We start from the raw sequence: 288358 nt of genomic DNA, 5'->3' as shown, positions 1-288358 counted from the left end.
ATGGAACAGCAGAAAATGCATCCACCAGCCTGGCTCAGTGGCACGTGCCTGTCCTCCCCGCGCAGCTGGAGGCCCAGGCAGGAGGATCAAGAGTTCAAAGCCAGCCTCAGCAACTCAGCGAGGCCCTAAGAAACTCAGTGAGACCTTGTCTTTAAGTAAAATATAAACAAACAAACAAACAAAAAAGGTGGCGGGTGGGGCGGGGGTTGCTGGATATATGGCTCAGTGGTTAAGTGCCCCTGGGTTCAATCCCTGGTACCCAAAAAAAAATGTTTTTTAAGGTATCAGCTTTAGTCAGACAGAACCAGATAAGGATTCTTTCCTCTTATTGGAATATTTAATTGAAAGTAGATTGCATATGTCAAAGTATACAATGTGTCACTTGGTATGCATATGAATTATGTACTAACTATGGCTGAAATTAACACATCCATCACCACCCATGCTGTCTATTAGCTCCCCAGACCTTGTTCTTTTTTAACTGAAAGTTTGTAGCTTTTGATCAATATCTCCCCATTCTCCCCGCCCCACCCCTGGCACCCACTCTTTGCTCTCTGCTTCCGTGTGTTTGACTACTTGAGACGCTGTACCTAAGTGCAGTAAGCCCATCTGTCCTGCGATTGGCTGGTGTCACCAGCAGGCTGGCCCCCAGGTGCATCCACATTGTCACCAAGGGCAACTTTTCCTTCCTTTTTGATATTTCATTGTTCGTATGCACCAATTCCATTGCCACTTGCGTGGCTTGGCTCTGGGTTAGGTGTGTCCCCAGGCCTCACGGGCTGAGGTCTAATCTCCTTTGTGAGGTGGAAAGAGGATGAAAACTGACTCCACGCACAGCATGCGGAGGTGGGCCTTTGGGAAGTGATTAGGATTCCGTGAGATCATCAGGGTGAAGCCCCTCGAGCTTGCGTATCCAGAACCGAGAGTCAACGGGAGCCTCTTTTTGTACAGCAGCCACCCTCCAGGGCTTTATAGTAATAAAAAATGGACGGACGCATCATTCATTCAAGGACAGGCACTTAGTTTGTTTCCATATCTGGATTATTGTGAATGATGTCACAATGAACACCTGGCTACATGGACCTGTTAGAGCTACTGATTGGGCTAGAGACACAGAAGGGGGTTGAGTACATACTAGTTCTACTTTTAAGCTTTTGAGGAACTTCCGTGACTTCTTTTAATCCCACCAACAGTGCTCCTGGTTCCCTTCTCCACGTCCCCTCGGCACCCTTCACTGTCTTTTTGTTTTGTTTTGTTTTAATTTTAATTTGTTACACATGACAGCAGAATGCACTGCAATTCACAGTACACATATAGAGCACTGTGTCTCATGTCTCTGGTTGTACACAAAGTAGAGTCCCACCACTCGTGTCTTCACACATGTACTTAGGTAATGATGGCCATGGCATTCCACCATCTTTCCTACCCACCCCACCCTCATGGCAGCATACTATGAGTCAGCCTCCTCATATCAGAGAAAACATTCAGCATTTGGTTTTTTGGGATTGGCTAACTTCACGTAGCATGATATTCTCCAGCTATTTCCATTTACCTCTTTTATTGCTGAGTAATATTCCATTGTGTATATACACCACAGTTTCCTATCCATTCATCCACTGAAGGGCATCTAGCTTGGTTCCACAGTTTAGCTATTGTGAATTGTGCTGCTATAAACAATAATGTGGCTGTGTCCCTGTAGTGTGCTGTTTTTAAGTCCTTTGGGTAAAGACCAAGGAGAGGGATAGTTGGGACAAATGGTGGATCCATTCCCAGCTTTCCAAGGAATCTCCATACTGCTTTCCATATTGGCGGCACCAATTTGCCGTCCCACCAGCAGTGTATGAGTGTGCCTTTTCCCCCACATCCTTTGATAACAGTCACCCTAACAGGTGTAAAGTGGCACCTCCCTGTGGTTTTGATATGCATTTCCATGATGATCAGTGATGATCAGTGATGGGCCCCTGTCATGTTCCGGTCAGCCGTTTGTACAGGTTTTTCTTTGGAGAAAAGTGCATTCAGGGCTCTTGCCCATTTTATCATTAAATTGATATTAGGATCACTATTGTTACTATTGAGTTGTATGATTCTTTTATGTATTTTGGATATTAGCCCCTTAGCATACACCGATGCTTTCACATTTCGGTTGTAAAATGGTCACAAAGTGGAACCCAAATGCTCTCTCCCATTCTGTAGATGGCCTTTCCTTTGAATTTGCTGCTGTTGTTTGTTTGTTGTGAGTCCTACTTGTTGCTAGTGTTTTTGTGTTATAAGCAAATGGTTATTGGCAAGACAATATGAAAGAGATTTTTCCTTCTGCTTTTTTTTTTCCTGCACAGGAATTTTATAACTTTGGGTCTTCTGTGTAAGTCTTTATCTTGAGTTCATTTTCACATTTGGTGTAAAATAAATGTCCAGTTTCATTCTTTTGCATATTGTGTAATAGTTGATCATACATGTATTGGTTTGTTTCTGGGTTTTACTTTATGAACCACTCATCTGTGTCTCTGTTTTTGTGCCAGTCTTACTGTTTTGATTGCTGTGTCTATGTAATATGCTTTGAAATCAAGAAATGTGGAACTTTTAACTTATCCTTCTTTCTCAAGATTGCTTTGGCTTTTTAGGGTCTTTTGTGGTATCATATGCATCTTTTAATATTTTTCTATTCTATGAAGAATGCCATTGAAATTTTGAAGAGATTTTACTGAATCTATAGAGCTTTTGGGGTCATATGGATTTTCTTTTTATCCACGAACATAGGATACCTCTCCATTTATTTGTATCTTCATCAATTTCTTTAATCAATGTTTCTTAGTTTTTAGCCCATGAATCTGTCACCTTCTTCATTAAATTTATTCCTTAAGTATCTTATTGTCTTTGATGCTATTATAAATGGAAGAACTTTCTTTCTTTTTTCAGGTAGTTCATGGTATGCAGAAATGTAATTGATATTTATATGTTGATTTTGAATTCCATAAATGTACTGAGTTCACTTATTAGTTTTAATTTTTTATGCAGTTTAGGTTTTTTATATATATGATTATGTCATGTGCAAGCAAAATAATTTTATTTCTTCCTTTACAATTTGGATACTTTTTATTTATTTATTTTTTTCTTACTTAATTTCTCTGACTAGAACTTCAGCACTATGTTGGATAGAAGTATCAGAATGGAATATCCTTGCCTTGTATCTGTTAACAGTGGGCTTGTCACAAATGATCTTTACTGTGTTGAGGTTTATTACTTCTGCATATGATTCATTCAGAGATTTTACTCACAAAGACATGTTGAATTTAGTCAGCTGTCTTTTCTGTTGACATGATCATATGATTTTATCCTTGGTTCTGTTAATACGGTGTATTATTAGATTTACAGATTTGTGTATGTTTAACCATCCTTCCATCGCAGGGATAAGTCCTAGTTGGTCAGGTCATGTGATTATGTTAATGTGCTATTGATTTCAGTTTGCTAGTATTTTACTGAGTATCTATCTTTGCATCTATGTTTATCAGGAATTTTGGTGTATAATTTTTTCCCTGTAATGTTCTTACCTGACTTTGGTATCAGGATAATGCTGGCCTCATAAAATGAGTTTGAATATGTTTACTCCTCCTCAACTTTTTAGAATAATTAAAAATTTTGAGTGATTAATGAGTTTTCGAGTTCTCTCCCCTGGACTCCTTTCAAATGAGACATGTCTGTATAAGTATTTCATGTTGTTTGTAGGTAGAAAGTAATCAATTATTTTACTGGTTTCACAGATACAGCCATCATTGGTTTTCATTTTCTATGCTGCACACAAATTGCCACAAAATTAATAGATAGAAACCACACACCTTGGTTATCTGGCTGCCTCTGCAGGTAGGAGCCTGGGCACCACTTAGCTGGTCTCAGCAGGTGCAGCCAAGGTGTGGTCTGGGAGGCCTTTCCCCCAGGGGTTGGAGAAGGGAAGATGGCCCCAGCTCCCTGGGGTTGCTGGGAGAGTCATCTCCCTGAGTGGCAGGATGAAAGTCCCATTTCCTGTTGATGTTGGCTGAGGCTGCTCGGCTTTGTGACCTCTCACACTTCCACGCGGACTTTGTCACAGGTACTCGCACTGCAAGGCCACTTCCTCCTTCAGACTTGCAAGGAAGGAAAGTCTCTTACGTGTCCCAGAAAGATGGACCTGGAGTGTGCATGTGTGTGCTCCTGCAGGGCCACATCCCTTTCCCTTGGCCATATAACATGACCAGACCCAGGGGGACATTAGGTGGCTAGAGAATGGGGCCACCCTGGGTGGTCTGTTGGCCATGACATGACATTTCAGCTATTCCTCTGAAACCCTTTTGATTAAAAACAAACAAAACAAAGCAGACAAACAAAAAACCAAAGTATTAGGAGCCACTTGAGATCATTTACATCATGTCAGATGTAAGTGAGCAAGGACGTGGGTGCTGGCCTGCTGCCACCTGGCCTCCTGTGGCTCTTGGGGGAAGATTCTCTTAACAGAAAGCCAGTTCCCTAGGGAAAGTTTGGGCTTCTTGGTAGAAAAATTTCAACCCCCAAACAAGCCCAAATAAGAATCTCACCCCAGAAATTTGTCATTTTGGTCCCCAGGACGATGGTCGTTCCCTCCTGCCGATTCCATGAATGGGTTCTGCAGGGGCCACTTGTGGTGGTGGCTGACCATCTCGCTGGTCCTCACGCAGTGTGCCCAATACACTGCAGCCTTTGGCCAGGCACCTCCTCTCCAGAGAGGAAGGGCTCGCTCCCCCTGTGCCTGGCTGCACCATTGCTGCCTCTTTCAGAGTGATTATCTCTTCTACTTGGTCTTTCATTCTTTGTTTATCTGCCCTGTCAATCTACTGGACCAAAATTTATAAGCCGTGAAAGAAGAGTGTCTTATTATTTCCTGGCCTGCTAGAGCACCTAGCACAGAGCCTGGCACATAGTGGTTCCTCACTTAATGTAGGAGATTAAAGAAATAAATAAATGAATGATTAGCTTTTACTAGGAAAATGAAAAGCACTCTTTAGGGTATATATTGATTTTTGTACCATTTTATATTTCTAACACATCTAGTATATTTTGACCAAAGGAATACACAAATATCAACATAAACTCAACATCTGAAACACAGCACATGCTCAGTAAGTTATCTGGTCCCTAAACTAGTGAATGAGAATTAAAAATCTATTGTCTCAGAATCCGAGGTGAGCAGTTGATAAATAGGTGTTGGCCACCGCAGATGCTCTGAGAATGAAATCCTCTCCTCAAAAATGTTCAACATTAAAAATGAAGACAGGCTGCACCTGAGTCAACACCAGGGCCTCCTCCTGCTGCACACGTCCCTCCCTCAGCCCACCGCATGGGCCCCTGGGTCAGAGTACCGTCCTGGTCCCTGGACACAGATGCCTCTGTCGCCAGGGAACAAGGACAGCCACAGGTTCAGGCACAGAGACAACCAAAGGTGCCGGAGCGACAGCCAAAGGTGAATGAAATCTCGTTTACAGACCTAGGTTTAAAAACATTGATCTTTACCAGATTCTTTAATAGCACATTTTTACTGATTAAAAATAATATTTAAATATGAGTACATGACCTTGGTTGGCCTGGAAGAGTACGTGAAAAACACAGGGCATCCGAAGCCTGCCTTCCTCCTCCTCCTCCCCCCGGCCTCCTCCCCCTCCCCCTCCCCCTCCTTCTTTGCCTAGCCTCTACTCCAGGTCCAAGGAGCCCGTGAGTACCATACCTGAAGCCTACTGGCACCGGCAGCTGGAACAGAGGAACCAGCCCTGGGCAGAGACCTGGAGAGCCCGGCTCTGATCCCAGCTCCATTCCAGACCCCAAGAGCAAATCCCTCCCAGCCTCAGCCTCAGTCTCCTCATCCATCAACGGAGCCATGGGAGAAGCTGGCTCCACAGGTCCCCAGAAGGCGGAGTACAGTGGGAGTGACTCTAAAGAGTCTTTGAGGCAAAGATTCGGGAGTTAAAATGGTTTCATAATCAACAAAGATTTATGTCTACTTCTGCCGTAGAAAACCTCCTGTTTTCCAGGTGCTTTCTCCATTACACACCCTGGTTACTGTTTTTTACGGGTCCTGACACCGTTTTTCTGGTTTCACTTCCTATATATTCACATCCTCTAAAGTGCCCTCTAAGTCGGGAGTTCACCTGGAAGAAGCTGAAATGAGAGTGGCCCCACGGACCCCAAGCTGTCCACACTGGGACTACAAACCCACTGAGACGGATTTTCTCCCTGTGACCCGTTGTTCCTAAGATCTAAACCGAGGAAGCAGTGAGACACTAGGGCTGATGTAACTGCTGGAAAGCTCCTTTCCCTCCTCTTATCTCAAACTCCTTGCTTCCTGGATGTAGGGTAGAAGCTATTGAAAATAGTAGTCAAGTATGCACTTAGATTTATTGACACATTAGCACTGGAAAAAACTGAGTCTGGCCCAAGCCTGCTGTATTGTGTTTTATAATTGGCCTCAGATCACTAGGATGTTTCACAGAAGACTTGACTCACCTGCGAGTTCTCTGGCAACATGTGTAATGGGAAATAATGGGGGTGGGAAGGCTTCGTCACACCTAGGTCCTGCAGTTGTTTCCACCGCGCTGAGTGCCCATTTCTTTCACATATATGACATTATTTAGCCCTCACCCCTGGCACGCAAAGTTGCCATTGTAACTTCCGCTTTAAAGGTGAAATAGAAGCTCAGGAAAGTTGAATGATTTTCTGAGATCAGCAAATAGCAAACTAAAGAATGACAGTGTCTAGATTTGAATCCAGGTCTATCCAGCCTGTGGACTAGTTCTTGGGCCTCTTTCCAGCCACCCCAGGGGAGATCCAGAGTGTTTAATAAAGAATCTCTGGTTTTCTGTGTCCACTGCCAGGATCTTCTTGTGATGTTACCCAGCACTGACACACAGGGGCTTCATCCAGCTGGTGTAAAACACAATGGACAACCCCTACAAGAGAAGAAAATCCAGGATCATCTCATCATGGGTGACAAGTAGTGGGAAATGGGACAACTTACAGATTTAGATAAAGTTCATTTTTTTCCAAAGTTTCAAACTCTTTTGCAAATGTGGGAAGCTGGACAGGCCTCTCTGTCCTCCCAGTTAGTCCAGCCACAGGCTCTTCCACTGGCCCAGCTGGCCAGAAGGTGTCACCTATGCACAGCGGTGGGCTGAGTGCCTGACAGCCAACTCTTTGGAGAAAAACAGGCCCTAACGTGTGGCATTTTCCAGTCTCCATGACACGAATACACCTAGCATAGCCATTCAAAGCCACAGAGAGGCTGTCACTCAGGATGGTCTGAGCAGAAATGAACAGCAAGCCACAGCATATAGCACTTTACCACGCAGGTGTGACAGATCTGGACAACCTCAAGAGTACAGAGTGACAGGGAATAAAATACATAGGATGAAAAGAATTTGGAAAATAGTACCTTTTCAACACAACTTTACTTGTTACTTAGTGTATTACCTCTTGATTATTTTTTAATGATGCTTGTGTTTGACACAAGCCAGTTCCTGCCCTCCACAGTGACTATGGGGTTGTCCTGAGTTAGCGTTTGTGGGCAAACGTAGAGGACCTGGTATCACCAGTCAAGTCCACTCCAGGGAGCACACGCCAAACAGGACAGTTTAAATGGAGATAAATAAAAGGTGGTTTTAGATCCCGTGTTCCTCTGAAACAGTTTCTGTCAGGGAAATAACAGAGCAGAGGGCTTAGGACCCCGCAGGCTGTAGAGAGGGAAGGCTGGTGTCTGCCGCGAGGGCCTTACGCAGCCACTGGGGTCTGAGGCCAAGCGCCCAGGCGGCTGTCAACTGTGCACACTGCCGCCTGCTTGTGGATAAGCCTTTTATTTCTGACCCTTCCCACAGTGAAGTTCCAGAAACACGTTCAACAAAGTGTGCGTCTGCAAAGTAAATGCTTTAATCTGCTGGTCTTCATTTTGTCATCAGTTGTGTGTGCTCCGAGATGCCCAAGCCTCCACGGGAAAGGTGAAGGGCATTAGGTAGTGGCCTCCCTGCAGTGCGCGAGGGCTGGTGGCTTCACCCTGTAGCACTACGGCACTGGGGAGGACTGAAGCAGACTCAGTCTCCAGCTCTCAGCTTCCCCTCCTGCCAGGAAGCCCCACCAGCCTCTTTCCTGGAAGGTGGAAGTCTCTTCCTGAGCGGAGAGGTCCTTTGTCAATAGTACCTGACATTAGTTCTTGCTTTGGTTTTAAATTCACTGCTTTTGTTTTTTTTGTCAAATATGTATCTGATGTATTTCAAAAAGTCAGAGCATTCCGTAATGCTTCTACCGAGTGACAAGCCTGCCCGCTTCCGCTGCTCAGAGGCACCTTCAAGTCTTAACTGTTTCTGTCGGTGCTGATGCTCGTCCTCTCTGTAGGCAACTTACCATGCAGCTTCAGACCTTCCTGCTTCAGGGGCTCTCTGTTATGACCTAGAGCAGAAGATGAAGATGGAGACAATCGCCTCCTGGGTCCCCATGACTTCACCTGCACCCACGGTCAACATCACTTACTGATGATCATGGAAACTCTGTGCATTTCCTTTCATGAGAAATTTGTTAAGCTCTGAAATTAAGACTTGTATTTTTTCTTTCCTATTTTAAAAGCACTTCTCATTTAATCACTCCCAAATTAGCTCCCAGTTATTTAAATCTCCATATAATACACAGACGTGTAACAGGGTCCATGGTCATTACTGTGGAGCCTCTCCCAGAGCTCCGCACAGACCCCAAACGTCCTCCAACTCCATATTTCTCATTTGCTTTGGGGGAATAGCTCCCTGAGTGGCTTCCTGAGGATGAAGGCACAAGAAAGACACTTTTCAGACCTTGCAAGCCTGACACTGGCTTCTGCCTACCTCCATATTTAATTAATAAATTAGGATATAATATAATAGTTTGCCTCTATCTAAAATTCTAAGGTCTAAATTCACAATCTATTCATATAATTTCTCCCTTGAATTTTATCTTACAAGGTGTTATACTGAAGTTTAAAGCCGTTCATCTTTAGTAATCCACCTACTTTTTAACTCTAGGAATATTCAGGTAACATACTTAACCCCACAGTTCTGAGACCTCATGATTCTCTGCCAAGTACAGGTCAATTTTTACCTCTTACACTTGAAAATTTAGATCCTTCAATCTTGGGAAGGTCCCTTAAATTATTTCTTTTATTATTTTCTTGCTTTTATTTTCTTGTTTCATATGTGGAACTCAAGGTGTTTTTAAACATCTGATTTTCTGCTTGCCTATATCATGTTTTCCTTCTGATTTTCACTTCTTTTTTGTCCCTCTGTATTATAGATTCCTTCACCCTCTACTTTAAGCCCTGTAAAAACTTTGCCATTTCTGTTATTATATACATAATTTCCAAGTATTCTTTATTTTTGTCTGATGTTTCCTCTTTTTATAGAATCCTGTTCCTAGTTCATGAAGTAAACCTCTTTAGTAAGCTCTTTGATGATATTAATGATCTACTTTTAACTGTTGATTTTTGTTTGTTTTAGTGTGTTGTTCCGTTTTTGTTTTATAATCAAGCCTTTCCTGAATTAACTGGTGGTATTGAGCTTCGACACAGATTTGTGTGGGGGGCATTGGGGAATTTACAAATGGAAGCCTTGACCGTGGGTTTCTTTGTGGGGTGAGTGAGTGGACCATTTAGGAGGAAATAGCCTGTCGGTGTTGACAGTTCTCTCCCTTTGATATCCCCAGATTTCATGTATAACTTTGAACAGGTAACGGGCAAGGTGCGGAGCTCTGGGCCTAGCCCTCTCCAGGTGCAAAGGAGCCAAGGAGGTGGTCACGAGGGGGTCCCACACAGCATGTGTGTTTGCTTGGAACCCCTATTTTCTGAATGGTATCCTCACACCAAAGGGAAAGAGGGTTGTTCAATGTAACTAGTATTTAAGAAAACTAAATTCAACTCGAGTGAAGTTAGAACTTCTTCTTATACCTCACACCAGCTGTAAGCTCTTTATGTAGTAAAGAGCTAAATATTTTTAAAAGAAAACATAGAAAGGAAAACACCCGTGGATCTTTACAGAAAAGGGCATTCTAAGCATTTAAACAATGAAAAACAAAACAAAATAAAAAATTGTTGGTAATTTTGAATGATTCAACAAATAATGAGCAAATACATGATAAGGCAAAAGTGAAAGCAAAAAAAAAATGGAAACATTCACAATATGATGTGAAGTCAATGTTCTCAATATATAAAGAGCACTTATTCATCCACAATTAAACCCCCAAACACACAATCCTTAAAATATGAAAATGACTAAGCAGAAAACTCACAAGATTAACCCAAGTGGCTAATACATTTTAAAAGAGGTTCAGCCTCACCTATTGGCAAAATTAGACTATGTTTTATCTGTCAGTGTATGAAGAATATTAGGTGGCACTTTTTAATCTGGAAAGCATATGGTAGAAAGGGCACACATATTTTTTCCTTTGGGAGAAAAAATTGGAAATATGTATGAATATCCAAAGAAATAATCCTAATCAAAAGAGAAATACTAAGTTTATCATATATGGAAGCTCCTTCTTTGGCACTATTTACTGTTGCAAACCTAGACAATGCTTAATATCTCTGAGCCTCAATCCTCCACTGAAAACTAGAAATAGTAACCTATGTGGTGTACAAATTATATATGAAAAGCGCTTGCAACAGGGCGTGGCTCATCCCCTCACTCTTAAAACACAATTGTTTTTACCATCTTTGTTGTTCCTGGAAAATTCTGACAGTAACTTCTTGCTGCCGATTCATGTTGAGCTTCCTGCCGAGGGCCACCTGCTCTCCATGGGACATTTGCTGCAGCCCAGCACACCACGTTGGAGCAATTTCCTCACAAATACCGTTGATCATGAAAGTTCAGGCATTCCAAAGTCCACGCACAAAAAGTTTACTTATTAAGACCATTCCCATGGGGTGGTGAGTAATTGAGGGCTGCTTTTTATCATGGATATGCATGATCATAGTTGCTGATTTCCAGTTCCCAGTACATGTGGTAAAATTATTTAGGTGGGTGTTGTATATTCAAATGTGAGAAAGTACAGGGTATGATATCCATATGTATATATACATATCTTCACACACATACATATTATAGATACATACTTACAATATATAATATCTATTGCATACTAATCATAGTTATTATAAATGAATTATATATAAACAGATATGAGGAAAATTATTGCTCACTTTATAAAAGAATTCATGATGCATCCTGAGTCTCAACCTTATCTGGTAGATAGAATGTAATTAATTGGTCATCTGAAAGCACAGTTTGTATTCCGTGTCTCGGGGAACATGTATTTCATGCCACGAGGCACACAGAGAAAACAGCTCATGCTTGTTTACATTTGCAAATCCTAGCTATTAATTCCTCCTAACCTCCCAACCTGAACTCTGAAATGCCAACACATAACTATAAATGACTTGAAAGTGTGACCATACAGAACATGACCTGGAGGCAGATTACCTCGGGGAGAGTAACCAGCCTTTAAATTCATTCACTTATTAGAATCTTAAAAATTAAGCACTAATGTTTCCAAAGGACTTTAAAAACTCCAAAGCAATCATGATTCCAAAAAATGGACAAATAAATACAGAGACTCGAAGACCATGTCTGCCTGCAGAATTCAGAGAGAAGCAGTTTGAATCAAAGATATTCAAGTGAAGACCCTGGCTATCCCCCTAGGAGTCCTGCTGTATCAGATCATTCTTCTTTTATTAATTTTACACACTCACAGGGACGGCTGGCCCTCCCCAGCCAACACCACCGTGTACAGCGCCCTGCTTTCCAGAGTGGACCGAGCTTTACATCAGCATGCCTTTCTCCTTATCCAGGCCACTCTAGAAGCCTTTCTTGTGTGAGTAACTTCTAGAAAACGTGCATTAACTAGTCTCTGAAAGAATGTCATCTCAAGACCAAACTATTTCACCCCCAAGCCCACTACAGCACACCCCAAGCTGTGGGAGCCAGGGCAGAGCTTGGCTTCTGCGCCTCAGCCCCACTTAGTGATGTGTTCTGTGTGACTTTGTCTGGGTCTCTTCTCTCTCAGTCTTCTTGCTGCTCCGCTATGAGGCGAGGTTAGCCACTCCTCCCAGTCCCAGAGATCCAGAGGGGAAAGGTTGAGAGGAAATAAGAGGACTCTAAAATAAGTACGGAGGCAAACACTTGCTCCCAGCCTTGGCCCACCAGTAAACACACACACGCACGACACTGCTCCTTTGTAGATTCTGAACAAGTTTCATGAGCCAGTATCTCACAAACATCTGCCTTCATTATAATTATATTTCTATTTCAGCTGCACCAAGCTATTTACAGAGAAGCCTGTTCATAAAGAGCTTTATAATTAAGCAAACAGAAATATCTTTTTATAGGATGCAGATCTAGGGGTGATAATCACACACAAAATACACAGCAACAGTTGCAAATAGAGTGTTTAACGCTAGTTATATAGTTAGTGATGTGCTCAATAAAGCCTGACATGTCTTTGTTCCTAAATACGAGAAAATATGGTCTTTGCTACACAGCAGTGTAAACTGTCTTCTCTCTCTCTCTCTCTCTCTCTCTCTCTCTCTCTCTAAAAGCAAAGTAGCAAAGGCTGTATTTTTCAGGGTGGGTTCTTAAATGTGTGTTTGCGTTTTACGCAACAACAGGGTTACAACATGTACTCTCTGGCTTAGTAGGGTTTGAAATCTGTCTGGTATCTGGAGGGAGAGAGCTGAGTTTAAATATAAGCAGTAATGTATGGCAGCCCAGGGTGTGACGGGTTAAATTAGTAGATAGTAGAAACTACTGAATGGTGTGGTGGAAGGAGCTACCAGACCAAAGGAGACATAAAAGACTAATCACAGAATTAAAAAAATTTCTCATGTTCCATTTAAGATCCACCCAAGCACTGGGGCATTTTCCAGGAAAGCCCACATTTGTCCATGTGCCTTTTGGGAACCCTTACCCACTCCTGCCCTTTTGAAATTGTTATTTGTAGAAAATATTTGCTTTATCATTTTGTGGACCTTCTTGACCATCCAGAAGTTATTCAATCCCAGAGACTTCCGAGAGAAAACAGCCATCATTTGCAAAGATTCAGCCTTGGCATACATAGAAGGGTTCACATACATCAAACAACACATGGTTCTAAAAATGTGAATCCAGCTCAGAGACTGCTCTTGAGTATATGCATGGTGCAATTCTCCCAGAAAATGCTCTGGCAAACAGAGACAGAGACAGAGAGAGAATGTGCAAGTCTAAAAATACTAATGCCCTCTGACCTGCTAATGCCAATTGTGTGAATATATAGGAACCAAATGAAATCCCAAACGTGTTAATAAAATAGCAATTAGCCAGAAGAATGTTTATAACATTATTTACTACATCATAAAATAAAAATAGAATGCCATCAAATGTCCAACTGCCGGGGAAGAGTGAAATAATTTATGGAATTTATTTGCAACCATAGTATATGAGTTGTCAAAAAATTAGTAATGACTTGGAGGAATGTTTACTATATAATATTAAAGGACAAAATCATATAATTGCAACTATGTGTAAGTGAAAATACAAAAGATGGGAGCAAATATATGAAGATGTTAACAGTGATTAAATTAGGGATGGGTACGGGTGAATTTTATTTCATTCTTTTTAACTAAGTGTATTTTCTGAATTTCCTATAATAAATGTTGACTAATTTCAGGTTTAATTAAAATCCATTTTAACAACAATGACTAACCTCAATATCCATAATAATAATGCTGCCGGGATTTGTCTAGCTTCACTTTGGAAGGCTTACCTCACCTTTTCAGGCTATTGATGGAAGTAACCAGACGTGTTCTACTAACTACGGGTAGCAGTCTCCCGGGTCCAGTTTCAACCCAGTCTGCCAGAATAGTCATGGCAAGAATTCCAAGGGTTTAGAGCATGTGTCCCAAACATAGTGATGTTGCTTCTTTAAGAAAACTGAGAGCACTGCTAGACCCAGGCTTGGCGTACAAGCAGAGCCAGGTCCCCGTGCTGGTCTGCTCACTGTCTAGGTCTCTCCTGATCTGGGCCTGTGTGCGGGTCTTATTTTTCCTAGTTTCCTCTAAGCGTGGGCATTTCCTTAACGATCCTGCATATCCTTTCTGGGCTTTTCTATGTATATAGATCGTATTGAAGGAGGAAGAACAGACATCTACTGAACTTGAGCAGAATACCAGCTAATTTCCGATTTTGTGAAGCCCGTTCAGTGTTCACCCACCAGGAGATTTTAAAGATCAGTTGCAGAAGCAAAAGGACCCTGCTTCAGTCACCCTGCTCCCGGGGCTGATGTGGCAAGTCAGAGCTCTGGTCTGACTGAAATTTGAGCCAGTCCTTCCTCCATGTGTGCTTGATCCCTGCCTGAGACCCACTGTGGAGGGCTTTGATGGGAGCTTCAAAACTTGGAGGATGCTGCCCTCGTAACCCAAAGGATATTGTCACCCATAAATTTTCCCACTTTGCCTACTTCCACAAACAGTCGCGAGAAGTTAAAAACATTAAGATAAAATAAAATGACACCAAAGCTGTCTAAAAGACACATTCATCAACGTTACTTGACCCCTGACTGCCCAGCCGTTGGGGGAATTTGAATTCTTCTTCGGGCTTTCTAGACACTGTGTGGAGAGCTACTTCCTTTTAGTTTGGTTCAACTGGCTCAGGCTGTGTTTGCTAATGTGCTCTGCCTGCTGCTGTCCAGGACTGGGTAGCTTGTTGGCCTTCTGCTTCCCTATCTCTCATGGGATGGTGGCCCGGAGCACGTTTCTTCAGGTCCCAGATCAGAGTGCAACCAGGCCTGGTGGCAGAGGGTCTCTGCAGACACAGGAGGCCCTGCACCTGGCACCTGGGCTTGGTTTCCAGCTCGGCTGTCACCCTCTTGAAATGCTTACTGATTTAAAGCAAGAGCCCCACATTTTCACTTTGTGCTGGACTCTGAAAATTGTGTGGCCGGACTTGCCCCTTGGTCTGTGAAATGCCCCCTTCACAGCTGGTCACGGGTTCTCCGGCCACCCCTCCCAGGGTCCTCCTGAGGGTCCCTGGAACACCCCCTGAGGCTTTCTTGCTGCACAGCTGTTCTCTGTGGTGTGCTGTTCTTCTGGAACAGTCCAGCCTCACAGTCTCTTAGCCCCCAGACTGCCACCCTTCACATCCTCCCCAAAGGGCAGAGCCTCGTGTTCCTGTACTGGCCTGGCCTTCTAGACCGAAGGCTCTCTTCTAGAATTTGCACCACTCTGAACCCCCGCCTATCACCTCTGGGTGACCACACTTAAAACCCACTGTGTTTCCCATGAGCCTCCTGCCCACCTCTCCAGCCCCGAGTCCCAGGCACTGACTGCTCTACTCTTAACCCTCCCTAGAACTCAGACTCACAAGTGAGAAATTCCACCCACTTCCTTCTTTCTATACACCTCTTTCCTTGGTCCATGCAATGTCATTCCATGTGAGACCTTTATTTCAATATAATTTCTGAAACCTTTCCAATGGTCCCTTTCCTCACCCCATCAATCATTTAGTTGCACACATTAACTTTCATAATAAACCATAAATCCTTCCAGAATCAGCTAAACGCAGTCAGGCTTGGAACAGTAAGCCCAAGAGTCTATTCCAAAGGGTTTTGGCAGTTCAGCTCACCGGATTTTTATCTCTTTGCTCACACAAGGGCAGTTCTGGCTGCATATCATTTCTGGCCAATCCACGTTTCCCCACCAGTTTTATTTAATTAGCATTTTAATTATGTATTAAGCACTGATATGTTCACTGACTAAGAAGTAAGCAAACGAAGACACTGGAAAGAAAGGTCCTTACGGGGTTTCTATCCAGACCCATCTTCATCCTGAGCAATGGGACTCTGGCTTCACCGTGCCCCCTGTCCACTGCTCACGCACATCTCACATCTGTTGCATCTGCATGTGCTCCTCAAAGAGCACAGACACTTATTTTTTAACTATTTTAATTTAAAATAAGGACAATTGTTGGACATCATCTTAGGACTTAGCTTTTGACTATCAGACATGACCACTCCTCTCCCTGCTCTTGAGCGTGGCTAGAGCTTGTCTTGGCTGTTGCTGTCTCCTTGTCCTCTTCCTAGGTGGTGGACAGCTAGATTACTCTCAGTTGTCTTGCCTCTGTGAATGACGCCACTAGGAACATTCTCGAACCTCTCTGTTGTTATCTATGTATTGACTCCAGGTCAAGGTGTGCAATTGACAGGTCAGCAGGTGAGTGTGGAAGAGAAAATGCCAAATTGCACTCCATTGTGTCCCCTCTAACTCACAAAGTAAAGAGCTCTGCTGTAAACACACCGCTGTCAAGTGGCATTGCCAGTTTTTAATTATTGCCCACTGAATGGCTAGAATGGCATCTCAGTGTGCCCTTGATGTACATTATAGGGAACACAGAGAGATCAAATACTCATCGGCTACTAAAGGTGTTCATCATTGGACCGTTTTTCCACTGGGCGTGATTCTTGTGGATTTAGAAGAGTTTGCATGCATTCTTGACGTGGGTCTGCCTCAAGGACCATTAATTTTATCAAGGGAAAACCACTCACATTTTTATCACTATCCATTATTTTGTTTAACAAACCGTCTGATGGGAGTTAGGGATAGTGGAGGCTGTGGAAGCCTCTACAACACAGGCCTCTGCTCAGTGCACATCCCAGTCAGTGAGCACTAATGGTAGAATTTGCACATTGTATGTTTACACATATGTGCACGTGTGCATGCACACATGCACAAAACCACACCTCAGCACACCTCACCTTCTCTGACCCCATCGCCACCCTGTGGCCCTCACCTGCACCTCTGTGATGTTTCCAGATGGCCCTGCTCCCGGCCTCTCCTCCTGGCTGACTCCAGAGTTCAGGTCAGGAACTCGACAATTCTGCACCTGGATCTCAGTCCTGCCTGGCCCCAACCTTCTTGCCAGGCATGTCAGTGCCCTCTCCCATGGTGGCAGAGCCTCAGGGCATGAGCCACAGGGTCCAGGCCTCCTCCCCAAGTGCTGGGCAGCATCGGGACACACTTAAGGAAGTCCCTTGCCCCAGCTGAAGCTCAGTTTCTTCTTCTATAAAATAAGGATAATCAGAGCCATTAAGTGAAAGGCCCCGAGGCCAACCTGAGGCCAGGGGGCCATGCTTTCAACACACAGCAACGTGGGCAGAGGGGCCATCGGTAGGAACTGACCGGCTTTCACTGTTTGATCAACCCCCTCGGCAGACTGTGAGTCCTGTTATTCTCTGCAGGGACGGGAGGGCTCACATGGCTGCCCCCCTCACCTCCCCCTGTCCCTGCACAGACGACCTCTCAGCCACAGCCACGTCATGGTGTTGCGAAGCTGCGATGCTCAGAACTCCTCAGCACTTGGTTAACGCTCCTCATGCGGCTCCACCTAACAGTTTCTGCTAGGAACACATTTATCTGTGCTGCTCGTGGCTGCCTGAGAGCAGGGGCTGTATGCCAGTCCCCGTTCTCCCAGGACCCAAGGCCAGGCCTAGAATAGCAGGTGTTCAGGAAACGTGTTGTTTAAATGCCTTCCCCCTCTTTCCTTTTATTCCTTTTCCTCCTTCTTTTCTAATAAGAAAAAAAGCCACAATAAAAACTATTATAAGAAAGTTATTTTTATCTGTGACCCTTATAAAACTGTCATTCATGATGCCCCGTCTAAAATATTACATTTTTTAAATGACCTGAATAATAATTCACGTCCATCTCATGTGCACAATTGACCACAATTCTTATTTTCTTTCCCTTACTATTCTCTAAACGCTTAAGTATCAGGGACTCTGTCACCCTCCTGACCATCGCCCGCCCCAGACACGGCCCTGACCTCACCTGCACAGCAGGCGCTGCCTTCTGGGCTGCCAGCGCTCTTCACCTCCTCCTCCACAACACACTGAACTTCTCTTTCTCCCACGAGCCTCTGTTTATCTGGGTCACTCAAGGTACAGGCACCTTGAGAGGTCAGTTCTTACTCTGCATGGCTGCTTTTCTGGAGAGAATTATCCCAGCCATGGTTGTGTTTTCTCACTCTTTTTCAGAGAGAAGAAAGAAAGGCAGAAGACTGGAATGTCCTGGGGTAGTGAGTCGGGCGGAGAGGGGAGCAGTAAGCTGTGGAACACAGGGCAGCAAGGGACTCGGCTTATTATTGTTTTGTAACGTGGTGTGCGTTCAGATTGTGTCCAAAGACAGGTCGTGCTCATAAACACAAGTTGCTCATGAATCTAACTTCCCTTCTTTAAATAGTCCTCTTTCCATCTCTCTTCCCTGGCCTGAGACAAATCAAGGACCATGAGCTGTTACATTCTATCTATGTCATTCACAATCATGACCAATAGATTACTGGAATAATTTCACAAATCAGAAGAGTCAGTTCAATGAGCTGCGGTCACACCCAGGTCCCAGAGCTCAGGTCCACCTGCAGGCAGAACTCACACACTATGCAGCAGAGATCCTTCATCCCCAGGGAGAGTTTGAGCCCCAACATCTTAGAGCAATGCTTCATATCCTCACCTCAAATGGCACATTTCACAGGGGGAAAAAGCATGATCTATCACCTATTCTTTAAACAGTCTATTAGGTTAAGGGTGAAAGAGGAGGTAGATGATGGAAAGTGCAAATAATGCTGTGGTCCTGTGCACGATCACACCTGGATCCCACTCAAGGTTCCAATCTACCTCTGCTCTGCGACTGTGCAGTCGGGATCCAGAGCAAGAGAGAAGAATGGCCCCAGGTATCTGGAACACAGAGAGATTTAATACAAGGAATGAGGTGCTTTCAATCATAGGAAAGACTAGAGGGACAGAAATGACTGCTAAGCCCCTGGTGGAGCTGTTGCAGCTATGCAGAAGCAAGGCCACCATCCACCACAGGCGCCCCAGCACTCATGACACCTCCCTGTCCCAAGGCAGGCTCCTCAGACCATCTTGCTTAGCAGCTGCAAGTGGACAGTGACTGATACCCAGATTTGCCTTCCAACTCCCCTACAGGGACTTTGGACTACCACAAAACAACTCTCATTCAAAGTCCTAGCTGCTCAGACGCGCTAGGTCCTAGCTTCCTGACGTCTCCAGTAGAGCAGGTGAACGAGGTGGGGAAAGCCAGCACAGAGCAGTGCCGTACCAGTGGAGTGTCTTAACATTGTGCAAAGCTGGTTTTACACTCAGACTTTTCTACCACGAAGAGTGTTTTCTCTTGAGCAAGTCTGTCAACTTCTCTGAGTCTTGGGTTTTGAACCTGCAAAATAAAGACAAAATTGTTGTCCTTGATTTGTTGGAATATTGAATGTGATGCCCACAGAGACTAGCCCAGTCCCCAGAATATGGCCCAGGCACTTGATAAACTGAAGCTATTCCTATTACTGGCACTGCTCAAGGATGAGGGACAAAAGTCCGTTAAGAGATTATTTTCCCAGTTTAAACTGCAGTGACTGCAGTGAGAACATACATTGATCAAGCACCAACTATGTGCTAGGACGTTTTCATGACTCATGCCAATTAATAATCACCACCCCGTTGGGGCCCATCTTGGGACCTCCATTTGGCTGGTATGGCACCCAGAGTCAGAGAAGATGTGGCTGATAGAAAAAGGCAGGATCTGCTTCTCCCACCCCTCCTGGAATGCACACACCCCGAGGCTGACTCCAGCCATTTGCTTCTCTCCAGCCTCCCAGCCACAGGAACTCATTCCACCACCAAGGCCTCCTCTTATATTAGAGGCCACCGAGGAAGACACGCCGATAGAGATCCAGAGGAGCAGAGCTGAGACCCTCCCATGAAAAGTGCAGGGACATTTGCAGAGGCATTATGAGAGCGTCGACCCAAGCCCACAAGAACTCTGGAGGGCAGGAGTGGGGAGAGGAGGCAAGACAGGGGAGACCACACAGAAATTCACTTCTTCCACAACAGCAATAATGTGGAGGATTTGCTGAGCTTGTGTCTATTCCAAAGCCTGTGGCACCAGCTCCATAATCAAGTTAACAGACATATCCAGCACCTCCCATCTTCCCCTGTGTGCTCTTGTGTAAGTGCTGAAATAACATGCAGCATGAGATTAACCTACTTATAAATTTGACGAGCCAAATACTGTGTCACCAACTACAGGTACTATGCTGAACAGCAGATCTCTAGTACTTATTCTTCCAGCATATATGTCACCCATTAAGAATTACCATTTCCCACACTATCCATCCCCAGGCAACCTCTGTACTAGAAGAATAAGCATTTTGAGAGGGTTTAGGGGTCTGGGACATTTTTAAGGGCCCTGGTCTGTTGAGCTCTGGAAGTGCTAACCCATTGCTACTGAAAAAATGGAAAGGCCACCAGCCCCAGATAGGACAGATAGTGCATAGCACGAGAAGAGTTGAAAGCAGAAGCCAAACCCCAGGCAGAAGCCTCCAGTTCATGGAGTGGGGATACTCGGGGTATCTGGAGGGTCCAGTGCGTGGCCTTGGGTAGGTGTGGAAAGGTGGCCAGAAACGGTGGTTGTGGGAAGGGGCCCCATGGAAGGCGCACGGGGATCTCCTCTCAAACACACACGTGCACACACACACACATGCATTATTCCCTTATTTTGTGATGAATCTGTAATGTATCAATACAAGGATCCTATATCTGGGTTAAGAAATTATATCTGATTTAGCTAATTATTGTTTTTCTTGTCACTCAAATAGCATAAGCAAAATTTTAAAGGCCAAGAAGATAGCTCTAAAATTATTGTCTAGAAATATTATTTACTATTTATTGGTGGACAACTCATGGTGAGTCAGGGTGTCATCCTAAAGAGGGAGAGGACCCTAAATATCCATCAAGTTATTATGAGACCACAAGCTCATCATTTCCTGCTGCCTGCCAACATTTTCTGCCCACTGGATAGTGGAAGGGCCTGGGAATGAGGTGGTGGGTCAGTGAGAAAGAATCCTGCACCTGAAGGACTGTCCAGAACAGAGACTTGAGCATCAAGAAAATGGAATATTTGTGTAATTCCCTACAGTCTGGGTTTTTGTGGCAGAGGAGGTGGACTACCTGGTGAGATTCTGTGACTCTGGGGCAAGAGGGAGTTCCACACTAAGGGTTATGAAGGCACAAAAAATCAGAACGAGTGGGGAGAGAGTGGGAGATTTGAGGAGTGAGTCCCAAAGGAAGTGCTAAGTTGAATTCACAATAAAACAGGTCTTTGTGTTGATAAAATAAAAGAACTGAAGGCAGATATCAAGAAGGAATGCTAAGCTAGGAATATTTTGAACAATAATAAAATCTACCAAGTTCCCTGGCCAATAATCTCCATGCTGCACTACAACATACAGTGTCTCAAGCATTGCTGGAACTTTACAGTGAGCATCTAGGGCTTCCTATCCAACATTTTTAGAAATAAAAATCAGATATAAAATGTAGAGGGATCATTTCCTAATAGATGCCACATGGAGCTGTTGGGCCTCAGCCTGGACACCTCTTGATGTGCAATATGGGCAGTTGTTCTGTAATGGACTGCACCAACTATAAGTGTAACCCAAATGGAGATTTTGCTGGGTCATCTGTTCCCCAGCAAGGAGAGGTTATCAGCATAGCCAGGCTTGTCCTGGTTGAAAGCCAAGCCCACTGGCCCAGGCCCCGTCTATGAGTCTCACTAGCTGTTCAGGTCTAGCATTCCACGGAGACAGGCTTCCTGCATCTAATCTCCTGGGGGCAGAAACTTCTCAAAGGATACTGTCAAAATATGTAGCGAGTAAAAGATGAGGCCAGAAAACATTTTGATGACAGTTATGATGTATGAAATGGACTGATTTCAAGAATCTAGTCTAAAATCCAATTTTTAAATCAACACGATGGTTTCAGAAGACGTACAGAGTCTCAGAGCCCGTGGCCCAGTCTGACAGTTGCTTCACCAGCAGACACTCACAATATCACTGGTTTATAACTCATACTCTTAAACCCATCTCAAGCCTTGCCTTTTCTGCAAGTTTCCCCTGGTTACCCTACTTGCTGTTCTCATCTCCACGTCTTCAAAGTTCTGATGTGCTGAAGGGGCATCCGAAGCTCGGTACTTGATGGACACTGTCTTATGCTATTCTGGTTTTCTACAGGAGACAGCCTGTTACATGATGATGGCCAGCCAGGAGGGGGAGTAGCATTTTCTACTCCTCAGCAATGAGAAGGGTTCAAAGCACATTGAGAGTCTCAGTAAGACCTTAGCGACTGGTTGGCCCACGTGGACGAGGCCGAGTTTACACTGCGGCACGTGTCATTGAAATTTGGTCAACATCTTTCATTCCACCTTCTTCCTTCCGCAGTCCCTAGAGCCAGTTGGTCTCCAAGTCTTGTCATTTCTAGCTCCTCAACGTCCCCGGGATTGTTTCACTCCTAGCCACACTGCGTGACTGCCTGAATTCAGGCCCTCATCATTCCAACCAGGCTTATTGTCCCACCTCGTCTCCTCTTGGTGCATAGCCTCATGCCCCTCAGTTAATTCCAGTGAGCGGCCATTTTAGCCTTTAGATCTATAGTGTCTCCCAGATTAAAATTTCATAATTCCTTCCAATATTTGTTTATTTATTCTGGCACATGAGATCCTTTTCCCGGGCTCCTAGAGACACTTCTTATCTCATTTCCTGCCACCTCCCAACAAGTACCCTTTGGCGGAGTTACACTGGCCCACTTGGAATTCCTCTGAGGCCCACACCATCCACTCCACAGCCCCTGTCCTGCCCTTCCCCACCCCTTCCTCACCAACACCTCGGCACTCTAGCACCTGTCGTAAGTCGCAATTGCTCAAGGGTTACCTCCTTCTGAAAGCATCCTCGGGAAGACTAGGGGCCTGTGTTCAGGTCATTCCTGACTAACATAAGCACTTAGGCCTCTGTGTTATCCTGGTGGATCTTCCTGACCGCCTTTGCCATTAGAGGCTACTCATTCACCTTTACAGTAGAAAACGAGTCTCATTAATCTGTGAATCCTTATAGCCTAACCCTGTGCCTGACTCAATAAATGATGATTGAACACATGAACAAATAGAGAAAGGAAAGGATGAATGGATAAATACATTAGTGATTGGCCCAAGGACTGGTGAAAAATGAGCTACGATGTAGCACAACCCTGTGATGAGTCTGTGATTGATCATGAATCACGTGCATCTCTTCACTTTCCATGTACATCTCCCTTGGATGTCCCACGAACACCTAAAATTCAGAATGTTCCAAGTTCATGATCTTCCTTCTGAAATTCAATTTTTTGTGCTCCCTTTTTTGGGAAAAAGAATCATTTGTGTAAGAGCAATCTTATTTTCTCCAACTTTTGCTTGTGAATGTCCCCATCCACCCAAGTCTCAGAGTTTCTACCTCATATCTCCCACCAAATGAAATTGACCAAATTATGCTGTGTTCATATGTGACTATGTGATGACAGATCCCACTCTTATGTGTAATTTTAATGTATCAATAAAATGTTTTTAATTTTTAAACAAAATAAGGTTGAACTAAATAACCCCCTCCTGTCTTGGCCGGTTCCTGCCAGCCACACTGGCACTACTGTCATCCGGGAAACTTACTCCAGCAGTCTCCGGTCCCCCTGCCTGCATTGTGTCCTACTCAAATCTATTCCCTGCACATCAGCAAGGCTGCTGTGTCACAACCGCGTCCCTCCAGAGATTAAAGCCTTCCAGGGTTCTCTGGTGCCTCACACTGAAGCTGAGCTCTGACAGGCTCACAGTTCCCTTCCTGAGCTCCCCGGGGCCTTCAGCTTGCCGACCACTCTATCCTACCTGCTGTGACCTCTAACCACTCACAGCACCTCAAAGACACTGTGCCCTCTGGGGCTCCAGGCTTCCTTGCTTCAGGCTCTTCCTGGTGAAATGCCCACTCTCAATCTTTCTCCACAGCCTGTAAGCCTCCCAGTTCAGCCGATGTGTCCCCTCCTGCCAGAAGCTCCCGCGCCCTCTCTCTCCCAATGCTTCACTGATATCCTGGACCTCCTGCATTGGAGCGCTTAGCACAGTTTGGAGTTTTCTAGTAACAGGACAATGGCTGAGCCACTGGATGGGGGACTGGGAGGGTAAGGAGGAGGGCTGGTCATGGAGCAGGGTGTCCACCTGAGTTGTATTTGTCTGGCCTCTCCCCTCTGCACAGGAGGCTCACCACACTGTGCCCACAGGTAAGGGATTTGCTGAGCATTCTAAGCCAGGTGGTCTTGGAACCGTCCTGGGGTCTGCTTCAGCTCTGAAGTGCTTCCCATTCCCCTAATATAGAACGCTGTTCCCCTTTAGAATGTGTAACTACGGTTTTGATAAGATAGACCAAGCCAATAAATACTTCCACATATTGTTGGTAGGAGTATAAAGGGATTCAACCCTTTTAGAAAGCAATTTGAAAATATGTATCAAGAACCTTAACACAACAAAAACACTTCTTTGACTTTATCCTGAGGAAATTTCCTAGGAGAGATACAAATAAAAACCTTTTACCAAAGGCTCTCATCTTGGTATTATTTATAAGAAATGTTGTAAATGATCAATGAAAGGGCTTATCTACGTAGTAATTTTTATTGTTGTATTCGTGCAATGACATGAAGCAGGTAACTTATAATGACAACTCAAAAAGGAGGACATAAAATTGTAGCTGTGACAGACGTGACGATGACTGAAGAGAAGCACATGTCCAGGAGGACTCCATGAAACCCTTCAACATGCCGTCGTGCCGAGCAGCACGATCAATGCAGGGCTTTCCCATCCTTCAGTTTAATAAATTCCCAAGAAGGAACCTTGTTTGCTTTTGGAGTCAGAAAAAAAAAATCATTTCTTTTTAAAGAGTTTTTCCCTGTTGATATCATAGATAAGAGAATAGTAGAAATTGGAAGGTGTTCATTTTATAAATAAGAAGCATAAAAAAGACCTCAAGACATATTTTAAAAGAAACATCAGCATAAGAACATTAAGTGGCAAACAGTTGTTGAATAGCTATGGTCAGACTTTTGGAAAGATCTAGAGTGACCTTCAGATACTTGTAGTTGCCAAAAGAGGAAAGCATCTAGACAAAAATCCCAAATGAAGATTTTCACTGACTCCTAAAATATAGGGAGAGCATACAGGGTTGAAGAGAGTTCCAGAACAGAGGGATGTCTAGCAACCAGCTAGTTAGAATCTTCCACAGACAGGATAGGTGTGACATTCACTACCAGCATTAAAAATAGTGATCTTTAAGCCCCGAGTTCTGTCAGTCACATGGGATAGGTGGAACCTGGCTGCCGTGGTAGACGGGTAAATATAGAGTGAGAGTCTACAGAGCTGAGACTCAGTAAATATGTGTTTCAGGAGATTTGTCACCAAGCCCACACCATCTACCTGGTGTGAATTCAGAGCTGCAGGGTGTGTGGAAGAAACTGGGAGTCAGTTCCCTGGGGCTGGAGGCTCCTGGGAATGACTGGCAGGAGGAGATGCCCTCAAGGGTCAGATCAGCACCTGGATGCAGCCAATGCAGAGCAGATAGTCTCCAGATACAGCAATGACCAACAGGGCCTCAGGGCCAAAACCAGGCAGTCACCTCTCATGGGAGGCAAAGATACTCCTAGGCCTGGCCTGAAGCTGGGTCATAGGAGAGCACGTCACAGAGTAAGGATTGTTCACAAATGCACCAAAACCCCCAGCATCATTTCACCAATACATCACTTCAAACATATTTGTCTGTTGGGAATGCCAAAGCTAGTTACTCCAGACCAGATGCACCTGCCTGTACTAGACAGCATCCACCATTGCGCTAAGAAAAGCAGAACTACGTTATTCATTCAAACTCTAGGGCTCATGAAAAATGAGCCTAAATCCCTGTTCTTTTACGTCTCAGACTTTGGGTCTCAGTGAGGACTAGAAATCTGTATGTTAATAAGCAGCTCAATTCAGTATTGAACCTGGGATGTGAGGTGAAACTGCTGGCAGGTGAATCTGCACCACCTGCAGCCTCTATAGCTGAGAAAGCCCATTTTTGTGTTAGCAGCTCATCGCAGCAGGGGATGCCTGGTCCCCGAGGGTCATAGCCAGCAAAGCTGGATTCCTCACTACTGTCAAGCGCCGTGCTGCAGTTCTGTATCGCAGCTCTCAATGGCAGACCATGCCCTCCACTCCTGCAGCAGACCCCAGCAGCTCACTGCTGACTTCCTTCCAGGTTCTTGTCTTGCAAATCTGAAGAATGAACTCCATGGGACAATGGGAGGCAAGAATGAAAGGAGTAGGAGTATCTAAGTAATGAATAGAAACAGAACTCTCACTGGGCAAGAGGGGTGCTAGCCTGAGGTTTATACAGCACTTGGATCAATGCCATTGGTTCATATTTGCACTAATCAGGGTTGAGAAAAGTACCAACAGCCTGTGGGGAAGTGGGAGGTTAGGGTCTTCCCATCCTAGATGCCTGGATGTTCAAGGCTGCAGTGCATCTGCACCAGGCCCAGGCAGGACTGCCTGGGCATGACCAGTCAGTAAGCCACTTTTGAATGACTGTCAGTTCCACAAGCACCATTCAGTGAAGTCCTGGGAAGCCTGATGGCAGCTCTTAATAAACCTGAGGCTGCTGGTCCTGCACTGAGCCCAGCTATGATCAACATTTTTATCAGAGTGGGATACAGACAAACAAGAAGATTTCATGGCTTTGGAATCTTCAGATGACACCAGGCAGAACATTAGATAGTGGAATCCGGATTTTAAAAGGTCCCAGCACATTGAGAGAACAGCAGGTCAAAGCTCACCGGATGCAAATAAGCATTATAAATAGTCAGTCCTGCATTTCGAGTCAACAAGTAACATGCCCAAGGATGAAAGCACCTGGTTAGAGTGTGAATGAGGCTCAGAAGTCAGAAATGAGCTCACCTGGATTGACAGAATGGGATGCTGATGCTCAGTGCTCATGACAGGACCGAGCGGCCCCAGAGCAGCACCCTGGGCACAGCACATCTGGCGTGCTGGATTCTGCTTTGGGAGCCGCGCTGCAGGAAGAAAAATTGCAAATTGAAATATACCCAATAGGGAAAACTGGTAGAAAGGACTTGGAAACCATTGCATGTGAAGAAAAGGAGAAGGAACAAGGAGGGACGCTAGAGAGAGTCGTGCTGATGTCACATCTGTGAAAAGCACTCATTAAAAAATAATTCAGCCCACTCACCGTTGTCCCAGGGAGCAAAGCCGAGGTCAATGGGAAGAATAAAAAAGTCTATAATGCAACTGAGGATAGTGTTTGCCCATTCTCTTCAGCTCCCTGCCCCACCTCACACAAATCTGGTAACCGCCACCTTGTCTCAGCCTCACAGTCCAATCACCGCCACTCCTCCCAGCCTGCTCCAGCCTGCTCCATACTGGAATGAAAATTGCCTGGATCACATGTACTTATCACAGTGGACTCCATTTCCTCTTCCTCTGTGAAAGCGAGGGCCCAATACCTGCAATGTGTGCGCTCTGCCATCTGTGCACTGTCCTCCATGTCCCCTCGGGTCCCAGGACTTTCTCCATCGCAGCAACCTCACCTGGGGGCTCACAGGTGTGCACATCCCTGCTTCTTTCACTGAGCTGTGACCAGGCATGTTTATTTTCTTATACCCCAAACAGGTCCTTAGGAAGTTCAGAGAGAGAGAGAGAGAGAGAGAGAGAGAGAGAGAGAGAGAGAGAGGGAGGGAGGGAGAAGCAGACAATAATTAGTCTAGGATCCATAGTGACGTCACCCACAGCTCACAGGTGTGAGCCACATCAGGAGTGTGAACCAAACCAGAGGCTTTACTCAAGAAAAAGCGTGAGGCATCACTAGAACTATGGCTTTAAGAGGTCCATCTGCAGAGATGAGAACCCAGCCTGACGCGCAGCCCTGAGCCCTCCCACGTGAGAACACAGGGCACATTGGCAGTGAACCTTGGTAAGAGAAAGAAAGCGTAAAAGTGCTGTCCCAAAGTCTAGCAACGACCCTCGAAACTCAAAGGAACAGAATCCTGATTGTTTACTTTCCTTCAATTCCCTCATTGGAGCTCGATATTTCCAAGGTATTCGTATACTTAAGGCTGATCTGTCCTGAAATAGCAATATTTTCATTATATAAAGACAATTTCGTGGAAACTGAAATTATCCTAATCAAGTATGTAAAATGAAGCTTTAAAGTAGAAAGCTGAATTACATCGTATTTCACTGGGTATACGTAATGACAAATTATGTTTTCTCATAAAAAATTGTTATGTATTAGTTATTTTTTAAAACAGAGTGGAGAGTGATAGAATTGCACTCTAAAGTGTCGTTAGCCGTTCTCCAAACCTCTAGACTTTGAATGACTTGCCAATCACCGTGTCCTGGAAGGCCACCAGACACAGAAGACAAATGGCACTGTGGTAAGCATCCCAATCACACAGCTCGGAAAGATGGATTTCTCCAAAGAGGATAAACCCAGGGCCAACAGCAGATGAAAAGATATTCAAAATCATCAGCCAACGGTGAAATGCAAATCAAACCCCCAATTAGATGCCACTGGACACCCGGCTGGGATGGCTGCATGGTGAGGATGTGGAGCAATCAGGGCCATCACACACTGCTGGTGGGGCTGTACCACGGTGTGGCCATCCAGGGAACAGCCTGGCCACTCCTCCAGTGATCAAACACGAGCTCCTATTTGACCTATAAGTCCCACCCGTTTCTCAAAACTTGTGTTTGGGGACATTAAGAGAAATGCTTCTTAGTTGACAGAATAATGACTAGATGTCAACAAGTTTTTTGACAGCATTGCCTACAGTAGAGAGAGCATGTTCGTCCTTGGGGACAAAGCCCTACACAGATGCTAACTCTCCCAGACTGCATCCTTGAACCTTTCCCATTTTTCCTATTCTTTGAGGTAGCCATGCCACCACGATGGGAAGACTTTGCTCTGACCCGGGGTTGTTAAGGCAGGCAAATCGTTCATCTAGCCCACCAGTCCCTGTCACCTCTGCTTTTCCTGTGAGCGGGGAATTGCAGCACAGATGGTGTGTGCTCCGCCAGCCCCTCAGGTGGCCTTCTCCAAGAGGTTGACCTGTGGTGGTAGCTTCTGGGATGGCTCTAGATGCTGTTCATGCGCTCCTTCATCTTCCTAGTGACCCATTCGGTCTTGCGAAAACAGAAGCAGAATGACCTTAGGTAGCTTGCCTAGCAGCCTGAGCACAGTCCTGATCTGTCCACCCTAATAAGAGCCACCTCAAATCCCTCCGCTTCTTTAGAAAAACAAACAAGTGAAGCCAAACATCTGAAGAGGAATCCTTAAATAAGGTTCATAGGAGAAACACCCACCCACTTCAGGGCTTCACGGTATCCGCCTGGGGACTTTCTCAGGGTGCTTGTGGCCTGGCCGATAAAACAACTCATCATTGTCTTTCGCCCTAAGAAACACAGGTCTGTCTCACAGTGAACTGTGGAATGGAAGGACACATTTCACATCTAACCCACTCCTTTTGCCAGTGAGAAATCTCACTTCAAATCCTAATAAATGAGGACTGAGAGGTTCAGTAGCCGATGGAGTTCACAGAAAGCGAGTCCAGGAGAGATGCTGATGCCACCCCCTCATCTCCCTCCATTGGCCAAGTGTGACATCTTAGGGAGGGAGAGGCCAGCAGCTCACCTGCACAGTCAGTGCTTCAGGAAAAGCCTTGACTTAGGGGAACGAGGAGATCCTCAACTGGTAGATCAAGGTCGTGCTCAATCTTTGGATACAAAGGTGGCTATACATAAGTTTAAGTATATTGTGTTGCAATCACGATAGCAGTATAATAAAATACTAGTCCTTCTGGGCTCCCTTGGCCTAATAAAGAGGATATTTAAATCTCCAACATCTTCACTAAAATCAAAACTTCTTCATTCCTATATGTTCACTAGGAGGTCAAGTTGAATCAAACCCCACTCCCACGGTTCATTGACCTTGACCCCTGCCCAGGAGCATGGACCACGGATGCCTTCTTTATTCCTCCCTGTTGAAAACATCAGCCAACATCCAGTGTTAGCTCTGGTGTGGGAACATGGAGCCAGCAGTCCACCGTCTACATAGCACAGACGATGTCAGTTTCACCTCTAAATTAGAAATGCGTTAGTCATTATTTATGACTCACGTGTCCCAGGGAACACATATGGATTCAAGGAGATGTCATTTCTGAGACTAAAGCAACAACCAGGCTAGGTAGCTGGAAGTCACTAGGGATGGACACTACGTGGCTCATTATGCAAAATTCCTAAGGTTTTTTCCCCTCCCCCCATTTCTATATCGGATGTCAGCTTTCCTGGTTACAAGTCTCTGTGTGTTGGTTTTCCTTTTATTAATGACTATTAAACAGAATTCTGATGTTTCAAACTCTGTACACAAACCCAACAAGCAAAAGCTTCTATGCACATATTCTAAGCTCCTGGCAAACCTTCCTCAGGAGTCAATGTTGACTCCAGATAGTGTTTAGTAGCTTTTATAAAATCCTCACTGTATTAGTGGTAAGCGATCGCTAGAGGTAAATGCTTATCCAGGCCAAGAATTAGTCAAGTTTGAGCTCCTTAATAGAATTCAGTCAGAAGTCATTTATTCCTTGCGCAGTTTACATCTTTATATAACAACGTGATTTTACTCTGAGTTTACTTTGCACGAAGAGAGCAAGTTCAGGAAAAACCTTTGGCCCCATTGTATTGTCACCCCAGGAACAGGGAGAAGTGAATTCTATCGCACGTGACACAGATGAACTGCTATTGCAGGGCAGGGGCCCCTCGGTCACTCGACTTCTCACCCCACACCAGGACTGGCCTAAAATTTACGAATCGATGCTTTCTGGTCTTAGGTCGCTCTGCTGGCCTGTTTAGGAAGCGCTCCTGCTACCTTCTGAGATCAGAAGAAGCGCGTCCTGATAGAAAACACAAGACCATCCGATGAACTGACTTGAGAGGAGCAGAGGTGCTGTCAAATTATCCCCAGGCACATTTTCAAGTGGTGCTGGCTTCCAAAGAACACCAAAATGAAAAACTAAAAAATTATTGATGGGAAGGATGGACTGTTTTAAAGCAAAACAGGCCACTGCAAAAGAAAGGGGTAAGATTCTAAATACACAGACAGTAACCAGAACGTCCATCAAAGCAGAAGTCTGACCCCAACCTGCTGTAACCAGGGCAGGAAGCCTGCCCTTTGTCTATAGTAGACAGTCCCAGGAGCTCAGCCTGCCCCTGGAGTCAGACTGGTGGAAGCCAGATTGTGGTCCCCAGGGCCAGTCCCAGCATCTAAGCAATGACTTCAGAACAGTGGACTGGACAGCCGAGGCCGGCTGGAGGACTGAAGCCTTGCTGTAATTGTCCTTTCTTCCAGCTTAGGATCAACCAAAGCAACAGTGTTCTCTAGTGACCAGGCAGGACACCTGCATCCAGCCGGCTGCCCCGCCTCTCCAGGCCCATGGCCTGCACTCAGGACGCCTTACCTTTAACTCTCTAGACCTCTGCCACTCCTCTGCCCGTCATCAGCTCTGCCCTAAACCCGTGACAGTGGCTGAGGCTTGCTCTAGCCATCTCGCAGTGGCTGGGCAGGGCCTCCCTGCTGGGCTCCTCCGCCTGGTCCCACAGGTGTGATGCTGTTAGGCCCTTTCACTTCTCCCGGGACAGCAGCTGTGCCTCCCCACCCCGCCGGTCTTCCTTTCAGCCCTGCATTGTCCCACCACAATCCGCACCACCTTTGCCACAGCAACCAGATTCTCACTTTCAATTGTCCCAGATAGAAAAGAGTCACTGAGACTGATCACCAGCGGCAAGTGTTTCCCGTGGGCACCTTTGGGGTGGGCGTAAACCCCCGCTTCAGCCACCCGTAACCACGATGCCGAGATGCGTCTTTCCTAAGGCCCATGACTGGCTGCTATGGTTTGGGTCTTCAATGCCCGACACGGGCCCATGTATTAAGGACTTCGTCCCCGCCGTGGACCTGCTAGGAACCCAGAGGGAGGAAGTTAGGCCATGGGAGCATGTCCTGTGAGGGGCAATGGGGACTGTGCCCTCGTCCTCTCTTTACCTCCCAGCTGCCACGAGGCTGGCAGCTCGCTCGATTCTGCACCCATCATAAGGCACTGACTGGCCCAAAGGCATCAAGGTGGAGTGAGCAAGGACCAGAACCTCCAAAATAAACCTTTCCTCCTTGTAAGTTGATGACTTCAGGTATTTGTTGCAGTAACAGAAAGTAACTCAGCTTTTCCCCAAGAATTACCTAAAATTCCTAAAAGAAATTGAACAGGAATCGGCACTTCCCAGGATGAAAACCATCATTTCTCAGCATCATCTGCCACAAGTCATCTGCCGCCCCCCATCACCTACATCTCAGTGCTGTTCTGCCGCAGTCTGGCTGGGCACAAATCAGGAGCCTCTCAAGCAGGAACAAACTTTATTTCCGAACTCCCACAGCACTCCACGCACACTCCCTGGGAACTCTCGCGAACGCCACCCACGCGGCTCCTCCAGGAACACCACACACCAACCAGAACTCCCACCACCGGCACCTCCCCAACCAACGCGAACTCTTTAGGAATCCCCGCGAGAGCTCAACCGGAGCTCACCGGGAACTCCGCGAGAACTCAAAAGTCATCATCTTCATGGCTCGCTGGCGTCACCTCTCAACCACTACTTCTGGCAAAAATGCCATGCGTCATCCCGACTCGGCTGTGGCCCTCAACACTGTTCTGCCTTCAGGGAACAGAGGCTAGACATCCCAGCCCCAACCTGGACTGTGTCTCCGTTCTTCCTCCCACCCTGCAAGCCCCAGGGACACTGCACAGTGGCTCCCGATGCCTCACCTGTAACACAAGTGGGTGGAGGAGGTGGTCTCCAAGTTTCAAGCTTCAACTCAGACTTTGGAGGGCACAGTGCTAGCAGGACAGTACTTTGAGGGGCCATAGGATTCACTGTCCAGGTTAGACAGGCTTGAGAGAGATGAAGTAAGAGAAGGGAAACTGGACACCCTGCAAAACCAGCCTCCAAGGCCACGTGGTCCACAGTGTGCAGACAGTGTGGTGTCCAAAGACCAGGGCTGAGCCCGTCACACCAGGAAGGTCCTCAGTCACCGAGTGTCACCACTGCAAAACACCTTCTTCAGTGAATGAGGAATGTCTGCGTCTGTTTTGATGCTGTGTTGGCCTCTATTTTTAAAGTTGCCTTGTATCTACATGGATTTATAATTTGCAAGATCTTTCTAGGTATCTTTCCTTTGACCTTGATTCCATAATATTAAACTATCACTACTTTGAAGAAAGTAGGTAGTTGTTCTTTATACTTCTGAACACAGGACAGATTCTCCCTCCAGAACATGGTGGCCGTGCTGTGGGCAGGGGGTGGTGGCACAGGTGGCCACCTGGCAAGTAGCCAGGATGTGCTGGGTGTTGGTGCTCAACACTTCTAGGTTCCCCTCTCCATCCTTTCAAAACACTTCCCAAGTGATGTGTCCACACTGCCACCGTGCAATTCCTGTCAAAAGGAAACAGCTTTAAAAACCTCATGAATGTGTCACTTCCTTCCCAACCATGATACTTTATATAAATTGGGTTTTCTCCATTTGTTGAGGCGAAATTAGTGTCTGCTCCTGGGTCACGATAGGTGCTGACACGCTGCGGTTTCACAGATGGAAGCTTTCAATGTCACTACGGCCACAGGGGATATTGTCAAAGCTTGAAATGCCTCAGGAAGAGGCCAGAAAAGACCACATCCCCAGATAATGGGGTTGTCCCCAGCGCTCCTGAAGGAGGAGAGAAAGAGGAATCAGGAGCAGGCAGGCTGCCGGCTGGGAGGACCCCAGACTCTCAGGAACAGCCCAGCTGGCTCCAGGACGCACATCAGCTCCCACAGAGGAAGCATGGAACTGTGGCCTTGAGGCTGGAGTCCTGGCCGGTCCTCTGCCCCTGTCCCAGTGGCCTTGGTCCCTTGTCCTCCCTGCAGTCAGCAGGGCTGCATGCTCTGGGGTGCAGGTGAAGGGTCACCAGCCACCCGCCATACTCCCTACACCCAACCACAATCCACTGCCAACTCCCCAGAACCTGGTTTTTACTGTTGTTGCTTTTCCCCTCAGGAGCAGCCAGCTCTGCTAGTGACAGTGACTCCTGGGGACGGGGCCAAAGGCAGCTGTGCCCTGAGCAGCACCTCCCTCTGCCGCCTGGTGCCCAGCCTCCATCCATCCTGTCAGCAGGGCAGGCTCCTCCCTGAAGATAGATACTCACTGGGTCAAAATCCAGCTTTAGAAACACCTGGGCCTCGGCCTCCTCCTGTGGACTGTCCTTTCTAAGGACATCTTGAATGCCAGCATTCCGTTGCTGTTTGAATAAACTTTGCTTTTATTATTTGCCCTCACCTTCATTTTTAGGTAAATGCAGAAATCTATGGGTGTCTTGCTTCAAAAGCCAGCTGAGTTGGAGCAGTATCCCCCTTACTGTTATTTAGAGGGACTCTGAGTTCTCGCATTTGGCTTTGCCCGGCCTGTTTCTATATTCTGCTGCGATATTAACTTTGCCTTAGGGAGAACTTCTACTGTGCAAACATAGCCCTGACCCAACTTTTCTGTACCTAGTTTTAAAAGCTTCCATCAGAGGCAGATGTTCCAGGAAGCTAAAGTTTCAAGACTCTGCTCTCCATAGGCTTCTTCCGACCCCCTGGGGAAGGCACCTCATGACACACTGATATGGTTGAAAATTCATTTATTTTTAAAATGTTCTAAAACAAAGTATTTTGACCATAACCAGTTAGACTGTCTTACTCTGTGTCTCCACCCCAACTCCTCCCCTTCTGCAGGATTCTGTTGAATGGCTTTTAAGTCTTTGATAGCAAGAAGTAGACACACTTAATTTGGGTTTATTGGGGGACATTTTCTGATTCCCTGTCCCTCCCTGTCTCTTCCACATATCAAAATTGTCTTTCCCAGGCAGGGACCATTTCCAGATGGTTCTTGCAGCCCACAACGCCGGCATCTATACACTGTGACATGGAAGTCCAAGATCAGAAAGCACAGGCAACATACATGTGTCTGGGACATCTGGCACGAGAAGAATGAGGGTCATGAACAGAAATACGATTTGAAGTGTGCAGAATAAATGGTGTGTGGAAAATTCTCCTGATTACCACTTTGAAAGCAGGGACTGCAGCCTGCAGAACCTGGAGGCTCTTTCCTATAAGGACACAATTGGTGACGTGGCACAGGCAGTGGGACAGGCACCCTGCATTTGTTTATGGAAATCCAACAAAACACAGTTTACCTGAAAGCCTGTGTTTGTGAGGTGCAAACCCGTAGCCATTGTATAAACAACTAGTGTATCGTGTTTTAAAAACCATTAAAATAAATTTTAATCAACTCTGCTGAGGAAGATTGAGTTATCCCTGTCTCTGTGCATAAAAATTATTACAAATTGTTGTATCAGTAAGAAGTATTTCATTGACTATATCATAACCAAAGATTTAGGAATAGAAGTTATCATAGAGATGTTTCAAGCCGTTAATTAATAAAAATGTTACACTGATTTTTTTTTTCTTCTTCTTTGGTTTTGTGGTATTGGTTTCTTTGCAACTTCTTAAAATTTGGTTTCTAGCCAGGAGCAGTGGGACATGCCAGTAACTGCAGTGTATCAGGAGGCTAAGGCAGGAGGATCACAAGTTTCAAAGCCAGACTGAGCAACTTAGCAAGGCCCTAAGCAAATTAGCGAGACTCTCTCAAAATAAAATAAAAAAGTTTTTAAAAGGGGTTGGGATGTCACTCAGTGGTTAAGCACTCGTGGGTCCAATCCCCAGTACCAAAAAATAAAAATGAAAATAAAATTTGTTTTTTTTTCTTAATATAAATAGATATTCATCTAGGCACTTGCACATTTTATGTCTGTGAATTTTTTTTTTTCTGAGAAAGCCCCCAAAATGGTATACCTTTCTGCTCACAAAGCCCAGCCCTATCCTGGCCCCTTGGTCTCCATTAACAACAAGATTCTGCAGAACTCACATCAAAAAGAAACTGGTAAAGGTGAAGGTAGGATGCTCACAGGGTGGCCCAGTCTGGCCATTGTTCTGGGCAAGGGGCCTCTGGTGGCGCTGTCAGCCCCGCAGCTCCTCAGGACCTGAGAGGAGTGGTGAAGGTCAAGTCCACAGCCTTGGCTCCCCCCATTTCCTGTGGAGCCTGGGGCCCAGCCTCTGAGGAGCTAGAGAGGAGGGCAGGGCAGGCAGGGTAGGCTCAGGGTCCACCTGGTGACGTGGGGCTGTTCTCAATCTCTGAGCACAGTTACCCCCTTGCCCAGATCCACCATGTCCCTGGGGGAGGCATCATTTGCCCCCTGTCCTGGGATTCCACGGGTGGCCAGGTCGCCCTCCCCAGGGCACTCTCTTAGCAGAGCCAGGTAGGAGGAGGACAGATGGGCCATCCCGTCCCCACATGGCTGTCTATGAGCCAGGACACAGGTCCTCACAGACACCACATGGGTTGGCACCTTGACCTGGGACTTTCGGCCTCTGGGACTGTGAGGAATACCTGTCATTGCACCATCAGGCGCGGTGTGTCCCTGTTACAGCAGCTCACCAGTGGTGGAAGCTGTGGTCTGAAAACCAGCAGGCAGGAGACCCAAGGTGTCAGCACTTCAGTTCAAGTTCAAAGGTCAGAAAAAGAGGGCCTCTGCTGGAGTCTGCTGCTCCATTCAGGACTTGAGCCAACAAGACGAGACCTGCACACTAGGGAGGTCCCTCTGCTTTATTCAAGCTACCAGTTCAGATGCAGAGTCACCTAGAAATGCCACAGCACACCCGGAATGAGCTCCACCCCATGCCTGGGCAACCATGCCCGTCAAGGTGACCCACGGATTTACCAGCCAACACTGGAGCCTTGTGAACCCGAGTGTCTCTTTTGGGTCCCAGAAAAACCCTCCCTCCTCTTCCTCTTCCATCCTTTGGTAAATTCCTAGACAAATAGCGTGTTCATCTCAATCGCACAACCCCGAAGCCTCCTCTGAGCAATCACCAGTGCCCAAGGACTGTCACATTGCTTGGGAGTTGGCACTTCCCCTGAGTCGGCTTGTGCAGCCATAAAAAACACCATAGAGGTGGGGGGCAGGGGCTTCAATGGCAGACATGCACTTCCCACGGTTCTGGAGGCTGGGAGATTCTAGCGTGGAGTGCCATCATGATCAGCCCTGGTGCCACCACCTGAGCAGCCACCATGATCAGCCCTGGTGAGGCTCTCCCTCTCTTCTTGCAAGTGTGCCACTCCTCATGATTCTCATGAACCTCATCATGCCCCAAGGGTCCCCCCATAAATACTGTCACACTGGGGTCGGGACGCCACAGGTCAATTTAGAGAGGACGCAGCCAGACCATAGCAAACCCATGCAGGATTTTAGTGCAGAAAGGGCAAGGAGCTGGGTTAGTAAGAGCCCCCTGTTGTCTGGGAGGAGCCTGGAGGGAGCGCTGCTGGGTGGAGGCAGAGTCCCCACAAGGCAGAGAGGCTTAGGGGAAACACCCAAAGTCTTTAGTAGTCAATTAAAAGACCAGTGCGACCAGAGTGTGCATGTATGTGGCGGGGAAGGGTTGGTCACCTCTGTGGGGGATAAAGAAAAGTCTTCAAGGTCAACATTTTATGAATCTAAGTAGGATGCAAATTAGTCTGTTCCAATGTTTCTTGCTCATCTGTGTGTGCAGGTGTGTGTTTCCTGGTTTCATGAATATGGATGCTGCCTAAAACGCAGATGCCAATCCCACAGGATTAAGCCAGAGCCTGAGTCCTACGCTCCTGCCAAACTATCAGATAAGACCAAGGCGCTGACTCTGAGACCGTGGCCTGAGCAGCAAAGGCACAGATGGGAGAGAGGAGCCCCAGCCACATGTCTTCATGGAGCACAGTGCTCTCCATGTGATTTAACCTTCCCTGGGGGTACTGTGTGTCCTGGAATAAAATACTCACCGTCTCTGGGCCTCGGTGTTTAAAGATGAGAAGGGTCTCCTAGGCTACTCATAGGTCTGCGATTTTTTTGACCTCAAGTCTGATGCCTTTGTCCAGGTATAAGGAGAAAAAAGGCCAATCGCAGTAGCCCGAGCACCGGCTCCCAGCAGCGCACTATATGCCTCCAGACTTGTAAGATGTTTTTCTCAAAAAAGGAACACTTGGCATTAAAACTGTCTTTAAAGAATGAGGGACATGGCTCAAGGGTAGAGCCTTTGCATAGCACGAACTAGGTCCTGGGTTGATCCCCAGCCCTGCAAACAAACAAGTGTGCCAGCAAGACCTCAGTTTAGCTGACTAAGTCAATTTGAAATTCAGCTTGGCTTTCCAACTCTTCCTCCTTGGCACTTCCCCAGTGTAGGTCCTGGCCAGCAGGTCACAGGGCAAGGGGCTGTTCCCCTCTCGGGATGTCCAGGTGAGCTGGGTTGGGGTTTCCGTGTTTCCACTGGGGAAGCTGACCTCTGTGTCGCACATGTTAAATGAGGTTTTAAAGCGGGAAGGGCCCTAGGAATTATAAAAGCTAGGTTGACTCTCCACTTCCTTAAAATAACTTGCCTGCAGGGTCCAAATTATAGGGTTCCCACCACCCACTAAATTCGTCATTCTGATCAATTCCCTTTATGATAACCTGGCCTCCACAGAGGGGTGGTATAAAAGCAGGCCAAGTTCACTGTGTGTAATTTATCTGGTGTCAAGAAAGTAAATCATCACATAGCAGAATCTATACAAAGTGCATGATTCATACCATAAACTTGTGCTTTTAATTGGAAATGTGCTGTTAACAATGCAAAATATGGGTGACTGGATTTTTAGGGCTACTTCCAAACTCACGCTGGAAAGCAGGGACAACACCAAATGGTGCAGAACATGTGGAGATGAGTTCCCAGGCCGCAGGGCTGCAGATCTCAGGTGGTGCTCAGATCCCCAAGTCCCAGTGGAGTGAACACACAGTCTTCATGAATTCACCACTGCAGGCGATCTCATGCTACCGCAGTCCACTGAGATGCCTCTCATTGGAGTTTCAAAGGGGACTTGTGAGCACTTTGGCAACAGTGCGCAGGTAAGCATCCTCAGAGCTGCTAAACTAGACAGCCTCGCCTTTCAGGAGGCTCCAGAGCCCCCAAGAACGGAATCTTGAACTCAGAACTGCAGATGGAACTAACACATCCATGGGAAACACCCTTCTCAGGACGTGGGGGAAGAGAAGGGAGAGGATTCCTGAAGAAACAACGTCCCTTCCTGGCAGACTCTGGCCTCTCTCTCCAGTTCACCTCTTTCCAAACAAAAAGCAATGGCACTCTAGACTTGCCTGGGCATCCACTGCCTGTTGCAATGAAGGACATCTGGTGCATCCTGTCCATCCAGCTCCTTCCTCACAGTGCTCCTGAGGTGGTTAGCACTCTCCCATGGATACAGGAAGCACTCAAGATGCAAAAGCATGAAGTGTCCCATGCAAGGCTTTGGCAGGGGTGGAAACCCGGGCGGCTGGGCTTCCAACTCTGTTCCCTGCACAGGCTGTGCCCACACCAGGGTCCTATCGCTCGCTGCATGGACCCTTCCCTCACAGCCAGCTCTAGCACTTTCTTCAAAGGATCTGTGCTGGACCAGGCAGCACAAGTGCCCTCCTCATGGCCACCCCCTGAGGGACACCTGTCCATGTCTTCACCAGCTCCCATGAGCACAGCCCCAGGTCCTAACAGGACAAGGCTAGGATCCCTTAGATCAAAGTGCATTTCTTCAGTTCTGCTTCATCTTACTTCATCTCTCTTGAGAGGGTCAGGAACCATGATGGAAAAGGAGTTAATGACGACATTTCTCAAGGAAAGCAATAGTGGTCCAGTGGGGGGTGTTTCATGGCAATCACATGATGCATCCTCCCTCATCCCCCTAAACGATCTCTACTTGAGAAAAATGATTCTGTTAACCCTACTTTGCACCCCCAAATATCAGATGCACAAACAACAGACCGGAGCTGAAGGAAACAATTCACCTGTTTTAAACACATCCTGAAAAGCAGAATCTCCGCAGCAACACTGTCGTCAAGGGGTAAATCACTTGGCAGCAGCTGTGGCTTGCTGGTGAGTCCAGGGCACAGGGCCAGAGGCGTGTTAAGGGAAAGAAGAACTGGAGTGTAAATCCACAGCTCTAGATTCCAAAGCTCCCGCGGCTTCAGGCCGTCCTTGCTACCCGGCTAGGGGAAGTCCACGGCCCCTGTTCCCCACTCCATCTCTCGTTTTTTGTTTCAAAGTATTTCAAGGAGAGATGGCACAGAACCAAGTCACCCAGCTCCCCGTCTCCCTGGGGAAATGGCAGACTTCTTCCAGCCTTTCCTCTGCAACCCGCAACTGGTGGGAGACCTGGAGCCGCGAGTCCTGCCACAGGCAGCCTTTGCCCCAGACGTATTTTTAAGATCTGAGAAAGCAGATTTTCTTGCCTTGCTGGGTTTATCTAGTTCTCCACAGCAGAGAGGAGAACTGCAGGAATCCCTGTGGCTGTCACCAGGCGGCTTGCCTGCCCTGTGGTTTCAGGGCCAGGTCTCAAGGGCCCATGGAGCCTGGAGAAATCTCTGAGCCCAAAGCCAACCCCCTGCTTCCCCCGAGAAGACCTGCTCCTCCTCTGCAGGCCAGCTGGGGAGGAGGAAAGGGAAATGTCGTGAAGCCCCTCAGAATGTGTCCGTGTCTCCAAATTTGTCTGACAAGGGATCAGACATCCTGAGACCTGGGCCACGTCGGAAGGTGAAAAATCAAGAACAAGGACAAATGGACCTTGGAAAACGAACCCTGCTCCTGCAGCCGCGGGCTGCAGCTTCCTCCAGGGGTCATCTCCAGGGGACGCTGGGTGAGCTTGAATCAGAGAAGCTGAGGGACCAGGCCACAGGGGAGGGGAGAAGCCGGCAGAAGCGAAGGGAACAAACCACGCTCAAACAGAAGCCCTGCTGCCCAGTGTCCAAGACCACGGGGAGGGAAGGCGGGACCCTCCATGAGAAGGGAGCCACGGCTTGTCCAGCACTGTCACCTTCCAAACCAAACCACTGCCATACTCACAGGACACAAGTGCTACTTCTTAATCTTGTCTAACTAAAGCTGCAAGGCGGCTCTGAGCCCCAAATGACATATAAGGAAACTGAAATTCCAGAGGAAAATAGATGCCCCAGGGTTGGGAGTTGCTCTGTGTGTGGAGTCACAGGGCTTCCTGAATCACTTGGGCCCAGGCTGGGTCACATCTCTGTGACTTTGTCCACACCAGTGTCTGTGCAAGGGAGGTCCTTTCCTGCCCATCTTTCAACGCTCCTGTCCATTGCACCTGCTCGGTCCTCCACAGCCCCACCCACAACCCAGAAAATGGGGCACACACCCCTAACCCAGAGCAAACTGTCAGAGCACCCTGGACCCTCTGGAGCCCTGCCAGCTACGAGGGCTCTCCCCATGAGCCCAGCCCAGCTGCAGGCAGGGCTGTGAGCTGTGGTCAGTCCTCCACATAAACAGAGCTCTCTGGTACAATAGGGCAATGATACAAAGCAGAACAGGGCCTACATCCAGAGCCTGAGAGCCAGGCTAACCAGGTTTTCAGTTCTTCTAAGTGCTGTTTTCCTCTTTTCATTTTCCCAACACTTCTGCCAGAAGTAGAGAGGTTAGCTCCTTGTTCCTGAGTTCCAGTCTATGTGAGTCCACTTGGACACACTGAATATAATGAAAGAAAACGCAGTCTCCCTTTAATCCAGGGGAATTCAGAATTTTCTTTTATTGATAATAAGAATTGCATTGTTTGGCTGTGTTTGTGCTGGTTAAAAACATTTTGCTCAGACTTGCTTTGAAGATTTCAACACCTACTATAGCATTATCGTGGATAGGAATTGTAGGCAGCTCTGCAAATCAGCTGGCATTTGAAAGTTGGAAAGAACTTTATTTATTTGCCATTTTTAAGTTTATTAATATATTTATTTATTTATTTTTGGTGCCAAGGGATTGAACCCAGTGGGCACTTAAGCACTGAGCTCCCCATCCCTTTTTATAATTTTTATTTACAGACAGGGTCTTGCAAAGTTGCTTAGGGCCTTGCTATGTGGGTGAAGCTGCTTTGAACTTAGAATCCTCCTGCCTCAGTCTCCCAAGCTGCTGGGATTACAGTCGTGCACCATCACACCTGGTAATAATTTTGATTGAACAAAGGGAATGTCGTAATGTGTCCTGAGCCCCAGGTTGCAATGTCATTGTCTGGGTGAAAACTGTGTTCAGCACAACCCTGCCTTTGCCTTCAGACCTGGCTTTCCCTGTGAAGCTATTTTGACCATGAAATTGAAGAAATCCACAGCTGTGACTAACTGTTTTCAGTTCTCATTGATTGTCAAGACTTCTGACAAAATTCTCAGAAATGGAAACTGAACTTGCTACATAGGCGAGACTTTCTCGGAGAGGGTGAGAGCACTCCCAGCACAACCCACTCCCATCTGGCTCCAGAACCCTGGAGAGAAGGCACAGGGCTCCCAGAGCCAGAAGAGCAGCAATAACAATTTCCTCCAGGAGTAGAGCTGTCTTAGTTGAGGCCAGGGTGATTGTATGCCCTTGTGAGTGCACATGGAGGAAAACCGGAGCCAACCAGGTAAATCTGGTTTTTTGAATGAATATAACTCACTAATCCAGCTGCAAAACGATCTAACAATGTTACTGCCCCACTCCCAACAGCTGAGACCATCAAAGCCGACTTGGCAGACTTCTCCTTCTTAGGAGGGAAGGAAAGTGAGCCAAGCTTTAAACAATTACAGTTTATCACTTTAAAAGGCACACAGGTTGCAGTGAAAGTCTGAGCCTGTGTTCAGGTAGAAATGCCTCCCTCGGGGCCTCACAAAGCCTCTACTCTTTGTAAAAGCTCATCCTGTGAAGGCAAGATTGGGGACCACGTGGAAATCGGTTTCCACTTACGCAGCCCAATTCTCCTCTGTGGATCAAGGCAAAACCTGCTCCATCCCAGAGCTGCAGTTCATACACCTTCTAAGAGCAGCTCAGATTTTAGGACTCCCGAACTTGGTGTGAAGTTTTGAATTTACAGAAAAGCTTTGGTTTCAGGGAAACCGGTTGCAACTCCAGTGTCGTTTACTAATGACCAGTATACAAAAAGAAAACGATATCAACGTGTGTGTGTGTGTGTGTGTGTGTGTGTGTGTGTGTGTGTGTACAGTCATACCTAAACTCACAAATGATGATTTAACTGTAGCTCTGCCCTTTTTACGTGAATACGTTCAGAGAGGAGGGAAATACCCAGAGACTGAGTCCTGGCCCTGGCCCTCCCTCATAGGCCGGAAGAGGAGGGCAAGTAAAGTTATAGGTGTCTTCAATCCCTGCAGACTGCACTCAACTAGAGCATTTCATCATTATTTGAGAATTTTAATTTTGGGGCCAGGGACTGAGTTTGTAGAAACTGCACTGAATATGCGTTCTTGGAATTCTGTGATAATACTTGTTGATCTCAAGTTTCTCTCGTCCTGCAAATCATGGCTAAGGACATTCCTTCTCATTAGACCAGTCAGGGTGGAGGGTCCACCTGGAATTTGGGATGCCCAGGCATACATTGCCCAGATGAACCCACCCCTCTGGACTCAGCTTCAAGTTGGCCCATGGGTGATACTGGGCCAGGGGCTATGAGAGGGGAGGTGGGGCTGCAAGAGATCTGGAGAGGAGAGTGAGTGGAATCCACTGTCCCTGCACCTCTGGAGCAGCTACACTGGTATTTATTTCACATGACAGACTTTCTAAGGGCAGGTCTTTGGGGGAAAAAGATATTTACAGTGTCACTAGCAGGATGGATTTTGGAATCTCATGCTGTGTGGTTCTATGAGCCTCCAGGCCTCGATCCTTGGTTCCGATTCCATCCTAGTGTTTCCCCAGGGATTCTGGCTCCCACACCCTGTGTTTGGGATTGAACCTGGGAGACACTCTACCACCAAGCTACCTCCTCAGTCCTTTTTAATTTTTTCTTTGAAACAGGGTCTGAATAAATTGGCAGCCCTGGATTTGAACTTGCCATGCTCTTGCCTCAGTCTCCCAAATAGCTGGGACCATGGGTGGTATTTTGGCTTTTGATTTTCTTAAAGTGTCTTAATTTTTTTAAAGGCCCTTTTAATTAGCAGTCATAAAGGATGAGATTTTTTTTAAAAGCATCTTTGGCAGTCAAAGTCCTAGCTGGTGTTGAGAGCTGTCATCAAAAAGAACTACTATGTGGCAATAATGTCTTACTGTCTGTTGACCTTTGTCAACACTCAGGTGGAGGGTACATTTGTCACCTTTTAGGGTCTTTTTTTTCCATCTGCACGTGACAAAAATTTCTAGAATGCATCATTTTTAATTACCAAGTTTTATCATTTTCTCTCCAGATTTCCATATCTTCATGGTCATTTTGACAAACTTCATATGCATAAAATTACTCCACAGCTTACAAAATCTATTCAAAGGTATTATCTCATTTAATCTTTAATTTTATAAAAGGAAGTATCAATCATGTCTTCCAGTGTTCCTACAAAATTTTCACCTTAAGTGTGAAAAAAATTACATAATGAAAAAGAAGAATTGCTGAAAAAGATTTTAGACTTTTTTCCATTGCAAATTATCTTCACTAACAGTCTGGGCACCGCTCCAGCCGGACTGGAGGCTGTCTTTGACAACATGGTGTTTCTAAGTGACATGGCTGGGCAAGCATTGCCACAGTGGTCAGCTACCACTCTGAGACCTCAACCAATGCATGTCGTTTGTTGCATCCAATTTGGTGTTTCTTTTGTTTAGGATCAAGTTTTACAGCCGGCTGCTTAAAAGGTCCAACTGAAAACCATAGGAATTCAGAATCGCTCCTTCATACATTGTCATCAAAAACCCACCAACATGGTGAGGAACCCCGTGATCCCTTTATGCTGAGGAGCAGCTAGGTCTGCAAGCACTCACAGCATTCCTAGGAAAGCTCTTGCCCAGAATGCTATTGGAACATGGCTCCCCTCGTCTCTTGTCTCTGAGGCCCCTTCCAAAGAGCACAAAGCTTCTCACCCCCCCAGGCATCTGTCATTTCTGCTCAGCAACCATGTTTCTGGGCAAATCTCATGGGTACCCCATGTGACATGCAGCTCCTGCAGCATACACTTCCCCAAGAGGCAGCCTGGGGGTGAAGAACACCTAGGATCTGCTATAATATCAGTGCTACCCATTGACGAGGAAAGTCATTTTTCCAATCTTGCTGGAAACCTACTACCTGCCATACACTGTGCAGCTTGTTCCTTTTAATACTCAATTTGCCAGCCTGGAGAGATCTTTGAGACAGATTATCATTCCCAATTCAAAGAAGGGAAAAATGAACCTAGAGGTACGAAGAGCTCTAATAAAACTGCAGTCTACCCTCCCTGTGAGGAGCGGGAGACCGCCTGCCCTGCTTGAAGCTTTTTCTCGTTATATTTACTTGCTTTACCTTTCCATAAAATAGCTCGGCATTTAAGGTTAGTATTTGCAAATAAATCCATTTTCCGTTTCTGGATCCTGAAGGCACCTGTGTTCCAACCCCTTGGAGAGGAGGGCTTTGGACAGTCTTCCTAGCTGGGTCTCCCCTCCCCACGGGTCAGAGTAAGAATCCATTGTGAATCATTTACTGGGCCTCCCAATCAGTCCAGCATCTTCATATGAGAAAAGACTACATCCCCCCAAAGAATCTTCCAAGTTCTGCACTTTTTATTTTCAAATTTCTTTAAGTGATCTGCTCATTTACTATAAAGTTCCTGCTACTTTTCCACCTCTGGAAATCCTAGCTTCCATTTTCCCTTCTTTAAAAAACACAACGTTGTAATGAAAAATTTTAAATGAATTCCTAGTATTTGCAGAACTATGGAAAATCTCCAGGATGCTATTTTAAAACATGCACAGACACATTGCTTTCTAGAAGAAAGGCCTGAGCCGGGGGGGGGGGGGGGGGGGGCAGCTCTGCATGCTGTCCAGCTACAACCCAGGTATGGCTTGCAGGTCACCCACCTCCCTGGGGTGTGCTTCTTCTTCTCAAATCATTGCCTAATGGTACCTCCTGGCCCAGCCATGGAAGAGTAAGTGAGGTAGAACCTGAATGTGTCCAGTGCTTCACGCAGCAGCACTTCCTGTCTGGTAAGGACTCCGTAAACACTGGTATCTGATACAGTAAATGCTGCTGTATCTTCAAAGGAAACCGCTCACACACGGGAGTCAGCGTGACATAAGTAACCTAGATTTGACCCCACTGCTGACCGCTCTCCTTATTGGTTTATGTGTTAATAAATTAGCAACAAGAGTGCCTAACCTTGGGGTGTTTTAGAAAAGATTCTATGAAATGTCAGGTAACACAGTAACTCATTCACTCAATAAATCTCAACCCCCACCTCTCTGAGCAGTAGGTACCTCATACAGTGGTCGTCACATAGTAGACACTAAGCAGTTACAGTAGAAGAGAGTAGTTCAAGAAAGAAATAGCCTATCTGAAACACTAAAATTGTTACTTACATTTTTACCATAACCTGTGGATTATTATAAGTGGAGAATGAAAGGCAGAGAAATATAGAAAAGGATGTGAAGAGAAGGCCCCCCACTCTGTGTACCCATAGGCAGCAAATGCCCCATGCAGAGGGGCAGCAGACCCCAGACCCTAATGTGCTGTTTCACATTCCACTTGCCTGATCTTCACCAAAAACCAGAGCCGAAGAGAGGGCAGGAAACGCCGTCCTCCCTGCACAGGAGAGGAGAGGGGAGCGCCCTACAGCCGGACCGCCCCAGCTCTCCACTTGGCGCCCCCTCACCAGCTCAGATCTTGCCCTGGCCTCTTCCTCACTCCTAAATAAAGGGGCAGGACTAAGTGATTTCTGAATCCCCTTTGATTTTTGAAATCATTAAAACCAAAGATGGGAAGAGACCTTCCCCAGCACCACAGCAGGTGGGTGGCAGAGCCAGGCACAGAACTCACTCAGCGGGCAAAGATGTCTGGGCGCCTGGAGCCAGCTCCGCCTGTCCACCCCACTGCAAGCAGCTTTATTAGACTCTGTGTAGAGGCTCAGGGTCTGCACTCCCTGAGCAGGCTCCTTCCATTCCTTTGTGGCTTAGGTGCCAATGTAAACCAAGTCACCATGAGTATCTGGTCCTGCTGGGAGCCTTGCGGGGACCTTGACTTGGAGTCAGAGTTTAGGTTCCACTGTGAAGAGAACTTGGTCAAGTTGCTTCGTTCCTCTATGGTCATTTTTCTCTTCTTTGACATGGAATGACAATCTGTCTCAAAGGTCTCTCCAGGCTGGCAAATTGAGGATTAAAAGAAACAAGCTGCATAGTGTATGGCATGCAGTAGGTCTTCAGCAAGATCGGAAAAATGAAACACAGAAGAAACACCCATTCAAATGTCCACCCTTGAAACAGACCAACCTGTGTAGGACGGGACTGGGAAAGGGAAGAGTGACAGAGACAGAGAGCCATCGAGCACTTTTTCCTTCAAAGGCTAAGGCAGTGACCCGAGGACATACATGACCCAGCTCACGTTGCAATAACCGAATTAGTTTGATCGGCAAGTTCTTACCCATGTCATCCTGTGAAGTCAGTCTTGATTTTAAAGGAACGGCTGACTTGGTCACTGTGATTCTGATAAGATTGAAAATGAGAATTTTAAAATTCTGTCCTTTTGTCATGCAGGTTGCTGTGGAACCCGTGGACATCTTTGTCTTCCCCTCAAAGGGCCCATCATCAAAGTGCCCAGGGCCTGACTCTCTCAGGAAGCCACTTCCCAAGCCTGTTCTTGGGAAACTAGCCCACCAAGAAGTAGACCTCACCCTCTGTGGGAAACTGACAGGAAGCCATATAATCAGCTTGACTTCAGAGCGCCAGGCTTTGCGCGTGCGTTTTAAATCTGTGCGATGCTCCCAAAGCAAACAGCATAAAGAACACACCCCTTGGTGCGGCCTCAAGATGCCCTTCCCAGCCCCAGTCAGTACTGGGCCCCTTCTCTGATCTACAGGGCCACCTGCCTTCATATCTTCACTTTCAAACTCAGTACTCCCTCTGCCAGGAATGCTCTTCTGTCTTGTAAGCCCTAGTCCTCCTTTATCAGTTTCTTCTCTGGCTACACAATTCCTCACCCTTCCCTGAAAAATCATTATTCCTGGCTCCTAGGAGCCCATAGCAGTCCTTTTGGTATGAGTGCCACACTATCCAGACACGGGTGACTTTTGCTCCATGTGCCTGTCCTCTACATCCAGCTATGACCTCCATGGGAGTGAAGACCGAGTCTGTTGTGCTCAGAGCCTCTGCCCCAGGATCTGGCCACTGCACTCCAGCTGCTTGGTGCCCGTGTTTCCTGACTTGAGCTCCACAAAGGCCAGGCCTGATGGCCTTGTTTCCAGTATAGCACACACCCAGGGACTGACAGTATTTATCAGGACTCTCAGTCGCCTATGAGCTTCGAGAGGGCTGAGGAATATCTCCACTGGTATGTGTGCCCCAACACTGAGCACAATGCCTAGCCCATGATGGGTACCAGGAATGTCTGATTGAACCAAGGAGAGGAGAGTGGGGACCTGCTACAGTCCTGGCTCAGTCCTGGCTGGACTTGGTCTACCTTGGCCAGATCTGGCCTTTCAAGAGCTCCTCACTAAATAATTAATTGAGGCCTTTTGGAGGTTTCAGAGCTCAGCAAACACTGGAGCTTGGCTTGATGTATGCTCTAGTCTGCTAAGAATTTCTTCTGCACAAACAGCCCATGTCCCAGGATGAACCTGAGGGGCTGCCGGGAGGGCAGGGCTGATGGCAGCCTTCTCGCAGTCAGGCTGCTTTCTCAACAATGCTTGGGAGGCGCTTGCCTCGGATGACACGACTTTCCCATTTTAATAATGCCACTCTTGTGCAAAATTAAAAAGGTATTCCACAAGAAACGGTGGTCACTCGCAATGTCCTCTACCAGATCAACCCTACCAGAACCAGCATCTGGGTCAGAGCTAATGCTGTCTTTCTCATAAGGCCTGAACTGGTGGAAATGCATTTCATAAAAATGATGTTTTATTTTTAATTGACAGATAATATTTGTGTCTATTTATGTGAATCAATATGATTATTCACTACCTGAATACATATAATGATCAAATAAGGGTAATTAGCATTTGCATCTTTTCAGACACTTATCATTTCTATATGTTGGGAGCCCTCAGATTTTTCTAGTTATTTTGAAATACATTGTGAACTGTCATAGGCCATGGTTACCCTCCTGGGCTGTAGATCTCCAGGACTGAGGCTTCCCACTCACTGTTTTGGCTCCCAGAGCCTGACCTCTCTGTTCCCCAACCAGCTCTAGTGACCACCGTTCCACTCTCTTCCATGAGATTCCTTCCTTAGCAGTTCTCAAGGTGCAGGATTGGAACACTAGTCCTCAGGTGATCCTTTGGGTTGCTAGGTCAGACAACCTTAGGGATTTAAGGCCCCCCAGGCCTGTGTAGAGTTCTGTTTGATGCGACCTGCCCCAGCATGTCCCCAACTCACTGGCCCTGGAATCCTGTCTGCCACAACACCTGCATCTGTGGAATATGCTTTAGAAAACAAGAAAACAAACTCCGGAACAGGATCTGGCCACTGTTCCCCAAAGTGTTAGAGAATACTGGGCTTCCCAGGCCACAGAGGGCCTCTGAGACCCACACGTTCTTCACTTAACTTTACTTTGTGGGTTTTTTTGTTTTGTTTTGTTTTGTTTATAACACTTTAAAAATGTAAAAGCCACTCTTAGCTCATGCATTGTACCAAAGCAGGCCAAGGGCTGGCTTTGGCTGCAGGCAATGGCAATCTGCCCATCCCTGTTCTAGAATATTCTTCCCTGGCAACCAGTTTCCAGGCTGAACAGAGTCCAGTGAGCTTCTACTAACACCACCTTTGTATTTGCCTTGATAATCTTTCACTCTTCCCTTTGGGAATCTCTAGCAATTGTTCACTCTCATAAAGCATTTCCTTGGTAACCCGAGAGCAAACGCTAAATTGTAATAGGCATTATTATAAGGACTTGGTCACTTCCTGTGTGCCTGGCATTGTTAAGTGACCAAAAGTAACCACTGTTAAAGTGGTCCCACAGTAGAGTTTCCACTGGGAGTGACCACTGTGGAGGGATACTGCAGGACAGGCCTGGGTGGACCCTGGGGAAGGAGCACTCAATCCGGCTGCTCTGCTTGGACCCATTAGATGACAAGAGGCTGCCTGGCCATGTTCCGTGGCTGGCTGTAGCCAACTTGGCAACTGCCGCGGGTGCAGGACAGGGCCAGCCTCTCAGTGCCACCCTAGCTGCTGGTTGGCTGCACACTTCCTGGCTCCCCACATCCCCCCAGAGGCCATGTGCAGTCAAGCCCTTCAGCATCCAAAACACCTGGGTTCATCTTGTTTCCACCGTGACACTTCCCATGCGATCTTGGAGACAGTAACAAATCTCTTTAAACCTGTTTCTTGACCCAAAATGTAGTACCCTTCATCCCCTCTGCAAGGGAGGGGCAGTGGAAGCCATGGGAAAGCACCAGAGTACCCCTTCCTGCCTGCGGGGCTCCAGTCCCCACACCCGCACTCCTCACTGAAATCATCAGAATAGAGGGCAGCCTGGCCCACCCCTCTGAGAGCTGCATTTAAAAGGAACACCAGCCCTCAGGTGATCCTTTAGGGTTGCTAGGTTGATGTGAGACATATAAACCCGCAGGTGAGTGCGGGCTGGGGTGTGAGGGCCTGGGCAGCGACTCTGGCCAACTGGCTGGAGAGACTTCCCAGGCAACATTGAGCCAGAGTCCTGGCAAAACAACATCTGACCCATTGGAGAATGGACGAAACAGAATTGGGCAGACAGAACAGCAGGATCAAAGATGCAGAGGCCGAGAGAGAGACCCGGGCCTTCTGGGAAGGGCAGGTGCTCTCAGGAGCTTGGAAGGGTAGAGCGACGAAAGAGGCAGTGAGGGGGGGGGGCAGGCATTCCTTTCCAGACTCCAGGGGTGCTGGTTTCCCCGGAACACGACAGTCCAGGCCTCGGCCTGCCCTGCTTCCTCCCCATGAAGTGTGGCTGATGCCCACCAAGAACCCCCAAGGCCCACCAGGCTTCCCCGACCCACCCCTCCCACACCGTGAGCCTCCCCCTTATCCCAGCACTGGAGCCACAGACAACCAGCCTGTCCAGAGCCTCCCCCCGTCAGCACATGACCCTCTGGGACGAGCCTGACCTTCTCACGGCTCTGTCCCCCAGGTGCAAAACTAGCCAGCCCACGACCCCACAGGCTCAGCCTTCAGACTTGCTGTTGGAAATCAATAAATCTCTTTAGAAGAGAAACTGGTTTATAACAGAGTACCTGGATTCCCACCAAAGGCATCCTAGAGCCTCCTTTTGCTAAATTCTGCATTTCTGAAGTACAGTAAGAACACTTTGGGTTCTAGCATCCTGCTAGACTCCCCCTACACATACCCCTGTGTGTGTGTGTGTGTGTGTGTGTGTGTGTGTGTAAACTTCAAGAATTTTCTCATTTACAATTTTTAAAAGATCAACTCTCAGTTAGTTAAATGGTATGCCCAAGGACACACGCTGGTTGGGGGAAGAACCAATGAATTCTTGCAGCATCTCCATGGGCCAGCATTCAGCATTTATTTGCTTTAATATAATGAACATATCAAACTGAGAATTTGGACTCCCAAGCATCGAGGCAAACAGGAATCCAGACTTTTCCCAGTACTACCCCATCCATAACCTGGCATATTTCTCTGCCCACATCAGAGGCAAGCGCATACACAGAATTCAAAGTGTCAAAGCTGTGTCCAAAGACGTGTGCTTTTTGTGACAAGGAAGCAGAAGGCAAAGCCCTGGTACTGTGCTCTGTCCCTGCCACAGAGGAGCAGACCCGTCCGTGTTATGGTGCGAAGCGCAGTTCATTTCCTGCTCTCAGGGTACCAGGGATAAACCAACCTCAAGGAGTCTACTATTACTAGAATTTCTGGAATTTCTGTCCTTAAAATTTTTTCCAGTTGCAAAGCATCCTATAGACCTGTGGCATCCGGAGAGACTCTGGGCCCCTGCCACTCCTGGGTGCCCTGAATTACCCTCAGGGACAATGTTGGTTCTGCCCAATCTCTCACACAAGTTTCTTTGTTCAAGCTCTGGAAACCACCCAGAGGAGAGCTCTTCTGGACTGAAGGACAAGCCCAGCCTCTCTGAGGCACGACCATCTCTCAGATGGGGGATGCAGGGCCAGGGTATTAACAGCCTTCCTCTGGGGTCCTCTAGGTTGTAATAAATGCCTCTGTCCTTTGTTTACCGGCACTAGACAGTGACGAACACTCAGATAAATGAACTTGGCGTCTGCAGGATTTATGATACACCTCTGTACTGAGTAACGTTTAATCAGGAAGCTAACACGCTGCGCTGTGAAACCCTTTACGAGCATGTACAAACACAGGGCCACCCTGAGCTCCAGCAGGCTCAGGTCACACGGCGGGACACAGAGGCACGCACTCTGGCCAGCAAAGAGTGCTCACAAACACAGGGTTCTTTTCTTCTCTCCCCCTTTCTGCTTCTTTCCTTTTATTTACCCCCAGCACCCTCTCCCCCCGCACTTTTATGTTTCCCATTTCGCACAGGCAGAGTGATAAGCAAGAACAGGGATGTGGTCCTGTCTCAGGACCCCCCGGACAGGGAAGGATTAGGGGAAGGTATATCAGGGTCAGCGAAGGTGCTGGAGTTTAGTGTGTTTGGACAAGGCCGGCGAGCATGTGGGGGATCAGCGTGAGGCATCCCACCTGGAGGAGTAGCAGCCCAGCCCCAGTGCCATAAGCCTGGCTCCATGAAGTCTAGCCGACATCTGGAATGGATATCAAGAGACACAGGCGGCCTCGCTGGCGCGCCGGGCTACCTTTGTACTTTTCGTTGCAAATTGAAAAGCAAAACAGACATCAAGGATATATTTATATAACTGTCTTCGAGTTGCATTTTCTACTCCCATCTGCTACACATGATAAGTTTCAAGTGTTTTCTAATAAAAAGGAAAGAAACGGGAGGGCGGTGGAGTGGAAGGAGGACCGGGCCCGCGGGAGAGTGTTCCTGAGCACAGGCTCCTTATTTGGTGTGGAGACCAATTTTGCTCAGGCTTCATTAAAAAGGAAAAGCTAAAGCGTGCCGTCTGGAAGGTGCTGTTGGTTGAAGATGTTCTGGTACTCTGCATGCCATGCCGATTCAAAAATTTGCCTTGGATCCCATTAGAGGAAAGGAGGATGTCTGTCCTAAGTCCTCAAACCTCTGGCTTTGCTGGAGAAAGTTAGGGGGAGAAAGAAGCACATATTTTTGTTGTTAAGTCTTTGGAGAGAAGAGAAATGTGGAGGCGTGAGATGGCAGAGTGAGGTATTTAGGGAAAAAATACAGCACAAGATAGAAATACATCAGCCAGATCCAAGATGATTTAGGGTTGTCTACATTGAGGTAAGTACGCGGATCCAGATGTGACCTTGTTGACCATTCACGCACAAGGCTGGAACCACCGTGAGCCAAGTCTAGCACGGAGTTGGACGGCAGTTGCCAGCCAGGGCGGAAGCCAGCCTTTTTCCTTTTATTTTCAGTTAATAGGAAACGGGAAGAAAGGACTCAGATGGAGGGATCCTGTCATCTTTCGTTTACCATCAGGCTAGGCTTCAACATGAACAGCAGAGTAATGGACACAAGATAACTGTCCACAGCATTCAGGATTTACTAAAACAGTCAGGTCAAACATCTCCGTGGAAATAAGGGGCTCCCCGTCACAGTGAGCCAGACACGGTCCTGTTTGTCACTTGGGGAGGACAGTCCCTGTCACATGTTGTCAGAGGAGTCGCAGACTGTCCAGCTCATGTATTGGTTGTCCCCCTCTCCATTTTTTTTTCCTGGGGCCATGTTCTCTATGTCCACATGAAGATGAGCCGTGAGCACTAGAGATCCAGAAACGCCCAACTGACATTAACATGCTGGACAAGAAGCCAGCCAGCACCACGCACCGGATCCTCAGAAGACACACTGACGACAGCCCCAGAAAGTGGTGGAAAGAGCAGGACCTTGAAATGAGACAGACATGAGGTCAAAGCTGGGCCCCGCCACCGACTGCCCTGGTAACCTGGCACGAGTGACTTGAGCTCTTTAATTCGCAATGACCTCATCTGGAAAATGAGCCTAAGAATGAGTGTCCCACAGGGCCGTTAGAAGAGTTAATGGGTTAACATTTGTAAAACGTGGAGTGTGTACTTCTAGCAGGGCTTAATAAATGATGTATCATTTCACTCTCCCACGTCACCTGTCAAGTCAGCGTTGTGCATATGCCTGTGAGGCCCTGCTCACTGGCACAGGATCAGTCGTCCTGAGCCAACCCTGTACACGTTCCCACTGCACCAGGTCTCAGACTCCCAGACCTCATAGTCAAAGCTCTCCATGAACACCCACCAAGTGGTGAGACGCGGAACCAGGTCTGTGTGTGACATTGGCCCCTCCTGCACCAGCACCCCCTATTGGCAGGAGCAGGCAGTAACAATGGCCCTTGAGCCCCTGAAATGAACCTGATGCTCTGGGGAGGGACTCTCAGTGGATGAGGACACATTTCTCTTCTACTGGAGTTGGGTGCCCTCTGGACTCCTGCGCTTTTCCATCAGATGTCCTTCCTCCTCTGAAATTCTTCAAGTTTATTTCCTTAGGTAAGAGCCCTGACTTGGATGTAAGATCAGCTAGAAGGATGGAAGATGGCCCGGAGTGATGGCTAGGACTTGCAGGGGGGTCCCTGTGACTCTTGACAACTTCAGGGACATAGCCAAATATTTGCACAAAGTATTTAAACGTGGGAACTGCTATCTTCAGGTCACATAGAGCTACTATATTAAAACAAGGCTGGCTGTAACTAAAAACATGTAACTTCATTCCTTTGAGATAGAGTATAGAATTCTACTTCCACTCTTGTCACTACAATGGAAAAGAAATGCCCCAAATTATAAAGTATGGCTGCCCTTTCACATTCCTGTCCTCTGTGGTATCAAACCAACAGCTTAAATAGGATGATTCTGCAGCACTGATTGGACCCTGAGTCCCTCTGAGACCCAGCCCCTGCATCTGCCCTCCCCAGGCATGGAAGCCAGCACTGGCTGGAGAGAGCTGGGCAGGTGGATGTCCAAGGGACCTCGCCCTGAAGACGGCAGAGACCACCAGGGCTCGTTTATCTGCATGGAAAAAAGCTGACCTGCAAGGACAAGGCACAGACTCCTCGTCCAGCGCTGGGCAGAGCAGGATTCCAGGGAGGATCTGACTGCACGAGCTGCCTCTGCTTCCTCCTCCACATGACCAGGGCAATGGCAGCACAGACATCATAGGTCTGTCACACAGGTTAAAGTGATAAATCACGTGAAGCGCTCAGGGCAGCATATGCCACTTAGGGATAACTCCAAAACCGTGAACTCATTGAGATTGTTGCCTGCACTATGCCGGGTCTTTGGCAGGAAGGTGAGTACACAAGCTAGTCTGTGATTCAAAGGCCGACTCCCGGGGCAAAGGGGCTGCCCAAGCACCCATGCTCATTTCAGAAGCACACATGGAAAGACATCCCAGCCCCAACCCCAACAACCATGATGATTTTTAATAATTCTGAACATCAATTAAAAAGCTAACTTTGGGGCTGGGGATGTGGCTCAAGCGGTAGCGCACTTGCCTGGCATGCGTGCGGCCCAGGTTCGATCCTCAGCACCACATACAACAAAGATGTTGTGTCCGCCGAAAACTAAAAAAAAAAAATAAATAAACATTTAAAAAATTCTCTCTCTCTCTCTCTTTCTCTCTCTCTCTCTTTAAAAAATAATTAAAAAGCTAACTTTGTTTTATGAAAACAAAAATGGTTAGTTTGGCTAAATGAGTAAAAGCAACAAGTCTTAGGATTATGAAATTCAGAAAGAACTATTATGTTCGTTTTTATAACAAATGGCATATATATTGACAGCAAAATTAAACTAGTTAGATGTATTTATGTGTGTGCACTGTTAGATAAGATTTGCACGAGGTCGTTGATTGCAACTGAGCTCCTCCACTAGGCCCACAGAGGGCACCAACACGTGGGGACTGCTGCTGAGGTTCTAGACGCCAAGTCCCTCATCTGACCTTTCATAAAATCCGGAGGGAGATTAGCCAAGTCCCCAAGCAGGCCTGTTTTAGCTGCATGATAACAACGTTCCCTCTGCTTGAACCTTTACGAGAGAGGTTCTTGGGACATGACTGTCGGCCGTGTTCTCTGTATCTCTTCCCCACTCCCCTGACCACAACCCACCCTCTCTGCTCCGCTCATCAGAACGTTGTTCTGTCCTTTAGAATGAGGTGTTACCCCATTCTAGAATCATAAATAAAAGCCAATTAAGACCTGTAACCTAAACATGTTGCAATTTTGTCTTTTGACCACACACACACACACACACACACACACACGCGTGCACACACACACACACACACACACACACACGCAATGTTTACACATTCTCCATCCTAGGTCCAAGTATGTCCTCTGTTGTCTTTTTAGTTAAGGGGAAGGCTGCAATTAACTCACACTTTATAACTTAAAAATATCCTTGTCCCCAAGGTTCAGCAAACACATTGCTATTGGCCACGAGCGCTGGCTGTTTCTCACTGACAGAATTTCCACATTTGCTCAAAGTCCAAAAAAGTGCTGGGAAGAGCTTGGGCTCTCACCTAAAGCGTGTTTGTCAGGAGGTCCGAACGGAGCTCAAGAGAGTTTCTGATCCAGAAAACAGTCCTCGTGGCTTGGCTATTGTGAGATGGTCGTGGAAAATTACCACACAGATGTTCCACTGAATCTCTCTTCTATTGCCCAGTGCCCTGCAAAGCCAGAGAGCAAAACCTGAAGACAGTGGAAAATGGAAAGGCTCCTGTGGTTGATAAGGAAAGAAGGAGACGCTGGGGGGTCTTCAGGCAGAGGGCGGCAGGAAAGGAAGGGAAGCCACACCTAGCAGCTGAGATCCAGGGGAAGGGACACAGGACAAGATCACTGTCCAGGGCAGAGCCCAGATGACTCTATCCAGGGCTGGAGCCTGAGCTCCGCCTCCCCCTGCTGCAGGACTGTGAGCAAGTGACTTCACCCCCTCTGCCTCAGTCTCGTCATCTATAAAGTAGGAATAAAAATAGCTGCTCCTTCATGGTGTTGCTGTGAGGATTAAGCAAATTAATGCATATCAAAGTGCCTGGAAATCTTGTTTAATACATCATGCAAATAAAATCAAAGTGAAAGGGATTGTTTGCCACACCTACAATGCAGAAGTGCAAAAGCTGAGATCGGCACAGGTGGTTGTCAGGGTGGAGAGAAGAGTGGTGCAGGGTTTCCTTTCAGGATGATGGAGATGTCCAGGAACCAGATAGAAATGCTCAATCCATAACTGTGTGAATGTACTAAACACAGTGGACTCTACACTTTAAAAATTATCAATGGCTTAATTGAAGTTATGTGAATCTTTCTCAGGTTTTTTTTTTACCAAAAAGAAGGGAGGGAGAAAGGGAAGGAAGGAAGGAAGGAAGGAAGGAAGGAAGGAAGGAAGGAAGGAAGGAAGGAAGGAAGGAAGGAAGGAAGGAAGGAGGGAGGGAGGAAGGAGGGAAAGGAGGGAGGAAAGAAAGAAGGGAGGAGACTAGCTATTGACAGCTATAATCCTAAATGGAAGCAGGGGACCTCTAAGGGAGGTCTTCTCCTTACTCAAGTTCAGGAGGGAATAGACATCCACCCCTATTGTCCAGAAGACAGACAAGAGAGCCATCCCCGCTGAGCCTCCAGGAAGCAGCAGAGCAGCCCCTGCCCCAACACCCTGACCCTTTCCTCAAAGATCAGGGGCAACAGCAGAAGCTGCTGCATCTGGAGGCAAGAGGGAGCCACAGGCTAGGGAGCAGGGCTCAGATCCAGCAGGCCAGCCAGGGAGAGCTCACAAATGCACTTTACAGCTTCAAGCGACAGCTGAGCCCCTCGAAATGCTTTCAAACAGCATGTGCCTTTCAGCTGACTTCCCAGAATCGCATACCTCGAGGCACAGAGCAGAGCCCGCTGGAGCCCTGGCAGCCACACAGAGGGGCCAAGCAAGGCTCCCGGCCACCCCAGGCCCAGCAGGAACAGTAAGCAGGTGCCCCCGGCAGTCTCCACGGCAGCTTGCTTCCTTTATGAATCATGTTCAAGTCTCTCCCCTCGTTTTGGTACAAGTTTCCAAAAATCATTTCTGTTGTGATCACATTCTTGTTCAATAAATCTTTACTGAGGATTTTCTATGCATCTGCCACAAGCATGCTGAGACTTAGAATGTAAAAGTGAATTAAAAGTGGCCATTAACCAGTTTGAGAGGGACAGAAGCTCTGTGGAAAACAGCATTTATCATACAAGTGACAGCCTCTCTGTACTCCCACAGGCACAGAGGAGGCTGCTCCCAGGTCCCTCAGGGCTCAGGAAAGACAGGGTCCTACAGCGTCTCGGGATTTGAAGAAAGACAGGAGACAGGAAAGGAATTTCCAAAGAGATTTCCAAGGCTGGGGATGTGGCTCAAGCGGTAGCGCGCTCGCCTGGCATGCGTGCGGCCCGGGTTCGATCCTCAGCACCACATACCAACAAAGATGTTGTGTCCTCCGAGAACTAAAAAATAAATATTAAAAATTCTCTCTCTCTCTCCCCTCTCTAAAAAAATAAAAAAAAAAGAGAGAGAGACTTCCAAAAGGGGCAACCACCAATTGACATGAGTCAGAGACGCGTCTCAGCGTAGTTAGGTCGTTTTCTCATTCCTGAACTACAGTCACTTTTAAAATGGGCTTAAATACTCATGAAAAAGAATAAGAGTGTGAAAGAGTGCAGAAGGCAGAAAGGATGAGAAAGAGAATAAATTAGGACTTTGTTCTAACATCACAGGAGGGTCGCCAAGCAGAGACAGGTGGAAGTGGCCTTGTTGGGAAGCACTTGGTGATAGGGAAACTAACTTCCAGAATCTAACCAACCAGGTCCATGTTAGTTAACAGCCAAGACACAAAGAGCACGTGTGTGTGTGTGTGTGTGTGTGTGTGTCTCATAATGATCTCCTTCCAAAATAAGTTTTCCTATTGTCCTAATTTGCACGCATATAAGCTTCTAGAGAGCACTTGTACCGAGTAACAAAGCCACAGGGCAATGAGGAGCCTACAACCGAAGCCACAATAAGCAGGGTGAGAGGTCAGGGTGTTAGGACGAAGACTCTTGATGGCTGTTCTCCAGCGTCCCCCGAAAGGGCTAGTCGGAGTTCCTCCTCAGCAATGAGAATAGATGATAGGACCAGCTGCCTCTCGAAAGCTAAGCCTTATGTTCATCCAAAGGTGATCAAAGGAAGTGGGGGTGGGGGCATCAACCTGGAAGAGAGGGGAAGGCTGAGGAAGCCTGAACCCCAAGTCTTAAGAACATGTTTCAATTCCATCATTTGAAGATGTATTTCATCAGGAAATTTTACAGCCTAAAATTCCACCAGAAATAGAAGGCTGGAGCCAAACACTCTTTCCAGGTGACATGGCTGCTGGTTTCTGCAGGTCGGCATGCTGTTGTGATGAACAGGAAACACTTCAGGGAAATTCCTTTGAGGGTTGGAAAACCTTAAAACACATCAGTTGGACTGAGAGTTTGTCTTCCCTCCATCTCCTCATCTCAACTGGCCCATAATTGGAACAGAAATCTCACTGCTGACGTCCACAGACCTCTCTGATAAAAATCCCAGCCTGGTTCAATGCATACAGACTGTACCATGGAAAAAAAGTTCTCTCTTCAGAAGAACAATTGTCTGCTGTAGAAATAAAGTAATGCCATTCCTATGAAATCTATAAACTCGAAACAGGGACACAGAACTAGTGGTTGCCAATAACTTTAACTTCATTTATCTATATTTGGCAAAAATTGTGCTGCAGCTGGAGATGAAACGCTGAGCTAGATAACTGCAGAGACGTGAGCTCCCAAACAGCAATTACTGAGCTCGGCTGCCTCGCGTACAATTTCACTTTTATCTATTATATTTAAAGCGACTCTCCGACTCCGTACAGTACAGACGGCATTGTCTACTTGGCAAGAGCTGCTCTAAGAGCGTCTCCACCTCGAGTGTGTCCACTGAGGTGCTTTAAAGGAGGCAAAACTGTCCATGGTGGCCACATTAACACAGCTCAGATGGCAGCCACGCCACCAAATGCACCTCTGTTTTGTCCATAATTGAAAGAAACTATTTTCATTTTCAACTCAAATTTGGCTTATCGCATACTGTGCACAACTCTGACGATGCCTTCTTTTTTTTTTATCAGTGGAGATATTGATAATTATAATTGGCAGGCTGAAGAAGTGGGCTATAAATATCCCATCAGCTGCCACAAAGTGGGGGGAGAAAAAGAGGTGGCAACTCTGCTCTGAGGGGGCTGTGGGGGAAGACGAAGCCTCCGCCATTGTGTATCCAGCCAACATCTGTTTCTTATAGTGGGTGATGATTTTCATAGAATTGTAGAAATTAGAAAGACCTATTAGGTCATCCGGCACAGCTCTCTGCCAGTGGAGGATGAACTTCCACAAGGAAGACCCTTTGTTCTCCTTCAAAACTGTGCTGTTCAGGAGCGGCTTCCCAACAGGGAGGGCTATACGTGGACTCCAGACACACAGGGGTTGAAGCATCGCTGAAAACCCACCTCTGTTAGACGGTAGCCTTTTCTATGCTTTAGCACGCATTAAGACAGAACATCAGCAACTTACATATTCCACTAGGAATGCTCAAGCTAGATTCGGAAGCTCAGATTTTCTTCCCCCAAAAAAGGAGGAATAAAGGGCTGGCCAGGCAGTTATTGAAGTTATTTTTTCATCCAGTTCTGAAATTATTTCCAAACCCTAGGATCTCACAGGCTTTTGTGTGTGTGGTTATCATCCAGTTCTCCTACATAGTGACAAGCCAGCTCATCTTTTAACTAACCAGATGAATACTTGTTTCTGAAGCAAAATTGAGTCTCCTGTGTTTCATGCTGTTCTTGCTCTCCAAAACCCTAGTTACCAAGCCCAAACCTCTGCCTGATCTCCACATCCTCCCCGTTGTCTATCTTGGTCTATCAACACCAAAGGAGATGCATCTGTCTTGGTGTTGAGCTGGCTTCTAGCTCTGATTCATGCTCTTTTCTCTGGAGGAATCTCACTTGAGAAAATCTCCCACATATAGCCTCCAGTTCGTGCTTTCTAATCAGCAGGAAGCAGACACTCCCCTTCCTCCTTGTCCCTTTTCCCTCGTGTTAGGCAGTAACTCATGAGCCAACTTCACACGAGCTCATGACACCCTACTCATCACACATGCCCAGAAATCACCAACTCAAAGTCAGGACGGAGCTCTTAGAGGCACGTGGTCCCCAACAGTGAACAGAAGAGAGTTCTCTCTGGAGCAAGTTCCAAACACCAGTCTGTCAGGACGTGAATTATTATCTCACTTCTCCATCTGTAGGTAGATCATCATCAGTTTATACTGAGAATTGATCTTACCAGGGCCAGAAATGGCTTATGACACAGGTAAAGCACTTTTTTTTGTAGTTTCCACAGGAAAAGCATCTTTCAGACAATTTGTGATCTCTTATTGGAAGGCATGACAATATTTTAAGAATAGTTGGTAATATTATTTGTGGCATTCACCTGTCTAAGGATATTTAATTGGAATCTATGTATAGATGACAGAGGCAATTTAAATGAGTTATTCTGTTTAATGTCTTTCTATACGATGGTTGGAGCTATTCTACAATAAAATTTTTGAGTGCCCAAAGCTCTGAGCTGAGAGGATGCAAAGGAGCAGCGTAAGCCTCCATCTTACTTTGAGGTCATAACATGGTCAGAGAGACAGAAACGTGCGCTCACGTCAGGGAGTTGAGAGGCAAGTGCACAGTGAGACAGAGGCACAGAGGAAAGAGGATGTCGTAAGCCTTCCCTCCACAAATCCACACACCAGCATGGGCATCAGTGACGTGCACTTGGGGAGAAACGGAGATAAAAAATACACATAAACTTTACAGTGTCTTTCATGGAGCGATTCTATTGAACAAAAACCCAGAGAGGTGGGTTATAGTGAAGTAATGAGAAATACATTTCTATTTAGTCTTAAAACAGAATGCCAGGTAAGAGTCCGGAAATCCTGTGGCATGTGGACCAAGTCACCTGGGGCAAGCCTTTCCTCCACCTGCCACAGTCTGCATTATTGGAACCACAGGGGCAGACGCTTATGGTCTCTGAGTACCAACGGCTGAAAATGAGCATGACCGTGTGAGACAATGTGCCCCACCTAAAGGCCTTATGCTGAGTGATCATCTTCTAAATCTGTAAATTTAAATCTGTTTCTTAATTACTTATGCATGTACGTACAAAGCTAAAGACATCACAGGGTGCATTTCTCAGTTTCTTTTCTACCACCCTTGGGCAATTTTTCTTTCATTTTGCAGGTATTTGGCATGGAACTAACTCTGCACCCAGCCTGCACGGAGCATTGCAGCTGATAACGTGCTGCCAGGCTGAGCACTAGCTTAAGAGGGCTTAATTTGGGAAGAGGTGCTTATAATTACAATCTTGATACTTCAGATTAGTTCTGTGTCTGATTCTACCATTCCCCACGGGAACTCAGTCGTAACAAATCACGTGGCCACCAGAGTCGCTGGACCCAGGCATGGACACAAGCTTCTTCTTCACCTGTCAGAAATCTGCTGCCACCAGCCCTGCGGCAAGTGGGCGGGGCTCTCTGGGGCAGTCTCCAGAGGACACTCCCAAGCCACCTTAAAGGACCTGTGTGTTTGCTGCTTCTTAGAGATTTGTTCCCAAGGGATTTCCCATCTAAAGTCAACCCAGCCTTGATGTTCTCTCTCCACCTTGGAGATCATCCCTGACCACAAGTAGACTCTGGGCCTAAGAAATCCGATTTCAAACTGGTGTTTTCTTTTGCTGGTCTTCTCTCTGCAGAAAATGCCCTGAAGAGCTCTGGAGCGTGTCCTTGTGACACTCATTCTCTGCTTAGTTTCTGTGCTGGCTCTCTCCTGCCGTTTCCTCCTCCTTGATCTCCAGAGTGGAAAACTCCTCTCATCCCTTTTTTGGGGAGATGGGGGGGGGGGTATTGGAAGAGTACCAAATGGTTCTGCCCTAAGTGACAAGCAGAGCTGAACTCAGCTGAGGTCATAGAGACACTGACCCACCTCCCTGGGGGCAAGAGGCTGGACACTGGCCACTTCGCCACTGCCTTCTTTCCTTCACTCTATTTTGTGCTTTTTCTTGCATTTGTGCTGTTTCACCAACCAACGTGGAGTTCATGATGTAAAACCCTGTCTGAGTCACCGTCCAGCATTCTCTAAACCCTGTGGCCAGCACAGTCAGACCACTAAAACTCTAGAGGTGGTTTCCACTGGTCCAGCTGCCCTCCTGCCATACAGACTCCCAGGTCAGGAGCTGTGAGCAGTGGCATCCTCACTTCCTTGTGTCAATTCCTCCATGACAAAACTGCACCACAATCCTGACCTGCCAGCACCACTCTGGGAACAAGAAGGACAAATGGGCGGAGCTGGAGGCAGATGCTATTCCTGAAGACATGCCCTTTCCTCTGCCTGGAGCTATCAGGGTTTGGTGGCCTCTACCTGATGAGCCATGCTACCTGGTAATTCTGGGCAACGTGCTTAGCATTTCAAAGCCTCAGTACCTCCATCTCCGCAATGAGATGGGCAAGTAGACAATATCCCAGGGTCCTTTCAGATCTCAAGTTTCTTAATTATCCTTCTTCCAGTGATTATCATAAACATCAACTGATTCGACAGGATGACCTGAAAAGCAAGACTTTAAGCTAAACTTATTTCTGTGAAAAATATTTAAAATTTATTTTCAGCAAGGAGTCATCGAAAGTGCTCTAAGAGGGACCAGCTCAGTGTTTTTGTCACCAAGGAATGAGGTTTCTTTCTCTGGATGGTGTTCACAAATTATCTTACAATTCAGCAAAGAGTACGAGCCAGAGCAGAGACCCCTTTAGCAATTGTGCCATTGCCATCCCAAGAGCGAGCAAACCTAATTGCATAACTGTGTAAGGAGTTGTTTGGCAGGAGAGCTGCTGGGGTTGGATGGGTCTCACTCCCCCATCCGGTGCTGCTTCCGCTGCCTGCTCCCCGCAGAGACTCCTCCACCACCCCACATATCATACTGCTCCCCCGCATGGGCCATGGCCATTATCAGAATTTCTGTGCTGTCTACTTCTCCTGGGAGCTACCACTTATCCCTCCACTCCCAGGGTGTCCTCCACAGAATCTCCACCCCCTCCTGGCTCTCCACAGCCCGGTCAGTCCCTCCTGTGTGCTCCCACTGCCCAGCCAAAGCATCCTTTCCAGCGAGCACGGCCTGGAGTCACCGTGTTCTTCCAGAGACTTCCCTGGCAGTACGGTTCCCAAGGTCAGGAACCGCCTTCCTGATCAGCCTGCTCCCAAGCCAGCCTTAGTGTAGGTGGCACACATACCTGCCAGGAAAACATCTGCTCCTGCTGTCCCGAGGACGGTGCTACCAAACCATCAGTTTTTCTGCCTTTTGTAAGCACATTACTGATAAGAAACAAACTCCCTGTGCAAGAGCCTGGCTCCCACTAGAGTGCAGACGTCACCCTAAGCAAGCCCCTTCTCACTATACTAGGAGCTAACAGGAAAGGTGCTGACCTTGAACAGCATGTCAAGGTATCTGAAAGAGCAGGAAGCCAGGCCAATCCTGGCCACTGTCAGGACTGTGGTCTCTTCCCCCTTCCTCTCCTGCAGGCCTCCTCCAGGGGACTGTCCTCACTCTGAGGCTAAGGGTGGTTCCTTCCTCTGTTGCGCCCCCCAAAGGCTTTACACGCTGAAGATTGCAAGTACCAAAGTTAATGCAATGACTGATGTGTTGATGTCACAGTGTCTTAGGAGCCCTGCAAGCTCCACATGGAATACTCAGATAAGCCTCCAGTGACCCACAAGGGCAGCAGGCAGAGTTCTCAGCAGACGTGTGTCGATACTGAAAGTCCAAAGCCAGCGGGCAGGCCTGCGGGCTGGAGGGCAGGCGCTCAAGCGGCAGCTCAAGTCCAAAGGCTGTCTGCAGGCAGAATCCCGGCTTCCTCGGGGACTCAGTCCCCTTCTGTTAAGGTCATCACGACTGGATCAGGCCCACCCACACCGTGGAGGTTCCCCTTCCTCAGTCAAAAGCTACTGAAATAAATGCTTGTCCCATCTAAAGAGCACCTTCCTAGTGAACCTGGAACTTGAGATGAAACTGTTCCCCACTCTGTGGGTGGGTGTGGCCTGTACAAGCTGCAGGCTCTGAAGCTCAGAGAGTGGGCTTCAGTGCTAGCAGCTGATCACAGCGGGGAAGAGAGCGGTGGAGGCTCAGGGGGTCAAAGGTGACAAAGCCAGGTTCTCCTCCACTGCCACTGAGTGGCCTGCTGCAGCTCTTAGTGCAGGCCACACCCTGCCACGTGGCAACGGATGCCAGCAGCTCACACCAACTTCTTTCTGGGTTCTTGTCTCGCAAACCTGAAGAATGAAATTCACAAGAAAACCGAAGGCAAGAGTGAACAGAGTAGGATGTACTGAAGTGTGAAAAATAGAAACAGAACTCTCCTGGGGAGCCGAGAGTAGGTGACCCCCTGAGCGTGCTAGTCTAGGGGTTTCTATGGCACTTGGGTCAATGCTATTGGTCCAGATTTATGCTACTCAGGGTTTAGCAGAGTGCTAATGCTGTTGGTCAGTGAGTGTGATCTCCACCCAGGTCGGCCCTACTTCCCTCTTCACACTCGCTGCTCTCCTAGCTTCCCAGGGGCTGGAGGTCGGTGGATCGCGGATACTCAAGGGTTTGGTGCTGTGGCGCTGTGTGGAATGACAGGTTCATGTCCTCTGGCTTGCCTCGGGCCTGGCTCACTGTGCCTTTGGCCCACACTGGCTTGGAGCTCCAGGCTGCTGGGCCGTGCTCCTCAGTCCTGGGACAGGGGCCAGGCTTCACTAGCAACATCTGTGCCAGCTGTTTTACCAATAGTGTGGCTATGGTGGCCAAGCCAGCCGATGCATGAAATTAACCCATCCTCACCTGCACTTGACAGAAGAGGGACAGAAAGTACAGATGGCTTAAGTAACTGTCCCAAGCTACACAGTGATATGTAGCACAGCTGGGACTAGTAAAAAGCAGTTGTCCCAACAGAGTTCGTGTGCTGTGCCACCTCCTGGGAGTTATGCCTGGCAGTGGGCGTTTTGCCAGTAGGTGGTGAGGGGGCTCAGGTGAGGATGAACCACCTCTTCCTGATACGGCCTAACGGGTAACCTTACAAGACAGGTGCAGAGGGAGCCAGAGATGCCACTCCAGGGAAGAGACCAAGAGGACCACTGAACAGATCATCTGGTCACATGACACCAACCTGAACTTCAACTCCAACCCAATCCCTGGCCCCTGCTGGAGACCCCCAGTGCATCTGTTTGTGTTTGCTTTGGTGTGTGTGTGAACATGTGAGTGTGTTTGTGTGTGTGCACACTAATGCATATTTCTATTGACACAGTCCTTGAGGAATCTGCTTCCGAGTTTTGGGGGATACAGTGACAGGGACCTCAGCAACTGCTTCCTACCGCAAAGGACTGAGTCCCAAGTGCTCCCTGCCTGGCCTGCAACTCCAAAAGAGTGTCAGCTTCACCGGTCACTTAAGATCAGACCCGGCCTGCATCACTTCTTAGCTGAATACCCTTGGACAAGTGAGATCATCTCTCTCCACGTTTGGTTCCATCTGTGCTCGGGGGCTCACAGGAAGGCTCCCTGTGGTGGTCACCATGGGGACTGTAGAGGTGGGATGCATCCAGGGAGTGCAGCCCCACCCTGCCTCGGGGCATGCTCAGTGGACCTTAGCCATTGTCCTGAAGGGTGGTTTTTAGTTTATCATCAATGTTTCTTCACCAAAACTCCTTTTAACAGGAAAAATAAATACCTAAGCAAAGCCATCTCCTCGTGAGACTTCGCACGCACCCTGTGATGCGAGAGTCGGGGTTCTGCAAAGGTCTGCCCAGCCCAGAGCTTCTGGAGCTGCACCTTCCTCGCCTGTCCCACTGCCAGGTTGGTGACCCATCTCGTCCCAGGCCACTGACCCAAGGTGACGCTTTCCAGCCTTCCCACCTGGGGCGGTCCACTCTTACAGTAGGAAAGTGTGGCCCAGCTGGGGTCCCAGCCACAGCACAGATGGAAGCCCACTGACAGTGGTTACCATCGCCTTGTCCTATAGAGACAAGTGGACCCCACTTACCCCACATCGGTTCCATGGGGCACTAACTTTCACTCCGTCCTCTGTGGGAGAGTAAGTGGGCAGGGCTCTGACATCATTTCCAATGTGTATAGACTGGCCCCAGGTTAATACATTTCAGCCACCCTATGTTCTCGACTCTTCTCCAGGCCGCAGTTCCTCTGCTTAACACAAACAGTCATCAGCAGCACAGCACTTTCCCCAGCACCTTCACTTTGTTTTCCAGTCTGAGTAGAAGACTGCACCTCTCACTTTGCAGCTATCTGGGACATGGCCATCTGCAAGGCCCTTGCAAGAAATGATGCACCTTCCTCAAATTCCTCCCAGGACCACGGGCCTCCCTGGGGCTGCCCACACAATGCAAACATGGGAAGTGTGAAAGAGCAGCCAACGGGTGGGGGGACATTCATTCTAGCTGGGGATGGACTCCCTGGACATTCAACAAATTGACACCAGCTAAGCGTAAGGAAATCCAGCTAAGTGCCGACACTCGCTGTGCAAAAGATAGGCCTGTGTCAGTCCTGGGGGTCATGCCCTTGGGCACTGAGAGGAAAAGGGCAGGGGAGTCAATAAAAGACATGGGGCTGGACCTGGCCCAGGAGGTCCTCCGAGGCTGCCCCAGAAAGAGAGATTGCAGTTGAAATCTGGTAGCCCTGGTGAAGATTTTCAATTTCACTAGAATTCCTCCTGGAAGTGCATCCAAGCCTAAGGGTGAGGAGATCTGATTTATAGTCTAAAGGGTGATCTTGACCCTATGGAGCGTGGAACAGAGGGAGGTAAGAGATTCCAGAAAACACCTGCCACCACGCTCGGGGCTTCGCCACCCACAACAGCCAGGTGTGGGAGAAGCTGAGAACCCAGCAGAGGAGTGGACGGACAGAAGGGGGCACATCCATGCAGAGGAGCAGTGGGCAGAGAGAAGCACACGGCGTGGACGGGCCTGGGAGCCTTCCTGTGCAGGGAGGGAAGCAGGCTCAGGAGGTTCTGTTTCTAAGAAGCGTCCAAAGCAGGCAAACGCACAGACAGAAGGAGATCAGGGGTGGCCAGGGGCTGAGGAGAGGGAGGCACAGGAAGCCCCACTTGTCCACCATGGGGCAGCTCCACTCTCCCGCTCCTTGGCCTCTGTGACTGCCCCATTCAGTTCAGGTCTGGCCTGTGTCACAGGGACCACCTGGGGACACAGTGTACAGTTCTCTCTCTCCCTTTGCTCCCTCCCACCCCGCACACGAGGACCTTGAGGCTGGCTCTGTCGATGGCATCGCTGTCACAGGACCCTTTGGTGAGCACAACCCTGTGGTGTTGGAGAGTCTGTTCACACCTATTACCGCGCTTCTCCTTCTCAGCAGTACTTCAGGTAGAGACCACGAACTGCATCTCACAGATGAGAAAATTGGGTTCAGAGAGGTTAATTAACTTCCTTAAGATCCAACTGTGAACAAATATCACACCAAATCTTGGACTGCATGTCTTTGGGCTGCATGTCCAATGCTGCTTCCCCAATGCTGGCACCTCTATCCTAGAGAAACGCCACCCCATCTCTGCCCAGCCTCACCCCAATAACATGAAAACTCCGTCTGCCTTCAGAGGGACTCTGTGCTCTAAAACATTCATGGAAATCAGTCCTCCATCTGAAAAACAGAATCTTCCAGTATTTGCCCACTTATCCATTTGGGTTCTTGATCAGAAAAGGTCACTGTCATTGAAAAGTCTATTCCCAATTATTTCCTCTGTAAGCTCTCCAAGGGAGAAGCAGATCTCCCTGTGTTCAGGGGTCTTTCAAGGGTGTGTGTGTGTGTGTGTGTGTGTGTGTGTGTGAGAGAGAGAGAGAGAGAGAGAGAGACACACACACACACTGGCCCCTTTGATCCCAACAATATGCCCTGTGAACAAACACATCACAGGCCTATAATAAAGGCTTGTGGAAGTGAGAACAGAACTAGCATGAAATCCCATAGATTTCACCCATAACACCCATAGGCCATTTAATGTTGTGGGGAGAGCCAGATACCCCAATTCCCCAATGAATGGGTGTCTGTGAGCTAGTCACCATCCTCAGGAAGGTTCTTGTCTGGAAACCTAATGAAAGCCCACCCTGTCCTAGACCAGGACCCAGTTCATCTCTGAGCTCAAGGGGTTCATCCACGGCCACGCCTACCCCCTTTCAGGGAAGACTCAGGGCAGTCGGCTCTATGCAGAGAGAGGGCTGCGTGTGGAGCCATGTCCACGTCCTACCCTCACGTCCTGCCTCTGGGGACTTGGCTTACAGGGACAAGCTAAAAGGTGAGTCCCCAAGGTGAGGACTGGTGACCATGGCTGGACATGCCCCACTGGACCTATGCCACCAAGGTCAAAAATTGTCATGAAGGGGGACAATTGGAGAGCCAGGAGGATGGGGAAGCCAGCCATGAAGGCGTGAAGGTGGCGTTGGAAGGAAGGATCTAGGAAACCCAAGACCTCAGACAGGAGGGAGGGAACGAGCCACCAGCGCCTCAGTGGCCCACACGGTGTGCTCTCCTCCTCCTGCACCTGGTGGGCCCTACACACCAAGGGCCACAGTGCTGCCCTGTCATGTCGAGAGGACAGTGCACACAACAGGGCTTTGACTCCACCCCACCAAGCAAGCGGCAAGCCGTGCTGGCTTGGGGACTCACTCTCCCACCTGGACGGTGGAACAACAGCGACCTCACAGATTCCCAGGAGGAAGCATGATGTGAACACACTCAGAATATTACCCGGATCAGACTGTGTAGGTGTGGCTCATCAGAGGGAAATCATCATAAAGAACATCTTCTAGCACCTTCCTGCACACTCCCTAGTCCACCCTCCATGACACAACTGCTCAGGGAACAGATTTTTGTCCTCCTGTTTTAAAGGTGAGGAAACTGACTTACAGAGAAGTTCAGAAAACTGGCCCAGGTCACACGGCTAAGGAACACGAGAGGCAGCTCAAGCACACACCGTGGGCTCCGAAGTGCACATTATTAACCACATAGTAAAGGAAATGAGGGGGAGGAGGAAGAGAAGTCAGTTTCATGGATGGTCTTGCCCGATTCTCACAACAAAAGTAGAGATTGCCACAGCCCCACTGCCCAGGTGAGGACGTGGAGGGAACTGGGGGGACAAGAGGCATGGGAGAGAGGACCCACTGTCATCAAGCCTGCTCGAGAAGCAGCACAGGGTGGTGGGCAGGGAACAGGCCTCATGGCCAGGCTTGCTGTGTGACTTTAGGAAGGTCACTTCACCTTCCTGCCCTCGGTATCCCCATCTGTGTAACAGGGATGACAATCGCTTGTCCTAAGGGTTAACATGCTGATAGACACGAAGAACCTGCGACTCGATATGGAATCTGCACCCTCGAGCCTACAAGAAATGCAGACTCCTGGCCCCTTCTGTCACTGATCTGGATCTGACCCAGGGGGTTGGAAGCACATGGACCTTGGGAAGAGCTGACAATGACCACAGTCAGAGTTCTGTTGGCCAACGCTGGGGTTTGCTGATGGCTGAGGCATGTTTTGGAGGAGAGACTGAGACAGGTGGGAAGTGAGGGACATCAGGTAGGCTGGGGCTAAAAGGCGAGGAGCCCAGCCCAGGAAATGGAGGCATCCTGAAGGCAAAGGAGGGACAGAGAGGCCCTGGAGGGTTGGGCCCCCAGGGGTGGAGGACATGATCAAGATTACACTTCAGAATTATCTTCCACATAAAACCGAAGGAATGACAAGGCATTAGAGGAGGAAGCTCTGCCATATTCTGCTGCAAACCAAACAGTTCCCTGGAAATCTCCACATCCTTGGCACTCATTTGGGGGACAGGGACAGTGACCTGCATATCCCCTGCCTGACACCCCCACCACCAGGAGCTGATGGACCAATAAGTTTCTCCTCTCTACTCTTCCACTGGGTGGGTCTGGACCTAAACTAATGCAATGAGACAATTTCCATGAAAGCATGTTCTAAGTGGGAAATCACACCAAAGCAAGTACCCACCTGGGAACACAGGACCTTCTCCGTAGGAGGCTCCAGACTCCCAGGAAGGAAGCCTCAGCTAGAGGCCAGAAGGTTAGTCCAAGGGAAATTCTGAATTGTGAACCGGGGCATGTCAGGGAAGAGACCAAGGATGGCTGGGAAGACCTGAGTCTGTGCTAGAGAGTATCCCTGGAGGATACTGAGGGGACCAAGAGATGGGGAGCTGTGGTTCTCAAACCAGTTACTCCAGCTAAGATCACCAGACTGTTCCCAGAATTGCTGCTTTAGTAGTTCTAGTGTGTATTAGTCTGCTCAGGCTGCTGTGACAAAGGGCCCACTCTGGTCACTTAGACAGAATGTTGCCGTCCTCACTTCTGAAGACCAGAAGCAAAAGATGAATGTGTCAGCAGGGACAGAGCCTTCTAAGGCCTGTGAGGGAGAATCTATCCCAGGCCTTCACCCTCCTGTCCCACTCTGGAGGTGTGCTGGCCATCTGCAGAACTCCTTGGCTTTTAAACCCATCACCCTGTCCTCTAACTTCAGATTCACATAGTGTCCTGTGTGTAGTGCTGGGAGGGGGGATGTGCATACATGCTCGTCCAAATTTCCCTCTTGTTATGACACCAGCCATGTTGGACGTGGACCTACCCACTCCAGTACATGCCTTAACTATTATAGCTGCTACCTTTCTATCTCCAAATACAGTCCCTTTCTGAGGGGCTGGGGTGAGGACCTCAACATCTGAGTCCTAAGGGACACAATTGCATCAGGAGCACCTGACCTTGTGCACCACTCAGCCCCAGACGGCTAGCCAAGTCCAGGCACTGTGCGAACCCGCTCCCCCGCCGGGGCTTGCTTTCTTCTCGCCCTATGCAGCGTCCTCTTAATTCACATTTCTTTGCCAGTGCACCTTTGTTCCTGGACTCCTGCGTATCCTCGGGAACAGAGCCCTAGGCCTCCGCAGCAGGACGTGGAGCAGTAGCCATCAGTGCCCATCTGTGGAGGCAGCATTCACACGCTCACCGTGCTCTGTCACTCCACGTCCTTCTCCCTCCCAGGACCCCAACGATTCCCAAAGAGGACTGCCTTCCGCAGAGCATCTAGAGAGCCAAAACTCTGCAGTTACCATGGTTAATATTTCTGACTTGATTGGCACCACCAGCCATTCCACGGCGGTCTCCCGAGTACAACGCACTCTATTCATCAGCTTCTATTGTGTCGGCCATCGCATCCAGCCACAGTGTTTCTCTGCTTACCAAAAAAAAAAAAAAGGGAAAGAAGAAGAGGAAAGGCAGGGCAGGGAGAAGAGGCAGCTATGTTACCATGTGAGATGTTGCAGTTTTGCTTCGAGGGTGAAATCGTTCTAGACGGATTGCAATGTTGTACCAGCTCCGGCCCCATCAAGAATGGTGAGATGTAAAGTGAGAAATCTTAATTTTGGTGGCACAGTCACACAGAATCAGAGCTAGGAATCACAACGAGCCGAGGCCCAGTGTTTGTATCAGGAAGGCAACCGCTCACTTGTTTACGTTGCTGTGTGCAGAGCGCCTCTGAGAGTCCCCCGTCCCCTCTGCCTCCGTTTACTCCCCGCCCCCGCCCCCCACCCGATCATTTTGGAAACCTTTGGGGAGCCTGCGGGAGTTTTCGTTTGAGGGATTAATAAAAAGTGAGTGCACTCGTGAAATCCTGGGATTTTTATCTCAGTTTCTATTTTTAATAATCATGACAAATGTTTTGTTTGTTTTTCAGCTGAACAGGCTTCAGTTTTCTTCATTAGAATTCCACTTTTTCTGCATTTACCCTTCTCTTTCTCACTTCCTTCTCCCACAGTTCCTGGAGATACCAGACTGTATCTGCGCAAACAATAATGTTTTCAATAATAAAGAAAATGCAAAAAGTAAGAAAAGGTAGTTTGGGGATTTTTTTTTTTTTTACTGCATTCCAAAATTTGTTGGTAAACCATTCTGGCCTGACCATTCCTGGCTCTGCTGATGGGAATATTAGGACTTCAAAACTTCAGAGTGACCATCCCTAGCCCCCACCAGTGCTCTGGGACCCTGTCACTGACCACAAGAAAACAGCTGCCCTTGATGGTGGGTGCCCCCCCCAAGGTCCTTTCCCTCAACATGGCCCCCGCTCTGCTCACGTGGACAGGGTCCTGTGCTCACAGCTTCTCTCCTGTCCGTCTGCTGCCTCCGCCTCCCCGTCCTCTCTTCATAGTGATTCTGGAGGCCGTTCCACCGACTCCCCCACAACACGCACCCCATCCAGACCTGGAGGTCAGAGGTCATTCCTCTCTGACCACGTCCTCTGCTCGCCCTCTAGACTCTGTCTCAGGCCAGCTTCCTAAATCTACTTACATGTTGTTTCCTGAAAAATTTCAATATTTAAGATTATTTCCCCCCCTCACAAAAATAGAGTCAAAAAAATAATAAGTCCAGAGCCGGCAACCACCATCCAAGTGTGGCTTTTCTAGCAGTGTGTCAACAAATGTGGTGCTGGTCTCTCTGCCCCCGCCATGGCCCCACATACTCGGGCTCCCAGAGGCAACCCACCCTCTGTGGCCATACCACTGTGGTGGCTGCCTGGCCCCGACCCGTTGGGACAGCTGTGGTTGTTACGGCTGCCAATACGACACTTTACATCCCTGTGTCTAGCTCCCAGGCACCCAACCCACCCACCCCCACCCCACGCTGCCCTTTGACACCCTTCCATTCCAATAATGCTGATCTCCAACTTCACAACTTCACACCCAAATGCATCTTTTGGGGACTGACACCTGCACAGGATGCCTTGACTGCTCCGCTGCACCAGCTAAGCCGGTCCCCCTCCTGTCCCAGTTCTAGTCCCTGCTCCGGGTCGAAGCCCTCTCCGTCTTCCACCAGGGGCACGTGTCCCAAGCCAGGCCCTGGAACAGGCTGGGGTGGGCCCAGTCCATTTAACTCCCCTGGAGGCCCCTCCTGGCAGCCCACCTGGTTCCTGCCTCCCATACAGCATGAAAGCATGGCTGGCGTGAGCTCAAGAGTGCGTCAGCCCCTTCAAGATCCGTGAACGCAACACAACGCATGTCAAGTATTCTGCTCTGAAAGCTCTGTCCCAACTTCAAATGAAGCCACTCTGCGCTTTAACTTCCCAGGACTTGAGTGACACTGGCCAAGTACACTTGCAAAGCCCCGGGAAGCGTGGCCAGTGTTCTCGGGCACTTTCAGAGCAAGTGTGGGGAATAGGGCCACCAACTCCCGGGGCCCAGCCAGCTGCGCCTGTTGCCTCACATTAGGTTGAGTTCCGGGAGGACACAGGACCCTTCCGAGCTTGACCCAGCCCCAGCCCCAGGCTCTAGGCCCCTGGGGCCCCATCTCTCTCACCATCCCCTAGTGCCCTAGCCTGACCTTAACCTTGACCTCTGGCAAAATGCCCTTCTGCCATGTTACCAGGCCTGTCTCAACTGTCCCCTCAACTGGGCCTCCCTAAACCTCCTCCACCCTGTAGAGAAGGACTGGCCCACGGCTGCTGTGCCCTCCTGCGGCGGGGGACTGGTTTCTCTCTGCCTTGGCGCGCTCTCTGCTCTCAGGTAAGATGTACTACTTGGCTTTCTCCCAGGAAGTCCTCTTAGCCACGCCTCTCACCCTTTTAATATCTATTTGTTAGTTTCCAGTGGACACAACATCTTTATTTTTTATTTTTTTATGTGGTGCTGAAGATCGAACCCAGCTCCCCACACAGGCCAGGCGAGCGTGTTACCGCTTGAGCCACATCCCTAGCCCCACCTCTCACCCTTTTGCTTTTCTGTCTCTCAAATCCACATCTCAGCTCTTCAGTGGGAATCTGGGAATCAACAATGAAAGCCATCTGGGACCACAAGATCTCCTCCCACCTCCCCCCAGGCACAAAGAGACAGGCGTAAAACCACTGGGCATAGATGGGAAAACAGGGCTTTAAAAGGAGGCCAGTGGCTTACACTCTCCCTCTATCATGATGAACCACCAAGGGTCTCAAAGATAACAAAATAATTTGCACCCAGGTAGATACCTGGGCGTGTTAGATTCTGACATCAATGTCCTTAAAGCAGTGGAAAGGCCCGGAACACTGTTGCCATGAAAGCTCTCGGGGCTTTGGACTCTGCCATCAGCTCACTGGCAGCAGGAGCCCTGAGTGAGGCTGAAGCCATGGGTCTAGGTGCAGGCTGGCCAAGTGCCTGCTCAAGTCTCCACTCCAGAGAGGACCTGCCCTGGGTGCAGGAGCCCAGCCCACACCACATATCCAGGGATATGCAACTGCGCAGTTGCCCTGCTCAGCACAGGACGACCCCCCGCAGGGGATGAGCAGGAGAGAGTAAGTGACTCAGCCAGGCTTCCTCCTCCACCTTGACAGGGGAGAACCTGGCCACTGAGTATTGGTCCCTTCTTCCTGCTCTGCTTAGCCAACAGACATGCAGGCGCCTAACGTGAGCTGGGTTGCTCTTCCTTTCTGCACACTCACGGAGTATGTTCCCTAGAAACGCAAGTCCTGTGCTCCAGACCTTCCCTCTTTCCCCGTCACGCCCAATCACCACGCTCAAGTGCGCACACTTGTGCGCTCCACGCCCCATCGCCAAGCTCACGTGGGTGTGTGCTCCACATCCCTTTGCTGCGCTCATGTGCGCCCACCTGGGCAAGCCAAGCCCCCTCGCCGCGCTCACGTGCTCACACCTGTGCGCCCCACGCCCCATCGCCGCGCTCACGTGCACACCGTGCCCCATCACCGCGCTCATGTGCACACAGACCTGTGCGCCCCACGCCCCCTCGCCCCACGGCCGTGCTCACGTTGCACTCCATGCTCACCCTGGGCACACAGTCTACACTTCCCGTCACAGCACAAATCCTCTTCTAAGTGCAGTTTCCGGGGTTGACAGCAGGCTGTCCTAGTCAGCCCTCAGAATATTTGTCATTTCAAGGAAGACAGATACAGATGACTTAAGGAACTTCAACTAATGATTTTAACTTGTAGATTTGAATTTTAAAAATTACTTATACCTGTGCTACCTCTAAAAACACGCCTCATGGCAATTCCCTGTGGGTCTCACTCTAGCATCTCCTTTCCCAGGGGCCACCATTAGGACCTGCCCGGCATCAACGATGGCCGCCCCGCCAGGCAGGCCATGCACTAAAGCCTTTAGCCTTCAGCTCCTACTTGGCATTTCAGTCCCTCCTCAGGGGAAGCAAAAAATTTGTTTTTATTTTATTCAAAGTCAACATTAAGATCATGTATAGGTGATCATTGATTGTGCATTCTGGAGTGAAGGACTGCCTGGGATTAGTTACTTAAACTATTATTTAGCAGTCAACTCCTTACCTGTGGTTTGCCCTCTGAGTTCCCGTTACTGAGGTCAACTGTGATCCTACACAGTAGGACAATATGACAGTTGAGAGAGAGACAACATTTATTTTTATTTTAGTATAATTTTATAGTATATTCTCATTATGCTATATTTTAATTTTAGTATACTGTTAATACTCTATTGTTTTAATTGTTCTATTTTACTTTGTTGTTCTTAATTTCTCACTGTGCTTAATCTACAGACCAAACGTTCTCAAAGACTCGTGTGTAGGAACACAGTGCAGAAGAGGCTCAGGGCTATTGAGCCCTCAGGCATCCATTGGTGTCTGGAATCCAGCCCCTGTGGGTGGGGCGGGGTCTGCGGGCTACCACATGTGCCAGTGGCCATTTCACAGTGTAAGGAAAGACAGGAGCGTTGACTGAGGAGCACTGGGTGCCAGCTACTAAGCAAAGGCCACGTACACCTTGTTCTCGGTGGAGTCTCCCCGTCACTGTGAGGGGGGCCTACTTACAGAGCAGAGGGGGATGTCTGAGGCTCCTCTCTGTCTGCACCCAGGTCTCCCAGCTGGTTTCTGTAGGTCTGCAAGGAGGAGAAGCAGGCGTGGAGAAAAGCTGAGCAGCTGGTCTTTTCTATTTAAGGGAATCCTGAAGCACAGGCCATAAATTGGCCTCCCCCCGAGTTCTTTGGCTCCAGGTCCTAAGCCAGCCCCCAGCACTGAGCTGCAGCCTGCTCCTCTCAAGGCCTGCTGCAGGCTATGTGTTTGTCTTGCTGAGGCCACAGCCAGACAGGGACACAGCACCCCATGCACGAGGCCTGCCTCACCCCCACCCTCCTCTCCCCTGGGCCACTAAAACTACCAGGAAGCCAGGGCCTTTCTTTTTCTTCTTAATAAAAACATGTTCAGAGTTTCCAGGACACCGAATCGCACCTCATACTCGGATCTCAGCGACTATTACATACTCTCCACACCTTTTCCTTTCACCAAGTTCTCCCTCCCAAAAATCCTTATGAAGGACTTTATTATTTTTCCAGAAAGAATAATTATACACAATTTTTAAATAAATAAAGGGCTCTTCCTGCTTGGTCATTTCTCACTTGGAGAACCACCCTGGTGATTAGGGGGGTGGGGGGCTTTATACCTCGCTAAGTTGCAAAACAGGCCTGAGGATCCGTCTAGCCTGCTGTGAGTCTGCCCTTCCAAAGGCCCCAGGGCATGGCCACTCAGCCTCCAGGGCAGCAGCCTGGCTGTCTCCAGAGCCTCTGTTCTCCTCCTCCTTGGCTAATAGTCCCAATACAGAAATAGTTGCATTTTAAGAATAGAGCAAAGCTCTGCTCCTCCGTTTGACATACTAAACTGCTGGCATAGACTATCCTCCGGACAGCTTTTTAAAGTCTGTCAGCAAACAGTACCAAGATTAAATGTCTGTCCCCAGTCTCATGCGGATGGCACTTCTCGCAAATAGCCTGCAGGCCAAGAGGGTGGTAGAGCACCAGCAGGAGCTAGATGCCCACTGCTCCGGCCTCGGCTTGCTGCTGCCTCGTCACTTGTGCACAAGAGCGTGAGATACACTCATGAATTCAAGACCACTTAGTCATTCTTTAAATCAGGTAAAAATCAAACCAGAAATACCCGTAGAGTTTCTCTGGTTAAGTTTCAAGGATTCCTACAATGATGTGAATGAAACATGGGTTAATAAGTGAGAATGCCTCCCTGCATCTAATTAGGGAGCAACAAGATCTTGCTGCTGTTGGTTGATCTTCACCTGTGGATGGCCCTCCCCTGGGTGTTGTTTTCCTCTGTCCCCAGTGTCCTCCTTACAAGCCCGTGGCTGCCTTCGTTAGAGTCTGGAAAGGCTTCTTTCTGTGCCTGACATTCACTCTGAGCTGTGTTATGGATGTGGTGCTCGCTGGGAGAGCGGCGCTCCTTCCCACACTGTGCTTGTGGGGCTGGGACATCTGTTAACTCTTTCCAGTTTTGGGTGAGAGTGGGTGAATATGATACGTATTGCTGGCCAGATTCTCTGGATTTTTTTTAGCACAGCAAATTGATCTAACAAATATCTTCTTATAGTCAGTTACATGATGCTTCTGGAGGTAGAAAGAGTAATGCCTATCATTTTATACCAAAAGGAATTTTTTGCATGGAAAAAAATCAACATAGAAAATATGGACTGGAATACTAGATAGTCATTAAAATGAGGTTCGTGGAAGGGGGTATATAGATTTATATTCAAAATAATGGAAATAATTCTTGTAACATAAAACATACAAAATATTTTATAAATATACACAGTTGAGATTACATCATATAGTTAGATAATATTTACATGAGACTATACCTGTGTGTATATTTATCTATTTATCTACCTCTCTAGAGACATAAACAGTGATTATGATTAGTGGGAAGATCAAGGTGACCTTTACTTTAAAAATATGTTCTTATACTTTCTGAGTCTTTACAAGCAGATTTAATTTTTTTAAGCAAAAAGAAATCTTGTTAAAAATCACATTTCAAATAAAATATATTTATTTCAGCAGTCCCCTTGGTAATAAAGGAAAAAAGCAATATTGCCTAGTTCTCTAACTCTGAGGCTATTTTAGCCTTTCAATTACTCCAGATAACAATTCACATGTAATAAAGGGCAGGATATTTCCCAAGAGGGAGGGAAAGGCTTTCTTCTCCATGATTTGTGATTTTAAAATCATGCTGTGGAATGCAGAGCAGGGCAGGCAGGGCCCCGTCGCTGTGGCCGCCGTGCGGTGCTGTATCAGGAGCAGCCCTAAACTGAACCCAGGCTCTGCTTTCCTGTGGCCTCCGTGATGAGCGAAAGTTAAAGGCCCAGTCAGTTCAACAAAACCACTGTGATACTGAGGAGCCCAGCACCAGGTAAGAGGAAGGCACAGACACGCCAGAGCAGGGACCAGACACTCCCGGGGGCACCTCACTTACTCACCAAGGCATTTTTACCTTTGTGCTTTGAAGCCATGATGATTTCCTTTAGAAGGTAGATATTGTTTCCTAAGAATCTGAGCAAATCAACAGTTTCAACAATATGCATGCATTGGCCGAACAAGCAATGCTGCAGACTGCTCCCTCTGCGTGCCAGATAGCCACCCAAACAAAGCCCTTGCTCGGGTCCTTGACCTGTGCCTGCTGCTCTGTGGTGGTTCCATTCTTGGGAAAGCATGCTGTATTCAAAGTGCACCGGGCAAAACATGCTAAATGCATCCCCGTAGACTCTGACCCAACTCGTCCCATGTCCCAGACACTGGCAAGGGTTACAACCCTGCCCTCTTCTCTCTGTGCCTGCTTTAAGGCATCCTCTAAAGCAGGAAATTAGTACAGGGAGAGGAAGTAACGAACACACTGTAACTGTTACAATGCACCAGCAGTACTACTGTGCCAGACAGACAGGTCAGTGGTATAATTCAGTGCCTCCAAACACTCCGGAGTGGGTGCAGAACAGGGGCGGTTTCAAGCGCTAAAATGATACAAGCCCTCAGGGCCGTGAGCCTCCTTGGCACTCCAGAATCCCTGCTCAAAGGCCAGGGATTAAAAAATGACTGACCGAGTGAATGCATAAAAGCAGCTATCTGAAATAATCCAGGGCATCTTTTCCAATACACTTTTCAACACAGCTCTGTATTTATGTGACATCCAGTGTTTATTGATGCTTTATTCAAATGTATTTATTTCAAGTCGCAAAACCACACGAAAATAGAAATTTCAAGTGAATCATAGGAAACAACACAACAATAGGGTCTTGTGTTCGGAGAATTCTTTTAAAAATCAAAGTAACTTTACCCAAATACATTTTATTAAATAATGTAGCTAAAACACTGATAAGGTTGCTAGGTGCTTGCTTGTAGATTTCAAACACAAGCAAGTGTCTGAGAAACAAAAGCACACTGACGCTCACCGGGGTCCTGTCCAGGCCAGCACAGTGCAGGGAACACAGCAGTTAGAATGAAGTTGCAATGGTCTATGAAAAAAAAATTGTGGGATTCATTGCACTTTGAATTCTTCCTTTTTAAAGTAGGAAAAATTAAATTGCAAGAGCTAAAACAGGAGATGTAGCATGTAAGCTATAAAGTAGAAGATTTTCAAACAAATGCTGAACTATATTTTTTTTATTTAAAGTATCATTTCAGGTATTTAAATATTCACTCTCCCTATCAAATTATGTAAATATAGGAAAAGATAAGGTAGATGTCACACTAGAATCAACTAAATTACAACACTACCCAAAATACCTGTTGAATGCACTTTTATACACATTGCAAAATCATTTTTAAACATGTTTGAAATCCAGGTACTTGTTAATTACATCCATAAACGCCTAAGTGCAGTTTCTTAAAATGCATGCGCAGTCAAGGGTACCACGGAGCAGAAAACACTGGGTTTATTTTGACTGAAGACACAGTTGAAGTCTAAGCCTTCCTCAACTACTGCCGTGAGGGTTCAGCCTGGTACTTAACGTTTCATGACATGGTTTTCTGCAAAATCCTTAAAGCTGGCTGAAACGTGAAGAAATAAACCAGAGCTGGAGGAACACCAGCAACATCTCTGGCAACTTCCAAATATCCTACCCTCCTGCTTCATGGTGACGGCCAGGGTTGAGGTGGTCCAGTCGAGGGGGAGCCCAGTGGAACACGGGAAGAGGACGTTCTCCTTAAAATCATTGCATGAAGTTTCCTCTCCTTTAAAAAATACAACATGCCAGCCGGGTGCGGTGCTGCCCACCTGTGGTCCCAGCTACTCTGGAGGCTAGGGAGGGAGGATTATTTGAGTCCAGGAGTTTAGGGACAACCTGGGCAAAACAGCCAGACCATGCCTCTAAAAAAATAAATGAATAAATAAGTATATTATCCTAATTATTAAAATAATCCCTGCTTGTGTAAAAAAAATTATTTAAAATGTCAAAAGAGAAATCAATAAGAAAATAATTGCCTTTAGTCCTTTGGGTCTTTTGTATTAAAGACACATCAGGATCATACTGCCAACAATTTTGCACTTAGTTTATCTTTTAATTTAACATTGTATTATTAGCATTATATCTTTAGCTTATATGCCCTCATGGCATTCAATATTCTTTGAAGAAATAAATCAGTGTGTTTAATTGTTCCCCAACGCTTGGACACTTGGTTTGTTACCAATCTCTTGCAATAATAAACGATAGTGTAATGAATGGTAAATGTTATGTTTCACTATTAAATTTAAAGTACAACATGCAACAGGATAACTTCAATCTGAATTCAATCTAACTGATTTTAAACATCTAACAAGATTATTCTAGAAAATCTTGGTTCTATCTCTTCCATCTTTGATGATCCAAAAACTTAGTAGGCATGGCTTCTCATGTCTTCCTGATGTCACTAATCAAGGGCCTGGATGGTACAGAGCAAAGGACGGACCCCTGGATACCTCGCTGGGGATTCTGCTCAGACTCACTCGAATACACTAGCCAATGTGTTAAAAACTCACCTCGCTTTCAGCACCCAATCTGAACTTTTTCTTCTCACCTGTGACAACTTAATAATCTCAGAAAGTTGATTGTCAGTCCCCCAGTCTGTGGGTCTAACACCGCCATCCAAAGGGTGACCTGTGTGTTCCACGCACAAGAGAGAGGTGTGCATTTCTAATGATTGCCTTTTATTTCCATATCCGTTCATTTGCAAATCATATGATATCCATCATAGAGGTCACTTTATCCTTCAGTTTAAAAATGGAAAAATGAGTGGCTGAAGAAGGAGATGATGGTTTCCCTGCAGGCCACCGGTCCTCCTTGGGTTAGCTGGGGATTCCAGAAAGCCTGACACTTGTGGCATCTGCCTGCGTCCATGTGCTTCTGTGGGCTCCAAGCTGCCCAGCTCCGCCCTCAGTCATTCATCAAGCAAACCACAAGCCCACGTGAACCTCAAGCAGGCAGAGGGCAATGAACGCTTCCACACATCCCATTGTTGGGGAACCAGACATTGGTGAAAAGTGTTGGTGCCCACCACACAGATCTCGAGCCCTGCCAAGGGTTAGCCTCTCCTCTTCCTGCAGATGCCTGCAGGTGCAGGATTCCCTTCTCCCCACCCCTCGCCCGCAAAGGAAAAGTGGCCTCCTCTGCCCTGCTATCTGGTTTCTCAAACACCCTCAACAGGGGGCCAAGGGCAGGAGTCTCAGTATTGTGTGGACGATGACAGTGATAAATGGACGAGAAAACATATTTATATACGTAAAAACCTATATTCGAAGTTGAATATATAATTTTTCTATTGTGTGTACTCTCCATTATTTGGGCATATTTAAAAAGAAGAGGAAAATCTAGACGTTCCAGGTAAAGCAAAAGCGAATGACGTGTTCATCAGGAAATCTATCTGAAAATCATAGTTGAATAAAATTCTCCAACAGAAAGGAATTGATAAAAGAATTAATCTTGAAACATCAGGAAGAAAGGAAGAACAATAATAAGAATAGAAACTTGGATAAATAAAATATATTTCCTCCTCCTTTTGCATTTCTTCATTTATGTTGACAACCAAAGCAAAAAAGTTGAAATTTTTTAATGTCATTCTAAGTTTATGTGGAGGAAATATTTAAGGCAATTATATTACTAATGGGGAAAGGCAAAGGAGGGTACAGAGTGTTGGGTTTCCTCACTCAAAATGGTAAAATGAAAAAGTGCATGTGTGTGCACACACGCGTCACACACACACACACACACACACACACACACACACACACCAGGAAGAATATCAGCAAGGATACAGGTAAGCTCAACTGCAACATAAGCCAGCAGAATGCAGCTGGCATTCCTAGAGCACTCACCCCTGCTGGCTTAAAAGAAAGCATTTAGGTCCTTTTGAAATACCTCCAGAACAGAGACCAAGGTGGACCATATCCTGGTCCATGAAAACAACTAATGTGTTTTATAAAGTGAAACCATACGTTGTGTGTTCTCTGCCCACAATAGGATCAAACCAGAAACCTATAAAAGTAAATGAGGAAAGTCTTCGACACAGTTAGAAACTAAGCAACACACTTATACATAACTTGTGGGTCAAAGAGGAAGTCTCAAAGGAAATAATAAAAATATTTTGAGCTGAATGAAAAATGATACGACATATCACAATTTATAGTACACAGCTAAGGCAGTGCCCAGAGGGGAAATTATAGCAGTAAAGGTTTGCAGTAGAAAAGAGCAAGGTCTTCAATCAATAGATCCAAACTCCTACCTCAACCCAGAAAGAGAAGAAAGAAAAAATATGCTAAAGCAAGCGTAAGTAGGGAAATATTAAATATAAGAGCAGAAGACAGTGAAATTTAAAATGGAAACCACGAAAACTAATGAAACAAAAGAGCAGGTTCTTTGAAAAAAATCAATGAAATCAATAATCTCTAGTAAGTCTGACAAAGGAAGAGAGAGAGAGCGCGCGCGCACAGGAGGCTGTAAAGGTTGTAAATTACTGCATTGGGAACAGGAGGGGTCCTGCCACCATAGCGCCTACAGGCGTCAGAAGGCTACTCAGTGAACACCACACACGACCCCTGACATTGGCGACTTAGCTGAGGCCCAAGGATTTCTTACAAGGCACCCACGACTACAACCCACCCCAAATGAACCACAGGGTTTGCGCAGCGCCCTAAAGAAGACACTGAAAGGTTCAGAGATGCAGGAAAAGACAGCACGCGGCAGGGCACACCCGGGGACCCAGGCTGGTGCTCTGCCTGTGGCATTGGACTGGGGTTGTTGCCACAAGTTCCCTCTGAGAAATGCTGAGTGAGTGAGGAACACGGGAAACCCCTTTGCATTTCTTACAACCACATGTGAAGCTACTATTATTTCAGAATTAAAACGTTTAAGAAATACGTGGATGAAAATTTAAGGACGATTTTGAGATAAATATCCAAAAATTTTTAAAGTAAAACATAAAAACTGATGTGGCTTTATATAAAACTCTATGCTACACTTACATTAAAGTACACCAAGAAATCTGCAGGAGTTTACCTTTGTAAATCACCATACAAAATCTGACATATAGTGTGAGACAACAAAGTGTATCAAAGTCATACCAACTCACTTAATGACACAGAAAAACAGAAATAATAACAATAATAATAATAACAACAACAACATAGCATTCACTATATCCAGGCTCCAGCGAATATTTAAAAGTCGTGCACAAATGCATACTTTTTCCATAAACAGAAAAAATAGAAATACAGATATGACAGACAGGAGGCAACCATCAAAGAAACTAAAAAGCTTCTATACTTTTATTCCATATGTTCACAAAAGTAGAAGAAAACAGAACAATGATGAGCAGGATCGTGAAAAATATTTTTTCTTAAAAGACCAAAATGAATCTCACAGAAATAAATATAATTAAATGAAAAATAAATGCACTTGATTAAGAGCTGATGACACGTTGTATAAGGAAAGATAGGTGAATTTAAAGAAATAACCGAAGAAGCCATTCAAAATAAATGACAGAGAAAAAGGAGTGAAAAAATAAAACATATTTTCAGTGACCTGTGGGACAATGTCAGGTGTTCTAGCACTGATATAGCTGGAGCATCAGAAGGCACAAAAAATGATATAAAATATATTTACAGGAATAAAGACAAAGATTTTTTAACCAAAGTTGATAGATATTATAAATCTGAAAATTCCCAAAGCTTAACTTACCCAAGCAGGAGTAACGTGAAGGAAAGCATGCAAAGTCACACATTTTGGAAAGAAATAAAAAGAGGAAAATGTTAAAAACAACCAGAAAAAAAAGATACAATAAAAAAGAGAGAGAGAGGGAAAAAAAACAAATTTATCAATTATAACAAACATGTCACAGAAACTATGCAAGCCAGAAGACAATGGAAAATCACATTCAAAATACTGAAAATTTGTCAATCTAGAAATCTTTATCCAACAAAAATGAGTTAGAAAAGTGGACATAAAATAAAGATAATTTTACTGGGCAGAGTAGCAGATAATCCTGAGTACTCAGGAGGCTGAGTCAAGAGGATCACAAGGTAGAGGCCAGTCTTGGGAACTCTGAGAGACCCTATTTCAAAATAAAAATAAAAGAGAACTGGAAATATATATAGTGGTAAAATGGGCTCAATACTCAGTACTGGAAAACTAAAATTAAAGTAATTGGAAGTAAGTGGAATGGTTAAGTGAATACCAAAGTAGTAACAAAATGTGATCAAAGTTGGATGGGAACATAAAATAATAAAGTGCCTAGAAAAATTCAAAATGTTTAGGCATGTAATAAAAGTGCTTGCATGTGCATAAAGCCAAATTATACAGAACTGCAATAAGAAATAGGCATATCCATAATTATAGTTGGAGATGCCAACACTCCCTTTTAGTAATTCATAAAATAATTAAAAGAAAATCAATGAACATATAGAAGACTGAACAAAACTATCACACTTGAACAAATCTATATCCATATCCAACGATAGTGTAGTCCAAGTTCTGAGGTGCACATGGGACAAAAGGTAGATTATATGATGAGCTATAAAATAAGTCTCAAAAAAAATTGAAGTCATATAGAGTAACTTCTCTCACCACACTGAAATTCAACTAGAAATTAATAACAGAGAGATACCTGGAAAATCCCAAAATATTTGGAAACTATATTACATACTTTCAAATAAGCAAGGATCAAAGAAGAAATTAATGGAGAAGTTAAGGAGTATTTTAAATTGAATGAAAATTAAAGCAAACATTTTCAAATTTCTGGATTGTAGTTTGTATCTAAAGTAGTCATAAATAAGACTTTATAAAAGAAAGACAGAATGTCTTAAAAAACCTTAACTTCTACTTCCAGAAACCTGAAAAAGAAGGAGTCAACTTAGCAAAATAACAAAAAAAAAATAAAGCAAAAATCAATAAAATTAAAGGACAAAAGAAGAAAATCAGTGAAATTAAAAGCTAGTTTTATGAAGTTACTAATAAAAATGATAAATCCCTACCCAGACTGACCAGGATTTAAAGAGAGAATGCAGAGGATCTCAATACCAGGAGTGACAGAGGAGCCATACTACAGATTCTCCAGATGTGGAAAGATACTAAGGAAATAGTGTGAACCACACCAGGACAATAAATTCAGCAACTTAGAGGAAGCAGACAAGCTTCCTGAAAGATAAAAATCAGCAATACTGAAAAGAGAAGAAGCAGAATTTTTGAAATATTCATAAATCCTTCATTCTTCCATTTAATATTATTATTCAAAAATATTGTCAGTTCTTCACAAATTCAATTTGAAAAACCAAGGTTTGCATCTCAACTCATTTTAAGAGTCCAGAATTACTGCAATAACAAAACTAGACAAAGGTACTAATAATAATTTTAAAAAGACCTAGAAACATGCAACTTTCCAGAGTTTTCCTGAGATTAATCACTTCCCCCGAGTTGCATTTACAAATTCCTGTTGTTTGTTACAAACTCCTGTTCACACATCTGTCCTGAGTGGAGGATTACAGGATAGTTGCCATAGTCCTTGGGCGGAGGGGCCACAGCCAAGAGGCCAGCATTCTTTTTTTTTTTTTTTAATTTTTTATTGATTATTTAAAGCATTACATAGCTCATGATATATCATCTTTCATACATTAGACTCAAATTGTGTTTTGAACTCCCATTTTCACCCCAAATATAGATTGCAGAATCACATCTGTTACATATTCACATTTTTACATAATGCCATATTAGTGTCTGTTGTATTCTGCTACCTTTCCTATCCCCTACTATCCCCCCTCCCCTCCCCTCCCCTCCCATCTTCCCTCAAGAGGCCAGCATTCTTTTGATGTGCAGTCAAAGTCAAAGCACACCTAGGAATTATCTCCTTTGCAAGCTCTGTCTCCCTCTTCCTCACTCCCCGGCCCCCACCCTCCCTCTCTTAGTCATGACTACAGGGAAACTCATCTTGAGTGTAGTGGAAGGAATGCACTGCTTCATTACCTCATCGTCTTATCCCCATCACTAAAAGTCCATCAGTATTTTCCTCTGTTTATTGTTTTGTGTTATAACCCTCTGCCTTCAATGTTGATTCCAGCTCCCTTCCATTCTGCGTGAGCTTTCACATTTCAAGATGCATTCTTTTATGTCTTTTCATGAAATCTCCAATTTCAGGGCAGTCCTTCCAAGGGTGATGCTCTGAAGGAGGTCCCTGAAATCTGAGTGTGGCCGGATGGAGAGGTCCAGCTGTTGGGAAGATGACCCTCAGAGCCTGGGGCTAGCATTGCCCTGGATCCAGGCAGAGGTCTCCAAGACTCAGGTCTACTCCTAGGGCCTACAAAAGAAAAAGAAAATAGAGTTATTATTTCCCTTAAAAGGTTGTAGAGAGATCAAATGAGACCAAACAACAGGTGCAGAGGCGGTTTAGTGAATGGTAAGATGATGGACGCACGCCAGGGGCTGTGACAGTGTTTTAACACATGCACACAGAAGCGGCATGAATTACAGGAATGAGGATTTGGGATGACATTTCTATAGTTCATGTCCTGGTTTGACAAGGAGCCAGTGAACATTCTTGGTCTCCGTTTCCTCATCTGTAAAGTGGAAATAATAATAATAGTATTCCTAGTATGGGAATCCTGAGAGGATTAAGTGGGCTGATCTATGAAGCTTTTGCAGAGTGTTTGACACACATTTTCCCCTGTGTCCCATCCTATAGGTGCCCATGGGTAGGACGTGAGCTATAACTTATTTTAAGTTTGTGGACACTGGTGGCTCCCTAGGTTAAGACTTGAGGCCACACTACCTCCCAAGTGTCCATGGTGTAGTAGACGTTACTGAGAAACCTCAGACATCGCACAGTGCTAAAAATGGGTGGAAATTAAAGGACTGCCTAGTCCAAACCCCTGATTTTATAAATGGGAAAATTGTACCCATAAAATAACCAATACAAGAGGAAAGTGCTTAAAGTACCATTCCCCTATTATTTCAACCATGAGCAAGACAGACACTTTTAAGTACTGGAATTTTCTTCTATACATAATCATCAAACAGGATGTTTATATCCAAGATAAACAAGGTATTTTTGTTTTTGAAGAAGGAAAGAAAAATATTCAGTGAGCACTGTACACCTAAGAGTGGACATACTTCCCCAAGGCAGCTGGTCTTTCCACGTGGTGATGCACCCACCTTCTTCCTCCTCGTAAGTAGTGGGCTCCGTAGTGGTGGAGGACCTGGCTTAGTCTTGCAGGTTCTTAAGCATGACCAACTTGTGTTTAGACCTTGCTAAAACCTCTATCTTCCTGAGTGAGTCCCTATCAACACAGAAAATAAGCAACAGAAATCCTGAGCCTGTAATTCTTCTCCGTTGCCTGCTGCAATTTCCTACTTCTTCATTTGGACATTTTCATTGTGATCTGGGATTCTGTATTTGGGAATCCTTTGAGGACTGGGAAGAAGTTGGATTCCTCCATAAGGAATTTTCACTACCTTCTACAAGGTGCCCTTGGACACTGTGAGTCAAAGATGCCTCTACTTAAATTACTGTCTTCAGTTCTTCTGGGGCACCCAGGAGGGATGGATTAGGGCTGGTGTGTGGTTCCTGGTTTACCGCAGTGAATCCCTCTCCTGCCTCTTGTGCGGTGCTACATTCAGGACAGGAGGTTCTTCTTGGACTCTGGGATGTAGGAGGAGGGGGTCTATTTTGGTTCTTCTATATAATTGTGAATGCATGCTCTTTGAAGGGCTGCAGATCTATGAGAGAAGAAATTCCTTGTATATCTCATCTTGATGGGTCCAGGCCTGGCCTCCCATCCTCACTGTCCCAGGTCATGAAAATGTTAGTTCCAACAACTGGATCACCAGATACCCTCAGGGAAGGATCCAGCCACAGAACTTACCCACCTCCATGTTCCCCTTGCTTACTTTTGTAGCCAAAAACCAGCTTAATTCCCTACCAGCTCATCTGTGCACTTAAGAAGCTGTGTTTTAAAATTTATTTTTAGTGATGATATTTAGATGTTTTTAAGAAGAAGATCCGTCTAGGTATAGCCCATCGTTTTATCAGTATTCTGAAATACAGCTTTCCCATGATAATTAATTCCTGAATATTCTGTCGCTTCAGTTCCTCTTTGTTTTGCAGTGTTGGGTTTTCAGGTGGAGAGAGGTTCGTCTTGCCCTCGATTATTTACTGTTCCTGCCTTGTTCTCCTGCATCTCCTTTTCCCTGTTCTTCATCTCAAGATCCCCGGTCATCTCCTGTCTGCCTGCAGTCTGTTCGCTCATGGTTCTGGTTTTGTCTTCTTTCTGTGTTTTTCTGGAAGGACTGTTTCAGAGCACAGCCCCTGAGTTCCTGAGGGCCTGGGGAGACCCGTCTGCAGCCCTTCCACTTGGAGAACAGTGAGGCTGCTTTGTACTTCCACCCTGAGCACCTTGTGAATGCCATTCCACTGACTCTCACACTTGAGGGCTGGGTAAAGGCCTGAGGCTACCCTGCCTTCCTCCCCATTGGGGTAACTCGGCTTTCCCCGAGTGCCACAGAATTGTCTCCTTTAACTTACAGATCAGAGTTGTTTACTTCTGAATTTGTTTCTTCTGAGACATGGAATCCTGTTTCAATCCATGGATTCCAATCTTTTCTTTGAATAAAAATTCAGAAATTCAAAAATATGTTAAATTTTCCTTCCTCTTCTCTGGGCCCTTTTATGAGGACAGGCTCGGTCCTTATCCATCCTCACCCTCCACGACTGCTTCCCCAGCCCCTAGTAATATGGCTTCTGTTCCTTTTGCTCTTCCCTGTCTCGCTGTGCCTTCCTCCAGACCTGCTTTGCACATCCCACTGTGTGTCTCACCCACGTCGCCTCTTGACCTTCTTGTAGAAAAGTTCAGTAAGGATTTGTATTTTCATTTTATATAATATATGATTTCTTTATTCTCTTATTATCTCTGTTTTGAGGTCCCTTAGTCCTCCTTTGATTTCTTATCTCAGGAAGGTCGTGTTTTTGTTAATATCTTTGAATCCATAGAGGGCCATCGGCTCAGCTGTTGGTTCCTTAAGCCCTGTGCCCATAGCTCTGGTCTACACTTGCTGTGATCCCTTTCGTACCCTAATTCTCCACTGTGCTTGGGGCAGATGCACTTGTTAGGTCCCTCCCTTTGGATGACTAGTGTTTTTTAATGAATCACCTATTCTCAGAAAATGTTAGAGGGGGCAAGTGATTGATGGATTCTGGCAGAAGCCTGAACTTCAGTCCATTACCCCTAAGCACCTGCTCAGCACGCTGCCCACCAGAGGCATGGCCTTGGCTGGCCCACACGCCTTTGCTCTCTGCCCAGCTCCCTTCACAGAGGCTCGGGCTGTGCAGCTCCTTGGCCACTCACTTCCCTCTTCCTCCCACTTCACAGCCAAAGGGAGGGCAGCACCCTAAAGGCCACCAAGGCACCCAGATCTTGTCCGTCAGCATTTTCCACCTGCTCTGGGGAATTCGTCCCTTCGTCCACCCTGCCCAGAGTTAGAGACACTTGTGCGCCTCCCTCGCACCCTTCTTGCCCTGAATATCACTGCATCACAGACACTTATTTCCTTCAGGAGCTTTTAATGCTCTAGAGAAGTGTTTTTCCCAAAATAACAGAAGATACAGACACAGGAACCACACAACTCACAATGGGTGGAAATCATCAAAATAGTAATGATGACTCTTTCTGAATAGCATAATTATGGATGATTGTCATTTTTTATATTTTTAAATTCCCTACAACTGCTGCACAAGGATTTGTATAACAAGAAAATTGTGATGCGAGTTCTAGGGGACGAGAGGTGTTTTCACCAGCTCCACAACTGGTCTCCCCGCCTGCTCCTGGCTGGGCCTGCTCTGCTGCCTCAGCCCCTGATCCAGCAAGAAGGGTCCAGGTCTCCTTGGAGCATGGAAGATGAATGAGAACCCCTGGAGCTCTCTGGGGGGCAGAGGACCATCACACTACCCTTATAAGAAACCTTCTGCCTCTCAGATCCGCCCATCTGCCGCCAGCTCACCTCTGCCTCCCTGGGTGTGCCTCTGAAGGACTCCTCCTTACACCCAGACCAAGAATCTATTTCCAGAGAAGAGGACTCACAGTCTCTGGTGCCAGCGCTGCCTCCTTCCAGGGCTCCCAGTTGTTTCTCCTGGCCTCACTACCTCCCCCCGGGGAGGCCAGAACACTATGCCAGAGGGCCAGAGGGTCTACAGAAAGGAGCAGAACAAAGCCAGGAAGGAAAACCAGGACTGGGGAAGAGTGTCCCTTCAAAAATAAGTTCCCAAGCTGTTTCAGCCTTGTGAGGAAAGGGGTGTGGGAGCTGGAAGAATTTGGGGCGTTTGAGAACTGGAGGGATGTTCAAGTACTTAAACACGGAGTTACGATTCCCCAAAACCACTGTCCTAAGGCACACCCAGAGACAGACTTGCTCAGAACTGCCAGGAGCAGAGGCTGTGCCCGGTGTGGGGAGCACCAGCCATGCCACAGGCAGCCAGGTAAGACCACCAGAAGTCCCCTTGCTTTCCAGACTTCAGTCCACAGCATGAAATTCCTCAGGACAATCTGCCTGGACTCCCCTGTGTGATCAGATGTCCATAAATATTATATTCAGTCTTTTAACTCTAACAAATTCCACCCACATATTGACTTTCAACACAAAATACCCCATCACAGAACATGGCCCAAGACAAAGATTGCCTCTAAATTTTCTCCAAAGCCTAATTGTAAACAAAAGAGACTGAATTTTTTAAGATGAATGTAGATAGCCAAAATTCCAACTGTTGGATCCCTTCCTGAATTTTCTGTGCGAAAACATCAAGTTTTAAAATAAGAACTACTGTGTATGGATGAAAAAAAAAAAAACTTTCACAATGCACCTCATGTCATTAGATTAATTTGCTATGCACCTCAGGCAATTATGTGAGTGGCAAAGCTATTCTTCCCGACCTTGTCCCCTCATAGGCACTGTAATTAGAGGAGGCCTACGTCCCAGCAGACAAAACCTCTGCAGACCGCAGGGCTGAGCCCATTACGCTTAGCCCTGCACCTCCGACTCTCCGTGCATGCCGAGGACCAGGCAAATGTGCACTCTGAAAATTAACACAGCCAGAAAGGAAACGTCCCACAGGGTGAATCAATACGAGCAGAGGATAATGGGATTCCTGTTCAGGCAGCTGTGCCCTGCCCCTCCCATCAGCACCTGTCAGCAGTGCAGTCAGGCCTGGTCAATGGGCAACTGCCTGGCAGCTCAATCCTCAGGCTGATCATTAGCGCCAGGCGGCGCCCAGGCACCCCACGCTGCCAAATAGTGTCCTTTTCTTCTTAAATGCAGATAAACAATGACTTCTCCTAGAATAGCTGGCACAGACCTTGTTAATCTTTCTTGTTTCTCTTCTGTTGTGCCTTTGCACAGTGTGTAAGAAGAGATCGACTTGAAGGTAGAAATTAGGTTTTTCAAGTTAATTTCAGGACATGCTCGGCTCAGAGGCTGAGAAGGCATTGAAGCTGGCCCCAGTCACTCAGAGGTGATCATAGGGTGGAGGTAACACTGCACTGACCGCGCCAGGTGCTGGGTGATCAATACAACCCCCCTCCGGAGCTTTTAAGAAACCATTTGCTGAAAAGAGGACTGACCAGGTTCATTCGGCTGAAATCTCCTGCTCTGTCCCTTTCCCTCTTCTCTCCTTCCCTTCCTCCCTGGTGCCCACCCGCCCTCCCACTCTCCCTTCCTTGGTTGAAGTGAAGAGCTATCAAGAGAAAAACTGAACATTTGAAATTTCATGAGCAATCCAGAAAAGTGACCCGACATCTTTTAACAGTGCTTCAGTTCAGGGTGGAGTTATGAGAGTGTGTGGTCAAATGTGTGGAGGACCCACGGGAGTCTGGGGCCAGCAGGTCAGCCACGACTACTAGCCACTGGATCAAGAGGCTTCACAGATGCCTGTCTGGGAAAGGGCCAAGAATTCCTTCAGAGATGCATATTGTTAAATTGAGAAATTTGGCCTTAGTCTGTTTCCATACATGGAGGGTAAAATTTGACCTAAAACTGCCTGCATATGTATCGAACTGCAACCTAACTGTGTATGCAAACAAATTACAACCTAACTAACAGTATATTCTTGTAGCAAAGAGCTGCATCTCAGCCAATCACAGCAAACTGAGACTTACCCAATCACAAGCTGCCAACAGATCACACCATGCTCAAATAAATACACTGATTGCAGCCAATCAGGTTGATTCAGGGTGGCACTTCCTTCTCTCTGCATATAAATACAGGCTTACATGTGGTGGGTTGCAACATTCCTGACCATCTTTGGTCTTTAATCACAGCCCTGTTTCAGAACCTTTTCTCTTGCTCTAGTAAACTTTGTTAAATTTAACTCATCTTAGATTTTTCTTTAGCAATAATAAACAATAATTTTAACCAATTGTGTAAGTGGGGAAAAAAACAGGAAAAAAAATCAAAATGCATTGCACAGTGATTATTTAATCACTTCCTGCCTCAGACATTCACTCCTTCTACTAATCACAAATACTTATTGAGTGTCTACTCAGTGGCAGATACCTGCAGGCAAAAGGAAGTCAGACAACTTAGTTGGTGTAATCAGCCTGAGCAAGGGAAAGAAAGGGAAGGTATCTTCACTAAGTCTGGTGATTTCTAAAGCATCCTAGAGACCAGAGACCAACAGTCCTCAAATTTACTCACAGACAACATGAATAAGTTCCAGATACAACCCCTGTTTGCACTGAAAAGTTTTGCTTCTGGGGCATCTAGAATGAAAAAGTAATCCATGTGCACTCTAGAAAGTGTACATAAGAAAAATTTTAAAATGGCATTGTGGGTAATCACCATCCAGAATTTGGGGTATATGTCTTCCTGTGTGAATGATTATGTGTGTGTTTTCTTGCCCACTTATCTTGAACCATGTAGCATTTTGAACCACATGATTTGTGGGTATCAAATTCATTTCAACATATCAAATAGCAATTTCATATGACTGAGCTCCATATTTTAGATAGATTTATGAAAATGGGATGATAGTACATACATTTGTATCCTGATTTTTATCATTTAACCATAGAGCATAAAGCCCCCTGGTATTAAATAGTTTAAAAATTAAACAAACTAAACAAAAATAATTTCCAATTGTTCACCATTTCCATACACATATGCTGGATAAATTCTCAATTATAGCAGATTACTTAAAGAAATTTTTTTCACATTTTCATATTGTTGTGAAAAAAATCCACATCCCAAGCTTCTTCCAGCCATGTCTTTGATGCTTTGAAGTAGAACATGAAAGATGTGTTCTTCAAGGCAAGGGTGAACATTTCCACTTAGTGTTTGGTAAATTAAGCTAGATTTTTGAATAACGCCTATAAATCAAAGACCATAGTGTGTACTCTCGACCCTGGCCTCCCACAAAATTACCTTTTGTAATCAACAGCTTGCACTGCCTAAATATTTACCTTTTTCCATCACTAAGACACATGCTGCAATCTATTTGTTGACATCTTCTTCCTGATTTAATAATGTCCTTTCACTTGGGGACACCTACATTGCAACAGCCTCAGCACTTTAACCCCTGACAGAACCATTGAACATGTAAGCTAAATATCTGTCCCCAGCTACCTGAGTCGGGGGCTGTCTTCATGAATAAGGTCAGGAAAAGATGATGTTCGCACAGAGAAAAAAAAATGAGAAAAAAATCTAGACAATATTTCTGGGATCAATCCTTTGAAAATCTGAAATAAAGCAAATGCTTACATTTCATGAAGGCAAAAGTTTTAGCAGGTTAGAACGGGGAGAAATTCTACAAAGGGAACGCATCTCAGCATTCCCCAGGAAATCTCGCATGGAGACGAATCGCCAGCTGCCCATATGCTCTGCCATATTTCACCAAGCACGTGACGGAAAGCCACTGAGAAAACACCCGCAGCGCCACGCCATGCCCCACCCAGCTCTGTCCACTTTGAAAATGGTGGAAATGGGCAGATTTCATGGACTTGCAATGAAATGATTAATGATCAAATGATTAAAAATAAAACATGAAATTCTTTCAAGAAATTTTAATTTCAAGGAACCATAGAGAATAAAGATTCTCCAAAAAAATTTGTTTTGTCTTAATTTTTTTTGGTTCAAATTTGAATTTAAAGGATTTATTTGCTGAATTAAATTCAACTTACACGTTCCTCTAAGAGGAGAAATTTTAACCCATAGCCTGGAATATCTGCAGCAAGTATAATATGCAATTTCTCACCCTCTGAATGTCATTCTCCCAATTTTCCACACAGGTTTCCTTCATAAACTTTCAAGTTTGCTTTTGTGCTCTTCCTATGTCTCATCCAGAAGTGGGAGTAAGAATCAGCTGTTTGTAAACAGAAGGCAGCAGCTGAGAGAGAATTATAATATTTTTCACTTTGTTAATATACTGCAATTGAAATTTCAGAGAGCTTTGCAAATATGCCAGTGTTATTTGCCTCGTTTTTAGGAGGAAGAACACCAGGACACAGCTCATCCAAGGTGGTAAAGCAGTTGTAAAATCAATAGTAGAATCAGAAAGTCCTGAGCCGTCTTTGCAGCCCACTAGATCATTGCATCCTGTACATCATGCCAAGACAAGAGATGACATTGTCAGGGCGACTTGCTGTCAAAACAACACATGCATAAAGCACTTGAGAGAGCATAGAAGTCATTGCTGGTCCTGGGGAGAGCCATTTGTGGTCCATGAGATGATGGATCACATATTCACAGCTGGTGATTAAACAGATCCAAAGATGTAGCTGTAGCCACCTTTCACCATCATTCCAAAAAGAGTAATAACCGGGGGTTACCAGGAACAAGCCTCCTCCACACGTCCAGCTGCTTCTCCTTCCCACCCTCTCCTAAATGCTTGATTCTAATTATATTTTAAATGTCAAATGCTATTTATTTTGACATTAAAAAATGTCTTCTGAGAGACAAAACAGTGTCTTTCAAAAGCAGCAAACCCAATAGTAAATTCACAGCTTTGCCAGTCAACACCTATCTCCCCTTTGCATGACGCTGGGGTCAAAGTCCTGTGCAGGAGCAAGAAGTAACACGGGTCTTCAGGGGTAACACCTCAGTATAAGGGCTGAGATCGGCACACCCAGCATGTACAATGATCGTACAAATCAGCATGCAGTCTCCCAAGCACACCCTGGGAAACCAGGACAGGAGGAACCCATTCTCTATTTTTCAACTGATATGTCAATCGAATGAAGCACAAAGTCAGTTGGCTCTGTAGGACAGTTTCATCTCTTGAACCAAAGGCGGCCCACCTTCTGTCTTTGTCAATGAAGTTTTATTGACAGCCAGTTCCCCCCTTTGTTTACAGACTGTCCCTAGGCTGCTTTCCAGCCCCTGAATGGTCCAGTAGTGGAGAGAGTGGTCTTCCATCCCACCAGAGCGGAACATTCACAATCTGTCCATTGCAGAGCATTTCCGAACCCTGGTTTCATCTATAAAATGTTTTAGCCAATAGGATATCCTAGAGGAGTACCAGGAGAGGGTAAACCGGCAGCTCTTCAGGGCAGCTGCCCGACAGCAGACCCCAGGGCTCCTACTGAGGAGGGAGCCGGCCTGGGCGGTACACAGGGCCACCTGTGGCCGGGCGAGAGGACAGGTACAGGCAGAAGACAAAAACAGAGAGGAGAGCCACCAGTAAAGGGGGAAGAGAGGAGGCTAGACCCCTCAAGGAGACTTACCAGTGGGGCACAGCCCGTCAGTGACCTTCCACCTCCGTGTCCCTCTCTCTCTGCCTGCTGAGTCCCCAGGACTTGGCTCAGGGCTGCTCAGGTGACCCTGTCAGGTGTTCCAAAGTGAGGTGAGGACGGAAAACTGTCCAAATGTGACAATTAGGGAACCAGGAGCGGGTACCGGGAGGGGCAGTGCACGCCCACATGGGCGGACGGTGAGAAGAGAAAATGATCTGTTTAGAAAGACTGCTCAGGTTTTTGCAAGAAAGAAAATGAGAGAAGAAGATTCTACTCTGAGGAGGAGGCTTTTGAAAAGGAAGGTTTGTCTTGTTTTGTTTAAGGATTTAAATGTGTTTTCAGGCAGAGCGGGGTGAGGAATTCAGACAAGACCAGGAGGGGGAATTCAGAAGACCCGAACCCGAACCAGGTGGTGGAGCAGGAAGTGAGAGCGAGGACCGGTCAGGAGCTGGCAGAGGCTGTACCCACGGCAGGAGGGGACCCGTGGTAGATACCATGCCCTGGGACTCATTGTGACGCTCGACCTGCTAATGGAATGGAAAGGCAGTAGCCGGTGGCTGCAGGGCCAGCCACGAGACCAGGTATTAGTAGCAGTGGAGTGCCCAGGTCCACTGACACACCCCAGGAGCCACCACTGCCCGCGCTCTACATTTTACTTCCTGGGGTTCCATCTGAAGCCACCTAAGATACCCCACGCTGTCACTAAAGCAGCCGTATACATGTGAGCAAACATGGCACTTGCCTTTTAAAGACACTTTAGCTCTTACACCAGCCCAACACCTTCACACCTGTATTCAGGAGAGATGAGGAGCACACATGGCATTGAATGAAAGGTGGAAGGCTGGAAATGAAGAGAACAATTTGACTGTTGGGAGGAAGCATGTTCGGCTGCTGACACTGACTCACTGTTTACAATAGAGCTCGTTCAGGAAGCCTTCAATGATTCCAACAGAAAACAAAATCAAGAAATTACTTTGTCAAAATGTGCAAATTTAACCTCCAGGGATTTGGGGAGGGGGCGGCGGGAGCAGTTCTGTAATTACAAGTCGCACGGAGGTACTTCATTCTTGGCAGTGACGGGGCTGTGCAAATTGAAAAGTATGTAGTGACAGTTGGTGGCAGAAATCCTAGAGAAAATGGAGCCTGCCAGGTACCGATCCATGCATGACAAGATCATCACAGATGCACGGATGACTCCTACTTCCCCCTTCGACTGAGTGCTGGTTCCACAATAGGCAGCTGAAGCTGCCATTGCACATGGTCCCAGGTGACAACAGCAACGTCTTTTTTTTTCCTTTATTCTCTCACTTCTCTCCTATCACAGATCCAGAAGGAGGATGAAACCCTTTGGAGGTTCAAACATCATTTTGGGCTTTTGAGCGCTGCATAGAATTGAACTCTCCTAGGTTTGAAATTAATAATGAGAAATAAAACAAAAATTCATGTGTCAGGTTAAGTATTAGATTAGCAACAAATATCCCCTGTGAGTGCTTGTTCCAAGTACAGGACAGGCTGAGCCGTTCCATGTTCAGCCGTTATCAGGCACGGTGCTAGTTCTGGGGGGCTGCCATGGCTAAGTTCCACAACCTGGTGGCTCACCCAGCAGAAACCTATCACCTCAGGGTTCTGGAGGCCCAGAGTCTGAGACCCAGTGAGGGCAGGGCCGGTTCCTTCTGAGCCTGAGGGAGAACCTATCCAGGCCTCTCCCAGCTCCAGCGGTTTGCTGTGACGCTCGGCCAGAACCGGCATCACGCTGACCTCTGCCTTCCTGCTCTCAGGGCACCCTCCTGTGAGTGCGGCTGTCTGTGCCCAAGCTCCCCCTTTACAGTCCCACTCATACGGGAGTGGCCCCCACAACCTCATCCCTGTTGACCTCTGCCAGGACCCAACTCCATGGCCTCCTGAGGGGCAGGTTGAGGACCTCGCTGGCTGTTTGCTCTCCCATTTGTTTTATTGTCTGTCTATTTGGGGGTTGAGGACGTATCTAACCATAATGGCCTCTAACCCAGAACATGGTGTCGTGCCAGGTGCCAGGTGGACCGTGGTGAGCGAGGGAGCCTGTCCTCACCCTTCAGAATCGGGGGGAAAGCCAGGGCTTAGCAGACGCCGAGGCACCATCCCCTCCCTGGAGCGTGGTCTGCGGTGTCTGAGGGGAACAGCAGCCCTGCTGGGGCGTGTAGTGCAGGGCCCAGACCCTCCAGGGTCAGCGCGTGGCCCCAGGAAGGCTTGCGGAGCCAGCAGGGCCTCCAGCCTGGGGGTGCGCGGCAGGCGAGCGGCCAGGCGGAGGGGGTGGGCCTTGGCAGCGGAAGGAGTGGAAAACTGCTGGAGCATATGTCTCGGGGATGCAGTCGTGAAAAACGAGAAAGGAACTTCGCATCTCCGCTGACTGCTCTCTTATCTCCCGCAGGCGGCTGTTCCCTGGTTACTCACACCCACTCCCTTCCTCCCCTCTGGGTAACATTCAGAAGTGCTGGAGTTTTATGTTTGCTGGTTTTTCGGGAACACGTTCATGAATCACCTAAGGCCAGTGGTCTGTTCTGCAGCAGCGGGTGCCCCAGACCTGGTTTCCGGATCCCTCATAACCAGCACCCGGTACACATGTGAAGTATTGCCCTGTGCTGACCCAGGCACGTCTTCAGTTTGCTCCAGCAACTTCCACAGCACAGCCCTTAAAAGCCCTGGTTCAGAGTTCAGACTGTCCCGTGGGAAGCCTAACTCTGTTGCAAGTTACTTTCTGAGTCTCGCCTTCCTCCTCTTTGGAACAGGAATGGTTAGACCTTCTGCAGTGCCTCACATGCTCTAGGGCTCAGTAGTTAATGCATGTAGAGTGCTTAGGACAGTTTCTGGCATGTTATAAACTCCAAAACATATTTGCTATGACAGCACTCAAGACAGGCACTGCCTACATTACAACCCTTCCACTTGATTTAAAATTTCTTAAAGACCATTTGCCCAGAGCCTAACAAAGCACTTGGAATATAGAACATACAACAAATACTCACGGGGTGGATGGGTGAATGGATGGATGGATGGTGGGTTGGTGGGTAGATGGGTGGATGGATATATGGATGGATGGTGGGTTAATGGGTTGGTGGGTAAATGTATGGATGGATAGGTGGTGTGTTGGTGGTGGACAGACGGATGGATGGATGGTGGGTTGGTGGTGGATGGGTGGATGGATGGATGGTGGATTGGTGGTGGATGGATGAATGGATGGATGGATGGATGGATGGATGGATGGATGGTGGGTTGGTGGTTGATGATGGATGGATGGGCAGATAGGTGGGTGGATGGGTAGGTAAATGGATAAATGGGTGGATGGTAAATTCAAGCCTTGCCTACAATACCATGGATTTAATTTCCACTTCAAGAAGGAGAGGACTTATGAGACAGATTAAGGCCCTTTTTACTTTAAAAATTTGTTCTTTGAAGAATTACTTTATTCACATTCCATCTTAATAACTTGAAAACAATATGACCCACAAATTGATAGGCCACAGTTACTGAAAAGCCTTCATGTTTATTTCATTTAAAGCATTTTAACATAATAACCATGGGTTCCTACCGCAGATGGTGTAAATAACAGGACCATGAAATGCCAACGTACATTCTGAGTGCCCAGTCTCATGCAGACGGGCTCTTCGACATTCCGCCAGGTTAAGTCCTACAGTGTTCAACACAGTGTTGAGGACAGTAAGGGTCTTCAGGAGGAGACAGTGACACAGCATCACACACCGAGTGTCAATCTTCTCATCATCTCATCTATTCCCTCTGAACCAAGGTGGTCAACTTTACCATGATACTAGAAGGGAAACACTGGTTCAAAGCCAGGTTCTCCTCCAGAGCCTTTCTTTCAAATTGCCGTTCTGATTTTATCCTGGAATCATGCTTTTTAATCTGTTTTTCAAACTTGGTTCACAAAGACCTGTGGCAGGTTAATGTTGATACCATGCAATAAAACCACCTCTGCTTTTCCCCAAAGCTAAGGTAGATATTAAGAAGGAAGAAAATGTGGACCAAACACAGTATTTGCTGCTTTGTAGTGGCTCCGGGACATTGGCTTCAGACACTGAGAAGAGAGAGTGGGGACTCGGCTTCTGGAAGGTGGGAAAGAGATGCCCATGTGGGCAGCAGGGCGGTTGGGCTATGGTGGTCCTGTGCACGGTCCTGCCCTGCTCCCAGGGTGATGGTGTTCTGGGGCTACCAGTCATCCTCCAGACACCTTTCTTCACACTGCCCCCTAGGACTCAGCAGCGTCCCTGACTGTGCCAGGAAGCTTGAGGGTCCTTATGGATTCAGGAGGAAATACTGAAAACAACCACCCCTGTCTCTGTTCCAACACAGGCAATGAGGAGAGCAGAAATGAGGCCCGGATGGTGTTTTTAGACTCTCCCAGCTGAGAATCATTATTGTAAAAATCATAGAATCCTCTATGAACACACCAGGAAAGAGACATGGTGCAAGAATCATGCCCCAAAAACCTAATGCACCAGGATCCCACCCTGATCCCAGGTCGCATCTTGGGCATCACTCGCAGTTGATAAATGTACATTAACAGAAAAGTCATCGCCATCAGACGGAGTAACACATTTCTCCAGGAGCAACAGATGATTTCATTGGAAATTGCATCAAACACATCCCAATTTCAGAGAGAGACTTAAATATTTCAGGCGATGTCTCCAAAAAGAACCATCGGGAGACAGCAGAGGTCATTGCTATGTCTGTGCTGACCAGGGAAGATTGGCCAGAAGAGGCTGGGAAACAGATAAAGCTGGGCAGGCATCAGGGTCATTGCTAGAAGAAACCTGTCGCAGACTTGGAGTCACACTTTTTCTGAATACGCCAAACCAGACTTAAAGGAATTCACTTGAGAGGCAGATAATCCAGTCACCAGCCCTGCTTCACGGTGGACGCCGCCTCTGTAAGAGCACAAGGTCTTCCTGCTGGCCTTGAGGGTGGGATCTGAAACGCTCCCTAGGTGACGGGAGGTGCTTTCAGGTTGGTTCCCCCATCCATCAGTCATTGTGGTCCTTCCAAAACCCAAATGAGCTCAAGATGGAGTCAGTCCTCAGCTGCCATCTCCTTCCAAGTAAGAGCTGAGAACTTTAAAATGGCCTGAGAGGTCTTGCCTGGCCCAGGCGCCTTTCACTGACCATGGCTCTCCTCGGCTCTGCCCTGGCCCTGCAGCCTGCACCTCACCTGCTGCTCCCAACTCTGCACAGGCAGCGGCAGAGCCGCTGCCACACTGTCCTGCCCAGCTGAGCTTTCATTCTCTTTTGTGGTTTGACAAAATGGTACCATAATCTGCTTCTGTGAAGAAAGGATTGATCATTCCTGCTAAGAACAAATACATACCCTGCACATTGATGCATAAAACAAACAACTAAACAGCAGGCACAAGAAGGCACAGAGTCTGGGGACCTCCAAGCCCGAGGAGCAGCGTCGTGCGAGTTTTCTGGGTTCTTTCTGTCTCTTAAGTCCAAGACTTAGAGCAAAAGGAGTAGGAAGCAAAGGATGCAGACAAAAAGTGCCAACAGAAGCCTGCTCTGTAGTCAAAGGGCCAGAAAGTTCTGCCGGGCAAGAAGAAAGCGTGTAGACACAAGCACTCCACTCACACAGCCAGCAAAGGCAGACGGACTGCCTGAAATGAGACACCCCGAGCCAACACCCCCAGGGTGGGCGAGAGAAGGTCAAAAGGGTTACCCCCATCCTGGTGTCCATGGAAACCAGGTGGAAAGCCTGGCCTCCTTCCTAAATCAGCCAAGATGAGGGATCCCTCACCTACCCCCAGGGAGGCAGACAAGGAGGCCTGAAAACCAGTTAAGACTCCACCAGCATCACCAGAAATGGAGACCCCAACACGACCACAGAGGCCAACGAGGGCAGCTACAGCCTCCTACAGCTCCTGGCCTGATATGGAGAGCTGGAACTCACACACCCTCGGGAAGAGAGGCCCATCATATGTCACTGGAGGCTGTATGGGGGACACTGGACATCTTCTCCCACATGGTTGTAGTAAGGTGTTTTTCACGCCCCCTCTTCCTGGAGAAGTGTCAGAGGAAGCAACTCAAACAGAAGATTTAAATAACATCTGAATCTTTTTACATCATGGTCAACAGGCTCAAGTTTCAACTGAAAGCCTCTTATCATACCAAGCACCCAGAATATCTCTAACTAAAAGAGAAATGGCAGTTTTTAGATGCCAATATTGAGGTGATGGCAATAGTAGAATAGTCAAAGATTTAAAAGAAGTTGTCATTTTTTAAAAAAAAAAGTACTTCAATTACTTCAATAGCATTATGAATACATTTAAAGCAAATGGAAAATAAACAGAAAGTCTTCCCAAAGAAATAAATATATAAATAAGAACCAGATGGAAATTTAGAACAGAAAAATAAAATAACTCAAATAAATACCTCAGTGAATGGGCTCACCAGCAGAAAGGAGGGGCCAGAGGAAAAAAATATGTAAACCTGAAGATAAAACAGAATAAATTACCAGTTTGAACAACAGAGAAAAAATAGACTGAAAAAATAAAACGAACAGATAGAACTACGGGGACCTGAGGGTCTCTAACCGAAGCTCCAACACTGACGTCATAGAACCTCAGGAGACAGAGGGCAGAACGGACAAGGTCCTCAGAGGCACAAGGATAGGAAACTTCCTAAATTTGGCAAAGCACATAAACTTACAGATTCAATAAGCTAAACAAACCACAAACAGAATAAAACTGAAGAAATCCATATCAAGGCACATGATAGCCAAATTCTCATACCCCAGGAAAAAGGAAAATTCTTGAAAGTGAGGAGAGAAACATTCCACCTGTAGGGTTAAACAATTTATGAAGAATTCATGGAGGCCAGAAGTAAGGAGCAAAATATCTTACAAATAACAAAAGGAAGAAACGGTCACCCAGAATTCTTTTTTTCCAGCAAAAATGCCCTTCAGGAAGCAAGGTAAAATCAAGACATTCACAGAAAAAGAACAAACTTATCACTAGGGACATAGCTCAGTTGTTAAAGTATGTGCCTCGTACGTACAAGGCTCTGGATTCAATCCCCAGCACCACAAATTAAAAAAAAAAAAAGGAAGAAGAAAGAAAGAATGTATGGCCAGCAGACCTGCTCGTAAGAAGGGATTATAAGTTTCTTGAACTTGGCTAATGTGAATTGAATGCTGTAGACACAGGTATGCATGTATTCCTATATTACGTGACGGCAGGTCTTTGGATTAATACCAGTGGGTTAGCTGAGGCATATGGTGTTTCCATTCTTAGCCTCTGAGGAATCTCTGTACTGATTTCCAGAGTGGCTATTCTAATCTACAGTCCCACCAACAACGTATGAGTGAAAATTTTTTCCTGCATCCTCACCTCAATTATTGTTATTTGCATTCTTGTTGATTGCCATTCTAATTGGAGTGAAATGGAATCTCAGTGTAGTTTTGATTTGCATATTGATTTACTACGAATGTTGAACATTTTTTCATGTATTTGTTGATTATTTGCATTTCTTCTTTTGAGAAATATGTGTTTCATTCATTTGCCCATTTATTTATTGGATCATTTGTGTTTTAGTGGTTTTTCGAGTTCTTTATGTATTATGATTATGAATCCCCTGTTGGAAGAGTAGCTGGCAAGGATTTTCCCCCATTCTGTAGGTTCTGTCTTCATACTCTTTTTTGCTTTGCAGGACAAAACCTTTTTATTTTGATGTTATTCCACTTGCTGATCTTGGTTTCATTTCTTGAGCTTTGGGGGTCTTGTTAAGGAAGTCAGGGCCTGCTTCAATATGACGGAATGTTGACCCCCCTCTAGCGATACAGTGATTCTGGTCTAATTCCTACGTCTTTGATCCACTTTGAATTGACTTCTGTGCAAGGTGAGATAGGTTCTAGTTTAATTCTTCTACATATGGATATCCAGTTTTCCTAGCACCATTTTTTTTAAAGGCTATCTTTTCTCCAATGTATGCTTTCGTCTCCTTTGTCAGGATCAGATGACTGTAACTAGGTGGCTTTTGTCTCTGTGTCTTCTATTCTATTCCCTTAGTCTTCAGGTCTATATTGGTGCCAATACCATGCTGTTTTTATTAATATAGCTCTATGTTAATAAAATATATTATGATGCCTCCATCTTTGCTCTTCTTGCTCAGTATTGCTTTGGATATGTGGGATCTTTTAATCTTTCATATAAACTTCAGGACTGCCTTTTATAGTTCTGTGAATAATATCATTCGTATTTTAATCAGGATTATTATGAATCTGTATCGCTTTTGGTGATATGGCCATTTTGACAACATCAATTCTACCTGTGTAAGAAAATAGGAGGTCTTTCCATCTTTCTAATTTCTTTCTTCAGTGTTCTATAATTTTCATTGTAGAAGTCTTTCACCTCCGTGATTAGATTTATTACACAGCTTCAGTAATCAATCAATAGAACCCAGAGAGAGATCAGAAATAAATACACACTCATAAGCCAACTGATTTTTGACAAAGGTCAAAGGGCGATTCAGTGGGGGAAGGACTGCACACCCAACCCATGTTGCCAGGAAGGCCAAGCTTTCATGGGCAAAAAGTCCAAGTCATCTATGAACTCTCCAGAACTAATGTGCAAGTCCCAAAATACAAAACAAATTCATACAAAACTGATACGACCCGATTGTATTAACAGAACGCCCTCAAAAATTTCTTTTACCTAAAGTTCACAGTTTGTACCAAAAATAACAAAATGGATCATAGGCTTAAATGTAAAATGTAAATTATACAATTTATAAGAAAAAAAATGAGAGGAAAATCTTTGGAATCTTGGGTTAAGCAAGAAACCAAAAGCATGATCTATAAAAGGAAAAGTTGGTAAAGATGAATGTCATCAAATTTAAACACTTCTGATCTGTGAAAGGCCACACTAAGAGGAAGAAAAGACCAGCCACCAAATGGGGAGAAGGGCAGTTCACGAAGAGCATCCAAAAGACTCACCTAAAAACTGTAGGGAACAGGCCTTCCCTCCCAGCCGTTCTCCGTCTCCAAGTTGCTCCAACCCTCTTTTGATAGGCTCTATCAGCTCACAGACAGCGGTTAATTCAGAGCACACAGAAACCTAGAAACCTACTTTGTAAATCACCATAAGAAACTAGGAAAAGAATACCAGGAAAGTAAGTAGAGTGATAAATTCTCTCCCACTCTCTTCTGTAAATAACATGGTCTAAAATCGCAATGCCAGTTAAAGTTTTCTCATCCCATAGAATATTATATTTTATGCTATTTGATACAGATACTTCATTAGGCCTGCGGCATACAGATGTCATTAAATCATCTTATTGTAACAGGAACTTTTAAAACCTGCTTTCATTTTGAATACCTCACCCACACTCCCCAGGCACAGAGTCCTGTGATGTGGAGCGCTGCTCTCTGTTTTCTGGGGATCAAGAGAGGGAGAGGGTGAGGCTGGGAGGAAAGGAACTGGAGAAGTAAAGAAAGAATGTATTTGTTCTTTGTGTGAAACGGAGAGTGGGCAGATGCTAGAGAAAGATCTGGAGAAGGCAGAGTGTCTAGCAGGAAATTGCAGTGACTTGCTAAGGGGCAAGCACCAGGGGCAGAGGGCACAGGTCAGAATTTAGAAATGAAGAACTTGGCCTCTTTGCTGTTGAGGGAGCATGGGAGAAAGAATATAAGGCTGCAGAGGGAATCCTTGAGGTCTTGCAACAAAAACCATTTCCTGGGTCTCCCCACAAGATCCTTGGTGAAATTTTCACCTTCAAGGAAGGTGCCTAGAAAGTCCAGAAGCTTGCCACAATGTGGTAACATTAGAAAGATATGTCCAATTTTAAGGCACAGGTGGTGTGTCTAGGAATTAAACAATCAATTAAAATAAGAAAAAAATGTGGTTCCTGCCTTAAGAAAAATGGTTGAAGTTAACATGAAATTTAGTTTAAACTCTATGGTTTCATTTATTACAGCTCATCCTATTGAATGTGCTCTAAAGCTATCACATGAAAGACCACTTTGAACTCCTCTAGTAAAAATCTACTTTGACAGAGAACAATTCCTAAAAATAAGATGTAGCACTGAGCCCTTTTGGGGGAGAGACCGTGGCTGTCCACTGAGCCCGGACCTCAGAGTTCTGGAGCCTGCAGCAATCCCACCCCTGCTCAAGGTGGTGAGGAGCTGGAGGCTCAGCCAGCAAGTCCCACCATGACAGTCAGCAGCCCACGTCAGAATCAGCAGGCTCCATAACGGACTCCCAATACCCTAGATCACCCCATCTCTCAGCACATCATCCCAGGGTGAGACACAGAAGAGCCCACCACTGGGAAAGTGAACCTGAGAACCGTGTCTATGTCACGCTTGTCCCTGATGTCCCATTCTACTTCTTCATGACTCCAAAAGAGGAACCCAGTTACCACGCAAGTCCCAGCATCAGACCCCAACTGCCTGGGACAGTAGCTGTCTTGGGGAGGAATGCAGACATCACGAGTCACTGGGCTGGGGGTCCTTCCTGGAGGGATTAAAGTCCAACACCTGAACCCATCTTTCCGGCAGTAGGAAGTGAGCCCCCCTCAGCCACTCACTTAGTCCATTGGTGGTCTTGAATACTGAGTCAATACTCGCCAAAATACAGACTGGTGAGTAGGAAGCCCTGTGCCTTCATTTCTGCAGGGGGAAGAAAGTGTGGATTGGATAAAATAGAAGGACAAATTAGAAAAAAATGCTACAGAAACAATTTAATTTTCAAAGAGACACATTTATAGTGTCTGGATATGAGCCATCCCTTTTCTTGGTGATCAGTCTCATCCCCTGAAAATACTTGCACAATGAGTTATTTTCCTTGTCTTGATCATTTTTCTATTTATCACAATAAATCAGTGCTCTTCACTACAAGCAGACCCCTGAGTTGTTTTCCAAAGCCAGAGCTACTGACATCTGTCGGTCAGCAATCTGTGTTACTGGAGGTTTTCCCACTAGATCCTGTCCTCTGAGTCCCCAGTTCTTCTTTGAACATACCCTGGTCTATTCTCATTCTCTTCCATCCAGAACCAGGGAAGGCCTGGCACCTGTTCCTAGTGCAGGGTGGCCCAGCCAAAGAGCAGGGGCTGCGACATCTCCTGCATCACCAGACAGACCTCGTACCTCCTTGCCCACACCACAGCGTGACAGGAAGGCACAGGAGTCCACCGAAAGAGAGGTCTCTGGACACTGAAGTGCCCTACAAATGCAACACATCGTCATTATTATAATCATAAAGATAAGCTTACTCCTACACACTCCATCCTGCACCCCATGTTCCCCCAAATCCTCTCCAGGTCAACTCTGGTCTGTAGGTTGGAGCTGCTGATGGAGACCCCCATTCCACAAACCTTATATGAGGCCCGCACTGTCTCTAGCTATTCTCCCTGTCACAGAGACCACATAACTGGTGGTCCAAACTGCGACAGTTGCAAGAGTGAAAAGCAATGCTATTAATAACTGCTCAGGGACTGGAGCAGACTAGAGAGACTGTGGAGCCCCTGGGATGTGTGATCACACTGCCCATGAGCCTCCTGCTACAGAGACTATTTCAACGCATGCATTTTCCACAATAAAGACATAAAAGATGATTAGTTCTGTGACTTATTTTTTTTCTCATTACCTGGCCTTCATTATGCAGGTGTTTCTAGACAAGAGAAAATGCTTCTCTGGTCATGTTCACTGTTTTTATCTCTGCTCAAGTTTTTCTATGTCAAGTGAGCTCCTACCTCAATCCACCTCTTTCCACTTCACTTTGCCAATACTTCTTTAATTTCATCTTTTTTTAAACTAATGTAGAAGTGCTATACCATAGGCGTTTTTGGAATCTTGTCATTTCCATTGGGATGATATCTTTTATTTTTAAAAATCTAGAGTTGCTATTTCGAGATCTCATTGTATGGCATTGAATACACTCATTGCTCATTTGTTTTAAGGAAGCATCCTTAAACTCAGGCTTGTGGGCTGGGACACACCTGTGTGGGAACATGATGTTCTAGCCAAAGGCATATAAGAGAGAGAAGAGGGAGAGAGGCCATCCAGCATCAGGTGAGAAGGCAAGGGACCAGGTGGCCTTCCTTCTGGGCACTGCACGTAATGGATTTTAGACTTTGTAAATGGGGAAGGGAATTTATGTTCCAAGAAATCACTTAGAAAACAACGATAACAAACTGGCAGAGAACAAAAAAATAAGGTGATGTGAATCTTGTTGAAAAATCCAAATGTGGATTTAGGAAAGAGTAACACATTCGTCAGAAAGAATATAGACAACAATTTCATCCACAAAGATCATCAAGAAACCAGAAATATGCTTTCACAATCTTGCACCTCCCTGCCCACCCCCAAATCACAAAGGGCTGAAAATCTTATGCCACACAAACAGAAATGAAATAGAGTGTCTCTCCAGAAGGAAAGAATTATTTTAAAATATCTGTACTTGTTCCTATTCAAAGCAAACCTTTGAATATAAGTCTTTTAATGCATCTCAAAAGAACAAATAAACATGAAATAGGGAAAGTAATATTTTTAAACCTGAAAAAATATGTTGGCAAAAAAAAATTTAATCACAGAGTAAGGACTTGTACTTCCATAGTGAGTTCAAAAGACAGGATTCAAAATTAAAGAGATGATATCATTTTAGCCAAAATAAAAGAGGTACACACACACACACACACACACACACACACACACACACACACCTTAGCAAGCTCCCTTCTCAAAACACTAGAACTGATTTAACCAAAATATTAAACATAATTGTGCCTCCCTTGATGACAGAGCCACAAAATATTTCTTCTTGGATTCTCTATAATTTTCAGGACTTTCCTCTTCCATGTGTACATAGTCTTTTAAAGTATTTTTTTGTTGTTGTTACAAAAAAGAAACAAACAGAAAGGAAAAATAACAGCAGTCAAAGACTAAGCAGCTTCCTGAAAACTTTTTTAGGCAAGTGTGTGTAACAGCATCTGTCCACCTGTTCCTCCCCACCGCCACCCCCCATGGAAAACCTTTGCTGTTGTTAAACTTAGGGAGCCCCACAGAGTGGCATAAGGATTCCCCTATAAGCTGGGCAAACTCCACCAGATCTGCAAAGGCAGGACAGGCAGCTCTGATCAGACACCCCAGTGGTGCCAGGCAGATGGAGCTGCACTGTCACAGCCTGGCCACAGACAAGAGTCACTAACTGCTAGAGAACTCCCAGGCACCTGCCCTGGTGGAGGACCAAGGATGTCAGTGCATCTCGTCCCAGCCACAGGGAGGAAGCCCTCCTCCCAGCCACCCCGTGGGACCTTCACACAGAGGAGAAACCTACTGTCCAAACCCCTTGCCACCACGATTCTCCAAAAATCTGTGACTCTACGGGATCAGAGGCTGCCTGAATCGGCAGCTTGTGCTGGTTGGGAGCAGTTCTCTTCCAGCTCCCCACAGCCTGCTCGGTTCCGGTGTCCCCAGAGGCAGTGCTAAGCCTCTTCAGGAGGCCCGTGCAGGCCTCTCCTCCAGGCCCGCTTCCACTTGGGTGTTAATGACAGACTTGGTGAGAAGAAGGCACAGTGAAAGGAGCTGCTGTGTCAGAGGAGAGAGCGGCACAGCCATGTCCCTTCGAAATCTCCCTGGTCTCCTGGCCCTGGTGACTCTCATTAGTTTGTGCAGTGTGACCTGCTCCCGAGATCTTGGTGTGCAGAGGTCTTGGGAGAGATTTCATTTAGTAAAGGGGACACCTCGTCACCAATGTCCTCCTGCCTCTTTGTCAGAATTGGAGTTAAGGAAAAGCTGAGAATCTACTGGGTGCCGTCCTCGTGACCACGCTGCTCTGCCGGAAAGGCACCGGCATGCCAGCCCCACAGCACCCCATCTCTCCACGCCACTCCTTCTAAGGGCCAAAGCTGACAGGATCGGCTGAATGGGGGAGGAGCCCAGGGCCGTGTTTCCAAGACAGGTGACTATAAGATCAGTAGGTCAAGTCGTCACCCAGCATTCAAGCCTGATCCTCACCTCAGCCTGGGCCCGCCTCTAGTTTTATAAAGAAGCACAAACACTCAAAGAAATTCTCTGCGAAACGTGTTCTCCTGCACTTGGTGTAGACTTCCAACCTGTCGCCGTTCTCCCATGAGCCTGTCCTTGCCAGGAGAATCAGACCCAGCTCCGCTTCTGGGGTTTCTTCACGTTCCCACGACACACGAGGTGCTCGCTGACCTTTGGCACCGAGTCCTGCAGGCGGAGGAACACAGGAATGACAATGGCAAGCAGCGTGGCCTGACACCAAGGTCACCAGTTGTGCAGTCTGAGGGACCACCTTCAGGCCTGGGCAACAGCTCAGTATATCTGTCACTCGGGTGACACCTGGGTGACACTCGGGTGACACTCGGGTCCCCTTCCTCAGAGTAGGGTAGTAGTGCATGAATACCTCACAGGCCAATTGGGATTGCCAGAGGTGTCCACTGCGGGTCCCGCCAAATGGTCCTGGTGGCCATCATGCCATTCCTCTCCCCAGAAATAAAGCTTCTTTCATTGAGTGAAACCTCTTGTCATTTCTGTATCCCTCCTTCTTTAAGTCAGCAGTTGCTTATTATCTGGGTATTGCCATTAATTTTTAGATAGTAAAATAATATTTAACAAAGTCCCTGTTGTCTGGGACACTGTGGGATGTGCATAGGGACAGAACTCCACCCGAGGGGGCTTAGACTCTTCCTGCAGAGCTCAGCGTGCGCCACACAGGAGGGTAGAAGAGAAGCCACCCGCACTAATGGAGCATGCTACACACAGGAGGCCTCGCAAGCATCTGTCCACCAAGTCCCAAAAAGACAGGGATGAGAAGGGCCCAGGGTGTTGCGACCAGAGGAGAGGGTATGGCTCCTCTGGGGACGTCCTCATCCACAGAGGCCCTGGAGGACTGGGTTGGGTGCGATGGGCAGCCTGTACCCCCACGTGCACAGTGAGGCAGCCACAGCCCCAGGCATTGAGCAGTGGCTTCAGCCAGCAGGCGCTTTTCCAGAAACAAAGGATCCGCGGCCTGTGATGGGCACTTTGCTGTTATTCCGTGGGCTGCTGGAGGGCATTATCTTACTTATTTCAACCCTGAACACCACATGCATAGAAAAGTCTTCAGAGACAGTGGACGCAGTCAGAACTGTCTGCTAGGGAGGAGAGTGCCATTGGCCTGCTCTCCTCCTGGCACAGAATGCCTGATAGCCATGGCACCATCCTGACAGATGTCCTGAATTCCAGGGGCAGCAGCCTAGCCCACCAAGATGCGCCTGGCAGGGAGACCCGGACTGCCCCGACCCTCGTCCACTCCGAGCTTCCACCCCCTCATCTCAAGTCCAGGGCCTGCTGGTTTCTGGGCCACGTTCAGCTGCAGAATCCTTGGTTATAAAAGTCCTAGGAGAGAGCGCGGGAGTCTGGCTGCCAAACTCATGGTCAGGTGGCGTTGGTCACTCGCTTTCCTGCTGCTTCTCAGGACAGGAGTTAGGTCTGCCTTCCCAGGAACGGTCAGCAACGGCGCCGTCCGCTCAGGCCGCACAGCCAATGCCATAGATGGGCGGCGGACACGACGCTTCCCAGGCCAAGTGGCCTCGGGTCTGGATTCTGGGGGGCTGTCTCCTTGCCTTGTCAATGGCCATCCCCCATGGTGGTGGTTCCTCTGTGCTGCCTGGAGAGGGGCCCTGTGTCTCTTTCCTAAGCACAAGGGTCCCATCAGTAAGCACTGGCCCGATGGCATCACTCAGCCTTCACTGTCTCCTGACGGTCCCTGTCTCCAAGTACAGCTGCAGTGGGGCGGCACTTCAGCACGGGAGGCACAGTGGGATCCACGGCAGAGTGGCCACTTTGCCCGCACAGCACAGGAGGGACCCTTCTTTCTTAGCCCAACACCCAATTCAAGGCAGCCATGACCTTTGTTTTACCCCTTTCTACAAAAAGAAATCCAGAGGCCACAGTGAGGCAGAGGGAGAAGGAGGGGAGGGGAGGAGGGGAGAGGAGGTGTGGGGAGGACAGGGGAGGGGAGGGGAGAGGGGAGGGGAGAGGGGAGGGGAGGGGAGGACAGGGGAGAGGAGGGGAGAGGGGAGGCAGGGGCTTGAATGGAGAGTACCCAATTAAGATAGGTGTTATCAAACAAACTCCAAGCTCTCCCCAGGAAAGGCCCCCTGTGGGGAACTGAATGAAGGAAATTGCTTGTGTTCAAGCTGAGCCTCTGAATCACAGGGTCATTATTACACCCACTAAAGTTCCTATTGTGCTTTGGACAAGAATTGCAGGGTTGTGCACAGTGGGGTGTCTGGGAGGATGCCACCTGGGGTGCTTGCCCAGGACCCCAAGGCTTCCCTATCCATCTCTTCAGACACACTATTAGGTGACTGGGTCATTTTCAAATTTGACTGACCCAGAGTTTCAACCACATTAAATCAACAAACACAAAGGGACCTCCTGGCTGGACCACGGGGAGCCCCAGAACCGTGAAGGCTTCTGGGAGAGAGAAGAAACTCACCCTGCCTGACAGGTTTAATAGCATCAGCCACATGGATGTGTGCCAAAGGTCAACTGTCACAGGGCACATGCAGCTCAGAACTGATGTGAGGAAAGCCCGAGGACCCAGCAGGGAAGGATCTAGAAGAGTGGGCTTGCACTGAACCCACAGCTTGTGAAAACTGCACAGATGGAGAGAAGAAAATTAGATTCTCAGAAGAGAGACCTCGCAGACACCACTCAGGGGCCAGCAGGAGACAGGAGGACATTCGCGCCCACCCAAGGGTGGCAATTTTATTTTCTTCATGTCTTCAGGGCCTGATTCCACTGATTCCTTCTTCCTGATTCCACGTCCACAGCAAGCCGTGGAGGGACGCAGGGAGCAGCAGAAGCCAACAGTGCCCGCCCAGGTCGGGAGCAGCCACAGAGGGCAAGGACCCACACTGGCCAGGCAGGCTCTCTGGCCTCAGTGTCTTCACTCGGGAGATAAGGCAGGAGGCCAGCAGCCTCGCCTTCTTCATCTTTGCACAACGGAAGAAATGGATGTGGTGGGGGGCAGGAAGGCCTCATGCTGTGTGGCTGCAGGGTTGGCACCACCCGGGCAGCAGGAGCCAGAGAGAAGAAGGGGTGTGGAACAGAGTGGTACACGGTGTTCTTGTTCAAAGCCCAGCCCTGAAGGTGGAAAGCAGCCCATGTCAGGGTTCCCTTTACCTCTCTGTTCCTCAGCTTCCTCACCCAATGAGAGGAGATGGCCACACTCGCTGGACCTCGTAGGAGTCAATACTTATAAAGCCCCTTTTCATGCCCGGTGGAGGGCAGTGTCCCTCTAACATTAGCTACTGGTATTAGCATTGGGGTCTTGCTATTGGGAGGGGCCAGTTACCACCCTGGGAAGCCCAGGCACACATCGAAATGAAAATCAGGGGCATGGCACCCGCACAGGGGTCACTCTGCCCCCATTTCTGCCCCCTCTCTGCCTGGCTCCACTCTCCCTGGTCCTCTGGCCTCGCTGGGTTTCCCCTCTGCCTCCTGGGCCCTTGGCTAATTCTGCTAGTTCCTCCAACCCCACTTTGTGAGATGCCCCTCCTCCAGGACACTTGAGTTCTAACCCTTGCCCTTCCTCCTGCACCACCGTCAGTTCCCACCAGGATGGGGAGAGATGGAGGAAGAGAGAGGTCAAGGAATTGGCTCAGGTGGTTCTGGGAGCCGTGTGACCTGCAGGCCGGAGACCAGGGAAACACAGGGCAGCTCAGGTTCAAAGGCCACCACTCCTCACTTCAGGGGACCTCGATCATCTTCTCTTAAGGCCTTTGATTGGTTGAAGCCCTGGCACCCTGTGGAGGGGCATCAGCTTTACGCAGTCTATGGATTTAAATGTGCATCTCATCTGCAAAATTACTTCACAGCAGAACAGGGGATGTGGCTCAGTGGTAGACCATGGGCCTAGCATGAGTCAGGCCCTTGGTTTGAACCCCATGCTGTGAAATTCTTCCCCAACCACACTAGAGTGGTGTTGGAACAAACAGCTGCTAGGATGGCCCAGCTACAGGACACAACCAAGAGAGGTGGGCCCCTCCTCTTCACCTCCAGTGCCCATGCTAAACGGAGCACCAGGCCCTTAGGAGGTGCCCGATAAATACTTGTCAAACAAATAACCAGATGCACGGATTGGTAGTTCACTTTAATCATGTGGGGAGAAACTTATAGAGACAATGTTTTTTTTTTCTTCTTTTTAAATTCTGTGTTTAACTAGTTTGAGCACAAAACAAGTGGACTTTGGAAAAAAGCATTTATTCTATTTTGCATCTCCCCTGTGGACCCCAGAGGCCAGAGCAGGGTTCATAGTCAAGGCCAACTGCCTGTCCCTGCCCAGGCGCACACCTGGTGTGAAGGACACCACCACATGAACAGAGAATAGAATGGAAAAGGGCAGGAGACACCCAACTGTTGCCAAAAAAATAGCAGCTGCTGCTCTGCCTCAGGAAACAGCCAAGGCCGAGAGGAAGCCCCTGCAGGTGTCTGTTCCAGGGGCCTGTTTATGAACATCCCCACGAACCAGGAAAAACAATGGCGCAGACCGAGGCGCTACCAGTGTCCTGTCCGACAAGTTGTTTAGAAAACACACGATCATGGGTATGATGCTCCTCACATGCAAAGCCACCCTGAGCCTGCTGGGTGCAGCCCTGCGACTTTGCCTCCAGAACCTTCTTGTAACAGCTTAAACATCACACGCGGTGAGGCTGGAGATCTCTGAGACGTGACTTCCAGGGAATCAGACAATTGCTCAGAATAGAATTCAGGTCAGAGGAACATAAAATGTCTGAATTAGAAGGAGCACCGAGATTATCCAAACACCAGGGGGAGGCAAGTGCGCCTCAAGGTCACAGGGCCATGTGGTTGGTCCTGCAGCCACCGTCTTTTCCCAACTGGTTTGTTCTGTGGGCCGTAGTTTGCCATCCTTGAGGACAGTTCTGGCCTGGGTGGACTAGTAAAAGCTAACAGTTGCCTGTGACTAATAGGGTGTGAAAATACTTGCTGGTCTAAAATTCGAATCTCAGTTTAAATCAGAGACAAATTCCATGATTTCCCCCTTGCCAAAGCCAGTGTTTATGGCATTTGAGTGAGCAGTAAATTACCAGTTGCAAGCAAAAGATGTGCTTTCTACATGTTCCCAAACACATCGTCACCTCCAGCACTCCCTCACTATAACACAGCACATGGCAAATTAACTTATTATATTTGGGATAATTTAATCAACAGTTTGATATATATTGTACCAACCCATGTACATGGCTCATAATTACAGTGAATAGACTCAAATAAATTCATATTAATGAGCCAACAAACCACTTTAAAATGAATACCAGCCTTATCTCACATACACGAGCTTCTTTTATAAATTTAGGAATGTGGAATGCCATCTAACTGAGCAAGCCACACTTATCCTTTAGAGAATTCCAAAGACATTCAGCTTCGTGATGATGAGCAAAAGCCTGGGGACTGGGAGGGTACGAAGATCACATGCATTTGGAGCCCCACTCTTCAGACCCACTGAGACAAAATCTTTCGCCAGTTAAGAGATCACAGATCTCAGAAATTCAGTTTCCTAAAAAACAAAAACTGTGTGGGGGTTGGCAGTAGCCAGAATTTTTTCTTTCTTGGCTTCTGCCCACTAGCAAGCATTTGACTGTGATGTTCACATGTGGACAAGGCCTGTCGCCCCCTTACTCCTGTGCACTGTACCCAGGGAGAGCATCCCCGCTGCAGGGAGGCGCCTGAGCCAACCTGGAGCAGGCACCTGATCCACCTCTGCTCGGGGACTTGGGGGGGAAGTGGCTTGGGGGCAGACTCGCTCGGGACTTTTCTCCCTCTTCACCTTGTGCTGGGAGGACGCTGACTGAGTTTAGAAACAATGTGGACCTGGGCTGGGAAGATGGACGCCCGAGGCTGGGCCTGGCCCTGGGTGGTCCTTGACTCTGCCTCCCCCATGTAACAGTTTTCTTCTCTTCAGAGACAGCGCCTACAAGCAGGTTGCTCCTGAGCCTCCCTTGTCAGGTTTCCCTAGCCTGTCCATCTGCCAGTCACCTCCCTCTTCCCAGCCAGACCCTCTTGACTGGTTTTAACTAGTCTAGATCAGGAAAGGCACACCTAGCTGCTAAGGAATTGTATTAATTGCTTTGCTACAAGCACAACTGAGGCCCGGAGAGAGGCCAACAGATTCCCCCAGTCTCCACAGCAGCCCCCTGCAGTAGGGGCAACAGGACGAAGCCCAGCACCTTCTTCCAGTGGCATTCCCCAAAGCCCTACTACTCAACCAGGAATAACCACTGATGTTTCTACAGGAGAATTTCCTCTCTGCTTTTCTCAGGAACTTTATGGTTTTCTAAGTCCCAGGTCTTAAGAAAAATGAGTAATGAGAACAGGAAAACCAAAATATGATTATAATTTTCTGCAAAAACTACATTAGCAATCAAGACATTGGGCAAAATGAAGCCACTGAACTAAGACAAAAGCAGAAGCAGGAAATGCCCTGTGTGGAGTCCATGGCTCAGGTCCAGTTCTTGGAAACCTGAACAGGGTGGAGAGAGATGCAGCATGACTTATCTACTGGCCTGGCTTGTGGCTCTTGCCATGTCACCAACTGTGTTCTAGTCCCATCTGGGTGCCATTATTGCTAATAAAATAAATATTAATATGTTTATACACATAAAGCCTGTGGGAAGTGTTCCAAGGAACAGCACGTTTGGGAAAAAAAAAAAAATAAGTCCTTAAGTTGGCAATAGGGACACATGATTCTGTGTGATGCTAGTTCCCATGCCAGGAGATCCAAGTGGAATGTCCAGTATCATTCTCCAGTGTTTGAATATTTGCTCAGGCTACATTTTATACATATATATATCATACATATACATGTACAGGTGTGTGTGTGTGTGGGGGGGGGACATGGAAAGAGAAGATGTCCATGCTATGGGATTCTTCCATATGAAATCAGAAACTGAAATAAAATTACAAGTAGCAGATGTAATGTTGATTTCAATAGCAAAACCAAAATCAGGCCAAGTAGAGAAGATATTTTCACTTTTAAAAAAGAAAATGAGCAACATGTACCATGATGCGCCAGTCAAAAGTGCTTTTTCCAGTGCACATTTATAATTCCACCAGCTCAACAAAAAATGGAAGAACACTGCATCTGGAATAGCTGTTACAAAATGAAGATCAGGGATATTGCCTCTTTGATGCTTGGGGGACTGTAAAATGTTATTTTTAAAAATGGTAACTTTGAAATATTAAGTGACTGTGATACAATTTTTCCATTTTTAAATGATTTTTATCAGATGTAAATTTTGTGTTAAAATTCTGCTACTTTATGTCTTCTGTGATCAAATGCATCTATCAACCGTGCAACCTGATCACAATACATTGATCCATAGTAGTACCATGCATATATTATTACATCTTTTGTTTACAGAAAGTTTCTGAATTTTTACTATAGCCCTACTACCAAAAAATTACCATTTATCATTACAATCACTCATAATTTAAAAAAAATATATATATAAAATATTCAATATAGATAGATATAAATATACTAATATAGGATTTCAGGGGGTTCCTGGAATTCTCAGGGAATTCCAATTTCCATTTTCAAATTCCAAACATTAATATCTGTTGGGAGCTTGGAAACATTTAGAACAATGGTTAAGAAAGAAAGGGAAAATATTTGCTATGTAGATTTTGGCAGACAGAAAATAGAATGTGCCAAATAAAAATATCCTGCATTGCAATAAAAGTTAATATGTAAAAGCATCCAGAGATGTTTAATAAGAGATGAATAAAGTTTACAAATGAAAGGTCCATTGCTTTGATGATAATAATACAAAGATAAACATCTTTTACCAGTTGTCGCAGCTGTGCCCAGCTAACCCTATTTCACTTCTAGGTGGGAGAGTTGAGTTCTCTAAATAATAATAATAATAATAATAATAATAATAATAATAATAAAACTTAAATATAAACATAAGACCTTTGAAACTTCAGTTCTAAACTTACGCAGTGCATTATTTCACTTTAAATCATTTTACAAGCCATATCCTTATTATTAGTGGTGAGGGAAAAAAAAAAGAAATTGAAAAGAGGAAAAGGAGAAAGTATTATATAACCTCAAAGAAAAAATAGATTTTCATGAACAAGAAAGAAGGCTTGAGTCTGAAATACTTCAATAAATCAACATCCTTGAGCCAGTCTCTGGACTTGATGGGGGTGCAGACTGGATTCTCCAGGAAGCAGACAGAGCTGAGAACACTCAGGTTTATTAAGGTGTGACACCTGATAGAAAGAAGGGCAGGAAGCAAGGCGGGCAGGGGGCATCTGACAGATAGCAATGGCAACAATGTGACGAAACCTCCAACAGAGACACTCGGGGCAAATATTACCTCGGGGAGTCCCAGGTGGGCAGGGGCGGCTGAGCCCCTACATCACCACCTTGTGGGGTCATCAGGAATCTGAGGAGCACACCTCTGTGTCTGCCATATGACAAATTTAGCAAAAAAAGCCAAAGCAAAAGGTCAATAAATGTCGTCCAAATCTCCTCAAAGCACCATCAACTTTTAACATGAAACTTTTTAAAAAAGAAAGCACATGATAAATGTCATAGGTGTTCACATCAGAGAGTGGACTGTGGGATTAAGCCAGTCGTGCAAATGACCACGTCTTCAGAAAGTTCTCTCACAAGTACCCTAGGATCACGGAATCTTTTTAGGAATGAGAATCATCGTGGATATATGTGTCCCCATGAAATGGCACAAAAAGTAGATGTTGGAGGCAAGCTGTGTGGCTGGGTATTGACTGAGTCCAACATGGTTAGATTGGTTACTGTAGTGGAAAAGTACAGGAATGTTGGCACCAGACGATCGATCGACACTGATTTTGTGTGCAGCACATAAAACTATGTATTTTCTCCATTTCTCCGTGGGGTCATCTTATACTTGCAAAAGGCTCAAAATGAGCTAATAGGCCAGCTTTGTAAAAATAACTTTCCAGTTAGCCCAGGCAAATGGATGGAAGCACAAGGGACCCCACAATTGCCTAATTGCAGGTGCAGTCAGAAGCTGGCAGGTGTAATTAGACAGGACCCCACGTTCAGAGGCTGTAAGTGACAGAACAGTCGTTTATTCAATAGCAGACACAATGATTTTCACAAGCTATTTTGTTTTCAATGCTATTTATAGACCTCAAAATGGATAAAGAGTAGGAAAGATTCATGAAAAATCTCTTTCCCAAACTAATTGTCTATCATGACTAAAGAAAAGATGGGTTTGATTTTAGTCCCAACTTGTGAATTTGGGTCAACAAAAGTGAGCAGTGCAACCCCTGACTTAGCCCAAATTCCTGCAGAAACCTTCAAAAAGGGGGAAATCCAGGGTGATACTGGACCTTTGAAGGCCACCCCTGGCCTTAGCAGACCTTTAATGCTCTCCCATGAGGGCTAATCCAGAACTTCCCAGCAACTGCTGAGGCAGCTGGGGCAGGGTTTACTTCAGCAGAGTGACCAGGACCCAACTGCTGCCACGAAGCTCAGACTGTCCCCAGTGACGGAGATTGCAAAGGAGCAGATCCCACACGATGGAGAGGTGCGAGGTTGACAGTGGATGCCAAGGTCCCTCCACTTGCCCCGAGCAGCCTGGGAGGACCTCTCTGGGAGACAGGCTGTTGAGCAGGGGTCGGCCGCAGGCTCCCAAGCAGAGGGCTGTCTGCGCGCTCACCAAGAACCATCCATGACTCACCAGGAGAAAATGACCCGCATCCCACAAGGTGCCTGAAGAAAAGTAACTTCTTTCCTTCTGTCTTCCTTTTTTTTTTTTTTTTAAAGATGATTCCCTGTATTAGAGCCATGAACTGCTTTAATAAATAAATCCAAACATGTTTGACTCGAATGCCACAGAAATCCACTGAACAGGACGATAGATTTCAAGACAAATAATCCATAATATTATTAAATATAAATAGGCTATATATTATAAGGAAAAAGACAAAAATTGTCAGACTGAGTTTACAAATAGCAAAATTTAATTATATGCTGCCTACAGGAGACATACCTTAAATATAAGAATACAGAAAAGCTTAGAAGTAAACAAATGGAAAAAAATAGATACCAGGCAAACACCACTAAAAAGAAAGCCATTCTAACAACAGAAATATTAGTGCAGATAAAGAGGTTCATTCCGCTGTGACAACAGGCTCAACCCAATGAGAAGAAATAACAACGCTCAATTTGAATACATTTAATAACCTCAAAATATATAAATTTTTTAAAAATGGTAGAAGACAAAAAAGGTAAATCCACAACCCCAGAGATTATAAAACACCTCTCTCGGTAACTGAAAGAACAAGCAGTCATAAATATCAGTAGACACTGAAGACAACATAAGTAAAGATGATGTAATTAGCTTGTGTAGAACACTACACCCAACAACTAAAAATACATGTTCTTTTGGAGTGTGTCTACTCTCGGGCTAGCTGAGGCCCGCTACTAAGAGATGACACCTTTGGTGTCTTTTGGGTGCTCTGGGCACTCAACAGGTCCCTTGGCCTTGGCTGGGTAGAACTAGAACATGTCCTAGACCACAATAAGCTCTGGAGATTACTCATCTACGTCTTATCAGTCCTTGGCTGGCATCACAGGATTTGCCATGCTCGGTTTGGTGGTCAGCAAAAGCCCCAAGGGAGAAGCCAAGGCAGACCTCTGTGCTCTCTGCAGTGCTCCCTCTGGTCCTCTATCCCACCAGTTCTAGTACCCTCACCTCCCTGAACGCCAAGCTCTGTCTTCCACACTCAGCTGCTCTGCCATTCTCTGCTTGGAACACAGCATCGTGCAGAAAAAGTAACTCCAGGCAGGGATCTGAAGCTATGGTTTTACCCCACTTGGTGGCATTACCTGAAAGCTGTTGTCTGGGGTCTGACAAGACTTATTCCACCCAAGTGCTCCAATGTTCTACTGGATTACAGAAGACTAATAAGTTGTCACCATGGCGCCATCAGGGCTGCCTGTTTGTTTAATTTTTCATTATTTAAAAATATCTTATTGGTCACTGATGTATCTGGACTCAATGATCCATTTTTATAGAAATGATCTTGTCCAATCACCCTTCAAGACTGGTCATTTTTCATATTTCCTTCTTAAGATATTTCCTTCTTCAGATGTCATGTACACATCAATTTACACACTTAGGAGTCTGCAAAGAACAAGATTCTTAGAATCTAGTTATGGTTGGATTTTGATCCTAAAGGCCTAGTCTAACCCTCTGTTTTAAATCTGCAGTAGAAACTGGCTACTTCTTCATGGAATCTATTTCCCCTTCTTCCTGGCCTCAGACTAGAATACACTCACCAGCCTCATGTACAACTAAACCTGGCCACGGGACTGAGAGGTGGCCGTGCTTACAGTCTAAAGAGTTCTCGTATGTAATTTCTAACAGGAACTTCCCACATCATCCTCAGCCCTCTTCTCTTCCACAGCTCGATGGCCGTCACAGGGCCACAGGGAGGGCAGGCCTACTGGGGGAGGGATCGTGACCACATGAACGTCCCCGTGGAAGACAGTGAGCACAGGTCCCCCACTGGCCTCTCACACACTTGCCTTGTGTTAAGCTTCTGAGGGGAGAGGTTCATCTGTGTCAGCAGAAGTGCCACCTCAACAGAAGCTCAGTGGACCAATGCCAGAAAGGGAGTCACAAAGCCCAGCAGGCCCGACTTCTTTTTCACACCAGAGCCGTTTCCATATTGCTTCTGCAGCCAGGGCCAAGATCCTGCCTCCCGTGTCTCGGAGCCCCTTGCAGCACACTGTGGGGCCCTCCAAATGGAGCTTTTTAATTTTCATAATATTTCACAGCCACTAGAGTATAATGAGGTTGAAATGGCTTGTTCAGTTTTCCCCATACCCTAAAATACCGTGGGCCACCAGTAAAGCCCTTCCTACCACTTACCCTAAGCAGACAGGGCCCAGCAGGAAAGGAAAAAAGACCTTCAGAGAAGCTGAAGGGAGCTTGGGGACTGTCTTGATCAGAGCTATTTGCCCAGTGATTTTTAAAGAGGGATAAATTATGATGCTAACAGAATCATCGAGTGTGCTTCATTTAAAGATTGGATGTGATGTGTGTGTGTGTGTGTGTGTGTGTGTGTTGCTAGGGATGGAACACAGGGCCTCACACATGCTAGGCAAGCACTCTACTACTGAGCCACATCCCTGGCCCCTCCGTTATGGAGACACTTGAAAGGAGACACTTGAGCAGGCCACTGGAACCAGCTTCCTAAAATGAGAGCTTCCAAGAGAAAGTTCTTCCAAGTGCCCTACTCCTATGGAATGTCTCTACTCCTGACTATTCCAAGCAATAAGAAGGCCACGGTCTCATGTAGGAAGTGGTCTACTTCTTCCTAGCCTGGTATTGCTTCCAGTAGCACATCCTGGTGGAAGACCTTGGCCACGTAATTCAGCTTCTGTGCCAGTTACTAATTATTGCCCATCAGTCCAAGTCCCTGTCTGGACCTGCCTACATGACTGTGCTCCCGTCTGAATGGCAGGAGATGACACCGAGACTCGCTCCCTTATGTCGAAGGGTTACTGGAGACCAATGCAGATGAGTATCAGAATTCCTTTGAGGGCTGACAAGCCACCTCTGCGTGGCTACTCGCCCTACTGATGTGGAACTAGCTAATACCAATACTTTTCTCTTAAGAGGAAATTTTGGTCCTAAAACCACGTTGACGCCTGAGGACAGAGAGTCATATGGAAATAGGAAGCTAGCTGCATGTCTCATTCCTCTGGACAAGTCAGCTGTTTTCTGTGCCTCTGTGCACATGCACCTGTCCCCAGCACTGACAGTCCCGTGGAAAGTCCACTCTGTGTCAGTGCCCAGAGGGAAGAACCAGAGGAAGGAAGGAAGTCTTCAGCCCATCTGACAGGTGTGGAGATGCAGCGGGTACAGGACAGCCTTCCCGCCTGCCCTCCTCTTTCATGGGAATAAACTCTCCAGTCCTGTGGTGGAAAGGTACCGCTAACAGTGTGACACTGCACTCCACGGTCAGGTGTGGCCCTGATATGATGTCAAACAATTGACCTCTGTGGAGACTGACTGAACACTTTCCCCAGATGTGCAGGTGCATGGCTTCCTGTGGCTGAGTGACTGGCCTGGTGAGATGACTCAGTGACATGTTCTCTCACATAGCCAGTGCTCATCGGAGCCCAGAGAAGGTCTCTGACCACAAGCAGGTCAGGCCGGGGCCATGTGGCCCTGGAGCTCCCAGCTGGCCAGTCCCAGGCCCCCCTCCCAGAGCCAAGATGGACCCCGTGCAAAAGCCAGGTGTGGGGACGTGGGGGCAGTGGCGTGTGCCCGTTGTTCCTGTAACCATCTTCCCATTCTCTACCCTGCAGCCTCCAGTCCCTTACACGCAATTTCCTGGCATCGCCCAAGCTTGAAAGGCCAGATCAAAAGTGCAGAGCGTCCCAGCTGCGTGGGCCTCTTTCAGACTGAGCACGAGCCACAGCCCTTGCAAATAATTCATTCCATCAGAGACATGGAGACACTGTGAGCTTCCTCTCTGGGGAACTGGCACTGCTGTCTCCACACTCCAACTGTGAAAAGTTTCCTTCCACACCATCCCCCTGCAGCGGAAAGGGCAGCGTGGCTTTGGTGTCACACCTGCAAGGCACATATGTGGGGAAGCCTGGGGAGCTGGGAGAGCCTGCCATGCTCAGACAGACCACTGCCTATATGCAGAGAGGCCCTTCTAGCCCCCAGGTGAGGAACGTGGAAAGGGTTTGGATTCGGTCTGGAACTACGGAGGCTCAGAAAGCTGGATTTGGTATGAAGATCATATTTCACAATGGTGTTAGAGCAACCTGAGGTGCAGGCACAGAGCACCTGGCACATAGTGGCCACAGAGGCAGGAGACACAGTCAGGGGAAAGCCGGAACACCAAGGGGACCCCAACTTCCAGCAGGGACATGGAACAAAGGTGAAGGTCAATGGTTTCCGCTTCTCTCCTGTTCATGATCAGTGGTCACCCACGGTCTGTGTCCCTAATCACGCTCGCTGCCAAAGATGAGGTGGAGGGAAAGAGCCTGGGACCGGGAGCCAGCAGTCTGGAGCCCCGTGCATTCTCTTTCCATAACCAGCTCTCACCTCACCTCTCCAGGTGCCACCTGCTAACCCAGGAACCACAGCCCTCCCAAGGTCGTGGCAAGAATCCAACGAGATCAGGGCAAAGCCATCCATAAGGAAGGTGAAGCCCATGGAAGGGTCATTTGTACCCATTAAAAATGACTGAAGATTGTAACAAACGGTTTTGGCAAAATCTGAACTTGCTGAAGAATCTGAGCTCTCCAGAGGATTCTCTGGTGACTGTTGGTCCTCAGTGAACACCTGAATGTGACTTTCTAAGTGACATGCCACTTGCACCTGGCTGTTTTCCAGTGACAAAGCCAATCTGGCAGAGACTAAGTTGTTCCAGAAGCAAAATGCACTTCTTCCCACCCCAGGCTCCCTCCTGCGTCTCCCACCTGCAACGGCAGGTAAACTGCTTCCTCTTCCTGCAGTCTGACTGGTAACAACTCACATTGCAAGGCTTAGGGCTTCCAAGAAGCACCTGCATTTCAGTGGGCTTTCCTGAAGATCCTTCTGGCTGCGGAACCCAAGAGACCGTTAAAACGAACAAGGGCCAGCACTAGGGAGCACAGATCTGAGAGGTGAAGTGCCCTGTACCTGTCCCTGCCCTCAGCCCCCTACTCCCCAGGAGCTCTGAATATGTCCCCATGTCAGGAGAAACTTCAGGGTTTGCTGCTATAATCAAAGCCACTCTCATCTGAAACTTTCCAAAATAGATCTTTCCGGAACTAGGAAGTATGAAATAAAAGTTTGGACCAATGACATCAGCAGAAGAAAAGATGTCAATGTTGTAAAACCCAAAAGCTAAAGCTCTGGAATGCCCAAGTCAAAATTTGGCATGGGACAGTGGAAGACAGGGTCATCTACTGCTCAACTTCCCTCACTCGTGATACCCTGAGTGTCTCAGTAATTTGTTTTCACTGGGCTCCTGTTCCATATTAGGTAATTAGATTATGCATCTATGTCCTAGAAAGTCAGAAGCCACCTTAAAAAATAGCCTACACGTTGAAAGAAAAGATGACAACATTTTTATTTCATCCTAAGTGGCTACTTCCTAACTGCTTTGTGCATCCTTCGGACCCTATGCGATTGCTTCCTTCTTGAACATAGCTACCGTCATTTCCTGTGTCGGCCTGAATTTCTTGCAAGAGTGGATTTTTATTGTAGCAACCTCTGAAAACCCAGTTTTGAGAATATATGTCATCCAAAGGAATGTAGCCTGACACACGATGTGGAGACTGAACTATCTCCAGCTACTAGTTCACAGGCTGTCTGACAGCACCACTGGGTGTCCTTAGAAAACTGAAAATTTAAGACATCCCACAAGGCCTGAGTCTCCTGCAGTGCCCTGGAATGCTTCAGAGCACAGACGGAGAATCACAAGTGAAATTCCCTGGACTAGACAGTGGAAGGTCTGATTCTGAGATAGCTGTGGATCAAGTCGCAAACCTCTCTGCACTTCAATTCTCCATTTATAGAAGGGAGGTGAGAGCCTTAAAAACCACAGCTTACTTCAGCATTCCCCTCCATAAACAAGTAACACCAAAGTAATTTATATAATTCAAAAGGAAGGAGAGAAAATGTGAGCATCGAACTGTGCTCTGCTTCCCCCAAATCAGTCCCCAGATGTGATGAGCACAGAAGACAAGTGCTGGGTTCCAGGAATCCCAGTTCAGGGCTGACACGGCCCTGGATGTGTATTCTTTATAAAGTTCCTCCAGATGATGCTGTTTCCTAGATTAATTTGGGAATCATTTCCTATTTCATTTACTGACAACACAGCAAGATTGAGAGCCTCCTGCTCCAAACACAAAGTCAGCACAAAATGTCTGCACATATTAAAATCTATCTCATTATTTGTTTTAATGATACTTCATTATTATTTTCCCTTTTAATCTGATCACATCACTTCAGCAGCTCTAACTCAGTTTCTGATGGGGTGACCATGACGTCACAGGAGAACTTATGGAGGAAGAGAGTCCAGAGTCCCCCACCTGGCTGGCTCGCAGGCCCTGTTGTCCCTTTGCAGAAGACACAAGAACACCTTCGTTTTCATAACTTTCTTTAGATGAGCCCTCCAGATACCTATGATTTTCTTTGAAGTTTGACTTCTATGACACAGAAGTTCAGGGTCACGTTTCCAAGATATCACGTGGCAGGGGCCAGCTCAGGTGGCTCTTCCTGTTGGTTCACACAAAGGGAGACATCAAGTCCAGTTGTGCAGGAGCCTTTCTCACTGGACTCGCCAGACACTGTGAGGGACATTTGGAAAGATGGCGACAGATTAGGGTTGTTTTTGTAAAACTTGAAAAAGAAGAGTCAAGCTCTGTGCCCCGGCTCCCCTCTTCAGCAGGGGCTGGCAGCAGTCACAGAGGTCAAGATCTGGGTTGGGGTTTGAGGGAAATTTGGAGGATTTTTTTTTTTTTTTTTTTGCTAGTATCCCAGGACATCTTCCATGAAGTACAGCAGATACCTCACGGGCCTCGTTTTGCACGCTTGCAAACATTTAAAATGACACTTGTGGTGCATGAAAGATTTATAATGATCTCACCCACAAATATAAAATTTGTCTCACACAGGATAGAAAGACCTAGAAGCAGGAGTAGCAGACAGCTGAATGTGAGCACAGAGTCATAAATCCACAATGCTCACGGCTTTTTAACAATCCCACCATGAACATGACAGATTTCAGTTGAATTTATGGAATTTTACTGCCAGGTCCGGGAATATCCTTTGGAAACCAAACATTTAGAAGCCACAACACATATCTTTTTGATTTTAAAAAAAAATCTATAGTGTCAGATGACCAGGACAGGACAGCTTTTAGACAGTCCTTGGTTAAGCGAAATGACTTGGGGAAATCCCTCAATCCATCGCTGCCCAGAACCACACTGAGGTGAAACTGCCCTGCCCGTCCCCCAGGCCCCACAGTGGGTTTTGGGGGAAATCATCTGGCAGAGCAGGAGGCTTTGTGCAGGAGGGCTGGACTTGGGCTGGAGCTCAGAGGAAGGGGAGCCCATGGTAGGTATGGCCATGGGCGGTGCCCTGGCCATGGAGAAGCAGCATCAAGAGCAGCAATGAGGGGGGGAGACAGGAAACGGACCCAACCCCTCAACAAGACCACGCTCCCTGGTGAGCAAACCCACCAGGCGCCGGCACACTCTGCAGCCTCACCACAGCTCTGAGCATGGAGAGACACAGCACAACGCACGTCTCCTTGTTCTGGATTCAACCCAGGCACGGTGGGAATGAGTCAGAAGAAATGAAATGCTGATTAAAACCCGAGCTACCAGATTCAGTCTGTAGCAAAAATTAGGAAATCCCAATGGTCTTTGCTTCTCTTTCACCCCAACCCAGCTCCGATGGAATGAGCATTCTGTACTCCAAGAGCAACTCGCAGATACCAGTGCACATCCGTGGCCGGACAGGCTGGACGTACACTGTGCCTGGGCAGGTCCCCTGAGTAAAGTGCTCCACTTCTTAGGGAGAAAAACAAAGAATAATAACTTCTCTGCTCTGAGTCTGGGAGTTCATTTCCATGCTGGGCAATTTTTAATAACGTTGGAAACACCATGGGATTCTAGAGAGTTCATTTGCTTTGGTGCCTTCTCAAGTTACCATTTTTCCTCCTGCTCAGATGGATCTTTTATCGGTTGTACCCCCAGCACCCCTGCTAATCTTAGTGGAGAAAAGCTTCATAATTTGGAGAGGAGAAGTTTAACAAGACATGAGGCTGATTGTTTGTACAATCAGAACATCTAATTGGGCTATAGTATTCTAAGCCATGCTTGCGTGCAGAGAGATAATTTTTCCTTCATTTCCTACTTTATCAGAAAATTAACCTTCATTTAAAACACTGTGGTCTGAAACACTTTTATAGCTACTTTCTCTCTGCTGTTCACAAGAATTTGAATTTTAAATCCGCCACCCCGGTCTTTAAAAATGAAACAAATGGCATCTGCTTTAGGAGCCAGGTGTTTATGAGCAAGCAGGCATCAGGATGTGACCCCCATCCGAACCCCGTGGCTGCTAGTGTGGGGGACGGTGTCCTGCATCACTCCTTTCTCCTAACCTGGGGAACAGAATGGGGCTCTGCCTCTGCCCCACAGCCCTTCAGGCTGAGAGACTTCATTGAACGGTGCAGAGGAGGAAGCGTTAATTAAGTGTCTCTGCATGTAGACAGCTCGCCCTGGACAAGCCAGACCAGAATCCTGCACTGTTGACGGACCTGGACACAGTGCGAGTGAAGTCGGCTTCTTCTTTTCATAAAATGTGCGCTGAGCACTGACCACTCATGACACACGGGTTCATGGGGGATCACCTTGTCTTACAATGTCCTATTATAAAGCACCCAAACCAGAACCTCACAGGTTGCTGATAGTTCTGGAACTTCCATCTCCTCCAAACTATTTCCAAAGATTCTGAGAGAGGAAAGCATAGAAGGAGAGACACCGGACATCCTTTGTGGGTAACCATGGCTTCAAATGGACGTGGGCAAGCCAAACTCCCGAGGCCTGTGAATGCGACCTCAGTTAGAAATAAGGTCCTTGCAGATGGAATCAGTTAAAGTGAAGTCATTAGGATGGGCCCTAATCCAAGTGGACTGGTGTCCTTCCAAGGATAAGGAGAGGGAGCTTCGGACACAGACCCGCAGGGAAAAGCAATGTGACAGCCAAGGCAGACAGTGGACACAACAGCCAACCACAGGACACCACGACACACCAACACCACCAGACTCTGGAGGTGCTGAGAGGGAGCCCCCCCTGGAGCTGCAGAGAGCGGCCTGAGGCCACCTTGACTTTGGACTCCTAGCCTTCAGGGTGTGACAGAGTAATTTCCGCAGCTCTAAACTGCTCTGTCTTGGCTCTGGAGAAGAGCTCACCCTCTCAGCCCTCCATGGCTGCCCCACTGCAAGGTGGCAGGGGTCCAAGCCCCCAGTTCTACAGTGGCCCTGGCCAGGGCTTGGATGAAGGCCTGGGGTAGTAGAGGGAACCTACAACCAGGACCAGAAATAACATCCATGCTGGAGCCGAGTTTCCCCACAGGGGCTGCTCTGTGGCCTGCAGGGTGGGGTCCCCAGCTGTCCCCCTGGGCTGGACCCAGCCAGCTCCCTCCCCAGAGCTTTTACCCCACCTGGCACCACAGCTCTCAGCTGAAACCCCCATTTCTAGGATCCGCCCTTTAGAAGAACTCAGCCACTCCCCTTAGAAGTACCTCCTGCGCAGCTGTTTTCCTTCTTGGACCCCTTCATCTCAGACCCCAGAAAGGGACTCTCCCCAGACGGTGGTTTTGCACATACCAAAGGTTCTGCCCAGATCACCCTAAACGACAGGCACCGTGTCCTCACCGAGGTTCACCACGGACCTTGAGTGCTGATGGAAACAGATTCCTGAGCTCCTGCTTGGCCGCTGCGTTATAGTGCTGTGTCCGCCCGCTTTCAAACAGTGGCCCTTCCTCTGCGTCCCTCAAAGTGCCGCAGGAGAGAGACTGCTCAGCCCAAGGATAAGGAGAGGGAGCTCTGGACACCCCTGCCTGGGCCGAGACCGTCTCACCTCCCCTGTCAGCCTCTCGCTCTCAGTAGGCAGGGCTCCTAGACACCGTCCTCTCTGCTCTGCCAGCCTCTGTCTCTCAGGCAACATCCCCTTCACTGTGGAACTTGATCCTCGGCCCTTCTCGATGGACAGTTGGGACATTCCTCTGGTCCTTCACCTCTGCCATGGTCTTGCTAGGTCACCTGGGACAGGAACCAGACTGCACATGCAGATGGCAGATGCCAACAGCAGGCCACCGTCTTCTTTCATGGCATATACTGAGAGGCAGTAGGGTCACCAACACACAGCTCCTACATCAACCTAATAAAATAATTCAAATCAGAATATTTGATCTTATTGGAACTTAACACTCAAAATAATCCTCATACCCAGGTCTATGTGCCCTGCTCTGACAAATGTCCTGAGTATACAGGGGAAGTAGGGACAAGGACGGCAGCCGGCCACGCCCCGGGGGCTCTCCGTGCGCCTCTCTCCTCCTGTTCATCCTAAGTGAGGAGTAATCACATTCATTCAGCCAATATTTATTGAACTCCCACTTTGCCCCAGTGGTTGGACAGAAGTAATTCAAGGACTGTGCCCCCAAGGAAACCCCAGACAGGCAGAGAAGAGAGAAAGGCACAGCAGACATGGGATGAATGGGGACCACGTGCCAGTGGAGCTGGGAGGAGGGACCCCTCAACCCCCCATGGCCTAACCAGAAAGACGCCACGAGGCAGCAGAACCGCCTCTCGAGTCGCTGGCTGTGAGGCCCGAGAAAGGAGGGTTCCTTTAAGCTCCTTTAGCTCATCAGCGACAGAAAGTGACAATGTGGTTGGAACACTTCAAGGGCCCACATGACCCAGGATCGACATGCTGACCTCACTCACCTGAGGGCACATGCAACCTTACTGGACCTCACTTTCCTCATCTGTGATGGGTACATTTTTCAATAAAAATATTGTATGTGAAGTGCTGAACCAAGTACACAGTGCACTCTCAGTAACTGCTCCTTATTATGGAGGGAAAAGATGAGCTGGGCCCAGAGAGCTCTCAGAACAGAGGAAGACTCGAATCCAAGCCCCACAGGACCCACCAGAGCAAGGCCAGCTCCAAGATCTCATTCCCAGGGCCGGAAGACCCGGACCCTGACCCTGAACCTCAGACATTAAGGTTAAGATCCTAGCAGGTTAAGCTCCAGGGTGTCTGGGCACACCTGTCTGTGTGGCCAGGCACGGTCAATCCTCTATGTGCCTGTGATAAAGCTGCGAGACAGCCTGGATTTAAGACACAGTTTCAATCTACTTGGCCCCAAATTCAGTAGGATTTGGATCTTTTCAAGTGTTTTAAAAACAATCTGTGCTAATGGCACAATGTTCTTGCTAATGCCCTTTAAAGGCCAAATTTTCAAAAATGGCAAATAAATTTGTGGTTTCCATGTGTAGTTTTCTGAGTGGGTATAAATACTATAGCTTAAATAACACACTGATTTTTTTTCTCGCAAACATTTACACTCAGGACCAAATTAGGTGTAGGTGGGGAAGGTCACCATCGTCCTTGTCCTCTGAAAGCACATGGGGCTGTGGTTAGCTGGGGGCACACCTGGCAGGCAGGTCTGCAGGGACCAGAACCCTGGCAGAACGGTGTTTTCCCTATCCCAGCATCACCAGAAACACGTCTGGGCTGTTCACATGGCAGGCACGGGACAACAGATGTGGCTTGTCTCCTGACTCAACCATCCCCCTCCAGCCCCCGGACTCAGGGACCACCCAGACCACTACCTAGGCCTCCTCCTCCCTTGCACCTCCCAAGCTCTCTGATCCCACACTGCTGACTCCAGGGCCACCCCTACGTGGACCACAGCTCAGGTGCCACCTTCAAACCTCGATAAGTTCCTAAGGTACATAACCTCGGGGCTCAGGTTTGTCCCCTCCCTTGACCTCTGAGCAGCACAGGGATCCAGATGAGGCCTTTCCTGACAGCCTGAGCCCCTCAGCACCCCACTGCAGGGCCAGTGCACACTGCACGCTCCCAAGCCCCCCTGTCCCATCCAAACGCTCAAAATCTTGGGATCCAGTGACCCGACGCTCTGTGTCCTGCCTACTCCTGGACGTGAAGAGTTGACATGAGAGGCTCAGAGAAAATGGCAGCAGGAAGATGGGGGTGTGGGTCTTCATGTGCCCCTTTCCAGAAATGATGGGCCTCACCCAGGGAATGCCCTCACAGCGGGTCATGCCTTTCCCGTGGGGGCAATGCCCCGACGCTGTCTCTGTGGCTGGAGTGAGTGTAACCATGGCCACTCTCAGAGGTGAGAAGGAATCCAGCCAATGCTGTGCAGGGGGACAGAGGCCTGGGGACAGAGGGAAGTGGGATCAAGGACCAGGCTCTAGGGGACTGGGGGGAAGAAAAGGAAGCTGCCCCTGCAGGACCTGAGCCTTCCACCTGCTGTGTGGACCAGACCAGGAGAGGAGGCTGGGAGAGGGGCCCTGGGCATCTGCTACCCCAGGGGTATGCCCCAAGAAGACCACAGGGCCTCGTGGCCTCTCAGGTCTCCCACGGCAGCCTGAGGCCATCTGCCTCCCGCCTCACCCTGTCCTCCAGCACTCTTGGCAACAGGTGTGCTCCGTCCTCATCCCCCAAAGCCACACACACACACACACACCCCTACGCACAGAGAGGCCTTGACCGTCCCACACCCTGCCCATCCTTCCTCCCCACGAGCCTGGCACAGACGCTCAGTGCCTGCTGAATGAACCACGTCTCATTTTCAATCCAGTCCATTCCCTACACAGAACGCAAGCAAGAGGGCAAGGCCGTGTCCTTCACTCCCGCATCCCAGGACTCCAGCAGGGCCTGTCAACCAGCAAGAGCTCCGTGCACAGACGTTGACAAAGTAAATGAATCCGTCCGCTGAGGTACTGAGCTTTCCTGGGAACAATGAGGACGGATCCTTCCACGCAGCCATGCCTAGTTCTCAGGGAAACATCATTTCCTGGCCCCCTAGGAATGCCCGTGTTCACTTGCATGCCAAGCCTGGAATGTACCAGAAGCCTACGCTCCGGTCAGTCCGCCAGGCTATTCAGCGGATGCTGGGTGAGGAGACGTGTTTGGTTTGGAAGTTCCTGACTTTCCAAACTTCGTTTCGGCCACCAGGAATTTTCCAGTGTATTTTCTCTAGCTTTATGTGAAAGATGTGATCAGATCCTTATTTTCTCTCCCAAGAGATCTACATTTAGCTGCAGGACTTACCAATGACATTTTCTTCAAGCAAAAGAGACTCTTCATCTGACAATGTGTTTGTTTTAGAAAGGAAAAGCAGAATGTGGCTCTTTTTCTTTTTCCTTTTTTGAAGCCATCAGCGAGCTTTAGGGCTTGGGGGCTCACCACCAGCTTTTCTGGGGAGGTTTTGGGGAAAAAGAGTGCATCTGGAGTCTCACTTGCTGCCAGATCTTGGGACAGGCAGCACTGTCCTGCTGGAACCCTGCAGAGGGCCATCCATGGGCACAATCTAATCGCCCTAATTGCTGCGCCCTTGAGTGTGGCCCCCAGCATCAGCCTGGCTTTTGGCAGTGAGCTGCCCTCATGAATCCGAGCTGTCCCCAGGGGCCTGTGTCACCCAAGAGCTGAAGGGTGAGACTAGAGGTCGGGAGCGACGTGCTGACGGGCACATTGCTGCCGCCAGGACAGGGTGCTGGCAGTGGCCGAGGCTGGCCGAGGGTGATGTCAATGTTCCTGCGGCGAGCTGGCTTCTGACTAGGCAGGGACTTGCCTGCGGGGAGAGTGCAGCCACCTGCTAAGCCTCAACTCAGAGTCCTGTCGGGGACTCCACTGCTCAGGGTGCCGCCCTTGGGTTTCCCAGAGATCAGAAGACATCTTACCCCACTGCTCGGTGCTTCAACCAGAAGGTCAACTCCATGGCACGTCCCCTCGAAGCGTCCTCTCCTTTACCCTCTTTGGATTTATCAGGCCCCGTGGAAATGTTTCTTTTATGGTTTTTATTTTATAAATAAAATACCTCTGTGGTAGATTTTTGCATAGGGGATTCTAAAGGAAAGGAGAATCATCACTTCTTGTGTTTAGAAAACTGGATTTCTGTAGCTAAGCTTCCTTTGCTACTGAAACAGGGAAACAAGTTTCTAAAGACAAACTTCTCCAAGGAAAAGAGTTTCACCCCAAGATGACACTTTATGTCCTTACCCAGAGTAAATGTGGGTCACCCAGAAGAGCCAAGCCCGGAGAGAAACCAGGGGAAACAAGAGCTCAGTGCACCCAAGGCGACACACCTCCGGGAGCCTCCCTTCGTGCTCCTGGGCGACGGCCACACCAGAGCCTCAAACAGTCGTCCAGAGCAGTATTTTCCATCCGTGGGACAGGACGCAGGCGAAGAGCCTCTGGAAACATCCAGCAGCCGCCCAGTCTCTCCACACACGCGCCTCAGGCACACGCACCGTCCCCGGGCAAGTTACACCGACTTGGTGCCAATGTCCGTGTCGCTTCACTCCAGCTCGCACACCCTCCCCAGCCCAAGGCTCAGCACCTCCACTGTCCAAGGCCACCCTACCCTCTACCCGCCTCCCAGGCTGAGTATCCAAAGACAGAGACATAAATAAACCAGGAAAGTCAATAAGCACGTCCAGGTGGACACGTCAGTGGCAGTGGCGGTGTCTGGCGGCTTCTCCCGTGGCTGCCCTGTTCTGGCGGAGCTGAAGCTGGAGGCCTCCGTTCACTGGGTCTCATCTCAGTCTCCACAAGACAGTAGCCAAGCCTCCCCTGTGTTATAATTTCATGTGCCGCCACACACTGGATGATGAGTGGCTGAATAATGTTAGGAAAATGTGTGGGCTTTTTTTTTTTTTTCTCTTCTCAGCATTTTTAGTTGGAAAAGCAGTAGGTGGGGCTTGCCATGGACCTGGGAGCTCCAACCACTGTGACTAGGGGGCCCAACACGTGGGTGCACAATCCTCCTCCAGAAAAGACCAAGTACTTGGTTCTTCTTAGTAAAGCCATTTGAAATGAAATATCAATTAAATCACGACCTGGCTGGAGACCCCACGTCTCTCCGACTCCTTGGAACCCACAGCTGCTGGGAGACAGGTCCCTTCCTCCTGGGTTTCTCTGCAGCATGTCTTTATGAACTTGGACCCTCTCATGAGTGCAGCGCCTTGGCCTGAGCATCAGAGAAAACGTGGACAGCAGGGTGGGCTCTGTGACTCTTACCACGTTGTGGGGCTGCACCTCCCAGAGCAGAGGCTCCCCCAGAAGCCACGTGTGGAGGTAGGAAGCGCGGGGCTCGGGACATCACAGGTTTGGGTCCAGTTCAGCTCCAACCGCCGCCCTGCGTGACTGTCTCCTAAGAATGCACCCGCTGCCCTCACCAGTGTCCCGCACATCAGCATGACAAACAGGACCACGTGTCTGCAACACCATCTGCACGCCACGAGCAGAAAGCAGGTCACAGCCAGGGGAGCCCGGGGCTATCAGTCTTGGGCTCCCTTCGTTCTGGTCATTTAGAAAGACGTTGTGGAAACACTTTGGCATCTGTGCGGCGGGAAGAACACGGGCCCGTGACACCACACAGAAGAGCCCGGGGTTGGTGCTGTGCTAGAGAGGAGCAGGCTGTGCAGGTGGGTATTGCAGACGCAGAAACCAGAAGCTTTGATTTCTCTGGGTCCTCATGTGCATCTCCTCCTGGCTTTGGGATCCTCAGGGTGGCTCCTCAGGGGGTCAGGTGTTCCTACTAAACTCACGGTTACTCCTGGGGCACCGTGGTGTGGCGGGAGTGGTGGGCAGGCAGGGCCCTGGATTCCAGGGAGCCCAGCCTGGGCCCGTGTCTGGGTCTGCCGTCTCCATCCCTCCCTGGGACACAGCTGTTCCCCCTCCCCTGCTCCCTTCCTTGGCTGCAGTTGTCCCTCTGTTTCCTGAGAGCTGTGGCCCTGCACGTTGCTCCCACTGTGCACCTGGCTCTGGGTCCAGATCTCCGCTTCGGAGCGCACCTGTCCTGGATGAGAGCCCTTCCTAGACTCATCCCAGCTCAAGGTCCCAGTCAGGATACTTTCTCCAAAGACCGCTGCAGGCCCAGGTGCTGGGGTGAGGCCTGGGACACATGAATTTGGGGGAAACACTTCAACCCAAAATGCTGAATACATAGTCAGCTTGACCTCTTTCCAGCCATTTCCACCCACTTGCTCTCCCTGTGGGAAAAGCATCACTGCCCAGAGCTTCCTGCTGTCCCTGAAGCCAGCCGTGGTCCTCCTCGCCATCCCTTTGTCCAGGGGTCTTCTTCCCCAGCCTGCACTGCCGAGGAGCTCAGCAACGCCCCTGGAAGACTGAGACGAAGTGTGGCGCGCTCCGGCAGGTTTCCTGACTTCCGGGCACCTGTTCTGGCCTCTCATCTCAAGGCCCTGAAATCCCTCTGCCTAGGTGGACTCCCCGGCTGGTCCTCTTTCCCACTGGGCCACCAGCAGGCAAGAGCAGGCCTGGGCTTGTCCCACCTCATCTCCCTCGGCCTGGCTCCAGTGTTTGCCATGAGGTGAATGGAACAGCTCCAGAAGCAAACCCCAAATAAATCCTCAAGCGAGTCTCTAGCCTCGGCTCCAGTTGCTAATTGACAGGCCACGAGAGAGCTGTCAGTCCTGGACACGAAGACGTCCCACGGGCTTCTGCTCTGCTGCCCAGCAGCTCTGGCGCTCTTTCCTTGGGAATTACCTGCCAAGAAGTGAGAATTCAGTGGGACCAGAAAGGGACGCTGAGGCAGGGGGCCCTCCCTGGGCTTCTCCTCATGTGCTCACCCCTCACTCTCTCTGCTCCCCCAAATCCAGCATCAAGGTTTTCTTTCCAGTTCCCAAAAGCACTCAGGAAAATCTCTTTGGCATCACGAAGGCAGGAAAAACCACCACCACATCCCTAGAAAGAAGGGATGTTCACGGTCCCCAGTGGTCCCCAAGCCCAGCTTCTCCCAGCCCAGGCCAACACACGTCACCTGGTGCGGCTGCTCCTTCCAGTGACCAGGCATCTCTGGAGATTCCTCCCTTAGAAGACCACGGGCACAGAGCAGTGCTTCCCCCCGGCTCGAGCACATGTCATCCTGAACACTGTCTTAATGACAAAGTCTAGATTTGCTTTCACCCCAAACCGAACCCCAGGGAAGTCTGCTGACTGTGCCTTCCTCCCACCCTTTCCCCTTCCTCCAGGGAAACGGGACCCACCTGACCAACACGTAGGGAGCGTGCGGGTTCCTAATAACAGAGGCATTTTTGAAAGTATAATGAAAACAAGTTAGAAAGGAAGAGCACAAGCTAGTGTGGAAGGGGTTGGCAGCAGGCAGGTGGCTGGCGCTCGTTGGGCGCATGGCCCTGGGGACAAAGCCAGTGTGATTTTGATTATAATCCAGCCATGGTCCTGTCAACTGAGGGCTCACAGTCTACTGCAAATCTGCTCTGAGATGTGCAGTTCTCCTCTCTCCTTCCCTCGCAGAGTAAGACGTGCCTCCGTGCAAACACACGCTTCCCTTCCCCAGGAGCTGGGTATCCATTGGTCACCATCTTCTTGGGAAAGGGTCACCATGCTAGATGAGGTCACTCTCCATTCGTGAATGGACACAAGGGCACACGAGCTGCTTCCTCTTGAACTTGCTTTCTTGTTCTGTTTTGGTTTTTCCTGAGTGCTCTTCCTAAATCCATCTTCCTCTCTCCCAGCCTTCCCTCCCTCTCCTCCTCCTTCCCCGGCTCTGGTCCATGGTGGACATGCTTTCTAGATATGAAAGCTGATGTCCACTCTGTATCATCAACCAGAGCTGACGTTAGGAGAAGGACAGAAAAACAGGCCGTAGAACAAGAACTCATCTGAAGTTCAGGAAAAACAGATTTAGTCATAGCTCTATTATAGATTTAGACATTTCTCCCCTCCCAATCCTGCCTCTGTCATAAAGAGCTATTTTAGAGGTCATTGTAAGGAAAAATACTGCTTTTTTCCTTCTGTATCCAAGGATGCCACAAATCTGTTTTCTTCTGGGGGAGGACGAAGTGGGAGCAATTGCGCTGCCCCTTTCTCGGGGGAAAAGGCAGCTTCTTATTTTGCTGAAAAGAGTTGTCAAGACACTTATATTTTTCATAGCATTAAAAGTTATTTTTTATTCTACTTAATTGTTCATTGAAATTTCAAAACCAAATCTGCTTCCTTGCCAAATATCTTTGTATGTGTACATTTCACACTGGCTTATTATAATAGGTTTTCTCATGGGATCGAGCATCCCGGCATCTGCTTTGTTATGATATTATAACAATAATTAACATTTCGCACTTACTGTATAGCCAGCCTTTGATCCATATTCTTAACAAAATGTAATAACAATGCTCTTTCACATGGCATCTTTCATCCCTGTGCCTCAAAGTAGTTGGCAGCATCATATTATAACCCGAGAGAGTGGTATTCACTCCTGAAACCCTCCCGACACCCCCACAGGGTCCGCACGCAGCAGGCTTCTTCCTTAGGGGAAGGAGGGAAAGAAGGTCACAGGAGCCAGGCAGACACACAGGGACAGCAGAGCTGGGAGCAGACACACAGGGACAGCAAAGCCGGGAACAGACACAGCCACTCGCCTGCTTGGTCAGGGACTCCAAAGCTTCAATAGCATCTATTTTTAAAATAAAGGCGATGGGGACAGTGAAGCAGGAGGAACTGAGCTGTTTGTGATGGGGGTTCTAGTATGTTCTGAGCATCAGGATACAGCTTCTGAAGTCACGGGAGCTGTCCCTGATCCAGTCACAAGGTGCCTGCTCAACAAACACAAATCAGCACCCTCTTTGTGCGATGTCCCAGGTCCCTTTCCTTAAGAGGGGCCAGACGGAGGCTCCTAGGACGCCAGCTCAGTCTCCCTGTTTGGGGCCGTTGACAGACACCAGGAGGCACAGCTCACGCTCAGCCCTCTGTTGAGGACTGGCCCACCGGATTCCCTTCCACACAAGGTAGTTGAACAGTTACTTTATGGACCCTGCTTTTCACTAGTAGACCCCAATTCCTACCTCTCAGGAATTTTTATAGGGAAAGGAAAGTATTCACCAAGTTAAATTTTGGGATATTCTGGAGAGTAATTTTACAATAAACCAAAAGAAGCCAGTTGTCCCACTAAAATTCAGAAGGAGGAGAGTAACCATCGTAGGAAAATTAATCATCTCTGTGGTTCCTTAACTCGTGGTGGATATGGAAATGTCTTCATCCTCCTCGGCTTCATTCCAGTCGACAAAACCTCAGGCAAGTGGAAAGACACAGGTAGACGCAGGCCAAAAGCCAGCATGAAGCGCAGGAGCCCACGTGCTTGGCACAAGGGAGAGACTTGGTACTGATTGCCGTGAACAGAAAGACGGGGGTCACAACACTGTGGGGATGGTGGAGTGGCTGTGAGCAGGAAGACGTGAAGAGCATTGCCCTGGCCCTGGTCCTGGTGTGCTACCTCCTGAACACTCCAGAGGCACCAGCCACCCTCAGCTCCACCTGAGGGGGAGGAGGCTGGAGTCACTGGCGTTTAAATTTTCCCTAACGAGGGAACCACAGAGGAGTGTGATCTGACTCAAGATGCCCGGAGTCGGGCCTTGATCCAGCTTCTGGCAAAGGTACTGTAGCAACCCAAGAAGTCGAGACATGACTGATTTCAACGGGGGAGGAGGAGCAAGAGGAGGAAGAGTACAGAAATTGGCGTGGATTTTGCTTTTTGGGCAGGTATTGATAAGACCTATCCATTAGCATCCTGACAGCCCTGCAGGGCCTTTGTCCTCTTCAAATGGATGGAGAGACCACGTCCCAGAATAATGCAGCTGGGGAGGTGTCTTGAGTAGACACATAAAACCATCTATTTCACCCCCTTCTTTTCTCAACAAGAGGGGGAAATAGGAAACCACAACCACTTTGTCTGAATGATTCTGCTGAAGAAGACAGCTCTGTGTCTGCTCGTGAGGATGCTCCAACCTGCATGAAACCCAAGCCCACAACATCAGCCCTGTCCTCTGATGGCCCAACAGAGCAGACATCTACAGGAGGCGTCTCACACACCAAGAAAAGGCATCTTGGCTGTCCTGCCAGGTCCACAGCAAGGAGACTGAGAAGCCAGGGTCAGGGTGGACTCCACAAAGTCACGATCCCCACGCAGCCCTGCGGCCCCTCTATGCTGAAATCAGAGAAAAACACAATGTTGAGAAAACCAACTAGCATCTCATTCCTCGTAACTCGGGGCAGCGAGCTCAGAGAAGCTATAAATACTTCCATCTGCAGAGAATTACCAACGGAGCCACAGCACATTGGCACCAGCTTGGGTTGCTGAATTGAACCTGCCTTCATTTTAAAAGAATGCTTTGCCATTGGATAAATTTGAAAATGATTCCAACCAGACTCACGAAAGTCCTCTTATTGAGTCCCGCAGATGACATTCTCATAGTCCATGACAGCACACGGTGGCTCAGAGTCGAATTCCAGAGAGGGTCCTCGAACCATTGTCTCTCTAGAGAAGAAACTGATACGATGAGCAGTGCTTGAAATGAAAGAGCAGCGTGGTTCTCTAAATAAGAAACAAATGCGCTTCACACTGATGCGCTGAGAGGCCCAGTCCTCGAGCACGCAGAGGATTAATTCAATCAGAAGAAAGTAAAGCGTGCTGCGAAGTCATATGCTGGGATGCAGGTGGTGTCCTGGAACGGGGAGTCCCGAGCACCCAAACAGGTGAGCGTCATGTGTTCACAGCCAAGAGCACACACGTCGGTCTCGGAGAGGTGCTGAGATTCCGTCCCGCAACATGCTCGGCCCGGCTTCCCCATGCAGCCAGCTACGCCTTCCCTGGAGTCTCTCCCTGGGTCGTAGCAGTGAAACCCTCGCATGCAGACAGCACCCAAAATACTGTGTTTCTCTGGCTGCTGAAAAATTCTAGGGAAAAGTGCTCCGTCTGAAGTACACTCTGAGGGTGATTCTACTCCGCAGCCTCCCACGTTCACAGGTCTCTACACTTCCTAAGGCATCAGGTAAAGACCGGGGCGGCGTATGCGGGCAAGCAGGAAGACTCTTAAATGAAGGATGCTGCTCAGCTATTGGGGTAGACAGTAGTCCACTTGGGAATCAAGAATGATCCACTGTCCCCCCTCAGTGTTCTAAAGAAAAAGGACCCATTATTTGTTTAGATAAAATATTGTTTAGTCAGATTCATTTAAAACTAAGTGTTAGAATAAGGGCAAAATCAATTGCATGGAAGCTGTGCTTGGTTTGAAGTGTGCTGATCCGTGAGAAACTGGGATTTGGTATGTCCCTTTTATTACAGATTGCTGAAATCTTACAGGGCTGGGGACGTAGCTCCAAGGTAGGGCATGGACCTAGCATGTACGTGACCCTGGGTTCAATCCCCAGCACCACCACAAAGAGAAAGAGAAAGGCCCACGCTGTACAAAGCAAGTTTGAGCAGCCTGCAGCCCCCCTGCCGGGCAGCTCCCTCAGCAGGGCCCACGTTTCCAAGACAGGGTTCCTCCTGGGTGGCCATGATCTGAAAACTAAACTGAGCCCAATACTCTGGTTAAAGGTGAAGCTTCGTCATTTACAGGGCTTGAGGTTTGGAGAAGGACAGGCTAGCAGGGCTCCTCCTCTACCTCCTGGACAGGTGGCAAAGCAGAAGAAGAGGGTGGAGCACCCAAGGCAACCCCACCAGCTCTTCGGCCCAGGACATATTAACATGAAAATTAACAGAACACAACGGGCCACTTCTTTCGATGCAGGGGAAAGAGAAGCCAGAGAGATCATTCTGCACGGAGATAAGCTTCCCTATCTAGCTCATAACCCAGGAGAGATCGGTAAAAGTGTGGGTTTTGACTTGAACACTAATGAACTGGTAAGTGATACAGCTTTCGGCTGTATAATGACTGTATTAACTTGCCAGCTCTGATGTTGAACCCAAAAAGAAGCCCTGAAGAGATAGGACTGTTATCTAAGTCACAATTAATATGCTGAAAACGCTATTTAGAAATAGCCTCGTGGTTCTCTCTGCTATCACAAGCACAACTCTCCTTCCTGGGGTATCTTCATAAATTCTCATAAAAATTTAATAAACATGGTATAGATCTCTAAAGGAGAAGAGGGTTGTGATTTACAAATGAATGTCAATTTCAATGTGAGTTTTAGATCTCAAACTTGAAAAACACATTGAAAAGGAGAAACCATTCCCATATTCCAACCTGTATCGTTTCCCTGGTTTGGGAGAAAGACTTCTCTGTGATAGAGAGACTGAATTTTTACCTCTGCCTGGCACTGCATGGGCAGGGCGGACCCTTATCTGTTAATTGGCCAGTAAGATGATTTTTTCCTCCAACAGCACTTTTTCTTCCCCACAGTAAATTAAAAAAAAAAAAAACTTTCAAGTTGAATTTGAGTGTTGAAAGGCAGCCCAGAGCACACAACTGAACTGAACACACAGCAGGGCTCTAGCACTTGGCCACACTTACAGCAGCCCATAGAGATGGTGCTGTTAGGGCTGTTTGACTTTATAGATGACCAGCGCAAGGGGCTGCCATACCAGCAGCCGAATTGCAGCCATAATGGTGTAACTTTCCTATGCCGGATTGGGTAGATTTCTAGCACTCTCTAGAGTGCCTTCGAATTATGTTCAGGACTGGCCTCGATAGCTAGAGTACTTGTGTGGAAATGTCACCCAGGGGTGTTGGAGGGTGGTACATGAACTTGGCTGACTGCTCAGCTCCTTGAGCAGCCCACTCTGGGGCTCCAGCCTAGGGCGCAGGTGATCCCCAGGTCTGTCCACCCAGCCTGCCTGCACCGTCTGAGAAAAGGCCTGATGCGGAGCAGACTTCCAACGGGCCAGGTACAAGGAAGGCCAAAACCACTGGGCCCTCAGTCTGCCAGGCTGTCCTGACCAGGGACACAGCAGCCTCTCATCCCTTTAGTCCAACCCCACATCCCACCCCAGAATCTAGAGCACCAGGTGCAGGAAGGAGGAAGGAAGAGGATGTCTCTCCCCTCTGACTGCACGACACACTCTTCCAGCCAGACCTACCCTACAGCAGCACTCAGCTCCAGAAACCAAGCAGACAGCCCGGCACCCAGGACGGACTGCCCGGGAAGCCAACCTAGCCATCACTTGCTAGTTGTCTGACCGGAGACCAGATGCTTTCATTTCTTAATGCTCCACTTTCAAATCTGAAAATGGGAAGAGGAGGAGGATCCGCTGTGCAGGGCTGTGGTGAGGTATGACACTCAGAGGTGGCTGAGCCAGGACGGGCACTGATATGGACCATTGGGTCAGCAAGTTCATGGCTCCAAGGGTCCACACACTTGTGGCCCTGGCAGAGTGGTTAGATCTCATCTCTACAGGAGATCTTAATAAGCCCTGGAGGAACTGGGCCACGTGGTAGGCAATTCAGACGCGAAGAATCAGAACCAGGGCGGATGGGTTCTGCCTCTTGAGCAAATTATAAACTGTGCTTCCTTTCTGCACCTCCATTTAAATAATTTTAAAAGGATATTAAAGATGGATACAAATAATACCAGCACTGAAGGGCTGATGAAAGGATCCAAATGCAATACCAATAAAAATAGGCCCATACATTAGAAAGCACTTTAAAAATGTCCTTACTGTAACTACAGACCACGCAGACACATTTGTTATGTGTTCAGATCCATGACACTGGCTAAGGGCTCTCCTGGAGCCCTAAGAAAGTTGCTTTGAAATAGGATGCCCTCACTAGAATCCCTGCCCAGAGCTAAACACTCTGCAAATCCAAATGGATTCTCCTGCTCCTCCTGCTCTTCTCCCTCCTCCTCTTCGCTCTGCCTAGTCCCTGAATAAAATCACCAAGGTCATTCTTACAAAAGCACCTGAAAAAACCTCACTCTCTAAGGTTGGTCACAAGACACACTCCAAGTCATTTCAAATAACGTTTGAATGAATCAAGCAGGAAAGCACCTTCAAAGGGAAAGATCCTTTGTGGCCCGCAAAGCTGTTCTTCTGAAAAGGCCAAAGGCACCCTCAGTCCCTGATCTCCAGGGACCCTCACCCCGAGCCTGGGGCAGGAATGATCAGCCTGGCTTCCTCGGGGTGAAACTGAAGAAGAGGGGTGACAGCACCCGCCAGTCTTCATCCCACAAAGGCCTTCTGTGAACTGGGAGAAGCTGATCCTGCAAACTCTCCAGGAGCCTCCGGAGAAGGGAGAGCAGCCCCTGGACCCCGTGGGTCACCTCTGTCTCCCCAGAAGTGAAAAGAAACCAAATCTGTTTGAGGACAGCAGAGGAGAGGGAGGAGCACACCCCTGAGCCAAACCGGCTGTCCAGTCTCCCAGAAGTAAACAAGAGCCGTGCTCTGAGGATGGCCACTGCTGTCACCCGCCCTGTTCTGGGAGCCCGCTGGCAGGAAGTGCCCCCTCCTCAGCGGATGCCATCTGGCATCTCTGGACCCTAGTCCATGAAGCACACCCCCAGGGGACAGTCCTCCAGAATAAATACTACTTCTTGACCTTCGTAGGCCACAGGGACTTGCCAGGGCTCCTAGGGAATCATGTGAGGGCTGGGAGGAGAAGTCAGACCCTCCGTCAGCTCCATCCTACCCAGCAGCGCTGCCCCTGCACCCTCACCCTCAGATTCCATCTCCCCCGAGAGGTTCCTGGCCATTCCTGCCCAACCCCCACTGCTCAGATTTTTCAATGGCTAAAGGGGTACCAAGGTCCCATTATTTGCCAAGCGTGTTTGATGGGAAGAACCTGCAGGGACAGTACACAGGTCCCAAGCCTTTTTCCTGTGATACTCAAGATGAGTCCAGCTCTATTTGTGTTTCGAATGCCTGCACGTGGATAATAGCAGCTCTTTCCTTTGACAGCCAAGAGTCCTGGACGCCCAGACAGAGAAGCAGGGTAACAAGAACCAAGGTGGAAAGAGAGTCACAGGTCAGCATGGCCCAGCAGTGGCCCAGCCACGGGGACCTGAGGCCTCTCCTGCCAGGGAGCCTGGACCTCACCAGCTACAGCTTCCAAGGCTGCTGCTGCCATTTGGCCTGCTCAGGAGCTTGTGCCTGGTGCAGATGGACTACCAGAAACACAGACGGTCACCATGGTTTGGTCATGCAGTAAGCTGGGTTCTGTAATAGAGTCCAGCCATTTGATGGGCTCATTTGATGCCCCACAGCCCTGATCCTTTGCCTTCATGAAGGTGCCATCTGGGGAACTGACATGTTTCAGGAAGTCCTTCAGGACTGGCATTGGATGTTGGAGATCTAACCGGCATTTCCGCAGCTCCCTCTGTGTGCAGTCGCACACGGTCCCTTCTCTGTCCTCAATACTGCTCTGCAAAAGCCCTTTCAGTGTCAAAGGCACAGCTCAGATGGTGGGAAGTAGAGTGGCCCAGAAGGTCCTCTGCCCACAGTGCCTCTCTGTGGGCCCGGCCCGAGCTGAGACTCCACCATTACTGACAACCCGGAGGTCTATGAGGACACTGTCTTCAGAGTGTAGAGGGGTTGGGCGGGATGCACCCACACAGCAAAATGAGAGTCACATGGGAAAGGGGATTTGGGGATGATATATGGAAAGGCACTTGGGGACACCCTGCTGGAAGAATGTCTGGAATTTAAGCTTGTGCTCCTGCCAGTCAGGAGTTTGGGAAGCCACCAACAATGAGCACCCATGGGTGACCATTGCTGGTTCCATTTTAACAAGGTGAGAGGTGGACCTGGGCGGTTTCCCCACCCCCTGCTGCAAGGTGGGAGCCCACCCTTCCCACACTTCAGCTCTGCCACCTGCTGCTACTGGATTCAGCTGCCAAGACCTCACTCCCCTGTGTGCTCGCAGCCCTGGGTCCATGGACTCCTCATACTCCCAGAGAACGCACCCCCATTCCCAGGCCAGCTGTGCGGATGACTGCACAAGGGAGCCGGGTGGACTGCTGCCTAAAGGGAGAAGGAGTCACAGATGCTGTCAGCCATGAGGCAGTTTTGACCCAACAAACCCACCGTAGGTCAAAGGTACCATAAGCTGAAAACTCATTGAACAGCCCCAACCTGCTGGCCTCCTAGCAGCAGCACAGCACACTGAAGAGTGTCAGTGTCCCTTGAGATCATGGGACCATAGGAGCCGGGGCTTGCTGCCGCCCAGTGGCACAAGAGCATCACAGAGCATCACTGGCCAGGGAAAACATTTAAAATTCAAAACTTGAAGTGCAGTTTCCACAGAATGCAAATTGCCTTTGCATCATTGTAAAGTTGAAGAACCAAAGGAGACCCATTGGAAGTCTGCATCTCAGCTGCCCTCCAGATCTAACACGGCCACACGGAGCTGCGCCTGACGAGCCTTCTCTCTAGAAGCTCTGATCACAGCCAAGGAACATGTTTCCCAGGGTGACCAGAGCCCCACCATGAGCAGTGCCCAGGACTGCGCACACTGGGCAGGGTGGGGAAACCAAGGGGCACTCACTTCTTTCTTTGATGGGGGAACTAGGGATTGAACTCGGGGGACTCAACCTCTGAGCCACATCCCAGCCCTGTTTTATTTCTTATTTAGAGACAGGGTCTCACTGAGTTGCTTAGGGCCTCCCCATTGCTGAGGCTGGCTTTGTACTCAAGATCCTCCTGCCTCAGCCTCCTGACCCACTGGGATTACAGGCGTGCACCATGACATCCAGTACTTCTTTTCCTTTTCAGTAAAATGGGCTCAAATGGCATTGTTCTCTTTATTGAAATATGGAAAAAATATGTTTAAGCTCTAAAGAAACTTTGAGGTTTGTCATGATTTTATGGTTCAGATACGAAGTATGCCCCAAAAGCTCACATGTAGGCCAATGCAGGAATCTTCAGAGGTGAAACAACCACATTATAAAGGTTCAACCTAACCGTGGATCAGTCTGCGGATGTGGATTAACTGGGTGGTAACTGCAGGCCGTGGGGAGGGGGTAAGGACAGGGGCCGCTAGGATTTATATTTTGTCCCTGGTGAATAGAGCTCTCTCTCTCTTTCTCTGCTGCCTTATTGCCATGTCCTGAGCTTCATTCCTCCTCCACTCCTTCCACCATGATGTTCTGCTCATCTTGGGCCTAAAACAATGGACCTCACCATCTATGGACGGAGAACTCGGAAACCGTGAGTCCCAAATAATCTTCTACTCTTCTACATGGTTCTTGTCAGGCCTTTTGGTCACAGAGACCATAAAAGCTCACTAAAACACAACCTCGAGTTTCTCTGCCACTTGTCCTGCAAGGAGGGCCCATTAGTTAGGTCAAAATCCTGACTCGTGGCTACTTTCCATGAGGCTCTTAGTGTGTTGTAACTCAGAGTTTCAAAGCACTCTCCCCACTCACCCGGGAAGGCAGGGGCACGTGCTCTTTCTCCCTGGGCCATCCAGTTTGGTCCAATGATCATTCTGTACGACAAATTTTGGATTTTGCATTTAATTAATTAATTAATTTTGGCAGTTGGCATGAAGCCTTCAGAAAAGAGGAAAAATAAATAATTGGATAAATATGATCCAAGTGCCAACCGGAGCACAAACATTCCCTGTGGACCTGTTACAACATTGGTTCGTAGTTGACCCCATGAGAATGAGCAGACTACTGCAGTCAAATACTCCCTAGCTAAGCAAGTGTCTTCCAACGCAAGTTCCATGTCTGTGTCTCACAGACTACCAGAGCTTGGAACAATTTACAGTTCACGAGTCGATGAAAGCAAGACCCAGCAAGTTTGTATGATAAGAACAGAGGTAGGCCAAGACATCATTTTCTACAGAGAAACAGAACTAAACAAGAACCTGAGACCACTCTGTCTTGGCTTGGTGCACAGCTGAATTGTAGAAAAGAAAAATGAAACCAGAATATGATGCTGTCAGCAACTGACTTCAGGTGCCATCTGCATACATTCCTGGCACTATTAATTTGCAATTAACAAGGGCCTATGTTTTATCCCCTGCAACTTGCTGTCTTAAAGTCGAAGGGAGGGGGTTCAGCGGAAGGGAACACGCAGGTGGGTGGTGAGCTTCTCAAAAACAAATAATTCTGCTTTTCAAAACTGAATCACTGGTATATAAGATGCTCTCCCAAACTAATAAAAGGTTACTTGTTGAGAGAAATGGAATGTTTCCAGCATGCCATTATGGGAAGCACCTCCTCCAAAGGCTGGTATTAAGTCAGGGTCAAGTGCTGCGTCCTGTCATGCTGTGGTCTGGCCACCCGTGTCTACACTAGATCATCCCTCTCCAAAGTCTACATGGGGCATGCAAACTCCCACCCTCTTCAAATGGTTGGAGGAGAGCAAAATCTGCCAGAGGTCTGTGGGAACTAGTGAAAGCCAGAGTGAAGATAGAGATTCACTCTTCCCTGGTCTCTGAGCCCAGGGCTGCCACTCACCAGCTGTATGACCTTGGGCAAGCTACTTAACCTCTCTGTGCCTCAATTTTTTCATGCATATGAGTAAAAAAATGCCCCAAAACTCATTGTCAGAATTAAAATGAGAGAATTATAAAGCGTCTGGCATAAATGTAGGTCCCCACAAATCAGGCACATTGCTAGACCCTTATTGGGTCGTCTCAAAGTTTACTCATGGTTTAAAAATACTTGAGCCACACTGAGGAAGGACGACCATGCCATTCCTGCCCATTCTACCAACACGGCCCTGGGAGAACCTGGGTTCACACACCGTGGAGACTCGCCTTCCTGGCCAGCTCCGAGAGCAAACTATGTCCCCAGAGAGTCACAAAGGCATACACAATTCCTGTGCTTCTGTGACACTGACCAAAACACTTCATTGTCTGACTTGTTCTACAACTTTGGAGGTAACAAAAGTTTAGAGAATTGTGTGCAGGATCCCAGCTAATCTGTAACCTAAAACTATAAAACAAAAACCAAATTTTTATTTTTTTTATTTTTATTTCTTGCTTGTCATTTGGTCATATATGAAGCAATAGATGACCGCTGGGGTGGATTGAATGTGGCATAAAGTAAAATCGTGGTGAACTAGACAATCACAACTGTGTAGTTGGATCTGCAATGTCCCCCCAAAGGTCACATGTTGAAGATCTAGTCTCTAGTCCAGCAGGTTCCAAACAGGAGGACTTTGGGAAGTGACTGATCCCGAGGGCTCTGACCTCATCAGTGGACTAAGCCACAGGTGGATTAACAACTTGGAGGGAGAAGGGAGGAGGGAGAAGGTGCATAGTCGAGGAAGAAGGCCACTAGGGGGTGTGGCCTTGGGGACTGTATCTTGTCCCTGGCTCCTTTCTCTCTCCCCCTCGCTCTCTTTCTCCTCACTTCCTGGCTGCCATGACTGAGCAGCTCTCCTCCGTCATGATGCTCTGTCTTAGAGTCAACCAACCATGGACTGAAACTTCTGAAACCAGGAGCCTGAAATAAACTTTTCTTCCTCCAAGTTATGCCAGGTATTTTGGTCACAATGACAAAAAGCTGACTAATACGATGGCCTACTCTAAAGCAACAACCAGAGCTCTTTCCTAAAGGCCAAAGAACTAACTTTCCAGCAACAAGCCCAGTCCTTGGCCTCCTTTCCGTCCCTGTCTGGTAGCCACATCAGCAGGCCAGCAACAACTCTGACCACTTAAGTTAAAACCCTCCGTTAACTTCTCAGGAAATTAGAGGCTCCTCCAAAGCTGGCGGAGAAATGCAGGTGCTCTGCATCAGCCCCCAAATCCTGTCAATTACAGAAAGAGGGTGGTGGTTGGCGGAGGCTGGGACACAATCCCTGGAACACCCACTCCCGGGCCGAGACTGAGAGACGTGACTCATAGGAGTGAACAGGCAGTTTTCTGTGGGCAAAATGTCTCTCCACCCCAGATTTCAGCCAAGTTCTGCTTAATTAGTGAGACTACGTGAGCCTGCACACATAGTCGCAGGGGCTTTCAGTTCTCCTCTGACAACCGTGGGAAAGACAGTGGAGGAGGACGAGGGGAGTTGTGTGTTTGCACACTCACTGGAACAGAAAGCAGCGTATGGATCTCAATGGTGAGCATGCAGATAACTGACCTGTAAGTGGCCTTGACTTTATTAAGGATGTTATACTTTGCAAAAGGTTCAGTCTAATTCAAAATGTTCTGATGGCTCATCTACTCTGTATAAGAAGATTCTAGAAAAGAAAATTTATCGGGGTCCCCCAAGTGGCAAAGTAGGGAGTGATAAGAAAAGAAAGTGAGCCGCAGTGTCAATGGGAACGTCTCCTCCCTGCTCAGCTTCCGATTCTGCACAGGAATCTGCCATGGCAACCTTTATACAGACAGAATAAATGGGACCTAAAGAAGAGTGAGCAAAGCTGCCCACTGAAGGGCACAGGGAGAACGGGGAACCTCTGAGGAGCCTCTCGGAGAACAGTCTGTACCCAAGGCCCTGCTGCCGCGGTTAGGGGACATACTCCCGCCAGCTCGGGACACCAGCAAGACATCTGCCGCGACTTCTTCAGACACAACCGCTTAAAACAGAGCATGAGTGAATGACCGAGGTGCTGTTGTTTGCACTGTGTCCCCAAAAGACACACGTGGGAGCCCTAAGTTCCAGTTCCTCCGAATGTGACTTGACTTGGGGGTAGGCCCTCTACAGACAGACGTAAGGCAGCTACGATGAGCTTCTCAGGGTGGCCCAACACCACACTGCTGTCCTCAGGAAGGGGACTTCTGAAATCCAGACACCTAACAGATGCTCGGAGGGACACATGCAAAATGGCACCAGAGCAGATTGCAGAGATGAAGGCAGACCAGGGCGACACCTCACAAAGACGACCAGCCCCCAGAAGCCAGAGATGGGCGAGGGACACACGGCCCTCTTGGTCCTCAGAAAGAGCCTTGCCAACTCTGCTCTCTGACTTCTGGGCTCCAGAGCTGTGAGACCACCAGTGGGTGGCCCCTCGCTGTGGCAACCCTAGCAAACTAACCGGTGGGCTTGTGTTCTGAAAGACTGCCCTCTGGGTTTAAGGCCTAAACCAGCGTTCTCCATGACTGTGCGAGGAGAAGCGTTGAAGCCTAGGGAAGCGTTTCTGGGACTCCACATGCCTCAGGAGCTTAAGATGTCCACTGTGACGTGGGCTTTAAAACATTACATGGTAACAGGATGATAGAGCATGCAGTTTACAGTAAACAATCTTCACATACATATAGGTCATTTGTTCAAATATAACTCACTGATAGTAGTAGACAACCAAAACATCACACAACTGCTAAAAGCAATAAGAAAATCTGGATAAATCCTAAAACATGAGATGTCCAATTCCCTTACGTGTCTCAGGGGTGAAACGCAACCCCAGCGTGGCCTACACTGCTGCGCGGAGCAGGTCATGGGGGCTGGCCTTCGCCGCACTTCCTGTTCGTGGGAGCTTCCGTGGGGCTGACAGAAGACAGGCACGTCTCTTCCTGAGGGTGTTCAATTCCAATAGAACAGAAAGGACCCAGGGCCACAGAGTGTAACACACTGCCCGGGGTGTCAAACACCCTTTGCCACATCTGCCCCGGTACCCTCCACACGGCCAGCACACAGCCCTCCCAAGACAACAGCCCAATTCTTACCATCCTTCCCTGTCTCCGCCTGCCTTACTGCGCTGCAGAGGGCCACTTTCCAGCACCACCTGTCCCCATCCAGACCCTAATGTCACTGCCAGGTAGAGGTCAAGGCCCTGACCAGAGCTTCTTCAGTGCCTCAGGGCTCCATGCACTTTGAATTTTCAGTTGGGAACAAAAATGCATCCCTTGGTGGTGACACACTGAATGTGCCACACTGTCCAGCCACGTCACCCAGATGGCCACTGTGGCCCTTGAGGAAAGGGACAGTGGGGGACATTACATTTCCAGGGCTGACCCAAGATGAGCCTCGTTGATCAAAGTGAGTCACAGAGGACACTGCAGCCTAGGGAGTGTCCATCCTGAAATCAGCTTGGACTTGGTTCCAGGTTGAGTTAGACTCAAATTGTGAGACTGGCACTAATTTCATGACCTGGAGCAAGCGACCCCACCTTTCTGGGTCCAGCTTCCTTACCTGTAGCATGTGAGAGCGGTCAGTGAGTTCACGTGGGTAGGGGCACCTGGCCCACTCTAACTGCCCCCCAGCCGTCTGACCTGCACTTTGGGGTGTTTACCTCCTGGTCTGTTAATTGTCCCCATGCCAGGTCCTTCCTGCCATCAAGGCCCACACAAGGACCACATCAGCATTTGAAACAGTGCGGGGTGGTATGGTGGACAGACAGCTGTTTTGACCAAAGGAACACAGTCTGTGACTCCTTCTCACAGCTCCTTCTCCACAGTCCCTGATCCAATGACTGTTGGCAGAGACACAGATGGATGTGTCCCCGATGGTGTCAGCATCTCTCTCCATTGCACCTCTAAAGAATCAGGAAAGAGCTAGCTGCACCCGTGTCTGGTATCAGAGATCCCTGTTGCACAGCGCAGCACTGAATGGCAGGAGTTGGTGTCCAGAGCAGGCGGTGGAAGGTCAGAAGTGGGAGGTCCGCCCCACTGACAAGAAGCCAAGCGTCTGACAGGAGACCGCCGGGCTTGTGTTCTCCCTTCGCCTGCCCTGGCCCCGTGCCGTGTGCCAAGGGTTCTACCATTGTGGGTGCCCACTCGGGCCCTCTCCGTGGCTCCGAGGTCTCTCTCCTCCCGCCTTCCTGACAACAGAAATCTCAGGTACCGTACCCCAACCCCAGGTCTGCTGGACCCCTCAACCTGTTCCGTTTGATCCTCGCTTCAGTCAGTAGAAATTTGTCATCCCTTGGCTCTGGCCAAAGAACCTGGATTCTCTATGGACTCCTGCCTTTCCTCTTATCCTCCAACCCTGCCTGGCACCACATTCCACTGGCATTACCTTGAAAGCACACGCAGAGCCGCGCGGCCCTCTTTGAAGGAAGGCAGCATAACCCAGAATCTCTACGTCACTTCATACGCACGGCCGTGTTTGCTCAGCTGTTGGCCCTGTTCACTCTCCCTTTCCTGTCCTCCTGGGGTCCCAAAGTCATACACAGGAAGTCTTGTGACAGGCCACACATCGCTCTTACAATCTGCTCTTTTCCCATTCTTCCTATTTTCTGCCTGCTTCAGTCTGGAAATATCTGAACGGCTTTGCAGACTCCAAACCTTCAACTCTGCTGTGTCCACAGGGCCATGGGGCCACCTGGGGAGCTCTTAGACGGGGAGGTTGCCTTCTGCGGTTCTAAAACACTCATTGGTCTCTTTTTTTCCATACATTCTCATGTTCTCTTGGAAAACTCCCTCCTATTCCAGTGATTTTGGACTCTTGTGTCCTACTTCATCCTTTGACTTCTGTGGACTCTTTTCTAAACACTGACTTTGGCACCTTCTCCTGCTTCTTCTCCCATCCAGGAGGGGATCCTTGAGGGCCACTCAATGCGGAAGACACATGCAGCAGTTGACCGTGCTTCTCGGTCACACGCGGGACTTGCTCTGGTGGGCAGTTGAGCGCCCATGGCCCGCGGAGGCTGGTGGCCACATGTGTGGGCGGCTCCAGTTCCACTTTGGCTTTAGCAGAGTTTGCCTCCCATCCTGGGACGTGCCTTTCTGGCCTTTCATATAAATTTCTGGGGTGTTCACCAATCCTTATCTGTAAATCAAAGTGACTACAACCTACCTTGCACACTTACTACAAAATGTAATGGACAGAAAGATTTGTTCTAAGGCACAAAGGTCCCTGTTGCCCAAGCACCTGCTTTTCCCAGAGACAGACACCAACTTTCCTCTTCAGCTTTCACGGCAATTGGGGCTGGTTCTACAGAAATGAGCAGAGCATCTGAGCACATCTCCAGGAGGATCTAAGGACAGGCTGCAGGGTGTTCCTCGACTTCCGGAGGCTCTGATTCTCCATGGGGCAGGCAGGAGCTCTGCCTTCTTCAGAGTAGTGTTCTGAGAACGTATAAGAAGTACAACAGACCACTGGATCTCAAATGAGGAAAACCCACCCAGACAGGGAGTAACCCAAGAAACAGACGCATGCGGTACTGCCAGTAGAACATGACGCCTCTGCCACCCGCCCCTAAGCTGCCTTCTACCAGGAGGAGAAGCTGAGGTAGGCCGGTGGCCGCATGGCCTCCCTCCCCACCACCTGACGCACATTCAGATGGTCCTCCAGCTCTGTCACCAACCTGTCAGAAGCAGGAGTGTGTGGGGGACAGAGGGCGGGGCTCTGCACCTTCATATCAACATGCACTTTCTGCAAAATGCTTGCATCCCCAGGATATTGATGGCCCCTTTAAAAAGCTGCCTTCACAGTGTTCTCTGAATCCGACATAAGTGGAACTGACAACAACTGTATTGTTTTCAATGAGATTTGGGGCCAAATCATTATTTCAGAACATAAGCAAACTTTGAATTAGTTCTGAAAGACAAATGAAAAGTTTTAGATTCAGTGACTCAGCAGTTGCTGAGAAGTGACGCTGTGCTCTAGGGAATTGGGAACATGAATCAGACCCAACTGCAGGATGGACGGACGGGAAGAGGAAGAGAGGTGACGCGTGAGGTACGGTGCCAGCGAGCAGCACTTTGCTCCTGCCCTCCGGTCCCCCTGAAAGCAGATGTGGAGATGGTCACTGTCCCTTCTCCCCTGCTGTTTCCTCCTGGTGAAACCTGGTGCCATGGAGCACGAGGGACGAGAGACCTCAGATGGCTGGAAGAACAAGTGGGCGTCACAGAGGGCCTTTAAGCTGAGGGATGTGCTCTTAAAGTGACCCTTTCAAAAGCAAAGCCAACTGGATCTGCAGCTTGTCCCACCTTCCTTTCACCCTTGGGACCAGGGCTGCCTCTGTTCGTCCCTGGGTGGCGCCACAACGCCCTGTGACTTCCAAAGGCTGCACTGGCCAGGGGGCTGTCTGGAGAGGCGGAGCCATCAGCTCATCTCAGGGCTCTGTGGGACTCAGAATGTTCTAGACACACGCAGCAACGCAGGAGCCACCCCAAAATGTGCAGAACCAGTTTGAGCAAACACCCAGGGGAGGAAAGCAAGTCCACAGCACAGGCCCCAGATGGCCCAAGAGCTGGCTCCTGCTCCCGCAACCCCACTTCCACCAACGCCCTCCCCTGAGCCTGATCCCAGCATTCCCCCCTGGCCCCGGGAGCATCAATGGGAGGTTGTTCCGGGAAGATGGAAAACACCCCTCTTGCTCTCTGCCAGAGCATTTGCATTTTTGGAAGAGATTCTTATTTCTTTTTAAGGCTCAGAGTGAGAAGCTTTTAGAAAAGCTAAAAATATCTGTTAAAGAAGAAGGGCAGGCGGGGGGGGGGGGGGGGCGGTATCCAGCTTTCTCTTTTTTCTGTGCAAAAGGCTCAGCAGCACCAGGGCACAGAGTCAGCTTGCAGATTCCCTCTCGGGCCGGAAGCAGCTGGGAGGGAAAGGTGTTGGGGGGCCTGGATATCTGAGCAACAGAAGTACCTGAAGATAAAGATAAAAGAAATCCAAGGTGCACAACAAGATCCTAGACACTCGCAGCCACAAATGGCCCGCCCGCGGAGTCACTGCAAATCCCTCCTGGTACAACAAAGGGAAGCCAGGAACAAACAGATGAAACAGCCTCCTGAGCCAGGCTCAGGCACCCACTGCGACTGCGCTGCACCAGCTGAGAGGACACGCTCCCTCTGCCCTGCCTGGGAAGGCATCCTAACCCCATCCCACCCCACGTGTGCACAGCCTTCAATGGCTCAGGGAATCTGGTCCCACCACTGTGAGGATGTGCCCCTGGCTCAGGGATGTGCCCGGCTTCCTCCAGCCTGGGGACCCCGGCAGCCTGGTGAGCTGCCGCCAGCTGCAGTCAGGCCCAGCTCCCGGGCCTCAGACAGGACACTCTCCAGAGTGTCCTGCAGCATTGGTCAAAGGGCCACCAGCTCATACAGGCACAGAAGAATCTAATGCTGAGTGGATTTCAGAGCCATACGTGGCCTGTATCCTCCATTCCAGAGACAGAAACAGGCCAACAACAGGCGTGAGATGCCCAGTGGCCCAAAGGCCCCAACTCTGCTTTCACCTTGCACCCCTGCTGCCAGCCCCAAAGCCCCTGTTGGGGTTTCCCTTCTTTTTTTTTTAGGTTTATTCTTCCCATCAACATGAGCATGGAGCCCACCATGCTCCAGGAACGTTCTAGGCAGAGGACCAACACTGAACAGGACAGGTTCCAGCTCTGGGGACTGTAATTTCTACGGATTCTAGGTGGCCAACGTCTTCCCATGAAACACGGGACTCTTGCACAGGTACAGAGGGTGGCTGGCACCTGGCTCCTTTTCCTTCAGCATGTGAACACGGCCTTCAGCTCCAGTCCCCACCAGGTGAAGCACACCCCAGCCTCTGTGGCCTCCCGCCTCCCTCCTTCTTCTTACTGGGCACAGAAGCTGGGGGCTTCAGCAACCCAGATCCATCTGGATCCACCTGCCTCCCCTGTGCAGGCCACTGCTTGCCTGCTGCTTCACCCGGGGTCCCCTTCTTCCTCTCCCACTCTCTGGACCACTTGGACGGCTCTTACCACTGCCGGCCCTGGTGAATGCTGTGCGGATGCTACATCACTTGGCCTCGCAATGCCCTGTGCCTGAGCCACCGCCTCTCAGCCTTGCCTGCCCAGGAATCAGCTGGGGGAGCTTAAATCTATAACACCCTGCGGGCCTCCAGTGATGTCACTGGTCTCAGGTGCTAATGCATTAGAACCCTACCTGGCCCCCAGGTAGTCTAATAAGCAGTGAGGCTGAGAGGCACTACCTAAAGTGAGGTTTCCTCACACTCAGAGGAAAAAAGCCCCTGGCACACCAGTGCTAATTCAGTCATCCCTACTTAAGACTAAAAACCAATTTCTGTGTACATGGGATTCCCTCTTGGGTGGGTGAGAGCTGTAACCCCATAGCTCCAATATAGAGGGGCCAGATTTGGTAAATAGAAATGCAGGAAGCCCGGTTGCATTTGAAGCTCAGACCAATGACAAATTATAGCATAAGCATGTCTCCAATACTGCATGGCACCCACACAGAATAAAACAATATTGTTGATCTGAAACTCAAGTTGAGCTGGATGTCTTATATTTTATCTGGGACCATCCCTCCAGTAAGTCATCAGGCACAGAAGAGTGTGCAGTCTCACCAGGAGGAAAATCCCTACATGGTATATTTAAGTTATCACATAAAATTTGGCTCTTGCCCTCAAGTTACCTACAAGGTCAACATTTACTAAGACTCACCAACAGAATGTCCACAGTGCACACAATACAACAAAGACAGACAGGCTTCCCAGACCTCCGCACACCTCAGGGCGATGATGAAGCCCCATGGGCTAGCCAGTTAGACGCCGTCCTCCAGGGCAGCTTTAAACTAAGGTTTCAATCTCTCCAAAGTTCACAGTTCTAAAAATGCAGCAAATGAATGGCCAACTGAATGGTTAACTAGATAAATAAATAATCCCACTTTACAAAACGGCATCCTCAAGAAAGGCTGGTCCTCAGGAATCCCATGATGGTGGCCTCTGCTCAGCCAGCTTCACGCAGGCAGGTGAAGAGGGGTCTGGCCTTCTGCCCCCACCCTGGAAGCCACTCTCCACCTGGTCCAATGCCTGCAGGAGAAATGCCCCCTTGGGGCTGCACTGGGAGCCCACTTCTTCCCGCTCCACTCACTTCTCCTTGAGGCATGATCTCTCCATACAACTGTGCTAACAATTCATCAGTTGTTAACCTTTCAGCAGCTCCAAGTGTTATTGAAACCCCCAACCCCACAACCCTCTCTCTGGAACTTCCACATCAGCCATCGGCAAATTGTCAATAAACAAGGGCAGCAGAGATGTAGGTGAGTCCTCCTGCTCCCTCACCTCCCCAGGCACACCAGGAACCTGAGTGGGAACACATAGCTCCTCTTCTAATGAATCTCATGGCCCTCCACCGAGGGCCAACCCAGCCCTACCTCGTCACAGGGCCAAGGGACGCTGCCCTCTTCCTCGCTAGCACGGATAGGCAGCGTGGAGGTGACTCTGGGGTGCCACCACTTATTCCCCTGCCGTTCTCTGGCTACCAGGCTGGTCACTCAGGAGCACCATGCTCGTCCATGTCCTGTGCTTCTCCAGAAGAGCAGGACCAACGGGAGAGCTGTGGAGTGTAAGAGCAGGTTTGTTATGGAAACTGGCTCACCCGGCCATGGAACCCACCAGTCCCGCAGTCTGCATTCAGTCTAAATCAGATGCCCAAGAACCAGAAGCCTGTTTCTGAGGGCAGGCCAAGATGAAAGGCCCAGCTCCATGGAGAAACAGGAACCTGCCTCTCTCCACCTCCAGCTCTTTGTTTGATTTAACCCTCTGCATGCTGGTGAAGGTGGGTCTCTGGATCCAAATGCTGATCTCTTCCCGAAACACTCTCACAGACACACCCAGAAGTATTTTAGCAGTTACATGGGCAGCCTTAGCCAGGCCAAGTTGACACATAAAATCTACCATCGCATCCAATTAGGCCTTTTGGTCTCTAGTAACTTAGTAGACCCAAGTCCAGGGGCCTCATGCCCTGCCCTCTCCATTGCTGCCCCAAGGTCAGACTGCACTGTGACTGGAGGCAAGGAATAAGCAACTGGACCTGTCCACGGCCCATGCACTCATCGCCTGCTGCCAAGCTAGCAGACGTGAGTCCCTCGGGACAGACTGGCACGTGGCCCATGCACACAGGGCCTGCGCACTCGTGTGCACACACAGAGGTTAATCCCCGTATCACTGACTGCACTGACTTCCTAAGGACCTTAGCAGGCATGTTCTGACTTCAACAATGACCTGTGAATGGCTTTACATTTCTCCCCAGTATTGTAAGCCATCTCTGTCCCTCTAATCTCCTAATGAAATCAAGAAATTGAGGGGACGGCGAGAGGATAAGCCAAGGCAACCCCAGAGCCAGGGGCCCCGTGGGGTAATCGACCAAGCCATACACAGCCATCAGAAGCCACAGCCAAACCAACGCTTTCCCCAAGAGAAATAAAGTCTCAGGTCTCCTGGCAAAACCAAATTTCCTCCCATTTTATTTGAAAGAGAACAACGCACCCTACACACCTGTGATTCTGCTAAAACGCCCTTTCCCACTGAAAATGCTGCTCAGGTGCCTCTACAACAGGCCAGGGTAGGGCTTGCAGCGTGTGATCCTCTGGTCCCTTCTGAAATGCATTCCTGGCGATGCACACTCTGAGCAGAGGCTCAGCATCAGTCACCACGGAGTTTGCCTCCAATTCTTTAAGAGGCCTGTTATTTACAAATCTCTCCCTATTCTTTCCCTCTAAGTTGCAAAACTAGCCTGTATATTTCGTCACCTACGTTCCTCCCTAGCCAGGGACATAAGTAATCAGCTGCCACCGTCTGCTTAAATGCCGTCCATGGATTCTCTCTCCTCCTGTGGGACCACACAAGTCCTCAGTACCGTACCTCTGTACCTCCCCTCTCCCTCCCTTCCTACCCCACAACACCCTCTACCTGGCTGCAGGGTCCAGGACAGCCCCGCCCGGCCTTCAAGGGACACCTCCCAACCTCCCTGGCCTCCCTCCCTGTGCTGTGACTTAGTGCTGTGCCCCTCTCTCGCCCATCACTTGGGGCCCCTGTGGCTTTCCATTCACATGGTGGCTCTTGTCCTAGGATAAAGACTCTCCTCTGGGCAGTAAGTTCCAGGAGAAGAAAAGGTCGACGTCCCTGAGGTTCTGCCCTGGAACTGGCACAACAGAGCACCTCATGAGGGAAACCAGGCCCAGGCTAGTTCAAGGACACGGGGGTCTCAGGGTATTTTCTGGGTTCCTTTCCCAGCTGTTGTCCTGCCCATTAATCGATGCACCTCAGAAGCCAGACGGTGGCTGGTGGGACTCGGCTGCTGTCCTCTCACCGTCCCCCTCTGCTCTGCACCTCGGGTCCCCAGCAGGCTGTCAGACTTCCCCAACAAGGCCAGGTCCATCAGCCAAGGAAAGGCCACCAGGCGCTGCACGGTGGCCTGCCCCAGTGGGCCCCAGAGCCTCAAAATGAGGAGCAGTGAGCTGAGCAGCACCTCAGAGCGACCCAGCTGCTTCCCGTGGGTTAGCTACATGGGGAAACCCATGAAACACGCATGTGTCCCCCACACACCCTCTCTCACACACTCAGGGGACTCTCCCCCCATGATGGAAACACTGTCCCTCCCATGAAGACAGGGCAAGGTGCTCCTGGGGTGTGGCTGGCCACCACTCTTCCAGAGTCAGCGTCCAGTGTCCCTGGGCTGGCCTCCTTCTTCTTGCACTCCCCTGGTGAAAGTGACCACACGAAGGCACTCAGGAGACGGGGCGAGGGAAGAAGAGAAGAGTTCATGCTGCTGTGGGCTGGGAGTCCACACAGGACCTGGGGGAGAGCTTGGCTAGGGTGAGGGGCATTGGCCTCCAGGAAAAGGCCTGGTCCTGGGGAGGGCCAGCTGCTCAGGTATTTTAAGATCCAGAGGGAACGTCCCGTGACCCTCACGCCCACCTTCTGCTCAGCCTGCCCTTGTCCCTCCCCAGCACCTGAATTCTCTCAGACAGGCCCAGGGTGGTCACATCAGGGCTGGAGGCCAGAAGCCAGAGGTCAGAGGTCAGAGGTTTTGCACTTCTCGGGAGCTCCCAGGTGGTAGCCCTGCTGGGGCACAGACAGCACACTGGGGAGCCTCTTGGGTTCCCCAGGGTGACAACTACTCAGTCCCCTATCAAGTGGCCAAAAGTAAGCTGGTAAGAAGCTGTAATCAGTTATTTTGTCTAACTGTCTCAAGTATGTGATAAGCCCACAGACCCCGGTGTCCTTGAGACTCATGTGAAATGCTCTGTCCTCCCCCATCCACACTCAGAGACAGTTCTGTGTCCTCTTTCAGGGGCCTTTAATTCCTGGTGACTCACGTTCTTCTGGGCAGCTCCTGTCCACACTGAACTTCTGCCCTCCAAGGGGTCTCTCCTCTCTGCCTCATGACAAGCCCACGGTAGCTGCCCTGCCCCAGCCCTGCTGTCTCTAAACAAATGCAGAGGTTCTTGCTGCAGTGTGCAGAAGAGTTGGCAGAAAAGGGGTGTTGTCACATCAGGGACCATTACAGCCAGTGACACAGACACTAGCTTTTTTTAGGTGCCCTCATTCTCTATCAACCCTGTGATAAAGATGTTCCCTAGACTCTGCCCACCCACCTTCAACTATCTATCTGTGCAAAAGCATGCACTTAAATCTCCTTTTTGCTTTCTTTTTTTTAAAATGTTCTGTGCATACATTTAATATTATTTTAGTTGTTAATTATAATATTTTTTTTCCAATTTTTTTATTATTAGTTGTTCAAAACATTCTTTTTTGCTTTCTTCCAAACTACATCTTTCATTTTGAGCTAGCATTTGCTTTAAAGAAAATGGCATATACGGAGAAGAGATTTCACTATTCTCTTGAGGAAGAAACACACTGTGGTTGAGGTTTTTACATCAGAACATTTTTGTCCCCTCTGCTGGGCACATGGATTGAACTAGAAAGTGCAGGACTATTTGTTCTACTGATTTCTAGCAGATGGCCTTGGGCAGGTCATTTCAACTCTGCATCAACTGCCTTACCCACAAACTCAGGTCAGGAATGCCCTCCTCACAGGTCGTTGTGACATTCAGAAGTCAGCATGGGAAAATGCTAACACAAGACCTTGGTGACTTGACCTTCCTGCTACATGCTCCTGCCCCACTTTCCACAAAATTGACTTTCCCAATCATTTCCACATGAGCCAAAATAGAGCAGCAATCCCAGGGAAGTTGAGGGGAAGGTATAATTTATTCCAGGCCGTTGGTTAGTTTGTATTTTCCAGGCCACACCTTTCAGCAGTGGATAATTGAAAGTTGTCTGTACCATTAAGTTAACATCAGCTCTCACTTCAATTAAACCTGCATCGCATTGTTTTTCAGTACTGAGGAGTAAACTCCTTAATGGCTAATGGTTGATACATCCAGGCTGGGAGTCAGTCAGCCTTTGGACAAGGCCAGCCCACAGAGGCGCTGCCTGGGCAGCCCTTGACCCAAGGAGGGCCTCCTAGGTTCTGCCCTGAAAACCCAAAAAGCCAAAGGCAAAGCAGAAAGAATCTGAAAAGATATTCACCATCAGGTGTGACTCCAAACACAATAAGGACAAGCCCTTCTGATTTCGTATTTTTCTTCTTCAGATGCATGATGTACACAGTGAGAAAGGCAAACATCCCCCATTAAGACACATGGAATTAGGCTTCAAAAATCAATACTAAATTAAGGCATTTAAGGTGTATAATGAATGAATTTATTTCTACTATGACCCCATTATGGGTTATCCTAGGTAAGCAAGGATGGTTTAGAGTCAGAGAAGCTATTAGTGTAACTCACCACATTAATAGACTTAAAGAGAAAAAAAATCATAAGATTAGCTCAATCGATGCAGGGAAAGTATTAAACAAAATTCAAAATTCCTTTTAAATTAAGAGAAACGCTTCCTGTCAATACTCAGGAATGCTCATAGCTACATCAATAATATTCACACAAGCTTTCAGCAAATATCCTAAGGACTATAAACTGAGCCTCCGTCCCCAAGTCACAAGGCAGGAGTCTTTGCAGCCACCACCTCTGCTCAGGCTATCAGAGGTGCTCCGAGCCCAGAGCTGACCCCCCGGGTTCCAACCTGTCTCCAGCCAGGACTTCAATCCTACCTGAGGTGTCCACTGACACCTCACTGACCAGCTCCCTGGGGGACTTCAATTGGCCTCTCTGGCCCTCTTCACATCCGGGCCTCATTTCTGGGCCCTGCCTTCAGCTTACCGTGTCCAGTTGCAGCACGAATCCTGCCAAGTCCATTTATGGAGAGTGCCCACCCTGTATCTGATCAAGTCCCTCAGCCGACACCATGAGTCCAAGTCCTCAGCTGCCTTCAGCAAGAGCCAATCCCCTTGTGTCTCCTGGTGATCACTTTCCACCCACTGGGCCCTGGTCCTGCTCCTTGGTCTCTCAGCCTGCTCTTGTCCTTGACACAGCCAGTGGAGCCTCGTCCCTCTCCCCTATTGCAACAGTCCTGAACAACGTCTTCCTTACAGTTTTAACAAGCCACAAGACTTAAAAAAGAAAAATTTTAGCAAGATTTTTTTTTCTTCAACGCTGCCAATAAGGTGGAAATAGAACTAGAATTTACCTCCGAGAGCTGTCGGGAAGACGAAGAGTTAATCCATGCAAAGCGCTGAGAAGAGTATCCAACACTTAAAAAAAACACCATAAATTTTAATGATTATCACTGCACAGTTATATATTTTTCAAAAAGAAAAATAGTGAGTGGGAAGCAATAGACAAAATGTCAGGAAAAAGATCCTAGGAAACCACAAATAAATGATGAGATATGAAGTTTCAGGAATATAAAACCAATTTTAAAAATCAACAGCAGTCATTTTTATGTTAAAGTAAAATTTCTGTCTTGTTCAGTGAAAACAAAATAAAGGATATACTGTAACAAAAGATGTGTAAAATATATATGAAAATAGAGCACTGTTAAAGACAGAAGATCAAAGTGAGTTGAGAACTGTATCATGTTTATTATACCTAGAGAGAGAGATTCCACGATGAATGTCAATTCTCTTAATCCAAAAATGTCATATTGTTGCCATCAAAATCCTTGGATTGCTGACAAATAGTTTCTCGTGCACCCAGATTTCAAGTTTACCATAAAGCCACAGGAATTCAATGTCTTGTCATTGCCACAAGTGTGGTCTATTGAACCAAGACACGAAACAGAGATCCCAGAGATGGGTGCTCACATAGCATAGAAGTTTTAGTCATTAAGTGCTACTTTCGTGGATGTGATTATTCTGCACCAGATTCAATTGGAGGGTTTGAAGCACATCACTGCCCACTCAGTCCTCCATGGCAGGCACTGATCTAACCTTTCTTCAGATGAGGGAAACAGAGGCACAGACACAGAGTGTAATGGCCGGAAGACAACACACCTCGTAAGTAATGGAATTGAGTCTGAGCTCAGGCTGCTCATCCTTGTAACTGCTGCCACACCATATCATTTAGAAACACGGGGCTCAGCTCCAAGGAAAGAGCAACAAAATCTATAGGTAAAGGCTAGAACCTTCTTTCCCTGTGATGGCACAGCTGGCTACCCACATCTAACACACACAAGCGCACACTCCAGAACCATTAGATCTAAAAGCAAAATGTTAAAAGAAAATACAAGCAAAATGTCTTCGTAGAATCAGGAAGAGTTTTCTTAGGCAAGTTCCAAGAGCACTAACGTTTAGTAAGAGATTGATAAATTTAACTACATTAAAATTTTAAATTTTATTGCTGTTTCTCACAGTTGAACAAGAAGAGCTAGGTGCAGAGATATTCCCTGTCGTAGTGAGGTTTTGCTTTTACATGCCAAGCACTAGGAAAACATTACCTACACAAGCTATGCTCTGAGCATGATGCACCTAGGCAGGCAGCTATGAAAATGCATGACCCCCGTCCATCCTACCTCAGTAGGGACACCTGTCCAATATTATGCTAAAAATACTGTGTTGGAAATAGAATATCTAACCTCATGTGGAGCATGAGAACATCTCAGAGGAGGCATTTGGAAGCACACCACAGTACCTGGGGAACCACATAGCACACCTGCCCCTGGGCACCGGGGCAGGGGCAGGTGAAAGAGGGATGGACACAAGACTTCACACGCATGCAGATGTCTTTCTTGAAGAAGATAAAGATTCGAAACGTGTTCTCATGTTAAGCCTAGGTGATATATATCTGAATGCTCATTTTATTCTTGACTGTATTTTATGACTTTGCTTGAATCCTTGGTAATTAAAATAGTCACTAAAATTCCATCTCGAAAGGAAGATGGAGTCTGAGGGGAAGAGCAGGCAGGAGGTATGTTAGCAGATGGGCTATGTTAGCCTAGGCTGGAGGAGGAGGAGGAGGTTTGGACTAGAGCCGCGGCAGTGGAGATGTTTTGCTAACAGCTCAGAGGTGGAGATGGGCAAAATAAAGGAGTAATATAGAATGATGTTTCTAGTTTTGTTCTAGGTAACCAGGAAGATGGTGGAGATCTTACTAGCATGGAGAGGGTGCAGAAGAGCAAGTTCAGGGGAGAAATCAAGAGCACTGTGTGCCGAGTTTACGCTTGATGTCATTACTAAACACCCAGGTGAGTGGTGTAGATAAACTGGATGAGACGAAACCTGGAGCTCAAGGGCAAAGTCAGAACTGAAAACGGATTTGGAAGCCCCTAGCTTAGAGGTGGCCTTTAAAGCTGGGGGCCTCGGTGAGCTCTTGGAGCATGCATGGAAAGGAAAAGTGGGCCAAGGTCAAGTTTCAGGTGTTCTATAATTAACAGGCAGATCAGGAGAGAGAGTGTGACTGGCTAAATAAGGGGGCCTTCAAAATGCCCACCCCCTCCCCCCAAAACCTGTGAGGATGTTCTCCTACAGGGAAAAGGGACTTTGTAGAAGTGATTAAATTAAGGATGCTGGGAGGAGGGGGCCTCTCTGGGATTGTCAGGGTGGGCTGAGTATCATGGCAGGAGTCCTCACAAATAAAAGATAGGAGAGTTGGAAGCAGAGAAAGGAGATGTGTGTGAGGATGGAAGCAGAGGTCAAAGAGGAGAGATGCTGGGCTGTCAGCTTTGAAGATGGAGGGGACCATAAGTCAAGGAATGCAGGCAGCCTGTAGAAGCTGGAAGAGGCCCGGACTCAGGTTCTCCCACACAGCCTCTGGAATGTGACCCCACCACCATGATGCTAGGCCCGAGAGCCAGTGGACTTCTAACCCTTGGGACTATAGGATACAGGGTCCGTTGTTTTAAGCCACTGCATATTTGTTACTTTGTTACTGCAGCATTAGGAAATCAACCAGGGAGCTACTGAAGGAGAAAGAGCCGCCAGGGACTGGGAGGAAGTAGACACAGATGTTGTTCCCCAGAGGAAGAACTTACCGTCAGATTCATTAAGGTGAAGGGTGTTGACCTTGCAGAGCACCTGCAGGATGTGTCACACCTGCCTTGATTTCAGGGTGATGAGAGGGTGGGAGAGAGGCCTCATGGGAGAGTAGACAGCCTCCCAGGGTAGCTCGGGTGAGGACTGGAGAGAGGCAGGAGGTCCTACAGGGCTCCTGTGGTTACTCAGGTGAGTTTGACCATGAAAGCATCCCAGTAAAACCTTAAGAACTGGCCTTGCAGGGCCAAGCCCAGGGATGCTGAAAGGGGATGACCCCTAGGGTGTGGCCAAGATGCTTTGGAGAGAAGCCAGGCAGGGAAGGGGGACTTCAGGGCAGCACCCGGGTGGATGCAGTAAGAAGTGACATCCTCCAAGCACTTCCACCAGCTTGGGGACTTGGGGTCAGGTAATCAACTTAGGAGAAAAGAAGGAGGAGTTTAGCAGGTTGGAAGAGATCAGATGTGAAGGTGTCAGAACAGAAAAGTGAGCCACCATTTGCCAAGTGGAAACCAAGTGGGAGTCACCTGACCCCACCCAGTTTCCATCTCCTCGACTTCAACTGGGTTTTTCTTAAGAACACACTCCACAATTGAGGGCTCAATAGTCCCAGGTAAAAGGAGACTGGAAGAAACATGGGTTTTCTCTTATATCCCCTAGTGAAAGTCTTGCAAATTCTCCCAAATGTCATGCTGCCTTGTTTAGTGGAAACAGATCCTGTTCTAGAACTTTGACAGCCGCAAGAACGGTTCCAAAGAACATTGGCACGCAGCAGACTCAGCTCCTCCGGGATGATTCCAAGACATTGAAACTTAGTGTTCAGTTCAATCGCTTTTATTTCAAAAGTAAACATAAAGCATTATCATTAGCTATATGACATCGGTGGTCATTTCTTTGTTTTTGGACATTGTGGTTAATTGAACCGTGTGGCACAATTTCTGTAGGTCCACCTTGCTGACCTTATACTCCTAGAGAAGACTGCTTTCTCGGCCTCCTCGACTCCATGAATGATTTTATAACCATGAAAATGTGATTGGTTTATTTATATTTAATCAAAACAAACTACAAAAAACTTGACAACTTACTCCTGAGAGCTTTGCTTCATTGATGACAGATGAGAGGGGAAAAGCATTCAGCAACTTAATTTGATTTACCCTCGTAAATATTCAAATCATACATATTTGCTCCACAAAAACAGTTGTTTAAGTGGTTTTAATTTATTTTCAATTTTATTGTCTCAACTGTATGATTCAAATCAACTGTTGAAATTTTTTGGTAACACTCTCCAATAGATGTTGAAGAGCCTCTCCCTGCCTGTCTGTGTCTCTCTCAATTAAACACACTGCAGCTTCAAAAATCCTAGACTCCATCCTGCCAATTTCAAGCCTCTATTTTATTATATCAGTCAACCAGTCCCTGTGTATGAAGTAAGAGTTGATGCTGAAATTTCTCCACGATCAATAATTTTTTGGTTTAAAAAAAAATGCTTCGGGGAGTTCTGTTTCCAGTTACATGGAAGGCTACGTACTCAGATTAAACATAAGAACAACTGAAAATTTTGGTTCAAGTATTTTGAATTCTTAAAAACATCTTTATGATATAATTTGAAATGATCAGGCCAAAGTCTAAGAGAAAATTGGAGAGAAAAAAAGAAAGAGTAGCAAAACAAAGGCAGAGTAGCTCTGACTCACTTCCGCCTGGAGAGCAAACCTGGCGGGCTTTCCTTTCGTGACCTTTGTGAGGAATCCCTGCCCACCATGGAGAGTCCCCTCGTCTGTAAGTCTGAGATTCCACAGGACCCTGGTCTGGTTGGAAAGGCCCGGGGGTGGGGGGGGGGCCGGGAGCAAGCTTCCAGCTCACCTCCGGGGACTGGCTTGGTGCTGGGGTCAGCAGCAGGGTAAGACTTTGAGAATCTATAATGAAACATAAGCTCTCGACCCAAATTAATCCAAATGAACACTAACTAAATAAATTCATCACCTGAAGGGTTTTGGGACTTTCTAGCAAATACTACCAATCAAACTGGAGGAGCTATAGTAATATCGGCCCAAAAATAGACTTTTATAAAGCAAGACTTGATTAGGGAAAGTAATAAAAGGAAATTCATTGAGAAACCTTTTTTATCCCAAATTTTATTTTTGTGTTTTGTCTTGCTTTGTTTTTGTTTGAAAGGAGTCTGTTGTTACCCTCATTCATAAGTTTTTCCCAAAATCTATATTTTATGAAGCCTTTCCAACAACCTAAAGGCCTAGGCTTTGACACTCAAAAATGATCCCTCGAAAGAGTCCCTGAGATGTGAACTGCACGGAGAGGGTTTCTTAGGGACTGATCTCTAAAGACACATCTCACAGAGGAGAAAGGCAGGACTGGGAGGAGGGAGAAGATGGCTTTCGATGAGGTGGCTCCTAAGACCTGGGCCTCCTGCAGGAAACTCTGCGGAGGTGGCGGCCTCTGGTTTTGTCCCAAGTTGAGACCTGGGTCAGCCTCTGCATGCGCCCAGCCAGCAAGTCACCACGGGCCATCCTCAGGGAGGTGATTTACCCTTGGCCGAGGCAGTTCCCCAGGGCTGAGGGCAATTCCCAGTGTGAGAGCTAAGCCATGAGCAGCCCAGTCTGTCACCACGGCACAAGGCATGTGGCAACCCAGAATAAGAACCTGGGTGTCCACTACTGTCCACCCTCAATTCAGATGCTTTTTCCAATACATGTGCTCCTCCCCTCCCCTAGGATTTCGGTGGACAGGTTGCCTGGGAAACTGGCCTGGGATGGCCAGTAGAAGCAGCAGCAGCCCTTCTGCCGTGCTGGGGCTCCAGGCTACACCTGGTGTCATCCCTCGCCCCATGCTCAGGGTTCCCCTCCCTCCTCTGCACTCTGCCAGTCCAGGTGGCTTGCTGGAGGGTGGGAGGTGGGGGTCCAATCTGTGGCCATCACTCCCTCCTCAGGCTGTGACTCCGTCCTGGGTCGTCTGCAGTTTAGCCCTGCCTGGGAGCACAGGCCACACCCCATGTGTCACCTGAGCACCAAACACACAGCTCCCTGCAGCCCCACACCCCCGATGATTAGGGCTGGAGGTGCCTTCCAGGAGGTCTCCTTTCTTTGTCCCCTGTTCATTTTCTAAGTGTTCAAGGGACTGGTGTAGATTAAAGTTCAGTGGGACTTACTGTGTCTTCCTGGTGACACACCTCCTTCTGGAAGTGGGGACATCCACATCCACAGAACCTAGCATAGCAAACACAGAGGGCAGATTCCCTGAGTGGCCACTGGGGGTGGTAGTGAGTGAGGACACGCCCACCACTAGCCTTTGGTTCCCTGACCCCCATGGTCTCCCTGTCAGCAACATGGCTTGTGCCTTGCGTCCTGGAGGACACAGTCAGCATGGCACCCCCTGAACCTGCACAGGGGTGGTGTGGACAGGCTGACGAATGCCAGCTGGCCAGGTCACTCTCTCTGGCTGTTCTTTGCTTCTTCCATGGTGAGTCCCCTGTGCCGGATGTTCCCATGTGATACCCAGGTCCTTACACCCTGTGCTCACTTCTGTGGGTCCATCCGCGGCTCCAATGCCCAAACCTCCTCATCTTCCATATTCCACTTTTTTTATCTTTTTTAAAAATTAGGTATATATAACAGAAGAATGCATTTTGATTCATTGTACACAATTGCAGCACAATTTTACATTTCTATGGTTGTACACTATGTGGCGTCACACCATCCAAATACCTAGGGTCATGATGTCCATCTCATTCCACCATCTTTCCTGCCCCCATGTACCCTCCCTACCCTCCCTCCCCTTTGCCCAATCAAAGTTCCTCCATTTTTCCCCACTCCCCGTGATTGATCAGCATCCACTTATCAGAGAGAACATTTGTCCTTTGGTTTTGGAGGATTGCCTTACTTCACTTTGCATGATATTCTTCACCTCCATCCATTTACCTGCAAATACCATAATTTTATTCTCTTTTAATGCTGAGTAATATTCCATTGTTTATATATACCACAGTTTCTTTATCCATTTATCTCTTGAAGGGCATCTAGGTTGCTTCCACAGTTTAGCTATTGTGAATTAAGCTGCTATGAACATTGAAGTGGCCGTGTTACTATAGTATGCTGATTTTAAGTCCTTTGGGTCTAGACCGAGAAGTGGGATCAAATGGTGGTTCCATTCCAAGTTTTCTAAGGAATCTCCATACTGTTTTCCAGATTGGTTGCACCAATTTGCAGTCCCACCAGCAATGTGTGAGTATGCCTTTTCCCCCACATTCTTGCCAACATTTATTGTTGTCTGTATTCTTTTTTAATTGTTTTTTAATTTATACATGGTGCTGAGAATCGAACCCAGGGCCTCATGCATGCTAGGTGAACACTCTACCACTGAGCCACAACCCCAGCCCTGTTGTCTGTATTCTTGATAACTGCCATTCTGACTGGTGTGAGATGAAATCTTAGAGTAGTTTTGATTCATATTTCTCTAATTACTAGAGATATTGGACATTTTTTCATATATTTGATAATCAAATGTGTATCTTCTTCAGAGAAGCATCTGTTCAGTTCCGTAGTCCATTTATTGATTGGGTTGTTTGGGTTTTTCGGTGTTTTTTTTTCGGTGTTAAGTTTTTTGAATTCTTTATATATCCTGAAGAATAGTGCTCTATCTGACATGTGTGTGGCAAAAATTTGCTCCCAAAAGGTAGACTGTTCACCTCATTGATTGTTTCTTTTGCGAGAAGAAGCTTTCCAGTTTGGTACGATGGCAAGGTTTCTCCCACCCTCACCTGGATCCACTGGGAGAGCTTTATCCTCTGGGTCTCACTTCTGGGCCTTCCATGTGGCCCAGAAAATGGGCTGAGGCAGAATATGCCTCCTCCTACACCAAAACAGTCCTCCTAAACATCACGCTGCTGGCTTAGTGGCAGGAGGCATGTGATGCCATCATTCCTTCCTCTACCGCACTGTCCTAAGTCCTGAACGCCTTTGTTACTGAAAACCTTGACAATGTGGGGACATTGTCTCCCAGCCCGTGACACACTTGTGTCTTACCTGACCTCTGAGCTCCCTGCCACTGCTTCCAATCTGGGTCAACTAGCAGGACACATGGAAGTGCTGGGCGACTGTGATATTCACCCTTGTGTCTAGGCAGTCAGGGCTACCTCCGACCGAAAAATAACAGAGGTTATAGGTTTAAAAGTTACTGCATGATTCTGAGATCCAGAGACAACTGAAATTTGCCTCGTTTAAAAACCTAAGACACAGGAACATTTACAAATGTTCATCGAATACATTGCAATCCATAATTTAATATTCACCAGTAGCAAACTGTGACTTTATCTGTTATGTAAAGAACCTGTTTGGGAAACAAATATGTAAAATAAATAGGTAAGATTTTAAATGCCAAAAGTGGGAGAGGAGGACAAGACCACAGATGTGTCCTTTGTTTGTAGTAGATCAATCTGACCTGCTTCTGAACCCTGATCCCTCTCAAGGATGGAAAATAATACCTTCCAAATTAATAGCTTCCCCCCACAGTCCAGAGACTCTGTTGACTTCCTGTGGTGTCCTGCTGAAGTCAGACTGCGATGAGCTTTTCCGATTCCAATGACGGAGTACATCCATTCCCTTTCTGCTTGAGGACCAAGGAAATGAGGACTGTGGGCTGGAGCTGGGCCAGGATTCCATTTATCAACTGACCCCCCCCCCCAGTCTACGTCTAACAGGGGTCCATGGTAGACCCTTGGATCCCCAGTATCCATATCTGTTCAATAAGCCAGAGTACCCCCAGCCAATGAACTCAACGTCATTTAACTCGACGTCTGTGCTCTTTAACCCAATCCCAGGGATCCACTCCGGGGTCCTTCTGAGACATGTCAGCAGATCATCCATCTCCTGCAGCAGGTGGCCTCTCTTACCCACTGTGGCCAGCCCAGCTTGTCCTCAGTCAGGCTGTGTGGAGATCTGCTTATCCTTACTCATCTAGCTGCCAGGGGAGAAGGTTCTGAGGGGCAAGCATTGTCCTGCAAGATGCCCACCTCATTCAAGGCCTCTGGGATCTTCAACAAAGGGGAGTGGACAACACCCCACACGGGGGAGAATTAGGCTACTTCTGCAGGCCTCAAGGGTACAAGGCTCTCAACTGTCCAAGCATCAGGGTCCCACCTCTTCCGGGTTAGGGCCCTGACCAAGGAGGACTGAGAAGGAGTCTGCTCTCAGGAGGAAGCCCTGCCCCCGCGGTCCTGCTCACAGCTGCGGAACATCGGGGTTTCCTGGTGCTGCCGTGGGTTTCCACGGTGATGAGTCACCCAGGCCCCAGCAACTCAGCTGCAGCTCCTGAGCCCAGACCTTCCTGTTAACTCCCCAGGGCCTCTGACGCTTGGTCTGCTGCTGGGCACCAGCAAGGGTCCTCGCCATTCGCCAGCAGGGTGCTCTATCTCACTTCTGTGATCACCATCTGCAGAGGTGTCAGATGGCAAAGGGGGTGCTGAGTTTGTCCAGGAGTGTCCCTGGGAGACTCACCTGGAAGGCAGCAAGGTAGATGACACTGCAGAAAGCGAGGCTGCCCCAGAGCCCCAGCCTGGCCTGGACAACCCAGAGCCAAATGACCCGTCAAGCGCTGCCTCAAGCTGACGTGAAGGAGCCAAAACGTGGTATCACTGCCCTGGCTAGTCACAAAACCACCTTCAGCAGGGCCATCTCCTGGAGCAGAGGGAGATATCGAGCGTGTGGCTCAGCTGTGAGCCAGCAGCAGCTGTCCCTCTAAGCAGGGGACAGCCAGGGCCATCAGAGCCCCCAAGACTCCCTGAAGCCACAATGGCTGCTTTCTCCTTCTGTCCTCACACCCCTTGTCCTGACCGAGAGCAGAGAAGGGCCTGTTGGAGAGGGAGGAGCAGCGAGGCCGCAGGAGACACGCTGAGAATCACCTGTCCACCCTGCACTCCCAGGACCTCCTTCACCTTTGTCCACACGCTCTCCCACCATGCTGGAAAGGCCCCCAGGGCTGTGCCCGTGTCGGACACACCCCTAGGTACCCAGTGTCTAGCACAGTGGCACCCAACAAGGGCTGAATAATGAGAAATGAATCATAGTCATGTTGATGATTTATGCGGTCAGCCTTGACCTTCTCTGAGGGCCACTGTCATCACCAAGCCAGGCAAGGTACACTGGAGGCTTCGACCTTTTTGCACAGTCGTAGGCCCTCACTTCAAGAGCCACCGACAGGCTGCTGGGACTTTCCCAGCTGAGCCAGCACTTCAGACCTCCCAAAGGTCGCCACATCTGGCCCATCAGAAGCCAGTTCGAACCCCACTTCTTGTGGCAAGTGACAGGAAACCAAGAAGACACACATGCTTTGTTGGGCCTCCTCAGGGTTAACAGGGAGGGTCCTGCTGAGCCGGGTGTCAAGTTTCTGTTCCTCCTGTCAGGAATCTCAGCAAAGCAAGAAGCGGGAATAAGCAGAGGCTACCATGCAGGGAGGCCAGGCTGCACCCAGCACCCTCCCTGTGGGTCCCCAGGCCTGGCCCATGGGACACACCACAGTCATAAAGAAACCACCATGGCAGATTTTCAGGAGAGGAGCCAGGTGCAGAGCAGGGGGCAGGGACTAAGCAGGAATGTCAGGGAGACCCCTGAGCAGGCCTTCAGGTAGCTGTGGGTGGAGCAAGGTGTGTATCGCAGCCTTACTTGTGTTGCTGTCAGTCAGAGGGAATTCCCCTGTGCTGAGCCTTGCTGTGGGCCCCGACATGTTCAGTCCCTGCTCGGGGATGGCAGCAAGCGCGGAGTCAGAACTTTGCTCTATAGAACATGAACTGAAGGGCTGTGAGCTGCCAAAGGAGACAGAAAAAAAGGACCCCAAGCCATTAATTTATTTAGAAATAAAATGCAAATTACTAGGAAAGAACAATGATCAGATGTCTAAAAGGCAACATGCAGATTACCATAGAAACCTCCTGCCCAAGAAGCAGAGGCCTTGTGCCCACCGTGCTCCAGGAGGCAGGGAAGGTCAAAGCGAAACACAGACAGACAGATAGACAAGGGCAGTGGGAGCTTGTGCCATAGTCTTAACAGACACTTGGTTTGGGTTCCTGCTCAGTACTTACTAATTCTGTCATTTAGACAAAATCTATGGCATGCTACCACGGTCTTCCTATTGGGAGGGTGTCAGGACCAAGTCCCCGGGCTCAGCACCTGGCCCTCCTGGCTTGTGTGCCTGCTGTGGTTGCTCAGCCAGCTTGGAATGGAAGCTGCTGGGTGGCATCCAGCAAACCACCAGCACTTGTTCCCAGGGTTCCTCTGACAATGTCACCTGAGCAAGGGCCAGATCCCTGACTGGATGCGAGAACCGGGGCTCTCACCTCTGGCCGGCCACAGGGCCACAGCAGACCTTACAGAGTGGCTGCTGTGAGGCTTGCCATCTGGAGTGGTCTCGCCGGCTGTCCCCGGACTGCCTTCCAGGAGGGTGGCTTTGCCACCAGTGCTTTCATAAATCCGCCTCTCGGTGGAGCCCATGGTGTTATTCTCTCTCCTGGAGCCCACCCATTCCCCCCGCCACCTCTGCAGGCTCTGGGCCCCCCTGATTTGTGAATCGACGATGTGTTTGGATATTCTCGGGCTCGCGGGGCTCTCTGCTCAGGGCGAGCACCCGCCTGGGAAGCCTTCTGCAGACCCACACCTTCTCGAAGACCTCCCAGAAGCTGACTGTCAACCAAAGGCAGGCTCTTCCTCACATTCCCTCTCATAGGGCTGTGGCTTTGAGAGGCTGTCCGCGGGTGCCCAGCAGGGAGCACTGACCTGGCGTGCCAATTCCTAGGCCAGGAGAGCAACGCTGGGCATCCACGTGGGTCAATGGCTTAATGGTAGGGACAGGATTTTCTAGACAGGTCTGAGGGACAAAGTATCTACAGCTGCCAGAGTAGATAAGAAAGAAAGGAGAGAACAGCAGTGCTTTCAAAGACACCTGGCATCCCGACTCCCCCTGCAGAGGGATGCCAGGCCTCCAGGACTCGGTCCCCTGTGAGAGGAGGAACATCAGAAGGTGCTCACACGTAAACAATGAAAAGCAAATTTCCGCCCCTGGGCACCCTGCTATTTTGTCAATATCTTGATGTGTTGACCTGGGGAAATAACTGCTTCTCTCTGGGCCTCAGTTTCCCTATCTGTGAAATGAAATTTTCCATGAAGAGTCATCCCAGCTCCTTTCTAGTGTCAAAATCATTGGAAATCTTCGACGACAGTGTTTTCACCCTGTGGGGCCTGAGATCTCTATGAGAATCTCATGAAAATGTGTGCCTGGTCTCCAGAAAGGCTCATAAACAGGGAGGAGTTTGTGCACAGAGGGGGGAGGAGGATTCCCGAACCCCAGACGCCTGTCTCAGAAGATGGGCTCTGTAAGGTCCCTGCTTAGCATCTGACCACCATCTTAAGTGATAGCCACCATTTTAAGAAAAATTTCACTTTCCCGCCCAAGCGTGTTTCTGAGAAAGGCTCTCCACTCCTTCATACCTACCCCACCCTTAACCACTGCATCAGGACCCTCCGGCTCTAATCCCTGAGCCTGCCCCATAAAAGTCCCGAACACCAGGCCTGTTTTGCCTCTCTCCGTCTCTGGAGAGATGGCCTTTGTCTCTCAGCTCTGACCAATAAACTCTCCTCTGTGTCTCTGCCTTGTCTCTGTCTGTCTTTCCTCGCTCCCCGTCTTCTGGTTCCCCGCTTTCCTTTCGGGCTCCAACCCCAGAGATCTCTAGACAATGTCTCTGGAAGAGAATTGGAAGATGCAGCCGCTGGGGAGGCTTGGAAATCTGCAATCTCCGTTCAGACATGAATCGAGTTATCTTGTGGTGTGAACTTTTAAAAGTTGAGCCATAATTCCGTATAATGCCTCCGATACAAAGATATATTAAAGCACATTCGTGGCTGTGGTGAGCTCCTCAGGCTCCCTGTGAAGACAGTTGTAAGCACGGAGTCGGGTTCTGATGGATCAGGTGCCTCGGAATATCCAGGACCGTGAGAATGCGTTCAGTGTTCTCCCAGACGTTCCACGCATGTTCCAGAACAGGAAGGAAGCTGGCAACAGACCAAGTCCAATTTTTATGTTCCCTTAAGATGGTGCCGAGCACTCAGATTGCACCAGTCCCTCGTCAGAGACGTCAAAACTGCACAGTGGTTGGACAAGTCCATGTTCAGCCCAGGCCACTGAAGACAGCTCAGGTGGACTCAGAATCAGAGCACTCGGCGACTCCTATCAGAGGCGCAAATTGGAAGTCATCACTCGTCCTGCACATAATCTACCTGCAAAAGAGTTCGAGATGCCGAATTCCCTACGATTGAATGCTACTACGGCTTTCCAAAAGAAAAGTTCCAAGCGTGTGAGTATTTGCGGCTGCTCCCAGCTCCAAACAATACTGCCCAGGCTGGGAGAGTGGGAAAGAGGAAGAAAAACAACTCAAACTCCCGTTTCATTTAGAAACAAACTGCAAGAATGATTCTCAAAATTATAGTAGAGGCAGAGAAATGAAGAGCTGTGCTCCAAAAAATAAAAAATAATCAAGTTATTTACTTTCCAAAGTATTTCCTGTTTGTTTGTCGGGAACTGTCTACCACCTTTACGCCCACCTCTCAGCATGCTGTTTGGCCTCATTCAAATACTACTTTGAGAGGAACACGTCCGGTTGGTAGCTACCCGTTCCCTCTATCTACCCACAACGCCAGTTGGCAGCACGCGTGCACTGATACACAGCAGCCTTCGGCACCCCCAGTTGGTATGCCTTTGGGCCGAGGCCCTGCACACTTCCTGGTGAAGCCCCACGACACCTCTGACACTTGTCGTGTTCATGACGGTAGCGTTTGATACATTAAATTAGTAGTCACTGACCACTGAACCTCAGGCCGTGGCCAGGAGGCTAGCTGTGAGGCTGGACCAGACGCTGAGTTCTAATCCTGCCACTCGGCCGTAGCTTATCCAAGGGACTGCTTTTCACTTCCTCCAAACTCAGCCTCCTAACCTCCAAGTTACAAAGTCCAGCTCTTGCTTGCCTCTGTGCACCAGTCATCCAAAACCCCAGCTTCTGAAGGGACACACCCTAGGTCCTAGAGGCCCGCTGGTAACCACACAGGATGTAGAGGGTGGACAGTTCTGCAGGCCACGGTAGTGGCCCCCACATGGGAGGTGGGTGGGTCAGATCTCAGAAAGCGGATTTCCCAAACCCACGCAGGAGACCATTTGCATCTTAAGTCCCCAGGACTGCATTTGAAGCTGGGCTACAGGCACACGGGGCCTTTCAGAGAAGCAGCCATCACTGAAGCCCACCCAGAGAGGAATCCTTCTACAGGGAGCGCCGTTTGGAGCCCGTCGCAGCCATTAGAACAGGGCGTGGGGAGCACCAGCGCAGACACAGACGCAGCCCTGTTCTCCAGAGCCTGCCTGGGAGTTGCTGAGAGGGAAGGGAGGCAGCCGGGAGAGAGGGAAGGGGGGAGGCAGGAGGTCAACTCCAGGGTCTCGGCTCTCTCCCAGGCTGACCCCACTCAGAACCCCGAGGCAGAAATCAGCACCAGAGGCCACTTTGTCTGGAAAGGGCTGCTGGCTGGGGACCTTCGGGCGCGCTCTCCTGGGGCCCTGCTGTCTGGCTGACCTCCTCAGGGTGGTTTCCATCCCTCTCGACCTTCCTGGGGGGTCTTCCCCAGCCCTCCTCCACTCCTCGCCCACCCCAACCCTCCCATCCACCCAACCTGGCTCTCTTGAAACCCGCCTTATCTCCACTGTTGTCCTGGCCTCGATGCAGGAGGAGCGTCTGTGTCTGTTTCCTTCTCACTGTTAGAAGGAGGTTCCTCTGAGGCTGGTGTGTAGCTAATTGGTCTCTGTACTTTCAGTGCAGAACACAGTTGGCATACAATTGAAGTTTAATGAAAGACTAATTAAATAAATGAATGAGCAGACCTGGGAAGGTGGAGGAAGCATCCACTGGATAAGCACCAGCCTGTGGCTAATCTGAGGCCAGCTCAGAATGGGGGAGACAGGGACATCCCCAGGCTTCCTCCCTGAAGAGGCCTGCCTCCCTCCCGGGCACTTGTTGGAGTGGGTTGAGTCCCTCCTTCTCCATCTCTTTGGTCCCACACCTAGAAGTCTCAGCACAGAGAGGCGGCAAGGCGGACGCAGCCCTGGGGAGAGCTTCGAAGGCTGCCAAGTGAAGTTCAGCTTCCGGGGCCAGGGCTGAAGAGCCTGCCGGCTGGGGAAGGCAGGTCCCCCACCCAGGAAAGGCGAGGTCCCGTGAGGCCAGACCACTCGGGGCCATCGGGGCTGTGGTCAATAGGCAGACTGCACAGAGGGACGGGACTGTGGCCAGAGCTGGGCGGCCGTGGCCAGCACATGGCAGTGAGGTTGGGTCAGCCCGCTGAGCTGGGGCAGGCCTTTCTGCTCAGGGTGAAGGGCCTCCTGCAGCACACACACACAGGCCGTGAAACCCGGCTGCGCACGCTCAAGCTCTGGCTTACCACTAGCTCTCAATCCCTGAGCAAATGACTCAACCTCTCTGTACCTCAGTGTCCCCAGAGGAAATTAGGGTGATAGTACCTCCCCAGCAGGAGGGTTGAATGAGTGAAGGGTGCTGGTCACTTGGAATAGCCCTGGTGGCCCTCGGTGCTATGTGCAGGGCTCTCATCCTCATCACCGCTTCCGTTGATGTGTTAACCCAGGTGCACAGCAAGAGGGACACGCACATCCTGACTCTACAGCACATTTAGCCACCACGGGGAGTGCGGCCACCCAGTTAGCGTGACGGGGGAAGGAGGGTGCACTTGGACTCCCTCTAAACCCGGGGGCAGAGGGCCCGTGGTCTGTGGCATGGTGGGCGGGTGGATCTGCCCTCCTGCGTGGAAACGCATGTGAAAGGGTGGCATTGTCTTCTGTCACTGGAGATCTCAGCCAGAGTGGACAAGGAGGCAGATGCGCTGCCTGGGCTGCAGAGACCCACTGGCAAACCGCTGTGCGTGGCCAGTCAAGTTGCCTGCCGTCTCTGGGCCTCGGGCCTGCACGTGGAATACAAGGAGTCTCAGAGTAGAAACAGCATCAAGAATGACAAGAACTCAGCTCACCACGGGGTGGGGTGGTGGCTTGAAATAAACTGCATCCCTCTCAGCTCCCAGAGGTGGCAAGCAGACCAAACTGCACAGAGGGGACGGGGGCTCAGAAACATCTTCCCCTGCTCCCGTGGGAGGGGTGGAGTTAGCTCACAAGCCAGGCCTTGATTCTTGGTTCTAGGACAATCACCAAAGCAAGCCTGGGACAGTAAGCCCCAGAGGAGGGGCGCATTGCCAAGGCCACAGCCAAATGCAGGAGCCGGGGGTCTTCCAGCCCCTGTGCGTCCACGTTCTGGTCACCCGCCCCCGTGGCTCACTGAAGGGGCACAGGCAGACCGGGGACTTTCAAGTTCTCAGAGTCTCCCTTGGCAGGGAGGCGTGTGGGAGGGAGGAGGGAGGAAGTGGCACTTTGGTGGCTTTGTGCAATTATTTTCCAAGACTAACAGGGTGCCTTTCTCTTCAAACAAGTCTGATGTCCTTGTGCCCTGTTGCCCTCCACTGAGATGAGTTACAACGACAACCTCGTCCCGTCAGGTGACCAGGCACAGGACACCCCTCCCCGCTTGTCCTTCCTCTCTGCTGAAACTTTTCCTTGACTCACTTGACTATCAAGTAGTTTTTGAAGTCACTTCTGTCGAAGGTGGTTCTTTCAGAAGTGGCCTTTTTGAAGTCGTTCATCAGTGGAGGTCTCAGCATCGAGCCAGACTCTCCTTTATGTCAGACGCCGCTGCAGCCCGGGACTGCCCTGGGGATTTTTCTATGTCCCCCATCTCTACAATGAGGTCTGCAACCAAGCCCAGATGGGCCTTGATTTCTAAAGTTAGCCAGGTCCTTAGTGTGGCTCTCCCACTTAATCAGCAAATTTCAAGCTGTCGATGTAGCACACGTGGCTTGGCTGAACACAGAGCAGAGATAAGGAGCAGCCAGGCCACGTAGGGTGTGCACTGTGACCCGTGGACGTAAGTACCTTCAAGAGAACAGAGAGCAGTAAAGTCAGCAGGAGCTGACGAGTCTGAGCACTCTCTTTGGTTTGGCTATGCGTATTTTATTGTAATTCTGTTATAACTTATGTTAAAATAGGCCTGTGTTTACCACCAGGACTGGGTTTCCTCAGGGTCTGGTGGAGCTGCTCCCACGCTTCCGGATGATTCCCAGTCGCCTCCAAGCCTGGGTCAGAGCCGCCCGCAGACCTGCTCAGGGCCCGCTGCCGTCCCTCCAGCGGCTGCCTCAGTGGCCTCAGCCCACTCCCCACGCCGTAGCCACATGATCTTTCTGATCCTGTTGAGAGCCTCTGCGGTTCCCTGGCCCTCCAGGGCGTGGGCCTCTGCCTCTGTACCTGGGTCCTCCCATCCCACAGGACACCCCAGGACACCCGGCCCAGCCACCCGGAACTCCCTCTCTTTGGTTATGAAAGACTCGCACCATCTCAGGTCACCACTCAGACTTGACCTCCCGGGAGACTTTCCCCAGGGGTCAGAGAAGGTCCCTGCTTTGTACTTCACTGGGCCCTGGGCTTGAGCTGCAGAAGCTCCTGTCCACTGGGCTGTGTCACCCTGGCCTGCAGCACCGTGCTGAGCAGGGGACCTGGCACGAGGGCCCAGGCGGGATGCTGTCTCTGCCCTGGCCACTGCTGGCCTCGGACCCGCGTGCCACACAGCTGAGGCGCTTTCTTCCTCTGTAAAAGGAGGGTAGCAGCAGCTTGGCGGGTTAGCCCTCGGGGTTCCTGTGGTCCTCGACGGCTTCACGCACAGAGAGTGCTTAGAACAGAGTGAGTGCTAGGTAAGGGTGAGTGGCCACTGGCCTTGAGCCTGTACTTGCCCCTGTTGGCTGACCCAGATGCTCAGGGCTACCTGCCGCTGCTCACTGCTGTTCACACAGGAGTGGGGGGGGGGGCGTGCACATGGACTCTTCTGCCATCAGGAACCAGAGGCTGAGTGGATCCAGGCAGGGCAGCACATGCCGGGCCCTGAAGGCAGGGCCAGGGCTCAGAGGGGCGGGAACAGGGGCATCCGAGCTCTCGTGAGCTGGTGCCAAGGCCACCAGTCAACAAGCGTGTCTAGCTGTGGCAGTCTTTCTGAACACCCACGTCCACCACCCACCAGGGCTCGTCAGCTGGGCTGCTTTAACAGATTACCACACACAGGGCAGCTGAACCAGCACGATTTACTTCTCACCATGTGGAGATTAGAAGTCCAAGATCAAGCCCCACCAGGGTCAGTTTCTGATGAGAGAAGACCCCCTTCTCCCGTGTCCTCACGTGGCCTTTCCTTGGTGACTGCTTGCAGTGAAGTAGCCCTGGCGTCTCTTCAGAGGACACAGAGCCATTGGACAAGGCCCTACCTTCATTTTACCTTAATTACTTCCTGGGAGGGTCCATCTCAGTGCAGTCCCCTGCGGGTAGGGGTCAACACGGAATTTGGGGGAAACAAACACTCAGCCCATGGCAACCTCCTCACCCCCAGATGCCCCCAGCTCTGCAGACAGGAAGGACAGAAGGGCCCTCACCTCAGTTCTCTGGCATGAGTAGAAGAAGGCGTCCACTGCAGGCTCCATCCAGGCCAGCTGCTCCTCACATGGCTGTTAATGGCTGCCTTGTCCACGGTGTCTAGAGCCTGAGAACTTGGTATTTGCTCTTTTAACTAGGGAACTTATTAGCTGCTCACTGCGCAGATAAGAATCGAGGTCAGGCCTTTCTGCCGAAGTCCCCTCTCCAGGCCTGTCTCTGCCTCTGCATATTCAGAATTTTTCATCCGGTCCCATTTCTGTCAAGTGATTATTCACAAATTAGATTTCCAGGGAATACACCATCAGAGAATGTGAGCATTTAACACGTAAATAGCAACAAATGATTTTTCAATAAAAGGCAAACCATTCTCCAAATGACCAACATCACTGGAAATTGGAGACCGGCCACAGTGCCCACCCACAACTGAGAGCATGTGGCAGGCCCGTGTCCCAACTGGAGCCGAGACTCACAGTGGAAGTGGCTGCTCCAGGCCACAGTCTTAGGGTCTCGTGAAACAAAGACTTTTTTCAGATGGTCTTCTCGATTCAAAACACCTAGACACAGTAAAATGGGAATTATTTATCTGTGGCTTATTAAAGCTATTATCCCTGCTTGTTTTCCTACTCTGCAGAAACCAGCTAGTCCTAGGCCGTAGCCATCAAGATATCTCGAAATGGCTTCGACTTCATTGCTGCCGAGCTGAACAGCCCCTGTCGGGTGAGGCCCTTGCTGGGGAGGAGAGGGATGGAGAGTGTGCGTGGGAGAGGGTGGCAGGGAGGTTCCAGATGGGCCCTGAGGAAAGCAGAAGGGAAGGGAGTGGAGTCCTTCTCCTCTTCCTCTTTTCTGCTGTCGTGAATATGGATGTGATATTTACAACGCCCACAGAGAGCTTGACCATGAGGTGACCTGGTGACTGAAGCCAGGCATGGCTGGGTTTCAGAGGCTGGAACAGCCAGGAGGCTGGTGTGGGTGCTGAGGAGCCGCCACCCTGCCTGCCGCGGCCGCGGCCATGATAGCTGGGGTGTTCTAGGACTGATGACAGGCTTCACCGGGTCCTCTCCACAGGGACCAGCATGGGCTGCAGGCCCAGGGTGCATGTCTCGCTCTTCCCATTGATTGGCTCACGAAGTATTTGCCAGGTTCTGCTCACCAGGGCTCCAAGGGCAGCCGTGTCCTGAAGGGCTCCCCAAACAGTTCAGCCTGGGAAATCAGCCCTGTCGTCATTAAAACACCAAGGATCATGTCCTGAGCAGAGCAGCTGTCCCTGCTAGAGGCTTGTGAGTGTCAAGGCGCGAAAGCAGGTCCTCTGGGCCTTTCCCTTCTGCTGAAAGCCTCGTGATTTAGAAAAGACATGGCTAAGAAGGGAATATGCACGCATGTGAATGCGCACACCCCTGTGAATGTGCACAAACATACACAGTAGGGTGTGCATATGTGCTTATACGTGCAAGTGTGCACGTGGGATTTACGTGTGTTCAGGAACACATATGTGTGAGGATGTTAGGGTGGAGAAGGAGAGGGGCATAAACAGAGGACAAACACGAGACTCTGCGGATAAACGCAGCCAAATGAACATTTTCCATCCAAATCACCATGTCTCTCCACATTGACATCTAAGCACTAACTTATATACACTTAAGGGCTGTTAGAAATCAAACCACCATAACAAAAAATTTAGTATGATAGCTCAACTCAGTATAACTTTATTATTCTCAATAAAAACAAAGTGTTAAGTATATAACTGAATGTGATTGCGTTTTATGTTTATGTGAGATCGTCACGTAATTACACTTGCAATCTCAAAACTTCAGTTCCTACCATGGACCCAAGCTTCAGTGCGAGACTGATTATCACCCAAATCTCAGGACCCATTACTCAATTGTGAGAAATACCTGAATCACTGTGAATCTCCCAGGGGAAGAAAAGGCATCTTTACATCCCTGTAATGTACTTATTTCTAAATTCACATGAATAATTACATCATTCATTAACATCATGTGCCCAGAATCAGACCCACTAATGTGAGCGTGGGGTGCAGAACTGGCATCAGCTATGCCACAGGCTTCCCACGGAAATCCACTCTTTTAGGAGCGTGATAGTGGCCTCAGCCTGGGAGTGTGGGGCCTAGGTTCTTTTTTCTGAAAACCAAAATGACAATAATTAAACCAGGCAGCTGCTGCCCCTAGCAATATGACAACCTCTTCGATCCCTGGAATTTGCTGGAATCCCCCTGCCTGAGCTCATCCCGTCTGAATTAGCTGCTCCCTCCCCAGGTCCCAGCAATCTGGGCGAGTTCCCATCTATTAGCTGAATTATTCAGATGTTTCCCCACAATGGCACTAGCAGTGCCTCATATAACTAGTTTCTAAATCAACAGTGAATTACATTATTGACAATCTGAGCAGATTAATTAAGAAATCTGTCACAAAGACGCGACAAGAGCTGGCTCCTTTTCAAGGCAGATCCAGGGTCTTCAAGACAGAGGAGCACCTGATGTGATTCCAGAAGAGGGAGAGTGAGCCCAGCCCGAGCCTGGGACAGTCATTTCTCCCAGCCTAGGGGGACAACCAGGGAGGACAGGGTGGGTGGGACGCCCCCAGAGTGCAGCGTGGCTGCAAAGCATCCCGAACCTCAACGTGAGCCGTGTGTACGCTGTTGCCTTCCCACACGCACTTTCTGGTGACAGAAACCATCACATCCCCCTAGGAAGAGGCCACCTCATCCGTGGGGCTCTTGAATGCCTGTGTTTCTTGACGGTCTCAAGCCCCACAAAGAGCAAAGCAGCCCAGGAAACTCCTTCGGTGCCCAGTGATGAGAAAGCAACTTCAATATCCACTTGCTTTTTTTCTTTATAATAAAACTTTTATTGATTTTTCTAGAGTCTTGTAATCAAAACCCAACATAAATGCAAATGAATAAATAAAAATTAAAAATCAGACTATCACAATATCCTGTTTGACTTAATTGACTTGAGAGCTATTTTGAGAGCCCACTAGATCAATCAGCAGTAAAGAGCAGATTCAGAGTGGACACCACACAGGATCTAAATTCTGGAGTCCCAGAACCAAGTTGAAATCAGTCGGTAGTAGCCAGGTGGGCTGGAGCCAGTCACCCTGCCCCACAGCTGAGTGACCCCTATAAAGGGAGGAGCCCAGCCCATACCCCCAGGCTATCCTGGGATCTGGGAGAAGATCTGTTAGAGGGAAGGCAGAGCCGAGAACCCAGCAGCCCTGGCCGCCGACAGGCGATTTAAGCATCTTTTATCTCCAGTCCCAGCAACCCTCACCAAGAGCCAGGACAGGGAGGTTCAGGTGGCCAAGTACATGCTCCTCAGTACACCCCAGGCCTCGTTGGGGACAAGGAATGGAGGAAGGAGAGCAGGAGGCTGCTAGGGGTGTCCTATGGGGAGCGGCTGCAGTTCAGGGGAGCGTGTAGGTACCTGGAAGTGTCTGGGAACCAGAAACAGTGTCACCAAGCCACGTCCACAGAGCCAGTCAGGGGGGAGATACAGCGACGCTCATGCTAATAACGAGAGCAGCAGGGACACTGGTGGGTGCTAACGGAAAGGAGCCGGGGGTCTGGCATTGCTTTGGGTTCTCTCATGGGCCCCTCTCCACGCGCACTCGTAGGACGTGGGGCTGAGCGGCTAGGCACACACAGCTGGCTGTGAACTTGGAGACCCCTGAGGGAAGAAACCGGGCGTGTGGCTGCAGAGCAGCCCAAGATGACCATCAGAGGGACAGTCGGCTGCAGGCCTACAAGGCTTCCCATCCCCTGAGGATTGCACCAGAAGTCCCCCACAGCAGCCCTGAAACAAGGACACCTTATCTCTTCTACTTCCCGGTTCTGGGATCACATCTCACACTGTCACAAGTGGGACAGTCTTATGACCTCGAATTCTTCCTGTCCTCCTCAGTCACATCTGGTGATCCACCGGAACCTAGGACAAAGACAGGTGGAATGTACTGATAAAAAAGGGAGATAAAGTTCAAAGGAATGTTTCCTTAGATCAGAGGTGAGCTTATCCGGTCCCTGGTGACATGCAGTGGTGTCCTTCAAGGTGTGAAGACCAGCCACAGAATTGCAAGCCAGGCTACAGGTGGCCAGAGGACTGAGCAGAGGACAGACTGGGTCAAAGAGACTCGGTGCTGCTGGACCCTTCCAGGCGGGGGAATGGACCAGTGGTTTATAGGACAAGAAGAGCATGAATGCAGCCGGACCCCAGGAACCAGTAGAGAGCAGAGGCCTCGTGGTTAGTCTCTTGCTGTTTTCTCGACAGCCTGTGCAGAGTCTGCAGGCAGTTCCACCAGCCCAGGGATTACCTGACGGAATCATCGGGGGCTCATCTTGGAGACAGCTGTAGCTTCAATCTCCTTCTTCCCCCTTCTCCTCAACTTTGGCCAGAGCTAGATCCCTGATTAACTATTGGGTTTATCCTTGAACTTGTGTTGAATGACATCTTTATTAGCTCCTTTAGTTGTTTAGTCTTTAAAAGTATATTCTCTACGGTGGCTCACAATGACAAAAAATGCATTTCTGAGAATGTGTCCCCATAGTTAAGCAGCCCGTGACTGTGTATGAGACACAGCAATGGAGCATCTGACTTTGGGTTGAAAACTCTGAAATTATGAGCCAAAATGAATCTCCTCTTGTTCTAAGTTGCTTATGTAAGGTCTTTTGTCACCAGGATGCAAAGTTGACTAACACATTAATATATAAACACACAGTGTAAAATACTATCTAACCCACACTCTAAATTAAAACAAAATCTAGTGCAGATTCTCTTCGTGGATAACAACAACAACAACAACAACAAAATGTAGTCATAGATACGGAGTCTGCCAGTTTCAGCTGATTCTATAAGTGAAAACAAGAGAGTTGTCATTGTGTGGTATTGATGATACCCAGGGTTCACTTGTTTGTCAATTTCATTAACCTTTCAAACCAGGTCTTCATAATCTGTTAATGACAGCATAGACCATCATTACAGTATTCAACGGGACTTCATGGATACCAGGTATAGTCAATAATGTTAGATCTCTTGTCTTTACCGCTGTTAGAAAACATATTTCCCAAGATCATTATGGATGTATGGATACCAAACACCTAAATCCATGGCTCCAGTAATGGCCCCTGTTTGGCCCTGAATTCTGACCAGGGTATGATGAGACAATGGCCACCAGCAAAGGACAAGGCTCCCTTGACTGTGTTAGACAGGAACTGGAGAACCACAGAGCTGAGCAAGAGCTTGAGGTCTGCTCCCCGGAATCCTTGCTGTCAGATGGCACAATAAGGTGCTTGTGCTTAGCAGATGGGACCCTCTGCTCCAAGTACAGCACTCTCTGCTGCCCCAATGACGATGGGATTGACCATCTCTTGCTCCGGCCAGTGGAGTGTGGGCAGGCACGAGGGCAGCAAGGGTTTAAATGTGCTTGCATGGTGGTTTATCCTTTGTGCTCCTGTGACCCAGTGTTAGGAAGTCAGCCAAGTCTCCTTTGATGAGGGCCACAGAATAAGACCCCTGGAGCAACCCTGAGCCCCACTTGCCTGGAATCAAGCCCACTCCTGCCTAATAAGACCAATAGAACCTAAGCCACACAGAAATTGTGCCTGAGAAACATAAATATCTATGACAAGCTACTGAGAACTTAAAATTGTTTTGTTTGTTGTTGTAGTTTTTACACAGCATTATCAGGGCAATGAGCATACTGATACAGTAGTAGCACTAGTTACCTATTCTGTTAACTAATCATTATTGCAAAAAGCCTGGGAAAACTTCTGAGGTTTGATTTCTGAAGAGTTGTAAATTTTCATCTCTTTCATTCAGATCTTGACACTGATGCCAGATAATCTTGGGTGTATCACTCAACTTTTTGTGTGTCCTTCCATTTTCCATTCATTCATCCAGTGAGTCTGTCTCTCACCCACATGCAATTCTTTATGAGTTTTGCATGTTCCAGACACGATGCTAACCACTGAAGACAAAACAGGGAATGAAACGGATCCTTTGTTTCTTAACTCTAGGAACTCAAATCCCCTAAAATGGGAATAACACCTGGCCTACTAACCTAATGAGGTTGGAAGGATAAAACAAGGTGGTGTTTGCAAAAGCACTACAAAACAGTTGACGGCCACGAGCAGATATCTTACTTTGAATGTCAGAATTTTCATTTGTTCAAAATCTAGTTCAAATACTAAAAGATCCGGAAGCTGCTACTCTGAAGTAGGCATTCTTACCCTCAGTTTACAGGACAACGGAAATCCTTCCATGATTCATCAAATCCTGTTCGTGTTTGGTACTCAGCAGTTTCTGCACCCAGCACAAGAAGACTTGGCACCCCTAATTTCATCTCTCTAACTACTAGTACACGCATGAATGAATTTTTCCCTTCCAATTTCTCCTGATTTATTTATAATTTTCAAATTTATGTGTGAATTGTTGCTAATTCCTTCACTTTGGCAATTGCTTAGTAACGAGGTTTAAAATGGATGCATTTTGATGGCTGAGGTGAGTGGGTGTCAGTGAAGTGAGAGACAGCCTGGGATCACAGGCAAGTAGATGCGGAGAGCAGGAGGGATCCAAGCCCTCCCCTGCACGTGCCCACACTGCCACCCGGGACCAAAGTGGTTCATTTGGGAAGAGCCAAGAAAGGCGCCCACAGCTCTCGGCCACAGCCCGGCTCTCACCTCAGGAGGTCTTTCCCAGAGCCAGCAAGGGACGAGTTAAGAACCAGCAGCAGGTATTGTTCAGGTGAGATGCTCAGTTCTGGGCTGGGAGGTAGGTTGGTAGAGAACGTGTTTCCGGAGTGTCCAGCCATCAGGCTAGCTTGGCCACACAGTCCTTGCAGTGAGGGCGACGTCCTTCAGAAGCCGCTGTCTCTCTTTGAACCTCCAGGACCCCGCCATCAGCAGAGGGCCCAGGAGGCTGGGATCTTGCTTGTCGCTCACGGGGTAATGCCACTGACAGCTGCTGCCCCTGCCTGCTCCTCCACGTCCACACATAGAGAGCGGCCAACACGCCTGGGCTGGCCAGGGACCTGCCTCCCACTCGCTGCTGCTGACCAGCCGTTCTGTCACAGCAAAAGGAAAAGAAAGGAAATGACCCCCCTGCTCCTCAGCAGGGATCTTCACGACCCTTGGGGGAGTCTATTATTATGCCCCTTTTACAGATGGAGACCGGGAAGCTGAGAAACCAACCTGACCGAGGACCTTCCCTTATCAAACATCTAAACTGAATGTCAAATTCAGACCTGTGTTCAAAACATTCCCGGCTTATTCAGACAAGTGCTTAAAAACGAAGGTCAGCCATTGCAGGAGGATTTCCCCAAGATGAATGCAGCAGATCTTACTTCTGAAATCCATAATATCAATGAGCAGCAGGGACATCAGAAACTGGAAATATAATATCTCATGCAGTACTCCAGTGCTACCTGGGCTGGTGAGACCCTTCTACATTCCTCTAGAGAGGAGATGGAACCGTCAATCATCACCCAAGATTGTGTCATCCTCCGTCACAGCCCTGAAAGACCCACCTGCAGCTGTCCGGGAAGCTTCCTCCAACTATCACAGGAGGGACATATCTCAGCTACTGAAAGCCAGTGAGCTGGACAAGCAGCCCCAGCAGGTTCACAAACATGGAGAGCACGGAGGCTTGGAGCAGCCAGCTGCAGCATGTCCCCTGGGACTGAAAGAGAAGGTGGGGATGCAGGCTGCATCTGAAGGCCATGGTCCCCTTCATCCTGGACGATAATACAGGGAGGTATCCAAGTACTTCTAAGAAGAAAGTGCATCTCACCCCTACAATGGCCAAAGCACCCCAGTCTTCCCCCTCTGGCTGCCACCTCAGGGGTACAGATGACCAGCTTAGGCTTCCCAGAGACGCCACAGTGTTGGCCCTGTGCTGTCCTCAGGCCTAACTTAAGGTGACAACACACTCAAGTGAAAGAAGTCATTTCCACATCATCTGGAAGAGAAGAAAGAGTGCGCACAGCTCTGCCCGCACTGCTGAGCCCCGACAGCCTTCTCCAGGGGCAGAGGGAGCTCGCCCACAGCAGCCACTGACCAGATTCACGGATGGCGCCTTCTCACGGGCTCACACAGGGCCAGGACTTCCTGGACATGTGGTCCTGCTGTCAGAAGACAGGCATGTTCTGTGTCATCAGGAGACACCCAGAGACACATGCAATCAAGCTGTCCTCCAGGCAGGACATCGGCCTCCCCAGGGACACAGGAAGTTTTGATGCCCCTGCAGTCTTAGGCTTGTGCCACTTCTCAGCTGGTCACTTGTCTCCTCTGGGTAAAATTGGTCCAAAATGACCAAAGGAACCAGGGAATCCAAAGCTGTGGAGCCAGACCGGCTGGAGCAGCATGAGGCTGTCCATGCTCTCAAATTTAGGACACAGCCAGGCCACAACCCGGGTCACTCCCCTGAGGGAAGGTGCTGGTGGTGGCCTGCCAGAGCTGGGAATTTCTTTTCACCCCTTCAGATGAAGCCAGGTTCGGGTGTCCATTTTATTGTACTGCTCTGCCCATCAGGAGAGGCCCGTCTCCCCGGCAATAGCTGCCCACTTGCTTCTCTGCCGGCCCCACCTCCTCTTGGTGGAACCGCTTACTTTAGCTTAACATCTCTTTCCCTTTATACTGCAAGGGGCAGCTCAGCAAGCTTCCTGGGAGGGAGAGAAGCAGGAGGGAAAGCTTCTCCAACGCACCGTGGAGAGAACGCAGGCTTTGGCCCGAGCACACCCGGGTACGCCTTCTGACTCAAGCCATGGCCACCCGGGGAACCTGAAGCCTCAGATTCCTCCCCACTGGATGCCAAAGAGTTGAATTAAGGAGTGTGAGCAGAGTTCTGAGCACATGAAAAACATCCAATAAACAGCAATGGTTATTAGATATTCCAAGAGCCGTCCAGGCTAGGGTAGACTCGTTCTGAGTAGCTCAAAGAATCATGGACATTACTGAGTGTCTGCTGCAAGCTTGGCTTTGATCTTATTTCAATTATCTGCTCACCTATTCCAAGATATAAATGAGGTCATTTTCCACAAGATAATGCCAAGTCCCAGAAAGATCAAGGGACATCCCAAGGTCACACGGTAGGCATGTGATGCCAGCCCAAACCCTCGAGGTCACTCTCTTAAGGACCTTGATGTCTGCACGCTTCCAGTGACGCTGGGGATCTCAGGGTTTCCGTGTGGGAATCTGTCCTTGGATGACTCATTTTCGTTGGGCTCTCCACCAGGAAAGCAGGAGTAGCAGAATGTTTACAAAGGTGTGTCAGGGCTGGAACAAGAGCGCAGAAGCAGCCGAGAACAGGGCTGAGAAGCCGTGACCAACAGCCACCTTGAGACAGCTCAGATTCCACAGGAGGCAGAAACTGAGGCAGAGCTTACATGCTGCAGGCTTATTTATGGGGAGACAGAATCCCAGGGCAGCGATCCTGGGAGGAGAGGAGAGACAAGAAGCAGAGCCACACAACCACTGCTCCCCAAGACTCCAGCCCCTCCCGCCAGGGAAAGTCCAGATACAGGTGGCACTGGATGGAACCCCCGAGGCACACTGGGGAGGTAGCTGTCCCCCATTAGTCAAAATCACCCACAGACTGTGACACCCACACTCCTTGGCTGGTCATTCATCTCCTCCAGGCAGCTGCAAGGAAGAAGATGCCCTTCCCAGGCACCATTTCACCCTGGCCTGGGAGGGGCAGGGGTCAGATCCCCCATGGGCCTAGATAGCTCCTGCTATGAGGGTACACTGCCCAGCACTTCCCAGGGCTCCAGGAGGCAGGTGAGGCCTGGGGAACTTGGGAAGGTGCTTACAACTGTGTTGGTAGAGCCCCTGGGCTCCCCTGAGAAGCCACAGTCCAGTGCAGGAGGCAGGCCGATTTGAAAGTCTAGGAGTTTGGGGGAAATTGGTCCAAGATGACCAAAGGTACCAAGGGATCCAAAGCTGTGGAGCCAGACCTGCTGGAGCAGCCTGAGGCTGTCCATGGTCTTGAATTTAGGACACAGCCAGGCCACAACCCGGGTCACTCCCCTGAGGGAAGGTGCTGGTGGTGGCCTGCCTGCCTGGCCCCTTGCAGTCCGCACACCCTTGGAAGAGGCCTGGAACCTCCTCTGGGCAGGAACCAGCCCAGGCCAGTCTCTCTCCTCACCTGTGAATTGGGTGAGTGTCCAGGCTGGACGAGAAGAGGTCCTGTGAGGGTGGAAGGGGGCTGGGGCTGGAGGAGGCACCTACCGCCCCTGCAGGTAACTCTTGGTGCCTATGAGATCAGTCTGGCCGCTACTTCATATCTGAGGGGAACAGACCAGCCCTTTGCTGGGGAGGGCCTTCCCTCGAGATCCTCTAGGGCAGTAATCCTGAGCAGCCCAGTCCTTCCCAGGACAAGGCGCGCCCCACCCTGGCCCTGCACTGCTGTCCCCAGGGACAAATGGGGCAGGGCACACACCTCCCGAGGGACACCATGACTCCACCTACTCCACCATGATCCCAGAATGCCTGGCCCAGAGGTCACCAAACTGGGGACTAAGTCTGCCCTTCTTGGACACTCAATCCCATAGAGGCCCAGGTGCTGTCCCTGTGGGTGACGGTGAAGGTCTACGCAGAGGTGCTGGAGCATCCACACTGAGACAGGTGGACACTGCCAGGGCACGGCTGAGCCCAGGAGGGGCCCTCACCTTGCCGCAGCCCTGGCTGAAGCCTGGAGCTTGAATTCCACATTTGTGCCTGGCCATCAAGGGCAAAAGAAAGAGGCCACTTGGCTAAATCTCTCTCTCTCTCTCTCTCTCTCTCTCTCTCTCTCTCTCTCTCTCTCTCTCAATCTCTCTCTCACACACACACACACACACACACTCACACACACGATATACATATAAAACACGTATATACGTGTATTTTATACATACGCTATACCTACGGCGTATAATATACATACATAAAAATACTACAAAATATTGGCCCCAGTGCCAGCGGGGGCAGGGCAGTGGTGAGGGAGGGAGTGACAGTGGGCAGGCACAGAAGCTCCTAGGACCTGGTTTCTCTTCTCAGGGTGTCTGTCCTCGCACATTGGGTGTGCCTTAATAAAAGAGCATCTTGGGAAGGTGGCCCTGCAGATTGGACCCTGCCTTCATTCATTTGATTTCTTCTTTAAATAATTTTCTTGTGACAAATAACTCGTTGAGCGTCTGCCCTGTGCTAGAATGGACCTTGGAGACAGAGCCACGAGTCAAAAGAACAGAAGCCCAGGGCCCAGGGCTCCTGTGGAGGAAGACCCAAGATAGAGAACCCCATGAGAACCCCAGCTACGCTGAGCTCCCACCACCCCAGGATCCCCGGTCCAGCCGCCCCTGCTGTCAGGGTCCCAGGGCCAGACAGTGAAGCCCATGAGGTCACAGGGAGGTTCCAGAGTCGCAGCAGCGACCCAGCTCCTCAGAGACCAGGCCCAGTTTCCATCCAGGCCCAGCTGAGGCCAACCCACAACGAGGTCCCTCATGAGTCAGGAATCCTGTTCATTCTAATAACATGAATAATCAGCTACGCTGGGCTCTAGGACTTAAGGACCAGCTCCTGTGGTTCAGTGCTAGAGCACACACCAGATGAAAAAGAAAAGGGATCAAACACACCCACAGAGATAAACTGGCCCCATGATCGACAACGACGACTCTTTTTAAACACTGATAAACAGGAAAGGAGTTTTGGTTTTGAAAATCAACCAATTTCCTTGCTGTCACTGTATCTAGGTTGTGTATCGAAGAAAACAAAAATAATTCTGGGCACAGAAGGGAGATGGAATATTTCTGCACTCAACACCAGGCCAGTTTGGCTCCTTCCCAGCCATGAAGAATTCTGGTGTCACTTTTTAAATAAAAATAAATAAAATAAAGTGGTTCAACCCTGATGGTGGGTGCCAGCAAATGTCACAGAGCCTGGGGAGTGGGCGGTGGTGTGAACCCTCTGTCTGCTCCCAGCAGCCCTGTGGAGAGGCACGCAGCTGGGAGCAGACTGCAGGTGTGTAAGCACAGCTGGACGCATCCCACCACCCCTCCCACGGCCGTCACGGGGCTGACCACAGAGGGCCTCCAGGAGGCAGCCGGCAGGCGCAGCTGCCGCCCCACCCATGCCCCCACAGTGTCAGTCCCCAAGGCCCCCACAACTCCTAGCCCCACAGCCCAGGGGCTCCTGTTCATGGCCAGGCTCCAGCCTCGAGGCTGGGCTTCTTCAACTGCTTCCTGTCGCCTGAAAGGCCAACAGACACCTCGATTGGGTTAGAAGTACCACAGCAGGGCTAGGAAGAGAAGGGGCTTCACGGGGGGTTCTGGAAATTCCCTCGGTCAGATCCTGGTGGGCCTTTCTGAGCCCTGAATTCTTATCTGACTTTAGAAGAATCTAAATAAGGTTCACAGAAGTCTTGACACAGCATAAGTAGTAACAACCCTTCAATCATTTCAACAGCGGTTTCAGGGCAGATTTCTAGAAGAACTTGAGGAAACTCAATAAATACAGAACCTTCTTCCAAGATGCTCAGGGAGGGTTTGTGGGCCTCCCACCCACCTCTTCTGGGGAGGAGACCTTCGGAGGCCTTCCATGGTCCTTCTGTTGGAGTCGTAGAGAATGTTTTTTCATTAGAAAACTTGAGTTCAGACAAAGGGATTAAAAGAATGGATAGATGGGAATCATGACATTCTCAGGGCCATTGTTAATGGCAAAGGACAGAATTTCATTAATTGATGCAAATTTTAAAGAGACAACAAGTCTCATTTCGGACATTTCACATGTTCATTCCCGTGGCCTACAGGTGACAACCCTCGTTCCCTGAATGCAGCTTCTGGAGCCCAGCAGACCAGGCGTCTGGCGCTGTGTGCTGGAATAGCGCTCATGCTCTCTCCAGTAGTAACTAGCCCTCAGCACCTCAGAAGGACTCAGAGCTGAACACGCCCCACTCCTGCAAGGCCACAGCGGGCGGAGGCTCCTGCTGTCAGCCGGCCACCAGACATGGCCAGTGTTCCCTCCTAGGGGCCGACCGGTTCCCCGAGTCTTCTCTCTCTGCCTGCTGCACACACTGGGATGCGTCACCCTCTCAGGAGCCCTTTGCTCTGAAAATCAAAACTTGAGTTGAGCGTGTGCAGAGAGGCGGGGGAGCGGCCGTCAGCAGCAGGGCCCGGGACCCCTTCAGCCTCGCCAGCTGCCCCCACACCAGGCCTCCTTCCAGGGCCCACCCCGCCCCCCACTCTGCCAGCGGACTTCACAGGACTGCAGAAGACACCTGCGTCTCACTAACTGGTCTCAAAGAAATACCTCCTGGACACAGTAGGGAGCCCTGGAGACGTGACAAATGTAAGGCCCCGCATCCTCTGTCCCTCCTCACATGCAGCCAGGCCAAGGATCTTGCAGGTCTGTTTTGAGTCCACACCCGCCGTGCGCTAAGCTCTGTGGTGGGGAGTGAGGCACAGTGCTGATTGTCCCCCCGGGGTGGAGATGCCTGCACACCGGTTTGGCCGCCATGCTAGAAATCCATCTTCAGGTTCTCTGTGTCCATCAAAGCACATCACAGAAGCCCCAAGTGGCCTTGTCCCTGTTCTCTCCAACTTCAGGGTGTCCTGGAGAGCACCCATCAGAGGACTCACACGGTGAGCATGTGCAGGCAGTGAGCAGTGAGGACAGGGGGTTCGCTCTCCAGATCTACCTGTCTGCTTGTTCCTTTGGGCATCAGATTTCTTCATAACCGATGCTTCCGAGAACCCCTGCTCTGCCACTGGACTACCAGCCGTGTGACCATAGCCAAGTGACTGCCCCTCCACAGACCTTGGTTTTCTCTTCCCTGAAAGTGAGGGTTCCGTGCAATGAACATGGGAAGCCAGGAACGCTGCGTCTGACCTCTAAGGGCAGTCCACACGCTGTAGGATCGCAGTGCACCAGGACAAAGAACATCCAGGTGTATTGTCGCCTGCCCTTGATCCAGCCTCGCAGATTCAGAAGAAGTGAGTGGAGCTGTCACACGCACTCCAGTGACAGAGCAAAGCCAGCCTGCTGGTGGCCAAGGAGTGGTCCCAGGTGCTCCAGGCAGTTGCAGCCTTGGCTCGGAGACATCAGGCTGCCCTTGATCCATCAGCCTGTCCATAAATGATGAGTCAAGAGCGGAGTCAGCTGCAAACCACGGAGACACAGGCCTCAGGGACATCTGTCCTGGGGAAGGGACCTCACCAGAAAAGGTGACCCCAGCTGTACAGACATCTCTTCCCCTCACACACCTTGAACCCAGGCTCACTCCCCAGCACCCCACCTCTGCACGCACCCACTGGCCTGGAGCAGCCCACAGCACCCACCCAGCAAGTCTGCTCCAGGGAGGAGCTCTAGTGGACACAAACCCCGGCATGGAAGTAGGCAGTATTTTTTTAAAAGCAAGAGATTTCCCGACGGCAGCACAAGTTCTTTCTCCACTATTAGGACGGGGGGGGGACCCCACCTCCAACTCCTAACACTGAGCCCAAGGGAACAGCCCCTGCCTGGTGACCCCAGCACCTCTGGCCACACAGGGTCCCTGGGACAGCTCTGAATACGGATTGTGACCTCGAGCCTGTGCTACTGAATCCAAAAGGAAGCCGCAGCGGGAGAAGCTGGGACCCCACAGGCCTAATGGCCTCTTCCCTGGAGACCAGCTGCTCGACTTGTCTCCACCTGTCCTGATGGAGCGCTAGCTTTTCCAGCAATTTTAATCTCAGAAATGAGGGTCAGGGTTTGGTACACCTGAGGGAAAGGGGTGCTGGAAATAAGTGCCTAACCTGGCTTGTGTGCTGGCAGACACTGGCAGACAGTGGTAACCCTCTGCCTACAGACCTGGGGGCGGGGTCATCACGGCTCTGCAGGTGCTTGATGACCCCGTGGGTGAACAAGGTCCTTGAGGTCATCCATATTGCACTGGGGATCCGTGATCTGCTGGGTGCATGTCGACCTGCGGGTGATCGCTCAGAGCACCCTGAGGTTATGATGGTGGACTTGAGAAGAAGACGGCAGCAGGGAGTCCACTGGACCGCATGTGACCTGGCAGACCTTGCACAGCTGGCCTCCGTCTTCTCCCCCGACAACGGGGGAGAGAAGCCCCTCGTAAGCTGCAGTGAGGATTCAATGAATTATTGTTGAAGGACTCAATAGAAGACTGCCCTAGCAGAGGCCTGGAGGGTTCAAACTAAAGTAACTGTCATCCTGACATAAACACAGACTCCAGAAACTCTTCATGCTATGACTATTAGTAGTAGTGATATCAGTATTATTTCATGGGGAATGGGAAGGAAAGTATGAATTTGTATAATACAAAAACATTATTCAGACAAGAAACCTACCTGAGAAGATATATTAAGAAAGATTAAAAACCCCCTCAAAGAACATACCTATTTCTGGGTTCACTTCTCTCATTAACTATGCGGGGTAAAATGATGTCATGCATCAAATACTATATATATATTCAAGCCTGGAAGAAAATCCAGTATAAACTAACAGAAGACGAAATTTCCCATGGGCTAATCCAACAGGAAGTTTCAATCAGTTCTGAAAATCCTCATGAAATTATTGAAAATGCTCTTTTGTTCCTGGTCTCCTTTGCTACCAATTTAAAGGAAAGAAAACTAGGTCATGCATTCAACAGAAGAATAAAAGAGACTGCAAAACAAGCCCAGGGTAAAGAGGTTTTCTGACAGCATATATGGCCTCAAACCCCAAGTGATAAAAACAGCAGAAAACTCTGTGTACAGAGGCAATTGTTTTTGAAAGTCAAAAAGCGAGGAGGCTTCATTTCAAAGCAGAGCCGAGTTTAGAAAACAGTTAGCAGCCTGAGACCGCAGAACCCAGAATGTGTCCAGAGGTGGCTCCGAGCTCCGCGGCAGGCAGAGGGGCTGGAGATGGTTATCTCTCGGCGTGTGGTCAGCAGCCAGTATGGCAGGCCGACGCCCACGGCCTTCGGCACACAACACCACCAGCCCTGAGACACTACCACAGAGGAGCCTGGGAGCACGCAGGCTGCCCCGTGACAAAGACAGCAGAACAGCGGTTGCTCTTATGTGTCACCAGTGTCCCCACCTCAACTGTCACACACGCCTGCCTGAAAGACCAAGCACTTGTCCACTGGTGTTGTGATCAGTGGCAAACATTGCCCTCAGCAATGGAGGGCAAGATGCCACCTGGACATGCAGAGCAACCTATGGCCAGGTTCCTGAAGGCGGACAGTGGGTCATCCATGGCTCTGCTCCTCCCCAGACTCAGACGAGTGACCCCCTCCTGCCCAGGGAGAGCTTGCAAAGCTCCATAGTGAACCAGGGGAGGAGCGGCTGCTGGTCCACACGTCCAGCTCAGCCCGGTCCCTAGGGATTGAGAGTAAAGGGGACAAGGGTTCAACCAAGCTCTGGCAGGCAAAATGGGCACGACCCAGAGGGCTGCTGCACCTGCCTGGGCCCTGGAAGCTGCCTGCAACGCCCTGGGAGAGCTCAGCAGCTGGAGTCCAGGTCCTGCACAGGGCACCGCGCAGCCCTCAGGGCACTTCCAGGGGGATGGGGATGGGGGGATGGGAGGATGGGTGTTCCTTCCTGAGCCTGAGCTGGCTCAGCTGGATCGAGCTTTCCCTGCAAGGGATGCCATCTTTACAGGATCCCGGGCTCCTGCCTGACTGTCCAGAGGGGAAGGGGACGGGAATGTCCTCAGCATTCTGCTTTCATAAACTCTTTCCTGGGTCACTGTTCTTCTTGACAAATTTTTTATTAAAAATGAACAGCAAGTGGTTGCTCGATGCTTTTCCATTAGAAACTTTACTTTTAAACCTTCAGAAGCACAGTGAAGTGGTGGAGCTTGTTCCCAATGGAGGCACAACCATGGGCAGGGCTGACCTCCTCCAGGGTCACCTGCCCCAGGGCCCCACAAGGGCCTGGAATAAAGAGACATTCCCTACAGGTTTGTTGAATTGCCGATTAAATAATTGTATTACACAAAGAATATACTCATATATAGATAAACAGATTGTCTCTATTTTTTTCTAAAATATATTAGAGCCACACAAGAGAACTATAATAATTGCTATTGATCTTTTGAGCCAAGGAAAAGAGCCATGATCTTTACTATTCTTTAGACTTTTATTTACATTTATTATTGTTGTTGTTAACAGATGCCAGACACTGAGCCCTTCTACGCGCCATTTTGAACATCGTCATGTCCACGCATGCTACTTGTTAACTGGCTTAGACCCTCCTTATAAATTAGCCACAAATGCATGACTTCAGGATACATGTGGGAGAATAATTTAGACATAGGAGGAAAAAAGTCACTCACAAGCTTAAAATATGGAAAATACATACATATCCTCTCTCCAAGACTCTTCAGATAATCATTTCCCTACAAAACGTCCCCCTGGAACCCCAGCAAGGTTCACAGGACTATGAGATCCATCAACACATGGTCAGATGAACCCTGGGTTCCAGAAGCTGCTCATTATCGAGGGAGCAGAGGTGAGGGAGTGAGGCCCTGACCAGCCAAGGAGGGGACATGGCCCAGCAGGGCAACCGTGCCCTTGCGCAGAGGCGCCGCGTGTTCACGGTGGCTTGAGAATCAACGTCAGCTGTGAGGAGCAAGAAACAGGAGAACATGGGCCAAGACTGTTCCTGAAGACTTCCAAACCTAGAAAGAAAATAAAGTGGGCCTTAAAGAGAAAGAAGAAAGGTTCATATTGAAAGGCACGTCAGCCCCCGTTTCCTATCAGGGCTCGCTCCCGAGCCCCGAGGCTGTCGCCGTTGTTATTTCAGGGTGATAATTATTTCTTTTTCTTTGTCTTTGATCCAGAGATGAGCTGAGCATATTGTATGTGTTGCCCACATCCTGCCCACATCCTTTTGTCTATTTATTTCTTCACGGTCTCTCAATGAGACACCAGCAACTTCCGTCCAAACCCTTGCCTCTTCTTCACCCCATTCTTCTGGAATCATTTTCTGCTGCAATTCCAGGGGCACAAGTGCCTGTGTTTATTCAGCAAGTGTTTCTTGAGCCTCCTTGTAGATACGGAGGACACAGACTAGAACAGGAAAAGAAGCCCCTCCCTCATGCAGCTTGCTGTCTAGCTGAAGGGACGGATTATAAACAAGGACCTAAACATGAAGATATTTGCAAGGCGTGATGTGTGCCCTCAGGAATAGACCACAGAATAACGTGTCAGACTAAAATCGTCTTTCACAGGACAGATCAGAGCCAGCATGGTGAGAAGGAACAGGCTATGTGACAAGTTATTCCAGAAGGAATAGAAAATACAAAACTTCTTGAAGCCAGAAACAAGTTTGGCATGTTCACACACACACACACACACACACACACACACACAGAATTAGAAAATGGCTGAAATACAACGTGTTAGTCAGCTTTGCATCGCTGTGACCAAAATACTCAACAAGGAGCAAGGAGAGAAAGCAGTCTCCCTTGGCTCCCGGTGCCGAGGTCTAACCCCAGGTCTGCACAGTCCATAGCTCTGGGCCCAGCGTGAGGGAAATCCTCCTGGAGGAGGGGTGGGCAGGAGGGACACTGCCCCCAGTCACAGCAGCACGGAGCAGAGAAAGGGAAGTGGTCTCAGGGCAGACACAAGTGCCCAGAGACCCACCTCCCCCAGTCACGCCCAGCCTGCCTGCAGTCACCACCAGGCGGTCATTTCACACCAGGATGGACGGTCAGGTCGCAGCTCTCACAGTCCGGTCATCTCACCTCTCACTATCCCTGCACTGACTCAGCAGCTTAGGAGACGCCGTGTTCAGACCACAACCTGAAATAACAAGACATCCAAAACGAGATGAAGGAGGAAAGACAGGCCCAGCCAGGTCGTGGAAGGCTTCCAAGGTCACGTGAGGAAGTTGCAGTTTACACCGGGAGCCATGGGAGCTCTGGGGACATTCAAAGCCACGTAGTGATGATGTTGATCGGCCTTTTAGAAAGTCAGACCGATGCTCTTAAAAGACACACAACTGGCTCCAAATTGTACCATCAGTGGCATTAGTGGCTTTGCCACATGGGTTACACAGGGAAGAGAGGCTGCGGGCGTCAATTAGAAATTCCATTTTTAATAGATTTCTGATTCTAGCAAAAAAAAAAAAAGTAGCTCTAGGCTCCGACTCGGCTTGGCATATATTAAAAATCTGTTTGGAAGCAAACTGTTTTTAAAGTACCTTTGGTTTTAATTAGTTTAGCATTTTAATTTTAAGAAAGGATGAGAAACCTTAATAAGAAGCATTTTCCATTTGGGTGTTTAAATCTGCACCATAATGTTACATTAAAATAGTTTCTGGTGTGTTAATTAATAATTATCCGAGGAATACTGCATATGTGAATGGCCATTGTGACTCACCAGCTTCGTTTGAGCTCATCCCGTTTTAAAATTCTATTAATCCTTGTTACAAATGACAGGATCATTTAATTTCTTAAATGAGACATTTTTATTACACATAGGGCCTTTCATCTGAGTGGATTTATAGGCTATGACAGGCCCTAAAACACACTTTTATTTTTCAAAATGCATCTTGTCAAATATTTTGCCTGTATCTAATTTGATCCAAGTAAACCTGCAGGTCCCCTCCCGGGGGCCTAAAGAGCACTCACTCCAGGTGGAGCTCAGCGGGAAGAGCAGGAGCACAGTCAGCCTGGGGTATGTGTGTGAGCTCCAAAATTACAACCAGACCAACCTCATGGAAATGCACTTTTTTTTTTTTTTACTGGGGAGGGACTGAACCCAGAGGTGCTTTACCACCAAGCCACAACCCCAGCCGCCCCTTTCTTTTTTTATTTTTTATTTTGAGACAAGATCTCACTAAGTTGCCAAGGCCTTGCTAAATTGCCAAGAATGACCTCAAACTTGTAATCCTCCTGCCTCAGCCTCCTGGGTCATTGGGAACGCAGTGCCACCGCGCCTGGCTGAAAACATGCTCTGTGCACGGCGATGGCCTTGCTGTATTTAATCTGCAGCATGCAGGCACAGCATGCGATGGGCAGAAAACATGTGAAATACGGAAACAGTCAACATGTCCACAATTGTGGCAATTAAGGATACGTCAGGAGGCTGGGGTTAGGGTTAAAGAAAACTGTTGTCTCTGGGAAGGGACTGCCCCTTCCAGTCCTTCCTTACCCTGGTCACCAACCCTAATATAACAGAATAAGTATGTAAAATGCCATCTCTGCAGAGATCCTTGGAGAAGGACGGTGAGAGCCATTTTGCCTTCCTCCCACTTGCAACGAGCCGTGGTCAGCACTTAGCACTCAGAGCAACCGGAGAGCTTCAGAGCAGGGCAGTGGCTTCATGCACAGACCTGGCATTGCCAACCCACACTTCCTGTCTCTGGCACCTGCTAGCACAACCATGACAGGAGTGGCAGCTGCTGCTGACGGAGAACAGGCCTGTGGTCCAGTGCTATTCTCCATCTGTTCATTACCTGCTTTGGTCCTGCTGCAACCAAATGGTAATGCTGGTGATAACCATACACCCAGGGGAAGAGGCTCAGAGATTAAGGTACTTGCCTTGGGGACACAGGACTGATGCTTAGAACTATCTGGATCTTTCCACCGTGAACCATGTTGCCTGCCGTGTTATGCTTATTGTGATTTAAAGCAAAGGGAACATCAGGCCATTTAAAAAGGACACAGAGAGCCTTGGCACTAGCAGTTTCTATGTTCTAGAGAGTGAGCAAAGCCCAGGAACTGCAGTTGGGTGGCAAAGGATAGAAAGCCACATGGTCTTTGACACTTCCATCATGGAGAGCTGGGTTCCTTGCCCTCCCTGGATCTGTGGCTGCTGTAACAGATACAAGTTGGTGAAACATGCTCCAGGCCACGATGGTCAGAAAAGACCCAGGGAGCTCTGCTCAGAGTGAATTCCAGTTGAATAACCACCACACGGATATTCAACACAAGGGAGTATGCAATGTCTAAGACAGACGCAGATGCATAATGGTTGTTACTTATCTAAAATTCAAATTGGACGGGGTATTCTCTAGTTTTATTAGCTAACACTGGCAACCTTATACCAAGCAAGATCCCAGATCAGCTGAGGAGAGCTAGAAGCTTCTGCCTAGATCCCTTGGATCCCAAGCTGCTATGTAAGAAACCTCAATTTTCCTGCTGGGGAGACCACCTGGAAAAAGCTCTCAGAGGACATGGAGGAGAGGGTCCAGCTGAGCCCTACGCCATGAGCCACTCTCCCAGGCTCTCAGTATGTGAGTGAGCCATTTAGGGGGTCCTGACCCTAGGAGCTGCCAGAGGAATGCCACTGAGCAGTCCCAGCCCACCTCATGAGGCAGAAGAGCCCTAGGGCAGCCCTGCCCACACATCACCATGGACTCCTCCCTGTCCCCACCACCTGACAGGGTAGTTCATGGGCAGCAAAGGATAACTGTGACAGAGGGAAGGAGAAAGACATAGGAAGATGGAAGTGGACGGTAGGCCCATGGCCACTGAGGAGGAAGGAAAATCTCCAGTGTCTTGAAATAGTGGAGAGTGCACTACTTAGTCCACATCAATTTTTAAATTAAATGGTTTAATTCATTGTAGCTCAGCCATTACTTTAGCCTTCTCAGTGAAAGTTGATAGTTCTCAAATAGATTCTTTAAAATATGCCCTGAAACATAAAATAATTCCAAGAAATATTTCCCAATCTTCACCTTTATGGATCTTCCTTTTTACAGCATGATACTGTTTAAAAAATACTTTAGAATAGCTTGTTTGTGAAATAGCAGCAGCTGTTGATTCATTTGCTAATTAATGATTCAGGCAAAATCAGTGTGTAATAACCAGTGATAACCAGTTTATAATTAAGGGTTCTCTCCTTGTCATAGACCTTATAAATTACAGGCAGTCTTAGAATTTTTACTCATCATTAGTTGCCAAATAGACCCTTGGAATGGTTTGGTCATTATTCCTACGTGACATCCAAGCAAGAAACCTGGGCATCTCCTTCCTCCCTCCTCCATCCCCTCCCAGAGCCTGTGGATGGTGGCACCTGTGGACCCTGCCCCAAGTGGCCTTCAGACCCGTGCCCTTCTCCTTACCCCCTGCACTCCGGGACCCTGTTTTCTTGCCTCCTCTTTGCTCCCTGTGGCCAGTGACCCCTGGAGCCTGTGAGCATGCCACTTGACATGCAGAAGGGACCAGCAGTAGCAATTAATTGAGGAGTGGGGACTTTATTCCAGATTACCTGGATGGCCTCAGGTCAACACAGGGGCTCACACAAGAGGAGGCAGTAGAACTACAGTGGGAGAGAGAGGAGTCCCCGTGCCAGCAAAGCAAGAGGTCGGGGTGGGTGAGAAAGAGGAAAAAGGGACGGACTCTGAGTCAAGGGCACAGGAGGCCTCTAGCAGAGGAAAGGGCAGGCGGCAGGCTCTCCCCGCCTCCAGAAGAACCTCAGCCCTGCTCCTCTTGGGCTATTTACTTCGAGCCTCCAGACGTAGCAGAACCAACCTGAGTGCTGTTGAGGCCCTCAGGGGGTGGTGATTTTGTTACAGCAGCAGCAGGGATCTGAGACTTCCTGCACTCATACCCCACCAGCCTCCTTTGCTATAGAGTTGCTCCTGAGCCTAAGACTTCCTAAAAGGCAGCTCATGCAAGCAGCCTGCAGGGCTGTCCAGCCTCCGTGGTCTGCCTGGTTTCCACCCACAGCACCTTCTGCTCCTCTGACCAGCCACCTATGTCCTTGTCCTCCTGCTCAGAGACCAGAGCATATCACCAAGTTCTTCTTGTCTTCCTCCCTGGTCCCACAGAGAGCCTGACCTTCAGGCCTTCATGGCTGCCCAGGCCACCTGACTCTTAGGGCCATGCAATGGGCAGAAGAGTGACGTGTGCCACTTCTGACTCAGGTGCCAGGGACCTGGCCCCGCCATGCCCTCCCTCAGCGTCCTCCCACTTGACTGCTGAGAGACAGAGTCTCCAAATGCAGGGGAGTCGCACCATCATTGTGGCTGATGGAGGCACGGGCAGGGACTGGTTGGGAGAGAAAGAAGAGGGGTGACCGATTAGGCAACCATTGGTGAGAATAGCAATGACAATAAAAAATAAATCGACATGATTAGAACTTTATTTTATGGTAAGCCTTTGCCAAGGAGCACACTAAGAGTGTAATCACACTAGAGTTCACTTCATCTTCACAGCAACCACAGGGTAAATGATACGACTATCACAGAAGTAAGCACAGAGAGGTGAAGTCACTTGAAAGACCACTTCATCACACAGTGAGTGATGAAGCTGTGATTCGAACCCAGGGAGTCTGAGGCCAGGCCAGCGCTCCTAAATACTACCTTTTATTTTCAGGGACAGTGGCAGCAGAGAATGGAGGGGACTCCTCCCCCCCCCGCCCCCATGAGGGGAAAAAAGTGTCCTGCATGACTCGCAGTGTCTAACCACAGTGTCCCGCATGTCCCAGTGTCTGACCATAGTGAGAACGGAGGAGGCGCTTCATTCCAGCTCTAACAGGGTGGGGGTCTCACGGACCCCCTGGCGGCCAGACTCCCTTTTTCAATAGACACCAAGCCTTGTAATGTTCACATTTCAAGTCACAAACCCAGGACCAAGGTAGCCTCAAACATGTGCCTGGCCACTACTGCTGGTTCACCCAACGCCTGTCACCTCCTGGGAACCAGGAGGACAGCTCAGAGAATGAGCAGCTTCCATGGTCAAGGGTGAACTGAGGAAGGTGTTCCAGTGCTTGCCGCCTGCCCTGCAGTCCTGAGCTGGGGTGGGCTTGGGGGTCCAGGTGCTCTTGACAGGTGGGGCTACTGGAAGGCCGTCGGTGGTTCTGGACCCACCCAGACCCTGCCCTGTGGACCTCAAGGCTTCCTTCTCCCGGGACAGCAAGCCCAGGCCACATGCAGGCTGGCTTCAGTCAGGGGTGGCACGATGGTAATTGTGATTTTTTTTTCCTTTGGTATGCATGAGTGTTCCTGGGGGAACATAATTTAGCTGGACATATTAGATCATGTCCTCGGCAGTCACAAGCCAAATGAATTATGGATCAATGGCTGTGAAATCCAAGTGCATCTGCAGAATTACATCTGGAAGCAGGTACGCATTTACAGTAAACTTTATCCTGGAAGCACTCCACTGGAGAGCACGGCTGGCTGGGTCTTTCCTGGGTTTGCTCCTCGTACTCCTGAGTGGCCAATCACGTCTGAAAGGGCCAAGCCACTCTGAAGCAAATGCAAACGCCCCAGTGATGAGCCTGTCAGGTGACTGTCTTGTACTTAGGAGAAGAAACACAAAATCAGATTTTCCAGCCTGTTCATCACCCAAGCCTCCCCTTCCCACCCCTGCTCCAAATGACACCCCATATTCCTCGGTACCCACTGGATGATGCGGTGAGCAGCCCTGCAACCCGGCCACGTTGGCTCCCTGCTGTGCCTCTTGGCTTGGACGATCCTACCACATGGACCCACCTGGATTAGCCCTAGGCCCTTATGTCACACCTGTAGCCACCAACATCACCAAGGTGTGCAACATCATTAACCCACAGTCCACCAAGACAGTACCACACTGAGGGAGGGCCAAGGCAGCCAAGGTGGCCTCATGGCCCAAGACCACTGGTGATGGGAGCTAGAATAGAAGTCAGATAGACTGGGGCCATGTGTCTTTCCCTGCCCTTGGACTGGGCCCTGCCCAGCCCAGCAGGGATGGGGCAAGATCCAAGGGCCCCCAACTCCCTCTCCTCAACTGTCATCAGCTGCCCCCCAGCAGGACCTGCCTAACCACTAAGCCCATGGCCGGGGCCAGGCCAGAGGAGGACAGGCAATGGGTCTGGAGCAGACAGAAGACACCGAGCCCTGGGGACTGTCTGCCTTGACTCATGGCCTGAGCGTGGGGGAGGCACCGCGGCCCCCTAGGCTCAACCTGGCTCCTCTCCTCTGATAGACATCTAGGGCACCCAGAGCACCCCACATTCTCTGCTGAGCAGAGGGGACAGAGTGGTGCTGGATAGAAGCTCTCCTCCTCTTGGACCTTAGTCTCCAGTGTCCACAGTGGGGCAGGTTCCAGGGAAGGCCTGTGTTGGTGGCCCTCGGTCCTGGACATGAGTGGCTCTGTGGTGAAATGGCCAGGAGCACACCTGTGAGGAGGCCCACGTCAGCAGCCCTGAACTCAGGGGACCAGCTGGGGACGTGGAGAAGAGGAGCCAGTGACCTGGCCCCTCAAGGTGACAAGTGTCGCTGGCACCCTCTGCTACAGGGCGCTCTCCTAGTGAGGGTCCTGTGGCTTCCAGAGAACAGTGTTCAGCTCCTCCCTGCCTCTTGGGCTAGGGAAGCCAGGCCTCCACTTGGTGTTCCCGAGGGTCCCCAGCCTCCAGCAGCTGCCACCTCCCTTTCCCCATTCTCCTCCATCTCCGCCAGTGACCTTGGAAATCCTGATAGGGTGGGGCCCACCCCACCTTCCTCCCAGACACACAATAGGATTCCAGCTGGCCTCCTGCCTTCAGAAACATACAGACCCAAACAGACAGCAGTTCAGTGCTCAGCATGTCCTCAGAGCCCCAAGAACCCATGTCAATCTCCCAGACCCCCCTTGGACAGAAGCCCCAGCCGGGCCTCAGGACTGCCAGAGGCCAGGCCCCTGGTCCTGCATGTACTTTCGTCACTCGTCACCCCTGGGCACCACCCATGACTTCAGAGAATGAGGGACAGCCTCTGTCATGGGAAGGGAGAAGGGGCTCTTCCCTTCCCACAGAGCCCGAGGCTGGGCGTGGGGGGTGCCAGGAGCCCTCTGTGAGCTCGGGAGCACTTCACACCTCCTGTTTCCATTCGTGGGTCCCAGCTGCACGAGGAAGGCCCCACTCACCATCTTACTACAAACGAAACTGACACATGTCCCAGGAGGGACTTGCTAACAACTTTGGCAGAGTGTGGTTTGGGAGAGGCAGCTGCAGGTTCTCAGAGAATGAGCTTGCTTCAGGTTCTACTGCGATTCTCACCTCTGAGGAACCATGACCCAAGCCTCTCTGCCAATCCTGTAGTTGTCCTTCCCTAGGACCAGTGTGTGACAGACACTCAAACACCTTGTGGGTTTATAATGCAATCCCTGCTCCATGGCAGAAGGGCCTTGGGTGTGTGGTTAGATGCTGCTACTGGAAAAACAGTGGGGGCCAGAGGGCCTTCCTCCTCCATCTGAAAAAGCATTTTCCCAGAGCATCCATGGTTTTGGGAGAAACACCAAGAAATAGAGGAGGAAGGGGGTCTCCACACAGTGCCATCAACCTCATGAACTCAGACCACAGAAGGAGTGGCAGGTGTTGCTGTCAATCATGAGCACTCTAACACAGATGACCATGTGCATACTAATACCACTGACATAAAAGGCTCAAGTCCTAATATTTGAGAGGTCTTGTGTAAAATGATCAAAATGTACAGCTTGTGCCAGGACCTCATCTCCCAGTGCCTGGCTGGAAGGTGTCAGACTGTACTTTTCCCAGCCACCCTAAGCGGGTTTTGCTTCAGGATGATTGGATGACCCTCAGACTCCAAGAAACAGGAACAGCCAATTAGCCAGTCATTCCCAGTTGGTGACACAGTTCCAAGCACTACACTGTCCTGGAGACACGTGGTGGTATGGAAGGCCCAGGCTGACATAAAGTGGGTTCTTCTGAGCATCGCCTCTAAGGAGCAGGACCCAACTTGAGCTGGGTTGCTAATGGAATTATTAATTACACGGCCTAACATGAGCCCTTAACTTCCTGCATGCCAGGCATTCCAGTTCACTTAAATCCATTATGTGTGTCGTTCCACTTCATCTTCCAACAATTGTAGGATGAAGGCCCAGATGAGGAAACCGGGGCACAGAGCTGCATAGATAGAGGGACAGGGTAAATCACGGAGAGAACAGAAGGACAGACAAGGAGATGAAGCATCTCTTTCAAAATTTTGATGGGCGATTCTTCACTTTTCCCCCCTCTCTGCTGTCTAGTAGGAGAGAAAGAACAAGAAATCACATTATACCAGCAGTCGGAAGCTCCTGGGTGCTCAATGATTGAGTGTCATTGTGGGATCTAACTATTGGTAAGCCATCTTTAAGGAGCTCTGCACAAGGTTGTGGTCTATGTAGGGATACAAAATAACTAAGTCCCATTTGCGATACCCAAAATCTGCTTTTTTAGTAAAGCATGGCTTTAATAAGCTTTAGACTCTACAATTGCATAACTTACAATTTTCTATTAGTGCCATTTCTATAACTAAAACACAGCAGCAAAATTTCTAAAGCCTGATTTTCATCTGAGAAATTATTTTTGCCTTGCAAATGGACTCTAAACAAGAAAAGGCATTTGGATCAATTATTTGACACTGGAGACATAGTATTGTTCTACGAAATAAATTTTAAAAGGGGAGCGAATAAAAACATGGAGGAAAAAATGATTTTAAATAAATTGCATGCAGTGACTGCCAAAAAAAATATCTTGGCCCCGGCAGGAAGAGCACCCCAGTGGTCATTCACTGGTCATTCACCTGGAGTGCTGTTTGCCCAGCCTGTTGGGTCAGTTTTGCTTGTACCTCATGCTCCGTTTACCTATGGAGGCGAAGCTAATCACAGTGGGAATAGCCATGAAGGTGTCGCTCGGAAAAAGCAACCTCCTATGAGCAGCTGGAGGCTGTCATTGGTCAGGACACTCTGTCCAGCCAAAGGAAAAAGCAGCCACCTTGCACCAAGGGACGGAGTGCTACCCAGTCCAGGCGTGACCCAATGGTGTGACCAAGTGAGCGGAGGGTACTGCAGGGATGAGCAGAAATGGCCTCCCCATGCTCCTGGGCAGGGAGGAGCCCCAGACAGACTCAGCATGCACTGACATCAGCCTGGGGTCCCTGAGGTCAGACACAGATCCTCTGACAAGAGGGAAGACGGTTCTGAGAGCCCAGACAGGGCGGCTTCCGGGCAGATCTTGGGTTTCCAGGTTCCTGGTTTTCACCCTTCGTGCAGGGTGCCATGCCAGGGTCCCTCCTGAAGAACCACTCCAGTCCCCGCAGCCACACGTGGACAGATCACCTCCTCTAGATAAGACACAGACAAACGAGTGCTAAGAAGGTGCCTGGAGGGACTGTGATCTGCCCCAGCAGCCCCAAGTTCTGCAACCTTCAACTTCCCACCTAGGCTCCCGCGCCTTGCTTCCATATTAACAATGATTTTTTTTAAAAGCTTCTGTATCTGCGTCAGGCCTGGTTTTCCTGCCTGGGATTGTAGGGATCAGAAGAGTTCAAGATGCACAGCATTCCGCGAACCATAGCCCATCTGGAAAGCCTACTCACAGACAGACTCACACAGAGCCTCATGTGGCCCAGTAGAATGGATGGGCATGTGTTTGCCTGAGATAAGAAGGTAAATTTTCAGGGGCCAGAGAGTGGACTATAATGAGTTGAATTATGTCTCCCCAAAATCTCCATGAATGGAAATGAATACAGAAGGACTTTCTGTCCCTGAGACAGGATGCCACCAATAATTAATAGGCTGATGATTTGCGAAGAACAGAAATCCATTTTCACAGCTCTGGAGGCTGGGAAGTCTAGGATAAAGGTTCCAGACTCTGGTGGGGGCCCTCTTACTGTGTCCTCACATGGTGGAGGGCAAGAGGGCAGGGGGGACCCACTTTCTCTGGGAAGCCCCTTTACAAGAGCATCTAACCTCACTTGCAAAGGAGCAGCCCTGATGGCCCAGTCACCTCTCAAAGACCCCACCTCAAACTGTCAAACTGTTTTTGATTTGTGATTCAAAAACACCTTTCTAAATGATTCTCTATATGATTCCTGAGCCCAGCACATCATTGGCTCCCATGGAATTCCCAGATACATCCACATTTATTGATAGCTGCACACACACATTAGGTTCGGCCTGGTTTGCCTAGAGACCAACAGTGGTGGAAACTCCAGGATTCATAGCTGAGAATGGACAGTCACCAGGCAGGAGGGTGCAGGCTAGATCAGGAAGAGGACCTGCAGCACAGCAGGCACAGCACAGGGGCTGAGAGGCGGCCCAGCCTTATGGGCACATGCATATGCCAAGCATGCAGCAGGTGGGCAGTGAGGTAGCCATACTCTGGCAACAGATGCAGGACGGTGACTCTGCAGAGCACCTGTGAGCAGGTGTCAGGGCTCCCAGAACCCCAGATCACATGGCCATCCAGGGAAAACCAACAAGGGTGAGATGGTACTGGAAGAACTGGAACGCTGGCAGATGATAAGGCCAGGTTTCAAGGTCAGGAGCCAGCTGACAATACCAAGGAGCAGCATTGAAACTGAAAAGGCAGAGAGCACCCTGGACGAGCCCTGTAGATCAGTTCCAGAACACGGAGCCCAGAGCACGAAGCTCACAGAGCTCTGATCACAGTCAGGGAGCCTAGCTGGCCAGGAAGGGAGAAGCAAGAGAGCTCAGAGTCCTGGAAATAGACCTGCGCCTGCCAGATAAGACCAACAGCTGCAGGGCTTTCCTCTGTGTAATTAACTAGCAGTCGTCTTGTTTAAAAAAAAAAAAAATCAGATAATAAACAAAACACAAAGAAGAAAGTGAACTAACACTTCTTTCCCTGAGTGATACCCCTCATTAACACTTGCAGATTTCTCCTATACATGTACACACATGTAGTTTTTTGTTTATATCTATACCTTTGCAAATTTACCCAAAAATGTATTTATACCTATAGGCTCTTTCGTGATCAGATTTTCTTTAAACTTAGCAATATGTGACACATGGATTCCCATTTCAATAAATATGGGTCGATCACTGGCATGGTATTTATTTATACATTTACCATAACTTGCTGTACAAATTCCACCTTGCTAGATATTAAGGTCTTTCCCACCCTGTCAAATTCTAAATGATGCCACAGGAAACATCCTGTGTGTTATTTCCTTAACCTAAGTTCCTGAAAGTGAGATCAACAGAAGGAAGCCCCTCGCTAGTCCCTGCAAGTCCCCAACCCAGCTCCAGGTAGCAGCTCGTGGCAGCACGGGGACTTGGGTGTGAGGCCAGGACTAGCCACATCTGACCCTCAAGGTCACTATTGCCTGAAATTTCCCTTGTGTTTAGACTGTCCATGAGCCACTCTTGGGCCACTCAGGTCACTCTTAGCTTGTGCCCATCCCTCTAAATAAAGTCCCAATGTGACACATCTGGAAGGCCCCAGAGCACAGACCTCGGGAACCAGGCGCTTCACCCCTCCTTGAGCAACTACGTACCTTCCTAGAGTTGACCGATCTCTTCTAGTTCTTACTTCCTGAGTAAAAGCTTTTCTTGATAATTTTTAATATTATACTTGAGTAGGACTGTTGTTCCTCACAATCACTACCAACAGAACACTAAAAAATATACTAACATGAGGAAAAGAATAATTTCCAAAAAACATTTCATTTGATCCTCATTATTTGATTGAATTTAGGACGAATTCATAGTCCCGGCCTCATGCGTGCAGAGGCATCAAACCCCAGTCTTCACAAGAGAAGCCCTGTGGCTGCACTGGGTCTGGGGAACAGTTTCTGTGCACATGGACAGTGCCCTGACCCGGAAGCACAGCTGGTAATCAGGACTGCAGAACCGGGAGCAGCACCTGCGGGGAGAACAGGACCAACATCCAGACTCCCAGAAAAGACGTCGCGTGAAGCACCAAGAGTTGTGTGTCACTGCCAGCAGGGGTCTGTCACAAATGAGGCACTGGTGGGGACTGAGAAAGGCAGAGACAGGACACACACTGGGAAGCTGTCCACGAATCAAGGTCCCTCGGTGCACGCAACGCCTTTATCAACAGGAAGCCTTTGACAAACAGGGAGGGAGGGACGGAGGGAGGCCCGCCCCGCAAGTGACCCTAAAACTGAGCTTCTGTGTGAGAGTGGAGGCTAGAATCACAGGACAGGGATGGAACTGAGGGGGCTGAGAGAGGAGGTGCAAGTAAGAGCTTAGAGAGCTCGACGCCAGTGGAGACCACACCACCCGGGGAAGAGGGCCTGTGGGAATGGAGAGTCTGTCAGGTCCACGAGGGAGAGGAGAAATCCGAGACAGAGAGCCGACCACAGCCCTAGAGGTGTCCACAGGCCCAGCACAGCTTTATTTAAAAATTAAATACAATTGGAAACCAGCGTCTCACACTCCATCAGTGGCATCACGGATCTGAACTCGCAGCTGGGTCCACCGCCTCCGGCTGGACCAGCCACAAAGCTGATGCCGCCCCCTCTCAGTGGCAGAAGCCACTGGAAGTGGTCATGACACCCAACAGGAAACCTGCACCTGTAGGGAGCTCAGAAGCCCAGGAGTGCGTAGGAGGCCCTGCCCATGACGGGAGCCACGGAAAGGAGGGGGTGAGCGCATGATGATGTGGTTGAACAGAGAACACAGGGGGCTTCACAGTGTCCCAGAGAGCGACAGGCCACGGCTCTACCCCAGACCTCCCTCGGCCCCCATGAGACAGGAACGCAGTGCCACCAGGCAGGGAAGGCACACTAGCCCTGACCCCTGCTGCTCCTCCTGTGCCAGTCAGGGAGATGCTGAGCAGAGGGCTAGGAACTGACAAGGAGCCCGGGAAAGCAAGCATGCCTCGATGCTCCCCCGGTGGGGACCGCAGCCTCTTGTCCACTGCTGGGCCTGAGAAACTTCTAGTTCTGGCTATGGGGAATTAAAACATTAACGTTTCTGACACTGAGCATCACTTCTTTCAGCCTCACTTGCTAGTTCCAAATTTGGGCTCGTGTACTCAGAGACACCAAGTTTCTGAAAACGTGTTATACGGCTCCCTCGGTCCCTTCTGGGCTACTGTAACAAAATACCTTAGGCTGAGTGATCTTTAAATAATAGATTAAATAATATTTCTCCCTGTTCTGGAGGCTGGAAAGTCCACATGAAGACACCAATGGATCTGGTGCCTAGAAGAACTGCTCTCTGCTTCATCAATGGCACACCAGGGAAACAAAGGGAACACAGCTCTCTGGGGCCTGTCAACTCCACTCCTGCAGGTGGAGCCCCGAGATGCAGCAGTTCCCAGGAAGGCCCATCTCCTGGAGGACTCAGTGTTGACATTAATTTTGGAGGGACACAAATGTTCAAACCACAGCAATATTTCACCCTAACAGGTTCTTAAGCAAGATGTAGCACAGGAGCAATCAAACTGTCTGACATTCCTATTTAAGGTGCAAAAAAATTCTGGACCTGTACAATTTTTAATCAGGAACGAGAGACCCAAGTTATCAGGAGCTGCCCGCTGCGATTGACACGGTTTCATGGGTCACTCAGCACTCAGCTGCACGGAGCCTCTGGGGACCGAGCACTGAGTACACAAGATGTTCAGGCACCACAACTGGGATTAAATGAGCATATGGCAGAAGAACTCTGTTTTCGAGGGGGGAATGAAAATGAATGTCACAGGGAAAATGGCTCAAATTAGAGTGGGTGTGTGGCCAGAAGGGTAGCAACCTGAGGAGCAAATGCTGGGGACGAGGACACGGAGGAAAAGTGCCAGAATGAAGCCGCATGCGGAAGCTCGGACCACTCTTGGCTTCCGCCTACAACTTCAAATCCAGCTGTCCTGCTCCCCGGGGGTGATGCTCCAGTCTCTTGCAGTGATTTAGCAAACAAGGCTGCTTGCTTTGAAGAATTAATCCTTTTAACCATGACTGAAAGATAGCTCAGAGAAGGAATTAACAGCCAGTTTAGTTTTTCACGTTAACTGATATTTCAGTTGCTCTGGCTTCAAAGAGGATTTCCTCAAAAGACACACCCCCCACCCCACCCCCACGCCCCATGCTGCATGTGGCCACAGAATCAGAGGCTCGGGATCCTTCCTGGGAAGGAGGCAAAATGTTTATAAAGTCAGGCCTAAAGGCTTCACAGACACATCCTGAGTGCTCCGGTCACCTACAGCAATCAAACTGGCCAGAGAGGTATTTCAGTCTTGGTTACTCTGGCCCTGGTTCGGCTGTCCAGAGACACCCCCAAATGCCTTCTGGAAACTTCTTGCTGATCTCAGAACCAGAGACATCCATGCTGTCTCCCCAAAGCCTTCCCTGCACCTGCGGGAGGCCCTTCAGGGCTGTCTGTCCTCCAGCCTGCTTCAGGGTGGCATCTGGCTGCCCTGGGGGCTCCCTTGCATCTCTGTCCCACTTAGGCAGGACCCTGTAGGCCTGGAGGACAGGGGGCATCTGAGTCAGTTTCCTTAGGCTGCTGGGACAAGGTACCAAAGACTGAGAGACCTAGACAGAGAGCTATTTCCTCAGGGTTCTGGAGCCTGGAGTTGAACTCAAGGTGTGAGCAGGGTGCTCCTTCTGGGGCCGTGAGGATCCTCCTCTTGGTGCTCCTTCCGGGGCCGTGAGGATCCTCCTCCTTGCTCCCAGGTGGCTGCCCTCTCCCTCCCTCTCTTCAGTCATAGTTCCCCCTCTGAGGCTCTGCCCAGATCTTCTCTCCTCACAAGGACACGGGCCAAGTGCACCAGAACCCACCTTTGCCCTCACTTCAGCTCACCCACCTCTTGGAGGACCCTGGTGCTGTCCAAAGCCATCCTCCTGGGACTCGGGAAGTCCACGTGCAAGTTCCAGGCAGGGCACAATGCAGCCTTGGGAACCTTCCCTGTGCCTCTAGCGCTTAGCAAGCAGGTGAGGGAAGGGGGTCGGGAGAGAACCTAAGGAGGGCGGGGGGGGGGGGGGGGGGGAAGGAGCATGGAAGAGGGCCGGGGTGAGCCCTGAGGCCACAGAGCATTGTCCAGTCAGGGCCTACGGCTGGGGAATGTGGCTCCTGGTATCCACACAATCAGGAGGATGGGAAAGAAGCAAGACAACAACAGGAAGAGAAGGTGGGTGGACAAACAGGAAAGCCAAATGTTGGGAGGACCTGAAGAGTCTTTAGAGACAGGAGGGCGGGCGCAGGCAGAGTGGGCACAGCCCGGGCCAGAGGGAGAAGGTCTCAGGAGCCCTGGGCGCAGGATCCTGGAAAACCACCAGAGGCCCACCAGGCCAGCCCCGACCTTGGTCACCAGACCAGAAAGCATCCGCAGAACAAAAGGGACGAGAGAAAGTAGAAAGGAAATAAGTGGAGCAGCCGCTGTCTCAGAGCAGTGGAGTTTTCTCTGAGCACCAAAAGGTGGACACGTCTGTGCAGACACCCTGACCGTGTGCACCTGAGACGGGACCCGGCACACGGGTATATTTAGCTAAAAACAATATCCAGAAATGTTCTTGAATCACTTTGCCTAGTTATTCAGAACGAGCTCAAGTGTTTTACAATGTGATGAACAAGTTGGAAAAAACCCAGCTTCACCTCTGACTTTAGTTGTGTAAGAGAAAAAAATAAATTTACATCCACAACCACAACAGGAATGGGAAGATATTTTACAGAACACCAAGTAAATGTCTTGATCCCTAGATTTTCCTCCTAAAATCACTTAAGTGATTAAAAAAAATGTTAGGAAAACATTCCTCCATAAAAGATACACTTTATTGCCCTCTAAAGGGTGTTAGCTACCCGTAGATGTTTAGGCAATATGGATGCAGCTGTTTCCAAGCCAGTCTGTAGCATGTGGCCTGCCCTCTCGGTAAACAATAGCTTTTTTAATGAAACCCTCTCATCCACTTAGAAAAAATAATTTAAAACCCAGCAGTAGCATATTGATAGAGCATTTGAAAGTTTTCAACACTAAAATGTAAATATGCTCACTATTTTCTGAAAATATCACTCCTCCAGTCACCCCAGCTCAGGGGGACCCACACTTAATAGAAGGCAGAATGTGCATAAAATATTCTCTCAGTTAACTACCGGCCAGGAGTCAAGGGAGGTGGGAGAGGGGAGGAGTCCCGCGTTCGGAGTGCAGTTTCTCCTTGATGAAGTGTCCTCTGCTCTCCCGCCGCGTCCACGGTGGCCTTCTGGGACTGGCCGTGGCCCCAGCCCACCAGGCTGCCTCCACAGTGGGCAGCTGGAACCCTCTGAGCATCTCCCCTCGTCAGGGATGAATCTATCATCTCGAAAGATGTCAGCATCTGCCCAAACCATTTCATATTAGAATAAATGGCAGATGGTGGTGTTTTTATATTTAATCAGTTCCACCAAATGCGGTTTCATCTCTTATAAAACGAAGCCATCTGCAGCGTGTAGGTGTGCGGATCTCGCTCAGAGCCCACTATTGGACCTTTTCTCTGAAAGGTAAAGCCGTACCTGCTAACATTTGTTGACATTAGGCACAATAAGCCCAGGGATCCTTTAAAATAAAGCCTCGTGTTTTTAATAAATACTTGCCCATAATCACGCTAAATATTTATGACCACTATGCCCTCCATACGAGGTTCCAAACAGAGGTTTCTGTTCATGCTCGGCAGCTTTCAAACGTCTCTAGAAGTTGCTCGTCCTAAACCACCTGGAAATAGTCTTGCAACAGAAATGGTCATTTCCTTTGCCTGCAAATCATCTTGACAAGCATTGATCTTGACTTTGACATGAATTCTTCCAGAGCAGGTTCACCATGGCTGCCACGGCACGCGCGCTCACATATACACCCGCGCGCGTGCGCGCACACACACACACACAACGTAAAATGCTGTAAACAAACACATACATTTGTGGATTTCACCTGGGTCAGGCTGTAAACAAACACATACATTTGTGGATTTCACCTGGGTCAGGCCTGACCAGGTGTTAAGAGTGGAGTACTTATTTCAGAATGTTGGCAGAGGGGGTCGACTTCTTAGCCACAGAGAGCAGCCAGCCACCTTACCACCAATTGCGCATTTTATGCTTTATTCCTCCTAAAATTGAAAGCTAGGATTGGCATCATATTGATCTGTCTGTGTACACCCACTCAGAAATTATTTATCTAAAAAAAGATAAAGTCTAAAGGCCCGTGATCTTTAGAAAAACAGACTGTGGGACACTACTTATGCAAATTTCAAGGTCAAAAGCAGAGGCCATTTGGAGTGGCCCGGCCAGTGAGGAGGGACAGCCCTAGTGTGAGAGCCTCAGAAGGCTCCTTGAGGAAGTGGCTATGGAGCTGAGGAGTGATAAAGAGGAGGCGGCCGTGGGGGAGAGCAAGAGGGTGCTCAGCAGAGGGAGGAACGAGAGTATCCTTGGGACAGGGAGGTCTATGTGCATGAGAGAGGGAAGGCCTCCAGGAGCTGTCCAGCACCCCACAGGGCAGCTGCTCCCTCCTCCCTGGGCAACTGAATGTCCTGGTTATCTGTCCACTCTGCCTCCTCTTCGAGGTCTCCAAGCTGCCTCACTTTGCTTGACCTTTGCGACCTCTGCGGCTGCCCTGGTGCAGAGCAGGGAGTGAGCCCAGGCCTGTGGTGAGTGAGGAGCAGAGGATGCGCTCCCGCTCCCGGCACCCGCGACCTTCAAACTCCAACTGCGGCAGTGGGGACCAGGGCCGGGGGAAGCTGGGGCGGGCTGGTTATTTTTCTCCAAATGATCGGAAAGAAAAGAAAGGAAATAGAAAACAAGAGGAAGCCAGTGAGGTGGTGATGATGAGGTGGTGTGAAATCAAATAAAAGTAAGGCCTCCAGGAAAGAGACAGAATAGAGTCTTCCAAAAAATTCTGGAAGAACATACCCTGGTGACTAAGTAGCCTTCTCCAGCACTAGCCAACTCGGAAGCCCGGCAGGATCTTCAACAAAGCATGGCCAAATTACCCATTAAGTGGCCAGTCCTGCCGGCCCCCTGGCTCAGAAGCCCTTGACCTCCCAAGCCAGCCCCCACCTTCTCTTTCCTCCACGTCAGTGGCCCCAGCATGGGCCTGCTGAGGGACAACTCAGCCCAGGCCCTGCTCCTCACGGGCCTCTGCCTCTGGCCATCTGTACGCTGGCTCCCCACACTGCCACTCTCTCCCACTGCCTCATTCCTGCTTTCAGCCCCAGCAGCCAACACTCCCTAGTTTAAACAATTCCAGTGAAGCTCCCAACAGACACGGTCACATCAGACCAAAGGGCTCCGGCTTTCTGTGCTCACCCACCTCCACCTCCCGTGGGGAGGTCTTCTCCAGGTACCTAGAACTGCCCCGGCCTGAGGGAGAGCGTGACGAAGACCAGCACCAGGCTTAGGGTTCTGGGAACATCACCCGTTTTCAGATCTCTGTCGCTGAATGCCTTAAGGTAGCGTATACACAGACTTCTGGAACATTCCTACTTCTGATTCCCACAGCCGACACATTTTTCCATTTTCACCCCACATGCGTTAAAAATGTCCTCTAAGTCAAGATCACATGGTGGTGCCCTGAAATCCGCCTGAGCACTGCCCCTCCTGTCTTCCTGAGGATCTTTGCCCATTTATTAGACAAACAGATGCTGAGTAAGAGGGTGTGAGCAGGCAGACGGGCTCGCAGAGAGGCTGGAGGGAGGACCTGTGCAGGAAAGAGCCACCGACAGCCCGGGACTAGTCAAAGATACTTCCAGAAGGGACACTGGAAGGACATCATGGCCACATGTGGAGACGGGATAGGAAGTGGCTCAGAGGAGGGCAGGAACCCGTCTGCCTGGGACCTGAAATCCCAGGTGCTTGTGGGTGACGGTATCTCATTTTCTACACGTGTCCTCCACAGCCCCTGATGAATTCTAAATGTCCAGTCCAGCCAGACTGGACCTGGGAGCTGGACCTCGGGGTTGTGACTCCTGTTTCTTTCCAACAGGCATTGCTCAAACCTGCTATGTGAAGTCTATTGCTTTTGCTGAGGAATTTGTTCCTTATTTCACAGAAAAATCTAGACCTGAAGTCTATTTGAGAAGGTAAAACTGGAAAAGATGGACTTCATAGTGCCCAGCTCAGGGGGAAACCTTTACTGTCCTTGAATCACTGATTGGCTCCCAATGACACAGAATGTTTTTCTCTTTGTCCTGGCTGCCAGGAGCCTCGGGGCTGAATGGGAGGTGACATGATGATTGCTGTTCTCACCCTCATGCTCCACCACCTACCTCCTTCATATCCCCTTAAATTTCTATTTCTTTTCATTCTTGTGAAACTGAGTCCTGGTTGTTAACACTGTGTCAATGGGTTAGCTGGCTGATTTCCTGTTTGCACTTGTATTGTGAGTGTGTGTGACTGTCAGAGTGGAGGTGGTCGGTCTCAGAGTCTTTTCAATAAAGTTGTGCAATAAGTTTTAATGTTTCTGATTGGATTTCTTTCACCCTAGGTGTGTGTTTTCCCGGGAGAGGGTTAAGCATGCTCCATCCTGACGGTGACAACGAGAGCACCACCTGTAAGCCCCATGGGGTCTGTTCCTGCTTCTGGGATAAGTCCCCCGGATCCTGCGGACCCCTGCACACACCTGGGAGAAAAGAAGCCAGCCACCCCAAAGCAAATCTGTCACAGAAGAAATGCTGAACAGAGGTGTAACTCAGTCCCACTCTGAAAACAACTCTTTCACACTAAATAAGGAAAAAAATAAGCAAAGAATAAAGTTTTCCTTAGGAGAAAACTATTGGTACATATTTAACTGATAGAAGAGCCAACCTGTCTCGGCTTGTCCTGAATTCCATGGTGACTTTCTCTCCTCTGCCCGGCATTCCCGCTCTCCCTTTTCCCTGTGCAAACCCAGCCACAGCCCCTGGCCCTGTGGTGCATCCACACTGTCCCGACCCCCGGGATGTGACGGCCCTGTGGGCACCAGGAGTGAACCACTCGGGGTCCTCAGGTGGGTGCAGAGCCTCCACTGCCCATGGCCAAGCCTCTCCTCTGGCTGCCTGGGAAGGCAGGTCTGCAGGCCACAGCACAGGGAGAGGTGAAGCGTAGTCTCCTCTTACAAGAAGGGGACAGAAGCCCAGGCAGGGGCTGTAACTGCCAGGTCGCCTAGGCTGGGGCTGCCCAGCTGCACTGTGCCACTTCAGGTCTCCCAGGTAAGCATGGAGGCCACCAGATGTCCGGCATTCAGAATCGTCCCAGGAAGATGAGTGATGGCAATCTTGTCTGAGTCTCCCCTTTGCCCTAATTCACAGTGGAGGAAAGAGCTACGTGGCTATGAGCAAGATCTCTTAAAAACATCAAAACTGAGAATTCAGTCAATCTCCTGAGATGATGATTCATAGCAATTAAGACGTTGTGTTCCAGTTTGTACTAGGGAGGACATCTCTAACCCACTAATAAAGAAATTAAGTGGCGAGGTCCTGCATGAATTTAAACAATGCTTCGTGTTTGCTTCAACTTCTCTCTTGCTGAAAACTAAAACAGCCGCTTTGCAAAACTGATCGCTGAGACCTGCCACTCTCCCCAGGAAGGGAATGAAAACCAGTGAGAAGAAAGAAGCTTCCCAGGGGCTGCCGCTGGGCAGGGTCCTGGTGCCATGGGAGTAACCGTGAGGTCAACCCCGGCTTAGGCACCAGCTGAGCCCTGGGCCATGGAGCAAGTTACTTCCAGCCAGAAAACAGAGACAACAGGAAGGAGTGTTTCACAATGTGACTTCCAAGACGGGGCGAAATCACCTCTGGAGCATGGCAGCTCCCCGTCAATGCTCATTTCCTCTCCTTTGCTGTCTCTGCTGCTTAGGAAAAGGGTGTTTCACATGATACACTGCTCTTCACGTTCCCAGGGAACTTACACAGAATTATCATATCTTCTCATACATAAATATACATAAGATGAGTGGTGTAACATTATTAGCATAATGAATATTCTAATTGTGGCTCTAACATTAAAGCTGGCACCAAACATTAATCCCTGGGGAATCTCAATTACCAAGGATGTAATCACCAACCTGTGCGGGGTACAGAGAGGACAGAACTTGTGCCATCGAGGAGGCCTCCTACCTTTCAAAGCACAGGAAAAAATCAGCCGCCACAGAGCATGGACGCACATGTACCACTGTCCCTTCCCTGTCCTGCCTCAGGATGTCACTTGTACTCTTACCACGATCTGGGATGACAGTGAGTGCCATAAACTTGACTGGGCACCACTGGGGAAGAAGGCGGCTTGCAGGGATTATTATCGCCCCTGTTGGGCACCACGCTTAGGAAAACTCATCCGGCTAAGGACGGAGGAGCCAGGAGCTCCAGAGACGGTCGGCCTCCAGAGCAGACTCCAAACACCATGGAACACTTCCACCTTGTCCGACACTCAGGTCCATGTCGGGAAGCTGAGATTTGAGCCCGGCTCTAGGAGATGCCAAGGTCTACACCCTAAATGGCATCTCTGACTCAGCGGCTGGCCTGACCTCACTTCTTGTGGTTTCTGGAGAGTGAAGGAAAGGTGGTTTCAGCCGGCTGCTGCCTGAGACAGGGAATGTGATTACAGAACTCTTTGCTACAGAAGAGCAAAGTCTGTCCCTCGCACTGCCAGGGTCCAGATTTGGGTCAATAATTCAGCTGGGAACAAATCAAGCCACAGCTTACATTTAGGCAAGACATAAAGGCAGCAGAAGAAGGTGCAGCAGATCAGGCTGTAGGATTGCAAGGAAACCAGTGCTGACGTGGACCTCCAGGTCTCCCCAGGCACGGTGAAGATTAAACTGAAGACACATGGAGGAGAAGCAGTGAGGAGCTCTGCAGCCAGGAGAGAGGGACCCGAGTGAGAAGAGAAAGGCCTGGCTGCATCCGGACCCCTAGGAAGAAGCTGTGGGGATTGGCTCTCTGCAGATAGGGGTGGTCAGGAGCCCATCTCTCCTGCCCATCACAGAAGCAGCAGACTTCAGCCAGCCTTTGGTTCTGTGATGGCCCTGGGTCTGGATGCTTTCCAGGGAAGAAATCCAAGACCTGTCATCCTAGAGGCCCTCTGCAGAAAGCCTATAACTTCCTTTTCAACTATCCTGTGCAGAGGTTACAGAAGAGATCCAGGGCCATGAAGAAAGGCAGACAGCCAGTTCCTGCAGGCTGCACAGATCCCTCCAGGACCTCCCACTGGGGTAAGGAGAAGCCAGTAAAGGTGTCCATCAGTCAGACTGGGATTCTAGTAAGAGCACACTGGCCCAAGTATGGAGAGTTGGGGGGGAGAAAATTGAAAACAGAGAGACAAGATAGGTGATTTGGATAAGAAATCCAAGCAGAGTAAATTCAAGAGATCCAGAGGATATGAAATTGATTAGACTTGACAATTGATTGCCACCAAATACCAAAAGGAAGACTGCCACAAGGGTACTCCCAGGTATCGATGTGGCTGTTGGCTCATAGGACATTGCTGAAAAGATTGATTTGAAAAGCTGGCATGTAATTAAGGAGTCTCCTATAAGAACTTCTTACTCTGTGCTATTGAGAACAGTGTGACACATTGAATATTTGCACTTTCACTCCACATCTCTCAGCTAATTGTGTATATCATACAATTTCCATTCAAAGTCCTCCAGAAGAAAGGAAAGTGGGAGACTAGAGAATGTATGGAGAGTCCAGAGTACAAGTTCACCATGAGCGAGACCAGGCTGCTGCCCAAGGGAACAGATCTTACAGGAAGCAGCAGGCAGGATGGGGCGGGTCCAGCTGTTTGCAGACTGCGGCTGGCGTTCTGATCCTGAGATGTTACTCATGTGTCAGTGGTTAAGAGTAAGACGGTAGCGGGGACCCACCATGCACCAAAGACAAGGGAAACTGTGAGTAAGACCCTGGAAGGCCTTCGCAGTATCACACTGTGCCACAGCCCCGTAGACTCAGGCTAGGATGCTGACACTGGAAATGCGCACACATCTGAACCAGCTCATCAGGAACCCTGGCCAGGCCTGGTCTGACCTTGAGGGTAGAAGCCCCCATTTGCTCCCCACAGTGAGCCTGAGCCCACTCTTGGCTGCAGGCATCCAGGGGCAGGGCAGGTCCAAAGGCTTAGGTGTTAAAGGGGGCCTGCACTGTGCCATGGCAGCCACATGCTGGGCCAAATCCAGGTCCCACTACCAGATGGCAACGCTGGCCATCATGGGGACCATGCAGGCAGGGCATCTGCAAGCTGATGCTCAGGCCTCCTTGGGGGGTTCCAGGGAGCACTTCACAGTCGCAGAAGCCAACCATATATTTCTCTCTCGGTCTTACATTCCCCAACTCCAACTTGCCCCTGCTATCCGGTCTTCTATTCTCTCATTTATTTGCATATCCATTATTAGTCCAGTGCACATCCTGGGCAGGTGGAATAATTGACCCCGTCTCCAGCTCTGAGCATGAGATCCAGGCTTAGACTCAGAGCCTGGCATTGCCCTGGGGCCAAGGAGGACCAGGCACAAACAGAATTAAGCCTGAGTTTGCAGGAGCCATCTGGACAGAGGCCCTCACTTTCTTCCAGACCCATGATGCACTCAGTCAGAGCTGCTGGGTTCTCAGAACAGTCTGAGCATGAAGCCCAGAGGAAACCGGAGCCGGGTGGCACAGGGCACACCAGTCCCAATGACACCATGCCAACCCTGGCTCCCCTCGGGGACATTTTCAATAAGCAAGCTAATAAAGCCTCCCATGGTCCTCAATTAATTTTAGGCCTGTCTGAATTAAGCTACTGCCATTGCTTCTGGAAAAATCCTGGCTGTTAAGTCAGCCCTCAAGGCCCAATTCACGGCCTGCCCTCCTCCACAGAACCCTGTTGCTATGGCTTGATGCCTCCCACAAACTCCCGCGTTGGAAACATACCCCTCAGTGCAGCAGTGCTGGGGGGCAACTAGACCTCAAGGCTTCCCCTCCCCCATTCTGAAAGTACTCGAGGCTGGCAGTTCAATCTCTTGGCCTCTTGCCCTTCAGCTTCTGCCATGAGATGACCCAGCAAAAAGGACCTCACTACAGTGAACCCCTCGACCTTGAACTTCTCAGCCTCCAGAACTTTAAGAAATAAATCTCTGTTCTTTATAAGTTACCCAGTCTCAAGTATTCTACTGTAGTCATGTAAAATGGACTGACACTATTCCGTGAAAGGGCTGAAGAATTTCCTCTATCACTCCATTGCACATCAAAGGACTCTCATTTTTTTCCAGTGCCTTCTTGAATAAATCCTGAGCTCCTCTAATCTTATGAACTTCTATGATCCCCACAGGGTCTACTTAATACTGAGTTAATAAACACTCCATAAATATGCCTTTCTGCTTGTTTGCTGCCATATTGTCCTCCTGCCTTTTAAAAGCAATGTTCCTCAAAGTAGCCATATTCCTTCATTCAGTCGCTGCATCTTTTATTGAGTGCTTACTATGTGCTGGGCACTGGTACTGGGTACATGTGGCACAGCCATCAGGTGTCCTCATGGCCTCGTTGAAGAAGGAGACAGATGAGAAAACAAATGGCTGCCCCTCGCTGTGAGTGATAGTGGCCAGTGAAGGCCAAGGTCGCCGTGAAACCCAGTGAGGAACAACCAAACGTGGGACCTGGAACCCATCACCAGGGCTTCCGCAGCAGGCTCAGAGCATGAGCAGGGAGCCCAGACAGGCCGGTGGCGGCCTGAGGGAACCGTGATGCACACACTGTTTGGACAGGGGACATGTTCTGAAATCTGCCTGCCACGGTCTTCAAGCAAATACTGCAACATAAAATTGATCTAAAACTATAAAAAATAAAATTTTTTAAAAAGTCAACATTCCCAGGCATCATAAATAAATAGGTTTGACAAATATTTTTTAAAAAGTGGCAATTTGTTACCAGAGGCCAGAAATTCATGGGTCTCTTCAGATTTTAATTTGAAAACTTCTGCCTTATAATTTTCAAAAGAATAGAGACTTGCCACCCTGCAAGTGTGCAGTCTGCTTTCCAAGGAGCTGGGCTGAAGGACTGGGTCCTGCTGTGGTCTCCCTCCCAAGAAATCCCGCTGCAAACTCATTCAACAAATGGAACCCTGAACACTAGGCCGTATGCTGGATGGCGATAATACAGCAGCATGTGTTCCCAGAACTTAGAGTCTGCAGGCAGATCCAATCAGGAAACTCCTATTGACCACTTGCTAAGCCCTGTGACCAGATTTATGGTTTACAGGGAATGCCACATGCCAGTGGTGACAGGCTCAGAATGCAGCAGCTATGCCACGTTTCATTGTAGGTGTTGCATTATTTGCCTACCTCACACCCACGGCCTTCACCATGGGGAGAGGACCATGCTGAGCTTTTAGTCTCCCCGGCTTCTCTCAGTCTGGTGATAGTGGCTGGAAAGCAGTCCCCACTCTGGAATGGAAGGGGTGCCCAGCCTGGGCAATCAGGACAGAACATCACCCTGGCCGCTGGGACTGGATCAAGGGAGAATGTGACCCCAAAGGGCCGATGATAATCAGAGCATTGGCCTCTGGGGTCCTGGAGGAACGTGGAGACTGAAGTTTTCTTCCCACGGGGCCCATGACCAGAGGGAGGAACTCCTGACTTGCCTGTCTGCGCTGCATGGAGAACTGTGCGTGAGCCTGAGCACCAAGGCTGGGCAAGACTCTGTCCCCAGGATCTCAGTGACCATCATGCGGTCACCACCTGGGGCCACTGCCTCTACCCTACAACTCTTCGATTTTATGAACCAATAAATTCCCTTCCTTAGTTTAAGCTTCCAACAAATTCCTGCCACTAGCAACCAAAGCATCTGAATCAGCCCTGTTGAATTCTCTCAGCACTGGGGTGGTCGACTGGGTCAAGAGCCGTGCATCTTCTGTGTCCTTCACTGGCCCTACCACAGTACTCCCTGAAGGGCCCACTGAGAGGACAAATGCCCAGACCTTGACCCTGCAGGGTGATTCACACCATGTCCATGGAGCAGGATCCACGACTGGCTCAAAGTGTTCCAGCAAAAGGCTGGAATGACCCAGTTCTGGGCTGGTCCTCAGCCTTGGGACTTCTCCCAGGTGAGTGCAGATTCTGGGAAACCAACAGGATCAGACGAAACTCACAGGAGGATGATCGAAGCAGATGGTAATTTACTAATAACCACAGAGCTGCCAGTCACTGGAGAGACACCATGAGACAGACTCCAAGCTCCACATTTACACGTCTCATCTCGGTTGCCGTATTACAGGCTCGGGGTGGGGGGGGGAATCCCTTTTCCATCTTCTCTTTCAGGGAAGGTCATGACAGCCAACGATGGCTTTATAAGCAGATGCCACTGGCTTACGCAGCTTGGGCATGAGGACCCCTAGTCACGTGGCTCCTTCTAGGACCCGCCGACTCTCCCGCACGTGGACCCTGGCCCTAGCATGGTTCTAGGGACAGGGCAGAGGCTACAGTCTGCAGCACCATCTCAATGCCCAGTCCCTGCAACAGCCTGGCCTGACTCAGCATCAGTCTCCATCTCCACACTCAGGGAAGAATCTGAACAAAAAGCCATTCTGACCCTGCTCTCTGTTTGGGGCTTGGGGTTGGGGTGCTGGGCGGACCTGCTAAGGCAACAGAGCTACAACCTTGCTACACAGTACAGCGCTCCTGCTCCCAGGTCAGCCCTGGAAACCAGCTCTGCCCAGCAGGAGGACGCACAGCAGGGAGCCCTGCAGCTCAGAGAAGCTTCCCTAAACACCAGAATCCAGGAGGCTCAACAGCCCCTCCAGAAAAAAAATGGGATTATTTCTACTCAAAAGAAAATAATACCTTAAGATTGTTGCTATATAAGTGGCCACCAAATAACAGAGCCAGAGAATTCAGGGAGAAAAGGCATTGTGGCAGTGTGACCTGAGCCAACTCACAATGAGGTGGTGTTTTCTGGGTTCCTGCCATGGTCGTGGGGTCCTCCACTACTGTCCTTGGACCTGAAACGTCCCCCAGAGGTCCATGTGGTGAAGCCTTGGTGCCTCGCCTCCACGGTGAGTGGTGAATCCCGGGAGAGGTGGAGCTTAGTGGGAGGAAGATAGGTTGCTGGTGTTAGTCCTAAAGGCGATATCGGGTCCCTGGCCCCTTCCTGTCTCTCTCTCCACTCCCCAGCCACCAGGAAGTGAGTGCTGGCTCTACCATATGCTCCCACCATGGTGTGCTGGCTGGCCACAGTCCCAAACCCATGGGGCCAACCACCTTTAGCTGAAAACCTCTGAAACCAACAGCCAAGTAAAACTTTTCTCATTACAACTTAATTAACTCAAGTATTTTGTCACAGTGACAGAAAACTAATACATATATTTTTGAAATTTATCATTTGTCATGATTTTTCCCATTCTAAATAAATTTAAACTTCCAGTACCACATAAGAAAAAAAAAGTGATGGGTGGTGAGAGTTTCCAAGTGGCTCTTTCCCGCTTCCACTCCAATCCAGCTGTCACCCAAGCCTGGACAGTTTCTGCCCAGGTTTCTGCCACTGGACATTGTCCTGTCCTGCTGCTATCCCAGCCAAACTCTCTGTTCACCTTCTACATTCACATTTCCTTCTCCCGCCCAGTCTAGAAAGTTCCTAAACTGAAGTCACCTAATCCCTCCAACCTTCAAGCATATTCCCACTGATTCTCTCCAGACACAGAATCCAGCAGCCACCCTCCGCCCCAGAAAGGTCCAGGTCTGGCCTCAGGCTTCTCAGTCCTCCCAGCCTGCAAGGGAGGGCCTCTCCTTCCCACTCCTCCAGGAGGCCCTCGCTCCCCAGGGCTCTCCTGCCCTCCTCTGCAGCCAACCTGGAGCCTTTCACCTCCCCTCGCTCCCTCCTCGGTGTTTCTTCTGGGGCCACGGGTCACCACACGGAATCTGAGTCTCACTCCATCCCTCGACTTCCTGCTCAAGGGGTAATCCCCCAAATCAGAGACCCAGGCAGTAAGCAACCAGAAACTAGAGACGCACTCCAGGAAGTGGGTATGAATGAAACGTGTAATTTGTGGATGAAGCATCTCAGGAAGCAGAGCTGGTAAAAAGCCTCTGCTGCTTTCTGTTCAGAGTGAGTTCTCCATGCTAGTCCAGCCGTGACCTGAATGTGCCCACTGTCCCTGGGAGAGGCCGGGCTGGATCTCTTCACACAGTTTGCTTAGAGCTGAGCCACGAGCCACTCTGGGAGCAGCTCCCAGCAAATGCCCCGCTGCCCAAGCTCCTGGTGGCAACACACAGATGAACAGGGACACTGGCTCACATGGATTGGCACCCACCAGGAGCCATAGGAAGGGTGACATGCGCCCGGCCTCTCCCTGTCAGCCACTTTAGCTGAGACTAAGGTCATCATCCAGGCACCAGTGTGGGCTCCGGGGTCTCTATCTCCGGGCTTCCCCAGACCTCCCAGGCTCAGAGCCAGGTGCAGGTGGGAGGAGGACCGTGCTCCCTGCAAGGCGAGGCAGGAGGTGTGGGGAGGAGCGTCTCATGCTCTTGCTTGGGTCCCTTTCCCCTCCCTTTCTCCCTCTCCTCTTCCTTTTCACCCTCTACAGGGTGTTGTTCCACACAGTACCTAAGATGGGCTCAGCCTCCTGTGGCCTCCACCATCAGGAGCAGGTCAGCAAGGGTCAGTGTGAAGAGTGCAGGGCTTGCCACTGCACAGGGAGACCAAGAGCCCGGGAAATGCCAGGAGAGCCAGGGAGAGGGCATGGGGACTGAAAGATGGAAGGGGATCATTTTGCAAGCCTGGTCGTCTCCTCGCTGTGCACAAGCTGCCTTGGCACAAGAGGCCAGACAAAGCTTCTTTACTTCCCATTCCCAGGTGCCCATGGTGAGGGTGTTGGATACCTGTGACCACTTAAGACTCCCGCTCAAAATGAGATAATGTTAAGTCAGCAGTATTTGCCCTCAGCTCTCTGTCATTTTGAAATATAAGAATGTGCATTTCTACAGGAGAAAAACCCATTAAGAGAATATAACATTGAGTAAATGCAGGCATCCCTCAGAGACTCAGAAATCAATAACACACATCTCCTTTTTTTTCCCCTTTAGTAAGGAAATTTAATAATTATGTTGCTGCTAAACAGAAACTATTCAGTACACTATCTGGCCACAGAAATTCAATCAAGAGACTCTCAAAGTCACCTGCTCCCCTTTGGAAGGTCTATTACATTTCTACCCTCATAATGAGCTCAAGTGTGAATGCAAGAGAAAAAAAAATTGTCGAGGTAGCAGTTCTGTGAAGTTCCACATCCAGGTTCTTCAGGTAAGCAAATTACAGAAATCATCTCTCATCCAAGGGTCAAGATTAATGCAATAAACCCAAATCAAATAGGACATGGGGAAATCAGATCTGCGGAGGCCAGGCAAACAACCCCAGCGAACTTCAACTGACCAAGGAACAAAAGAGTAAGATGATATTAAAGGGAGGTATTATTACATAACTTCCCTGTTAAAGACAGGACCCAGAACTCGCAAAGACTTCCACACCAAAGCCCCAGATTCACTTTTGCAGGTGAGGCAATTTTTACTAAAGAATTGGAAATGCTGTTGATGCTTAATTTATGTCTCTAGCCAGTGTGGTTACATTACACTGTTGTTTCTAATCTTGCTATTTTTTATTTGGATGGAATAACCATGTCAGTCAACCACAGCATCCTAACTTCACTTGGAGAGAATATTCCTGAAAATATCACCACTGAAATACGACACATTTAGCACCACCTGATGGCACGAAAGAGAGACAGAATGGGCCTTGATATTCGAATCATGGAAAGAGGAAATTGTGATTTTTCATATTAATGTATGTGTTTTACAGAATAAAATATTTTGAGGATTTTAACATGGCATTGAAAATTTAAAATAGCATTTTATAAAAATCTACAAAAATCATAAAACAAAATACAACTATCTGAGTAGAAGAAATTACAAATATATCATTGCTTTATATAAAAACATGTTATGTGATAATCTAAATTATGATTTAGAACTCATATAAAATTCATACATTTGATAAAAATTCTTGAATTGCTAAGTAATGTATGTCAAGAGAATACAAAACATTACACATTTTTCAGTGCAAAAATGCTTTCCAGAATTTGTATTTTTCTGTAATCAAAATACAAACATTTAAAAACTATGATGAAGAGTTTCCATCTAATATGGTAGAGTAAAGGAGATATTTGAACCTGCCGTTTCGGCAAAACTCTGAATCATAGGTAACCCCCCGAAAGGAGGCCAGGAGTGGAAACTGAGTGTGATGGTGGTCAAGCAGGAGGGAAGGCCCCTGCTGCAGACCCAGGCACAGTGGGAGGGCCAAGACCCAAAGGAAGTGGCATACTGGGGACAAGCCAGCCTCCCCCCACAGGGGACAGCAGGAGAGGGGAAGAGGTGGGGGAGCAGGCAGCTTGCAGGGTGTGGTGGGCTGGGTGGGAAACCAGTCGGCCACCCATGTGTGCAGGAAGCAGTCTGTCCCTGAGGCAGCAGCGGGAGAGAAAGAGAACGGCAGGTAGAACTTTCAGAGTAAGAAAGAGCTGAAAGGAAGGCTCTCAACAGGCTCGGGCTGTCAAGAATTCCTACTGGCAGGTCCTCGGCCCTGCCCTCCAGCGAGATGCTCTGCAATTAACAAGACCACAAAGAACTTACCCACTTCAAATGTGATTAATGATCAAAAAGGAACCAGCCCAGATCAATTCCTTAAAAAGAAATACTGCAAGTCAAGGAAATAAAGCTCAAGAAAAATAAAGAAAGCCAAAGAGCAAACAAAAAATGCCACATTAAGAAGCATAAAATTGCCACGCATAGCCCATCCCATGTACTTGGAATAATCAAAAAGCAAGTACTGGACACAATAGGGTCTCAAAGTGGCCACAGTAGCTCAGGGAAACAGTTCACCAGGACCAGGAGAGGGAACAGTGGGTGGCGCCCAGGAAAGACGTGGGGAAAGAGAAGTGAAGGCCACCAGCCGCCGTGGAGAAGTGGCAGTTGCTGGAACCTAACAGAGGACGGAGCGACCAAAGGACTGAGACGCACAACACAGTGAGGCTACAAGAAGCAAGAATCTCGAATGGCCAAAGAGGAAATGAAAATAAGACAGACAACCAAGAGATCCAACATGAGCTGATAGGTTTCCACATTAGGTTTCCATTAAGGAAGCTACCCAGAAACAACAGGTCTTAATCTACAGAATTAAAACCCACGCCCCAAGGGACGTTAACAGGCAGTCAATATACTGAAGAAAGAGAAGACTAAGTATATGCTACAAAGTAATGTAAGACATCATGGAGACACAATACAAATTTTGTGAATTATTGAAATGAATATTCATATACCTAAATATTAGGCAACAAAGAAAAATTCAGTTAATTCCCAGAAGTAGAATGAACAAAACTGGAAATTCATAATGAAACTAAAAAATGAAATAAACCCGTAAACAAATAAAACCCTACAATTTGGAAACTTAAAATTTTTTTCTCCATTAGTAGTGAGATAAGAAATAAAAACTGGAATTTTACTATTACTAGAAAATAGTAATAATTGAAATGATATAGAATAAAACCAATGGATCACATCAAGAGCAGAGTTTAGAGGAAAGAAGCATGGCAGTAAGCACAGGCAAGATCAACAGAAATTTTAAATATGTGAATAGCAGAGCCAATGAAAAATAATAGGAAATGGATAAAATAAGACCAAGGATAACAGAAGGAATTAATTAGTAAGCCTAAAATATGAAATCAACCAATGAGAAAACTGAAAAATTATAGTAATGATAAATCCAACAGTTATAAATAAATGAATATATAAGCCAACTAGTCTAATCATAGCAAGTAAAAACAACACTAAGAAATTATAAGGGGAGAAAATTTAGGAATCATAGAAGAGGACTCTTCTGAACTTTATGCAGCTCTAACTAACGATCTGAGTAAATGTAATTATTTTCTGGAAAATTTAAAATCTGAAAACATATCAAATAACGTAGGGATTCCAAGTGATGAGTTGCTCTGGAGCAAGTGGAGAAAGTTGTCAATGTGCTCCCCAAAAGCAACACTTTCTTTTTTTTTTTTCTGCTACCTTTCTTATCCTCTACTATCCCCCCTCCCCTCCCCTCCCATCTTCTCTCTCTACCCCATCTACTGTAATTCATTTCAAAAGCAACACTTTCCCCGAAGCCGTGAGCTTAGATGATCTGGCAAAAGAGTATGGTCAAACTCTGAAGAAACAGACAACCCGGGGGGCGGGGGGGGGGGGCTCAGCAGTAGGGCACCTGCCCAGCAGGCGAAGGCCCTGGGTTCCACTCCCAGCACCAGGAAAATCCAGACCAAACAGATCACTCCAGTGTTCCTTCAAACAACTCTAAGTCATGGACAATAAGGAGCACTCTCAGTCCTTCTTCAAGCCATCATAGCCTTTATTCACAAGAGCAAAGAGGACATGAAAAAAGAAAATCTCCTTTATGAATAACAAGGCAAAATCCTTAATAAAACCTCAGAAGAACAGTACATAGCCATTCAGTAACATTAATCTCAGAGCACAGGAATGGTTAAAAATACTATTGAATTATAACATTATTGAAACTCTTACCATAAATCATTGCATGAATATATAAATAAGTCAGAGAATCATCTCCATATGTGATGGAGAGACATCTTAGGTAACAACATCTACTTTTAATAAATATGCTTAATATAGGATTTAAGAGTAGATAATTCCTCAGTATGATAAAAATAAAACGTCTATTTATTTTTATTTATTTTTATCAGTTTGTTCTAGTTATGCATAATATTAGGGTTCATTCTGGCCTAATTCTACAAGCGTGAGATATACTTTGCTCTAATTCTGCCCCTAGTACGTGTCCTTTCCCTGCCCTCCTCTCTCACCCGTCCCTTTCCTCTACTCTACGGATCTTTCTTCTGTTTATTTATAGAGTTTTTGCTGTTGTTGTTTTTAAATTAGTGCCCTGTGCATTTCAAGGTGAGATTCACTGTGGTGCAGTCATTTATGTGCGTAGGAGAGGCAGCTCAGATTCACTCCTCTGCTCTCCCTTTTCCCCGCTCTCCTCCCTCTCCCTAATCCCCTTCCTCTGTTCCTCTGATCACTCTTCTGTTTTCATGGAATCCACCTTTTTCCTCCCCTGGTAGTCGAGCTTCTTCACATCAGAGAAAACATTTGATTTCTGACTTTCTGGGTCTGGCTTTTCACTTATCATGAATAATATCCATTTTTAAATGGCAATTTGGTATGTATGTATATATGATTTCTTAGTGTGTGTGTCAATCCAAAATTAGCATGATTCTTTTTACTTGATTTTTAACTTTATTTACTAGAAAATTTAAAGTCACATATGTGATTAGCACCACCTTACAGCTGGACAACACTGCATAGCGTCTGTTCAAGGGGCTCAGCTACAACCAGCCACAATAACCTGACCACTGATACCTCCGCTGAGTGTCCTTCACCTTCCGACTCTCACCGGGCTTCTGAGTGTTACCAGCAGCCTGACCTGACTTTGGGATCCCACAAATCTGGTCAGCTGATCACCCCCAAAATCAAACAAAAGGTCCTGGTGAAAATCATCAAAGGGTCTTTAACCAGTGCAGGTAGGCCAGGAAGCCAAGGAGATCCCTGTCCTTAGCCCCACCGTCTAGGGAATAATAATAACTTTAAGGTTTTATAAAAAGGGGAAAGACCACAAGGATTGGCCAGAGCTGGGTGTGGAGGGTGGGTAGTAGAATAGCTGGAGGCTTCTCACAGTGGTCTTAGGTGTGATCTGTCCATCACAGTCTTGGGAGTGGTCAGGCTGGCCCTGTCCCAGGAAAGAAAGTTCCCGTTGCCAAGTGCTGTCAGATGTTCTGCAGATCAGACCTGGTTCCTGGAATCGTAGGTGACTGGAGCAAAGAAGAGGGTTTCAAAATGGAGGCAGACGCCAAGTCCTGCTATGAACACCCAATGGACATTGGAAAAGTCTCAATCCTGTGACAGTCCCCCTGTCTTCTGTCCATTTCTCAATCTTGAGGGGACCAGAGCACTAGTCAATGTTCTCTTCAGGTCTCTTGGTAACCAGTGGTAAACTAGTCCTTAAAGAGCAGCTGGAGCATATAAGCAAAAAGTCAGATGTTAAGCTTAAAAGTAGAAGTGCCATAATGCCTTAGAAAGCAGGGTACAAAGGAGTCAAAGCCTAAAGAAATCCAACTAAACAAACATAGAGGGGACTCTCTCTCCTTTCAAATAGCTCCATGAGTATGGAGTACTAAAAAAATTTTGGAATCAGAAATAATATGTTTAATAGAGAAAAACTAGCTGTTTCCAATTCAGTCAAGAAAAGCTAGGAAAACCCATAATCCCAACTACTAACATTTTAGAACAGCTTGTCCATCTAATTAGCAAGGAAAATCTATCTGAAGTACAAATATGGAAAGAGGAATCCAGCTTATATTTCCTTTGGCTTGGGGACTAGGAAAGATAGCTGAATGCACATTTTATATTTTAAAAAGTCAGTTGTTTGTACAAATAAAAATCGGTTTGAGAAGATTAGACATACTTACTGCTTTGGACCAAGCTCACACAGACTCCAGCACACCGTCGGGAGTGAAAACTCCTGTGGGCAGAGCTTCTTGTACCTGATACAGTCCCCGCCTGTGGGACACCGCCCCCCCCAACCACAAAGAAAAAAGTAGCCAAGTAAACACAGGGTACAGAATCTCTCTACCTGGTTACAGGGAGATGCCTGTCAATGCTGTGTCCATGGGAACAGAAGTAGGCGACTAGGACTCAGGCATGTCAGGGGCTCACTCTCCTCTGTGCTCTGTTTGTACCTTGGAATGTGGTATCTTACATGGGTAAGAATGACCTGAAATATAGGTAAACTATATTTTAATCAATATAAAGGAAATAGACACCTCCTGGCAGTGTTGTCATGGCTTGGTTAGTTCTTAGGGATTCTTATCTTTGGAGTCTCAAAATGCTCATAAAAAGTCTGGGTCTTAAAATTCATGTCTTGGTAACTGTTGACAAAAATAATAGATATTCTGCTCATTATTCTCTGATAGCGTTTAAGGTTGTTTTAAACCCAAAGAAAACAGTGTCACATATTCTATGTCATATATTCTTACTAGTGTCATTGCCTTCTGGTGTCTCCTGATTTTAGCTTGCTGTGCCCTTCAGTCTGGAGGCAGGGAGCATGGTGGTTAGGAACATAGGCTGCACCCAAGCAGACATGACCCCCAGTTCAACTCTGCCTCTTACCAGCGGACCACACGATTCATAACCTCCCCATGTCTCAGAGTCCCCGAATGTAAATTAAAGACCATGGTGAGGATTAAGTGAATTAATTATCATAGAACAGTAGAGGGGAAGAGTCCAAGGCCAGGGGCGGAGAAGTGAAGCCATGAGGATTTTCCCTATCCAGGGGTCTCAGGTCAGTTGTTTCAACTACATAAATGTATCCAAAGAAAAAATTATCATCTGCATATATGAAAGAGAGATTTTAGATATCAACATACATTTTTTATTGATTGTTCAAAACATTACAGAGCTCATGATATATCGTCTTTCATACATTAGACTCAATTGGGTTTTGAACTCCCATTTTTACCCCCAGATACAGATTGCAGAATCACAACTGTTACATACTCACAATATTACATAATGGCATATTAGTGACTGTTGTATTCTGCTTCCTTTCCTATCTCCTACTATCCCCCCTCCCCTCCCCTCCCCTCCCATCTTCCCTCTCTACCTCCTCTGCTGTTGTTCAATTCTCTCCCTTTTTTTCCCTCCCCCTTGCCCCTCATAACCTCTTATAATTTTATGTATCATTGAAGGTCTCCTACCATTTCCATATGCTTTCCCTTCTCTCTCCCTTTCTCTCCCTCCATTCGTCTTTGTTTACTGTAGTCTTTTCCTCATGCTCTTCCTTCCTGTTCTGTTCTTAGTTGCTCTCTTTATATCAAAGCAGACATTTGGCATTTGTTTTTTAGGGCTTGGCTAGCTTAGCTTAGCATAATCTGCTCTAATGCCATCCATTTCCCTGCAAATTCTATGATTTTGTCATTTCTTAGAGCTGCATAATACTCCATTGTGTATAGATGCCACATTTTTTTTATCCATTCATCCATTGAAGGGCATCTAGGTTTGTTCCACAGTCTAGCTATTGTGAATTATGATATATTATATTATATTATTATATTATATTATGATATAAATAATGACACCTATTTTTAAGTGTCAGCCAGGTGTGTGTGAGAGCATTAGTGAGTGTCCCCCTGGATTGCCCTCCGGGGGAAGAGCAGCCCACGCTGGTTTGACTCTTTGGACCTGACTCCCCACTTGTGGAGTTTTGGTGTGGAAAGTTCAGAAGACTGAAAAGCAAGACACTCACTGTACATCAGAGTTGGCACAAGGGTGCCCATAGCTTCAAACTTCTGTGATCCTCCTTGGGTCAGCAAGGCAGGGGTCACTTAGTAACCTGTTTGTCTCCTAGAAGACTCACTCAGACTTGTATAGATGAGATTTTCTCAATGAGAGCTAGCATTCTTGGAGATTCTAAGTGTATCATCCTTATCCACAAGACAGCATTAAATTATGAACTACACCCACACTCTCGCAGTGACACACTGCTGGTCACTCAGACGGCAATCAAGGAAATAAGAATGTAATGCTGAATGAGGTGGTGCACACCTGTAATCCCAGCGACTCAGGAGACTGAGGCAGGAGGATTGCAAGTTCAAAGCTGGACTCAGCAACTTAGTGAGGCCCGAAGCAACGGAGTGAGCTCCTCTCTCTAAATAAAATATTTAAAAAGGCTGGGGATGTGACTCAGTGGTTGAGTGCTCCTGGGTTTCAATCCCTGGTAGAATGTAAGAGGCTAATTGATTCTTCTACAAACTCACATTTAGCCTCTCTTCTGCACCAGAACACAGTGCTAATTGTTGAATATACAAGACACAGGGCCAGAGTTCATTCTTCTGAGCAAGTCACAGTCCGAAGCCTGCTCTAATATGCCACTAACCAACAGCTGAAGATAGTAAGTCAAAAAGGGTTAACTGGACCCAATTTAGGTTTCGAAAAGTGCACCTTACCCAGATCCTGGTATCTGTGCTCTTGAAACACCTTCCACACATCTTTGCCTGAGAACATCTCTGCTAAAACAGGTTGGGTCTCCTTCAGACACTTGTCCCAACACCTCTCTTCTCCTCCTCCCCTTAATGCTATGCGTCATCCCGACTCGGCTGTGGCCCTCAACACCCTGGGTGAGATAGTACCAGCCACTGAGAAGTGATAGTGACCAGCCATGGTGAAGGTCCTTTCCACAGATCTAAATACTCTGCACCTGTCTCTCGACAGAGGGTCCCAGAGCCCCTTCCAGGCACCGTTTCATTGTCCACGTCACTGCAATGGGCACTTCACAGTTGGCTGATACAAGAATGAACAGCATTCCCAGAAATGTCCTGCTTCTCCTGAGCCAGCTCAGCCTGGCTCTCCCCGGGAGTTTGCAAAGCGGGTCTCTATCTTAGCTGAGATCCACTGAGCAACCCTGTGAAGTCATGCAGTCTGGGTTTTTCTTGCCAGCAAAAAAGGTGCACACCCGGTATGCACCAACGCTGTGCGATCTCCTCGGGCCACATGACTCCCTAACGGATGCTTATCGTGCTCCTTGGTTTCACTAGAACAGAACATTTGTGTGCAATAAGACGACTTTATTTTAGGGGGAAAAGTCAAAAACTTCCAGGAATACCCATCACCACAGCAGTATGCAGATGAAGTCCTCAGTCCTGACCTGACTGTCTACTCACTGTCAGGAAATCCCTTCTGTCATTTAAAGAATGGACTTCAACTTCAACCTGAAACCCTAATGCGCACATATGTGAAACCACATATGCAAATCCGTAAAATTGAGCTTCCCCACGAAAACTGTCCCCAAACCCTAAAAAAAATAAAAACTCCTCTGCGATTTGCAGACCTTGAGATTCTAGTTTCACAAGAAATAAGCTTGGAGAGGGCGGCGGTGGGAGTCCCTGCAGCCCGGCCTCCCAGGCCTGCCAGGTTTGCCTCTCCTGTTTCTGCCACTTTGGCCACTCTCCGGAGGGTCAGAGAAGCACCCAGAGATGAAGCCTTGATGCTCTTTCCTTCTGGTGCTGTGTCTGATAAGAGCCTGGAGAGAAAAGCTACACTGAAAGGCTGAAACGAGGACTTTGAAGAAGCCCAGGGTTCTGGTCACTGTGGGGCCCGCCCCTGGTCCCATGAGGACCCAACTCAAGAAAACAAACAGGTCCAAACAAAGCACTGGGCATCCTCAGAGGCCCCGAGGACCAGTGGCTTGAGCTCCCCCCAGGAGGCCTTCCATCTCCGGAGCAGCGGAAGCTGGTGAGTTAATTAGGAGCCACCAAGACAGTAGACAGCACGTACAAAGGACAAGGTGTCTGCTGTGTGAGCTGGAGCCGGCTCCTCTCTCCCACCCCCAACCCGGCCTTCCCCGCCTTCCGGTGGTTAGTGCCAGAGCAGCCACTCAAAATCCCTGGTGCTCAGAAGCCCCGCGACAGTGAGGAGCACGCAGGACTTTTGACTAAGGAAGCTACACCAACATCAGAAGGGTTTAACTCCTGGGTTTCTGCTTCTGAAACCCCTCACTCAGGGACCTCTCAGCTACCCTCCCTGTTGACTGAAGGCCAAAAGACCTGCCCATAAGGCACTGGTTCTACGGTAATGGGTAGGTCCCCTTGGCTCCAGCTGAAGTATAACTCCACGGTGCCTGAAGATGGTCACATCCTGCAACTTGTCCTCGTTCTTGTGGCCAGTAAGTGGATCTGCCGTACTGGGGTCTCATTTACGACCAATGTCCCCCTCACAGATCACCCTGCAGAATGGTGCCCAGGGCCCTCGGAGCTGTACGTCTCCGACCTGCCGTAGTGGTGTGGAGTGACCTCCCCCCACACGGCTCGTCCTTGCTGTTTATTCCTGCAGGGACCTCGAGCCCACCCTCCGCAGCCCACCAGCGTGTTCTGTTTTGTTTGAATATTTTAAATGAAGGATGTCAAAATTAAAAAACATGGCTTTCCCCCTCTACTGTCCATAGAAGCACAGCCGTATCACTTGTGGCCTTCCCTGTGACCACAGTTCCTTTCAGTATGTCATCTGGGTCCCCTGTGGAGCCCAAGGCCTGCCCTTCACAAGGGCCTGTGTGGGAAGCCGTTCTCGCACGTGATTGGGCACCTCCCTGACTGGGTGTGAGGCGTTCTGGCTAAACTGTGTCGGAACTAATCCCCACCCTTTCCAGGTGCGAGAGCCTGTCCGTGTGGGGGTGTGACTGTCCATTGACCCTGAGACCAATCACTGACCCTGACCTTGGAATGCTGTCCCCCTCGACCTTCATTGGATGGAATTTTCCCCTGAATTTCTTGTTCCCCAATAAAAGGCCACTCCCTGGCATGCTCTCTCTCTCTCTCTCTCTCTCTCTCTCTCTCTCTCTCTCTCTCTCTCTCTCCTGTTTGTCCTGAGTAAGCCTCGCTGTCCCACCGGGTGGCTCGAGGCAGGAGCCAGAGGGAGAGCCATCTCAGACCTGGTCAAAGAAAAAGGTAATTGAGTCTTGTGTGTTTATTTTGATCTCACTCGTTAACTTCTATGCTTCGAACCTCTTGTATGAAGCCAGCGTGCTGGTCGCGCGGTGGAGGCCTGGGCTTCAGCACCTCTGGGATTGGCAGAAGCAGCTGCTAACAACCACAACATTTCCCATGAACATTCAGAGGGGCCTTGGAGGGAGACGCTCAAAGTCCTTTGCTTCCAGTGCATCCTGTCCCTACGGTGTCTGCAGAGACCTTGAGAAGCCAGGCGGATGGTGTGTCCAGGAGTAAGAAATGGCCCTGCCTAGGAGCCAAGGTGAGGTCAGCCCTTGCCTGTCCCCTTCCTGATGGCAGAGGCTGCAGGAGCTGCAGAGTAACAATGTGTACCTGGGCCAGTGGTTTCAGCAGGGCCGAGCCCAGGTGCCAGAGGTGTTTCCGAGAGGCTGGAGGTGGTGGCCTCCCAGCAGGCACAACCTGTGCACAGCCCCCGTGGTCCATGGTGGGTGCTGCAAGAGCAGGGTGGTGTTAGAAGAAAAACTTGAATTCAACTTAACAGAAGTGAACTGAAGGGCAGCTCAGGAAGTGGGCCTCGCTCAGAACCAGAGGAGGGTCGGACTACTCTCAGCAGCCTGAGCAGACGGCACATGTGGACAGAAGGTAAGTGAGGCACAGAAGCCATTAGGTTAGTTCCAGCTCCAAGTTGGCCCTAGTTGAACACGGTCCACGTGCCATTTGTGATTGACCCGGGCTCGGCTACTGGTTATATACAACTGGGCAGGCTTTCAGCTAGTTTACCACGAAGTCAGGCTGCAATTTCTCATGGAGAAACTCCATGTGCAGAGGGTCCCCAGGCCAGCGTCATTCCTCAAACCTGGTGGGCTCCAGGGTCTCCCTCTTCCCGGCCCAGGAGATGGGACCTCCGTGTGCCTGCGATAAGTCACACAACCTCTTGAGAACGACAGCACTTTCTCTCCCACCAAAATGTGGCAGAGGGGCCATGTGTGAACTCCTTCAGGCTCTGAAGCCCCCCTGCTTAAGGAGCAGCCGTCGAGGGAGACGGGCACCTCGAGCTGCGCTCCCCGGTGGACACTCCTCCTCACAGCCAGCCTTCTGTACCGCTCAGGGCAGCGTGGTCACCGCGGGACGTCAGAGCTTTCCTTCCTGTGGGGAATCATGGAACCTCTCTAGGACTCCTTTGTAGATTACTGTGCTCTGTTTTTAAGAAGTTTTTAAGTTGGTGAGAATTTTGTTCTCTTTGCAAACAAGTACAGAGGTTGGCTAGATCAATACTGATAATGGCACCTTCCTTACGCAGCCCACTCCACAAGTAACCAGTGTGGGGTTCAAGGTCAGCACCATTTTGCCGAACCCCCAGTGCACCATGGCCCTCTGGGAGGGGTCAGAGCAGCAAGGATTCCCCAGATTGCACCACCACAGTGACCTGTTCACACAGTTTACCACAGGTCTGCACCTGGGGGACGCTGTTCTGGGACACACACTGAGGGAAATCGTGAAGTGGAGGGCGGCTTTGGATCAGATTGGGTTCTTTCACCAAATCTATAAGAAATCCACAGAGGAAAGAGACCCACATACATAACACTACTTGGTCCACAGATCCCAGGATCCTCTCGCTCTTTTTTAAAATCATTAGTTTTAATTAGTTATACATGACAGTAGAAAGCACTTTGAGACATCATATATAATGGAGTATAATTTCTCATTCTTTGGGTTGTCCATGATGTAGAATCCCATTGGTCATATAGCTATGTATGTACATAGGTAATAATGTCTGATCCATTCCACTCTCCTTCCTACCCCCATATCCCCTCCCCTTCCTTCACGCCCCTCTACCTAATCTAAAGTAACTCTAGCCCCACCCCATTGTGAATTAGCATCGCAGAGAAAACATTCTGCCTTTGGTTTGGGGAGGGGGGGGTTGGCTTATTTCATTTAACATAATATTCTCCAGCTCCATCCTGATTTCATTCTTCTTTAAGGGTGAGTAATATTCTGTGTGTGTGTATGTGTGTGTGTGTGTGTGTTTGTGTCATATTTTTTAAATCCATTCATCTGTTGAAGGGCACCTAGGTTGGTTCCATAGTTTAGCTATTGTGATTGAGTTGCTATAAACATTGATATGGCTGCATCACTGTAATATACTGATTTTAAGTCCTTTAGGTATAGACCAAGGAGTGGGATAGCTGGGTCAAATGGTGCTTGCATTCCAAGTTTTCTGAGGAATCTTCATACCACTTTCCATAATGGCTGCATGAATTTGCAGTCCCACCAATTTTCCCCACATCTCACCAACATTTGTTGCTGTTTATATTCTTGATAGCTGCCATTCTGACTGAGGGGAGATGAAATCTTAGTAGTTTTGATTTGCATTTCTCTAATTGCTACAGATGATGAACATCTTTTCAGATCTTTGTTGATTGATTGTATTTCTTCCTCTGTGAAGTGTCTGTTCAGTTCCTTAGTCCACTTATTGGTTATTTAATTTTTTGGTGTTGATTTTTTTTAGTTTCTATATATCCTGGAGGTTGGTGCTCAATCTGAGGTGTGTGTGGTAGAGATTTTCTCCCATTCTTAATGAGATTTGGGAGAATCTTTAAGTCACCAACATGCCATGAACAGCTCCTTGGAAGGGGGCACTCTGGCTGGCATTGGGGCTCCTCCCCACATGGACTTTCCTTTTCTCCTGTGAATCTCCATGAATCAGGGACCCAAATCTTCCCTGCCACATGCAAACAGCCTGGCATACAATGACACTTTGGTATCTGCAGTCCCCACTGGAGTAGCCCCTGGTTCACAGAAGGTCCTTGGTAATAAGCACTGTTGAATTTGTGGCTGAATAAACACAACATGCATTAAGAAAATGAGAGAGCAGGGGCTGGGGTCATGGCTCAGTGGTAGAGTGTCTGCCTAGCAAACGTGAGGAACAGGGTTCAAGCCTCAGCACCGCATAAAAATGAAGTATATTGTGTTCACCTACAACTAAAAACTAAATATTTTAAAGAAAAAGAAAATGAGAGCAGGTAAGGATAACACAAGACCCATCGCTGGGGTCTGGCCATTGGTCCAACCTCCTGTGTTCTTCCCTAGTTGCCAAACATGGCTCCCACATATTATTTCTCTTAAAATGAATAATATGTAAAATACCATCTAGTCCAAGTAAAAACAGAATGAACTGCCTGCTATCATCTGCCTCTTGCTGAGGTTCACGTTTGCAGACCAGGAGTGCAAGCCCGTGGCCCCCTGCTCTTCTCATGCACGCCAGGCGCTTCCCACTGCCCCGCCGGGTGGCAGGTGAGTCTGTGCTTCTTCTCTCTAGGTCCCATGGTCTCCTGAGGGGTTTGGGGCACAGCATGATGGAGAACAAAGTGGGCCTGTGCAGATGGCCACCCGAGGCCTGGTCCCGATTTAGGGCAGCTGCGTGACCTTGGCCTAGATGACCTCCCGTGGTTTCCAGCAGAGACCCCCCCCATCACACTGTTGGATCCCGCCCTCCCGCCTCCCTCCACTCTCCATTCTCCCACTCAAATGCAAGTGCCCTTGTCCTACTGGTGACCCTGAACCGCTCCCGACATAAACAGCAACATTAACAGGTTGTAACCGAAAACACAGAAAAACCATGACCACCACTGTGTGTCCTCCCAGGCCGTAGAGGAACTTGATTTGGTACTGACATCCAAAAAGTTCCCTTTGGCTTTAAGCCGTAGATCATGAGGACACACCGACAGTTATTCAGTAAGCACTTGCTTCGAGATGTGTGTGCTGCTGTTCCTGAGCGAGGTCTCAAGGCTACCAAGGTGCAAAAGCCCGGTGCCCAGCCTCTGTGTCCTCCAACTAGGGGGAAGCTGAACTTACATTCAAACCAGGGCAGCAAGGGAGCAGGTGCCAACTGGGGAAGGAAATGAGGTATGGATAAACAGAAAAATAAAACTGAATTAACAACAAACTTGTAATTAAATCCAGGAATAAAAAATAATGAACTGATTTTTTTAGTTGTTTTTTTTTTTTTAATTTTGTTTATTTTTATGTGGTGCTGAGGATCAAACCCAGGGCCTCGAACGTGCTAGGCAAGCACTCTACCACTGAGCCACAGCCACAGCCCAATAAACTGATTTTAATATGATCTCCAAGAACTGTATTTTAAACCAGTCTCTAAGAGGCCTACTCTAGCTGAGGCACCTCATACCCACAATTCTGTCCATCCACACACTCATTTCTACAAAGGAGACGCATCACCTGAGATCCAAATGGCAACCAAAATGCACTCGACACTCAGTAGCAAAGTCAGACTTGCTCTTGTAAAGCACCTGTGGAGACACCCCCAGCCCCCGGGGAACTTGGCACATGGAATGCTTGGTGCAGGGAGGGACCTGGGCTGCACTTCAGGTGGAGTTCAGCTCCCTGACAGTGCCTTGTGCCTTCACTGGAAACAGGCTGCTCCCTCAGCGTCCTCATCACTGTGTCCTCATCACTGTGTCCTCATCACTGCGTTCTCATCACTGCGTTCTCATCACTGCGTTCTCATCACTGCGTCCTCATCACTGTGTCCTCATCACTGCGTTCTCATCACTGCGTTCTCATCACTGCGTTCTCATCACTGTGTCCTCATCACTGTGTTCTCATCACTGTGTCCTCATCACTGTGTCCTCATCACTGTGTCCTCATCACTGCGTTCTCATCACTGCGTTCTCATCACTGCGTTCTCATCACTGCGTTCTCATCACTGTGTCCTCATCACTGTGTCCTCATCACTGTGTTCTCATCACTGCGTTCTCATCACTGTGTCCTCATCACTGTGTCCTCATCACTGTGTCCTCATCACTGTGTTCTCATCACTGTGTCCTCATCACTGTGTCCTCATCACTGTGTTCTCATCACTGTGTCCTCATCACTGTGTCCTCATCACTGTGTTCTCATCACTGCGTTCTCATCACTGTGTCCTCATCACTGTGTTCTCATCACTGTGTCCTCATCACTGTGTTCTCATCACTGCGTCCTCATCACTGCGTCCTCATCACTGTGTCCTCATCACTGTGTCCTCATCACTGCGTCCTCATCACTGTGTCCTCATCACTGTGTCCTCATCACTGTGTCCTCATCACTGTGTTCTCATCACTGCGTTCTCATCACTGTGTCCTCATCACTGTGTCCTCATCACTGTGTCCTCATCACTGTGTCCTCATCACTGTGTCCTCATCACTGCGTTCTCATCACTGCGTTCTCATCACTGTGTCCTCATCACTGTGTCCTCATCACTGTGTTCTCATCACTGCGTTCTCATCACTGTGTCCTCATCACTGTGTCCTCATCACTGCGTCCTCATCACTGCGTTCTCATCACTGTGTCCTCATCACTGTGTTCTCATCACTGTGTCCTCATCACTGTGTTCTCATCACTGTGTCCTCATCACTGTGTCCTCATCACTGTGTCCTCATCACTGTGTTCTCATCACTGTGTCCTCATCACTGTGTTCTCATCACTGTGTCCTCATCACTGTGTTCTCATCACTGTGTCCTCATCACTGTGTTCTCATCACTGTGTCCTCATCACTGCGTCCTCATCACTGTGTCCTCATCACTGTGTCCTCATCACTGCGTCCTCATCACTGCGTTCTCATCACTGCGTTCTCATCACTGTGTCCTCATCACTGTGTCCTCATCACTGTGTTCTCATCACTGCGTTCTCATCACTGTGTCCTCATCACTGTGTCCTCATCACTGTGTCCTCATCACTGTGTCCTCATCACTGCGTTCTCATCACTGTGTCCTCATCACTGTGTTCTCATCACTGCGTTCTCATCACTGTGTCCTCATCACTGTGTCCTCATCACTGTGTTCTCATCACTGCGTTCTCATCACTGTGTCCTCATCACTGTGTCCTCATCACTGTGTTCTCATCACTGCGTTCTCATCACTGTGTCCTCATCACTGTGTCCTCATCACTGTGTCCTCATCACTGTGTCCTCATCACTGCGTCCTCATCACTGCGTCCTCATCACTGCGTTCTCATCACTGTGTCCTCATCACTGTGTCCTCATCACTGCGTTCTCATCACTGTGTCCTCATCACTGTGTCCTCATCACTGTGTCCTCATCACTGTGTTCTCATCACTGTGTCCTCATCACTGTGTCCTCATCACTGTGTCCTCATCACTGTGTCCTCATCACTGTGTCCTCATCACTGTGTCCTCATCACTGTGTCCTCATCACTGTGTCCTCATCACTGTGTCCTCATCACTGTGACAGAAGAGCTGACAACGTAGGGGGGAAACGTTTCTTTGGGCTCAGGGTTTCAGAGGCTCAGTCCGTGTTGACCAACTCCATGGCTCTGGGCCTGGGGGAGGAAGAGCATCATGGCAGAGACATGTGGCAGAGGAAAGCAGCTCAGGATGCAGCACCAGGAAGCAGAAAGAAAGCTCCGAAATATAAACCCCAAAGGCCTCCCCTCGTGACCGTCTTCCTCCGTCACATCCTAACTGCCTTTATGTACCCCCAGTTCACCCCTATGTGGATTAACCCACTGATGGGGTTACAGCTCTCATCATCTAATCTTTTTACCTCTGAAAATTCTTACCTTGTCTCACTCTGAGTTTGGGGGGACACTTCATATCTAACCAGGACACAGTCTAAATATGTCAGCAAGATACTCGATGAACTTCAGTGGAGTTAAGCCACGTTCACGCCTGTTTATGAGGGGCAGATCCCATGTGAGGACTTGAGTCTTCCCCTATCCCAGGGTAGCAGCCTTCAGAAACTGCAGGCAAGAGCACATTTTATCCATTTCAAGTAGTGACTTTCCCCACTCACATACCTTCCTCTTCCTTTACTGTCCATTTTTATTTTTAGTTATTTTTGATTCAGCCAATTTTTTTTATTACAAAGAAATATCCTAAGTATAAAATTCTTCTAGAGTCAGATTACAAATTCTTTAATGACTTCTATATTTATCTCACCTGGTTTTCCTAACTATTTAAGGGTTCTATAATTAATATCTATCATCCAAATATGTTTTATCTTCCTGGGAGAGAAGATAAGACGGTCAAAGACAGGCTACCGGTGTGATGGCTAGCAAAGGAAAAGAGGCCACCTGCAAGAACCTGGGAGCTCAAGTTGCAGCCCCCTCTTGTAGAACACCTTCATTCCATGATTCTCCTAAGAATAAAAATGTACCGCCACAGAGTCTCCTACTTTAAGGCTCCGAGCGGAGCCTCTGTCTCAGGTCACAGTGAGGAGCATCTCTCCACTGACTCACAGACTCACAGAGAGAGCTGGACAGTGCCAGTCTATGGATTTGGGTCCGGTACGTCTGATTTTTTAGAGACAAAGATATATGAATGACTTTACTCATCGCCTTTAAAATTAGGAAAGGGCACACAAAATCATTTCAGGAGAAGCCTCAAACAGCAGGCCAGCCTCGTGGAGTACATGCCGTGGTCTGTTAATAAGACAAGAGGAGAGGAGAGGGAAAGACTGGGGGGGAGGGAAAGGTCAAGGCAAACAGCAAGAAAGGACAGAGGAAGACATGCATCGAAGACCGCGAGACAAAAGCGCAACAACCCACAGGACGGTCAAGGACGGCCTCTGGAAGTTGACATGCCAACAGAGTCCTGAACCTCAAGGAGGAAGGTTCTCAGGCAAGGGCACAGCAAACACAGAGGGCTGCAGCAGGGACCCGCACCTTTCCACCACCCTGTACAGAAAATGAGGAAAGAGAGCCTAACAAGGGTATGCTAAGAACGAGCCATGAAAAGCATATCAGAGATGTACTGCTTTGATTGCACAGAAATGGATTTACAGTGCAGGCACCAGAATCCAGAATCCATTACCACTGACATTAAGACGTCCGACTAGTGATCCGTCATCTCTTCTGTGAACCTAGAACCAGCTGCTTGTGCTTAAAAATTGTGCAAGTCATTGAAATGGCAGAACAAAAGAACTACCGTGTGTCTCACCTGGTTCACCCACACAGGTTAGCCCAGCTTTTGTCTTTGAGCTGCTCTGTATCTGTAAGGTGTAGAAAACTAATAACCATGCAAATGACCCACATCCCTATGAAGACAAGCTGTTATTTATTGGCTATTCGATTGATTATTACTCTGTGAATATTGATGAGTTCTGCATGTATTTGTAAATTCTCTCCTGTGGTCCCAATGGCCTTTGTCTGTGTGTGTTTTGAATTGGTTGTAACATCTTATTGGTTATTGAATTACTTGATGAGTTAAATTAAAGCTTTGTTTGTATTTATAACCACTCACAGACATTCATTTGTAATTATACAAGTATCACGATTCTCACTTTTAAAAATATACATATCTTGTAACCTAAGTCAGTCACTCAAAAGTCATTAAAGAAATATCCCCCCAAATTTTGAAGAACTTATTCTCATGGAAGGAATTACTTAAATGTTATAAACCAATTCTAAGATTTTATAAATGTGAGTCAAGTTGCCAGTCAACAAGTAAGAGGCTTTTACATATTGAATATTTTACAGAGAGATCAAGGTTTCTGCAGCCCCTGGATAATAAATGCTATATTTAAAATATTATCTGAGTGGTTTTGAATCTCACGTAACTGAGTTCCCATCACCCTGCTGCCACTCAGCCACCAGCCCCCTGGCCACAGCCACAGGCACAAGCACAAATTCTTTGTGGGGATCCACAGATGCCTTCTCCTTGTACAGAGTCCCTCAAGGGTCTCCTCTGGGGTGGAGACCCATTCCTCTCCTCCTCTTGCTGTGAAGAACTGGCTCTGAGGATGGCGTTAAAGATTCCTAAAAGAATCCCAAAGTCTGCCAGGGAAAAAAGACGGACACAGACATTCCAAATTAAGGATCTGTCAAGAACAGAGGTCCTGTCTCACGGTCTGTAAGAAAAGATACCAAGAGTCCCAAATAGGAAGTCACTGAGGGTCCATTTATGGGCCTGAAGTCCAGCTCGGAGGACTGCTGTCCACAGCTTGTGCTGGTAACTTCTCTGAGCATAACCACTGGCACTATGTAGGCCTCTCCAGCACAACTAGACAAAGCCTATCTGCGTGAACCACAAGAACCAAACCCTAAAAGGCCACTCTGAACCATCATCCCAGCCTCTGCAGAACGGGAGAAGAGAGGCCATCAGGATATAGTGGACCAGCCCACGCAGGGCTGTACAGGATCAGTCTGCTACAGTGACACCATGTGGTCATAAGGAGCAAGTGCAGTGGTGGATGTCCTGCCACATCTGGTTCCTTTAAGGATAGTTTTGAAGACCTGATTGACCTCCTGGAGTAAGTAATTGATTTCCCCTCCAAAAATTTGCATACATTTTTGAAGATACCTTCAAGACATGAATGCATGATGCATGTATAGGTGCAATGAGTAAATTGGAAATCTAAAGGCAACATTACCACATTTTTTATCTCTAGTGGTTGAAGCAGTTCTTAAGTTACACTGTTTTTTTTGTTTTCCAAATCGGATTTTGTATTGCATTCTAACTGGACCTCAGAAGAGAAAATAATCAAAATCAGAAGAAACAGGATTGAATACTCTGAGAGCTTTTCAGCAGCTCCAACTTCAGTTTCTGCCCCTTCTGAAGGACAGGGGAGAAGGGGAGACACCAGTAATTGCCATCTGTCCCTGGTTACTCAGGGAAGAGTTCTGCCAGGAGCCGGATTCCTGCAGATCAGAAATTCATGGTCTCAGATCCTAAGACTCAGACTACGCTCTGGCAATAAGACCAGGACTCCATGACAACCTACTGATGACCATAGAAATTGGGGCAAAACGCCAGTCACAGGAAAGCAAAGTCAAAGAGAAGATATCTCTGCTTCTAATGCCAATATCATTTATGAGGACCCAAAAAGAGAAGGCTTTTTGAGTTTTATAAAGATGCTAAATAAGTCTGCATGCAGTCAGCCCTTTAGATAGGTGAGAGAGGACCAAGCCAACATCCCTAAATAGCCTGCTGCTGGCTCCCACAACAGCTTTCACTTCCACAAGACCTGGACTTGTGCTTTCAGGTAGGCCTGCTGCTTATCAGAAGGTCCTGCAAGTCAACGTCCTCCATCAACCACCTGCAACCACCTGCAACCATAGTTGGGTTAGTAGAGGAAGTTCAAGTTCAAACTTCACCCAGAGTGAAACTGACTCAGAGCAAAAAGTTCTTACTAACTTCGTCGCCTATTTCATGCAGTGCCGCAGTCTGGCTGGGCACAAATCATGAGCCACTCAAGCAGGAACAAACTTTATTTCCAAACTCCACCAGTACACTACCCGGGAACTCTCCCGAACGCCACCCACGCGGCTCCTCCAGGAACACCACACACCACCCGGAACTCCCACCACCGGAACCTCACCAACCAGGAATCCCTGTGAGAGCTCAGCGGAACTCCGCGAGAACTCAAAAGTCATCATCTTCATGGCTCGCTGGCATCACCTCTCAACCACTACTTCTGGCAAAAATGCCATGCGTCACCCCGACTGGGCTGTGGCCCTCAACAATGCAGTAGGTTCCAGTCTCAGGGACAACGTTCCTTTTATTTCCTTACAAGTCTTCCCGGCAGCCGCTTTGCTCACTCACTAAAATGCACAGAGTTAGATGGAGCTTGTTAGTTCACTCAAGATGTGCATGTTGTCTCTAATATCAAATATCTGCACTTCCAGAGGACTACAGAGGAAAAGCTCTCGATGACTTCATAGTAGTGAAAACAAACCAAAGGTTATTATCTCAAATCTTCCTTGGGTTTTTGTCTAGAGGAAAAAGAAGACAATTTTCAACATTTTTTACCTGTCCTGAATCTATTCAAATAAACATGTTGGGACTGTACAGATTTAGGTTCTTCACTGTGAGAAATCTCCCAAGAAAGAAAGATCAAAAGAGGAGCTGAGCAGAGAAAGGGGCAAAGGAGTGAAGTGGGATGGCAGAAGGAATCCATTGCTCCCCTCCTCAGTCGCTGCCATCCATCCAGCGGGGAAGTCAAGTCGCTGGGCTATAAACAGGAGCCAAGCCTCAGGAAGTACTTCACCCTTCCCTTTCCACCTTTACATGTCTCCAAGGGTCCACATCCAAACCTTCCTCCCAACATTGGTAGGGAAAAGGAAAAGTGGTTTGAGGTTGATCTTAAGTCTTCAACAACTTCAGTTTTAAGATGGTTATAATAAGAAGCAGTTGTTAAAACTGGGCAATAGAAAGGTATCAGTGCTCTCTGGCCAAGGAGAGGACAGCTGGGCCCGCCAGTCACTCTCAGGGTGCTTGGGTTGAGCCTCTTGGGCACAGGAGCCCTCTGTCCCCTCCTTGCTCCCTTTGGTGTGCTCTGAAGGGCTCACAGTCTATTGGAGAACAGCGTACAGTGCACAAATATCCATACGAAAATGGGGGCCATGGTCCCAGCTGTGAAGCCAGCCTGACAGATGTCCCTGCCACCCCAGGAAGTTCAAAGGGGACAGACGCAGAGAGGGAGCAGCTGAGAAGTTGTCATTAGGACTTAACTCCTGCTTTACCTAATTCATTGGTTTTGCCATCTCCCCCGAAGCCCGGGTAGAACATGAGACCACACTGGTTGGGAGATGAGACGAGGCTAGACACTTGGCAGGACCTTGGTACCTGTGTTGGATAGGTACATGGGGAGAGGACAGGTGTGTCTTTCTAGTTCATGGGCGTGACAACCAGCTAAGGGACCATTGCCACCATGTGCTCAGTGTGTCCTGGGTGCCTGGCACTGCCTGCCAAAGGTGGCCTTGTCAGTTGCCCTCTTCCAAGTGAGAGGGAAGAGGATGAGCAGTCCAGTAGCTGCCTGGTTGGGAGCAAGGGCAGAAATGGCCACCAGGCCACTCTGACTCTGAGACTGTCCCTGAGTCAGCCCCATGCACAGAAGAAGTGTAATAACCAAGGCGAGAGGGGCCAGGATGGGGAGCTGAACAGAAGGCTGCCCCAAGGGAAGGGAAGAGTCCGCAAAGCCCAAGGATGGAGAGGGCAGTGTGGCCAGGTGGTCAGGATCTCCACTTCCCTTAGCCAAGCCCAACGTGGGAGAGGCTCCCAGATCCCCCAGCAACACCTTCAGGGAGCCCTGAACTGCATCCCTGAGGCCCAGGGCTGAGCCCAGAGTTGAGAGCCAGATCGACCTTGGCAGCAGGGGTCCCAGTACCACACCCTGCTGCTCATTGTACCAAGCAAGGAGCCACCGACACCCCCCAGAGTCAGAATTCAACTTGGAGTTCAAACCTAAGTGGGAAAAGCAATACTGGAAACAGCAGGCGAACCAAGACTGCCAGGATCGGAATAGGGAAGCTCCGGGAGAAGCCAGCACAGTGGGGAGGAGAAGTCTCAGGTGGTGGGAAAGGGCGTCTTTCCCGTCCGGCCTGCGTAACATGGTGGTTTCCTTTGGTGGTTCAAGGTCAACTTTAAAACTTACAAGTGATTCTTAAAAGATCCTGTCCTAAAAGTATATTTGTTAGTGGAATTTTTAAAACATTTCAGAAAACACTTTAGGAGACAGAGGGCATTATCCGCGCTCGCCTGCGATGCCCTTTGGCTTTGATCACGGTGATTTCACGCTGTCATGGGCGGGCCTCGAAACACACCACTCACGGGTTTTTGTTCAAAAAGAAAGGAACAGGCAAGTTTTCAGAGGACAATGTAGGAGGTGAGCAGCACACAGCACCTGCGCCCTGGACAGCTACTCACCTGCCCGTGCGCTGGGCTTGACGTGGAAACGCCAGGTTCCTGAGGTCTGTTCCAGTGCATCTGATCACAGTGTCTGAAAGCTGGCGGCAGGGGGAGTAACGCAGATCCTCTCTCCTGGCTCATCCCACAGTGGGAAATCCACTGGCCATGCCACCATGCCCACTCCTTCCCCCCAGACCACGGCTCTTCTTCCCATCTGGCCTCCTTGGTCTGCACTCCTCTCACCTCCCCTCCTTCCTCTTCTGGAAGCCTCTCATCTTTTGTTTTCAGTCCTAATCTTCCTCTCCATGATGAGTCACATCAGCAGGTGGGGGGTAAATATCAGCAGGCGTCTTTTCCACTAGGGGATCCCAAAGTAGCGCCTTTGATTAGGAGCTGAATGTTTAAACTTGCATTTGAGCCAAACTCTTCCCTATAAATGGCCCCATTTCTGAGGCAGCCTGTGGAGCGGGGCTAACCACTGACCTTCCAGCTCCTGAGTCACGACTCCTGGTCTCAAGAGGGGCAGTGAACGATGCTGGAGCCCGCCAGGCCCTCTCCAGGGCTTGTCCCCATCGGCTGGTCCTGACACCCCAGCCAGCTCCCTTCTCCTACTCCCCAGCCCCGTCCAGCCAGACAGAGGCTCTGAGCTGCCTGTCTGTTGCCCACATTGCAGGGCGACTCCACCGCCACTCCTCTCCACCTGCCCCCTCCTGTGCCCAGCTATCGACCTTGGTGCCTCTGCCATGGCAATTGGATGTCTAGAGCAGACGACTAGAAGAACAGGCACACGCCACCACCACCCTCCTTCCCTCCTGCTCAACACCTGCGGTGTGCTGGACAAATTGTCAGCACGTGGGCAGTTTGGAGAAATCCCATAGACCTGCACCCCTGTATCTCTGGGTCACCATTCTCTAAATCAGAACGTTGGCTATTGTCCCCACTATACAAGGTAGTCCTGCCCCAAAGGGACTGGGCCAAGGCTGCGGTAACGACGGGTCTCTCCCACACTCAACCGAGGCATCCGCTTGCAGACCCTCTTGTTTCTCAGTGTACCTGTCTCTCGGGCTGCTGGGGAGTGAAGATATAAAGAAATAAAATATGACCTTGACCCTGAAGGACAGATGGGGTAAAACTTTAAAGCAACAGTAGAACACAGGTGAACTCAAGGAGCAAGGAGCCGCAGCCACCACAGCGCTCGGAGAAGCGGGCATGTGAGTGGCAAGGGTCAGACCGGCTGGCCTGGGCCTTGAAGGACTGTGATGTCCAGTGGACAGAAGAACCATGGGTCCTCCTGGCAGGCAGCATGAACTGGACAGGGACAGCGAGGCTGGAGCAGGAAAAGCTTTCTCAGAACCGGGGCCCAGGCGCTCCCGGGAGGAGATCCCAATCTGTGAGCAAGATGGCCAGGCCAGCAGGGCATAGAGACCACGGCCTACTAGAGTTCTATTTCCCCATTCCCTGGTAATTAGGATGCAATAGTTCTTGCATTTTGTAAATGGTGCTCACAATTGAATTTTTAAATATATTGCTTCTGTTTATACTGCTGCTAGTGTCTGTTTTCCTTTATCTGTAATGTCAGTGAGCTTCCTGTATGTTATCAATGTTAATGGACTTTTTCATGTGTATCTGACTTTACTGTAAAGACATTCTTATTCTCTAGAAGTTAAATTCAAACTAAAATCTTGTGCCTGAGAATGATCTTTCCCTATGAGGAGACTGCTGCCTTTGTGCTGGCTGCAACTGCCTAACAATTCTCTTTTCCTTTTTGCCCTTGCTGGCAGGGAGCTTAGGGATCAATTTTGGCTCAGTCACAAACATGATTTAGTCCTCCCGGTTGTCACGTTCACTTTGCCTCCTTGATCTTTTATTTCCAATGCCGTGTATGCTTATTAATCTGATTGTCTGAGATTAATTAACAACTTAGCCTTTGTTGAAGGTCATCTCAAAGCCAAGAGGCAAGGTAAGTAAACCCCACATACCAACCAACAATCGGCGCTCTGTTTCACTCTGCTCACTGCTTCGTGCTCTCAGTATGTATCGACTGAGCATCTACAGTGGTTCAGACCTGTGCTAGGTGTCCGGGATCTAGAAAGAAATGAGATACGTTCGTTGCCTGGCAGCGGGGGTGAGCTTGGGAGGAGTGATGGGAATGTATTAAGCACTGGAGGTCCCGGTGCAGGGCAGTGGGAGCAGAGCCAGAGCCACACTGACCCTGGCCCAGGTCAGGGAGCAGACAGGTGGGCCAGGAGCTCTCATGACACCTGGAGAAGGATGGAGGGTGTTCACACGTGCTCAGCCTGGAGAACAGCAGTGCACTCGAGGCGAGGGAAAAGGCAGGAGGGACCACAGGGGCACTCCTCGAGGTGTGATGTCAGGTTTGGCTAGAATGGCCAGCAACAACAGTTGGGTGAGGGCCCTGGACAGCATAAAACCCCCTCTTACCTTTGGGGCCCCTGTTTCCATCTACCCTTCATCTGAGCCCCCTTCCCAAGGGGCCCCTGGACCCCAGTAGCCTTTTCTATGATCCTGAGAATGCCTCTGACCACTCTCCCCTAGAGTGGGGCTCGCCAGGCATCTGGGTCCCTCCAGCTCCAGTGCAGAAGAGAGGGAGAGCAGCAATGGTCAGAGCTGGGAGAGGTCCCCAGGCCCCAGGGAGAGCCTGGGATGGCAGACACGAGGAGCTGCTCTTGTAAGACAGTGGTGACGTGGCCAGGCTGAGTGGGGCTTCACGTCTTCTGATCCCCCCAGCCATTCCCTGTGGTCAGTGCTCTTACCCCCAATATGCAAACACAGAGAACGAATAGGGTGGGCGGCGTGCGTCTAAGCCAGGAAGGAAACCAAGCCTGTCTGGACGCCCCACCTCCACTCTTGCCCATCCAGCCCTCACCTTTATGTTCATCCCATAGTAACCATAAAGACAGTTTTAATCACCTTCCTTAAAACTCTGTAGGGTTTAGAAAGGACTTCTGTGACAATTTTATCCACAACTGACACCTCCAATTCATTTTTCTCTCCCATTAAAAATGCACTTATAATTTATAATGGTTGTTTTAAATGATGTTTAAATTATTATTATAAGCTAGAATTGTAATTTATAATTATAAACTATCATCATAACCTGTTCTTGTGCGTTGCACGCTCCCTGATAGACTCTAAGCTCTTTTATCACATCTGGCCTTACCAAGTGTTCATTAAGCATTTGTTAAATGAACAAAGGATGGATGCAAAGCCCAACTCACACCATACTCCTTCCCAAATCCACGTTGTTAATGGTGAACACTGTCACTATAGGGCTGAGTCCCGTCCCGAGGAGGCTAGGAAGCCAATCCCATCACCTGGGCTCTGGGTTCATGGAGACAGGCACATCTAGCAACCCAGAGACTCACCGCAGCAGGCCTGCCGAGGTCACCAAGGAGGAGGACAGCCAAAGGAACTGATGGTTTCAACATTACCAAGGAAAAATCCAACCCGGGATCCAATAGAGGCCTCAAGGACACAATTCCTAGGGCCTATTGTGCCTCACTGAACTAAGACAATAATGGATTTTAAGTTCCATTAAATTAGGCCCAGGGGAGAATTTCCTACAGTAAGAAATCAAAACTAGGAACCCTCTGCCTAAAAAGGTGCTCTGGGAGGCACCCACACTGCTTGTGCGACTGAGGCCTTGTGTGGTCTTTCCACACTCAGCATCCCTGGATTCTCTTGGGGAATTCACCTGAGTGAAGCACTTTAGGGAGTATTATTTTAAATTGACAAATGAAAAATTTATATACGTCTGTCTCATATACATGATGTCTTGGCCAGATTGAGCTAATTAACATGCATTACCTCACATGCATTTCTTGATGAGAACAAGGAGATGGGGTCTATTGATAAGATAACATCGCTGTTGGCTTCTATAAAAAGCTAAAATCTTCAAATTTTAGGTGTCCTTGCTCCAAATTAAAAATATTTTATTTTAAAATCATTTTAAAAGAAATTCCGATGAAATGATGCTGTTATCACTCTCCACCACTGAACACATGCACTGATTAATTTTTAATTAAAATTTATTTAATTCTTCTACCAGTGAAGGTACAGATTTAAAATGACACCCTGTTGGTAAAAGACCAATAATGCAGATGGAGCCCACTTCGTCCCCCTCCCAGGTGCAGTGTGGACGCAGCCCCTCATGGGGCAGGCCAAAGTGGCAGGTCCACACAGCCTCTTCAGGATTCCCATTCTTGCTCAATCTACTTACGAAAGGCATCCACAGGGCAGCTGGCCTCCTCACGGGCTTTACTAAGTACCCAGGCAAGACAGCAGAGCAGACCCAGTTCCCAGGGGATGCACAGCCGTGTCCACCCCAGTATCCCTGCTACCAGCAAGTCACTGAGAGGATCACCTGGGCTCAGCAGGGACTTCTCTGTGAGCTCCAGATTTTGCCACCTCTCAGCCAAAGATCTGTGTGATGGTCAAGCTTGTGTGTCAACTTGAGTGGCCCGAGGATGCCCAGGTAGATGGCAAACAGAATTTCTCCCTTTGTCTGTGAGCGAGTTTCATGATTAAGTGGAATCAGGAGGCTGTGTAGAGACCACCCTTACAGTGTGGGCAGGCAGGCGCCACCCGAGGCTTTGAGAGCCAGACTGTAACCAAAAGGTGTTAGCAAGGGCTTTCATGCTGCTGGGACATCCTTTTCCTCCTGCCCTCCAACATGGGCTCTTTGGTTCTCTGGCCTTCAGGCTTGAACTGAATTGCCCACCTGCTTCATGGACCTACAAATGGCACATCCTGGAGCGTGGCCTCCATGACCGCGTGAGCCATTCCTATAAGACTTCTATGTATCTGTGTCTTTATCCTACTGATTCGGTTTCCCTGGAGAATCCTAATAGCTTGTACTTCCCAAACCCTATCGCCATCACCAGAACAAAGTTAAATCTGACTTGCACAGTTTTGTTACACGAGGATCCCAATGATGACGCTGATCCAAGTGGTGATGGGGAGAAAACTGAGCCAAAGTTCTAGAGTTATCACGTTAAAATCAAGAGGGGTTTCTATGAGAAGTTATTCTACTTGGCTTTTCAAGTCTCTGGGCCCAGCTGTAATGATAAGGTACACAGACGAGAAAGCCCTGAGACCCTCCTTCCTCTCCCTACGATGATGCTCCAGGGACCTCCAACATGCGTCCTGATCAGCTCACGTGAGCCTTGGGATCTCTGAGGTGCGAGCTGGGTGGCCAGTTAGTCCCAGTACAGGATCTGACACCCTCACGCATGCTGGGGTCGTCGCCTTCAGAAGAGGAGAGGTTTATTGGCTCACAGTTGTCCATCTGTGGTCACGTGATCCTGTTGCTTTGAGGCCTGTGGCAGCCTCATGGCAGGAGCACATGGCAAAGGAAAGTGCTCACATCGTGATAGCCAAGAGACAGAGAGAAGAGACCAGGGTCCCATGTCCCCTTGGAGGACATATCCTCAGTGACCTGCCACTAGGCCCCACCTCTTCAAAGTTTTCCACCTCCCAAAGTTGGGGGACCAAGATTTTAGGAGATGCTCTAGAAGCAGACTGAGGTTGGTGGTGAGCTCTTCCTGCTGAATATTATCATAAGAAAACAGTGGGAGAGAGTCACCTGAACAAGACCCTCCAAGTGTAAACTAATTTAAAATCAGCAAGGTGGCTTTACATTTGGAAGGTAATAGGACTAACCAGAAGGAACTGAGGGGACATCAACACGGAGCCTGTGGGGGCTGCAGCCGTAGAAAGCCGAGTCATTTTGACACAATTTCAGGCCCAGTGGAAGCTGCCAGCCTGGCCCCAGGGCTGCGAAAACCCCTGTGGCCTCTTCTCCTATGGGCCAATCCGCTGCGCCCAGGCCCAGGGTGACAGGCATGGGGTCAGGGGACGACACCTCACGCAGGAGAGAAACAGCCTTTGACGTTGATGGCATGCTCCATCCCGTCAGCATTGAGCTGGACCAGAAGTCACACTGAGTAAGGCGGAAGGGGCCTGGGTGGTTTTGACATGAGCTGGAGAGCCCAGTGGTGTGACTTCCATTCAGATGACAGATACCTGAGCTTCCCTGCCAATACTCCCTTTCTGTTCTGAAAACCCAAACATCAGCGGCGTCACAGGGACAGAAAGTAAAACTCACAACGAAGAGGATGTGAAACTTACCGCGCGGCGTACTTGTATTTTGCCATGATGCTAAATGAAACTATAGAAAGTCCAACGGCTAAATGAGTGTTTAAGGTTTCTCAGTCAAGATCTCTAAAGTCTCCCTGATTACAATATTCAAATGTTGTTAGCAACAATAGAAAGCACGGTTTAAATATGTGAGTTAGTGCTTTTTTAATGTATGGGGGGTTCTTCGGAGAGCTCTGAAATTTCCATAGCAGCTGCATACTTCAGTCCTGGTGGCATTGGGGAAACACTTGTCAAATCCATACTTGGAGCCAAAACTGCCTGCGTGAAAACATTTTTTCCCTATTGTTAAGTGAAAATTCCATGAGCAAAAAATTCTTGTACTGTGTCCAGTAGAAATATATCTTTCCACTGAAAATATTACCCCGATGAGCTCGCGTGCAGTGTTTAAGTTGGAATTAATGTAGAGAGACGTGCATGTTCTCTCTCTGGTCCTCGGCCCTCGGCCTCCACTCCTTCAGAGAGAGGGAGAGTGAGCTGGCAGAAGGCCAACACTGACAGTGCAGCTGCTCCCCTGGGTGACCCGAGGGCCCTTTAGAGAGCACCCTGTGTATGCAGCACACCGGCCTTCTCCAGGGTGCCTGGCTCTTTAAAGAAGAGCTTCTCGGCTCTGACTCGGGACTGTGGCACAGGCTTCTGGCACATGGATTCTCAGACTCTGGCCCAACTGGCTAAAATAAGTCTTTGCTAATTTATCAGCCAGTTCAGGTCTCAGCTGCCGTTTCTCAGCTTTGATCAAAGCCGAAGCCCATAACATCATAACATCATGTGTGAGCCTGGGTCTGGATCAGCTGAGGCTGGGAAGTCCATGAGGCTCAGAGGGGACAGGGAGCGGGGCTGGCCACCTGCTCCCCTCATTAGCAAGGGATGCAATGGCACAGCTGACTGGCCCAGGGAGAAGAGGTACACGGTGGGGACGGTGGGGACACATCAGGGAAGGGTAGAGGGGCCCCCAGGGGAATAAAAGTCCATCCCACGCTGCCTCTTAACCCTGACCAAGTGTCGGGCAGTGGACTTGGCATTAGAGGGGAATAAGAACCCAGCCCTCAAGGACTTGGCGTCCAGCGCAGGCCCCAGACACACAGTTACTTCAAAGATCCACTAGACATGGGACGCATGAGCAGGGAGGAAATAACCATGGGAACACGAGAGCTAGGCTGCGAGCATGATTTGGTTGAAATTGAGCCTTAAAGGGGGAATTTAAAGGGCAGAAGAAGCTTCCAGGACTTTGTCTTCCTTTGTTCCAAATCCATTTATTAAACACTTACTAATACAATCATTTACTAAGCACCTACTATATATACAATGTATGCAAATTGGTGAGTAGAGTTCCTGCCCTCCGGGACTTCAAGATGGACACACAGGTGACCTTAGAAAAGAATGTGTGTAAGACATTTGCTTGTGCAATGCACTGAGTCAGAGAAGCTGCCACTTGCCCGAGCCTTGCAGGAGGGTGAGGGAAGCTTGGGAGCCTGGGAAGGCAGGGCGGCCAGGTGAGAACTGTCCTTCTGTGCTGCAGGTTTGAAGGAAGGGGACTCGTGGCCTGCAGGCAGCACATCCTGTGTCCTCTGAAGACAGAGGGTCACAGAGGCCTGACAAGAACCAGGACTCAGACCTGGAATTCCAGGAGAGCCCCAGGTGAAAGAGAAGCTGACCCCCCCACCCCCAGGAGGTTCCCGGCCCAAGTCCCTGGGGCCTTCTTCTTGGGACTTGCTTCTCAGCTCCTGGGTGGCACCCCTTCCCTCCCACACTCCTCTTTTAAGTTCCCCAAACCTCCTTCCAGCCGCCAGCTTCTGCCATCACTGTGCAGCCTTCCTCAAACTGCTAAACGGCTCAAATCCCTGCTCTGTGAAATGGGGACCATGGAAAATAGTCTATGGTAGAGTCCAGCTGAAGACTAAATGCCTCAGTGCTTACTACAGGCTCAGCCGCAGGGAGTGCTCACAAGCCCCCATGACCTCTAACTGTCTTACTACTAAGTGATGTCAGCCCCTCCCACGGTGTCACCACAGTCGGTAAGCTGAGACTCCCACGTCGCTCTCTGCAGCTCCTCTCTCTCTCCAGCCTGGCCTGTGCGTCCGGGGGCCCCACGGACACCCCACAGCCCTCACAGGCACCTCAAGCTGTTCAGACCCATCTGAAGATCACCCACCAGCTCCCCCCACCTTGACCTTCCTCCTCCCTCATCGCCGAGGCCAGCACCTTCTGACTGACTTCCACGCCCCTTGATAGGCACCTCCTTTCCACTCCAGCTGGCCTCCTCTGATCCTCTCCCATCTGCCAGGCCCTCTGCCTGCATGCCTGTCCCCCAGCATGTCTCACCACAATAGCCAACACTGTACTGAGTTCTTTCAGCCTCTGAGGCTTTTGGATAGCTTTCTTCCTCCTGTCGGCCCTTCACCTGCTTTTGTAGCACCATCTCCGCGTAGTGGACCTCACACTCAGTAATAAGGGGAATGAGTGAATGGATGAAACTTCCATAGTCCCCCCATAAGACTCTTCCCTCTGTCCATTCTGAACCATTTCTAATTCCCTAGAAAAGTCATCCCTAAAGGCAGGCCCTTCCCTCTTCTCCAGTCTATCAGGCTCCCTACTGGGCCGTTAGCTTCCTAGGGCCTACCTGGGCTGAGATGGGCACCTTTGCAGTCCTCTGGGTCCACCACCGCTTGGGAGAGTTTCCTTGAGACAGCATTTGTGGCTCAACCTCCCGTTACTCTCAGAGTCCCCTGAAGTCGGGAGCAGCATCACACCTGTCCAGGAGGCTCACCACCCAGGTTAATGCAGGCATCCATCAGTGCTCTATTAACCTCAGAGGAGCGCAGCCATGTCAATCGTGCAGTATACACAACACCAGCCAAGGAGACGTCGACTGGCCTCTGTTCTTACCTTCTGCCTCATTTCCACGGACTGCCCAGGACGTGTCCCCTTCTGTCTGTGTGACAGGTGGCACCTCGAGTGTTGGGCTGGCCTCCTTTCCTGCTGCCGCCACACTGACAGGCTGTGGGAAGGCCGACCTTTCGCTCCAATTTCTCCTGGTGATTGAGAAGCACAGTTGCCCTGAACAGTCCAGTTTAGCACAGAGAAAGCCAACCAGCATTCACGGCCCACTGTGAATGGTAACAGAGGAGACAGCCAAGAAGGGACCAAGCACTCAGCAAAGAAAGTGCAGGGGACACGGAGCCGGAGCAGCCCCCTCGGGCAGTGCAAGAGCCTCTGTCATGAAACACTCCTGAAGGATGGAGGAGTCACGGCAGCACCAGCTGGACAGGATGACAAGCTCAGGACCACCTCACAGTGAGGACAGTTTCGGGGAGGGGTGCGACTCCTCAGCGGCTGGGAGAAGGCTGGAGGGCTCTGGAACATACCAGAACCTCCAGGCACTGCCAATCTCCTCGGCTCATCTTTAAAGGCCATTCACTCCCTTTGCTAGGCCCTGGAGGGTCTGAGAAACTGAGGAAAGACTCCTACTCCAAGTTTGCTGCCAGAGACAGATTAAGAGGAACAGGTTGTGTTTTCCTAGGGGAGCCGGGTGACAACTTTGGCCACTCTACCACAAACAACTTAGAAATGAATGGGATTGTCCTCCACACAGGACCAGAGACAAAGACGCCTCCCAAGTTGCCGAGCAGAGGCGAGCGTAGGAGCGGGGAGACAGCTGGAGCTCTCAGGCCCCAGGGGAGCCCCCTGAGGACAGGAGGGGAGACCAGCCACTTCTGGACAGCAGATGCACCGCAGGCCCCTCGCAGCCTGGGCACCTTGCTCTGAGGAGGGGACTCTGAACAAAGAGCCCAGAGGTTGCAAAAGCCAAAACGAGCTTCTGTAGAACGCAGCTCTCTCTGGACTTGGTCCTTTGGCTTTTCCCTGGTGCGGTTCCCAGCCAACTGTGTGTGCATTTCTCATCAGAAAAAGCAGGCAATAAAACACGTGGAACAGAGATGGCCAGGGCTCTTGTGAAACCCTCTCGACACCAGCAGGGGCCTGCAAACAGGAAACAGTTAGCAAGCAGCACACACTGGCCAAGCTGGCCCAGGCGTGGGTGGGCCTGGCTCCGCTGGTCCCCACCCGCACTGCTCCCTCCGCAAATCCGCCCAGGAAAACGAGGCTGGCTCCATGTGTCCAAGTGTCTTGTCTCACAAGAATCATGTGTGTTCCAACTGGATGATTTTGAAAAAGAGGGGAGCAACGGATGCCCCCCACCCCATGTGCTGAAACTACCTCTGACCTCAGAGCTGCTGCCACCGCCGTGTTGTCCTTGATGGTGACCAGCGGACTCAGCAAACAGCCCAAGACACAACAAAGAGAAGAGTCCCCGGCCGCGGGTCTGCTCATGGGTGGCAAACGCTCACTCCTGGACCCTCCATCAGAGGAAACAGACCTGAGGCCTGGAGGAGGAAGGGCTCCAACCCTCACCATGACACCTGCTGACCACACTCCTGGAGCTTAAGCAACAGCTGGGCGTGAGGCCCTTGTGGGGACAGTCGGCCCTCGGTCTGCTGACCCCCTCAGGCGGAGACTGGGCAAAGGCTGCCCAGGGCTCGGGGCCAGGTGTGCACACCAGCTTTGAAGACACAGATTCCAGATCCGCGGCCCAGCAAATTCCACTCCCTGTCCCCAGAAGCCGATCCACTCCCAGACCACTTGCTTCCGCCCCTGCCCAGGCTCCAGGCCCACTCCACGTGTGACAGGAGGAACCTGTGACCTGCACTAAGGGAGAATCGCATTAACTCAGGACTGGCTGGTTTGAGGTCTCTCCCACCAGGCTCAAGTCTGACTTTGCCCAGCGAACCTTTCTGCTGCCTGACAAGTTAAAGTTATACACAGCATTCGTGGGGGCGTGTCCGAGAGCGCGTTGTTTCAACACAGCCCGAGCGTTCACGCACAAGGAATCTCACAGAAATAGCCATCCTTAAATATTCAGAAACTGCTTCTCACTATAGCTCCTAAAAGGCAACCTCTCTAGCTTTGCTGCTGCAGCTCATTCAGATAGTCCAGTATTCGGCTGGAAGTTCCCTGAATCGTCCCCGCCGAGTGCTGAGACAATTCCATTTGAAGTGGAAAAGGTCCTATGTCTGATAAACATTAGCGATGAGATTTTAGGGGGTGAGTATGAACCCAATCACAAGGTGCCCTGGGCCGGGCTGCTTTCTGTGTTTGAAGGTGGAGAGCCCAAGGTCTTGAGTCGCTGCCTGTCGGGGCTTCCTGCCTGTGCTCTGTGCCCCATGGCAGTTGTGAAACCCACCCGGAGCCAAGACAGCCTGGTGGGTGACCATCATCTGACCCTCAGAGCTGGCTGAGTCTGCTGTCCTTTGTGCGTGTCCCCCCAAAGCTCACGTGTTGGAACCTCATCCCCAGAGCAACAGTGTTGAGAAGGGGGCCCGTGAGGTGATTAGAGCACCAGGGCCCTGACCCCACCACGGGTGGGTGGGTTCATTCCTGTGGGTTCCTGACGAAAGGATGAGTTTGCTCTGACCCCTTCCTTCTCCCACCCTCTCTCTTCCTCACTCCGCCTTCCCTTCTCCCTCCTTATGTCTCTTCTCTCCCTCTCTCCCTCTCCTTTTCTCTCCCTCTCCCTTTCTCTTTCTCTCTCTCTCTCTCCCTCTTTCCCCCTCTTTGTCTCCCTTTATCTCTTCCTCTCTGCTTCTCTCTCTTTCCCTCTTTCTCTCCCTCTCCCTCCCCCTCTCCCTCCTTCCCCTCTATCTCTCCCTCTCTCCTGCCGTCTTGCCCAAGTGATGCTTCTCCCCTTGTTATGGCACAGCAAGATGCAGTCCCTCCTGAGATCTCAGCCTCTCCTGCCTCCAGACTTGTGAGCCACATCAACTTCTGTTCATCAGGAATGGCCTGGCCTCAGACACTGTGTTACGACATACCGAATAAGTCAGAATGTAAGCCGAGAGGGAAAGCTAGAAGGCAAGATGTGGACCGCACATGCCCCTGAGCTCAAGAGGCGGCTTGGGACCTCCAGGGATTTGCACAATGTTCCCTGTGCCAGAGAGCCCTTCCCGTCACTGCCCCCAGGGCTGTCTGCAGAACTCAGCTCCAGCCCTCTGGGGGCACACACAGGCACAGCACGCCTGCCGCCCACGTGCACGCTGCTCACCTTTGCTGTGGGGACTTTTCTCTACAGCCAGACTGGGCCTTCTCGAGGGCAGAGGCCAGGCCATCAGCATCTTACAAGGAGCCAGGCACAAATTAGGCCCTCGAGAAAGCTTTATGGAAGGAACAAGCAAATGAATGAACTTACTCCTCTATTCATTCCGCCTCCTTAGGGAACTTCCTGGCTTCCAGAAATCCAGTAGAAAAGCCAGGCCCAGCAGAAATCTAGTGGCCTTTGGAGCCTCTGTCTCCCTGGGGACAAGGAGACAAACTGCCTGCCTCAGGGTGTGCAGCTCTGTCGAGTGTGGATATCATCATCAAACACAGTGTGACATCAAAGTGCCACCATTCTCCTGGAGTGGCAAGTCCCTCCCCTGAGTGGACAAACAAGCTTTGGGTTTCTGGGACCCACATCTGTACCTCCTCAGCCATCTGTGCATCATGTGCTCACATTGGCCTGGCCTCTGTCACTTGCCACCTTGTCTTCAAGCATCCATCTGGGGTCATCTCCTAGACAACAATATTTCTTAAGTGATGCTCATCCATGGCATCAGTTCATCTTCTAGAAAGAAAAAAAAAATCCATCCTATCAATAACTTGAGCAGCAGAGCAGAAACTGATATCCTCGTGGACTAATGTCAATACCCTCTAAACCCAGCATGAATTACTTAGCCCATGAATGCAAACAACGCATGAAAACATAAGGAAGGGATTTTTAGCGGCTCCTCTTCATATATATTTTACTGTTTTCACTTATCCAACCCAACTAGTCAGCTGGACTTAATTCTTTTCTGACTTCAATTTTCCTGTTGTTACCCTCCCTGATATATCTGTGGCACCCCAACTCCAAAACCTTATTTTAATTAAAAATAATCTGTCTTTCACCTTTTCAACTTCATGTGGCCCATGCACTTTGTTTCCAAGGTTCGGTCTGCTCTTTAACGTTGGCCACATTCTAACTTCCAATATTCTGATTAAACTTGCTCCTAGCCCATGTTTCAATTTTTGAAACTGTCCTTTAAAACCCCTCATTCTGCCTTCCTGTGGTCAGTTTTAATAACTGGATTCATCAAGGAGGGGACTGGACCCTGCCTGTGACCAGCCTCCTGTTGATGCACCCAGGGAGAGATGGCAATCTCCACCCACCTTCCCCGAAGTCCCATGCAGGGGAAAGACCAAAAAGGTTGTTCCCTTGTCCCCAGAAAGACAGAGGCTCCAATGGCCCCCAGATTTCTACCATCTCTGCTGCCTCTCCAACAGCCTCTTCCTCAGTCAACTGCTCAACCCCATCCTGGACTAGCTCTTGAGGTGGGCAAGCTAAAGGGGCCGTGGAGAAGACTAGGTACCAATGTGGCCCATGGGAATGAAACAGTGGCTTCAAGTCACCCAACCTGGCTTTGGGTTTTGTCTTTCCCATTTACTAGCCATGTAAGCTTCCACAGGTGAGCCAACCATCTGTGTTGCAGTCACCCAGATGTAGAAGAGCAATAATAACAACAGCATCTGTCCCGTGAGGTGCAAAGATTGAGATCATACAATAATGCACCAGAACTTGACATAAGTAAACAATGTATATACACTCTGTCATCTTTCTGCATCTAGATCTATCTTTATCTTCCTCCTTTAAATAAATTTTCAGCTTCTTGGGAGCGGTCACCATTTCTAATCCATCTTTCCACCCTTCAGAGAAGGTAGTCACCAAGTGCTAATGATTTAATGTTGTTAAATTTGCCATCTAATCCAACTTGCTGTCATTTAGAAGGGGTTCTAATTACTGTTAAGACATAGCGAGTCAAAAACATGGGCTTCTCTGTTTTCATGCCAGGCTTCCTGGGTTTTTTGTTTGTTTGTTTGTTTAAATCTCTGTACATCTCTCACTCTTTGTGAGAGCAATTGCAACCCAGAGCCACAAGAATCTCTTCCATTTCTGTGATTGTCAGGAGAGGCAGCCCCAGGGTCAAGTGCCCCACCACGAAAGTAAAGTGCCTGTCTCTCACGGGTTTGTCCAGGAGCTGTGGGTCTGCCCTGGGGGCAGAAAAGACTCTCACTCAGAAGTTCCCAGACCAAAGCCAGTTCCTCCAGGACCACCTGAGAAGAAGAGCTCCCCTCTCAGACTCCAAGGCTCCAGCTTCTTCCAGACCACCAATGAGAGTTTTACCAGTCAATCAGCAAACACTGCTGGGTGGCCTCCATAAGCAAAACCTCGGGCCTCACGTGAAGATATCAAAGGGTTGGAAAAGGACCCCTCCTCCCAAGTAGGCAAACAATCGGTCTCAAGGTTGAGTTTAAGAACCTGTTACAGGTAGCCATAATCCAGGGATAAAGATGAAATTGGAAAATCCGTAGATTCATTCTGGGCCTTCTTCTAGACCACTAAGGATTTCTCTTGGAGCTCCCTGGAGGTCAGGAGTAGCAGCCTCCACCTAGGAGGTCCCTCCTGTCCACCACTCACACTCAGAAATCCCTTGGACAAGCCTCACCCGGTGAGGATGGGATCAACCTCGGGCTTCTCTTCTAAGCCGGTCCTTGCCCGTGATTAAGCCAAGTGACCTCCAGGTAGACTCCTCCTCACATTTGCTTTCACAGCCCACACTCCAGGCACCCTCGGCTGCCCAGTCCACCCAAGATGAGAGCCAGTGACCTCTCCTTTATTGTTTTGGCTTCTATCAATCAATTTCTGGCTCATTATAAAGTTAACCTCCCCACAGTTTCCACAACCTACAGATGCCTGTTTTTGTCTGAAGCTTTTCAAAAAGCAGATTCCTCAGAGCTATTCTAGATAAACATATGCCACCCGCTTCTGTAAGCAGAATCTTGGAAGAGGGCTATGCATTTTATCTTCTGATAAGAAGTGTCCTTCTCAGGGCTGGAGTGTCGTCACTCAGCAGGCACAGGCCTGGTTTCCATCCCCAGTGCCCAAACAAAATGAAACAAGGTCCTTTCACCATAACCATCACAGTGCATCAGCATCCCCCCTCACATGCACACACACACACACACACACACCATCCCAAACCACGTCCACTCGGGTACCTTAAACTCTCTTCACCTCTTGAATGAAAACCTCCTGGGGCTCTGGGAAACTGAATGTGTTCCAGCTGTATTTCCACCTGCTGGAGACTTCACTGGTCAGCCTAGTTGCCCGCAGCCAATAACTGGCAGGTTCTGCTGAAAGGAATGACGGAGGAGCACAGAAGGACCCCACCCTGGCGCCATGAGGTCTGGGGAAGGGCACTGAAGGAGCAGTCGAGGTCCATTGGCCTCACGTCATAGCAATAGAACATGATGACATGATAACATCACAGTGCAAGCAATGTCAGAGGAGGAGTCTAGAATGTGCACAGTCAAACTGATCTGCAAAGTAAAGGGTGGTATAAGGAGAGAAATCAGAGAGAGAATACAGGAAGTGAAAGATCACACCAATAAAGAGCTAGAGATTATGGAAGGAAAAAAAGCAGAAATCCTTGAAATGAAGGAATCAAAAAAACACTACACCCAGCAAAATTAAGCTTCAGAATTGATGATGAAATAAAAACTTTCCACGATAAACAAAAGTTAAAAGAATTCACAACTAGAAAGCCTGCACTACAAAGCATATTCAATAAAATATTTCATGAAGATATAGAAGCGAAAAACAGCAAAGGAAGAAAGTACAATAGAAGAATAGTCAATCAAAGGAGAAAATAATTCAAATTGAAAACCAGAAATAAATCAAAATGACAGGGAATAAAAATCATATCTCAATAATAACATTGAATATAAATAGCCTAGACTCAAAAGACATAGACTGGCAGATTGGATTAAAAACAAAAAGACCCAACAATATGCTGTCTCAAGAGTCTGACCTCAGAGGCAAAGACATCCACAGACTGAAGGTAAAAGATTGGGAAAACACATATCATTCATATGGATCTCATAAACAACTAAGGGTTTACATCCTCACATCAGATAAAGTAGACTGCAAGCCAGAGTTAATCAGAAGGGATAACGAGGGACATTGCATAATGCTTAAGGGAATTATACATCAACAAGCCATAACAATTATAAATATTTATGCTCCAAACAATGGAGCATCTAATGTATAACAACAACAACAAAACAAAACAAAAACTTCTCAATATCAAGTATTAAATATGCCACCACATAATAATAATATTCAATGACTTTAACATATCTCTATCACTACTGGATAGATCCTCTAAACAAAGAACAAAAATAAAGATGCTATAGATCTAAAAAACACAATTATAGAATATATAGAATATTTCATCCATCAATGACTGAATACACTTTCTTCTCAGCAGCACATGGATCCTTCTCTAAAATAGACCATATCTTATGCTGCAAAGCAACTCTTAGCAAATACAAAAGAATACCTTGCATCCTATCAGATCGTAATGAAATGAAATTAGAAATCAACAATAAAATAAAAAATAGAAGCTACTCCAACACCTGGAGACTAAATAATATGCTATTCAATGATGAATGAATAGCAGAAGAAATCAAAGATGAATTTTTAAAAATACTTAGAGGTAAATGAGAATAACAATACAACATATCAAAGTCTCTTGGACACCATGAAGGCAAAGAGGAAACCTCATTGCATTGAGCTCATTCATTAAAAAAATAGAAAGTCAACAAATAAAAAACCTACTATTACATCCCAAAGCCCTAGAAAAAGAAAAACAAATCAACACTAAAAGACAAGAAGTAATTAAAATCAGAGATAAAATTGAAACAAAATAAATAATCCAAAAATCAACAAAATAATAAGTTGGTTCTTTGGGAAAAAATCAATAAAATTGATAAACCAAGGTAACAAAGAGAAAGAGAAAACTCAAATTACTAAAATTAGCAATGAAAAAGGAAATGTCACAGTGAACACTATAGAAATACAGACACTAATCTTTTTAAAATAAATTTTGAAAATTTATATTCTCATAAAATAGAAAATCTTTTATGCAGCCCCTGACCGGTGCAAGCAGCTCAACTTCAGGTCGCTCGTGTGAATTCCCAGGGACACCAAATAAACCCCAGACACACACTTTACCTTTACACAAGCTTCAGGACGGCTTCTCCGCTCTCGGCCTCAGGGTCCCCAAATGAGAGAGCAAGACAAAGTCACGAGACAGGAAGAGAACAGAACAAGGATGTTTGGAAGTGAGCTTTTATTGGGGGCACCCTTGTTCTTAGGAAGTTCCATCTAAAAAAGGCCAGAAGGGACAGGGTTACAAGGGTCAGCCTCTGGCTTCAGGATGGAAGGCGCAAGTCATTCAGAGTGTCTCCCTACACTTGGGACATGGACAAATGTCTAGAGACACATGACTTACCCTAACTGAATCAGGAGGACATACACAATTTAAACGGATAATTTCAACAATGAAATTGAAGATGCCATGAAAAGCTCACCAAGAAAGAAAAGCCCAGGACCAGATAGATTCTCGGCTGAGTTCTGCCAGACCTTCAAAGAAAAACTAACACCAATCCTCCTCAAATTATTCCATGAAATAGAAAAGAAGGACGGAACCCTTCCAAGCTGAGTCTATGTAGCTAGTGTCACCCTGACACAAAAACTAGACAAAGACACATCAAGAAAAGAAAATTTCAGACCAAAATCTCTGATAAACATAGATGCAAAAATTCTTATTAAAATCCTGGCAAATCACATACAAAAACATATTTAAAAGATAGTGCACCATGATCAAGTGGGATTCATCCCAGGGATGCAGGATTGATTCAGCATATGGAAATCAATAAAAGTGATTCACCACATTAATGGGCTTAAAGACAAGAATCCCATGATTACCTCAATGTATGCAAAAAAAGCATTTGATAAAATACAGCACCCCTTCATGTTCAAAACCCTGGGAAACCCAGGAATAGTAAGAATATACCGCAACTTTGTAAAAGCTATATATGCTAAACCCGTGGCCAACATAATTCTAAATGGAGAAAAATTGACAGTATTCTCTCCAAAAACTGGAACAAGACAGAAAAGATAGCCTCTTTTACCACTTCTAATCAACAGAGTTCTGGAAACTCTACACAGAGCAATTAGAAGAAAGAAATTAAAGGCATACCAACAGGAAAAGAAAAAATCAAACTAACCCTATTTGCTGATTTCTTAATTCTATATTTAGAAGATACCAGAAAACTAGAACTCATAAATAAACTCAGCAAAGTAGCAGGATATAAAATTAATACCCATAAATCTATTGTATTCCTATACATCAGTGATAAATTCACTGAAAGAGAAATGAGGAAAATTACCCCATTAATTATAGCCTCAAAGAAAATAAAATATTTGGGAATCAATTTAACAAAAGAGGTAAAAGACCTCTACGATGAAAACTACAGAACACTAAATAAAGAAATTGAAGAGGACCTTAGAAGATGGAAGGATCTCCCTTGTTCCTGGATAGGCAGAATCAATATTGTCAAAAGGCCATGCTACCAAAAGCACTATACAGATTTAATGCTATTCCTATTAAGATTCTGATGATGTTCTTCATAGAAACAGGGGGAAAGGTAGTCATGAAATTCATCTGGAAAAATAAGAGGCCCAGAATAGCCAAAGCAAGTGGCTCCAGCCGGACCCCACGTGGCTCTGAAACTGCTTGTCATTTCGTCATCTTAGAAAGGTGACAGGAAGCTGAGCAAGGAGGAAGACCTACAAGGGCATTAGTGAGTTCACAGCTTCCTGGGGGTTAATGGCATCCACAGACACTCCACAGCTGTTAACTGCAGCACTGCTTGCAAATGCCCCTGTCCTTGGGAGACAGTGCAATTTTAAAATGACCCTAACAATGTGGAAACCACCTGTTACTCCCAAAAGACACCCCATATGTAGTAGCGAGCAGACAGGAAAGAGGTTCCTTATTAACAGAAGCCCAATAATCACCTTGACAGCAGTGGAGGCCAGGCCGTATCAGGCTGGATACCTTCTATGCAAACAGGACTAAATTAATTTGCACAGAAAAGGTTGCAAGAGCAATTAGCACCTCATTAATATGACATAAATGTTAATTTACACAGATCCCAGGTGACCCCCAAATTCTTTCCACCCAACCAGGGGAAATGGTATTTTAGGAGACACTAATGTGGATGGCCACAAGGGACAAGGGGCCGATTCCACCTGCCCAGCCCCTTTGAAGGGGTGCAGATAACAGAGTCACCCAGAGCCTGAGCGTCCACTTAGCTGAGACCACAGCAATGTTCTCAGATGAAAGGGGCCGGGTCAGCTCTGCTGCAGCCACAGAAGCTCTTGTGCATAGGGAGTTTGTGACTGACCACCGCACATGACGGGACGGGATGCAGGGACCACATGGTGGCCCTAGGAAGGACTGCATCCATGATGGGAGGGAAGGGCTCCCAGAGAACTGCACAGCTAAGCTCCTGAGAACCAAAGCAATCACCTTAAGTTACTGATTTATTTATACCAGTCCCTACAAGACAAGAACTCTGGAGGTGTGGGTAGCAGGAGGAGAGGTGGTGCTGCTGGGAACGAGAGACGCTTGGGAGCACAGCGTCTGTCACACCCAAGGGTGTCATCAGGGCATCCTGCATCCAAGGATGGTGTCCTGCAGCTGTCCACCCCAGAGAGCATTCCACACAACTCACTGCAAATTGCACTTCCAAGTAGAAACATCCTCCAGAGCTGCTTACAGCCCCACAGGAGGAAGAAGCAGAAAAAATTGGGAAGGAGCTCAGGGTAAGTGAGGAGAGGGCAGCTCCCAGCATGCGAAGACAGCTGCATGTTACTCTCACCTCCACCTGCAGGTGTCTGTTCTAAACACACACACATTCACAGGTACACACACACACACACACACACACACAGCCTGTGTCAGAATCCGCCTCCGTTCAAAAGTCGCCCTGGGTGTTCCTTGCTGTGCCGGGGTTGCAGGTTTCGTAGAACTTGGCTTGCAGGCATGATGGCAGCAGCCCCTGACCCTGGGTCCCACTCAGCATCTCTTAGGTTCCTTACACAACCTGTGATGCAGAGCCAACTGGCTCCTCAAGATGTCCTGGCACTGGTGTGTTCAGAGCCCTCTGCCAGGTTCCGTGGGGGAAGAGGGACTGAGAGCAAGTGTCCATCTGGGGGAACACAGCACAGTCCATAGCACAGGCAGATCCAGCAGGCCGTCACCGTCATTGCCGGGATAGAAAGAACCAAGTCCAGAGCTGACAGGGCTTTGCCAGTAGAGTCGGAGCTGGTGCCCCTGAAAAATGGGGACATTCCAACAGCACTAAGGGGACAGAGGTGCCCAGATGAGAGACAGAGTGAGCAGAGACTCAAACCCATGCTCAGGACCAAGGTCAGGGAGCCTAGTTCCAGAAACCAAAAACTGAGAGGTACTGGATGAAACAAAGGGACAAGGCAGCGGGACATGAAGTGGGAATCGAACCAGAAAACATGAGCTGGAGACTCGGCTGGTGTCCAGCCAGCATCCAGGTGTCTCCAACAGCCTTGACTCCCTGGAAAAATTTGAAAAACTAGAGTGGTCCATTTTCACTGTGATGGTCGACAGTCACCTTAAAAGGAAGCCCTCCCTGCTCTATGCACAGCCCCCACCTCTTAGTCCCCTGGACCTCCCCACTCAGTGCCCGTGTCCACCTCGGCCGATGCAGGCTGATGAGGAAAGATGAGCCTCTGCTGTACACAGTGACATTGAGCCCAGTGAGGAGTCAAGTGACATCACAAAGTGCTGTATGAATGGAAGCTTAGCAGAAATCCAGACAGAGGACTACCAGAGGGTAAGCAGAGTCACCCAGAGAGGGGGCAGCACGCAGGGCCCAATCCCCAGGGCCTGGGCCACCAGCGCTGGGACCAGCAAACACCATCAGGACCTGGAACCTCGGGGACTCCAGTCTGGTGCACACCTCTTAGCAAAACCATTTGTTTTGTGGATTCAGAAAACTACAAGCAAAGAAGGGTCCATCCCTGGTTGTGTGGATGCTGAGCTCACTTAACAGGACACCTGCTAACTGTGATCCTGTTTTCCTCTAAAACGAGCTGCTAATTTCCTAAAGGAGTTTCTGAAACACTGCAGAGGGTGAGCTTGCTGAGGGCAGGGCTGGGCTCACGTGTCCAGGTCTGTGCACATGGTAGGGATGCATGGGGGTTGGTATCCCCTTCCGACACTGTAAGCGATTTGGTCTGGCCTGAGCCGGGTGAGTGGATGCTTGGTATAAGAGGGTTCCATTCGGCTCACAGGCCACAACAGAAGTCCCAAGTCAGGCTCCAGGTGCCAGTAGCGGAGGTTTCCTTTCTCTGCACCCCTCCCCCTGTCTGGCCAATGTGGCTTTCCCTACCTCCCTCGGTCCCCTGTCCCATACAAGCAGCCGGGTATGGAGGCAGCAGTGATCTTGAAGGAGGGATTTTCCTCAGTAACGCAGGCGGAAGAAAAGAGCTGATTCTTGGATTTTTAAAGTGCACTTTTAGATTTTATGAAAGAAAGAAGAGCCTGAGAGAGACCAAGCGAAGCAGGGCGGGGCCAAAGATTCTCCAGCCGGAACCAGAGGAAGCCTCAGAGTACAGACGCAGCCTGACGCAGAGATGAGAGGCCTCTCCAGGGGGTCTGAGAGTGGGAGAACCTGGGCGACCTCCAGGAGGGGCCCAGCAAGCCGCTGGAGCAGGGGCACTGGATTGTGGCATCCAGGAGGTGGGCCTGGGCAGCCTTCCAGAGCCACTGCACACACCTGAGAAGCTGCCCGGAGGAGGCAGGCCTTCGACAACCCCCAAGTTACCAAAGACCAGAGGGGTTTCAGAACGCAGAACAAGAGGCGGAAAGCGGCAGCCCAAGAAGACACACCTGGAGAGGCCTGCGCCTAGGGTCACCCACCAACAACGGCGCCCAGACAGCTTTCCAGAGTCACACCTGTAAGAGCTGGTTTTATATAGGTCTGACTGTGTGCCAGACACTGTTCCAAGCACTGGGCAATACTTTCCTTGGGACGGACAAGGAAGGAGCAGGAGCCCCTACCTAGGGCTGGTGGCTTAGGCTCCAACATGCCACAAGTACAAAAAATTAAATTTAATCAAGACTCATAGCAATAGTGGACAGAGTGTGGTTCATCTGGGGCAGGCTGAATAACAGCACTCCAAAAATATCTGTGTCCCAATTCCCAGAGCATAAGCATTACCTTATCTGGGACTCTACAGACTGAGTCCTCGATCAGGTAATCCTGGGTTACCAGGGTGACCCCTGATGTGATCACGAATCTCCTTGTAAGAGAGAAGCAGGGGGGATTCGAAACCTGGGCAGGTGGGGATGCATGGTGGCCATGGAGGTGGAGATAGGAGTGACAAAGCCACAAGCCAGAGGATACCAGCCACAGGAACTGGAGGAGGCAAGGACGGGTTGTCCCCTGGAGCCTCCTGAGGAAGGAGCATGGCCCTGCCACATCGTGCGTGCCTTCAGCCCAGTGATGCTCATTGCAGAGCTCATTGCAGTCAACAGTTGTTTCAATGCCCCTGGGTCATCTGTTAGGGCAGCAACCAGAGCACAAGAGGTCAAGGTCCTCCTTAAGCATCTGCTCCCAGGACTAGAATCTTGCTGGTCGAGGAGAACCCCTCTCGGTGTCTGGCTTATGTCTTGAGACAAAAGGTGACAGTTCCCAAGTCCAGGAAGGTCTGAGAGCTGGGCAAGGACCTGGCTCTGGAGTGCAGGGAAGGATGGAGCCTTGGGGCCGATGGTAAGGGGACAGAGGGGCAGTGCTCCTGTCTAACCCTTGCTCCCAGAGGGAGGGCCACAGGGGCCTCCTCAGACCAGCGGCCTTTCCCAAGTCCCCTCCTGGTCCAGAGGCACGAGGCCCACCAAGATCAGCACTGCTTCCGTCACAGTGGCTCTTGGTGACAGGAATCCTCTGTGACGATTGGCAACACTCTCACGTTCCTAGACACAGATACAGACATATCACAAGCATAAAACCTGACACCCATTCCTTTCCATGGCAACCAAGTGACTGCTGAGTGTCAGAATTGCCAAGAGTGTCTATTAAAACTGTACTGACGTCACTGATTTTTTTAAAAAATGAAAATTTTAGTGATATTAAATATTTTGATGTTAATTGTTGAAATGTATTAATTACAATGTGTATTTTTATTTTGAACTGATTTTAAATGATTTGGAAGAAAATCACTTTTAAAATGAAAAATAACTTTAATATCTTAAATTTAGAATTTTTTAAATTTCTACTTGAGTGAAAATATATTTAAATGTTGCATTTACTGAATAAAGTTGCATTTGATTTCTTAATCTTTCAGCTCTACACTGTTCCTCAAACACAAATTTTGTGGAAATCTTAAACATGGCAAAATGATTTGTCATTTTGCTGAAATTATGACAAGAAAGTTAAAATTCACATAGAAACACATGGTGATTCACCTAGAACGAGCAAAACTGTCTGGGGCTTTGCTGGCCCCTCGACAACACGAGGACTCCAGCATGTGGGAGAGGACCCTACGTCACGCACCACTCGGTGAACATCTGTTGGTGGATCAGATGGGTGTGGGGAAGCGCCAGTGGTGGGGGAATCCAGAGCACGGAGGGCCCTGAACACCAGCACCGAGACGGAGACCAGCCCCAGCTCTTGGCTGATACAAGGGGAGGTCTGGGAGCAGCGTCAGGAGCATTAAAGGATCATCAGAACACACCAGAGCACAGAGCTGGGAACGGTCAACGGAATCACAGGTCATCTCCATTATCCAAGTTGCTTGAGACCAAAAGTCTACAATTTCAGATGATTTTTAAGTTTTGGGATCCAGATGAGATATTTTGAGAACGAGACCCAAGTTCAAACATGAAATTTATTTGTGTTTTGTTAGATGCCTCGTACACGTGGACCAAAGGTGATTTTATACACTGTTGTTAATAATTTTGTGGATGACTGGGACTTTCAAGGTGTGGCCTCTGAACTTGTGGCATCTGGTCAGCACTTAAAGAGCTTTGGACTTTGTAACATTTTGCATTTACTTTTGCCTTACAGATGCATGGTGAACCTGAATCATTAACTAGGTGCCTTTTGCTTTTATGTTTTCACCTATTTTAGGCTGGGGTTATTTTCTCTGAAGCCACAGGCAGGAGCATAGGAGCCCTGGTTTTTGGGCCCTGGGCACTGAAGGGTCCCCATCTTCGAGGAGCTACTGGAGGTGGTGGAGGCAGGGTGGGGCTTGGGTGACTGTGGACTCTCGGGGTTTCTTGGAGCTGGCTCGAATCTCAGCACCACCATTCATTGTCCGGGGATCCTGGGCTCCAATCTTAACTTCTCCAACCCTCAGTGTTTTCATCTGTAAAAGAGGAACAAGGCTACTTTCCTCACAAAGTGGTTGTGACATTGAAGACAGGAAGCACAGGAGCACCTAGCAAGCGGTTGGTACCCAATAAACAGCAGCTGCCAGGGTCCTCCAGGCCTCAGAGCTCAGGTGGAGACTCCGCCAGTCCAGCCCATCCCCCCCCCCAGAGCCTGCTACAGAAGGCTGTCCCCATCCCAGAGGAGCTGATCAGAGATAAGGGTCCCCGCCCCTCCCCACAAGCCTACCCAATCAGCATCTGCCTGTCAACAAAATCCCCAGTGACGGGGGCACACAGAGGCTGAGAAGCACCCCCAGCAGTTCCCAGCCCATCATGGGGGCCGGCGCCCCACCCCCAGGTCCTAATCCACATCTTGGGCCTGGGACTTTTTCAAAACCTGCCCCAGTGACTTGAATGTTCGCCAGGCTCAAGAGCCACAAGCTGTATCTAAAGGGAGGAAGACTTCGAGGTAGGTCTCATGGACTCAGGCATATTTCTTCCAAAGGCCCTTCCTCCATAAAACAATAGAAAAATCATACTTTAAATGCATGTTGGTAGAAAATACTAATGTTATTTACTGAGACATTTTCTACAACCTAAAGCCTCCTTGTTTTCTTCCAATTGAAGAACAAAACCAAAATGAGAATTATGACACTTCCTAGACCCCTAAAAGTGTCACAAGTCTCTGTGTGTGTGTGTGTGTGTGTGTGTGTGTGTGTGTGTGTATGTGCCCACTGTGCCCACTGAACCAGCCCTGACTGGAGAGACCATAGGAGCTCAGCAGTGAACAGAGCGGGACAGAGAAAGCAGTGTTCTGTGTCACCACTGCTAAGCTTTCATTGTACATATCAAAGGACTCTGAATGGAGATGTAAAGCTGATAACTCAGTGTATGTGAGCAAATGGCCCAAGACATCCTCATGCAAAGAAAGAGAAGGGAGGGAGGGCGGGGGGAAGGAAGGGCAGGTGGGGAAGGAAGGAAGGCCAAATTGGGATACAATCCTAATCAAACGGAGGGAGAGTTGGGGTGGTCAGGCAGACTCCTCTTGGGCTGTGGAGCTGCAGCTGCAGAGTTGATTGCACACCTGTGTTCACTCGTCCATTCTTTTATCATTTCTTCTTTTCCTTTTCCAGTTCACAACAGAGCCACAAATGTGTGCCACCCCCCCCCCCAAACTCAAAGCTAAGGAAGCTGCCGTCCCTTCCTCTGCGGGGTACGCGCTTGGGCAGGCAGCCGTGTCCCTGGAGAATTTCATTTCTTTCCCTAGAACATTAATGCAGGATTGTCCATTTCCTAGAGTGGCCAAACTTAATTAAAGCAACATGGCCAAAAAGAAATCTGCTGGAAACGCGTGGACGCAAAGGGAAAGCTTCAAATATTCCTTAGTAATCACAAGCCATGTGGTCTGACACTGCTCCCCGGGGGTGCGCTTCAGAGATCACTCATTATTATTTTAAAAATCTGGCATAAAGAAATTTGTTACAAAAGCGAATCATCACCAGCAGGACTCCCGAGTGGACACAGAGAGGTTGAAAGGGAGTGAGGGATAAGACAGGCACAATCCCGCAATGGCAAGGTCAAGATCAGTGGAAATAAGGGTTCTGCTGGGTTTTCCTGAGCACTGTTTAGGAGAGAGAGGGGGGAAGCCGTTTTCAAAAGTGGCTTTAGGCTGAGTAATTAGAATACAGTACCACCCAGTGCATAAAAGAGCAGGAGTGTGGATGTGAAATTAAACATTTGGATATGAAAGTTTCAAGTAAACAAAAGATTAATTACTCTCTGTGTTTCATTTTGCATTAACCCCTGCTCCACTACTGCGCCTGCGTGCCTTCTGCGATTCCCTGCTAGAGGATAATGCTAAAGTATGACTTTTCCATAATGAGATTTTTTTAATATGAGGAAATATATGCAGTTGGTAACATTTCATAGCCAGGCAACACGCTAGAAATCGCTGAAACTCAGGAAAATACGTTTGAATCTAAATTCGCATTTGGTTCATTGATTCTGGGCTTGCTCAACACACTTGTAAGTACTACCTAATGCTCCTTAAATCCACGTGAAGTGCCGTAGTCAGGCACTGCCTAAGAACACTTTGGTCAACATCAGACTGCCCAAACCATGGGGCCCACAGGATCAGACTACCTGGTGCCTTTGCGGCTCTCTGAGCCACCCTCTGTGACATTCTCACCGTGACGGACCACCTCGTGACACAGGTCTCAGCACACGTCCCCGCGGTGAAGCAGCGCGGCTGTATTTCACCATCACAGTGGCAGGGAAACCCCTGCTACTGGGGAGACACCTGGATGCCCCTGGGGGGGGGGTTTCCAGGATGGAGCTTGGAAAGCTCAGGTCTTCCAAAATCGTTCCCACGGAACAGGCTGCCAGAAAGCACAAAACCAACCATTCTTGTTTTATGGTCCCCAAATCATAGCCTGGCATGGGGTAGGAACTCAAATATATATGGAAGGAAAGACAGGAGAGAGGGGGAAAGAAGAAGGAGGGAGGGAGGAAGAAGGAGGAGAGAGAAAGGGGTTGGTGGGGTAAGATAGGAAATGGAGTTGGTGGGGGGCAGATCAAAAGTCTTAAGAAATCATTCCTGGGTCTTTCCTAAAGCAAAGTGATAGAGCATGGTGTGGCTTTATTAGTTTGACAGCAACAATTAAAGGTTTGCTTGTATATTTGTAAAATATCTTGGGAAAAATGTAGATTTCTATGAAACAGTTAATTTATTTACCAAATTCTTCCAATTATGTCTTTTCCCACCTTTATTTGGTAATTTCCAGCCACCACTGACTTTATAACATCTGTAAGGTCCTCTGTTGCGGACAGCCATGGTTACAGAGCCTGGGGTCCAGGACATGAACAGCATCAGGTCAGCCCTCTTCCCAGGGACAGAAATGGAAGAGAGCACCGGCCAGGACAGTGTTAGGGGAACAGTGGCCGGAACAGGAAATGGGAAGAAGGCGGAGGCAGATTTGGCATGAGGGGCAGAACCGACGAGCAGGAGGAGGGGAGACAACAGAAGCAGCAGAGTCACCCAGGAAGGACCCAGGGAAGAATCCAGAGCCCAAGGTGGGCTGGGGGACTCACCTTTAACGGTTTGGGGACGCGCCTTTCATTGTTCTCACTCACTCATTGTGCACCTGGCAAATAATGGTTGGACACCAGCTACGTGCTGGGCACCATTCTGGGCTCTGGGATCAGCAGTGAATAAAATGCAAGGACATGAGAATCAAAAGCCCTGGCCACGTGGGTGGGAGCTCCATCAACTCCAGCCGCTGCTGCATGGCTGCTCCAGCATGTGCTGAGACTGCTCTGGGAAGAGGTTAGACAGACGAGACAGTGGCACACAGAGGTCCTTGGAGCAAGAGAGCCACAGGTCAGATTCAAGGTCACTCTGATGAGGAGACATGATCCGTAGCAACATCAAGGCCACACAGACCAAAGACGGTAAGGACTGGATTCCAGCATTCCAGGAGACCAGAGAGGGAGCAAAGGAGACAGGCAGGCCAAAGGTCAAAGGTACTAAGTCATCACTGATACGTCATTACTGTGTCAACTCTGCTCCTCACGTCCGCCTCATGACATCATTATTGTCCTGATGTTACAGGTGAAGAAACTGTGGCAGGGGTTACACCTGGCAAAAGGAAAGAGTTGTAGTGAAGCCTAACCCACAGGGAGCGGAGAGACCCATGAGAAAGGTGGGCAGCTGCCCCAAGCCTGGGCAGCAAGGGGCCGTGCAAAGAGGAAGCCGAGGCCTGGAGAAGACACTGCGGGACAGAACCAACCCACTGTGTGCTGAGGAAGCTGGAAGACCTGGAGGATGCATGTGTCCCTTCCTGGGTGGTGACAGAAAAGGAAAGGGAGGGGAACAAGAAACCCCACCGGGTAGCAGGAAGGAGAAGACAGCCAACACACACACAGACCAGACATGAGACGTAAGGAAAGGCAACCTGATTCTGAGCAGGAGGTGGAGTTTAGGAAAAGTGAGATGAATTGAACCTTGACCGTTGAAGGTCATCCTTCAAATGGCACTGCTTCTGCAGAAGTACTTTCACTGGTTTCACAGGGAAAATATGGAATGACCATGATCACATAGATGGGTTTTATTCATAGAATTGATTCTTAGAAGTATTGAAGACCTAACTATAGTTACTCAAAAATAAATAAAATTTACACAAATATTTTATTTTATTTTTTTTATTGGTTGTTCACAACTTTACATAGCTCTTGACATATCATACTTCATACATTAGATTGAAGTGGGTTATGAACCCCCAATTTTACCCCAAATGCAGATTGCAGAATCATGTCGGTTACACATCCACAATTTTACATAATGCCCTATTAGTAATTGTTGTATTCTGCTACCTTTCCTACCCCCTACTATCCCCCCTCCCCTCCCCTCCCTTCTTCTCTCTCTACCCCATCTACTGTAATTCATTTCTCACCTTGTTTATTTTCCCATTCCCCTCCCAACCTCTTGTATGTAAATATTTTAAATCCTGATGATGTAAAAATAATAGTTTAGCTGACCAAAAAGGAAAGGAAGGTAGGATTTATGAGGTGCTAATCTTCTCACCTTCCTCAGTGCAGAGCCAACAGAAAAGGTCTACCGTGGATCTCCACTAAAAGCATGATTCATGAAAGAGCTGGACTTCAGTAAGATTCAAAACCTTCTGCCCTGCAACAGATACTGTCAAGAGATTGACAAGACAAGCCACAGTCTTGCAGAAAATATTTGCCAAAAAAAAAATCTGATAAAGATTATTATTCAATCTGAACAAAGGACTTTTAAGATTCTATAAGGAAACAAATCTGATTAAAGAATAGACCCCCCCAAAAAAATCTGAATATACACTTTACCAAGGAAGATACACAGATGGCAAATATGCCCATTTAAAAAAAAAAAAAAGTATATGTCATTAGGGGATCACAAACTTAAATAAAAATAAGGATAAGGCAACACCATGCACCTAGTGGGATGGTGAAAGTCTAAAATTGGTAGATCAAGAAAGAGATGAGATAACAGACAATTCAAGTTTTGAAGCTGCAAGTAAACTTAATATATATAATATATAGCATGTATTTTATATATATATAAAATCAGCAATAATCAACAAGTGAAGGAGAGGTGGAAGGCTTGTAAAGGCTCTGAATTCTTTTTCCTGCCTAGTGAAATGCTGGTACACATGTCCAAAGTCGGTGGATCAAGACCATCAGGTAAAAACAACCTGAGAGGAAGTTATGGTGGTCACTTCAAGAATTAAAAGCAAAAGTGAAGATGTCTAGAAAGAGACTCATTTTTGTTTTGTATTCTTCTTTGTTGCTTGGACTTTTTAAATAATGTGTATGAGGTGCTTTCATAATTAAAAGAACGATTCTTTTAATCAGCAGCAATTTTTCTGTTAGGGAAGAAAACAACAGAAAGATGAAGTTTATGGAAATTTTTCTAGAAGCTTAATAATAGATGTCAATAATAAAGCATTGCTGCAAGTAATGAATTTTTGAATTTTGAAATGCCTTGAAGTTTTCCTCAAATTGCAAATCTCCCCAAGGGTGTTCCTCCAATTCCTACTTATCAGACGTACTACTAAGTTGGAATTATAAAAATCTTACCTGTAATTGAAGCCAGCTGCAACCTTTTTGACAGGGACTAATTGCCGATAATGATTTAAGTGCTGTAAATTCACATGCCACAATTGTTTTAAATGGGGGAACCTCTCACAGCCTTCTCTGAAAAGAACTGTTAATCTTTGCTGCTGACTTATCAAATCCTTCCGTCACCTGTTTGCCATCATTTTCATGAGCTGATAACGTGTTTATTAGAGTCATAATGTGCAGGTGGGAGAATAAAGGTCTCGTTTGATGGCTCTGGAATTTCATCTCACATTTTTACCTGGGAAAAGCGCATACACCTCAGGCTTGGTTTAGCACAAAAAGACAATAAAGGTGAGGGTTTTGTTTTTTTTTTTTTAATTCAAGAGAAATGGAAAGCTACCATTTTTTTTTTTTATATCAGTGACTTTAGATGACATAGCCAGGAACAGTCCAAAGCTGGATAGTCATCCAGCCTGCTGCAAATCAAGAGTCTGTGGGACCCTGCAAACCCACAGAGCTGCTGGGTTGGCGAGGACAGCCCCTTCCTGCTCCACTGCTGGTCTCCTTGGTGTGTCTGGTTGGTTCCCTTCCTGGGCATGGCAGAGCTTCCTCTGGTCTGCCTGCTCCTGGACTTAGGGCACTACGTGTACCAACTGCTTGTGGGAAGAAGCGTGATTTAGCAGCCTATAAGCAAAAACTAATGTGTCTTTGGCTTTTTGATTCTGCTGCTAAGGATTCATTTCAAGGAAATGACAAGGAGCATGTGTGAATTTTTAGCTGTCAGGATTTTAATCAGCACGTTGTCTGTACTGCTGTGGGACCCCTGGGCACCTGGCTTCCCCAGCAGGAACAGCCACTTACAAGGGTGTGACCTTCAGCCAGTTCCTCCCCCATTGAAGGGAATAACAGTACCTACCTCATCTGACCTCAGGGATCTGAAATGCCTGGAACGGTGCCGGGAGCTTTGTAAATACTTGATCAATGCCACTCAGTATTAATAATAGTAGTCATGATTTTAAACCACAAAAATCATGTTGATGAGGAAAATGTACCAATTGAATAAAAATCCTAAGCTGTGGGAATCAGTGAGAACACAAACCTGTTCTCAACCTGCTGGAGGGATCTATGCCTCATGGAACACTGATCATCCGACCTAATGGTAGCAGGGATTGTCCCTGAGTGGTAGAATTGCAATGACTTGATTTTCTTTCTTTTCTATAAGGAAAGTGTTTTATTTGAGCAATTAAGAGATAAATGATATTTCTGAGAAATGTTCATGTTTTAGATTTCTACAGTTCATAGAATCCCAGAACCAGAAGAAACTTCAGTGTTGTCTACCCCAACCTGGTCACTAGACAGTGAGGATCCTGGGCCCAGGAAAGGAGAGCTGTGCTGGCCCTGCCCTGCAGGGAGGAAGCACTGGAACCCAGGTCCCCTGTGGCCTCTGGGTGCACGTGGAGGTGCGCCTGAGGCACAGCCACCTGAGGTCTCTGAGCACCAGGCTGAGCCCTCTCCTTCCATCCCGACCCAGGCCCGGGGCTGAGGTAGCAGGAACACGCAAATGGCTGAAGTCAAGTCCGAGTGCCCGAGTCCCTGCCACAACGGTGATGGCTCTCTGCTGCCATCAGGGCGAGAGGCTGGTAAAGGGCCAGGAAAGCTGAGGTCAGTGTCCTGGGCGCAATGAGAAAGGCTTCCTGGAGAGTCACAGTCAGAGGAGGCCAAAGAGTGAGTCCAAGAGACGGCCGCAGAACTGAACGGGTGTCTGCGTGGGACAGAGGCTGCCCTTGGGGAGGGTTTGCTTTGGTTTTGTTGTTGTTTTGTTTTTCGGAGGTTTTTTTGACAAGGTCAAGGGCCCAGGCAGGATAATGTGTAAGGAAATTGGGAAAGAAGTGACCAGAACTGAAAGCCTTCCTTCCATTTATCTCTAGGTCAGTTCATGAGACCCGCTGGTTCTCTGGAGGACGTGATTTAAAATACATGGTGGGTGGCTGGTGATGCATGTGCACTCACCAGGGCCCCTCTACTTCACACACAGGCATGAGAACTAACTGTAGGCCGTCAGGGTGGGCAGGGAGTGTTCTCAAGGCAGGCAGGGAGCACCTCTGACATCCCCACCCGCCCCGCCCCATGCCCTCCTGCCAGTGTGCCCTGCAGGAGGGTTTTATGATGGATTTTCTTCATCTGCTCACACGTCCTGTTCATCTGCTCTGCCATACCTCTTACTCAACTTAAGACAGGCTGGACAAGGTTCAAGCAAAAGTCACTGATTTCCCAAGACCTGACTTTTCTCCACTGGTCCCCAGTCCTACGCACTTAGGACATTACACTTTGTACTTTGGAACCCATTATTTCCCTGGGAGGCTCGATGTCTGTTTTGATAGGAGCAATTTATCACCCTGGCAGAATCACACTGCTGTTCAGAAGGCAGGGCCAGGATTTATGAATCCCTTTTTCACCGAGAATGAATTTAATTCCCAGGGGTGAAAGTGGTATTAAAAGATTTGGCCTGCCGCACCTGTGGCATCAGGGACGTGGCTTCCAGGGTGTGACACACTCACCTCTAGACCTGCTGTGAACACCTCTGCTTTCTTAAGCACAGAACAGCTCAATAAGAGCACAAAATCCAATTAAGTAAGGAGTAAAACAATGGTTTTTCTTAACAATGAATTCAAAACCATAAAATTGATCTGCAGAGCATTTCCCTTTATTCTTAGTATGCATGGGCTTTTAGATTATTAATTGAAAATACTTTCTCAATATATCCATTTTTAAAGTACCAAACCGAAGTCTTGCTATGTGGGGGTCAATTTCTTCTTGCAATTTGTAGTGTCCAATTTTCTTGTATGTGATGTGGCCAAGGTAAGAAGCCACAGGATGTATGCTGGGCTCAGCTGGGGAGCTTACAAGCTCCCTAATGCCTCGCTTCCACCGCAGAGTCTAAGGTGCCGTCTATGCATCAGGGAATTTTTTAAGCTTTCCAGATAATTCTGATAGATAATCAAATTTCAGAACCATTGCTACAAGCAAGGAGTTTATATGTTTGAAATCAAGTATATAACAAGCTTCAAATTAGATATCCTTCTTACAATTGCTCATGTACTTTACATGAACCAAATATGACTTTCTAAATTGTTGGGAGTTGAACAAATACATCTCACATAATCTTGGACAAAGGCGTGCTACCATATGAGCTCTCTTCACTAAATCAAACTCACGCAAGTCAACAGTTGTAGCGATCGCAGCCTTTTTGCTCCATAGATTGCTTTCCACCTTCGTTCAGCTCACTCGCCTCACTGGGACTTGGTGCACTGCTTGATATTAATTGGTTGTGCCCTAATGGCTATTCAATTCCTACCACACTGCTCAGCACCTCTGCTGCTCACCATCCTCCATCGTCCACCCCGGGGCTCTGGTATCACAACAATGAATGAGACAGTCCCTGCCTTACAGTGGTTCACAATCTGGCATAGAAAGTAGCCAAGTTACCGGCAGTCGTAGGAAAAGGTGAGACACGCTGCACCAGAAGCAGGTTGAGGGTCACAGTAATGCATAGGAGGGTCCCCCAACTCTGCACTCACTGGGAATCACAAGGAAGAGTACTCTGCTTCTGCAGAGTCACCTTCTGCTCCACTGAACTCAAGCTACTGGTTGTCACTGTGTGACACAAGGGTAGAAAGAGGCATAAAATGTGCAGGTACAGCTATTCTCTCTTCATTTTCTTCAGTCATTTACTATGACTGTGTGTATTCCACACTGAGGACATTTTGCAAATGTCAACAATCAGGTTTCATCCAGCTTCTGATTTAGATATCCTTTGAGGGATGGCACATGAATCAAAGACTGGTTTGATGTCCCCGGTTCCATGATTTTTATTTATTTATTTGTATTTGTTATTTATTTATTTTTAGTATCAGGGATTAAATCCAGAGCCCTCATAAACCACTGAGCCACATCCCCAGTTGCTGAGCCTGGCCTCAATCTTGCAATCCTCCTGCCTCAGCCTTCCAAGCTGCTGGGATTATAGGCATGCACTACCCTACCCAGCTCCATGACTCTTTAAAACTTAAAAAAAAAAAAGACAACTGAAAATACACACCACAGGGGTCAGGGTGCATGCTTGATGGCTCTCCGCAGTGTGAAGAGTGTTGTGCTCTTCCTGGGGCTTCCCGGGACTGAAAGGTCAGTGGCATCAGTAGGTCAGCACACGATGAAGCCCAGGCCTGATGGCAAAGGATCAGCATGACCGTCAGGAAGGCCTGAGCAACAGCCTGGAGAAACGCCACCAGTGAGCCGCAGCACAGAGGGGACACAGTCAGTGTGCGCACACCTGGGCTTACAGGGACACACACTGGGAGGTAGATGGGTTGTGAGTGGCTGATCGTATACATCGGGGACAGAGGGGCGTACCCCGACATGGAGGGAATTTTAGGGTTCGACAAAATAGGAGCTCTCAGGAACACTGGAGAAGGTTTGCCCAAAGAGAAAACTGAAGCCCAGAGAGGTGAGTCCAGGTTAGGCCAAGCTCTGAGTAGAGGTCGTGGTCAGAGCAGCAGCACCAGGCTTCTGGCTGCAGCCCCTGACCCTGCAGCATTGCCATGAGGCTGACCGAAAACCCCTGCGTGGCAGGAGCTCGGCTCTGACACGCACAGGAGCAGACCCGCCGCCAGTCAACACAGGCACTGACCACGTCCCTGCCCACAGATCCAGGGCTTGAGAAACGAGCTGTCTGATTTTATCATGACTGGTTTCATCTCAGATCTTCCTCAACACATTCCCATCAAAATTCTGGAGCCCCTAGTGCCAACACGAGGGGACAGAAGGTAACCCTGCTCCTGGCCCGTGGTCAGTGTCTTCTATCTGTGGCTGTTTGGGTATCCACAAAACTGTTCTCCTCCCACCTGGTCTCAGGTGTCAGCCCGTTGACCATGCGTGCTCCTGTCCTGACCACCAACCCCTTCAGGTGTGGAGGCCCCAAGGCCTCTCTGGCTGCAAGTCCACCCGCTGTGCTGTGGCCATCACATATCAATCAGAGCAGGCACCAAGGGGTCCCCACAGGGGTTGCGCTAGGACTGTCAACCTCAATCATCAATGAAACAACTTCACCTGCAGGCACCTGGGAGACGCAAGGCTACTCTTT

Source organism: Spermophilus citellus (genome assembly GCF_964194105.1).
Source record: "Spermophilus citellus genome assembly, chromosome: 13".
In the NCBI taxonomy this organism is placed as follows: domain Eukaryota; kingdom Metazoa; phylum Chordata; class Mammalia; order Rodentia; family Sciuridae; genus Spermophilus; species Spermophilus citellus.
Note: the sequence above shows the minus strand (reverse complement) of the source record.